We start from the raw sequence: 288358 nt of genomic DNA, 5'->3' as shown, positions 1-288358 counted from the left end.
TTTTATTTTTAAATACTGTTAGATTCCTATATAAGTTGTTGAAGTTGTCCTGAGAGTCCCTGCACACGATTACCTACTTTTCCCTAATATTTACATCTTACATAATCATGGTACATTTGTCAATCTAAGAGATTTACATTGGTACAAATTTAGTACCTATACTCCAGACTTCATTCAGATGTATCTAATTTTTCACTCCTGTACTGTGCCCCTTCCGGATTCCAATTCAGGACACCACATGCATTTGGTTTCCATGAATCTATTATAGGATTATCGTGTGACATTTACTGAAAATGTCTTGGTCATTGCTAATGCATTGCTCGCATTTTAAGGGAACAGCATAATGTTTTATTCTGTACATCAATAGTCTATGCATTTAACAACAAATCTCATCATTTCCAGTTTAAAGATTAATTTTGCCTTCATATTAAGATTTTGCTAACACATTACTTTCATCCATTCCTGCCCAAATGAATTGAGCACATTCACTGGGGCCCTGTATCTGTACTGGGGAACAAGAATCCCTTAGATAATGTAGAATTGTTTGAGAACCTGAAGCATATTAGGTCTGGCTGCATATGAATTGTGCCTCATATATTGATCAGCCTGATTTCATGTCTGTAACAGCAGCACTTGGCTTGACTGCCCCCTGGCAAGTTCATGGGGAAGGGTGAGCTGTGCGTACTTGCTAAGTTGATTTTATATATAATTAACTGAGATTTTTTTGGTCACTTGAACAACAGGAGTATACAAAATTAAATAAAGCATGTAGAATTGTAAATTCTAAATAAATTAAAGCATAATACAGTTTATCTCTTAGATCAAGACAACATGCAACATTCCCATTTTGTCCCAGGTGAAAGGAATGAGTCATCTCGTCTTAAGCAAATGTGAAGACAGCAGCTTGGTTCAGGTCTACCTGGGATGTCCCCAGTGCACTGGCCTTTTACCAACAGCCCTGTCTAGAATTTCTTCAGCTGTCAGAGAACATGGCCATGGAAACAGAGGGGACAAGCTAGTTCTGCTCTTACCTGTATTTTCATAGCACAGTATTCAGCCCTGACCCTATGATATGGTAAACATCAGGAAATCATCTGTGGGTAAAAGTGGCATAAAGCACATCACATTTCATGAGAAGAAACATGTGTCAGCATCATTCAATAATGAGCTAAATGGGATGATAACTCTTGTATCTGGATTTATGACTTCCCTTTTCACATGTGGTTATTTGAATATATATATGTATATATTTATAACTTTACTCTTATTTCATAAATAATTAGCAATTTATTGGGTCAGAGTTTTGTAGATCAGTAGTCTGGGTCCAGTGTTGATGGTTTTCTTCTCAGGTTCCTACATGGTTAAATAGGGCTGCCTTCTGTCCAGAGCACAGCGGTCTCTTCAAGCTCATGGCATTTGGCAGAAGCAGTTCCTCAGGTGGCAGTGCTGAGATCCCGTGTCCTTGCTGGCTGTCAGCTCTCTCCTCCTAGAGCCTGCCTGCATTCCTTGACAAATGGTCCCCTGGAACTCCACAACCAACTTCAGATGTATTCTTCCATTTCAAATACTAATTATTTATAAATTTCTCTGGGCTCTTTCTCTCTGACCAGCAGAACAAGATTTAATGGAGCCCCCTTCTTAAAGTTAATAGATTTAATGATATCTGCAAAATCACATCACAGCAGCACCTGAACAGTGTGTCAACAAATGAGAGAAGGTGTGAATGTACTAGGGACTGGAGTCCCCAGTCTTTTTTAGAATTCCTCCTAACACAATGTGTTCCTTTTACATCACTTATCAAAGACTGATTGGGCCTAAATTGGATCTTTGAGATTGGGAGAGCATTTGGAAAATTTCACTTTTAAAAATCATTATATGACAGAAAGCTTGTTTTCCAGCTGCACTGAAACGTTAGTGGCTTCCACTGTGTCTGCATCTTTGGAGAGTTATAGCTTGTAAAATGACCCACAAGTACCTGCTAAAATGAAAAATTAATTCAAACTCTTGTTCCATGGATTCTCATAGTACATAACCTAATCATACTTCCATCGAATTAATATTCCCCTTGGAACATGCATGTTCTGCTTTCACACTCTGTTTCATTAGTCTTTCTTAAATACCCAGGACCATCTTTTCCCAAGTCCTGTTCATTTTCTGAAGTGCTCTGCACTGGGCTTTGAATTCCAGCCCCCTCATCTATTCACGCATTAGGTCAACTGTCCCCTACTTGAAGACAACATTTCCTTACTTCACATTTTACGTGGACCCCTCTGGCACAGTTACCCTTCATGACACGTCCTCATTTGTTATCCTGTCATCCATGATGGCTTTAAATTTTTGAATGTGTAAGAATGGGAAGGAAATGATATTGCACTGATGCAGGAAAGCCTATCAATTAAGTAGTAGAAATTCAAGCAAAATAAGCAAATTTAAGAATGTATATTAAATGCAACTTCATGGAAGAGGAGGAAAAAATAAAAGGGTGGAAAGAGCAAACCTGAATTAATTTTTAACATCTTCTAAATATAAATACATGGTGAACTAAGAACAGGGCAGATAACTGATAAGGAATGCCTTCCCTGATGATGTGGGCGTCTGCAGCACCATTCCTGAATGCTGGGAGGGGACCCCTCCTAAGGTAAAGTGCTCATAAGGAGACAAAGTACAGGAAATGAACTTATTAATTAGAATTAGAACAATACATGCCTTAGGTCATTCTCCATCAAGGAAAACCTCTTAGGAATTTTGGAAAAAGTCTGCAGGAAAAGATATACTCATAGTTGTGGAAGAATTTTTTATTCATATAATTGTTAAAGTGTCCTAAATTTTCTCTTACCTCTAACTGTTCGTGCAGAGGGTTGATCCTGAAATGGACCAGGTTCACATGGCCCTACCTTTCCTGAGTAACAGCTTAGCTCAGAGGAGGAAATCTCAAAGAAGCAGGTTAGTAATGGCTGCAGAAATGTTACTTGTTTACTCTGTAACCTCTCAGTAAAATGAATCGTTATACTTGTACCTAATTTAAGATCCTATGCCTAGAAGTGTTCATGATGGTGTTATTTGCATAATTCTAAAAGTATCATTCGTTTTGGGTAGGAATAAATGAAGAAATGCTCTATCAGACCTTTTGAACTGAAGCCATTTTACGTATGACCACTAGGTGGAGGTGTTACACTTCATGTCTCCTAATCACTACATAAGTGATTTTAGAAAGTGGTCGACTAAAATGATAGTCCTAAGGGTGACTTGTAAGTATTTGGTGACTCATTTCTGAGGGTAATACTGCACTAAGGGCAATGCAGAGGACTAGATTGGGATATGTTAAGTGAGGTTCCCTTGGGATGTTGAAGAAGAGATTCAAATATCTGTTTAAAATTTAGAATAGACTGAGATAGATGTACATACGTGCACTACATCTTAATCTATCCAATGATATGAGTATATTCCACCTAGGTTTTGGCACCATATTTATAACTTTTATTTAAGTTACGATATTACACTTACAAATGTATGTATTTTCTTACAAATTCCTTTTGTTTTCAAGATGGGCACAGTTGATTTGAAAGAGTACAATTGCTGATAAAATATTTCATTTTCTGAATTGTGCTGAATATTGTTGAAAATAGTGGTGCTAAGTTGATTAATTGCCTTTAGCAGGTGAGTAGTTACATTTCCTGTGGTCTTGATATTTTTATCTCCTTCCACTATTTATCTTTACAACTCACTGCACAGGAACATTTGCCTTTATACTCTCTATTGATTTGCATATGCTCCTCGGGGACTTGGTTGTCTGCTCAGAGCTCTATTAATGCAGTTTCCCTGGAGATGGGGACATCAGTCGGGTGAGCAAGATGATGCCACATTCCCAACTGCTCATCCTGCTGGTGCTCTGGGCCTCAGGTGAGAGGTTTAGAAGAGTATTATCTTTATAAATTTGGAGAATGCTTTTAACATGCAGAGTGAGGAAACCATTTCATCTAAAGCAGATCTGAATATATATGATAAATAAGAAAACCTACATTTAGATACCTATTTAGATACATATTTTATACATTCATGATTTAATGTATCCTCTATATTCTTTTCTGGTTGCAGGTACCAGTGGGGCCATCGTGATGACCCAGTCTCCAGGCTCTGTGGCTGCATCTGCAGGAGAGACCGTCACCCTCAAGTGCAAGGCCAGTCAGAGTGTTAGCAGCAACTTAGCCTGGTACCAGCAGAAATCAGGACAGGCTCCTAAACTGCTCATCTATTATACATCAAACCGGCCATCTGGGGTCCCTGATCGATTCAGTGGCAGTGGGTCTGGGACAGATTTCACTCTCACCATCAGTAGATTCCAGCCTGAAGATTCAGGAGATTATTACTGTCAGCAGTATAACAGCTATCCTCCCACAGTGCTTCAACCTCGAACACAAACCTCCTCCCCAGAGCTGTAGGGCAGTGAGTCTTGCAGCATCAGCTGCTTCCTCCTCAAATCGACTTGAATATGTTTGCTTCCTCCATCTGTCTGAGAAACCATGTCCTTTAGGGAAGGGTACTATAGAAATCTTTCTTTCACTTGGTGAGATCAAATGACAGGGTGAATTGACCCTCTAGGCTAGGGATTTTTTAATATTTTATACCCTGATGCATTGATTCTCTATTCATTGTACATCCTTAATATTTAAAATTTTATCATCTTCTTTCCTTATCCCTTGCATCTTCTTCCTTCTCCCCCATCATCCTCCAACTCTGGTCCTTCCCAAAATTAAATCCTTGATCCTTCATATTCAAAACTTCCCCTATGGGAGGGCATTTAACTCCCTTACACATTTCCTTCACTGGACCCTTTGCCATCCATGCCTTTATTTTCATTGCCACAAAAGATGATTTGATTTCCTACTCTACCTTCTTTTTTTATTTAGATAACTATTTTCAATTCTTATTGCCATCAAATAGTAATTTTGTGTGCCTTAATATACTATACTATTGAAGAATGCTTAGGTTATAAGGGATGATGCTCAGCCAATGACATATGTTGATTTTAGTTTGGCCACTCTTCTGTGGCTGGAACTGAAAGCTCCACTCCCAAAATATGGGGGAGGAAGAGACAGTTGGGCACCAACTTCAGCTATTCATGATTAAATTCAGTGGACAAAAATATAATCCTAAGAACAGCTGAAGATCAAAATTGTTCAAGTGAGAAAGAGGCCAGTAGTTGGCATCTTAACTCTCTGCCTGGCAGAGAGAAAGCAGGGTGGACTGAAATTCACAGTGCTGGTGGGGACCGGCTTTGGTCCATCCAGGCCATATTGCAGGTCTAGCCTAGGCCCCAGCCCCACCTCTACAGGGAGGAAGCTGGGGCCTGTGGCAGCTTCTCTAGGAAATTACTGGCCAGGTCTCAGAGGCATGTGATCACCTGATGTTGGCAATGCAAGTCACCCAGTGCAATTCTGTGACTGGAATTGCAAGTTCCATTCCCAAAAAGAGGGGAGGAGATGTTTGGCCACTGCTTTCAGCTACTGATTAGGAAATTTGGCTGGCTAAAGTATAATCCTAAGAATACCTAAAATTTGAAACTGTCAAAGTCTGAAAGAGGGCTGTTGCCCTCCACTTTGACCCTGCCCCCAGAGTGAAGGGTAACAGGGCTGAACAAAAATCACATTGACTGTAGGAACCAGGTTATTTCACCCAGATCACCCTGCAGCCTTAGCCCAGGCTTCAGCCCCACCTCTTGCAGGGAGGATGCTGGCGGGCCCTGCACAAGTCTATCCAGGTAACCTCAGGTACATTAGGCTGGCAAACACTGAATAATCGGAAGTTTACCAGGGTAACTGTGGTCATCTTTGGACCCAAACTGCATAGATTGTTGCCCATACCTGCAGCTCCACCCCTACCCAAGGCAAGAGAGAAAGGGGTGTGAAGCTTCCTCAGTCTCTCTGGCAGCTACAGTCTAGGCCAGCACAAGTAGTGTTATTCCACAAAGCTGTGACTTTGTCCCTACCCCTGGCAAAGGAGAAAGTTGGAAGAAGCTTCCTTGGTGCCTTGTAAAATGAGGGCATCTTAAGCCTCCATATCTTATAACACCAACTACATCCTTGGCTCCTACTACACAACCAGCAAGGCAGAAAGGGCAGGAAGCCCTAAACTAAAGTGAAAAACTACACCCAGAATAAATACTGTAGTAAGCCAGATGCCAAGACACCAACAAAAACTTATAATCCCCACCAAGAAACAGGAAACTATGGTCCAATTAGAGGAACAAGATAAGCCTCCATATTATATAAAGGAATTGAGACAACTTATCATATATGTTCAAACAAATCTTCTTAATAAATTCAATGAGGTGGCGAAAGAGATTAAGGATATTAAGAAGAGATTGGATGAGCACAAAATAAAATTTGAAGGCATACATAAAAAAAAAAGATCTTATGGGAATGAATGGTGCAATAAGTCAAATTAAAAAATATTGGAATCATAAATAGCAGATTTGAGGAGGCAGAAGATAGGATTGGTGGATTTAAAAAATGGCCTCTGAAAGTGAACATACAAAAGAACAGATGAAGAAAAGAATGGAAAAATTTAACAAGACCTCAGGGAACAAATGACATGAAAAGTCATGCAAACATACATCTCATGGGTATCCCAGAATAAGAAGAGAAGGGGAAAGGGGCAGAAGGATATTGAAGAAATAATGGTAGAAAATTTTCCAACCCTATTGAAGGACATAGATATCCCTGTCTAAGAAGCCCAGTGTATTCCCATTCAAAATACTCCAAATAGAACAACTTCAGACATACTCTGATCAAAATTTCAAATGCCAAAGACAAAGTGAGAATTCTGAGAACAAGATAAAAGCAATGCAAAAAAAATTAGGATACCCAATAAGACAGAGGGCTGATTTCTCACAAGAAACCATGGAGAGAAGAAGACAGTGGTATGATATATTTATGATGCTACAAAAGAAAAATATCCATTCAAGCATCTTATATTTGGCAAGATTATATTTCAAAAATGAGCATGAGTTTAGAATATCAGAGATAAACAGAATTTGGGAGAATTTCTAAAGAAGAGACCAGGTTTTCAGGAAACACTAAAGGGTGTGCTAGAGCCTGAAAAGAAAAGACAGGAGAGAGAGGCCTGGAAGAGAGTCTATAAATGAATATTATATCAATAAAAGTACCAAATGTTAAGAGCGGTAAAAATAAAATATCACAGATAACACTCAAATAGGCAGGAATAAACTTAACCAATTATACAAAGCACTAGTATTCAGAAAACTGCAACTCAATGTTAAAAGAAATAAAAATGGCCTAAATAACTGGAGGAACATTCCATTCTCATGCTTTGGAAGATGAAATAACTTTAAGATGTCAACTCTACTCTAATTTATGTTTAGATTCAATGCAATCCTGATAAAAATTCTACCAGCATTTTTTAAAAATTGAAAATGCAATTATCAAAATTTTTTGGAAGAGTAAGGGGGCCTGAATAGCCAGAAACATTTAAAAAGGACAAGCAAACTCTCATCTCCAGATTTTAAAGCATGTTATCTAGCTATAGTGGTAAAACAGCATGGTACTGGCATAAAGAAAGACACATAGACAAATGGAATCCAACTGATGCTTCAGAAACAGACCATCACATGTATGGTCAAGTGATTTTTTTACTAGCCTGTCAAATCTACACATCTTGGGCAGAACAGTCCATTCAACAAATGATGCTGAAAGAACCAGTTTTGGCTAACTGGATATCTATAGCCAAAAGAAGAACAGAGGATCCATTTCTCACACCTTATCCAAAAATTAATTCAAAGTGAATCAAAAATCTAAAAGTAAAAGCAAGAACCATAAAGCTTCTAGAAGAAAATGTAGGAAAATATCTTCAAGACCTGGTGGTAGGTGGAAGATTCTCAAAGGAGATAAGAGGAGGCCAGGTACGGACTACTGATATTTAGTGTTGTATAAGTGTTTAATTAGCTTTACTGTATAAGTGTGGAAATGTATACAATGGATCATAATACATAGTGATTAACAGTTAATTTATAAAAGAAGATGTGGCTGAAAATGGCTGTCTAGGGATGTAAAAGCCAGTCGACAGAATGCTAGAGAATATTCTAGGAACTGAAAAGCATGGCAAACCAAGAGGTGGATGGAAACTGTGTTGGGTGGTACAAATGCAAGAATGTCCTTTGTTAGCTGGGGCAAATGTACATCATTATTTCAGGGTGGTGGGAATGTGGGGAAGCATGGGGAAAATAAAGCTGGAGTGAACTGTGGAATGTGGTTAGTGGCAATTATATACTATTCTTGTGTCTATGCCAAAGATGTTCTTTGTTGATAATGGGGCAGGATGCAAAATGTGTGCCAAATGTATACTATGAAGTGGTAATAATCAGATGACATTATCTTACCTGTAACAAATATCCCGCCACAGTATAATGTGTTGCTAAGGGTGTTGCTTGGACATTCTGCACATGCACATGATTGTTTTATGGGATTACAACTTTTATCATAAAAAATATATTAAAAAATAATAACAGGGTGTTTTTGGGGGAAATACACCAAAGGTAAGATAATGACTATAATTTGTAGTAAGATTTTGACAATATTCTTTCTTCATGTGCAACAAACATCTCACAACAATGCAAGGTGTTGGTGGAAGTTTGATGTATGGGATTCTGGTATGATGTTATGCATGTTTGCTTTGTAAATTCACAACGTTTATCATACATTTATTGTTTTTGTGTCTTCATATATAAATGATACAAATATAAAAATAATAATAGGGTGGGTTGGGGGAAAATTCTTAGGTCAGTAGTAATATATTGACAATGCTCTTTAATAACTAGTTAAGGTTGTGCTGGGGTGTTCCCAAGCCCTGAGCGGGCTGTTTCAGGGGCATGCAGGGTGGGAGGTGTCTGGATGTCAATTTGGTGAGACAGTAACTGAGGAGATTCTTGTTAGTGGTGGAATTTTGGGTTTCTGACATGGAGGTCAGAAGTTGTGGGTAGGACCCTTCCACCTAGGGCTGGCATCCCAGCTGTAGCTATCCCTGAAGTCTTTATTGTGCTGTGGTGTTCCCAGGTCCCATGTTAACCAGATACGTGGTTCCCAGGTCTGTGTCCCCTAAACCCTGGTGGCCCATGCTCCAGAAACACACACTTTGAGTCTCCAATATCACGGACTTCCCACACCTGAATCCACTGCACCCTGAGGTCCATCTGAGGTCCTTCATTGCCCTAGCCCTCTGCATTTTGTGTTGTATTTTTTTCTCTCTCTCTCCTTGAACTTGGAGGAGTGTACCAGCTGACTTGGGGAGAGTCTGGGAAGAAAGGAGAGATGATTCTGCTGAGAAAGCCTAATTTACCTAAATGTCCTGAGATAGGAAACTTGGTCTGGGAGAAGGTGGAGTCAGAAAATCAATTAGAACTCCCGAGCATGCCTAAGGGGGAGGGAATGTAAGACGTGCTAGCCAAGCTTCCAAGAGCATATTTGGGGTTTCTGGTGAGGTGTAGGTGCTCTCACGCTGGAAATAAAGAGCCATAGTCTTCTGTGTTGAGTTGGTTCAACAAGGACCTACCTACTTGAATCTCCTACTGGACCTGTGAGGCAGCTTTCCTGCTGCCCTGGGAGAGAGAGAAGTGAGGAAGGGAGAAAGGGGGATGGTCAGATCCCTAAGCGTACTGTTTAAATGCAATGAGGATTCCTAGCTTGAAATGTTGGTTCTTTTTTTGTTTGTTTTTTGTTTTTGTCATGGTTGCTAATATTACATTGTTTCTAGGTCTTTTCTCCTGTTTTATCCCCCAAGGTTCTTTCTCATTTATTTAATTTTTTTCTTTTTCTTTTTCTTGCTTGTTTCTCTGCTTTTCTTTGCCCCCCTTTTTTCTCTTCCCTTTTTTTCTTTTCTCTCTTTTTCTTCTTTTTTATTTTATTTTCTTTATACAATAGGTGCTGCAGGGAGTGCTTCATATTTGCTGTGTTTCCTCATCCTCCATTTCCTCTTTTCTCTGTGTATTGATTTTGGCCACCTACACTATCCCCATTCCCTTACAACTTTCTATCCTCCATCATTTATGGTTTCTCTTCCATTCCACCTCCCTTTCTCTGGCCCCCAAATTGTCTGACTTTTAAGTTCTAATATCTTTGTTCTGTTTTCTCTCTTTTATCTACTCTTGATATTATTGTCTTTCTTTTCTCTTTCCCTCTCTCATGAAAACACTGGCCTTTTAATTCATACTATATTCCTCCCCATATTCAGTTGACTGTCTCACTATAGGTACTCTACTTACTGCTATAACTCTACACAACTTGTATGGGTCTAATATCCATTCTGCTAGATCTCACATTGTTGCTCTGTTAACATTTATTACCAATAGAACTTTATGTATTTTCTTAACTTACTCATTTTGCTCTCCCTGTCCCTAATGTTTTCCTTCAAAGTGAACTTAGCCAGCAACAGGAAAATAGAGTAAGAAGAACAAAATGACTAAGAAAGACATAACACTTATGCACAGACAACAACTAATCAATCTCCAAGACTAGGCAAAGAAGCTAAGGAACTGATTAAACCCACCAAGATAAAATGATGACCAGACAGCAACAAAAACCTACAAACCAAACAAATAATCAGGAAAACATGGTCGAATCCAATGAACAAACTAAAAACCAGGAGGAGGAGCAGAACATCAGACAAGTAATTAAAGATCTCAAAACATACATAAGAGACCAACTTAAAGAAGTAAAGGAAGAGACATACAATATGAAGAAATCACTTGGAGAGGAAATTGCAGAAATACACAAAAAGATAACAGATATGATAGTGATGAACACCACAGTTCAAGAAATCAAAAATACACTCTCAGCAAATAGCAGAAGAATAGAAGAGGCAGAGGAGAGAATAAGTGATGTGGAAGACAGTACATCTGAAATCAAACAGATAGTAAAACTGATAGATAAAAAGTAAAAAAAAAAATCCAACTGGGACTTAGGGACCTGAATGACCATGAAAAATGCACAAACCTATGTATTATAGGCATCCCAGAAGGAGAAGAGAAGGGAAAGGGGACAGAAGGGGTGTTGGAGGAAATAATGACTGAAAAATTCCCAAATCTGCTGAGGGAGATTGATGTAAATGTCAAGGAAGCACAACCCACCTCAAACACCATAAATCCCTAAAGGCCTACCCCAAGAAATATACTTCTCAAATTATACAATGCTCAAGACAAAGAGAAAAGTCTAAAAGCAACAAGAGAAAAAAGAAAAATCACATACAAGGGAGGCTCCATGAGATTAAGTGCTGATTTCTCATCTGAAACCATGGAGGCAAGAAGGCAGTGGTATGACATAGTCAAGGTACTAAAAGAAAAAAATTTCCAACCAAGAATACTCTACCCAGCTAAGCTAGCATTCAAAAATGATGGAAAGTTCAAAATATTCACAGATAAACAGAAAATAAAAGAGTATGTCAACAAGAACCCTGCCCTTCAAGAAATATTAGAGGGAGTCCTGCAGGATGAAAGAAACAGGAGAGGCAGAGATGGAGGAGAGTGTAAAGCAACCAAAAAGACAAAAAGTGAAGGAAAAAAACAAAATATGACAAACACAAGTCCAATCAAAATATGGCTAACATAAAAAATTCCTTGAAACTAATAACACTGAATATCAATGAATTAAACTCACCTGTCAAAAGATTCAGACTGGAAGATTGGATAAGGAAATATGACCCATCTATTTGCTGTCTACAAGAAACACATCTTAGACCCAGGAATTCAAGGAGGTTGCAAGCGAATGGCTGGAAAATAATCCTATACGCAAACAATAACCAAAAAAGGCAGGAGTAGCTATATTAATATCAGACAAAATAGACTTTAAATGCAAAATGATTTTGAGAGACAAAAAGGATACTACATATTAGTGAAAGGGATAATCTTTCAAGAAGAATGAACAATCATAAATATTTATGCTCTTAACAAGGGCACATCCACATATGTGAAGCAAACACTGGAGAAACTAAGTGAAAGAAGAGATGCCTCTACAATTATTGTGGGAGACTTTAATATACCACTATCAACTTTGGACAGAACATCTCAAAAGAGAATCAATAAAGAAACAAAAACTTTGAACAGTATATTAGAGGAGCTGGACCTAATAGACATATACAGATCATTATAACCAAATACAGCAGGATATACATTTTTCTCAAGTGCACATGGATCATTCTCCAAGGTAGACAATATGCTTGGCCACAAAGAAAGGCTCAATGAATTCAGAAAGATCAAAATCATACAAAATAATATCTCTGACCACAGTGGAGTGAAGCTGGAAATCTGCAAGGGCCAGAGGCCCAGATTTCACAACAAAATATGGAAATTAAACAGCACACTCTTCGAAAAACAGTAGGTCAAAGAGGAAATCTCAAATGAAATTAATAACTACCTTGAAACTAATGAAAATGATAACACAACATACCAAAACTTATGGGACACAGCAAAAGCAGTACGGAGAGGGAAATTTATAGCCATAAATTTATACATCAAAAAAGAAGATAGCTAAAATTGAAGACTAATGACACATTTGGAGGAATTAGTAAAAGAAAAAACAACAAAGTAACCCCGCAGGAAGAAGAATGAAAGAAATAACGAAGATAAGAGCAGAACTAAATGAAATAGTAAATAAGAAAGCACTTGAAAAGATAAACAAAACCAAGAGCTGGTTTTTTGAGAAGATCAATAAAATTGACAAACTCTTAGTAGACTAACAAAGAAAAAAAGGAAAGAAGATACAAATACACAAAATAAGAAATGAGAAAGGAGATATCACCCCTGACCCCACAGAAATAAAGACTATTATAAGAGGATACTTTGAAAAACTATATTCCCACAAAAATGAAAATTCAGAGGAAATGGACAAATTCGTAGAAACACATAAGCAGCCTATATAGATGAAAGAAGAAATTGATAATCTCAACAAACCAATCACAAGTAAAGAGATAGAATTAGTCAGTAAAAACGTCCTAACTAAGAAGGGTCCAGGGCAAGACGGCTTCACAGGTGAGTTCTACAAAACATTCCGGAAAGAACTAACATCAATCTTTTTTTTTTTTAATAAAATTTTATTGAAATTTATCACTCATACATGAATATACATAAACAATAAGTGTACAGGAAAAGTTATGAGCTTAAAAAACAAGCATGTGTATCATCTTACAGTGATCTCATACATCAGATCTCCACCAACACCTTGCATTGTTCTAACATCAATCTTGCTGAAACTCTTCCAAAAAATTGAAACAGAAGGAACATTACCTAACTCATTCTATGATGCCAATATTACCCTAGTACCAAAGCCAAACAAAGACACCACAAGAAAGGAAAATACAGACCAATTTCTCTAATGAACACAGACACAGTAATCCTCAACAAAATACTTGCTATTCAACAACACATTAAATGAATGCTACACCAAGACCAAATGGAATTCATTTCAGGTATGCAAGGATGGTTCAACATAAGAAAATCAATGAATGTAATACACCATATAAACAGATTGAAGGAAAAAAACTACATGATTTTATCTATAGATGCAGGAAAAGCATTTGACAAAATATGGCACCCTTTCTTGATAAAAACACTGCGAACAATTGGAATAGAAGGAAACTTTCTGAACATGATAAAGAGTATATATGAAAAACCCACAGCCAAAATTTTTTCAAAGGTGAAATCCTAAAATCTTTCCCTCTAAGGTCAGGAACAAGACAAGGATGCCCACTCTCACCTCTTCTATTTAACATTGTCTTAGAAGTACTCACTCGAGCACTGAGGCAAGAACCATATATAAAAGGCATTCAAATTGGAAAGGAAGAAGTCAAAATTTCATTATTTGCAGATGACATGATCCTATACATAGAAAACCATGATCGGTCTACAAAAGAGTTTCTAGAACTCATAAATAAGTTTAGTAAGGTCGCAGGTTATAAGATCAATGTGCAAAAATCAGTAGCATTTCTCTACACCAATGATGAGTAATCTCAGGGGAAATCAAGAAACAAATACCATTTACAATAGTAAACTAAAAAATGAAATACCTAGGAATAAAATTAACTAAAGAGGTAAAAGACTTATACACAGAGAACTACAAGAGACTGTTGAAGGAAATCAAAGAAGACCTAAATAAGTGGAAGAATATTCCCTGTTCATGGATAGGAAGACTAAATATTATTATGATATCTATCCTACCAAAACTGATCTGTACGTTCAATGCAATCCCAATAAATATCAACAGAGCATTCTTTAATGAACTAGAAAAATTAGGTATGAAATTTACTTGGAAAGGAAAGAGGCCCCAAATAGCCAAAGACATATTGAAAAAGAAAAATGAAATTGAAGGAATCACACTACCTGACTTCAAAACATACTACAAAGCTACACAATACAAAGAATTAACTTTATTGAACATTCAGGGTCAATTTTTCTTCTTGCTCTTGCCCTTGACCTTGGCTGTTATAAGGACTGGAGCAGTTACCTGGTACAGAGTGGAGGAGGTCTTGTTGATATAGTATAGACCAACCATGGAGAAGATGAAACAGGTGGTGACACAGACTTGGTGGATGAGGCCAGATGCAAAAAAAGCCAACAATAGGCAGAGGTATTGGCACAAGGAGAGACACACAGACCAATGGAACTGAATTGAGAGTTCTGATATAGATCCTCATATATATAGCCATATAATATTCAATAAAGCCACCAAACCTTCTCAACTAGGAGAGAATGGCCTAGTCAACAAATGGTGCCTGGAGAATTGGATATCCATATGTAAAAGAATGAAAGAGGATTACCAACTGACACCTTATACAAAAATCAATGCTATTTGGATCAAAGACCTAAATATAAGAGCCAAGACCATAAAGACTTTGGAAAGCAGTGTAGGGAAGAATCTACAGGACCTTGTAATAGGAAATGTCTTCATGAACTTCACATGTAAAGCAGGAGCAGCAAAAGAACAAGTAGATAAATGCAACTTCCTCAAAATTAAAGCCTTCCTCACCTCAAAGGAGTTTGTCAAGAAAGTGAAAAGAGAGCCTACACAATGGGAGAAAATATTTGGTAACCATATATCTGATAGGAGACTTATAACCTGCATATATAAAGAACTACTATATCTGGAACATAAAAAGGCAAACAACCCATTTAGAAAATGGGGAAAAGATTTAAACAGACATTTCTCCAAAGAAGAAATACAAATGGCTAAAAAACACATGAAAAAAATGCTCCAAATCTCTAACTATTAGGGAAATGCAAATCAAAACTACAATGAGATACCATCTTACTCCCATTAGATTGGCAGCTATTAAAAAAACAGAAGATGTCAATTGCTGGAGAGGATGTGGAGGAATGGGAACACTCATCCACTGCTGGTGGGAATGGAGAAGGAGCCAGCCATTCTGGAGGACTGTTTGGCAGTTTCTCAAAAAAACTAGCTATAGATTTGCCATATGACCCAGCAATTCCACTGTTGAGTATACACCCAATAGAACTGAAAACAAGGACACAAACTGATAGATGCACATCATTGTTCATAGCAGCATTGTTCACTATTGCCAAAAGTTGGAATCAACCCAAATGCCCATCATCAGATGAATAGATAAATAAAACATGGTATATACATTCAATAGATACTACTCAGCTTTAAGAATGAATACACTAAAAACACACGTGATAAAATGGATGAATCTTGAGAACCTTATGTTGAGTGAAGCAACATAGGCATTCAAGGACAAATACTACATGACTTCAATGATATGAAAGAAGTAAACCAAGATGCCTCAGAGAGCTAGAGACTGGATGACAGGCTTAAAACAAATTGGGGGGTAGAGGAAGGATGTAAGCTGACACCTACATGGGTGAAATCTATGATAAGCTGGAGATAAGTATTTATAAAGGAAGGGATACAATGGGGGAATAGGGTGACCTTTGGGTGGGGCTTTGCAGGCTTGAGGGGTGCTAGGGATGGGAGGATGGGTAATATTGCCCAAGAAATTGGGGGATGGTTGGGTAATATATGAACATAGGAGATTGTCAGGTATTTTGTTGAGAGTATAATGCTGAGAAAACTTTTTAAAAAATATAATAAGGAAGGTTACCTGTTTAAGATACATAAAGAGGATAATCCAACACAGGACAGGCTCCTAGGGAGTATGTGAGTGCTCATTTTGCCATAGTGGGTTATATCATTGGATAGAGACCCATATAATGAGAGTGAAGGTATACCCACATCCTAGGGAGGACTAATGTTCTCAAATAGAGGGAATTGTATCTCTCGAGAGAAATGGTTGCTCCCAATATATTACAGCAGTCATGCATGTCAAGCCCTCAACACTGTTGCAAGTATCTCTGAACATGGCGCTTCAAGCAATGAAGATTGACTGTCTCTGTGGGCCCTAAGGGGAGGGGGAAGAAGGTATTGAATAGATGGAACCAATGTAACTGTGTGGGCAATAGAAGTGTTCCACAAGATTATGCAAGGATGGGTATAACACATGTTAAATTACACCAAAAATATATCGTGTCTGATAGGCTAAAATGTAAATCATAACGTAAAACATAAGGTAACTAAAAATTTAGAAAATTGTATAGCCTAAAATATAAACCACAATGTAAACCCAAATGTTACCTTGTTTGAAAGCTATTGTCTCAATATCTGTACATCAGTTTCAGTAAATATAGTATGAATATGTAAAAAAGATTATTGCTGTGGAAGGGAAAAGGGTTTTATGTTGGATATGTGGGAGTGCTGTATATTGTATATATGAATTACTGTGATCCAAAACTTTTGTGAAGATAAGCTTAATAATTAAGAAAATAAAAAAAACAAAGGACATAGACACTGAGGAAAGGAAGGAAGAAGTTGCCTTGCCAATTTGAGTACAGGGCGACACTTATTGCAGTGATGGAAGGCAAAACATCAAAAACAAAGCTTTTGCATATTTAAATTTTTTGATACCCCAATTTATTTTTACCTTGATTTTTCTAAATTAATATGTATTCTATATCTAACCTTTAAACTCATCACTGTATTCCATTTTACTATTAATGAAACGTGGCAATATATTGGGCTTCATTTTTGAAGAAGTTTTGGATCACAGAGAGGTTGAACAATGGCAGGGGATGAATACTGGTGTGGGATGTTATTGACAGGGGACACATGGTTGGCAGGGAGTTCTACAGGGCTTATATCCAGGGTACATAAAAATTTTTGGATATTTTTATAGTGGTTACAACTAAAAATTACAACTGATGGAGTGCTGACTTCCTAGCCAGGGGAGCACTATCACAGTCCCTAAAGGAACAGCAACAATTCCCCAAGTGCAATGGCAAAGACCAAAAAAGAAGGAAGGTCCAACAATGAGCCCTTGACACTAATGACTATGCTTGTGAGCCTGTGCACCTGAAATAAGAACAAGGCCTAGAGCTGCAGGATGCCTAAGAGTTACCTCCTGAGAGCGTCCATGTTGGTCAAATATGGCCAGTCTTGAAGCCAAACTCAGCATGTAAATGTGTTGCCTTACCCACAGAGTGGGACATGACACCCAGGGATGAGCCTCCCTGGCACCAAGGGATTACTACCAAGTACCAGCTGATGATATAACTAGAAAATGACCTTGAATAAAAGGGTCAACTTGGACCAGCAGAATATCTCAGTCTACATATAATACCAGGAATTAAAAATGCTTTTGACTTGAATAAAAGGGGGAAATGGAAAGTACAAATAAATTTATATGGTCCTGAGTCTCCAAAAAGAGCCAGGAGGTTATCAGAGGGGTTGCACTTATGCATACCTCAGCAGAGTCCCAGATACAGATAAAGTAGATACATCCCAGGTATTGGATCTTCTGAGGGCTACAGAGACCCATAGGTTCTATGGTCATGGCAGATGGAGTTCAGTGTCACTTCAGTTGGCCCTATATTGGAGTTTGTGTTTCTGTGTGATGGAACTGGACTCAGATGTGATCTTTGTCCACAAGCCTCTCCTGTTACTTTTACCAGAACTATTGTTGATGCTGGGATTTAATGTATACCCAGGGGACCTGAATCTCTGGACTGACCATGCGTTAGCCAGGCCCTGAACCCCAACAGACTTGCAACTCCTACACTCTGGTTTATTGGACTTACCCCACTCAGCTAACATGGAGGCAAAGAAGGTCAACCACCACACCAGGGAGCCAAGAGTGCCTACAACTGAAAGCAGGAGAATTGCATCCAGCATCCATGTGGAATCTAAGCCCCCTCTTGATATAGATGTGGAATGGACACAATCATTCTAAGGTCCACAGGATGAAGGAATAGAGTATGGATTAGAGTGGACTTACTGATATTCTATTCATGAACTATTGTGGTTAGTAATCGAAGAAAATGTGGCATTGGTGTGGAGAATGTGGCCATTTTTGCTGCTGGGGTTAGGGAGTGCGAGGAAGAGATGTGATGTGGGGGCATTTTCAGGGGCTCGAGTTGTCCTGGGTGGTGTTGCGGGGACAGTTACCAGACATTGTATGTCCTCTTATGGCCCACTGGGTGGACTGTGGGAGAGTGTGGGCTATGGTATGGACCATTGAGCATGAGGTGCAGCGGTGCAAAGAGATGTATTCACCAAATGCAATGAATGTCTCATGATGATGAAGGAGGTTGTTGTTATGGGGGGGTGAGCGGGGTGAGGGGGGTGAGGGGGGTGGGGGATATATGGGGACCTCATATTTTTTTAATGTAACCTTAAAAAAATAAAGACAAAAAAACAAAACAAATAACTGCTTAAAAATATATAGCAATAGTGCAAGTTAATGGCGGTAGGGTGAGGTACAAGAGTCCTGTATGATGTTATATATGTTTGTTTTGTAAGTTCACAATTATTATTATACATGTATTATTTATGTATGTTTATGTATGAGTGATACACTTCAATAAATTTTTAAAAATGTGAATGACCTGAAAACAATTTTGTAGACTGAAATAATTGTTGACTTAATGTTGTCTGTTCATTCAACAGAAACTTTTAAGTGGCATCTGTTTGCTTGACTCAGAGAGACTTTGCTACAAAGCAGTATAAAAATCCTAATTTGGAATATGTGTGTACCTGACATAGCTGCATGGAAGCTTCCAGGAAGTCTGTAAGACAAGCTAGGATCAGTTCAATCTAAAATTTGATTTAAAAAGCTATTTGGGTAGCTTAGATATTCTTCTTAAATTCCATAAAAATGACCACTAAGCATCTATTGCTTGTATGTTGGATGATATATATATATTAGGTTTAATAATGTAACTACTGTGAATTATACAACTTTTTATTTGATATTGGAAAAAATAAGTGAATTATTGAAAATTTAATACCTGATATGAAGGAGTATCAGGTATTAAATTTGCGCATGTCTTCTGACTATTTCACATATCATTAGACAAGAGGGTCCTCCACAGATCTTTCCAGGATATTCCCATCTCTCTTCCTCATTTCTGCTCCTTGGCTGAAGTGATCCCTATGCACACGCCTAATGTCTTTCCACTTGCAAAAGTTATCAAGTCTCTCTTGACCTTATCTACAGTTCATTCTTTCTTTGCAGTTGATATCTTACTTTTAGCATCTTTTGCAATCTAGACAGATGAAGTATTACCCAAATCATAATTCTTAGTTCCATTCAACTTAACAGATTTTTTTTTCACATTACCATTTTACCTTTCCTCATGTACTTTGTATACATAGCAAGATGAACCTGGGACATGACTGAACTCATTGCTTGGAAATCCTCTAGGTTAAGTATTGAAGTTTATTGATTTCAAGTTCTGCCTTTTACACAAAAAACTCTCATACAAATTCAGCAATGTTTTGCACTTGGGGAGCTGAGCGCTCTTCTTTGCCAGCCCCATTGGGTTAGTTTCGTAGCGATGCTGCAACAAAGGGCACGAACTTCGTGGCCGAAAACAACAGAAACTGCCTGGGTCAGCTCGGGATTCCACCACCTGTCCACCAGCCGCCTGGAAAATCCCCACCATCAGCACAGTCTGTGAAGTCCGGGGCGCCCCCAAGGGATGCTGGACGTGTCTGCCCGCCTTCCCTTCCTCCAGCTCCTGGAACAACCTCTGCTTATGGCATCCTGAGGAAAAGCTTTATTGAACTAAAAAGCAAACAGAAATGTCTTCTTTCATGGTCCTGGGGAGCAGAAGCTGGAAATCAGGTGTTGCAGGGTTGGCTCCTCTGGAGGCTCAGAGGGAGAAGCCGCCCCTCCTCTCCCACAGCTCCCGGGGCTTCCCTCAAGCCTTGGCATTCCTTGACTTGCAGGTGTGTCCCTGTGCTCCCATCTGACCTTCCCGAGCTGGTGTTTCCAATCGCCCCCTCCTTACTAGGACACCAGCCACTGGGTAAGGGCCACCCCAGTCCAGCAGGACCTTATGTGAACTAAGTGCATCTGCAAAGACCCTATTTCTAAACAAGGCCATGTTCACAGTATGGGGAGGTTCACACTTCAATATACCCTTTCAGGGGACACAATTCATCCCATGTCTCCTGGTTTTACTTGTTGGGTCCTGGAGGTTCTGGTTTCAGAATGTTGCTTTCTGAAGAGAAGCTGATGTCAGGTTCATAGATGAATTACAAAAGGACGAGGGGCTTGCAAGCCTCCAGTGTGCTTGGGTCTGCAGTGACCCTGTGCATTCCTACAGTGCTTGTGAGAACAGGTTTGAAATGGTTTGAGGCCTTGCTCTGCTCCATCTACAGAGCAAGGTAATAGAAATTCAGATAGTGGCTTGCCCCCTCCCGAATCTCGTATACTGGGCATCTTGTCTGCACTGTCTAATATTGCAGCCACCTGGCCATGTGTGGCTTGTTTACCAGAAAGTAAAATTTAAGATTCAGATTTTCAGAGGCTCTGAGTCTACAGGATGTTCAATTAGAGAAACAAAGACTAAGATTTACTGAAGAGCTGAATGCCTAAGGAACTAGGGGAGGGTGAATGCAGCACAAGCTGAATTTAATGGAAGAGCATTGGAGAGTCAGATGAGAATGTCTGCTGAGCACCCATCTTGTGTCAAACCTGCTGACACTCCACTTAGTTTCAATGTTGAGGAATAGTTGTAGCTCCAGAACAGTATGGGATCAGACGCTGAATATTTTGGACCTCAGCAGGGTTCCTGTTGGAGACAAATCTCGGCTGTGATATCTTCCCACCATGGTTCTCGGCACTTTGGAGTCTACCATTCCCCTGGTGTTTGAGCAGCAAAATTCCCATAATACCAGAGCTGGAAGATCCTTGAAAGCCTGTGCCTTCGGTGCCCATCAGGCTGTTCCATGGAATCTGTGCAGTGATGAGGAAGTTGATGTGTCTCAAGAAGTTGGGCACCTGCCTATCACATAGGAGTCCCCAGATTTGGTCCTGGTGCCTCATAAAGAAGACAGCAAGCTGATGGAATAAGATGATGCAATGAGGAAACACAGTGGGAGACATAACAAGCAACAAACGGGGATGGATCAAGCAGTTGGGCACCTCGTTCCTACATGGGAGGTCCCAGGTTCAGTTCCCAGTGTCTCCTAAAAAGAAAAGAAGAGGAGCAGATAGTGTGAGTGCAAACAACAGGGAGGGGGAGGTAAAATTACCTCCCCAAAAAGTCATTGGAATTTCTGATTCTTGGAGTAACACTGGTGGGTAGAGTGTCCAGCTGAGACTTAAGCCTTGGGTGGGGTGGGAGTGGTTGAATAAAGGTGGTTTTATATCTGTGGGGTGAAAAAGAAAGAGGGGAGCCCTTAATTGTTGAATGTGGCTCCCAGGGATGTGTAAGTTCATGTAATTTGAAGGGAAGGTATTTAGCCTTTCTGAACTCTATTCAGACCTTCTAAGTTTAAAAAATGTGATAATAGAGACTATTCTTAAGAGGAAGGATAGCAAGTGGTCTCCCTATCCAGCTTTCCCACCACCGTGCTTTCCCACCCACTGCTCTAGGTGGGACGAGGGAAAGGAAAAAGAGTTGAAAAACTGGATTATCAGTTGTTTGAGGGAAAGATTGCTGCCTTAGGTGTCTCTGTACTTCCTTAAGAGTGTTTGCTGAGAGCAAACTCAGTGAGTGTTAGCTGGATGGGTGGGAGAAGGAGAGGGGAAGCTCGGTGCCCGCACAGAAGTGGGGGGAGAATCAGAGTGGGTTTGACCTGCTCCCCCACCCCACCCCAATACGTGACGCTTCATACGTGGGCCCCCCGCGCTGTCCTTGGTGCCCTGCTGAAGCCTGCGCCCTTCTGTTTCCATACCTGGTGCCCCTCACTAAGGGGTGGAGGCGGGGAAGGAGCACGTCTGACCTCGTGGTCTGTAGAGCCCCGTTAGCGCTGGAAGGAGAGCAGTGGGGGCTTCAGAGGGCGGGTTCAGGCAGGAGGGATGTGATCCCTGCCCACCGTTTACCAGCTGTACGGCCTCGACCTGTTATTCTTCTCAGCCTCTCTTACCTGTAAACTGGGTCTTAGACATTCCTCTAGATGAACTTATTTTGAAATATAATATACATACAGAAAAGTGTGCAAGTCGTAATCGTACAGCTCTCACAAAGCAGCACTGCACAAACGGAGGGCAGAATAGTGCAGAGCTGCAGACCCTCTTCTTGGCCCTCCCAGTCATCCCCCACCCCACCTGATGCAAGAGGAACCCATCCCAATGTCTAACTTCATTTTACTTCCCTCTGTTTTTGAATTTCGTATGGATAGAAACATATAAGTATATACCTTTTGCATTTGGTTTCTTCTGCTTAGCATCATGTTTATAAGATCCATCTACAGTGTTGAGTGTAGTTGTGGGGTGTTGTGTCTCCTTACTGAGCAGAGTTCCAATGTGTAAGTATATCACAAGGTAATTAACCCTTTCACTATTGTAGACATTTCAGTTATTTCCAGTTTTTGAACACCATTGCATATATTTTTTTTTGGTGGACAGGTGTTAGGAGGAGAACGAGTCCATCTAGGAGAGGAACTGCTGGATTATGGAGTACAACCATCTCTGAGCTGTATAGAACCTGCCTGAGAGTTTAATGTTCATTTTTAACCTTACAGGGTTGTGAGGATTAAAGTGCTCATTTGGGTGCTTGGCACACAGAAGGCCCCCAATACACTGTTAAAAATGTAACCAAGGTTTAACACTCCATTAATTTGAAGTACCATAATGGACTTAAACATTTTCTTATTGCTTGTTTATTTAAGTGGTTTCTGTTTTCTTTCTTTCTTTTTTTTTATTTTTATTTTTTTATATATAACACTGGAGGGAACGACTCTTCTTATAGCTGTTTCCTTCTAAAAACTTGCTTTGTGTTAAGTTCTCAGGAGAGGTTTACCTGGATCAAGGTTATGTGACTGAGAATTGCTACCCTGGAAAGACCAATGGGTTCCCTGAAAAGGGGAAAGCAAAATGCACAGCGAATGGACACAGAGAAGAGACAGCAAAAGAAAAAGGAGCAAGCCGCAAGGGGGGAAAAAATTTCTTTAAAAAATAAAATAAGTAAAAGGAAACGATCTCTTCTTGTTCACTAGGTGCGGTAAAGTTAGCAAGCAGCTCTAAGGTAAGGTCAGCAGATGGCAGTGTTGCATAAATAATCAAGTTAACTTGTGCCTCAAAGGTCTTGGGTGGGTTATTGTGCACTTTAGGTAACAAAAGTAGTGACTTTACAGGGTAGGACAGATTTTACTACTTCTAGACAAAAGGTCATGGAAGATTTGCAGAACAAAGATACAGATAAATCTTAATTTATTTTTAAAATTGAAAATGATGTCAAAAATCTTAACATTTTTGTTAAGACTTGTAACATTTTGTGTGATCTATGTATCTTTTTTAAAAAGGTAATAATAAAGAAAGAATATTTGAATAAAAAACATTTTTTAAAGAATCTAGATGGAAGTGTAAAATAAAACAAACCTCCACAAACTTATAAACTTATTACATCTGTATAATCTTTTTAAAAAATATTTATTTTTCCCCTTCCCCTCCTCCCACCCTGCTCTTTTTGATGTCTGTGTCCATTCACTATGTGATCTTCTGTACATATTTCTTTTTTTTTTTTTTTCTGTCTTCTCTTCTCATTTTCTCCCCTCTAGGATTAACAGGAATTTGATCCTGGAGTCCCCTGATGTGGAGACAGTTTCCCTGTCAATTGTGCCACCTCAGTTCCCAATCTCTGCTGCATTTCACCTTGAATCTCCCTTTCATCTCTCTTTTTATGCATCATCATTTGCTCCGTGACTCATTTGGGTGGGCACCAGCTCACCATGGGGGCACTCACATGGGCACTGGCTCGCCACACAGGCACACTTTCTCTTCTTCCTTTGTCACCAGGAGGCAGCAGGGATTGAACCCAAGTCCTCCCATATGGTAGGCAGAAGCTCCATCACTTGGGCCACATCCACTTTCCTGTATAATCTTTTGACCTTACCCAAACCTCATCTCATTTATCTGTATTTTGACAGCATTGTCATACATTTATACACCCTTTATTTGCAGAATTTTAACAATTTTGAACTTTGCTCTAAAAATTACATTATGAAGTTTCCTATACTATTCTGTAGTTCTCTTAATCACCATTATTATTTTGTGCCATTGAATCTATAGTAAGAAATGTATATTTTAAGAGGTTTTCTGAGTATATCAGTAAGGAGTCCAAGAGGTTTCTAAAATTTGTACACAACTTAGTCTTGCTTACCTTGCTTTTATAACTTTCTCCTTTCCTCCATAATTTAAAAAGTTATGATGGAATTATTAAATAAGCATGAAAAGAGGAAAACCAAATTGAAATAAAAATATGCTTATAAGAACCCTTATAAATTGCAGTTCATCATAATTAAAAACTTCTGTTCTTCAAAAGATACAGTTAAGAAAATAAAAAGATATGACATACACAGGAAGAAAATATTGACAAAACATAAACATGATAGAAGAATGGTGAGCTGAATATATAAAAAACTTTTAAATTTTTAATTTTTATTTAATTGTCTTTAAAAAAAATACATAGATCACAAAAAATGTTACATTAAAAAACATGAAGTTCCCTTATACCCCACAACCCACTCCCCCGACTCCTCCCACTCCTCAACAACCTCTTTCATCATTGTGGCACATTCATTGCATTTGGTGAATACATTTTGAAGCACTGCTACACCAATGGTTTATAGTTTACATTGTAGTTTGCACTCTCCCCCGTCCATTCAGTGGGTTATGGCAGTATATATATATATATATATATAATGTCTTGCATCTGTCCCTGCAATATCATTTAGGACAACTCCAAGTCCTGAAAATGTCCCTCCCTCACACCTCTTCTTCAGTCTCCCTGCCTTCAGAAATTCCCATGGCCATGGTCTCCACATCAATGATACAATTTCTTCCATTGTTAAAGTCACAATTGCTCTATAGTAGAATACCAATAAGTCCACTCTAATCCATATTTTACTCCTCAATCCTGTGGACCCTGGGATGGTGATGTACACGCCACCTTTATATTGAGATGTGGCTTAGATCCCACATGGCTGATGGATGTGAGTCTCCTGCTTGCAGTTGTAGACACTCTTGGTTCCCTGGTGTGGTAGTTGACCATCTTCACCTCCTTGTTTGCTGACCTGGGTAAGTCCAGTGACTGGAAAGTAGGTGTTGCTGAGGCTCAGGGCCCAGCTGGCATATTGCCATTCCAGAGATTCAAGTCTCCTGAGTATACACCAACCCCAATGCCAACCACAGGTTCAGTAAAAGTGACAGAAGATGTATGTATAGAAAGGTCACATTTGAGTCCAACTCCATCACACTCAGGAGCACAAATTCCAAAGTAGGGCCCACTGGCAAGGCACCGAACTCCAGAGCCATCTGCCATGACCATAGAACCTGTGTGTCTCTGTAGACCTCAGGAGCACCAGTACCTGGGGTTGTATCTATTTTAGCTGTCTCTGGGATCCTGCTGAGATGTGCTTCAGTCTGAGCCCACTGATGACATCCTGACTCATTTTGAAGGCTCTTATCCATATAAACTAATTTGTCTTTACCATTTGCTCCTTTTATTCAAGGTCTTTTCCTAATTGAATCACTAGTTGGTGATTGGTAGTAATCCCTCAGCACCAGGGAGGTCCATTCTTAGAAGACATGTCCCACAGTGGAAGGAAGGTAACACATTTACATGCTGAGTTTGGCTTAGAGAGCGTCCATGTTTGAGCAACATGGAGGCTCTCAGGAGGTAACTCTTAGGCCGCCTGCATCTCTAGGCCTAGTTGAAATTTCAAGCACACAGGCTCATAAGCATAGTCATCAGTATCAAGTGCCCATCATTGGTCCATCCTTCTTCACTGGCATTTGCCCTTGCACTTGGGGGATTGTTGCTGTTCCATTGGGGAATGTGACAGAACTCCCCTGGGTAGGAACTCAGCACTCCCTCAGTTGACGTGTGTAACTGTACCTACTATGACAATACCCAATGAATATCTGAACATTTTTATATACATTATATACATGCCCTGGGGAACTTCCTCCCACCCATGTGTCCTCCATCAATGACACCCCATGCTGGTTTGCCTCTTCTGTCACAGTTGAACTCTCTGTGATCCAAAACTTCTTAAAAAATGAAGCCTAATATATTTCCAAATTCAATTAGTAGGAAAATGAAATAGTAATGATAGGTTTAATGATTAGAAATAGAATATATACTGATTTAGAATAACTGAAATAAAGTAAAAAATAAATTGGGGTATTAAAAATGAAAAATATCATTAAACTTTGTTTTGACCTTTTGCCTTTCATCACTGTAATAGGTGTTGCCCTTTATTTACTGTGGCAAGGAAATCTCTTCCATTCCTTCCTCAGTGTCTACATCTTTTTTTTTATTTTAAATGTTGCATTCAAAAAGTATAAGAAACTCTTAATAAGTAAAGAAACAACTCAATAAACACTAGGAAAAACTTTGAATGGGAACGTCATTGAAGAAGTTTTCAATAATCTGACAATACCAGGCTGAGCAACTGGCATGGTCATGCATTACAGGAGGGATGTAAAATGGCACAGCTGTTTGGGAAACTGTTGACTCTTTCTTATAGATTTATGCATATACCTGCATTACGACTCAGCAATCCCACTCCTAGGTATTTCATGCCCAAATGAATTGAAGCCATATGTTCACTCAAAAACCTGCACACACATCTTTACAGCAATCATAATCATTAAAAATTGGAAACAGTCCAAATGTCTTGAAACTGGTAAATAAATAAGCAAACTGTGGTAAATCTTCACAATGGAATACTATTTAGCACTAAAAAGGAGTGATGTGTGGATACATGCAACAAGTTGGACAAATCTCAAATGCATTATATAATGAAAGAAGTGGACTTGAAAGACTTCACACAGCATGGTTCAATTTATATAGCCTTCTGGATGAGCCAAAACTATTGGACTATAAACAGCCTCGTTATTGCCAGGGAAGGGAATGAGGGAAGGTTGACTACAAATTAGCATAAGGGATTTTTTTAAGTTTATAGAACTATTCTACATCTTGAATGTTTTGTGGTTATACAACTATGCTTTGGACCAAACTCACAGAAGTATACATACAAAGGGTGATTTTGCTGTACGTAAATTTTTCCTCAGTAAACTTTACTTAAAAAGAAAAAAAACAAAAACTAGTGTTGACATTGAATATAAAATCTGGCTCAGAGCTTCCTGAAAGCCAATGAAAGCAGCTAAATATAAACATACAGACCTCTCATCCTGGGGGGAAAATCCAGTTTCTAATGTGACTAAGTTTTCCTAGTTTTCAAGACAGGAAGAAAATTCCTGTCTTGAGGGTATTACATGTAAGACATTAGATGGTGAATTGCATAGTATTCTAAATAAAAGTTTCTGAAAAGACAAAAAAAATAATTTCATATGCCATTTCTCTATATCAAATATTGTGAATAGATTGTGAAATAGTATAGAAAAATTACTTACCATTTTGCCTGGGAATCTTATAAGAGCTTAATACATAATAATTTTTGTTAGACCCAGTTAGGGGAAGCATAGTTACATAGATGGTTGAGAAGCAACAAATCTTCCAAATTATTATCCTTCACACAGCAGCCGTAGCAATCTTAATGTAAAAAACACTCTCTTTTTTTTGTTAATTCAGTTACTCTGCTCTGAATTCTTCAAAGGTTGCTCAATGCATGTAGAGTAGAATCCAGACTCTTTGTCAAGGTCTCAGAGGTCCACATCAGTGGTTCTCAGCCTTGGTTGCTGTGAATCAAGTCTCCTGGGGAGCTGTGGAAACTACCGATGCTGGGATCTTGCCCCCAGAGAGTCTGATGACCCCTAGTACATGGTGACTGGGCCTTGGATTTTCATGAACTCTTTACTTCATTCTAAATCTGTTGATAAGCTGACCACTTTACAGTCCAACCTTGTTTCTTTCCATGCCTCCACTCCCTGCCCTGCTTGTCTTCCTTCCTGATCTTTAAATGTGCTGAGCCCTTTCTCATCTCCTAACCTAGTGCTTCTTCACTCATGAGTCAGATGCTACCAACCCTTCAGTGTTGAGTTCAAATTCCATCTCTATTAGGAATCTGGGCCCTTTTCAGAATCCAGGACCCTCTTTCATATCAGGAATCTGGGGCTTTTGAGGTTGGGCACTTTCATTATCAGAATTTTGCATCATCTTTTGTAGTTGGAAATCTCTGCCTCCTCATATGTAAATTAGACATCAACCACAGGTATAATTTGGTCTCCACAGTGAAGGTGTCAGTCTCAGGAACTCAGAAGTCATCCATACTCTTTGGAATTGCCTTATCCAAGGGAGGGACTAGGGTGAGATATGCAAGATAGTGTTGTCCATAGTGGTATTGCCAGGTCACATGGCAAATGTATGTTTAGCTTTAGGAACTGCAAGCCCTCCATAGCAGCTGCACCTGTCTACAATCCTGCCACAGCGAATAAGCATTCTTATTTCTCAACATCTTTCCCAATACTTAAAGTTTTCTGTGTTTGTTTTCAGTGTCCATTCTAATAGGTATTAAATGATATCTCATAGTAGTTTTGATTTGCATTTCCCTAATTGCTAGTGATGTTGAACATCTTTTCATCTGTATTTACTCCTTAGAAAAAAGTCTATTCAGGTCTTTTGTCCATTTTTTAATTGGTTCATTTGACTTTTTATTGTGGAGTTGTAGGATCTTTTTGTATATTCTACATGGGTATTAAACCCTTGTCGGATATATGATTTCAAAATATTTTCTTCCATTGATTAGTTTACTTTTCACCCCCTTGAGAATGTCCTATGTATTGAAAGAATGCTTAATTTTGAGGTGGTCCCATTTATATATATTTTTTCCTTTTTGTTTTTCATATTTTGGGTGTGAGGTATAACAATCCATCTCCTGCTACCAAATCTTGAAATTGTTTTCCAACATTGTCTTTCAGAATTTTGATAGTCCTAGCTTTTATGTTTAGGTCTTTGATATAATTTTGAGTTCTTATACAGCGAGTGAGATAGGGATTCTCTTTCATTCTTTTGCTTATGGGTATCTAGTTCTCCCAGTGCCATCTGTTGAAAAGACTGTTCTGTCCCATGAAAGTGGATTTGGTAGGCTTGTAAAAAATCAGTTGACCATATCGGTGAGAATCTGTTCCTGAACTCTCAGCTCATTTACATTGATTAGTGTGTCTGTCTTTCTATTACATGTTGTTTTGACCACTGTAGCTTTGTGATATGCTTTAAAGTAAGGAAGCATGAGTCCTCCAAATTTGCACTTCTTTTTTATGGGTGTTTTTGGCTATTCAGGTCTCCTTTCCCTTCCAAATAAATTTAATAATTGACTTTTCTATTTTTGTAATGTATGCCATTGGAATTTTAATTGAGGTTGTGTTGACTCTATAAATATGGGAATTTGTCTTCCTGAGTATGATGGAGTTGGACTCAGATGTGACCTTTCTACACATGCCTCTTCTCTCTTTCTTACAGAATCTGTCGTGGTGCTGGGGTTAGTGTTTACCCAGAGGAGACTTGAATTTCTGGACTGGCCATGGGCAGCTAGGCCCTGAAGCTCAGCAGTGTTGTAACTCCTACTCCTCGGTTTGTTGCACTTACACACGTCAGCTAACAGGGAGGTGAAAATGGCCAACCACCACACCAGGGAACCGAGAGTGCCTACAACTGCAAGCAGGAGAATCGCATCCATCATTCCTGTGGGATATAAGCCCCTCTTGATGTAGAGGTGGAGTGTACATCACCATCCCAGGGTCCACAGAATGGACGAATAAAATATGGATTAGAGTGAACTTACTGGTATTCAACTATAAAGCTATTGTGATTAGTAATGGAAGAAACTGTAGCACTGATGTGGAGAAAGTGGCTCCAGTAGTTGCTGAGGTTAGGGAGAGCGAAGAAGAGATGAGATGTGGGAGCATTTTCAGTATTTGGAGTTGTCCTAAATGATACTGCAGGGACAGATGCTGGACATTATATATCCTGTCATAACCCACTGAATGGACTGGTGGAGAGTATAAACTACAATGTAAACTGTTATCCATGTGGTGCAGCAGTGCTCCAAAATGTATTCACCAAATGCAATGAATGTACCACAATGATGAAAGAGACTGTTGATGTGGGAGGAGTGGGGTGTGGGGTGTGGGAACATCATATTTTTTAATGTAACATTTTTTTGTGATCTGTGTATCTTTAAAAAATAAAATTTAATAAAAAATAAAAAATAATAAAAAAGTAAATTTTGATGGAATTGACGTTTTTCTGATACTTAGTCTTCCAATCCAAGAACAGAGAATGTCCTCCCATTTGTTTAAGTCTCCTTTGATTTCACTAGCACTGTTTTTCAGTTTTTCTGAATACAGGTCCTTTTCATTCCTGGTGAAACTAATTCCTAGTTATTTGATATTTGTTGCTATTGTAAATGGAATTTCTTCCTTGATTTCCACCTCAGATTCTTCAGTACTACTGTATTTTTGCATATTTGATCTTGTGTCCTGCAAATTTGATGAACTCATTTATTAGCTCTAGTAGCTTTGTCATAGATATTTAGGAATTTTCTAAATATAAGATCACGCCATCTCTAAATAGTGAGAGTTTTTCTTTTTATTTCTTTTTCTTGCCTAATTTCTCTAGCTAGAACTTCTAGTATAATGCTGAATAACAGTGGTGACAGTGGATATACTTGTCTTATTCTTGTTCTTAGAGGGAAAGTTTTCACCTTTAGCTGTGGGCTTTTCATATATCCCCTCTGTCATTCTAAGAAATTTTACTCTTATTCCTATCTTCCAGAATGTTTTTATCAAAAAAGGATGCTACGTATTGTCAAATGCTTTTCCTAAAACATCAGTTGACATGATCAAGTGTTTTTCCCTTCAACTTTTTAATGTGCTTTATTACATTAATTGATTTCCTTATGTTGAACCACTCTTGCAGAACAGGAATAAGACACACTTGATTGTGGTGTATATTTCTTTTAATATGCTTTTGGATTTGATTTGCATTTGTTGAGAATTTTTGCATCTATATTCATTAGTAATTTGGTTTGTAATTTCCTCTTTTTGTATTATCTTTACATGTTTTTGATATTGGCTTCATAAAATAAGTTGGGTAGTTTTCCTTCCTCTTCAATTTTTTTTGGAAGATTTTAATCAAGATTGGTATTAATGCTTCTCAAATTTTTTGGTAGAATTCACCTGTGTCACCATCTGGTCCTGTTCTTTTCTTTGTTGGGAGATTTTCTTTTTTAGGTACTGGGACTGGGGATTGAACCCAGAATCTCGTATGTGGTAAGGCACTGCTGAACTACTGAACTACACTGGCTCCACTGTGGGGAGACTTTGATGACTGATTTAGTAGTTTAACTTGTGATTGGTTTGTTGACCTCTCGTATTCTGAAGACAATGAAGGTTCTTTGTGCCTTTCTGAAATTTGTCCATTTTATTTAGGTTTGCTAATTTGTTGACAGGAGTTTTTTCATAATAGCCTCTTATGATCATTTTTTAAAAATTATTTCTGTGGGGTCAGTAATAATATTCCTCTTTTATTCCTAATTTTATTTATTTATATCTTACTTCTTTTTTAGTGTAGCTAAAGGTTTGTTGACTTTACTGACCTTCTCAAAGATGCAGCTTTTAACCCACTAACATTCAATGATATTACTGTATAGTCATTTCTTACTTTGACCTTTGTCTTTCACGTATCATATGGTGTTTTGGTCTGTCTTTGTATGCCTGTTACCTGTTCTGATATTCTTCATTTCTATACACTCCAATTCTCTGTCTCTTTCTTTTCTTTCAGGCTGTAGAAATCCTATTAGCATTTCTTGTATGGCCGCCCTCTTGTTTATGAAGTCTATTAGTTTCTCTTATCTGTGAATAGTTTAAATTCTTCATTATTGAAGGACAACTTTTCTGGATAAACAATTGAGGGCTGGTTGTTTTTATCTTTCAATATCTTTAATATATCCCACATTGTCTTCTCACCTCTCTGGTTTCTGACGAGAAGTCCAGGTTGACTTACTTGACATCCCTTGTATGTAGTGGATCAATTTTTTCTTTCTGCTTTCAGAATTCTCTCTTTATCTTTGGCATTTGACATTTTGATTAGTATTTCCCTGGAAAAGGTCTATTCAGATTTGTCCTGTTTGGAATATGTTGTGTCTCTTGGAATTGTATATTCACATCTTTCATGAGAATTGGAAAATGTTTGACCATTATTTCCTCAAATATATTTCTGCCTCTCTTTCCTTCTCTTCTCCTTCTGGAACCCCCTGACCTGTATGCAGGTGGACTTCATGCTGTCATTCAATTCAATGAGCTCCTGCTCCATTTTTCCAGTCTTTTCTTCCTCTGTTCTTCTATCTCTCTTTTCAATTTCAGCTCTTTTGTCTTTTAATTTGCTAATTCTTCCTTCTGTCATTTCAAACTTGTGTTGTATGAATCAAATGTAATTTTCCTTTTTTTTTTTTTTGCAGGTTGGTGAAATGTTTTATTGAGAGCTTGAGGCTAACTCCTAACATGGCCATTTCTTTTAAAGGGAAAAATGTTCTGTGACTTCAAAATTACAGATGACCTTTGAGTTATCTTTGTGTGTGTGTTAAATATTATCTTTTTAATTTTTCTTGAGAAACTTTAGATTACATAAATGTTATGTGAAAAACATAGGGGATTCCCATATGCTGCACCCTTCCCCCTCCTCCACTTTCCAACATTAACAGAAACTTTCATTAGTGTGGTACATTTGTTACAATTGATAAAACTTATTGAAGCATTGCTACTAACCATGGACATGATTTCCCTTGTACTTTACACTCTATCCCAGACAATTATGTGGGCTATGGCAAAATACACAATGGCCTCTATATGTCACTCCACTGTCATGCAGGACAATTCCAGTGTCATGAAAACACCCCCATTTTACACCCATTCTTCCCTCTCTCTCTCCTCAAACCTCGTGTGGCCACTGCCTTTATATAAAAAATAAAAGTTCTTTCATTGCTACAATAATAAAATTCTACAATAAAATAATAATAAGTCTACTTTAGTCCATTTTTCATTCCTCAGTCAAGGATTTTGGGATGGTGATGTCTACTCTGTTTCCAATTGAGAGGGTGCTTAGGTCCCATGGGGCAGATGGGTGGAAATTCTTGCTTGCAGTTGCAGACACTCTGTTTCTGAGGATGGTCATTGTCCATCATCTACTCCTTGTTAGTTGTCCTGGGTGAGTCCAATGAACTGGAGAGTAGGTGTTGCAACTCTGCTGAGATTCAGGGCTCAACTGGTATATTACTAGACCAAATATTAAAGTATCTGGGACATATATTTAGCATGATAGTACTAATTATAGGTTCTGATAAAAGGTGCAGAAGAGCCACGTGTAGGCAAACTGCAAATGAGGCTTACTCTATTATACTGGGGGTCACAAAGTCCAAAGTGAGGCCCAGTGACAGGGTACCAAGTTCCTGAGCTTGTCTGCTCTGCTTTTAGTGCCTGGATATCTCTGGAGCCCTCAGGACCCCCACTGTTTATTGTGGCCATCAATGAGATCCTGCTGAGATGTGCATAAATGTAACCTCTGGAATGACCTCCCAATTCACTTTGAAATTTCTTAACCATAAAAACTCATTTGTATTTAATATTTCACCCTTTTGGTCAAGTACTTTTTCTGTATGTCTTGCTAGTTGGTACTTGATAATAATCCCTTACTGCCAGAGGCTTATCCCCAGGAGTCATGTCCCATGCCAGGGGGCAAAGTAGTGCATTAATATGCTGAGTTTGGCTTCAAGAAAGGCCACATTTGAGCAGCAAGGAGGTTTTCAAGAGGTAACTTTTAGGCAATATATAGTATTAGACTAAGTTTCATTTTCACAAGGAAAGATTCATAAGTACAATCATCAATATCAAGTGCCTGATGTAATGGTTCGTCTTCCTTTCAGTAGGTACTGCCCTTGTACTCTGGGAATTTTTCCATCCTATTAAAGAATGTAGCAGAACTCCCCAGGTTGGGAATTCAATAATCTTTCAATTATTGTCTGGGTCTCCACCTCCTGAGACAATGTCCCAGGACCACTTGAACACATTCATGTGCCTTTGAGGCATGCGCCAGGTGCATCCGTCCCCAAACATCCCCCCATCACTGACATCCCACACCAGTGATTCTCCCCTGTGACAGTTGTGACCCTTCTGCAATCCAAAACCTCTCCAATATAAGCCAACAGAATAAGCAAAAACATTAATAAGAAAAAGAAATAATAATAATAGTTTTAAAGCTAACAAATGAAATACAAAAACATTAATAAAAATTTTTTTTCTTTATTTTCTTTGAAATGTTACATTCCAAAAACACGAGGTCCCCACATACCCCAGACCCCCCTCACCACACTCCTCCCACATCAACAACCTCTTCTATCATCGCATCACATCCAGTGCACCTGGTGAATACATTCTGGAGCTCCGCTGAACCACATGGTCAGTGGTCCACATGTCAGTCCACACTCTCCCCCAGTCCATTCAGTGGGCCACGCCAGGACACAACATCCCTCATCCATCCCTGCAGCACCATGCAGGACAACTCCAAATCCTGAAAATACCCCCACACCATATCTCTTCTTCCATCTCCCGGCTATCAGCAGCCACCGTGGCCACCCTTTCCACATCACTATTACCATTTCTTCCCTTACTAATCATAATAGTTCCCCTGCAGAACACCAGTAAGTCCACTCTAACCCACACTCTATTCCTCCATCCTGTGGACCTTGGGATGGTTATGTCCAGCCCCCTCTACATTAAGAGGGGCCTTAGATTCTAAATGGATGATGGATGCAATTATTCAGTTTGCAGCAGTAGGCACTCTTGGCTCCCTGGTGTGGTGCATCCCTCTTCACCTCCCTGTCAGCTGGCCAGGGTAATTCCAACAAACAAGAGAGTAGGAGCTACAAGTCTTCTGAGGCCCAGGGCCTGGCCATCACAAGGACAGTCCAGAGATTCAGATCTCCTGAGTATACACCAACCCAAACACCAATCACAGGTCCAGTAAAAATAACAGAAGAGGCAAGTGTAGAAAGGACATATCTGAATCCAACTCTATTACACTCAGGTACACAAACTCCAATGTAGGGCCAACTGTCATGGCCCTTAACTCCAGAGCCATCTGTTATGTTCACAGAACCTTTGAGTCTCTCAGCCCTCAGGAGAACCAGCATGTGGGTTTCCATATACTTTGGCTTTCTCTGGTACTCTGTTGAGGTGTACATAAGCATCACCCCTCTGATAACCTCCCGACTCTTTTTGGAGACTCATAGCCATATGAATTCACTTGTTCTTTCCCTTTCCCTCTTTTATTCAAAGTCAAAAAGCAGTTTTTAACACCTGATATTACATCTAGGCTGAGATATTCTGCAGGTCTGAGTTGACCCCTTTAATCAAGTTCTTTTTCTAGTTACATCATCAGTTGGTGTTTGGTAGTAATCCCTCGATGCCAGGGAGGTTCATCCCTGGGAGTCATGCCCATGCTGGGGGGAAAGCAATGCATCTACATTCTGAGTTTGTCTTAGAGAGTGGCCACATTTGAGCAAAATGGAGGTTCTCAGGAGGTAACTCTTAGGCACCATGCAGCTCTAGGCATAGTTCATATTTCAGGCACACAGGTTCATAATTGGAGTATCAAGGGCTCATCATTGGACCACCCATCTTCGTTGGTCTTGGTCATTGCACTTGTGGAATTGTTACTGTTCCATTAGTGAATGTGATAGAGTTCCCCTGGTCAGGAACTTAGCACTCTCTCAGCTGTCATTTCCAACTGTAAACACTACAAAAATATCCAAACCTTTCTTTGTACCCTGTATACATGCCCTGGAGAACTCCCTCCCAACCATGTGCCTCCCACCAATAACACCTCACATGGGTCCTCCCCCCCTGCCATGGTTGAATCTCTCTGTGGCCCAAAACTTCTTCAAAAAGGAAGCTCAATATATTGCCAGGTTCCATTAAGAGTAAAATGGAATATAGTGACGGGTTTAAAGGTTAGATATAGAATACATCATAATTTAGAAAAATAAAGAAAAATAAATTGGGTATCAAAAAATTAAAAAGCTTTGTTTCTGACAGTTTGCCTTTCATCACTGCTGTAAGTGTTGCCCTGTATGTACAGTGGAAAGGCAATTTCTTCCATTTCTTCCTCAGTGTCTATATTCTATATCCTTTCTTTTTTTTTTCTAAATATTAAGTTTGTCTTCACAAAAGTTTTACATCACAGTAATTCACATATTCAATATATGGTACTCCCACATATCCAACATCAAACCCTTTCTCCCTTCCCCAGCAATGAATTTTTTACATGTTCATATTATATTTCCTGCAGCTGATGTACAGGTATTGAAACAATAGTTTTTAAACACAATTCCATTTGGGTTTACATTCTGGTTTATATTTTAGACTATACAATATTCTAAATTTTTAGTTATCTTATGTTTTACATTATCATTTATATTTTAGCTTATAGACTTTTTACATTTTTGGTGTAATTTAACATGTCCTATATCCATCATTGCATGATCTTGTGTAACACTTCCATTGCCCCAGAGTTACAATGATTCCATGTATTCAACACTTCTTACCCCCTCCCCTCTGGGCCCAGTATGACAATCAATCTTCATTACTTGAAGGACTATATTCAGAGATACTTGCAACAATGTTGAGGGCTTGACATTCTTGGCTGCCCTAACCCACTGGGAGCCACCAATTCTCTCAACAGATACAATTCCCTCTGTTTGAGAACATCATTCCTCCCCAGGATATGGGTGTACCTTCACTTTCATTTTATGGATCTCCACCCCATGATATAGTGCACTGTGACAAAATGAGCACTCACACACTCCCTAGAAGCTTGCCCTGTGTCACATGACACCCTTAAGCATCTTAAACAGGTAACCTTCTGTATTATATTCTCTAAAGAGTTTTCTCTACATTGTAATTTCAACCACATACCTGACCATCTCTTATGTTCACATGTTCCTCCCACATTCTCCCCAATTTCTTTGGCCATCTGACCCATCCTCCCATCTATAGCCCCTCTCAAGCCCACAAAGCCCCACCCAAAGTTTTCACTATGCCCTCATTTTATCCCTTACCTGTGCAAATACTTACCTCCAGCCTATCATAGTTTTCACCCATGTAGGTGTCAGCTCGCAACCTTCCTCTAACCCCAATTTCCTTTAAGTTTGTCATCCTGTCTCTAGCTCTCTGAGACAGCTTGGTTTACTTATTTCTTATCAGTGAGGTCATGTAGTATTTATCCTTCAATGCCTGGGTTGCTTCACTCAACGTAAGGTTTTCAAGATTCATCCATGTTATCACATGTGTTTTTACTGTATTTGTTTTTATAGCTGAGTAGTATTCCATTGTATGTATATACTGCATTTTATTTATCCATTCATCTGTTTATTGGCATTTGGGTTGATTCCAACATTTGGCAATAGTGAACAGTGTTGCTATGAACATTGGTGAGCATATATCAGTTTGTGTCCTTGTTTTCAGTTCTACTTCCCAACAGTGGAATTTGTAGGTCACATGGCAAATCTATAGCTATTTTTTGAGAAACCGCCAAACTGTCCTCCAGAATGGCTGGATCCTTCTGCAGTCCCACATGCAATGGATGAGTGTTCCCATTCCTCCACATCCTCTCCAGCATTTGTAGTTCTTCTGATTTTTTGATAGCTGCCAGTCTTATGGGAGTAAGATGGTATCTTATTGTTGTTTTGATTTGCATTTCCCTAATAGCTAGTGATTTTGAGCATTTTTTCATCATTTTTTAGCCATTTGTATATCTTTTTTGGAGAAGTGCCTGTTCATATCTTTTTCCCATTTTTAAAAAAATGGGGTGTTTTTATTTTCAAGATATAGGAGTTCTTTATATATGCAAGATTTAAGTCTATTAGATATATGATCACCAAATATTTTCTCCCATTGTGTAGGTTCTCTTTTCACTTTCATGATAAACTCCTTTGAGGTGCAGAAGGCTTTAATTTTGAAGAAGTTCCATTTATCTATTTGTTCTTTTGCTGCTTGTGCTTTTGGTGTGAAGTTCATGAGCTGTTTCCTATTAAAAAGTCCTGTAGATACTTCCCTACATTGCTTTCCAAGGTCTTTATGGTCTTGACTCTTATATTTTGGTCTTTGATACATCTTGAGTTGATTTTTGTATAAGGTGTGAGTTGGTAATCCTCTTTCACTCTTTTACATATGGATATCCAGTTCTCCAGGCACCTATTTGTTGAAGAAGCCATTCTCTCCCAGTGGAGAGGATTTAGTGGTGTTGTAAAATACCATATGGCTGTATATATGAGGATCTATATCTGTATTCTCAATTTCGTTCCATTGCTCAGTGTGTCTGTCCTTGTGCCCAAACCATGCTGTTTTCACTACTGTAGCTTTGTAGTATGTTTTGAAGTCAGGTAGTGTGATTTCTCCAATTTCATTTTTCTGTTTCAATATCACTTTGGCTATTCGGGGCCTCTTTCCTTTCTAATAAATTTCATAGTTAGTTTCTCTAGTTCATTAAAGAATGCTGTGTTGATTTTTATTGGGATTGCATTTAATCTGTAGATCAGTTTTGGTAGAATGGACATGTTAATAATATTTAGTCTTCCTATCCACGAACAGGGAATAGTCTTCCATTGATTTAGGTCTTCTTTGATTTCCTTGATCAGTGTTGTGTAGTTCTCTGTGTATAAGTCTTTTACCTCTTTAGTTAAATTTATTCCTAGGTATTTTATTTTTTTATTTACTGTTGTGAATGTTATTTGATTCCTGATTTCCTCCTCAGAGTTCTCATTATTGGTGTACAGAAATGCTACTGATTTTTATACATTGATCTTGTAACCTGCTACCTTGCTGTACTGTTTCATCAGTTCTAGAAGCTTTTTGCAAGTACTTCCAAGACTATGTTAAATAAGAGGGGTGATAGTGGGCATCCTTGTCTTAATCCTAATCTTAGAGGGAAAGATTTTAGAATTTCATCATTGTAAATGATGTTACTTGAGGGTTTTTCATTCATACTCTTTATCATGTTCAGAAAGTTTCCTCCTATTCTGATTTTTTGCAATGTATTTATCAAGAAATTGTGTTGTATTTTGTTAAATGCTTTTTCTGCATCTATAGATATGATCATGTGATTTTTTTCCCCTTCAATCTGTTTATACGGTGTATTACATTAATTGATTTTCTTATGTTTAACCATCCTTACATACCAGGAATGAATCCCACTTGGTCATGGTGTATGATTTGTTTAATGCATTGTTGAATACGAATAGCAAGTATTATTTTGAGAATTTTTGCTTCTAGGTTCATTAGAGAGATCGGTCTGTAATTTTCCTTTCCTGTTGTGTTTTTGTTTGGCTTTGGTTCTAGAGTAATATTGGCATTGTAGTATGAGTTAGGCAATGTTCCTTCTGTTTCAGTTTTTTGGAAGAGTTTAAGAAAGATTGGTGTTAGTTCTTTTCAGAAAGTTTGGTCGAATTCACCTGTGAAGCCTCCTAAAAAGAAGATGAGCAGACAAAGAGAGCATATAATGAACAGCGACCACAAACAAGGTGGGCAGAAATAAATAAATCTTAAAAAAAAAAAAAGGTTTGGAAAGGAGAGGAAAACAGATGTAGCTCAGTGGTTGAACGCCTGCTTCCCATGTACAAGGTTATGGGTTTAATCCCTGGTACTTCGTAAAAAAATAAAAAGGTTTGGAGAACACTGGGTGAAACAAAACATAAAAGATGTTTTCCATTGCAGGACTTCTCAGAGCTTTTAATATAGTTTGGTGGGGATGCAGTGCATAAGGTGTCATGGATCCTTCTCCAGCAGACTCTTCCAGGGCTGGGTTCTGGGGAAACACTGACTCAAAACTTTCCTAAAGTCCCATTAGTTCTCTTTCCCACAGGCAACTGCTTGTCTCATCCACACAAAGGCTTGCTCTGGGCTAAATTCTGTTGAAGACCTTTTCTCTCCCATGTGAGACTTGAACAGAAGGGGCGGGAGGGGATCAACCAAGCACAGCTCTCCCTGTTCCGAATCTCAGCTGCATCTCACAACTGCCAAGCAAAGGCTGGGACCTGGACACAGCAAGGGAGCCCTCAGAACGAGAGCTCTGCAGAGAGGCCCGCTCCTATCCCAGCCTCACCAAGCCTGGCCCAAGGCCCAAGTCGAGGCTGGGGCCAGGGGGACATTTTTAAAACAAAAATCTACCATGAATCTCCCGCTTAAAACCCTCCATGGCTCCCTGTACCCACAGGAGAGGGTCCAAAGCCTCAGTATGGCCACTGTGCCCCTCTCAGCCTCACATCCCACCACTTCCTGCTGTCTGCCCTGCCAAAAATCTGACCTGTGTGCAGTTCCCAGTACACCAGGCTCCCTTCTGTTCCCTCAGTTCTGTGCACTCAGGCCCCAGGCCTAAGCATCCTTCCCCTTCTTCCTCTGGATACTTTTATTCCTCCTTAGAGGTTCAGCTCAAGAAGCTTCCCTTTGGGAATTCTCCCTCCACCCTCAGGCTGACCTCTCCCCACATTCAAGGAAATGATCTTTTATGTGTCTGTCTCCCCAGCTGGACTGTGAATCCCTGCTCTATCCAGTCAGCCTTGAGCCCCAAAGAAGACCATCCCCCCTGTCGGTATTCACAATAGGTATGTACTCAGGACTGTTCTGGATTCTAGAGGACACAGAGTCCCCAGGCACTGGCTGTGTGACCTTGGGCAAGTTCCTGAACCTCTCTCTGCCTCATCTGTAGAACAGGGTTACCCTGAGTTGAGAGATAGGAAACTTAGAACAATGTCCAGTACAATCTAAGAAATATGCTCTCATGCCCTGATGGTGGCCTCAGGGCCAGGCTCCTGGAACCTCTGGGGAGACCAGGTCCTGATCCATCTCTGACATTACCTGACTAGCTTTGGGCAAGAGGCTGGTCTTGCCTCAGTGTTCTCGACTGTAGAATGAGTCTGTTGGATGGTAGTTCCCTAAAGGGCTCTCCTGGCTCTAGTAAGCACTGACTCAGAAACTCTCATAAATATTAAAAAGGTTCCTATGGGCAGCCCCAAGCTCCCTGAAGCCTGGAACCTGAGATACTGACCCCCAGACACCCACCTTTCACCCCTCTTCATCTCTTAATGGTGACCCTCCAGTACTGAAGAGTTAGAGTTGGAGGAGTTCTTCAAGATTGGCCTCATGCCTCTTCTCCTTAGCACAGGCTGTTCCCTCTGGAGGAAATGCTTTTCCCTCCACCTCTCTCTACCACTTGACTATGCAATCTCCAGATTGGCTCAGGCCTTCTCTTCTCCAAATGCTCCTCACACACCACCTGGCAGAATTAGCTGACGTGGCACTTGTCACACTGTTCTGTGCCCATGACAGCAGGTTCCCAGACAAGCAGGGCCTTATTCATTTCTCTGTTTCCGGTGTCTAACCTGACCCCGTGCCCATGTGGGGTCAGCACATGTGTGCTGGCATGAAGGCGTGCTCCAGCCAAACACCCGCAGTTTCCAGATTCAGGGACCAAGCTCCCAGAATAAAATGATTTGCTCATGGACACTCGAGGCCTCTAATGGGGAAGGCGATGACTCCGGTTCAGCCACTTGTTGGGGACTCCAGGGCTCTGAGCCTCAGTTACTTTCTTTTTTTATTATTATTTAATCTTTTTTTTATAATTGTGGTAACATATATAGCAGAAAATTTAGCATTTTAACTACTCTTGTGTGTACAATTCAGCGGCATTAACTACATTTACATTTGTTCTACCATCACCACATCCATTTCCAGAACTTTTTCATCACACCGAGTCCAGCCCCATGTAGCCATAACACCCCATTTCCCTCTCCACAGCCCCTAGGAACTTTTAATCCACTTTGTCTATGAATTTGCACATTCTAGTTATTTCATTTAAATGGAATCATATGATATCTCTCCTTTTGTGCTGGCTTATTTTATTCAAAGTTCATCCATGTTATAGCATGCATCAGAACTTTATTCCTTTTAATGGCTGAATAATATTCTATTGTGTGTATATACCACATTTTGTTTATTCATCTGTTGATAGACACTTGAGTTGCTTTCACCTGTTGTCTCTTGTGAATAGTGCTGTGATGAACATTGGGGTAGAAATTGAGTCTTCAATTTCAATTATTTTGGGTTCATACCTAGGAATGGGACTGCTAGGTCATATGATGATTCTTAGATAACTTTCTGAGGAACTGCCAGTTAGTTTCGTCTGTGGTGAGTCTCAGTTTATCAATCTGTAAACATGAGAAAATGGGAACGGTTGTAGCTCAGTGGTTGAGCACCTGCTTCACACATGTGTGAGGTCCTGGGTTCAAGCCCTGGTACCACCTGGAAAAAGAATATTTTGGGGAGTGGTTGTTGCTCACTGGTTGAGTGCCTGCTTCCCAAATACGAGGTTTGGGGTTCAGTCCCTGGTACCTCCTTTAAAAAAAGAGGGAAAATGCTGGAGCTGCTTTCACCACCACTGCTCTCTTGGGCCGGGGCTGCTGCCCTCACGCTGGGATCAGGCCTGGGTGCCTCGGCTTGGGGCCCCATCATTCAAACACAGTGAGCACTGCCCAACCCTTTCTGGGGTAATGAGTTCCATAAGTTTTCTTTGCTGGGTACTGTGGTTCCTATTTCCCAGGGACCCACAGAAATAAACAGGATACTCAGATATCGAAAATCGCAGCGTGTTCAAGGATGACATGAGTCACCACCACCACCCAGGGCCTTGAAGACCCTGGTGCCATGTCCAGTGGGGCCGATAGGACTCACAGACGCCCGGAGCTGAGGGGCTCCCCAGAGCCTGCGGGGCTGGGAAGTTACCCAGGGCCAGCGTGGGGCAGGGTGGGACGTGGGGGCACCGAGAAGCTTTTGCGTATTGGAGTCTTGCATGCTGGGATAGCATGTGCGATTTTCCTTTAATAAGGGGGAGAGGTACTTTTGCTAAAATCAAAATTAAAATGCCAGTAAAAGCGTGAAAAGCACCAATGTTCACTTTCAAATCTTCCTCACTTTACAAAAGAAAGCTCTGAGGCCCTGAGATGAGGAGGGGGTGGGCAGAGGCACCCCCAGGATTGCACTGGGGGGGGGGCTGGACCGCCAGGTGTGGGGGTCTCCCCATCCTGTGCCATGACACCCACTTGCCCAGGATGCCCTCAGCCCTGACCACGTCCCCGCCAGGCCCTGACTGGGCTCCCAAGTAACGTTCTCCAGCTTGGACGAGAGTGCCCGGCGTGGGCTCTGGGGCCTGGGGAGCGGCCTGTGCTGTCCAGGCCCTTTTCCTCTTGCTCTCTGGGTGTGGCTGGCTTCTGCATGGAGGAGCTGGGGAGCAGGGGCCCGGCGGGCTTTGTCTGCAGAAGGGGTGGTCCGAGGGGCTGGCTGGCTGCCCGGGGCGGTGGCTCTGCTCAGGCCACAGGGGCAGACTGCCTGGGCACCGTGGCTGGTCTGTCAGTGCCACTGAGCGGATGTCTCTGCCTCACTCCACTGAGGCTCTGCTCGTGGGGACCAGAGATGAGCCAGTCAGGTGCCTCCAAGAGCTGCTGTCAGTGGGAAGACGATGTCAGATGGAGACTCATACGAGTGCCGCATTCTTCAGGGAAGAAGCACAGTGTTGGGATACAATGAAAGAATGGGATCGTGAGCATGATGGGGGCAGGTGGGCCTCCAGGAGGAGGGGGTTGATACGTCATTGGGACATAAGAAGACAGAGTAAGCCAGCAGGGGATGGTGGAAGAACGGTGCAAGGAGAGGGACCACTGAGGCAGGGTGTGACATTTCATGAGATGATGCATGTAAGACTCCTGGCATGGCACAGGCCATAAGGGACTCCAAAAATGACAGTGGTTCTTTTTTTTTAAGATTTACTATTTATTTCTTTATTCTACACACCCCCACCCCCCAGTTTGTTTGTGCTTGCTGTATCTATTTGCTGTGTGTGCATCTTCTTTTTGGAGGCACTGGAACTGAACCCGGGACCTCCCATGTGGGAGGGAGGCACCTAATTGCTTGAGCTACATCTGGTGCCTGCTTTGTTGTGTCTCTCACTTATTTTCCTCCTTGTGTCTCTTTGTTGCATCAGTTCTCTGCACCAGCCTGTCCTGTCAGCTCGCTCTCTTGCTCGATTTCTTTGGGAGGCATAGGAACTGAACCCGGGCCCTCCCATGTGGTAGGCAGGAGCCCAGTTGCTTGCTTGAGCCACATCTGCTTCCCGATAATGGTTCTTGTGGTTACACATGGAGTATGATGGAATCTTACTTAAAAGTCATTAAGGTCATTTAGGCCAGTTTTCCAGCAAGGCCTACTTTGTTTCCCTGGGCACATGGAGCAGGGTCTGGGGACTCTGGTTGTCACAGATGGGATGGTGGGGCCTGCTGCTGGCCCCTAGTGGGTAGAGGTCGGGGGTGCTGCTAAATGTGCTACAATGCTCAGGAGAGCCTGCAGCAAGCTATCACCCAGCCCACACGTGCACCAGGGCTCACAGCGGAGTATGCACAGGCCAAACACGTCCATCGACAGGTGAGTGGACGAAGAAATGCAGCACAGGCACACAATGGGATATTAGGCAGCCATAGAGAGGGTGAAGTCCTAACACCTGTGACAACAGGGATGAGCCTTGGAGACATCATGCTGAGTGAAATAAGCCAGACACAGAGGGACAAATATTGTACGGTCCCACTTATGTGAAATATCTAGAATGACCAAATATATAGAAACGAGAGCAGGGAATTCGTGTTATTATTCAATGGTGCAGAGTTACTGGTTGCAGTGATGAAAAAGTTTTGGTAAGGGATGGCGGTGATGGTAGCACACCGAATGTAATCAATTCACTGAACAGTATGCTTAAAGTGTTAAAATGGCCAATTTCATATTACATGTATGTTATCACAATTTTTAAAAAACAAAGAATTATCTGCTCCAAGGTCAACAGTATCCAGATTGAGGAGTCCTACTCTAGGTGAACCTCTACCACAGAATTTGCTCCACTCTGAACTGCTTCAGCCAACTGATTGGCCTGCACTTGATCACCTCCAGCAGCAGGGAGCTCACTACCCCTCAGGTGACCTTCTCCATCTCTATCCAGGTCAGTGTATTTGGAATGCTTCTTTCACAATGAGCTGAAATCTCTTCTCTGTCCTATAACTCCCCAGCACTTGTCCTGCTTCTGCCTTGGGACTACCTAGAACTCACCTAACTCCTCTTCCACATGAGGGGCCTTAAACTACCTGAGGACAGGCTTGTGAATCTCCCCGCTGCAGGCTGAGCACTCTCCAGGCACCTGGAAGTTGGAGTTGGGTGGTGGTGTGGCCTCCTGCCTTGGGTCGGGGCTGCTGTGTGAAAAGCGCCAGGGTCCTGTCACCCCAGCTCAGCATCAGAGGCCCAGGCCCAGAGGCACCCGACATCCCCTATGTGGGGTGCTCTCAGTCACACCACTGCTTTGACCTCAGCTTTGTCTCCTGTCAAATGGGGTAAAGACAGGTGGGAAGATGCTTTGGAAAGGTGGAAACACTGCACCAAAGAGCATGGGGGAACCAGCCCCAGTGTCAGTAGATGAAGGAGCGGACAAAGACGATGTGGTATGTCTAGACGTACAATGGAATAGTAGCCTGCCATGAAAAGGAATGCAGTTCTGATGCCCGGAACCAGATGAAGAACCTGGAAGACATTATGCTGAGTGAAATAGGCCAGACACAAAAGGACGAATATAGTGTGACTTCACTTATAAGAAATAAGCAAATCCCTAGAAACAAAAAGCCTATCAGGGGTTGCCAGGGACTGGGAAGGGGGAATGGGGAGCGATTGTGAATGGGCGCAGAGTTTCTGCTTGGGGAGATGGGAAAGTGCTGGTGATGGATGCTGGGGATGATAACACAGTGTTGAGAGGGTAATTAAAGCCACTGAATTATACACAGGAAAGTGGTTAAAATGGGAAATTTAGTGATGTATATATGTCAATGCAATAAAAAAATATATATAAAAAAAACAACAACAGTAGAGGGGATTGACCTCATCATGCCCACATTCGCCCTTCCCTCAGATCTGCTTTGTCACCAAGGGTTTCCACACTGAAGTAATTCTGCACTGATCTTCATTGCCACCTATGACACATTGACTTTCTCCTAATTTGCCAGGAAGAGAAAGAGAGAGCAGCAAGCCCGATGCCCATTTTACAGGGGAGCAAACTGAGGCTCCGAGCCCACAGTTAAATCATCACAAGGCCAGAAGCTGAACCCAGATCGTCTGGCTCCAAATTCAGGATGCGTAAATGCCAGGACCTCAGCGACCCAGGGAGGCAGTGGCGGGAAGGGCGAGGAAAGCGTCTGTGCTAGGAAGTCCGAGGGCCACGGGGGGCCCGAGACCCGTAGTTCAGCTGATTCGAACCTGACTGGTGGGTGGGCCGAGGGCACGTGGAGCAGGGCGACGGGGCCCATGCCCGGGCACCTGCTTCTCTCATCTGCCTGCTCTTTTGATCGGTGGCTGGTGGGTGCAAAGCTGGTGGGGTGTCCCCTCTCGATGCCACTTTCTCTTCTTCCTTGGAATCTGCCCAGGGAAAGTCACCTGGGTTCCTGTTTCAATTTCTCTCAGGCGCCGATGTTTCCTGGGGTGGTGGGATGTGGCCCGTGGGTACCTAGCGTCTGCAAGGCCTCGTTCCTGCAGTGGGCACCCCGGTACTTGCTCCCTGTTGCTTGTTTGTCCTCTTAACTCAATATCAGCCTCATTTTAGTGGCTGAGTCAGAGACTTGCAGCCTCTGAGGTGGAAGGCTTTTGCTGTTGCTGTTGAAACCAAGGCCCACACTGGGGAACAGAGGAGGGGTAGTGCCAGACCGGAAGGGGTCAGACTCCCCATCCCTCCAACGTTCCCTCTCAGCCTCTCCCCAGCTCGCACCCAGCACTCAGCCCCTCAGCCCCTCAGCACATTCCCTGAGTGTGCCTTTGCCCCCTCTGTGACATCTTTTTCCTCCCCTCGCTTTTCTGCCTGATTCATTCTTCAACACTTGGCCCAGGGTCACCTGCTCCAGGAAGCCTTCCAGGATTGCCTCCCCATTCGGCCCCACTCCCTAAGCTGAGAGATGCACCCCTCTTCTCCTAAATTACTAGACCAGTGTGGCCTCTGGTGGAAAACTTATTTTCACACCAGGACTCAGGCACTTGTCCTCGGCCAGTCCTAATCCCCCAGGCCACCTCTCCCCCCCGCCAATGCTTCCTGGTGCTGCGGCCCTCATCACTCGCTGGGGCATATCTGCTTCTTGGCCCTCCCTGACTTGAGAGCTCCTTAAAGGCTGAGCCTTTTTTTTAACTTTTTATTTTATTTTTTAATTATCTTTTTAAAAAGTTAATAGATCACACAAAATGTTACACTAAAAAACACAAGAGGTTCCCAGATACCCCACTCCCCACCCACACCCCAACCATTTTTCTAATTGTATTTTTTGAGGATACATAGATCACAAAAAATGTTACATTAAAATATAAGAGGTTCCCATCTACCACCCCCCACTCCTCCCACATCAACAACCTCTTTCATCATTGTGGCACATTCATTTAATTTGTTGAATACAATTTGGAGCACTGCTGCACCACATGGATCATAGTTTACATTGTAGTTTACACTCGCCCCCAGTCCATTCAGACGGTTATGGCAGGAAATATAATATTCAGCATCTGTCCCTGCAATATCATTTAGGACAATTCCAAGTCCCAAAAATGCCCACACATCACATCTCTTCCTCCCTCTCTCTGCCCTCAGCAACTACCATGGCCACTTTTTCCACATCAATGCTACAATTTCTTCCTTTACTAATCACAATAGTTCTATAGTAGAATATCAGTGAGTCCACTCTAATGAGGAATGTTTTATTCCTCCATCCTGTGGGCCCTGGGATGGTGATGGTCACTCCACCTCCATATTGAGAGGGGGCTTAGATTCCACATGGATGGTAGATGCAATTCTCCTGCTTGCAGTTGTAGGCACTCTCGGTTCCCTGGTGTGGTGTTGACCATTTTCACCTCCATTTTAGCTGACCTGGACAAGGCCAACAAACCAGAGAGTAGGAGTTGCAACTCTGCTGAGGCTCAGGGCCCAGCTGTCACATGGCCAGTCCAGAGATTCAGGTCTCCTGAGTATACACCAACCCTAGCACCAACCACACGTTCAGTAAAAGTAACAGAAGAGGCATGTGTAGAAAGTTCACATCTGAGTCCAACTCCTTAACATTCAGGAACACAAATTCCAAAGCAGGGCCCACTGATACGGCACTGAACTCCAGAGCCATCTGCCACGACCATAGAACCTGTGGGTCTCCATAGCCCTTGGGTGAACCAGTACCTGGGGTTGTATCCACTTTGGCTGTCTCTGGTGTCCTGCTGAGGCGCATGTAAGCGCCACCCCTCTGATGACCTCCTGACTCTTTTTTGAAGACTCGTTGAATCTTAAACCTTTTAATTTTTTAACAGCCTTATTGAGCTATAATTCACCTACCATACAATTCTCCCATTTAAAGTGTACAATTTAACAGTTTTCATATATTTATCACAGCTTCAGAACATTTTCATCACCTCAGAAAGAAACTCTGTACCCACTAGCTATCACCCTCTTACTCTCCCAACTTCCCTTAGTCCCTGGCAGCCACAAATCTACTTTTTGTGTCTATAGATTTCCCTATTCTGGATTTTCATAACAATGGAATCATACGATATTTGCCCTTTTGTGTCTGGTTTCTTTCACCTGATGTAATATTTTCCACCCATGTCATGGCATGTATCAATTCTTCCTTCCTTTTTATGGACAAATAATATTCCATCATATGCCTATATCACATTTTGTTTATCCATCATCGGTTGATGTACATTTGTGCTGTTTCTACCTCTTGACTATTGTGACTGAGGCTACTAGGAGCATTTGTTTTGTGTGGACACATAGTCTCATTTCTCTTGGGTAGATATGGAGGAGTGAATTGCTGGAGTGTATGGTAACTGTGTTGAATTGTTTGAGGAACCACCAAACTGTCTTCCAAAGCAGCTGCAGCATTTCACATTCCCTCCAGCAGTGTATCAGGCTTCCAGTGTCTCCCCTTCCTTGCCAATACTCATCATCAGTCTTCTCTATTGTAGTCATCCTACTGGGTGGCATGTGGCGAGCCTTAAACTTTCCATTTACTGGAAAGTGAAACCTGGTGGGGGGAGCTCGAGCCCCGAGGCAGACACAGGGCTGAAAGCCAAGTTCTTCCAGCCCTGCTCGGGGGACTTGGGGCAAGGTTTTATCACACTGCTCAGCCCCATCGTTCTCTCCTGTGGCATGCAGTAAGGGTAGGTGGTTTAAGAAAAACAAAAACAATAATAAAAACAAGAAAGAGTAGGTAGTTGACAAGTGCCCAACTGATGAATAGATAAACAAAATGTGGTGTATACATACAATGGAATACTATGCTGCTGTAAGAAGAAATGAAATTGGGACACATGTGATAACATGGGTGAACCTTGAAGACATTATGCTGAGTGAAATAAGCCAGACACAAAAGGACAAATATTGTGTGGTCTTGCTAATATGAACTAAATATGAAGAACAAATGCATGGAGTTAAAACCTAGAGTATAGGTTATTAGGAGATATAAGGAGGGCTGAGAAGGTGTACTGATCCTTAATATATGTAGAAGTTTTAATTAACTTGACTGTAAAAGTGTGGAAATGGATAGAGTTGACGGTAACACATTACAGTGAGTAGAACTAATAACACAGCTGGTTTATAAATGGGGTTGTGGCTGAAAAGGGTAAGCTGGGGATGTAAATGTCAATTGAAAGAAAGCTAGAGAATAATCTAGGGACTGAATAATATACTGAACACAGAGGTGGATAATAGTGGTTAATAGTACAAATATAAGAATGTCCTTCTATGAACCAGAACAAATGTACACCACTATTGCAAGATGTGGAGAAGCAGTGGGAAAATACAATTAACGTAACCTATGGACTATAGTTAACAGCAATTCTGTAATATTCTTGCATCAATGTCAAAGATGTACTGTGCTACTAATAGGGGGGTATGGAAAAATATGCCAAATGTATGCCATAGACCATAGTTGGAGGTAATAGTCTGATATTATCTCATAATCTGTAACAAATATTCCACAATAATGCAGTGTGTTGGTGGAGGGGTGTTGTAATGGAATTCCACACATGTGCATGATTGCTTTGTAAGTGTACAACTTCTCTAATGAAACTATAGTTTTTAAAGAAAGAGTAGGTGGTTGAAATAATGGAGGAGAAAAGGTCCTAAAGGACATATGAAAATATTGGAATATAGACTGGAAGTTTTATATTGACACTAAAGTTCTTGAACTTGATAAGTCTGTACTTAAAGTGGTTACATAATCCTCCCTCTTAGGAACCATACATGGGAGTGTTATGTGTTCAGGAAACATGATGTAACAACCTCTCAAATATTTAGAAAATAAACAGATAGTTGGACTGATGATAGATAGCTAAATAGACCAATAAAGGGAATGAAACAAAATGTTAAAATTTGGCTCTGGATATGCGGTGGGGGGAAGGGGCAAACTGGAGTTCTCTGGATTGATTTTGTATTATTTTTGCAACTGTCTTCTTAGTTTGAAATTATGTCAAAATAAAAAGTTTAAGGGAGAACAAAAAAGAGTGAGTGGTATTTGAGAGGTGGTGAACATGCAGTTCTTAGCACAGACGCTGGCATTCAGAGGGTGCTCATAAGCGCAGCTAACACCAGAGCTCCCACGATGACCGCAGCTCCACAGCCCGCGCAGGGCCACGGATCGAGGGGGTGGGGGTGCTGTGCCCCATGGGGGATGCGCCCGGGGTCTGCGCTCAGGAGGCGGGGAGGGGGCCCCTGGCCAGAGCCCCTTCTAGAGGGCTCTTGTCTCCTTTTTGAGACTCAGCATATGTGCACCTCCTCCTGCTGGTTTGAATTAGAAGGCGGTTGGTGCCTTCTGGAACACCCAGGGAGAAAGGTCATTGTTGAAGGTCAGACTTCTTGCTGGCAGAGCCCCTGCCCTGGCCTGGCAATCCAGAGCACAACAGCCTGGCCGCACAGTGGGAGCCTTCGCCTTGGGGTGTGCCCTCCGCCCGCCTCCTCCCCCTCGCCCGGCTGTCCCCTGGGCCTGGTGCACACTGGGTGGGAGCTGAGACAAGGAGCCTCTGGCTGTCTGAGCTCAGCGCGCAGCGGTGCATTGGTGGACCCAGGTCTGACGCAACTCCCAGCTGGCAGAGGCCCGGGTGCCTGGTGCAGCGCAGAGGGGGTACCCTCTGGAGAAGGGGGTGGGGAGGCACCGGGAAGGAAGGGGCCAGCAGGAAGGCGGCAACAAGTGGTGGGACACTGAACTTGGGCAAGAAGGGTGGGGTTACTGCTTTTTTTTTTTTTTTTTTTTGAGGTACCAGGAATTGATCTCAGACCTCGAACGTGGGAAGCCGACATTCAACCACTGAGCTATACCAGCTCCCCTGAGTTGGTTTTGTTTTTGTTTTTAGGAGGTACCTGGGATGGAACTCGGGACCTCGTACATGGGAGGCAGGCGCCCAACCGCCCCAGCCACATCCGCTCGCCTGCTTTCATTTCACAGGTGAGAAGCCCAGGCTTGAGCACCACCAGGAATGGGTGGCCTGAGGGCAGGAAGCCCAGGTGGGCTTGCTCCTCACGCTGCGGACGGGAGCGACAGTGCTTCAGGAGCTGACATTCAGGGCACCCACGGGAGAGGTTTAAATACCATTGTCGTCGCTGGTTTCCTCGCCAGGCCTCGCCCTTCCCCACCTCCCGAACCCGAGCAGCCAGGGGAGGGCTTGGGCTGGGCCACCAGCAGTCAGGGCCTGGTGACTGACTCGAGGCCGGCAGGCACGTGCCCGAGGCCCCCTCAGAGGGGCGGCGGCTGTCAGGCCTGGGGTGCTGGGGCGCCCTAAGGCCTGTGCAGCACCCAGCCAGCCCGAGGCGCTTCCTCTTCACTTTCCCCGACTGTGCGCGGCTTCTCAGCGCCTTCTGCCCCGCGAGGACCCCCCGGGTGGGCGCTGGGCGCAGCCGGCACCCGCGCCACAACCAGCTGGCGTTTCCCGGGACCCACCGGGTGGGAGCCTCAGCCCCTCACAGCAGTGCGGGGTGGGAGGGCTCGGGGACCGTCCTAAATGAGGTCACTCCTTGTTCGCCCCGAGGGTTGTTGGGGGATGAAGCGGGGCCGTGGTGGCGGGAGCAGGGCTGGCCCGCGGGGTGCGCTCGGAACCCCATTTTATTAGCTCCTTTCCCAGCTTGGCCGTCGTCCCCTTTGGCCGGAATCCCTTCTCTGTTCCTGTGGTCTTTCCAACCCCTGCCCCTCCTGTTAAAAAGAAAGCCGCACCTGTAACAAAACTAAAGCGACCCGAGTGTGGAGGAGAAAAGACTTTTATTAACCATCTTGCAAGAACGCGCGCAGACCTGGATAAAATGACCGACGCCCAAATAGCAAGAATGCTGAGGCTTATACCCCCCACCTAGCACCAGGGCCCTCCCTGGTCCCCACTGCCTGGGCCCTTCAGGGGTCCCGCCTCTCCACGTGGTCTAACGAAGCTCCGCGTCCCGCTCAGTCCCTGCTCCCGCCTCTCCACACCCGCCTCTCCACACCCGCGGGCTGGGCGCTCGGCGCCGCCTTCACTGCTGGCGGCTTTTCCAATTTGGCGCCGTCTTCACTACTGGCCCCGCCCCCTCGTCACCATTGGCCCTTCTCACCACTGGCCCCGCCCCCTCATCACCATTGGCCCTTCTCACCATTGGCCCCGCCCCCGCCACTCACCATTGGCCCTTCTCACCACTGGCCCCGCCCCTGACACTCACCATTGGCCCCCCTCATTTTGGCGCCACTTTTCAAATTCCCTGCGCGCTGAAGCCGCCGGAAGCCCTTTCCCTCCCCCCTCAGCGCAGAGCGGCTCCAGCTTCCGCTTTGAGGAGATTAAACGCCACCCTTTCCCACACTCCCCGAGGTCCATCCTGAACCCCACCTTCTCTCCAGAAGCCTGCCTCACCTCCCCAGCCCTGGGAAGGCCCTGTGCAGTCATCTCTTAGGCACTTGGAAATTTTTTTGCCCCTTCAGAGGGTGAATTTTTTTCTTTTCTTTTAAAGACTGGAAGAAGAGACTCCCGCAGGATGACGAGGCTGCCTGGGGTGGTGAGTTACAGATGATGGGGCTTTCATTTCCCACCGTGCGTGTGTACCCACCTTTCCTGCACGGTGCGTCATTAAAGTTAGCTGGAAGAGAATTACGGGTAAATGCTGCTGTAAAGAGGAGGTTGCTGCGGCAAAGGGGGGAAAATGCTGAAAGCGGGTGGTGGGCCTGGGTGGGGGCATGCTGGAGTCCTCTGTGTGTGTGTGTGTGTGGGGGGGGGTTGTATTGTTTTTGCCACAGTACGTAAGTTTGAAATTATTAAAAACAAAATGTTTAAGAAATTATATGCATCCAGTACATTAAAAAAAAAAGGTGTTAGAATGGAAACAATCTGAAGCGCCTGCTCCCCGCGCTGGCGGCGTTCCTCACGCTGGGCCGCCTGGGCCCCCCTGGCCTCATCCCGGGCTCCCCGGCTCCTCCTGCCCCCGCGCCCACCACGTCCCTCCGCAGAGCTCCCTCTCCCCGACCCCGGGCTCACCGCTGCCTGTCACCGGGGTCCAGCTGCTGTCCAGGCGCAGCCCCGTCCCCGCTCCCGGGGCCCCTGCCCGCAGGACGCCCCTTCTCCGCGGGGCTGCAGGGTCTCAGGGGAAGGAGGACTCAGGAACCCCGTTCTTGCTCCTCGGGAAGGCGCTTCGTCGTCGTCACGACGGCAGCCCCGGCCTTGAGCTCCACCTGCTCAGCCCTTTACCTGGATGTGTCACGTGACACCCCAGCCCCCCCCCCCCCCCCCCAGAGCCAAGGCGCTGGGAAGTGCATCTTGCACGGGGGTGGGGGAGGCTGTCCGGACGAGGAGAGGCACACCACCCCCCGCCTCAGTTTCCCCCTCTGTACAGGGGCTGGACACCTGCTCCCTCCAGGTGGTTGTAAGGATTAAACAAGACCATTGGGCATTTTGTCAAGTGCAAACAGCTGCTGGAATGGCGGGGCAGAATCACTGCTTGATGGAGGAGGGATCCAAGGCCATCTGGGGGCGGGGCAGGGTCATGGGAATTTTAATAATTCCCTTTTGCACTTGCTCTCCAAGGATAAGAGGGAAGGAAAGAAGAGCGCGGTAGCCGCAGGTCCTACCCAGGCCGTGTCCTCTCCTTGGGGTGCTCTCCCACTCTGCCTGCCTCACTCCCACCCACTCTTCAGGCTTCTGCTGCAAGGTCAGCCCTGCAGGGCAGGCTCCCCGGCTCCCAGCCCAGGCTGGTGCCTGAGAGGCTGGCGGAGCCTCTGACCCTGCGCATCGCACCCATGAAACAACTAACCCTGTAATTAGGGAGCTCCTGCCTGCCTCTCCTGCTGGGCCGCATCTTGCTCGGGCTGTCACCTCAGGGCCAGAGCTGGCAGGTGGGTCTCCTTGAAGGCTCCCTGACTGACCTCCACATTTCAGGTAGCCCTGACCCCTCACCCAAACTCACCCCACCTGTGCTGGCAGCCTCTCTGGGTCCAGCTGGGGATGCTAATTGTCCTGAGGTTTTAGTAGCATCTGGGGCTGGGCTTTAAGCCTGATGGAGTCCATGTCCCAGCAGTGCTGCCTTTTGGCTTGTGATGTTGGGAAAGTTACTTAACTGCTCTGTGCCTTGCTGTGAAAACAGATAATAATAGCTCCTTCCTCACTGGTGCCACTGGTGTGAGGACCACATGAATTAGAGATGATGAGGACGATGATTGTAATTATTATTGCTGCAGGAATGACTGAAAGGGTTCTTCCTCCTAATTAACATCTTTGTCCTTCCAGCAGTGGCCAAGGTCTCACCTGGGTTGGAAAGGCCAGGGCAGGGAGCCAGGGACTCCATCTCCCCTGCTAAGCAGATGACTAACACTGGCAACAGTCATATTTCCTAATTTACTGCCTGACAGTGGTGTGGGAGAAGATCAAATCAAGGAATGAAGGCACAGCATTCACCCCACAAGTATTTATTGTGCACCTACCATATTCTGGGCCTCTAGGTGAGTCAAGCAAGAAGTAGGACCCCTGTCGTGCAGGAATGCACAGCAAAGTCACAAAGTGTGCAAGTGTCTTGTAAACAAGCATTCTCCTCTGGGAGGTGAGTGTGTGGTGGCCGAGGCATTTCTGTGAGTCGAGCCTCTGTTGACATACTCCCTGGCCTACCTGCTCTGGAGAGGAGATTGGGTGCCTTCCTTCCCCTTGAAAGCATCCGAGTCTTGGTTTCTGAAATGGGATTTTAGCAGGGATTGAAGTATACCTTTTTTGCTTTTATCCCCCTCCTTCCACCCCCACCCCCATTTTTTGCTTGTGCTTGTTGTCTGCTCTCTGTTCATCGTCTTTTTAGGAGGCAGTGGGAACTGAACCCAGACATCCCAAGTGGGAGGGAGGCACCCAATCACTTGAGCCACCTGCTGTCCCTGCTTATGTCTTTCATTGTGTCTCTCATTTTGTTTCCTTTATCTCTTCATTGCATCAACTCCCTGCATCATCTTGTTGCATGAGCTTACCACACCTGCCCCTCACATCACATGCATACCTCACTCATCGTCTTCAGGAGGCATCAGGAATTGAACCCAGGACCTCCCATGTTGTAGGTGGGTACCTAGCTGCTTAAGCCACATCCACTTCTGACACCTTGTTAGGGCTGCTGCAAAGGTGTTTTGCGAAGAGAATCATTGAGGGTGGTAGCTGAATGTGAGCTCACTGCAGGAGGCAATAAAAAGTATTGAAATAGATTCAAGCAGAAATTTTTAAAAGGGCGCTGTAGCAGTTTGATATGGTTATGAATTCCAAAAATAGATATTGGATTATGTTTGTCATCTGGTCTGTACCTGGGCACGATTACGTTATGATTAGGGCTTTGACTGGGCTACATCATTAGGGCATTGGTGGGTGGGGACTCACAGATAAAAGGCATAGCAAAGGACAGAGTCGAAGGCTTTTTTATGTTGGAGTTTTGATGTTGGAATTTGATGCTGAAGCATTCAGCTGGAGCCCCATAAAGAGGAAAGAGAAGCCAGCCTCAGGAAGAAAGGAACCCTGAGTCCAGGAGGAAGCAAGCCCTGGGAAGAAAGGGAACTTGAACTCAGAGAAGCTAGGCCCTGGAAGAAAGGTACCAGGAAGCTGAACACTCACAGCTGTCGGCAGCCGTCTTGCTCCAACATGTGAAAATAGACTTTGGTGAGGGAAGTAACTTATGCTTTATGGCCTGGTATCTGTAATCTCCTACCCCAAATAAATACCTTTATAAAAGTCAACCAACTTCTGGTATTTTACGTCAGCACCCCTTTGGCTGACTAACACAGGCTCACAGTTTCCTTTTGTTCTGCTTGTGTGCTCCACACCTTCTGGTTGAGCCACCTAACTAAGTACACTTCCTGTCTATCCTCCTGGCAACCCTGTCACCCTAGCACCTACAATAACGTTTATCATGCACTAAGGTCTCAGATTCCAGTCGGGTCACACCTGACTTCCACCCAGACCCAAATTTAAATCCCCAACTTGACTCATTCAAAATAAGTGATGCAGTTCCACAGCAATGCACGGTGTTGCTGAAGGGGTGCTGTATGGGAAGTCTGCCTGTTTTGTATGATTGTTTTGTAAGCTCGCAACTTCTCTAACGAAATGTATATTAAAAGTAAGTGGTGCAACAGGGAGGGTGTGTTGGTCACAGCCATTGGATATGCGGCATAGTGCCTCTTGATTGCTCTCAGTTTACAGGACTGGTGCTCTCAGAAAACTAATACTATCTGGGAGGTTCCATGGCTTGGTGACTTAACGTGTGTTCTGCTTTGTGCGGATGCTTGTTGTTTATGTTGGGTTTTGCCAAAACTCCCTAAATTGTGGCTTTTGCAAATCTGGGTTGTCCATGGGTTTTATAGACTGCTAGCCCTTGTATGTCAAGAGGGAAAACCTTGGTTTCCAGTTTTCCCCAGAATGGGCATGATTAGTCTGAGTCAAATGGGCTAATTTTATCCAAAAGTCATTGACCTAATGGAATTGGTATAGGGACAGGAGATGGGCAATCCCTGCCCTGGTGCTAGGGCTGCTGGGGCAGGTAGTGTATGGGAATTATGAGGCTTTGCCTGACAGTAACTGGGAGACTATCTGGGGACAAACACTGTGTCTGTGTACTGTGTCCCAGAGACCAAATGCAGGGGTTCCACTGTGCAATAGGGGCACCCCCTTCACAGGGAGTATAACGTGGCAGCCCACAGGCAGTGGTGTTCCTGGTGCCTGTGGTTCCTTTGTGGCTATTGCTCTCTGCTACTGTCACTCTCTGAACGCTGACTCCATGGATTACTGTGGATCCAATCCCTGGCAAGGTGGCTAAAGGGTTATGGGCAAGACAAAGGTCCAAGCCAGGGTGCCAGCTTCTTCCTACAACTACAGAGGTTGTCTCAAAATTAGAAAAAAAGGTAAAATGCCCATACCATGTACTGAGGCCCTATTAAGCCCTGATGCCTATCATGGGGCAACACCCTATTAGTCAACTGTGCAGGCCAGGGGTTCTTCTGAATGATCCTGCCACCATCCTGCTAGTGGAAACCTACCCCAACATGGATGGGAGACCCTAGAGAAAGAGGCAGTTAGTTGCCTATGAGTCTGGTAAGCACAGGGTTCCAAAGAGGACCCCAAATTAAAACCAAAGTTCCAAATTTTAGTTGATTGGAGAGTCACACCATACTTGAAGATTTTGTTCAGGGTGATAAGGAGAAAGGGGCCAATTGACAACTGAGCGTCTTTTGAAGGCTCCATGCCCCTCTCCTATCAACTTAGGTATTTATGACAGTAAGAAAAGGTCCATTTGTCTATGGTAGGTATTACTGCCTAGGCAGATGTCCACTGGCAAACAGCCGATGAAGTCCAATTTTACTTAGAAAGATTGCGATGATGCGATGGACATAGCATTTTTGAGCATGCAGACAAGAGACAGACTCAGAATCCATCTCCAACCTGAGGAGGCCTCCTTTGATACTGAATCATGGAAACTTTTCTTACGTGGAGACCCCTGTCCTCCAAAGTACTGGGCAGCTTTATTCAACCTTTTATGGCACGGCCCATCCCATTTACAAGGCCGTGGATGGGGATGCGCGACGGGCAGGACACAAGGGGGCCTCGTTTCAGAATCACAGATCCTGGCTTAACAGGCCCAGGCAGCCACCTTCAGGGGACCACATGGCCCTTCCCTGGAGGGACTCTGTCTCCTCCTTCTGTACACCAGGGGTCCGGTCCCCAACCCCAGGGGTGTTGTGACTATTGGAACAATTCTTATTAAACAGCTGCCTCCAGAGGGAGCCCCTTTTGTTCTTACTTTCCTCCCTACATGCATCTTTTTCATAGACTGTGTAGCAATTTGATATTGTTTATGTGTTCCAAAAATAGATATTGGCTTATGTTTGTAACCTGGTCTGTTCCTCCAGGCATGTTAGATTGTATTGGATTGAGAGGTTTCAGTTTTACTTGATCAAATAATGATTAAGGCTTTGATTGGGTCATGTCAGTAGGACATTGCATCCCTGCACATACAGAGACTTACAGAGAAAAGACATGGCAAAGGACAGAGCTGGGAGTTTTTGAGCTGGAGCCTGGGAAGTAAACACACAGAGAAGCAGATACAGCAGAGGCCCTGGGAAGAGAGATGTGCCATTTGCCTTGTAATCTACAGCTGGCCTTGTGGAGAAAAAAAAGCAGCTGAACCTGCAGAGAAGCAAGCCTCAGGAAGGAGGAGCCCAGGAAGCCTGACCCCTTGCTGGCATCGGCAGCCATCTTGCTCCAGCACGTGGCAATAGACTTTGGTGAGGGAGGTAGCTTGCCCTTTTTGGCCTGGTAGCTGTAAGCTTCTACCCCAAATAAATACCCTTTATAAAAAACAACCAGTTTCTTCTATTTTGCATCAGCTCTTCCTTTACTAATAGAGTATATCTATGCATTTTAACCTAATACAGCATATTTGTAGCTATATACAGTCGCCTTTATAATTTGTTTTATTCATTCAATGTTCTATTACAAGTATTTTCCTCTACTGTTTTACAGTCTTGATAATGACTATTTCGAAGGGTTAAATGGTACTTTATCTTATTTATTTATTATTTCTGTTTTGTTTTGTTTGGGGTACGGGGCCAGGGATTGAACCTGGGAACTTGTAAATGGGAAGCTGGCACTTAACCACTGAACCACAGTGGCTCCCTGAGTTAATTTGTTTTGTTGATTTGCTTGTTATTTCCTTTTTTTTTTTTCATTTTCAGGAGGCACCAGTGATCAAACCTAGGACCTTCCCCGTGGAAAGCAGTTGCTCAACTGCTTGAGCCACATCAGCTCCCGGTACTTCATCTTATTAAAGAATCAAGATTTACTAATTCACTTCCCAGTTGTTTAGCATTGAAGTAATTTATGTCCTTTATTGTATAGCACTGTAATACGTATCTTTATGTATGTAGTGTTTTCCTTCTTTTGAATTTTTTTTAAGGTGTCATGCTTTTTGTTTAAATGACAGGTGAGAAAACTGAATCCACTGGTATCTGTAAAGAAGTCTGATTTAGCCCCAATTATGAGAACTCCACTGTTGCATCAGAAATATCAAGTAAGTGATTTTGATCCTATGATACTTTTAGTATCCTGGCCTGTTGTTCAGATGCACTGGTTGGAATCCTGACTATTTTACTTGCACAATTTATAGAAAACAAACGATGACCTCAACCATTATTATTATCCTGTTGATATTCTAACTGATGCACAAATTCAAGACAGCCTTAAATTGAGGACAGAATAAGCTGCTGTGTGCTCCTTTCAACATCGGTGGAGCTCTGCCATTTTACAAGCAGTGGGCAGTGTGGGTCTACCTGTGGTTCCTGAGCTTGGCTCAGGAGGGCCATTTCCTTAAAGGGGACTTGCCTGGGGGACTAGGCCCTATGCTCACTGTTAGGGACTCAGCAGCTGTGTCCCCTCTAGCCTGGCACAGACCCTGAACAAGTATCTTTGTGTCATTTCAGCAGCTGCTTCTTCCCAGGGGTAAAGAAACCTTCAACCCCTGGCTTAGTGGAAACTGACCTCATTTTTCCTAGTGTGTATCCTTTGAGACATAGGCAACAACAGGTTATTATTATAAACTAACGAAACCAATGGAAAACTTGAATGTTCCCTTGTACATCTGGCCGTATCTAGTCATTGCTGGCCACTGCAGGAGTCCAGAACTGCAACATAGTCTCCATCCTCTATACAGCAATTGCCAGCTGCTCTAGGAGTCCAAAAAGTGCAACATATTCTCCATCCACTCTCCAGCAATTGCCAGCTGCTGCAGGAGTCTGATCCTACAACCTACTGAGGGATCTCTTAATTTTCATATACTTACTAAATATTTCAATGCAATGCATATCACATCAAACACACTTACCTTGCTTCTTACTTCTACAACCCCACTGTGATATTGGAAATTACCAGGTATTTTACTTCAGCAGCACAAAAAAACTACTTTCTTATTTTATGATCATCCATTTTAATATGCTGATTAAGGTGGCCTCTGCATCTTTACAAATCACATTCCTTTAGTATCCTAGCCTAATGTTCAGATGCACTAGTTGGAATCCTGAATATTTTACTTGGACAATTTATAGAAAACAAATGAGTACTTCTACCATTATTATTATTTTGTTGATATGATTCTGCAGAAGACAGGTGAAATGTGAACTGAAAGTGTTTCTGTTTAATTTATTCTTATTTAGTCATAAATTATTGGAGGAGGGAAGAAAGAGAAGACAATTTAAGCTGTAATCTGTAAGTGCAGTCAGATGAGATTTTTGCATTACAGTATATGAATGTCAGAGCTATAAATACCAAGTTGTGATTTTCTATGGCCAGGTAAAAGCTCAGAGTCTGCAGCCGGTGAGTGGTGGCAAGCTAGCTTTAGACTAGTGGACTTGCTGGGGGGACACGCTGACAGGCAGACTGTGTCAGCTTATGATATGTGACGAAATACCATGGCTTGGAATCTGATTCTAACCAGTGCTTTAAAGATAAACTGTCAGAAGGTAAATGCCCTCCAGAAGTTCAGATCAGGTGGCCTTTGACATTTGACACTACCTGTCATTTCATCACTTTCCATGTAGTAATTTGTTTTGAATATGAGCGGTACCACATATACCTGAGGATTTAAATGTTCAGGATTCTTTTCATGAATTTGGTCCACCAGAGTCAGAGAAGCAAAGTGAAAAACCCAGTGGACTTTGAAATCAGATAGAGAGCATCTCCTCTTTATAGAAATGCCATGGAGACTGAGACAGGTTTAGTGATTTATCAATGTGTGAGAGAATTGGGACTTGACGCTCTAGCATCTGTATCATCTTATTTCATATCTCCTGCTTATTATATTATACACCACTGCCATTTTAAAAGAAATGAAGAGAGGAAACACTTTTCACTGGAGTTCATATTCTGCTAGGTGAGACAGGACAAACACATAAAGAAACTCAAGGAAAACAATTATAACCCAATTTAAGAACAAATATAGAAAAACTATAATAAAAATTGCATGCATAACTAATAAGGAAGGAGGAAGCAAATGAAATAGTTGTCATGGAAAACACAAAGGTCTTAGAGAGTTTTTGAGCTAAGTTTCAAGTGTCAGGACATCAAGAATTGTTTTCACAGATTAATTCTAATTCATTGTTGTTTTCTTCATAATTTTCTTGAGTAAGCTACCTGGAAACAAAAAGGACCCATATCTATACTTCTAGTGATGATAAAATTTCTCCCTCTTAGTAACATAATAAAACCTGCATTTGAAACTAATTTTTTTATTAATACACTTTCATTCTAAATATTTTCATTCCTGAAAAAATAATGTAACTTTAGAGACTTTTTAAAAATTCACCTATCAAAACAATCCATCTATATATTTTTTTACTGTTTGGGTTACAGGGAACAGAGACTCACTCAGTCTGACCCAAATAAGTGGTTTTGTTGATGGGATACTTAGACCAGTAAAGGAAATACACTATGTGAATCCCAAGGATCGGAGTCATTGTTTATCTGGAACAGAGGAAGGCACTGTAACCAGAGAACATTTTGGTTCAGGAAACCTCAGGGGCCCCAGGTGTGACCTGGATCATGAGGATGACTGTAATAGTAATAACATTTATTAGGTGCTTTCCATGTGCCAGGCACTATTGCCTGTATTAAAGCATTTAGTCCTCACAGCCACCCAATAATGTAGCTCAACACAAGAACCTGTTAGAGTAGGAGACTGTGCAGGACTGTGCATCAACATGGGGGCCAATAAAGGGATATGTGGCATAGATGTAGGATAGGTATTACAACATGCCCTGGTTGGAAACACTTCAGAGGGGAAAGGCGGGTTGCCCTCATGGTATCAGCTGCACCAATTGTAGGGAGACAGTCTGGGTGGAATGATTGTGAACACAGACTGTGTGGCAGGCAGACCCTTGTTAACCTTGGACAAGTGACTTCATCTCTGTGAGCCTCAGTTTTCTCATCTGTAAAAGAGTCCCTTCTTAATAGGGTGGTTGTAAAGGTTAAATGAAATAACACATAACTAGGTACTTTGCAACAGTTCTTACTACATAGGGCTGAAAATCAAGGTGTTTATCATTATAATTTGAAATCATTTTATTTTTAAATGTTTTTATTAAAGTTAATAGATCACATAGAACATTTACATTGAAAAAAATAAGAGGTTCCCATATAACCTACTCCCCCCCATCATTTTTATAAATTGTGTTTTTTTGAAGATACGTCACAGAAAAGTTTATGTTATGAAAAACATAAGAGGCTCCCGTATACCCCCCACTCCCCCACCCCACTCCTCCCACACCAGAATATTCTTGCCTTTCAACCAAATTGTTTCCTTCATAAAACCTTAAACCAGATCTTCAATTCTGCAAAGTCACTTATTGCAATAATGCAACCAAAACCTGAAATTCCTTTTCATATGATTTAACTGAATTTCTCTGTGTGAAGCATGGCCTACCTCTCCCTTTGCAAAGAGATAGAGCTATCTCCCCATCATTCCCAAACAATACAGCTCTTTAATTCTTTCCATACTCATCAAGTGAGAGGGGTGCCTAAGCCATCTAAGCACTTTCATCTGTCTTCTGCTATGTGGAAAAGTGCATTGCTTAATTGATTTTAAGCTATTTATAAAATATAAACTGGAATTCTTAATTGCTCTCTATTTTTTTTTTTCATTTTAGCAGTTTTTAATGGAAGTTGTACATAAGATTCTTTTATCCCTGCATCTTCTCAATTGTTTCTTCCTTATATTTGTCCTTTTCCTTTCCTACTTGGCGAGATTTGGCTTTACATTTGAGGGTCTTTTTGCGGTCTTTATCCAGTTTTAGCCTAGTGATGACTACCTTGCTGGGGTGAATGCCCACATGGACAGTGGTGCCATTAGCCTTCTCCCGCTGCCCCCATTTGATGTAGATGACATATTCCTTCCTGTTAACCTGGACTACTTTGCCAATTTGCTGACCTTTGTAGTGTCCTCTCACAACCTGAACATCATCTTTTCGGATAGGCATGGATCGAACATTATATTTCTGTCTCAGCTCCTTGGAAAGAGGGGAAGACATAAACTTCCTCCAAATGTGGGAAGGTGCATTGAAATGCCTTTTATGGTTCTTGCTCTGATCAGAGGTCACAAAGGGATTGAACTTCATTTTGGCTGCTGCCGCTCAGCGATGGCTGCAAAAGGAAAAAGCTGCTCTCTATTTTTGATGCTGATTTTAACTGTATTTAATACTGGAAACTACTTCAATTCATTATCACATTATTAAAGGGCAAGAGTACTCAAAAGTACACTTCTCGCACCTGTATGCTTCCGTGTACATATGTATGTTTTCTGGTTTGTGATTTCGAGCTAGTTATTGGTTTTTTTTTTTAATTTTCCCTTAATCATCCATTTCTTTAGTGTGTATTAATCCTCATTGTGAGCAGTGATGAAATTAGTGTGTTTTCTCTTCCTTCTCTTTCCCCACCCTCTCCTCTAGTACCTGATTTTAGGTGATTATATCATTTTGCTTAAGAGTTTGCCTTTATTCTGTAAATATGCTTCTACTGATGACTATCTTGAGATACTGATGATGGCACCTTCATTGTCCCCTCCTCTAGCCAAGTGGTGAGTTGCGTGGGACCAAATGTCAGACAAGGAAAGGGAGTGGGTCTTTCACACCGAAGATAATCCCTGATGAGTGATAGGCAGGTGACATCACCCATCACTGCCCCTCTACCCTAGTATATACCACCTGATTGCTTGGCTCAACTCCCTTGCTCACATAATATCTCTAATATATTCTCTTTCTCCTCAGAAAAGCCAAGAATTTGATATCCTTGTCTTAGGTTCTGTGTTTCCTAGAGGCAATCAAGGCCTTCTGCCCTCATTTGGAAAGCAAGTGTAGAACAAGAACTTAGCTTAGTTTTCTTAGTTTTTGTTAGTTCATGAATTGATTTAGATGAATGGTTTTTTTTTTTTTTTTTTTTTTTTTTTACCCATGATCTCTGTTTGGTCCAGAGATTCGAAGATTCTCTCACATTCAGCCATGGAAGCAAGGTAGAGCTGGGATAGAATCTCATTTCTTGCCCTGTATTCCTCTGCCATGTCAAACTCTATGTAATTCATAAGTTCAGCCAAACTTTACTGGGAGATACTGGAACAAGTCACTTGTACAGAGCAGGGGAGGTCAAGTGCAAGAAGGAGGCTTAAATGATGTAGCTCTTGTCATTTGTTTAAGAGATATACCACAAGAATGTGTTATAGATGTAGCTGTGATCAGGGCTCAATGGCTTCCACAGATGGCTGTCTACTCAGTGAGCAGCACAATGTCCCCATATACAGGAAGCCTGGGAGTGCATTTGTGAAATCTCAGTGTGAGCCCATTTGTAGGAGTCCAACATTTTTATGGTTTCAGTTCACATGCTGGCAAGATGCTGGGTAATAGGATCATGGCATAATGTGGCTGACAGGTTTTTATGTGTATAGGCATTTTAAAAATCAGCAAGCCAAATTAAAGGAATTTTTTTCTACAGGTTATTTCTAAAATAGTGCTTTTAAATGTAGGATGGCCAAGTATTAGTGAGTATTTGACAAATTTGAGGAAAAAAATGTCAGAAGTTGAAGACAGGCAGGCAAAGTATGATCTATGAATAACTGGAGGGCCTGAATGAGAAAACCAAAGCAAAGACATGAAAAAAATATTAAAAATTATAATTCCTTATTCTTCTGGAAAGAGATTCTTTGATGCTGCATTATGAAACCTTACACTGAGTATTGACTCAGAATGACTAATAGCAAGACATATTCTAGCTAAAATTACTAGGGTGTAAAAGAAGAATGAAGTCTTTTGTGCATTAGAGTAAAGCAAGTGCATTATGAAAAGAACATTAGCATCTCATCATCAGTTTTGATACTACTTTGTGCCAGAAGAAAATGCGGTAATATATTTGTGGAAAGAAATGTGAATCATGGTGCTATCAACAGCAAAACTGACATGAAAGTGTAAACAGCATTGAAATCCAACTTCACTGGCTTGAAGTTGGGTAATATTGTTCCCATGATCCCTTTCAGGTGAGGGAACAGATTTCAGGAAGACATTGGTAGGAAGACAGATGTTAAGTCTTACATTTACAGTTATTTGTCCATTCATTCACTCTAACTTTGTTTAGGGTGCATATCTATCTATGTATTTATTTTATTGATAAGGATGAAGAAAAACCAGTAGTTGGAGAGATATTGTTTAATGTATTAACATCTAAAATTAAATGTCAAACCTATTTTTAAAATTCAGTGTAAGTCTTTGAAAATGAAAAAATAAATTTTCCCTCAATTGGCTGATTAGGGAATTGGGTAAAAGGGGCTGAGCACTGAGGCATCTCCATTTCTTTGGTATTATATCCCCTTTCAGGCTCCAAACATCATATCATCTCCAGATCCTCTGAGACTCAGGCTGAGGCCTCCAGCTCAAGGTCTTTGTGCTGTCAGTAGTGGGGATCACGGGGAGGCATAGAGATGGAGGGAGGAGTTTTTCTGGAGTGGGTAACAGGAGCCAGAAGACACCTCGGATCATTAATTTTTTTTTTTTTTAAGATTTATTTATTTATTTAATTCTCCCCCCTCCCCCGGTTGTTTGTTCTTGGTGTCTCTTTGCTGCGTCTTGTTTCTTTGTCCGCTTCTGTTGTTGTCAGCGGCACGGGAAGTGTGGGCGGCGCCATTCCTGGGCAGGCTGCTCTTTCTTTTCACGTGCGCACTCCTTGCGCGTGGGGCTCCCTCACGCGGGGGACACCCTTGCGTGGCACAGCACTCCTTGCGAGCATCAGCACAGCGCATGGCCAGCTCCACACGGGTCAAGGAGGCCCGGGGTTTGAACCGCGGACCTCCCATATGGTAGACGGACGCCCTAACCACTGGGCCAAAGTCCGTTTCCCTCAGATCATTAATTGTCTGCATTTACTTTGACCAGCCAGTTCATGTTTCCACCTCCGTGTTCACACAGAATGCTGGAAACCTCAGTTTCTCCTCAGTTTTGCTGATTTTCCTAAAGTGCCAAAAGAAGGTTAGGAAAGCAATGGAATGCACGTGAACTTGTTTCCCTTCCTCTCTTTATCCTATCCACTCCACACTCACATTTCCTCTTCCTCTTCTTCTTGTCTTTTCATTCATTTCTTCAGTGTCTTCAGTGTATTCCAGGAAAAGAGAATTTATGAAAAGACACTTTTCTTCTTTGAACAGTGTAGACAGCTTCAAGGAAAGGAACCCACTTGATGACCATGTGCACATGTGCAGGAACACCCTGCAAGGGGAGAGCCCACCCCAGAACTAACTTCACAGGTGCTCCTTCCACTGGGTGTGGCCCAAGGCTTTTGACAACCAGCCCAGTTCCCTGCCTGGACCATTCAGGCTTGTGCAAGCTGATTCAGTGATGCACGTATGTTAAAACCAGGGCAATGCTAAGAAAATAGGTAAAGAGGATGGGAGAAATTTATAGACATTGTTGTTCTCATGACCTCAACTTCCTGGATGAGACCACTTCCTTCAGGATAAGAATCATAAAATAAGGAACAGATAGAATGGAGAAAAGCTATAAAGAGGAGCTTATGAATAAGAAAGGGAGAGATTACAAAAAAGACAGAAAGAGGAAGGAAATTACATGCAAATTGTTGTTCTCTGTATCTGATACTTCAGAAGCTGTGAAGTAAGCCTCCTGGTAACCCGGGCAATAATGGTGATCTATCAACCTTGTGAAAGGAAATGGGAAAATTAGGGTTGAGGCAGAACTCAAGCTCCTGTTGGTTATGTCAGGGTGTGGTCTTATCCCAGGACACAATTCTGTCCTCACCACCACACTCCTCTCCTAGGGTCTCAGTCGCTTCACCTTGGCTGTGAAGGAGTGGGTCTAAGATTCCAGAGTCCCTTTCCCAGCTCTCAAATACTATACCTGTGGCCAGTGAGGAATGCCTGTACCCTCTAGTTCCTCTAAGAAGGCAGATACTCTCCATGTCTTTCTATACATGATGTTGTCTTTCTTCTCCTTTTTACCACCTTCACTACCTCCCTGCCTCTTTTCTCTCTGTGTATTACTGCCCATTTGCTTTCTCCTTGTCAGCTTCCACCAGTCATATTGTTCTATGATACAGGAACACTGGAGAACAATCCCTGTGCACATATTATTCCCATATTATGCTGCCACCCTCTCCAAAATATCAATTAGTCAATTAACCAATCCTCTCTAACCAGGGAGCAACTATCAGAAGCATGGAGTTGAATCAGGTCTTGTGTTCTAGCCAGTCAACTCTGCCCTGTTCCCCACTCGACAGTCATGCCCCTCCATGTACCTTTCCTCAGTCTTGTCCAGGCACCCATCAGTGCTAGTACTTCAGTGGTTTGACGAATTCCCAAAAGATTCCACTTATTTAAGTGGCCTGTCGATCCCCTATTATATCACTTTCAGACTAACTGAATACAGACAAGTTACTTTACCTGTAATCTTACAGTCAACCCCTCCAATCAGTTCAGAAACTTATAGGGATGCTGTGAGGACAAAGTGTCTTCCATGAACCTAAGGTCATACCAGTCTCAGGACAATCGCTTGATTTATAGGATTAATGGTCACTGTCACCCACAGGACATGATTCAACTCCGTGCCTCTGAGAGTTGCTCCCTGGTTTAAAATGGATTGGTTAATTGATCAATTGATTTATTGAAGAGGGTGGCAGTGTAATATGGGAATAATCTGAGAGGAGCAGGGAACCCTTGGCCCTGCTTCCCAGAGACTCTCCAAGACAGCAAGAGCCAATATGTGAAGCAAGCCTGGCAGGCCATTCACACAAGGCCTCCAGAAACCCAGCCAGGCTTTGGAATGTGTTGGAGAAAGAGTTGTACATGAACCTCTCAAATGGAAGCAATTTCAGGTTTTAATCTAATCCCAGGATTTTGGATTTGTGTGAGCAGTAGAGAATAGAAGGATGTTCAAGGATATGTTTCCTTCGATACCTTTCCAGTACCCAGGTGCTTGTGCAGTCAGCCCAGAGCACATGTTCTTTATGTCAGAAAGGATAAAACATTAATGAAGTGCTACCAGACCGGTAAGTACAGAGGGAGAAGCCCTAATTCCCAACCACCACCTGGCACCCAGTAGAAGAACTTTGTCCCAAGTCTAGTTGATAGTCTGGGAGAGCTTGTGTCCTGCCAGATCCCCTCCATTGTAGGTCAACACCAAAACCTCATCTACACTCTCTTGTGCTTTATTCCCAAGAGCTGCTAACCAAGGAAAAACAAAGGCTTTGAGGATTGGTCTTATGGGAAAGTGAATCTTAAATAGCATAGCAAGGAAAGATGATTGCAAACACAGTACACTCAAAGAACATGATGATAATACTTCTTACTATTGTTATTAAATATGGAAAGAATAAAGCAGACCTCCATGTATATTTCCATTACTTTCTGATTTCACAGTCCCTTCTTCAGTTGCTAAAGTAGCAGTGTTACTAGACTGTTCCTGATAACCCACTCACATTGGATCCTATCTTGAGTGATATTACCTACCTGGATTGTCATTTTCATCACTGCTGGTGGAGACATACCTCTGATCCACAAGCCAATCTTTAGGAACACATACATCTGCAAGAAAGTTTTTGGAGAATGTGGCACACCCATCCCTTCCTTCTCCACTTGATGGCTTGCTGGCTACCCAAGATCACCACAGGTTCTTAGACCATCTCTGGACTCTGTGGAGTCAGAGGCCTTCAATAAGACATTATAAATGGTCTGCAAATGAGCGAGGTGGAGAAAGAATCCCCTTTTAACTATTTACTTTCCCCATTTTGATGGATCATGAAAGCTCTTATGTCCAAACTTATCACCCTGAAATTCTGACTGTTCTGGAAATACTCTATATTAGATGAGTTCAATGAAAAGACCAATGGCAGGCTCAGAGCTGCTGCCCGGGAAAGTGTATTGTGAGGATGGAAATGTTCTTTCTGCATCGTCCATGGCATAGCTACTAGCACAAATGGCTGTTGCGCTTTTGAAAAATGGATAATACTACATTGTGCTGCAGATGCCCTGAAGGTGTGGTGCTCAGAAATAAGAATTGAAATCATGAATGTTCCAAACTTATAGACAATTCGAGATCCTGCCAGGCCGAAGAGATGTGAACAAAGTGTATAGAATTTGGAGTCAAAGCACTTAAAATCTCCAGAATATGGTTTCCTATTCTCTAGGTGTGAAACTCAAAAATTCATTCACCTCTCAATCCTTCCATATCTCATATGTTTTGAAAAAGTCAGATATGGCTGCTTTTCTTTTATCATGACCAATCAAAATGCCATGATCAGACTTTAAAGGCTTAATAAGAGGTGAGATTTATTACTAAATGAAGACTTATTATGAAATCTTAGTAAGAGGTGTTCTCTAATATAATTTTTTTTAATGATTTTTTTTTTAAGATTTATTTATTTAATTCCCCCCCTTGCCCGGTTGTCTGTTCTCTGTGTCTATTTGCTGCGTTTTGTTTCTTTGCCGCTTCTGTTGTCATCAGCGGCACGGGAAGTGTGGGCGGCGCCATTCCTGGGCAGGCTGCACTTTTCTTTTGCGCTGGGCGGCTCTCCTTATGGGTGCACTCCTTGCGCGTGGGGCTCCCCTACGCGGGGGACACCCCTGCGTGGCGCGGCACTCCTTGCGTGCGTCAGCACTGCGCATGGGCCAGCTCCACACGGGTCAAGGAGGCCTGGGGTTTGAACCGCAGACCTCCCATGTGGTAGACGGACGCCCTAACCACTGGGCCAAGTCCGTTTCCCACAATTTTATCCATTTACAGTCCTGTGAACATTTTCCTGAAGGGTAATGGGGTATTTTCCTGGTTTACTGAGGTATACTTGACATACAATAAACTAAATATATTTAAAGGATATAACTTGATAAAATTTTGACATATACCCATGAAGAAATGAAGCTGGCATTTTTTAAACAGAAAGCTGACATTAGCAACTTTTTAGTGTTAGAGAAATCTAGGAAAACACACAAATGGACACACGTTCTCACACATGCACCTTGAGAATCATACACACACACATCAGGAAGCTTCTTTCTGTGGAGAGGTTCTCTAGACAAAGCCAACAAGGAATATTCATTGATCATCATCTAGATTTTTCCTCAGCAATTGTGTGAGGAGAGAATACATACTATTGTTGCTTGCTCTTGGAGCCACCTGCAGTTGCAGAAAAGAAAACACTATAATGATCACAACTTGCTATGTTGTGTTTGTAGAAGGCTTTAGAAAACCAGATGGGAAAGAGGGTCAAGTCAAGGAAACCAAAAAGCAAGTGAGGGGACATCTGAGGAGAAGGCATGAGGTTTTCCTGTATGATGTATCTCTCCATTTTGGTTGGCATTTAAAAAAATTCTTAATCCAAGAAGAAAATATGGCTGCTAAGGAAAAACTTCCTTTTATAATCTAATGCTTCCATTCCTGGTTGTCCTTTTGAAACAGAGATCGGCAGGTCAAAACAGATGCCAAGTGAACACAGTCCCCACCAAGGAAATTGTACATATCATCTATAAAGTAATGGTCAGCTTTAATTGAACGGAAAAAGAAAAATACAGAAAGCAATGGTTCTAAAGGGAAACTTACCTTGGAATTAGGTGGGGCTTCCTCTACTGCCCTGGCTCCCAAGTATCTCAGCAGGCCCTCTGGGGGAGCTAGGAGGATAAAGAGTAATAGTCAGTACATTGGAGGTGTTGCCCTTGGAGTACTCTGAAGTTTTGCTTGACATGGACAAAGGGTTAGAGTAATATAGAGCAGGTATTTAACAAGGATAGTGTGAGCTGCTGATGAGTAGAAAAAGGGAAGCAAAATGGAGGTGGAGGAATAAAATGGGATGCAGTCCTTGACTTTGTAGCTAATGACATCCCAAAGCAATGTGAAATAATCCAAAAAAGTTACCAAGTACATGCTTGCGGCGGCTTGCTCGGTCGGTAGAGGTGGGGTCTGGCTGCGGACGAGGGGTCGGTCCAGCTCTGGACGAGGGGTCGGTCCCACTTGGGACGAGGGGTCGGTCCGGCAGCAGACGAGGGATCGGTCTCACAAGGGGTTGCGCGGTTCGGCTGACGGGGTCGCCCGGCGAAGCCGGCGACGAAGGGGTCGCCCGGCGAAGCCGGCGACGAAGGGGTCGCCCGGAGAAGCCGGCGATGAAGGGGTCGCCCGGAGAAGCAGGCGACGAACTGGGGACAAGGGAGGCCAGGCCCTTGTCGGGGGCTCTCAGGACTGGAGGGTGTACGGCAGAAGAACCACCGCGGAGACAAGGTAAACACGCAAGTCCAACTTTATTGAGGGAGAGGCAACAGTTTTATAGGGGCTGGGGAAGGCTGATTGGTCGAAGCCACGCCCTGTTCTGATTGGTTGCCGTGAAAGGTCAGTGGGTGGTACTGGATGGGGGAGGGGTGGTGGTTAGGGATTGGCTGTTGCTGTTACTGGGGGAAGGGGCAGGGTTTAGGGATTGGTGGCTGCTGTTGCTGGGGTGGAGGGCAGACTTGAGTTTCCCGCCCACGCCTGGCTGTTGCTGCTGTCGGGGGAGGGGAAAAGGGCAGACTGGAATTTTCCGCCCTGCGCCTGCGCAGGGAGAAGGAAGAAGGGTGCCGCCCCACAGGCATCGTGTGGCGCCATCCGGGAGGAAGGGCGGCCGCGGAAGCATGGCTGCCGAGAAGGGGAGACCCGAGGGCACTCTGCGCCCATGCCGAGCTTCCTTCACGGGTGGCGGTGAGTCCGACCAGCCACCCTATTATGGGGGCAGCGACTTGGCCTGCCGCGGCTGCTCCCCCGCCAGGCCAGCAAACCACACTGCAGCCCGAGGGGTGACCGCACATGCTATTGTTCAATGATGGATTATCATTCCTCCTGCCATTTTGAAGTCCAAGTAAAATGCTACTATCACCTTGTCCTGTTACAAAATCATCAGTATCCATGGTTCCACATATGTCATCTCTCTCTTTTTTTATTTAAAGAGGTACCAGGGATTTACCTCTGAACCTCATTCATGGGAGGCAGGCACTCAACAACTGAGCTATACCTGCTTCCCATTTTTCATCTTTTGTATGGGATTTTTTTCTCTATTTTTAAAAAAATGTTACATTCAAAAAATATAAGAGGTCCCCATTTACCCCCCACCCCCCTCACCCCACTCCTCCCACATCAACAACCTCTTTCATCATCTTGGGACATTCATTGCATTTGGTGAATACATTTTGGAGCACTGCTGCACCACATGGATAATGGTTTACATTGTAGTTTACCCTCTCCCCCCGTCCACTCAGTGGGCCATGGCAGGACATACAATGTCCAGCACCTGTTTCTGCAGGATTTTGCTGTTATTTGTACATGAGCATTTTATTAGCTTTCTAAAGTTTAATAATAGGGTAATTGTTTTAAAGACATTTTATTTATAAATGTCTTTTTATTGTGGGACTCGATTCAAGTCTAGGCAAAACATTCTGTTTCATTTTTTTTAAATCCTTTATCATAAAGATACTCAGTTATAGAAGATTTGAAAATATTTAAATACTGCCACTTAAAAATTGACCACTATAAATCATGTAGTATTTTTCCTTCCAGTCTTCCTTTTCTATACCTTGAATGCTTATTCATTGAATGTGATGGATGTCCATCTTTGTACTATCCAGGCACCAATTTGATAGTTAATTATTAAGGGGAGACATGAGTTGAGTGCTAAGGCTCTAATGCAGTTATAAAAGTTGCAGCAAGGATGATATACACCAGATCAATAGCCAAATGGTAACTTGAGTTCTTATTGGTCACTGTCCCTAAGGCATGCAGCAAACAGTGCCGAGCATTTCTAGGACTCAAGATGCTGATGTTATGAAATACGCTAACATCTCCCAGTTCCTATCTCTTTGGGCTGTAGTGTGGAGGACTGACTTAGGTAAACCAGATTGTGCTTGCAATCATTCAGAATCTGAGCTGAAAAGGCATGTGGACTTTCTATGTGCATTTCACCCTATGTCAGTTCACAGTCTGCAGTCAGTTTCCCTTGCTGGCATGGTGTAGAATCATCGCATGGCCAAGTGATGGGGCTAGATTATGGCTGCAGCATCAGGATCAGGGACACTCCTGTTTGAAATTGTAGGCTAATTGTCTCTGCACCTCCGTTCTTCTTCAGAAGAGTGGGAATAAACAGTCATAGTATGGTTGTGTTGAAGGTTGAATGAGTAAATATATGTAAGGGGTGTAGTAGTGGTTTTTTTGAGAAGTTGACGCTGGCAATTGTGCTATATAGATGGGAAACAGCTTCTCCACCCTCACCTTCACAATCTCATCTCAAAGACTCTAACATAGATATCTCCAGCCCCGGTACACAAACCCTCACCACCTAAAGGGAACACAGCTGCCTACAAGGACTGTAGAAGATGGCCATCACTGAACTAGAAAATAATCACATCCCCATTCCTCATTCTCACCTGGAAGCTGGAATCAGGGTGGTTCTTCAGAGTAAAGCAAGCGCACAGTCCCTGGGAATTGAACCCAGAACCTCATACATGGAAAGCAGGTGTTCAACCACTGAGCTACATCAGCTCCACCCTGGTTTTTTAATTATCTAGATTTTTTCTGAAGTTCAAAAATGCATACCATTTTCTCTTGTACCTGAGGCCACCTGTAATTATATTAAAGAAAACACTCAGGATCAGATCATGCTGTGTAGTGTTGACACAGATCTTTTGCACTTTTGGTACAGATGGGAAACAGTGGTTGAGTGAAAGTTCCCATAAGTAATTGTAGCAGACACACATGGAAAGATACAAACTTTTCCTAGATAATGCATCGCTCATGTCTATTTTGGTTGGCACAAAAAAATCTTACTCTTAGAAGGAAAAACTGCTGCCAATTAAAAAGCCCATATACTTGATTCCCTGGTCTTGCTATTTGTAAATAACAACTTGACACAGTAATAGAATACTCCTTAAGTAAGGAAATTGTATGTGTCATCTATAATGTACACGGTCAGAATTTTCATATCTGAACTCAATTGAAAATGAAAGGAATAAGTAAAGTGACAATTTTCTCAGACAAAGAAAGGCAACCTTACCTTGGAATTAGATGGGGTCTCCTCATCTGCCCTGTCACTAGGTGGTTCCTCCATCAGGCCAAGGCCTCTCTTGAAAAGGTGGTACACATTCTAATAGTGTTTAAGTGCCCATCCTGTGCTGACCAAAAATAATTTGCTTGCTCACAAAAGCCAAAATGATTGTTAGGGAGGCATCCCCCACTTAAAAGAGCTCATTATCAAAGTTGAATTTTAAAAGTCCCATTCAAGTAATTGTCAAACAAATAAGTTCTCCCTATATACCAAAAAAAAAAAAAAAAAAAAGGCCAACAGAAAGACCTTATATTGCCAGGCCAAACCAGAAGAAAAATGTTCGAGTAAACAAACAGGACTGCTGTTAGCAGCTTAAGCCATAAGAACCAAAGTTCAAAATGCCAAAGTTCAAAAGTCACCCCTAAAAGGTCTAGAACCTCAACCAAAAAGAGGCATGTTCCGAACCAAGAGGACTCACAGACAGGAACTCAGGGCTTTTGGGGAGATGGCAGAGCTGAAGGGGCTTTTGCCTTTACCATGCTTAAATCCAACAGTAGCTCCAGAGTCAGGTTGGTAGGTACTTAGAATCCTGTTTCTAACACTATGTAATGTCAACTGAGAAATAAACTAAGCTGCAAGGCAACAAAGGCACTTATTTAGGGTCTTAGAGTTGCAATTAGGGGAGCACAGATTCAGGTAGCAATCCAAATCATGTCCCATCTTTGTATTTCCAGGCAAGGGGCTTTAAAGAAGACTTGAGAAGTTGTTTGTAGTTGTAGTGTATTTGGGGTATTCAGTATTCTGTATTGTCCTTCAGATTAGATAGTTAACTGACTTCTTTATCTTGTGTGTGTGTGTGTGTGTGTGTATGTTTTAATGGTCAAAGACCAGAGAAGAAATACTTTCAAATATTAGCATTAGAGTATGGATGTGGCTCAAGCAGTTGAACACCTGCTTCCCACATGGGAGGTCCTAGATTTGGTTCCCGGTGCCTCTGGAAAAAAACAAAACAAAACAAAACAAAAACCAACCAACCAACAATCAAACAAAAGAAACCAACTCAGGGGAACCGATGTGGTTCAGTGGTTAAGCACTAGCTTTCCACATATGAGGTCTCAGGTTTAATCCCCAACCCCAGTACGTTAAAAAAAAAAAAAAAAAAAAATTAGCATTGGTATTTTTTCAGTGGTGAGCTTGTGATTTTGATTCTCTTTGCTATGCCATCTGAAGTTTCTCAAATAGTATGTTTAAGTTGCATAGAGAAATAACTATTTTGAGTGCTAATGACACCTGTAAAAGTCAAAAGGTCGAATGTTCTTCTGAACACTTGCCTTGAATTGCTTTTCTAATGCCTTACCCAGCATGTTTTTGACAGCAGCTGTTATGTTCAAGGCCAGAAGATGAATGTGATTGGGAACATGGACATTGGAATTACATGTTCAGGGCTGATTCCTGACTCTGCTTCATGTCAGCTGGGAAATTTACTCAATTGTCTGTGTCTCATTTCCAGATCTGAAATACTGAGCTAGTACCACTGGCCTCATCGGCTGCCCTCAGAATTAAGTAATGGTCCTGGCTCAAATTAGAGACACAATCCATATTAATTTATTGATATATCTAGTGTTCTTTTTCTTATTATTCACCTGTTTGCTCAGTTACTTTTCTTCATATGGTAATTCATAACTGTAATGTATAAGTATTGTGAGACAAAAGTCATCCTAAATTCCAAGAGCAATACCCACATTGGAGTTATGACCTTTTTCTACCCTCCCAGACAGATATTTATGGACACCAAAGGCAGACTGGATAAACTGGGGGCACAATAATAGTGCAGTTGGCACACTGTTCTTATGTTGTGCTAAAAACTTCTGCCAAAGGACTAGGCCCAAACTGAGTGTGAAATACTAAAATATCTGTCTGGAAGACCAGAGCATGGAATATTAGAAACTACTTCACAACAGTTGTGAATTAAAGGCAGCCAAGGCGTCTTTTGTTGTTGTTGTTGTTGTTACTGTTTTCAGGAAAGTTTATTACCAACCCCTTAGGAGGGCACTACAAATAATGGGGTTAGAAACCCAAACCAAACCTTGAAACAGTTGAAAACAGGCCTGCTAGAGAGCCAGATGGCCCCAAGTCGTCAGGGAAAGGAAGTAAAGGAGAGGCATTCTAGACGGTGACCTACCCTGGAGCCTGGGTCTGTATATTAGTGTGACTATTCTGGGGAAGGGGGGGCGGGCAGAAATCCTCACCTCCATAACCCCAGTGTTGCCCTGGATCGTGGCGAGGAAAGGCAGAAGCAAGCACTGAGGGCACAGACCTTACTGAGTCTAATCTTGGCATCACTGCCTCCAAAACTGTGAGACAATAAACTCCTTTAAGCCAACAAATATGTGTTATATGACATGTCAACCATGGTGTACTGAAACAGTTCCTTTGAAAAATCCTCTTGCCCCAAAGTTCCTGAGGGGAAGAACTGATGCCCTGGAGGAGGTGGCTCACCCACAAGAAGAGTACCTATCCTGACCCAGCCTCCTGTCTCTACATTTCTATCCTTGATGCAAAATATGAGGTAGTTTCCCCCACATAAAGGCCTTCTGAAGTATCAAGGATGTCCAAATTTTTGGCCAACTTCCCCCAGCATCTTCACAATACCTTCTGCCTCATGTGAGTCTTCCTGTGGGTTGGACTACCATTCCAAGTGACCAGTGGTCTGCTTGGCTCCTCTACTGGCTCAGAACCTAAGACATTCCAGACCAACTGCCAGATAACAGCTATGCAAAGAATTAGCTTCACCTTTAACTGAACTACCCTGGAAGAACAGTTAATGCTCATCAACTGGCAAAGTCACCCACCTGACTGAGGTTTGGTGAGTTAATGAATGAAGTCTCCCTGTTCCCAATTATCTCCCTGACTAAATATTTGAACAACTCTCTTAGTGTGGGGTCCGTACCTTTCCTGCTGAAGTCTTTCACATCCTAAGAGTACCCTTTCTGGAAGATATGGGCGTTAGACTTTGTGGTTCTAATATGTATTTTACTGATTACTAGTGATGTTGAATGCATTTTCATACTCCTGCTTATTCTGAACTCACTGCAGAAATTATGATTTATGGTTTACAAAGAGGGGACATGGTGAATCGTTTGTACTTTGAGATGTCCACATCCTTAGAGAACCCAATCCTGCTGAGAGTAATCCCCAAGGGAGAACAAACACACAGCCCTGTTCTCAGAAATGCTTCATGTTCCTGCATCAAGAGTCCCCACTAAGAGAAGAAAGATGGCTGTTCTTGAAGAGGGGGTTTTCACCCCCATACTCCATGAAGGCCAGTATCCCTCAGAGGACCCCAGAAATTCTTACATATCTAGGTCAGCTAGATCTCAACCAAAGCCCTCTTCATATTGTATCAATTAACCCAACCCAGTCTCACAAGAGAGAATGATGCTTCCACCATGAGTTTTCACAAGGCTTTATCTCTTTTTAGGAGCAATGACAACAGCAGATATGTAGACAATGAGGACAATAGTGAGCTTTCAGAAAGGAAAACATCAAGAGCCCACTACATAAAATGCAAAAGATGACCAGTTCTATTCAGTAAACTCACCACAGCCTTGGGATTCAACTGACCATCCAGTTCTTTTTTGTATCTCACCCCAACTACCTTCTGAGTATTCAAAAGATAGAGTTACAGATGTGAAAACGCAAGATTTGCAGTGAACCCTCTTGAAGTGGGCTGGTGGACGAAGTGGATACTTTGGTGTGAATTCATGATGTTGATTCCATAAATAGATACAGGATTAACTACAAGGCAGTTAGAATGGAAGTTTGCATGGTGTTGCCTGTCTAAGCTGGACTCAGTCTTCCTCCACCCCCAATGCATTGTTGACTGTGAAGTGCTGCTTTCTTTTCCAAGTCTAGAATCAGAATAGTGACTTCATTGCCTGAGGGTGAAACATCAGAGGGTTCCCTTGCTTCTGTGGCAGCCGAGGAATGTTGCCTTTATGGTGACTGGATTTGATTAAGCAATTCCTTGAATTCCTTGAATCTATTTTACCCCAGAGATCACATCGAAACCCCTTTCTCTCTGGATCTTCCTCTGGGGTACCACAAAAGCTGACAAACTAGACCAATGGCCATTCTGACTTACCTTCCTTGTGGACCTCTGGGGCAGCCTGGAGGGGGCTGGGGCTGAACACCACTCCCTCTGCAGCGGTGGGAAACAGGTGTATGAGCTTGTGAAGGTGCTTGCTTTGGTGCATGAGGTCACAGGAGTGGTCTGGAAGTTCTGGAGGGAGGTGCTTTCTGAGCTTTGAGAATGGAGGTTTCTCATCAGAACCCAGGCCTGGGGAGGAAGGAAGAGAACCATCCACTGACCCCCAGAATATATGCACTCCCAGTGCCATAGGAACCTGTCTCCGACTTCTGACTGCTCCTTAGCTGCTCCTTAGCCAAATATGTGCAGGATGCAGGCACATCAAAAGCTGTGGCTCAGCCCCCTGGCTCCTCTGGCAAGTCTGGACTTTCTGATGCTGGAAGATGGAGTTTGTCACAAGGGAGACAGGACCCATTGGGGGACACAGCCACCATCCTCTACTCTGGCATCAGCAAAGTTGGCATCCACATGGGACAGGGTGCCCTCGAGCTGACAGCAGAAACAGGTGAACCATTGGGCTCAGATGCTTTGGAGTCTGCTGAAGGTGGCATCTTTGCGGTTAGGGCCTGTGAATCCCCCACCTTATCCCCTGGGGGACTGGGGAGAGCCACTCAGATCTAAAGAGCAGAAGGCGTCAGTCCTGTTGTGGTGGAGGTGACTATGGTGGGGGGGAGGACAGGCTAGGAGAAATGGAGTTACCATCGGACCCAGCAATCCTGCTTGTAGGTATTTGTCCAAGAGAGTTATTTTTCACTTAATAACTTGTATACTGATGTTTTAGCTACTTTATTCCTATCTCTTAGAAAAAGGACCATTTGGGTTATACAATTTTTCTGGAATTCCTTTGGAATTCTTTTTTAGTGGTTGCTCTGAGAATAATACAGGTATCACAGTCTAAAAGAATTAATGTTTTACCCACCCAACTAAAATGTGGACACCTTACAGCCATAGGAATCATTTAATCCCCTCTTTGCTGAAGTGGTCTTCTGAGTTCCCAGTCTAGGGTATAACTTCTGCAAACATTTTGTATTTTTATAATTTTTCAAAATTCATTCATATATTTAACAATTTAACAGTTGGAAAAAAGTTATTCTTTCTCCCCAGATACTCACCATTCCTGATCCACATCTTTTATTCCTGAAGTTGAAAGCTTCCTCCTTGAATTATTTCCATTTAGCCTGAAGTTCCTTTCCCATCTTTGTAAAGCAAGTCATCAGGTGATGAATTCACTTGTTTTTCCATCCTCTCCTTCTGTCTTTATTTTGCCTTTAAACCTTAAGCAACTTTTGATGACTGCAGTATTCCTGGTTGAGGGTTTTTTTCTTTTAGCCCTTTAATGATGTTTTTTCACTCTCTTGTGGCCTCTATATTTTCTGAAGAGAAATCAAAGGCCTTCAAATTGTTATTCTTCTACAAATAAATTGTCAAATTTTCTGACTCCTTTCAAGATGTTTTTCTTCATCTTTAGTTTTCAGCAGTTTGATTATGATGTATCAGGGTGAGATTTTGAGCCCCTTGGATCTCTCTTTCATAGAGTAGTGTTCAGTCATTTCTTCCCTTACCTTTTTATTGGCACCAGCCTCTTTCTGCTCAACCCAGTCTTTCAAATGAGTATTAAAACTTTTAGTATTGCCCCACAGATCATGAGGCTCAAGTTTTGGATCAATTCTCTCTTTCTCACTCGCTCTCTTTTCTCAGATTATATTATTTCTACTCATCTAAATTCCATCTCACCAATTCATTCATCCCTTACTTGTCTTCTCTAATTGGGATTGCTCAATGAATTTTTTTAAATTTTCTATAACTTTATGTTTAGATCAAAAGTTGTCATTTACGTCTTTTCTTTGTTTCTTTTTCTCTGCTGAGAACTCCTATCTTTCCACTCAATGAAAGAGAATGCCCTTTGATGGAGTTGGATGGAGATGTGACCTCTCTACACACGCCTTTTCTGTCAATTTCACTGAACCTGTGGTTGGGGCTGGGGTTGGTGTGTGCTCAGGAGGCTTGGGTCTCTGGACCATGTGCCAGCTGGGCCCTGAGCCTCAGCAGAGTAGCAATACCTACTTTCCAGTTCATTGGACTTACCCAGGTCAGCTAAAAGGGAGGTGAGGCTAGCCAACCACCACACCAGGGTGCCAAGAGAGTCTACAACTGCAAATGGGATAATACAGTCCATCAGCCATGTGGGCTGTAAGCCCCCTCTCAGTTTATACTTGGAGTGGACATTTGCCATCCCGGGGCCCACAAGATGGAGGAAGAGAGTATGGAATGGAGTGGATTTGCTGGTATTCTACTTTAGAACTATTGTGATTCTAGCATTGGAAGAAATTGTATCCTTTATGTCAATACAGTGGCAACAGGGGTTGCTGAGGGCAGGGAGATGGAAGAAGAGTTGTGATATGCAGATATTTTTGGGATTTCATTCATAATACCTGAATGGTATTATGGGGACAGATAGAGGACATTGTATGTCCTGCCATGGCCCACTGGATGGACTGGGGGAGAGTGTAGGCTGTACAGTGTAAACTGCAGCCCTTGTGGCCTAGCAGTGCTCCAAAATGTTTACAGCAAATGCAGTGACTGTTCCATGCTGATGAAAGAGGTTGTTGATGTGGGAGGAGTAGGGGTGGTGGGGAGTAGTGTATTTGGGAGCCTCTTATATTTTTTAATGTAACACTTTGTCTGATCTATGCATCTTTAAAAACAAAAAGGACAAAATAATTAAGGAGAATATACCTTAATCTCATTGAGCATAGACAGAACAACTGTTTTGTCTGATAAATCCTTCTGTGGTTAATTTAGAACAGTGTCTACTGATTGAGTTTTCCCTTAAGAATAGGTCAGGTTTTCCTAGTTTTTTGTATATTATATAGGGTAAATTTGAGTGATATTTTGATAAGCGTGTTTACATTGTCAAACTATTTCAAGACTTGTCTTGGCTAGCTTAGCCACTTAATGATTCCATGGGAATTTGAGGACCAGCTTTTCCATTTCTGTAAAAAAAAAAGTCTACTCAATTTTGATTTTGAATTTAATCTGTAGTTTCCTTTGCGTAGTATTGACATCAGAACAATAGTTAGTCGATGAACAATGGACATCTTGCTATTTAATTAGGTTTTCAGTGTCACTCAGCAGTGTTTTCTAATTTCAGTATATAAATGCTTCACCTTTTGTTAAATTTTTAGATATTTCATTCATTAGAGGCTATTTGATTGGAAGTTTTAAAAAGTTCCATTTAAGATTGTTCTATGCTGGATTATAGAAACAAAAATGACTTTGCATTGTGTATCTTGTATCTTTCAGTTTTGCTGAATGCCTTTATTAGTGCCATTACTATTCTTGTGGATTCTTTGGGATTTTGTTTGTAAAAGATTAGGCCATCTGTGTTTCTAGAAATAGCTTTACTTCTTCCTTTCCAGTTTGGATGCCTTTCATTTCTTTTTCTTGCCTGATGGCTCTCTCAAGAACTTCAGGACAATGATGATTAGCAGTGATGAAAGTTCACTACCTTATCTTGTTCCTGATCTCAGGGAAAGACAGGTTGCTACAATTTATGTAGATGGCATGCAGCTGCTAATGGAGTTAAATGACTTCCACCAATGACCATCCACTCAGTGAGCAGTAGAACACCCCCAGGGTACAGGAAGTCTGGGAGTGCATTTCTGAAGTCCTGGAATTTTAGCTAATTTTAGGAGGCCAACATTCTAATCATTTTGAATGGCATCTCTCTTGTTAATGTGTATGTATTCAGGTGTTCATAATGAGATCATGATATGATATAGCTGAAACATTTTTATGTGGTCCTAAATTTTAATATTCTGTAAACCATTTTAAATGATGTTTTTTATTTGTAGAGGTTATTTCTAAAATAGTGCTTTTAATGTAGCAAGGACAGGTATTAAGGACAATCCTTGGGGACCATGGAAAATATATAGATTGCTTTGGGGGTTGTTGGTATATGTGCCTGAGGATAGTAATAAAGCTACTTGGTGCTATATATGTAGTCCAGATATACATACCATTTTTCTTATGTGATTAGGAATCAAAACAATAGAAATTAAAATGTTATTTAAAAATGAATCACCATTGCTAAAGCCAAATATGTTTGAAAATAGATTAATTTAAAACTAAATAAAAATAATGCTGAAATTTATGACTCAACTATAATGTATACAGAACAAAGAAAATTCAATATAAAATAAGTATAAGAAACCAAAATCTAATAATTGTGGAAATAAAGTGCATATAAATATATACGAACAAAGTGATTCAGAAATGAAATACATTTCAAGACATACAATAAAAAATACCCTTAAAGATAGTTGGTTCTGGAAATATATAGACCTTTTTCAGGGAATGACTAGATTTTGGCAAAGTGGTTTTAGCTGTTCCACATCAAGACAAGAGCATACATTCAAAGGAGGTATTCACTAGTCAGATGCAGAAACAAATAGACAATAACAGGTGCAATAGAGGTAATGATAGTGAAGACCCATATTTAAGAGTGGTAGAAGTACAGAACCCAGCAATATCGGGAAGAAAGCTGTTATATATATTTTTAATTTCAAAGAAAATTTGGATAGAGACAGATCTGTGTTGTTGGGAAAGCTATTTTGAATCTTGTTTCTATCTACAAATTTTTTTTTTTTTAAAGATTTATTTTTATTTCTTTAATTCCCCTCCCCTCCCCTGGTTGTCTGTTTTCTGTGTTTTTTTGCTGCGTCTTGTTTCTTGTTTCTTTGTCCGCTTCTGTTGTTGTCAGCGGCACGGGAAGTGTGGGCGGCGCCATTCCTGGGCAGGCTGCTCCCTCCTTCGCGCTGGGCGGCTCTCCTTATGGGTGCACTCCCTGCGCGTGGGGCTCCCCCACGCGGGGGACACCCTGCGTGGCGCGGCACTCCCTGCGCGCATCAGCACTGCGCATGAGCCAGCTCCACACGGGTCAAGGAGGCCCGGGGCTTGAACCGCGGGCCTCCCATGTGGTAGACGGACGCCCTAACCACTGGGCCAAAGTCCGTTTCCCTCTATCTACAAATTTTTAAAAAATCATATGAAATACCAACAGAAAAAATATTGATGTTATTTCCAGTACAGGTAAAGAGCAAAGTAAGGCTCTTCTTTTTGATGTACATTATGTAGTGAAATGTACTATCTCAAAAAGAAGGTAAAAGCATTGATGAAAGGAAACAGTATATGAGAGAACATCATCAATGAGATAGGGGGAAAAAAAACCCTCAAAAATGAAGGGACAGAAATCAGGGAAGAATAAGAAAAAAATGGGGAAAAAAATCATTTCATGATTTACATATAAACTAGAAGAAACAGTGAAAAGGTAATACCTAAATAGAAAGAGAAGTTAAAAAGAAGAAATTGCTTAAAAGAAATTTAATATAATGTAAAAGATTTGAGAAAAAAATGGCAAAAGTTTAAGATCAGCATAGAAAGGCCAATATATGAATACTGCAGTGTTTGAATGAGAGACTAAAAGCAAATACTTGCAGCAATTATTAAAAATTATGACTCCATTTTTTCTGGAAAGACTTATTTGAAGCTCCATAATAAAATTACACACTGAGCATTGATACAGAAGGTCTAAAGATAAGGCAAATTTTAGTGAAATTACTATGGTTTAAAGAAAACAAAACCATTTATTAGAGGAAAGCATGCGGCATTATGGAAAGAATATTAGAATCTCTTCAACATTTTTGAGAACAATATTTTGTGTTATGTGAAAATGGGGTAATGTCTTTGTGGAAGGAAATGTGACTGATGGTTTTATCCCCAGCAAGACTGAAAAGAAAGTAAAAAAGACAGTGAATTCGAAGTTATCCTGCTAGACCAAGGGTGATGTTATTGCCATAATCCCTTCCAGGTGAGTAAACAGATTTCAGCAAATGAAACATCTGGAAGACATTGTCCTGAGGACAGAAGTTAAGCACTAAATTTTCAGTTACTTGTTCAACTATCAAACATTGAGGATTCTATGAGAGAGTAGTGACCTTGGTGGGAGCCAGGAGGGAGACCAAATTTTATAATTAATTTAGCTCTAACTTTGTTTAACATGCTGATCTAAATACATGTTTAATTTTTTTTGATAAATTAAGAAACACAAGTAGTAGGAGAAAATATTGATTAATATAGTAATATCTAACATTAAATGTAAAATGTTTCTCTAAAACTCAATCTAAATTTATCTAACTAAATTCTACCAAAATTTATTTGGGTATGGGTAGAAGAGAATAAGCACAGAGGCATCTCTAAACACCATATGATCTACAGCTCTTCTAAGCTCAGGCTGGGGCCTCCAGCTTAAGGCCTTTGTAGCTGTCAATGGTGGGATCTGCAATAAAAGCACAGGATATAGAATCACCGGGTACACAGAGACAGATGGAGGAGGGGTTTTGCTGGTGAATGTTGCGGGACTCAGAAGGTACAATAGACCCTGGAGAAGCAAAGTTGGCCACCGATACCTAGGAACCAGATCCAAATGGCACTGAATTCCTATTGCTGCTCTCGGCTTAAGGTATCGTCTGTGGCACAGTGTCTGTAAATGTCCAACTGAAGGGATTTAATCTGTTTGCTTTGATGGGTGCCCTCAAAGTGACTCTTCCCTGAAGAGTAAGTTTGACTGTAGGGCTCCAGGAAGAAAAGGCAGAGTCTTATATATCTGACCAGGTGAGAAGCAGGACATCGGAAGGATAGGTATGGAAGTGATAACCCTGCTTCCCCAACCCCTGTCCCCTACACAGTCCAAGTCATGACTGCATCCTCACATTACTATTGGACAGGTTCCTTTTTCTCTGTAAAACCTAGTTTCATTTTAAAACACACCAAAACTTACCTGTGCTTTTCGGTTAAAAAACAGTTAGGCTCTAGTACTAAAATCATAAGTTTTCTTACATTAGTATATTCCAACATGAAAACATTACAGAAGACACTCCTTTTAACAAGATGCTATAAGTATTATGTTTATCTTTAATTAATTATGAAAGTAAAAAATAAATAAAAGGAACATAAGTAACTTGCAATTCTACCCATTTCATTCATCCCAAGTGAGCTCTTCATTGACCATTCTTTCAGGTTTGTATGAATTATACATACCTAAAAAACTTCTCAAGAACCACAGCTTGAGGAAAGGTGGCATGAGCTGACCCAGGGATCTGAACAGGACCCAGCAGAGGCTGAGAACCCTCAGGGCTTGGGCAACTGCCAGTCAGGACTTAAATTTCCCCCTAAGATGGAAACTGGCCCAGAATACCTACCCTACCTGCCTGCGAGGGACCCCAGAGTGCCATTGTCCTTATTATGGATTGAATCAGGTCCGCCCATAAAGTCATGTTTTTGTCCTAACCTCCGCTCTTACAAATGTGAACTCATTTCTAAGAATGCCAAAGATCATACTAATGAATGTGAGTCCAACTTTAATCAGGGGGCCTTAATCTAATATGACTGCAGACCTTATAAGAAGAAAATTAGGCACATTCAGGCACAGGAGATAGGAGTCAGAGGGCCAAGAAATGGAGGCATAGGTTCAGTTATGGATTGCTGGCAAGCTGCCACCACCTTCAGAGAAAGCACAGTGCAGCCTAAACCATGATTTTGGACTTCTAATCTCCCAAACTGTGAGACAATCAATTCCTCTGTTTGAGCCAGCTGGTTACCAGTATTGATTAAAGCAGCCCTGGCAAACTAAGACAGCCTAATATACCCTTTTGCCAGAGACCTGAGTTAGTGGCATTTAGGTTCACTCCACCCTGTTCACCATACTCATTAATAAACAGGAGAGGCTTTTGTTGACTGTAAGTGGATTATGAGTGCAAACTTCACTTCAGCAGGGCTGAGGTGTTGAACTAATCCAGGGCCGATCTTCACAAAGAATGCAGTGTGAGTGCACATAAGGCTTAAAAGGGGCTAGTGCCCTCTCCTGCAAATTAAGGAGCCTTTGGAGGCTGTGGCTTGTATAGAATGAGGTTTTGTTCCCTGAGAAGAGGCTGTGAGGATATACTCTACTTGCCTGTGCTTATTTTTGACCAGCCAGTTCTTGTCTCCACCTCCATGTTCACCCTCATTTGTGGCAACGCCAATGTTCTCCTTAGTTTTACTGATTTTCCTGAAGTGCCAAAGAGAAAGTTAGGAAAGAAATGTAATGTGTGTAACTTAATTCCCTTCCCCTTTTCATCCTATTCACTCCACATTCACATTTCCTTTTCCTCTTCATTTCTTCGGTGGCTTCTGGGTATTCTAGGAAAAGAGAAATTATGAAAAGAGACTCCTCCTTCACCTCAAACAGTGTACTAAGCTGTGTAAGGAACAGAAAACACTTGATTGTCCAGAGATACCATTTGCAGGAACATACCTGGGAAGGGAGAGTCCAGCCCAGAACCAAGTTCACAAGTGCCCTCCAAAAGAGTGGCCCAAGGCACCTGACTCCCAGCCCAGCTCCCGCCCTGTTACATTCTGGTTTACTTGAGATTGTGCATGCTGCATAGTAGGTTTGGAAATGATGGAAATGCTAAAAAAGCAGTTGAGAAGGATGTAGAAAGTTGTTATAAACCTTCTCAAACCCATGACCTCAACTTCCTAGATGAGATCAAATCCTTCAAGATGAGTATCATAAAAAGAGGAGAAGATGGGAGAGGTACAAAGAGAAGTTTATGAACAGGAATAGATGAAAAAAGACAGAAGACATGAATTACATGCAGATCGTCATCCCCGTGTCTGAATCATCTGACTTGATGAAGAATGCTTCTGAATGTACCATGGCAGTAACCATGATGGGGCATCCTTGTAAAAGGAAAGGAAAATGTTAGGGTTGAGGGGAGAGCTTGAACTATTGTTGTTCTCACCTGGTTATGACCTTATCCCAGCACATAATTTTGTCCTTATCACAACATTGCGTTCCTTGGGCCTTGATTGCTTCACCTTTACCATCTAAGTTTGGTCTAAGATCTCCACAATCCGTTTTCCAGTCCTCACATACTCTAAATGTAGGGAAGACTGTCCACCTTTTCCCTCTGAGAAGGCAATCGCTTTGTCCATGTCTTCCTGACCACGACATTATAGTATCTCTTACTATGATCTTACTGAAATAGGAAAAGAACAAAGCAGATCTCTAAATATTTCCTTTACTTTCTGATTTCACACCCCTCTCCTCCATCTCCAATGCAGAAGGGGTAATGCAACTGCTCCCAGGAACTCTCTCCCATTGGGTACTTCCTTGAACATTGTTAGTGACTTGGATTGTTACCTTCATCGCTGCTGGTAGAGCCATATCCCCAATCCACAAGCCAATTGGAGGTACTGTTTAGGAACACAGATATCACCAAGAAATTTAATTGAGAGAATGGCACACCAGACCCTTCCTTTTCCAGTTGAGACCAGGCTGGCCACCCAAGATCACCTGAACTCTTTACCCTGGGTTCTCAGACCTTCCCTGAGCTCTGTGGAGTCAGAGACCTTCAACAGGACATTGGAAACAGTATGCAAATGAAAGAGAAGTGGGGATGGAATTCTTTCTCAGCCTCTCACTCTCCCATTTTGCTGGACTGTTACAGCACAAGCCTCCAAGCTTATCACCCTGAAAGTTGGACTATTGTGGATGTGGTCTATGTTAGAAGAGTCCAGTGGGTTAGATGAGTTCAGCGGCAGGCTCTGAGCAGCCTCCCAGGAGATGTTTTGTGAGGATGAGCATGTTCACTCTGCATTGTCTATATCATAGTTACTAACACACATGGCAATTGGGCTTTTGACAAATGGACGACATGGACTTGTGCTGCAGATGCCCTGGTGGTGTGGTGCTCAGTAACAAGAATTAAAAATGACAAATGTTGCCAGATTCATAGAAGATTAGAGATTGCCAGGCAGAAGAGGCATGATGAGATTGTGCTTTGGTATCAAACCACCTAATACCTCAGTGCCTAGTTTCCTGTTTGGTACTTTGCATTTCTGCAAAATTAATTCAGCTTCTAAGCCTCTCTTTTCTCCTATGTTAAAAACGACAGCTATGGCTGCTTTTCTTTTATCATCGTCAATGAAAGTGCCATTAGGGGCAAGGAGAGTGCTCTACACAGGCTATACTATTCACTATTAAATGAATTCTTCCCATTAAATCCTAATGACAGGGATTTTGTAACACAGTATTTTCACTTGGAGTCCTTTGAACATTTTCCTGGGTTGTTATGGGATATTTTCCAGGTTTATTGAGGCATACTTGACTTACAATGAACTGTATTATTTGAAGTATATAACTTGAAAATATGGACATATGTATATGTCCTTGAGGAAATTATTATGGGATTGCACAGGTAATTGTGCTGGTTATAGGAGAGAAATCTAGGAAGGCACACAGCAGACATAGGATCTCACATATGCACATTGGCAATCACATTCATTACACTGAGAATCACAGCACATACTCATATACACACACAACACTCACATGAACACAAACCCATGCCATCTACACAGAAACCAACTATTCAAGAAACATCACTCTAGTTCTTGTCTGAAATACCCATTTACTTCCCCATACCCAAATCCTTGTTCCTACCTGGGAGTTTTAATCAGGGGGCTCTTGACTGAAGCCAGCAAGAAAGACCCACATTTCTTGTCATGTAGATTATTTTCCTCAGCCCACCTACCATTGACACTTTCTTTTCAGGCCAGCTGCAATTACAGAAAAGAAAACACTGTGAGAATTATAAATTATTATGTAATGCTAACAGAAGGATTTTGTCCTCTTGGTGACTTTAGAATACCAGATAGGAAAGAATGGTCAAACAAAGGAAAGCCAAAACCGGTGCGGGGACACCTGTGGAAAAGAAATGAGTTTTTCCTCACTGATGCATCTCTCAAATCCATTTTGGTTGACAGAAAATTCTTGATCCAAGGTAAAAATATTGCTCCTTAGGGTGGGCCTAATACCATATAGTCTGTAAGTTGGTGCTGCCTTTGTGATTTTACTCTTGAGACAGGAATCAGCTAGTAATAGACTCCCATTGAAGACATTCCCCAATCGTTTTGTGCATATCACCCATAATGAACATGGTCAGATTATCCCAACTGGATTAAAAAAGAAGGAAACCAAGAAGGCAACAGCTTGATCTCAGACAAAGAAAGGTGACCTCACCTTGGAATCAGATGGAGCTTACTCTACTGCTCTGGCATTCAGAAGCTCCTCCAACAGGCCCTCAGGGAACTAGGAGGACAGAGAATAACAGTCAGTAGCTTGGTGCTGTTTCTTCTGGATTACTAATGGTGTTTTGTTTATCTTGGGCAAGGGATTTAGAGTATTATGGAGGCAGTTATCAACTAGTATAGAGTGAGCTGCTCAGGAGTGGAAAAAGCAAAAGGGAAGAGCAGGAAAATAAAAGGAAGCAGTCCTTGGCTTTGTCATTAAAGACATTCCAAAGCAACTTGAAATAGTCAATTTACAAAGGGTAGGAAAATACATGCTATTGTTCACTGATGAATTCTTATCACTTCTGCCTTTTAAAAAATAAGTCAAACTTTTATTTATGGATTTGTAGGGTAAAACCACAGCTCGTGCCTCATGCATACAAATATGTCATTTTAAAAATATTTCTATTTCTATTTTGAGCCCCCATTTGGTAGCATATGGGAAACAGTCTCAGGCTACTGCAGGTCTCCTTCTGTGTTTCCCCGGGGGCCAGGAGTTCCAGGAGACTTACAGGATATCAAAGCATCAGGCTGGAGCATCTGCCTGTTTCCCTTGATCTTTACTTTTCAGTCTCTGTAGGCCAGTTCTGCATACTTGTCCCCAGTGTAAAGATTCATCAGGTCTGTCAGCTGTCTCTCAACCACTTCACTTGCCTCATTGCTGGGTAGAGGAAATCATCATAATATTTTAGTCTCCTATTATATGCTGGGTACTCAGAATTGTTTCAGGCCCCTTTGCATAGACAGGATCACATACGTAATTTGTGGGGCCTGGTTCAATATGAAAATGTGAGGTCCCATGTTTAAAATGTATTAAGAATCTCAAGACGGCTACAAGCATTAAACCATGCACAGGGTCCTGTGTGACTGCAGAAGTCACATGTTTCCTGATGCTCAAACACCATGCTGGATGCCAAGAAAAGCATGATTCTTCCTCCTAAGACAAGCATAGGGCTCTGAGTTTTCAGTAACTGGACATTCTCACTCTCCTACCAGCCCTTATCCTGAGATGCAAGTGGCTGGTCCATAGGACATATTGCCCAAATTGTCTTCTTTCTCTCTTTCTCCCTCCACATAAACACACATGGGTACTCCATCAAGTCTGGGAGTGTGCCAGCCTGCCTCTTTTCTATTCTCAATATCTTCTTCAAAGGGAAGAACATTCTTTAAGCCCTGAGACCTTTAGAGCTTGTACTTTTAAACAAAGCAAAACAAAAAATGAGCAGCCTATGTTAACTCAAACCCCTTTTCTTTCAATACTATTCTGTCATTTGCTTTAAAAACCTCTTTTGAAATTCAAAAGCACTGTTTTGGTCTTTTTTCTCTCTTTTGCCTTTGGAGTCCCTTTCTGGAGTGAGTAAGCATATAAAGGCCAGTAAGCATATAAATGCTAAAGCAACTGCAAAAGAGCCAATGGGTAAGATAAAGGGGCAATAACACTGGTTCTTAATTTACTGATGAGAGGGCTAAGTATGTTGCCCAAGGTCATGCAACTAATTAAGTGGCAGAGGTGGGATTTCAGTTTATGTGGTTTAGTTCCAGAGTATGGAATCTTAATCATAATGCTCTACTGCCTCTTTTAGTAAGCTCTGAGAAATGACAGCTTCATTATTGATTATAATGTAAAGTAGCAATAACAAAAAAGCTTCATTATTTACTGTGATGATAAAGTAGCAGAAACAAAAGGATATCCAGATCATTAAAACAAATATATTTAAGGTACAAGGAAGAAAAATTGGTTTAGCTTGACATTTATTAGCTCGTCACCATCTTTAACAAATGATTAATACTAAAACAATAATAGAAAGTAGTTAATAATAATTGATAATATAGTTTCTCTCATTTGTATTTTTTGAAAGAAGTTGGGAGTTTACGAGAGAATCATGTGTAACATACAGAATCCCCATACAACACCTGGGGCGGTTTGATATTATTTATAAATTCCAGAAAGGGATATTGATTACATTTGTAAACTGACCTGTTCCTCTGGGCATGATACCCTTTGACTGACTTAAATTCAAAGACTTTGCATTTACTTGATTAAATCAAGATTAGGGCTTTGATTTGACTACATCATTAGGGTGTGCAGCGTTGAGTTCCCCACTGCCTTGGTGGGCTGATAGAACAGACTCTTAGACAAAGGGAGGCACACAGAGAATATACACAGAGGGAGAGAGACAGCTCCATAGACATGGCAGGGGCCCTGGGAAGAGAGAAGAGCTGTTCCCCTGATAGTAAACAGCTGACCTTGTGAAGAGACTAGAACTGAGCCTGGAAAGAAATGAGCCCTGAAGAGAGATGAGCCTTATGGCAGCCTACGCTAAGATCAGAAGAAGCTAGACCCATGGAGCCTTAAGAGGAAAGAGGAAGGCTGAACCCTGAAGAGGTCAGCAGCCATCTTGTTCAACATGTAGTAACAGACATTTGGTGAGAAAATACCACTTAGGGTACCTTGAGTTGGACTCTTTAGGGCCTTGTAACTATAAGCTTCTACCCCAAATAAATACCCTTTAAAAAACCAGAATATTTCTGGGGCTTTGCATCAGCACCCCTTTGGATAATACTACCCTACCACAAACATCCTGCATCGTTGTGGAATGCTTGTTATAATTGATAAAATAACATCCAAATATTACTACTAAGTATGGTCTAAAGCTTGCATTAGGTATAGTTGATGGAGAAAAATTTCCCCATAAAACACCCTATTATCAGCACCATGTATTTGTATTAAACATTTGCTGTAATTCACATTAAGAATGTTCGCATGTTCGTACTGTTAACAAAAGTCCGTCATCCACCACAGGGTTCACTATTAAGCTGCCCCATGTCTTGTGCAATCCATTACTCCTCCTGCCGTTTTGAAGCCAAACTCAAATGCCACTATCTTGACATGTTCAAAAACCATTTTAGCCTCCATAGTTCCACCTATACTACACTGCGTTTATTAGCTGTTGTATAGGATTTTGCACTTGATTGAATGCCAACAATGTATTTTCTTCCCAAAATGTAACAATAGAATAATTGTTTTAAAGACATTTTTATTCATAACCTTTTGTTGTGGGACTGGATTCAATTCTAGAGAGAACATTCTATTGTATTTATTCACTAATCATTTGTCACAAATATAATCAATTAAACAAGGTTGGAAACTACTAAAATACTACCATTTAAAATTGACAGTTACATATCATGTAATATTTTTTCTTCCAGTCTTCCTTTTCTATACCCCGTGTGTGTGTTCATTGGCTGTGTTTGTTGTCCATGTTTACACTCCCCATGGCTAAGGGGAAGTGTGGGGTTAGCATTTAGACTCTAACTCCGCTGTAAGACTTGAAATAAGGACTATGTGTGTTGTAGAATTTGGGAGAAGTTCAATTATTTGAGTATAGAGAGGCCAGGACTCAGGAATGAGTTTGAGAAGGAAAAATGGTTTATTGAGGGCCAGCCGGGCTCGGGATTGGCTCGAACAAGATTTTTAGTCCCTTTTATACAGAGAGGAAAGGCCAAATGGTCCTTTTGTTTCAGTTCTCAATAGGCTTGAATTAGCATATATTTCCACATCTTAGGTAAGCTTTTAGCATGGACCTCAGGCATTCCATAACTTTTAGCATATTTGGTTTGCATTTCCCCTGAATACTTAAGTTTATAGACCTTGCATTGTTAAACTATTTCCTGCTCACCCAGGGCAGGACTGCAGCCTTTTATCATCCCACACCCACAAGTCACAGATAGTTTAGGTTATCTCTGAAGAGACAAAGAGCCTTCCACCCATAGCCCACATCATGTGCACCAGGCTGGTCATGAAGCGGTAACTTGAGTTCTTATTGTCACTGTCCCTTGGTTGTGGAGCTACAGGATTTGAACATTTCTAAAGCTCATGTTGATGATGTTATCAAATACACTAAAACATAACCCTGATACTTATCTGGTTGGGGCCAGGTTGGAGGATTTACTACAGTAAACACCTCTCAGAATCTCTGAACTGACCACAAGAATGGGGGCTTTCTCTGTGTGGTATTGTGTCGAGGCCGTAGTGGGTAAAGGCATCTGTCACCTCTTTGGTCTCATGACACCACTGAGACTACTTACAATGAGGAGTAAGGATTGGGGTCTCTGCAGGTTGGATACTTCCAGGAATACAAGTGGAGGTTCAGCTTCCCTTGCATGGTGTACACTGACGCCATGGCTGAGCAGTGAATGAAGATAGTGGCTTGGGGCATCATCAGCACTGGGGCTGCATGCCTGATTTCACAAAGAGGCTCCTATATGTAGGAGCTTGAAATCCTAGGCTATTCATCTCTGCACCACAGTTTTTCCACCCAAGGTGTGGGGAAATATTAAACAAAGCCGTGGTACTGTCGTTCTGTGGATTGATTGAATCAGTATATGTAAAGTGTGCAGTCATGAAGGGATACATTTGAGAAAGTTGACAATAATTGTCCTGCATAGTTGGGAAATACCTCACAGGGAAACACACTCACCCTCACCTAACCTTCACAATCACAACCTATTCCCACTCAATTCCCACTCAACTGCCACATGCAAACCCACACCACCTAAAGGGAACACAGCTGTTTACAAGGACTGTAGAACATGGCCATTTTTCTTTACCCAGAACAGAAACAGTCCCCATAACTCATTCCCATCTGGAAAGTGATTTCAGGGTTCCCACACCACAGGAACCACAAAAGCCTGGGTTTTATTTAATCTTAGCTTCATTCTCAATAAGTGAGCGATTCCACAATACATACCATTTTTCCTTGTTCCTGAGGCCACCTACAATTAGGCAAAAAACAAGCAAAAAACCCACAGTACTCTGAGGGCTCGACCATGCTGTATAGTGTTTGCACCGGCTTTTGTTCTCTGCGTACCTTTAGAAAAGCAAATGAGAATCGGGTCAAATGAGTCTCCATAAATCACTGCAACAGATGTGTGCAATGGCACAAGCTTTTCCTGAACGATGCTTCTCTCAAGTATATTTAGGTCGAGAATTTAGGTTGGGTGATAAAATATTTTAAATCCTAGGAGGAAAAACTGCCAGTGAGGAAAAGTCACTGTACTGTGTACCTGGTTGCTGCCACCCTCTTGAATCCAGGGTCAGTTAATTATAGGTTCCCATTGAAGCCTCCCCCAAACAAAGGAATCATACATCATCTATAATTACATGGTCAGATTTTCATATCTGAACTCATTTGAAAAATAATAAAGTGACAATTTTAGCTCAGACAAAGAAAGGCAACCTTACCTTGGAATTAGATGGGACCTCCTCCTCTGACCTATCCCTAGGAATCTCCTCCACCAGGTCCTCAGGGGGAGCTAGAAGGATAGAGTCACTGTCAGTACATTGGGATGTTCCTCATTGGTTATTAAGAGAGCTGCACCTGATGTGGTAACAGCCAAGAGAGCAAGGGGATAGATGGACAATAAGCCTGGAATGATCAGTTGCTGGACCAACCTCCTGGGCGGAAGGATTGTAAAGAGCAGGAGCAGAAAACAAATGAGAAATAAGTTTCTTTGGTTGTGTATGTAACGGCATCCCATTGTAACGTGAAATAATCTATAAATGGTACTAAAACAGACACTATGATTCATTGACAGAGTCCCATCATTCCTCCTGACCGTTTTGAAGCTAGACTAATTGTCACTGTCCTGTTGAACTTTCCGAGATCATTTCAAATTCCACACATTCAGAGTGCTCCTGCTAGAATTCTCACCTCTTATGAAGTATTTTTCTCTTTATAATAAGCGAACTTTTATTGGTGGACTGGATTTAATTCTAGGCAAAGTATTCTATTGTATTGAATCATTAGTCCTTTCTTATAAAGATAATTACAGTGGTTTTGATAATACTGATACGCTACCATTTCAAAATAAGCAATTGTGACTACATAATATTTTCCCTCCATCTTCCTTTTCTTTATCACTTATGCACATTTGTTGAGTGATGTTGTTGTGGAATTTAAGAGAAGTTCAATTATTTGAGTATAGAGAGGCCAGGACTCAGGAATGATTTTGAGAAGGAAAAATGGTTTATTGACGGCCGGCCGGACTCGGGAGCTTTCAGTTTGAATCCCGAGCCCCGAACAAGATTTTCAAATGCCTTTTATACAGAGAGGAAAGGCCAAATGGTCTCTTTGTTTCAGTTTTCAATAGGCTTCAATTAGCATATATCTCTTCCACATCTTAGGTAAGCTTTTAGCATGGACTCCAGACATTCTAGATAAGCCTTTAGCTTATTTGGTTTTTGCATTTCCCCTAAATACTTAAAGTTTATAGCTCTTGCATTGTTAAACATTTCCTCGGACTGGAGCCGCTTCCGCTTCCACTGTCCCTAAGGGCAGGACTGCAGCCTCTTACCATTCCACACCCACAAGTCAAACAACTTAGTTATCTCTGAAGAGACAAAGAGCCTTCCACCCATAGCCCACATCATTCCCCCCCTTCTGCCAAAGTTTGAATTGCTAAGCTTTGGCATAATTATTGTTGGAGCTATGAGGTGGATGGCTGTTTGTTGTCTTGATTGATTATTTATCAGTCTTTAGTAGAGCATCCAGGACTGTTTTTAGAAGTTTAGAACTTTTCATTCTGGACAGCAGAATCTTGGGCAGGGGCCTCCTGCACTTATTCTGCTGCCACTGGCACTCACGTGGATTTCCAGTCAGGTTCCAGATCCATCTATTACTTTTATTTTACTCTTAAAGAGTTTACACCTTTAATTTAAAAGGGGTGCTGAAGGGAGACGATCTCTTTTCTGTAACTGCTTCCTGCTGGCCATGGGCTGTAGTCATTGCCTAATAAGGTGTAAAACTCTTTAATTTATTTTAACTGGAGGAAGATGGATCTGGCATTCTGTACGAAGTTGGATGAAGTTTTCATATGGTCAATAAGATGTTCACTCTGAAAGAAACAAACTTAATTTAAAATTTGGAATACCTGTTTTTAAAAGAGGACACATTGGATTACAGAGGTAGACAAGGTTAGGTGCCTATAAAGATGGCATTCCTTAAAAGCTGGTGGGAACAGCATATATATTTTTTTAAGTTATCCATCTTTAGAGAGAAATTGCAACAGACACTTAGCTTTGTCTGAAGACACATTCCAAGCTGTTCAATGATTGACACTCATTCGCTCTGTCAGATGCTCCTGGTGAACTGGCACTCCTTGGGCAACTGGCTTCACTCAGGATTAGAACACTAAGTTGGAAATACTCTTAGCTTTCACCTGTGGGAGTGATCAGAACTACGGAATAAAGATTTTTACACCTTGATTTTCATTGTACAATTTCTAGCAATTTTGACTTGTTCAATAGGTGACTCACCATCAGCAAGCAAGCCTCACTTTTGCTACACACCAGAGTACAGCAGAATATAGAAGGTGGCTGAGACTGCCACCTTATTCTATAGACATGTTATTAACTGTTTTGAAAATGATTTTACCAGGAATTTAACATGTCTAATATACTTCTGCACTTGATTCAAAATAGAAAAGATAACATTACAATTATTAGGCATATATTTAGTACAGGATAAAAGTACAGCACTTAATATTAACTAATGTATTACTTAATGCATAAGGATTCAGAGTTGCAATTATTAGTTTTGAGTTTCAGGTTTGTAATACTTTACATGTTATCTCTCCATGAGAGCAGGCCATAATGCCAATTGTGTTTAAGTTTTACTTACAGTATCCTGGTATCATGGCTCCACTTAGCATGTTCTTCAACGCAGTGAGCAAGTTACAGCATCCTTCATCTTAGAGAGATTTTCCAGTATTCTACTAGCCTGGTGCATAGTGCTCTCTGGCACCATGGAACAGTGCCAGTCTGGAGGCGATATCCATTGTACACTTGGCTGTACCGAGTCATTATTGGCTGCTGCAGGAGCTTGAAACTGCAATATAGTTTCCATCGACTTCAGGAGCAGAACCAGAGACTGATATAGCACATATTTTTAATTGAGGGGTCAGTGACCAGCCTAGCCAATAACTCACATGGAGAGGCCACCTGTAATGTATACAAGGCCTGGTTTGAATGCACAAGAGTTTGACAATGTTAAAGTTGATTCCTTGTTTTTATATATATTTTAAACAACTTAACGCAATACATATATCAAATGACTATTTACTTACACAATTTTACTATGAAGATAACAGTAGGTACTTCACTTTAGTAATAGAGGAAAAATATTATTTTTCATTGTTAGAATGAAAACAGAATATTTCCAATAGAATCAAGACAACTTTTTATTACCATTTACTTAAATGTGTATTTTGCAGTGGCCTTCAGACAGGTTTATTATCATGAAGTTATTTCTGCTACCAATACCAATCTAAGTTTCTTTAGTTAACAATGACTTCTACAACTAGAACTATTTAAACATTTTCAGTTTGGAAGATGTTTTACAAACTCTTTATAATTGACTATAACCGCATTGACTAGACACCTCATGTTTAAATAAACTTACTAAATTACAATTACCAATGAAAGAAATTTACTCTTTATTTAAGAGAGCATATCTACAATCTTTTTCCTTTAGCCTAATTTCACCAATGTGAACTTACAATTTTCATTACTCTAAAGATTTCGTACATAATGTTAATTTAGTTTATAAATTAACTATGGGAGATTACACTTAAGTTAAATAAAATTGAAACCATAATAGTTTATGCAAGGAATGTTCTCTTTTTCCCTTACAGGAAGCTAAAAACTTTTTTTCTTTAAGTTATGAAAATTATTAATTTAAAAGCATAACTGACTACCAGGTTTTAAAACACATGCATACTGACTACCAGGTTTTAAAACACATTACACAATTACTTAATTTTTTTTTTTTAAATCATAACCCAGGAAAGATCTCTCCATAGTTTTTATGGACTTTCCTTTACTTACTGAAATTTGTTAATAGAGCCACTAATTACCTTTATTTTGTTGGAAAGAAATCTTCTGGAAGAAAATAAGGCTCACCAGATTGTGGAGAAGAAAATAATTTATTCTCAATTTTGCAAGAAGGGGTGCAGAGCCAGATATGGCTGGTGCCACGAACAAAGAAAAATGACACAATTTATACCTCTAAGCCTAGCATGCAAGCTCTTCCTGTTTTTCCATAGATTGGATACTTCAGAAGTTACAGCTTATCTGAGATTTAACTTTCCCACGCAAAAGTTTGATTTAACTGCTTCCTCTATCACATTCCAACCATTTTAGTTTTTACCTGCTCCCCCCTTTTTCAAATAAGGAATAGAATTTAGTGCTGAAATGGCACCGACTTAGTTAGCTCCTTCTTGGGCATCCTTCCACTGCCCATAGGACTGGCCTAAACTGGTCTCCTCCACTGCTGTCCAACCCGGGAGTGGGAGACTGAGGCAGCAGGCCGCCAGGTTACATCAACATTTTTCTTATGTGAAAATTAACCTAATCTTTGTGTGTGTGTTTTTTTTTTTTTTTTTTTGCAATTTATGGCTGACAAAGGTTTAAACTGGGAAATTACCAGGCAAACTGATTCTTAATTCCCTAGCCTAGTAGATAGGTTTAATCTGCCACACCTAGTCTTGCCTTAAAAGCTCTTGCAAAGAGGAGGCCCTTTCCCAATTGTTTCCATAATCAGATTTCTATGACTTTTTCATCCTGCTTAGTTCAATTTGGGCTTTAAGAATATTTATAAATATAACTGCATATTTAATTTTTAACAATTTGAATAGACCTCTTTTAAGAATTTTTATTTGTTAATTTGATATTATCCTGATGTATGAAGACATACATTGAGCATTTTTTAAAAATGGGCAGACACAAAGAGTTAGACACAAACACAACTCATTGATATTACTTGTAATTTGCATTATTTTATATACTGTTTAGCTTAATTAATTAGGGGTCCAGAAATACATATTACTTATATAACTGCATATTTAACCTCAACAATTTGAGCAAATAGGCAGACATGAATAGTTTGACACAACAACATGACTTTAGTTACTTTAAACTTTTCAAAGACTTTTGAAACTCTTCTTAATTTGCACTATGACCATGCAGTTTACCACAAGAATTTTCTTTCTTACTTAATGGATTGTAATAACCAAAATGTTCTCAATGCCTTAGCACCATTTTGTTTTAGAACTTTATATTTTACTTTGAAATTAGCAGAATTTTGGATAAGCAACAAGATTAATTTTATATATATTTACTGAGGCTATTTGAAGCCTCAGGGAGACAGACTGCTTTCTCTCATGAATTGCCACTCTTAGGAACACTGACCGTCAAGGCAGGAGACTTCTCCCCCTCCACCTCCCCTTTTTGATTTTGGAGATAATAAAACTCCAGTGGTCATTTAACCTTATTCCATCAGGCAGCCATTTATTTAGTTTACACTTGAATTCATGAGAGAAAGGGTTACTAATACCAGGAGAGGAGACAGTGATGTCCCAGCTCTTCTCAATTATGAAATAACCATAGGCAAAGGCAAAGGGCGAGGTTAGGCTTGAAGTAACCATAAACAAAGGAAAGGTTAGTGTAGAATTTACACTTAAATAATAGTTTCAGGCTAAATTCACCCAGCTATAATCTCAGTTATTGTCTTTCCACTGTTTTATAATATAAATGCATTTATAAATGATTTTAACTCTTAGTTACAGTTTTTATTAATTTTTTTAAAAACCTATTAATTTTATAACACCTTTAAATACCTTTCATTCGACTTATAACATATTAAATGAACTTATTACCTTAATTTTTCCTTTAAAGTAAAAGAATGAATCTCTTGCAGTTTGAAATAAAAAACTACTTTTCAGGATTTGATTTCTAGAACATAAATGTTCTTTTAAAAGAGGTAAGACTTCTTTAAACACTGAGGAAATGATGAGGTTAAAGCACAAGAAGCTATTGATAAAAGATTTTCTTTGTATATTGATCTTGTTCAATTTTAATCATAAAAATTTCCCTTCCACAAACCTTCTACACTTTCAGTATTCATTCAGGTTCTGTCCCACACTCTACTCTTTCCAATAATCAATCATTTTATCTTAGGACAAAATCATCTTCTGTTTCCTTAACAATAAAAACACACTCCATATATCCCACATACTAAGTTACCAGGCAAACTTCTTACAACATATAATTGCCATTAATACTAAACAAGTTTGTTAAAATAATGAACTTTTCTTCACTTTAAATACTTAGTAGCATGTAATACCAGAAACAGTTTTTTTTTTTTGGAAGCAAGTTGGCAGGGGAGATTGGCTGCTGAATAAGTTTTGTTATAAAATTGCCTTTTATTATTATTATTATCAATTCAGTTTTGTTAAATAATGACTTTCTGCAGTTAGCCACTTAAATACCTTAAACAATGCTTTGTAAAACTTTTATAATTATTTATACCCTTAAGACAAATTTTACCTTCACAGAACACATTCTCTTACTTAAGGTTACTACAATACCTTCTAAGAACCTGAGCAGAATGCAAACGTATTTTGGCTTTGACACCCTAAGGAGGAAACTTTACTGCATTTATTCTGATTCTGCTTTTCACCTCCTTCACTTCCCCCCGTTCCAGGCAGTCGGGTGCACAACAAACAGGAATGCGGCTTATGAATAGAAGGGTGGACTCACTGGAAAGGGGCAAGCCGCTCCCCGCTTTCCAGCTTTCAGCCAAAATGGGCAGACAGAACCTACTCAAATTTGGCAACTCTCCCAGGAACCCAGCCGCCCTGACTGGGACATTCCCAACAAACTTGGGTGCTTGGCGTGGACACAGATGGCCTCCAAGCCCCGGCAAAGGGCCAGACCAGAGACAAGACCGCAGAGCATGCACAAACATCTAGACTCCGCAAACAGCCAGACTCCTCAGCTTTTGCCCCAGAATCATTTCACTCCCTTGCCAATGGCAAGGGAGGGCTCCAGCTCAGCTGTAATTCCACTTTACATAAGGACACAACTCCAACACTAGCCTTGAGCTGACACAGACAGAAGCACAAAGGTCACTAATCTGACCCACAAGTTTATATATTTATTTTCACCATGGCTGCCCCGACAGCCATCACAAACCTCAGAACACTTAACATTTGGTATAAAGCGAATTCATTCACAAATTAGCACCATAACAAAAGATTTCAGCTAGACTTTTCCACTGTTTAAACTTTACACCCAGACCAAGCTCCACCAGAAAAGCCGATCCATTTTCCTGTAGCCAAGTTTTGTTTCCCTTAATCTAGACCAATTTCCAGGACATTAGGACTTGAACCTATAAATAGCCCTTCCTATTAAAATCGAGACCCCACTCCTTTAGTGGATATAAGACCAGTACCAGATTCTAACATGCAGTTAGACAAACCCAAAACACCAGGGCTTTTCCCAGGTTTTCCTCCTTTTCCCAAGCCTAGAGAGAACGGCTTCCCCCCAGCCTTCTGGGGCTACTAGGGTTCTCTCGGGAGGTGATCAGCCTCCCCTTCCTAGCAATTAAAGCTAGGGCCTTCCAGACTGTGCTCACCCGGGGAGTCTTACCTTCTTCCATGTTCGGAGTTCTTTTTCATTCCCAGACTCTTTCTCTTCAGACCTTCCATTGCCCTCGATTTTTGTCGGGAAGATTCTGGTGGAGCCCACATCTTTTCTGGATTAAATTGAATCCAGGGGCGCCCAGATTTGGGGTTCACCCGAGTCCTCCCGGCTTCCTTGGGGACTTGGAAGGGGCAGCAAAATGCTACCATCTCTGGCCTTCATTTATTATCCTACCAGAGTCACCAAAAATGTTGTGGAATTTAAGAGAAGTTCAATTATTTGAGTATAGAGAGGCCAGGACTCAGGAATGATTTTGAGAAGGAAAAATGGTTTATTGACGGCCGGCCGGACTCGGGAGCTTTCAGTTTGAATCCCGAGCCCCGAACAAGATTTTCAAATGCCTTTTATACAGAGAGGAAAGGCCAAATGGTCTCTTTGTTTCAGTTTTCAATAGGCTTCAATTAGCATATATCTCTTCCACATCTTAGGTAAGCTTTTAGCATGGACTCCAGACATTCTAGATAAGCCTTTAGCTTATTTGGTTTTTGCATTTCCCCTAAATACTTAAAGTTTATAGCTCTTGCATTGTTAAACATTTCCTCGGACTGGAGCCGCTTCCGCTTCCACTGTCCCTAAGGGCAGGACTGCAGCCTCTTACCATTCCACACCCACAAGTCAAACAACTTAGTTATCTCTGAAGAGACAAAGAGCCTTCCACCCATAGCCCACATCAATGTGACTCTCCATGCTCACACTAACCAGCCACAGTGGGCCAGTTCACGAGGAGGGAGGCACAGGTTGAGCACTGAGGCTCTATACCAACGCTACAAGAGAGTTGCAAGAAGGGCGATGGAAAGTAGGCTAATGACTAAGTGGGACTTTACAATCTTATTATTTATTGTGTAGCTTAGATTTGATCATCTGAAGGGCTCAAGGTGATAAAGTTATCAAATAGATGAAAACAAGTCCCTGATTATTATCTGGTTGGGCCAGGTACTTAGCAGTGACCCAGCACTGGCAAAGATTGTCAGGCTTGTCCTACCGATGCCTCACAATCTGACAATCTGTGAGCTTGGCAGAAACATGAGGACTTCTGTTGCTTTTGACACAAACAGCTATGTCTAAGTATCTCGTAAAATGCCCCTAATGGTAGCCTGGGTTATGTGACCCTCAGGCTTCCTAATATATAAGATCAGTGTTTAGGAGCCCTCTGGGCAAATGTCTATACACGGATGATGGAAATCCTTTGCGTGGCCACTAATGAACCATGTCTGTGAGCCAAGTGAGAGTGAGTTATTCAGAGTATCAGCATATGGGCCTCATGCCTGTGTTCACATTTTGACTCTACCTCTTAGGAACTCGAGATCTTAGGTTATTAATCTGTGCCTCTCAGTCTGCATGTAAGAAGTGGGGAGAGTAAACATAACCAGAATTTTGTGGTGAAGATTTTATGAGTGAATATATGCTACATGTGCAATATTAATGGTTTGGTTTTTGAGAAAGTTTGCAGTGGCCATTGTACAGGGTGAGTTAGACACATCTCTTGGGAAAGCAAACACTAACATCCCCACAGTCACATATTCACAATCACACCACATAGGCTCACTCATAGACACTCACTAACCCCTTTACGCACAAATCCGTGCCACCTAGAGGGAACACAGCTGCTTTCAGGACTTTAGAGCATGCCCCATAATGCTTCCCTTTGAAAATCATTTTTTTTTTAGCCACACCTCCAATCCTCATTCCTCACAATAACTGGAGCCACTATCCCTGCAGACCAACATTCTAACAATACCCTGGTTATCTTATCTTCCATGTGTTCCCAGATGTCAGTAATTTTAGATACGTACCATTTCACTTATTCCTACAGCCACCTGCAATTAGAGAAAAACCTATGAGTATTACATCATGCTATACCCTGTTTGAACGGGACTTTTGTTTGCTTGATACCATTAGAAAAGCAGATAGGAAACAGTGGTGAAGGCAAAACCCCATAAGAAAGTACAGCAGGACATATCTATTAAGGCACAAGCTTTTCCTAGAATATCTCTCAGGTCCATTTTGGCATGTGATTACAAATTCTTATTCCACGCAATAAAAATTGGAGCTGAGGAAAAGGACTTTTAACATAGTTCATAATCTACTCCTGCCATTTCTGGATACCCTGTTGTATCATGGATCAGTTGGAACATACTCCCATGAAACACTCTGCATTCCTAAAAAACTGTATATACCATCTATAATGCATACTATCAGGCATCCTTACCTGAAATCAGTTGCAAAAGATAGAATACAAAAAGCAACACCTCTCCCTTAGACAAAGGATAGCATCCTCACCTTGGCATTGGGTGAGGCTTCCTCCTCCTCTCGGTCCTTGGAAGCACCACCTTCAGTTGTTCCTGGGGAGCTAGGAGGATACAGAGTAATTCTCAGTATATTGGTGTGTTACATGTAAATTTCTCAGGCAGGGTTCTAGTCTTGGACAAGACACTAAAGGGTGTAGAGTTTGTAGTGTAACAAGCCACTATGACCGGCTGTAGGGGCTATCTTCTGTACTGAAAGCAGGTTGGCCAGGAGTGTAGCAGGGAAGAAGCAGGAATCAAAATCCTTATTGGCAATCTATAACAACTGACCGTAGTCTATAAATAATACTAAAATATCTTATTATCATTGATAGTCCCAAAATGCCTCCTGATTATTCCATATTTAGCCTAAGTTGACAGTATCATGGGACATCTCCAGACAAATTCAACCTCCATGGATATACATATACTGAGAAAGAATTTACTATATGTTCTTAGGAATTTCCACTTGATTAGGAGCTACCTTTCAGTGGACTACATTGAATCCTGGGCAAGTCATTCTATTGCATCTATTCACTAGTGCTTTGTTGTAAAGGTAATTGTAGATTTGAATATCCTGAGATCATTTAATAATCATTACTTATTAATCATAGAATTTTCCTTCCAGTCTTCCTTTTCTATGCTACGTGTGTGTATTCATTGCATTAGAGCCTCTCCATCATTGCCCTTTCAACACTGTGACAGTCATTATGGAGGGACACATGGATTTAGTGTTGACTACCTCTAAGCCAGATCTCCAAGAGCATTTCAGCAAGGGTGTTGAACACCAGGTTCCGAATGTTTTGAATGCCAAGTGTCTTTGGGTTCTATTTTATCAAGGACTCATAGAACTTGAGCATCTATAGGGTCCATTATGGTGATGATATCAAATGCAGTAAATTGTCTTCCAATGTCTATCTGCTTTGAGCGAGCTGCTGAGCTGACACCTCAACCCTGGCAGGGTTGACCAAGTCATTATCACAACAGAGAATTTTGGGGCGATCAGAAGCATGTGGGCTTTCTGTGTGTTTTTGACACTAATAGCTATACCAAAGTCTGTGATAATCTGCACAACCTGCTGCCCTAGGCTGTGTGACTACTGAGGCTATCTTAAAATGGTGGGCAGTTTGGTTTCTCTGTAGACTCAGGTAATTCCAAGATATAGGGAGATGCTAGAACTCCATTGTCTGATGTCTAATGATCCAATGGCTAAATCATGCAATGTATTTGAGAAAGTTGACACTGGCAGTTCTCTGCGTAAGTGGGACATAACACCTCAGGGAATTGCACATGATAATCCTACAGTTACCTAAAGGGAACACAGCTTCTACTGGGGACTTTAGAAACAAGGACAGAATACCGTAACAAAAAACCTTTCATCATACCCCCAATCCTGTGAAACTCCCATGGCTGAGTATAAAGGGCAGGTCTGTAGCTCAGAGCATCAGAATTGGGGCCAAAATCGAGGTTCACATTTAGGCCCTTCCCCTTAGGAGCAGACAGCTCAGGCTGTTGTTCATTTTTGCAACTCAGTTTCTCCACCTGTGTTGTGGGGATAAAAAGCACACCCTAGGTGCAGCTGGATGAAGTAAATGTGCATAATATGTTCAGTGGTGATAGGGTTTATTTGAGAAAGTTGAGAAAGTTGGCCCTAGCAATTTTCCTTTGTAAATGTTACATATCACCTGGTTAAATGCACGCAGACTCAAAATCAGACCCCAGAGACTCACACGTGAACTCCCATTAGCCCCTGTGCACTAAAACATCTACCACCTAAAGAGAACACAGCTGCTACTTGGAACTGTAGAAACAAGGACAGAACACCCTAATGGAAGCCTTTCATCACACCCCAACCCTCATTTCCCAGTGAAACTAGGATCAGGCTGGGTCCACAGCCTAAAGCTTGGAGGAAACCCCCTATTTTATTTTGACTTTTCCCACAACAGTTGCATGAACCAGAATAACTACCATTTTTGTTGTTTCTTGAGTTCACCTGCAATTGCAGAAAGTGAGTAATGAGAATCATACTATGCTGTGTTGTTTTTTCTCAGATCTTTGTGATTTTATAAAAATGAATGGGACACAGTGATAAAATCAAAGACCCCATGAATACATATGGTGGGCTCCTGTGGGAAAGGCTCACACTTTAACTGGGGGCTTTCTCTCTCAAATCCATTTTGGCAGGAATTACAAAAGTCTTGATCCAAGCAAGAAAAGTAGTGCTGAGACAAAAGGCTCCAGCTATATGGGTTATGACCTGGTGTTGCCATTTTTAATGCCCTCTTTTATCAGTGGTCTATTAGTAGAAATCCCTCTGCAAATATTCCTTCCCCCAAACAGCACCCATTATCTGTAATGTACATCATCATATATTAAGATCTATGCTTAGTTGAAAAAGAATAAATCTGAGAAAGGAACATTTCTATCTTAAAGGAAAACGTGACTACCTCGGCATTAGATGGGGCCTCCTCATCCGCCATGTCACGAGGAGCCTCCTTCACCATGTCTTCCAGGAGCTCTAGCGGGATGTAGAATAACAATTAATACACTGGGGGAGCAGCTCATGCATTATTCAGGGACATTTGCTTTATTAGGACAACAGGCTCCAATGTATGGAGCTGACTGGTTAGTGAGCGTAGACTTGCACTATTTGGCCTTCCTTGGCAGAAGAAAGACTAAGGTGAGGAATAGGAAAGCAAACAAAAACAGAGTCCTTGGCTTTGTAGCTAAAGGCAATCTAAATTAATGTGAAATAGTTCATCTATAAATGATAGAAATTTATAGCCTATGATTCAACACTTCTGCCCATTTTGAAGCCCATGTTATTTTCTGTTTTTAATTAGCAACCGTTTTAGTGGATGTGAAAAGGTATCATTGTGGTTTCCTTTTTTTTTTTAAGGTTTATTTTTTATTTATTCCTCTCCACATCCCCTCCCCCCTCCCCACTGTCTACTCTCTGTGTCCATTCACTTTGTGTTCTCCTGTGTCCGCTCGCATTCTTGTCAGCAGCACTGGGATCTGTGTCTTTTTGTTGCATCATCTTGCTGTGTCAGCTCTCTGTGTGTGTGGTTCCACTCCTGGGCAGGCTGTGCTTTTTTCGCATGGTGCAGCTCTCCTCTTGGGGTGCACACCTTGTGCTTGGGGTTCCCCTATGTGGGGGACAACCCTGCGTGGCGCAGCACTCCTTGAGCGTGTCGGCACTCTGTGTGGGCCAACTCACCACACAGGTCAGGAGGCCCTGAGTTTGAACCCTGAACATCCTATATAGTAGGCAGAAGCTCTATCAGTTGAGCCAAATCCTCTTTCCTCATTGTGGTTTCAATTTGCATTTTCCTAAAGGCTAAGAGTGTTCAGCATCTCTTCAAGGTCCTTCTGGCCCTATGTATATCTTCTTTGGAGAGTCATCTTTTCAAGTCTTTCTCTGATTGTTTGGAGGTTTTTGATGTTGATTTCATCTCTACATTTAACTGCTCTGTTGACATAGGTTGCTTGTGAGTTTCTAGGAATGTTTCTAGTTTATCTAGGTGTCTACATTGTTGGCATACAGTTGTTCGTAGTTGTTAAGATATGTAACAGTTTAAAGTTTTTTGTGAATCCCAGAAGATCAAGTACTTAAACTAATACATGCCTGTGAGTGTGTGATCCTTTGATTGGACTTTATCAGTGAGGGGTGACACAGACTGGGCCTCCACCCTCTTGCTGGTGTCTATTATACTATATACTGAGGAGTGAATCAAAACACACAGACAGGTGTCATTTTTAAGCTGCCATGTGAGACAGACCTGAGGATCTCTAGCTGCCATAGCTGAAGAAATGTGATACCCAACAGGCTAAGCACAGAATGTAGCTCCAAGATGAAGAGACTAGCCCTGCCATATGCTTCATTGCCCATAGCTAGCTCAAGGGGAATGCAGCCTGGAGGAGACAGCACACACAGGCCACCAGTTTGCCTTGCCATGTGGCAGGGCTACAGGTTCTGCTAGCAGCCAATCTTTGATGAGAGAGCATCTCTGATGGTGCCTCAGTCTGGACATTTTTGCAGCCTCAGAACTATAAGCCTTTACCCTAAAAAATTCCCTTTATAAAAAGCCGATGCATTTTTGGTATACTGCATTGGCTACCTTTGACAAAGAAGAACAAGATCTTTTTTACTCCTGTGGGATCAGTAGTAATGTTCCCTGCTCATTTCTGAAGTTATTTGTTTGCATCCTCTCCCTTTCTTCCTTTGTCTGTCTAGCTAAAGGTTTGTCAACTTTATTGATCTTTCCAAAGAACCAACATCTGGTTTTCTCAATACTTCTCTATTGTTTTTGCTTTTTATACTCTTATCTCATTATTTATTATCTCATGTTTGTAATTTCTTTCTGCTAGTTTTGGATTTAGTCTGCTGTTCTTCTGCTAGTTCCTCCCGGTGTGCAGTTAGGTCTTTGATTTTTCCTCTTTCTTCTTTTGTAATATAATCATTTAGGGGTATAAATTTCCCTCTCAGTACTGCCTTTGCTGCATCCCAAAAGTTTGGTTGTAGTATATTTGTTTTCATTCATCTCAAAATATTTCCTAATTGCTTTTCTGCAAATTTTTTGACTTGTTGGTTTGCCAGATGAGCCGTGGCATATTAGGACCCTCCCTTTAAAAAACGTTCCTGCCACAAAGTTACTGGGGGTGAGAATCAAAGCCCCCGAGGATATTCCTGAGCCACAAGAGGGCCCAAATGCTGACCCAATCTCCTGATACTACATTACAAACCCTGACCTAAATGACAGTGTTATTTCCCTTACATGAAGTCCACTGATGGTCTAGATAAACTCCAAACTTGTGGCCTTCCTTCCCTGCATCATCAGTGTTTCTCTTTCCTGCTGTGAGACTTTCTGGGAGTCAAGTGACTATCTTGAATGACTAGTGGTCTGTGTGGCTCACAAGCTGTCTCTAAACTGCAGGCATTCCAGACCAACTACCATGTAACAGATCATCAAAGGATTAGATTCACCTTCTATTGACCAACCCTAGATGACCAGTTGATGACCATCCACTGCAAAAGTCACCTGCTGCATTGGGGATTGTTGGTTTTAGGTATAAAGTCTGCAGGCCCCAATTATCTCCCTGACTACCATCTGCACACCTTCCTGAGGAGTCTAGACTGAGAGTGGGTAGTGAGTACACAAGCACTGAGTATGTATCTTCCCTGCTTGGACCCTTTCTCACCAAATCGAGTTGATTCAGGCAGCTATTGCTCTGAAATCTGGCAGTTCAAATCAATTTTACTGATCACAAGAGATATTAAATGCCTTTCCACACCCTTTTTCAGTTCAGGAACTCACTACAGATCCTATGATTTATTGTACACTGAATAAAGAGACTCTATGGATTATTTGTTCTTTCACAGTCCTCCACATCCTGTTGATAATTCCAGCCTGCTTGCAGCCTGATCCCTAAACCCCAAGGGAGACAGCCAGTCCTTTTCCTAGATAGATTTTGTCCTTCCCTGAGAGTCCCCCAACAAGACATATGGGGGAATTTTGCCCTTCTGTGAAGTGGGAGAATTACATGCCCATACTCAGTGAACACATATTTCCCTCAAGGAATCCCTCCAATAATTACATACCTAGGTTAGCCAGATCGCAACCAAAGACCACACTATGTGATACATTTTAAACCATCACAGTCTCACAAAAGAGAAAGGCTTCACCCATTATTAGCAGGGTGGACAGAAGCAGAGAACGGACAGTGAGTGCAATCCTGAATAGAAGGAAACAGACCAAGGACTCATGCAATAAATTGTCTACGGAAGGGCCAGTTCCATTCACGAATCACACAATAATGAAAAGGACATTGAACTCCCATTCTGGGCAGTTCTGCTACATTCTCTAATAGAACAGCAAGAATCCCAGAGTGCTACAGTGCCTATTGAAGAAAGGCAGAATGTTAAGCCAGACCCTTGATATCGATGACTGTACTTATGAGCCTTTCCTTGTGAAATTGAAACTTATCCTAGTATGATATATTGCCTGTGTTACCTCCTGAAAGCCTCCTTATTGCTTAAATGTGACTTCTCCCTAAGCCAAACTCAGGATATAAATACACTACCTCCCCCTCTCCATGGGACATGACTCACAGGGATGAGCCTCCCTGGCACCAGGGGATTGTTACCAAGCACCAACTAGCAATGCGTCTAGAAAAACAGCTTGACCAAAAGGGGGAAATATTAAATACAAATGAGTTTTTATACCAAGAAATTTCAAAGTGAGTTGGGAGGCCATGCCTGAGGTTATGTTTTTGCAAGTATTACCAGGATCTCTTTGACAGCCACAGTAAACAGTGCCTCAAATAGTGGGGCTTCTGGGGGCTCTGGAGACATCTAGATACTATAAGGAGGGCAGACAGCTCAGGAATTCCATTCCCTGCCTTATTTTGGTATATATGCTCCCCAATGTAACATAGTTATACTCATTCATTGGGTTGTCTACACATGGCTATCCCGCCCCTTTTATTTGATCCTCTAATTAGCACTATACTTGTTAAATATATGTCCCAGAGACTTAAATCATTGGTCCATCCATGGGCCATTTCAGCTCTGAATTTCAGCAGAGTTCCTACACCTACACTCCAGTTCTTTGGATGAGCCCAGGACAACTAACAGGGAGATGATGATTGAGAACACCCATTACAAGTAGCAGAGAGTGCCTGCAATTGCAAGCAAGATAGTTCCATCCATCTGCCCTATGGGATCTAAGCGACCTCTCAGTTAGAAGTAGAGTGGGCATTGCCATTCCCAAATCCTCAATATTGGGGCATGAACAATGGACTAATGTAGACATTATTATTAGTTTTTCAATTTTTATTTTTTTAATTATCTTTTTTAAAGTTAATAGATCACATAAAATGTTACCCTAAAAAACATAAGAGGTTCCCATATGCCCCACTCCCCATCCCTCAGCCCCATCAATTTTTTAATAGTGTTTTTTTGTTGTTGTTGTTTTTAAAATTTGTATATTTTGGGGGCATCACCATCCCCAAATCCTCAAGATTGGGGCATGAACAGTGGACTAAAGTAGACATTATTAAAGTAGACATAATAGACTTAATATTACTCTAGTACTGGAAGAACTCTTAGCATTGATATAAAGACAGTGACCACAAGAGGTTCTGAGGGATGAGAGAGGAATGAATAGGAGTAATGTGAGGGCATTTTCAGGACATTGGAGTTGTCTTGCATGACATTGCAATGACAGATACAGGCCATTGGATATTTTGTCATGATCTACAAAATTGTGCAGGACAGAATATAGACTATATCGTAAAATGTAGTCCATGGTCAATAGCTGTGCTTCAACATGGGTTTGTCAATTTTAACAAATGTAACACAGTAATGAAGGATGTTGATAATGTGTGAAAGTGTCGGAGGGGTAGGGAGTGCGGCATATGAGAATCCCTTGGATGTACCATCTTTGTATTCTAAAGCTTCTTTAAAAAAAAATATATATATATATATATATTTTTTTTTTAAAAGAAATATATATATATTTCCAAAATATATATATGGAAAAACAAAAAATAGCCATAGAGGCACTCTCACCATTCCTGCCATCCCCATACTAGTTCAAGATGTGTGGCAAGCAAAGGCAATTTGAGAATAACTGTGGGAGAAAAGGAAGAAGGAAGATGGTAAACAGTCATTAGGATGTTACAAAGCTTCTGCTTAAAGAATAACCCCAAGCAGAGTGAAATAATAAAATATGTATCTGGAATTTCAGATCATAGCTTATCAGGGAAGTATTTCACACTATGTACAAATTTTAAGGGTTGGTTAGTTATAAAGGAACAGAATGTCGACAGCAAAAATAGTGGATTTGGGGAGTCCCGGAGTCAAGCCATCCACAAAAGCAACAAAGAAAATGACAAAAATAGTAGAATAAAATTGTTATGAATTCTGGAATCTAACCAAAATCATACAGCAAGAAGGGGAACTTTGAATCAGGTGAGGGAAAGAGAAAAAAATAAATAAATAAAGCAGGTGAAACTTGTCAGAGAGGTTTGGGTTATTTTCCTTTACTCTGGTCCCATTCTGCTCACCACCTTGGTATGGCTTTGCAGACAACAGCCTGAATTTCTGTTACACTAACCTATACCAGAGGGAGCAGAAAGGACCTTTTTCAGAGAGGCTTCTGGTTGACTGTTTTACTTGGATGGCAAATCCATGGAGGTCCTTCTCCAAGGACCTGCATATATTTCACCTAAGGGAACTCTGGGTGCTTAGGTGGTTACCCGAGAGGTATTCACCCAAAACATTTAAGACAAATAGACTAGTTGATGCCACATGGCTCACAGGAATACACTGGGGCAGCAAAACACTAAGACGAATGTTTCGGAGGAAGGCTGAGGAATGAGGTGCTTTGGCTAATAAGATCCTTGAAAAACTGCAATATATTCCTGGTTATGTACAATCTATGTATATAGAAGGACTGGGTGCATTTATAAAAAGGAACTGAGAACAACCTAAGCACTCATTTCTGGTTTACTATTAAGATTTGTACAAACAGGACATGTGGAGTTGTGGAGTCATAAACTGAGTGTTGAAGCCATGTTGCAGTGTATACATACCACATATCTGCAAGGACTTTTAAATTTATTGTTGATTTTAGGCATATGTGGAAATTTCTGTCCATTTACTGTCTGGCCAGTAAGCTACCGGGACAAGAGATTTTAGTGACTATCCATGACAAATTGTACTGACTTCACACAATTAGTGCCAAGAAGTGACCAAACGAAGAAAAACAACAAGCAGTCACAACAAACCCTGGATGCAGGAAAATCTGATTTTCAGACTGGCCACCTTAAAATAGTCAAAAGATCCAGTTTTATGGGCATGGAGTGTACCAAGAACGAATGTCCCACACACAAGAGAAAAGACAATTAATGGAAAATATCCTTCAGTTATAAAACAGAGTTATACATTACAGATTTTTAATATGCTCAATGATAAAAGGAGAATATGAGGATGGTGTCTCAGTAAGCAGAGAATATCAGTAAAGAGGTAAAAATGTAAAATCAACTGAAATAGAAATTCTGGGGCTGAAAAGTTCAGTCACCGATATGAGAACTTCTCTAGAGGTTGTCAACATTCGTCTCCCTGACTGAAGACCTGAGCCACTCTTTGAGCAGCCTGGTATGTACAATTTCCCCAAATCCTTCTTCAACTAAATTGTGTCCATTCTGTAAGATGTGTCAATGAGACTTTCTCTTTTTCATGTGAATTTTACTGGTCACTATGTTGAGTAAATTCTCATACCCTTGTTCATGCTTAACTCAATGTAGATCCTATGATTTAGGGTATATAGAGCAGGGGACATGGTGAGTTATTTATTCTTCCAGAGGGCACTCTTTCCTTCTGAGAACCCAAGACTGCACCCAGCCTACATGAAAATTCCCCAAAGGAAGGACACAGTACTGTTCTCAGAGATATTTTACATCTTTGCCTCTGAGTTCCCATGAGAATTTCAGGAAAATGATGGCAGCCATTAAGAGGGAGAATTAGAACCCCTTTTTCTGTGAACCCCAATATTCCTCAGAGTATCCCAGAAATTCCTACATATCTAAAGCAGCCAGATCCATAACAAAGCCCTCCTCCTGTTCTATAAATTAATCAATCCCAATCTCACCATAGAGAAAGTTGTTTGTTTTGCATCGTCTAGCCACTTGCTGATGCCATATAAATTGGAGCATGTTTTTCCATTTCTGTAAAAAAGAAAAAAAAAAGTCAGTTGGGATGTTTATAACTATAATACTGAACCTGTAGTTCCCTGTGGGTAGTATTGGTATTAGAACAATATTTAGTCTTACCATCCATGAACAATGGATGTCTTGCCATTTGTTTAAGTCTTCTTCAGTTTCATTCAGGTATGACTGCTCTTGTTCAAGTGCTTTACACTTTCAATAAATTCATTCCTAAATATTTTATTCATTAGAGGGTAACAATGGATTTTTTAAAAAAAATCCATCTTAGACTTTTTTTTTTTTTACCATACTATATAAACAGAACTGACATTTGTGTGTATTATCTCATACAATGCAAGTTTGCTTAATGTCTGTATTTGTTCCAGTAGTATTTTTGTGGGTTCTTTGGGAATATCTATTAAAAGATTATGTCATCCGTGTATCAGAATAGCTTCCTTCTTCAGTTCCGTTTTTCTTGCCCAATTCCTCTGGCTAGAACTTCCAGTATAATGCTGCATAGCATTGATGAAAGTGAGCAAATTTATCTTGTTGTCATGGCAAAAACTTTCAGTATTTCACAATTGAATATAATGTTTGCAGTGGATCATATAGACGCAGCTGTGAAGAGAATGGAATGACTTCCACAAATGACCCTCCACTCAGTGAGCCGCAGAAAGTCCCCAGTTTATAGGAAGGCTGTGCGCACACTTCAGAAATCCTGGAATGTGAGTTAATTGTAGGAAACCTACATTTTTATGGTTTTGAAGAACGTAATTCTTAATAATGTAAAAGTGTCCCACTTTCATAATAAGATCATGGTAGAATATGTCTGAAATGTCTTTTATGTATTCTTAAATTTTAAAATTCAGTAAACCATATCAAGCAAATTTTTTCTTTCTAGAAGTTATTTATAAAACATTACTTTTAATGAAGGAGAGACAAGTATTAAGGACATCCTTGGAGACCATGGGAAATAGAACTATTACATTGGGGGATGCTGATGTATGTGTCTGATGATAAGTATATACCATATGGTGGTAATATTGCAGACCTGATATGAATGACAATGAACCTATGTCATTGTGACTCTAAAGCAGCAGCATTTTTTTTTTAAATTCACTGAATATGAACTGCCACTGCTAACACCAAATATGTATGAATATTGATTTAAAACTGGGGAGGAAATTAATAATTCTGAATTCAAATGACTGAAATATGGAGTATAAAAACAAAGAAATTTCCATGTAAAATAAATATAAGTAGCTAAAATATAAATGATTATAGAAAGAAAACAGATAAATAGGCAAATATAATTCAGAAATGAAATACAACGCAAGATATCTAATGGAAAATCCCTTACAGATAATTAATTTTCAACCTATATGGGCATTTATAGAAAACGACTAGATTTTGGCAATGTCAGGTAAAAGATGTTTCACTTCAGGTAAAGAGTATATATGAAATGGAATATTCACTAGTCAGATGAAGAAAGAAAATGATAGGTGCAATAGAGGTGATGAGAGTAAAGTCCCATGTTTAAGAGAGGTAGAATTGAAGCATCTGGAAATACCAGGAAGAAAGATTTTGTACTTTAAAAAATTTCATTAAAAAATCTAGGAAGACACACTTATCTCTGTTCCTGGGAAAGCTAATTTGAATTGCACTTCTATAATTTTTTCTAATTATATGAATACGAAGAAAAAAATCACATTATTTTCATGTAACAAAGTAATTTAGGGAGAAACGGAATACAGAGTAGCCACAACAAATGCATGAAAGGCCTTCTTCATTATGTATATTATGTCCTGAAAAATGCTTTCTCAAAAGTAAATAAAAGGCATTTAGAAAATGAGATAATACATAAGATGTCATAAATTAAAAATAGAAAATCAAACAACGATTGGGATGACATCAGAAAATAAGAAAAATATCAGTTCAAAATTGAATTGTAATGCATAATAAATAGAATGACCAGAAATGGTTAAGTAGAAAGCAAAAGGAAAAGCAGATAGTGTTTAAAAGAAATTTTGTGGAGAATGTAAAAGATTTGGGGAAAAAAAGTAAAAGAATGACAAATGGCATAGTTGGTCTAATACCTGAACACTGGAGTGTCTCGAAATCCAAAAGCAAATCCAAAAGCAAAGACTTGAAAGAAATGCCAAAAAATTACAATTTGTTTTTTTTTTTTCCCTCTGGAAGGAAATTCTTTGAAGCTGTGTGTCAGAAGTGCATGCTGTGCACTGACTTGGAAGGACTAAAAGCAAGGGATATTCTAGGAAAATTAACCAGGTTAACCAAAATGTGAAAACATTTACACTCACTCATATTATGTGAAGGAATTAGAATCTCATCAGTGTTTTGGAGAACAAGATTTTGTGCCAGATGCAAATGGGGTAATATTTGTGGAATGAAATGTGAATCATGGTTTTATACATAGCAACACCGCAATGTAAGTGAAAAAGGCCCTGAAATTCAAGTTATCCTGCTAGACCAAGATGAGCATTTTTGGCATGACCCATACCAGGTGACTGAACATAGTTCAGTAAATGAAATTTTAAAAACCCATTGACAGGAGGGCTTATGATAAGCTGTCAGTTTCCAGTTATTTTTTCAACAAACACTCAATGAGGATTCCATGAGTGAGTGTTTCACCTTGGTGGGAGCCAATACGGAGACCAGATATTATAATTCATATAGCTCTAGCATTGCTTAGGGTACTTATCAGTATATTTATTTATTACATAAAGAATAAGAAATATAAGTAGTAAAGGTACAAAAGTTGTTTCATATGGCATATAACATTAAAAGTAAAACTTATTTCTAAGACTTCGTCTAAGTCTTTGGATTAAAAACTAAAGTGCCACTTAGTTGTTCATTCATAGTGGAGTAGAAGGGTGAGCACATAAGTGTCGCCAAGCGCCATAGATCTCCAGGTCTACTCAGCTTCAGGCTGAGGCCTCCAGCTCAGCATCCTTGTAGCAGTCAGTTGTAGGATCTGCAACACAAATACAGGATCTGGACTCACTCAGGTGGCACAGAGGTGGTAGGAGCTTGGGTTTCCCTGAGGTGGTTTGTAGGACTCAAAAGTTACCTCAGACCAACCCTGGAGAGGTGATCTTTGGTCCATGATATCCCACGAGCCAGATCCAGAGGGACTGAATTCCTACTGCTGCTGTCTGCATAGGGTGCTGTCTGTGACTAAGAGTGTCTCTAAATTTCCAGGCAATGGGCTGTGACCTGATTGCTAGATTGGGCACCTTTCAAGTGAATGTCTTCTGGAGAACGAAACTGATGCAGAAGAAAAGGTGGGCTCAAGTCCTCTAGAAAGAAAAGGCAGAGTCCCATCTCCCTGGGCCAGGTGAGGGGCAGGAATTCTGAAGGGAGAGGCGTGGAAGCGATAACCTTGCTCCCTCCACCCTGGTCCTCAACAGCATCCAGTGGTGAAAGCCTCAGATCAAAAAGGGACCGATTCCTGGAGCTCTTTCCCTAATTAACAGTTTCATTCTAAATCAAACACTGAGCTTACTGGGCAACCCATTTTAATATAAAGTGACTGTGATGCCAAAATCATATAGTTTCTTACATTAAGATATTCCAACATGTAAGTATTACAAAACACTCATCATAATCTAACAAGAGTTATTACTTAAACAATATAAAATAAATAAGGGGACTTAAGTAACATGCAGTCCTCTCTGATTTTCTCATTCCTAGCAAGCCCTGCAGGGAGATTTCCTTTGTGCTTTGTGTTTGTTTGAATTCTACATACATGAATAAATTCTAAAGAAGTACAGCTTGAGAAAATGAGTGTGAGCTGAAGTGGGATGAGGAAGGAAACTACAGAGGCTTAGGACCCCAAGGCTTGGGCAGCTGTGACTCAGGTCCCACTGAGGTAGAAAACAGGGCCTCAGTAGCTACCCTGTTTGCCTGAGAGTGACCCCACTGTTCTGGGTTCTGGATTGAATAATGGGCAGCCATAAACTCATGCTTTCATCCTCACCTGCACACCTTTGGATGTGAACTCATCTGTGAATAGGGTCGTCAGAGATCTTACTAGTGAAGGGGAGGCCAACCTGCATCTGGGTGACCTTAATCCTATACGCTTGGAGTCCTTCCAAAGAGAGGAAGACTAGACAAATTCAGAGCAGGAGCACCGGGAGACAGATGAAGACAGATGATCAGGTGATGGAAGCAGAGGTTGAGTTATGTGTTGCTGGCAGCATCAGGGAAAGCATCATCATGCTGACACCTAGATTTTGCTTCTAATCTCCTAAACTGACTGTCAATTCCTGTGTTTACCCCAGTTAATCACTGGTATCAGATAAAGCAGCCCTGGCAACCTAACACAGGCCAATTCACCCTTTCCCTGTGAGAACTGGTGGCACTCTAGGTCACTCCACAGTGTACACCACACTCAGTAAGAAAGACAGGAGGATTTGGCAGGCCTTAGGTGGACTGGGAGGGCAAACTTTGGTTCTGAAGAGGGCTAGAGCCCTCTCCTACAAATTAAGGAGCCAAGGGAAGGCATAGCTGATCAGCTTTAGAGCTTACATGGAAAGCACTTCTACTCATGGGGAGAGATTCTCAGGGCACCCTTCACTTGCCTGTGCTCACTTTCCCCCTCAGATTCCTATCTCCGCCTCCATATTCACACACAGTTGCAGGCACTCCAGCAAGCTCCTCATGAACGCTGAATTTCCTGAAGTGGCAAAGAAAGTTAGTGCATGTGGACTTGTTTCCCTTCCCTCTTCATCCTACCCACTACTCCACACTAACATCTCTTCTTCCTCTTCTTCCTCTTCTTCATCTCTTTTTACATCATTGATTCCTTCTGTGCATTCCCGGAAAAGAAGGTCGATGTAAACAGACTCCTCCTCCTCAACGAGTGTAGACAGCTGCAGGGTAGAGAACACACTTGCTTTTCCAGAGCCATATGTGGAGGAACACGGCAGTGAAGGGAGAGTCCATCCCAGAACAAACTTCCCAGGGGCCAACCCCACATGATGTGGGCCAATGCTTCAGACTTCAGCACAACTTCTCGCCTGGGCCATTCAGGGACACACCAGTTGATTTATGGTGCATAGTAGGGTTGGAAATCCATGCAATGTTAAAATACAGTAGGTGAAGAAGGTGGAGAAACATCTTAAAAACATTGTCAATTGTATAACCTCACCTTCCTGGAGGCTACCAGGGCCTTTGAGATGACAATTGTAAAAGGAGGGGGAAAGAGAAGAGCTACGAAGAAATGCTTACAAAGAAGAAACAGGAAGATTTTAAAATTAGGCAAGAAGAGGAAATAAATTACATGCATATTGCCATTCTCTACGTCTGACTCTTCTGAGTCCGAGAAAAACGCCTCTGAGTGAATCATTGCGGTGACTGTGATAGGGTGACCTTGCAAAAGGAAAGGAGAAAGTTAGGGTTCAGGGGAGAATTAGAGCCCCTATTGTCTTTGTCATACCGTGACCTGAGCTTGGCACCCAATTCTGTCTGTATCACCCCAACTTTCTTTGGGCCTCGATAACGTCTCCTGTGCCCTGTGTGGTTGGCCTAATGTCAACAGGGTCCGTTTACCAGACCTCATATACTATAATTCTGGGGAGGAATGCCCATTTCCTCCTTGTCCTCAAAGAAGGCAGGCATATTCTCTATGTCTTGCTAAGCATGATGTTGATTTCCTTTCCATCATCTTGCCTCAGAAACTCCCTGCCTCTCCTCTCTCCCAATACTGCTTATTTCCTTTATTCCTGTCTTCTATTCACATTGTTTTTCCTTATGAGAACACAGGGGAATGATCAAGTGTACCATGCCACCCTCTCCAATCAATGGATTGGCCAATTACCAATTCCAGATGCAACACTCAGGATCTGGAGTTGAATCAGATCTTGTGGAAGAGAGCTACCACCAACCCCCAAAATCAAGTGATTTTTGAAGTGTCTGGTATGGCTTTAGGTGTGACGCAAACATTCTGTCCTCTCAACATCGCCATAGGTTCCAAAAAAAGCGATTTAGAGAGGATTAACAGGAAATTAGACATAAAGTAACTTGTCCACGTTCCCTTATCTTGCAGGTGTGTTAATAGCCTTGTGTAGAATGTGTGGCCATTTAAATGAATTGAGCCTTCTAGGTTTCATCAAGCCTTCTTAGGCCTGAGTACCTTGGGTGCTTTGAGAAGCCTGCAGAAAGGCACAGGGAGAGAAATGAATATTGCTTGAGAAACAGGGCACTGCTGACCATAGCACTGAACTCAAAGAGCAGGAGGAAACCTGTGGCCCTGCTGCCAAGAGGCTCTGATTTGGGCATACTCAATTCCAGAGCACCAGCCCCGTAGGACTGTGAGAGCCAGTGTGTGAAACAAGTCAGCGGCCCATTCACACAAGTCCTCAGAAAGCCTGCTGGGCTTTGAAAGCTCTTCTGGGGCAACTGGATTCAAACCATTCTCAGACGTAATTAAATTTAGGTTTCCAAACTACACTGGCATTTTGGATTTGGGTAGGAAGTGCAAAATAGTAGTGAGTTCAAGAATGTGCTTTAGCCACACCTCTCAAGGACACAGGTACATGCTAAGCCCAGAGAAAATGTTCTTCATGGCTTCCAACCCATGGTTAACCTTTAAAGCAGGATCCGCAGTAAGGATGGAACATGAAGAAAGTTAAAACTAGATCTAAAAGTGCACGGGATGAGGCCCTACTTCTCAGGTGCCATCTGGCACTAGCTAAAAACACTTTGTCCCAGGTCCAGGTGAGAACCTGAGAGATTGTGTCCCAACAGACCCGCTCCATTGAAGTTCAACACTTAAATCCAAACCACGATTTCTTGTATCAGTTACTATGGGATGCTAAGCAAAGGAAACCAAAGTTTTGTTGTCAGACTGTTGAGAAGACATGAAAAAACTAACCCATGGGAAGTTAATTTTTTAAAAAATACATGGAAAGTTCATTTAACACACAACACACACAAAGCTCACAGTCATTATATCTCCTACTTTTATGTTATTGAAAACGAAAAGATGAAAGCAGGCCCTCATAAATATTTCCTATACTTTCTAATATCATGCCCCCTTCCATAGACTCCAAGGCACCAGGTATAACTACTGATCTTGGTATCTTCTCCATTGGATCCTTCCTTGAGAATTGTAACCTACCTGGATTGTCGTCTTCGTCATCGCTGCTAGTGGAGTCATACTTGCAGTCCGCAAGCCAGTCTTCAGGAAAACAAAGATCCGCAGGAACGTTATTAAGGAATGGGCCACTCGCATCCCTCCCTCCCTTCTTCCTTGAGATCTCTTGCTGGCTACCATAGGAAAACCCAGCTCTCTGCCCTGGGTTCTAAGACCTTCCTGGGCCCCTCTGGAGCCTGAGGCCTTAGCAAGAAAGTGCAAAGCGCTTGCAAGTGAGGGAGAGGAGGGGAAGGTATCAGCTCTCAACTTCTCACTCCCTTATTTAGCTGGAAAATAGAGCACTGACCTCCAATCTTGTCACCCTGAAATTATGACTCTTTGGACATGCTCTGTCTTAGATGAGTTCAAAGCACAGACCTAGTGCTAGACTCTGGGTTGCTGCCTTGGGGAGCATTTTGTGAGGATGCACATGTTCCCTTCTGCATCATCCCTACCACAGCTACCAGCACAAATGGGTATTGGGCTTTAGCAAAACTGCAAAAACTAGAATCTGCTCTAGATGCCCTGGCTGTGTGAACTAAAATGACAAATGTTGACAAATTCATAGCAGAACTTTAGAGACTCTGCCAGGCAGAAGAGACTTGAAGAAAATGTATAGATTAGGAGTCAAAGCACCTAAAATCTCAAGTTCTTTGGACTGTATTCATTAAATGTCCAGTTCTGAAGACTTTTCTTCACCTTCTCAAAACTGCCCTGTCTCATACGTTAATGAATGGACATGTATGTCTGCCTTTCTTTCATCCTGACCATTCAAAGTGCTATGAGGTATTAAGTAAAGCCTTATAAAGCTTATTATTAAGCCAAGACATATTATTACATCCCAGAAAAAGGGTCCTGTACCACATTTCTGTCCCTGTAGAGCTTCATGAAAATTTTCTTTGATGTTGATGGATTATTCTTGAGTTATTGAGGTATACTTGACATATTGTAAGCCACACTACATATTGTAAGCCACACTGACGTAGTACATAATTTGATAATATTTGACATATATATTTATCCATGAAGAGATACTGATGGGATTTATTACAAAGAAAGTTGACACTAGTCGTTGTGCTGTTTGGTGTGTGAAAAATCCAGAAAACTCATTAAAGACTCACATTTGTACACATGCCCATTGAGAATCAAAACATGTATTCTGAGAATCACATCACAAACATACACATGTAAACACACACCACTTCCATGCAGACAAACACATGCCAACTAATCAGTACTCAACTTCTTAAGAAAGACAACCCTAGTTCTTACCTGGAATATCCATTTCATTCACCACCCCCAAATCCTTATTCCCTCAAGGAGGTTGTCATCAGGAACCTCTTTAAACTCAATCGACAAGGAAGATTCATGTTTTTCAATACCTGGACTTTTTCTCAGCAAGTGTAGGATTTCAGAATACTTACCATTGTTGCTTGCTCTTGGGACTGGCTGCAATTTTACAGAGAAGATAATGCCGTAAGGATCAGAACTTAATCTATAGTGCTACAAGAGGCTTGTGTCCTCTTGGTGACTTTAGAATACAGGAGGGAATGAAGGAAGTTAAGGAAAACCAAAAGCAGGTGTAAAGCATGAACAGTCCTGGATGATGCAGTTTTCAAGTCCATTTTGATTACTAAGTACAAAATTCTTAATTCCAGGTGAAAAAATTTCTGCTAAAGAATGTCCTCCTGCCATATAGTTTATAACCTGATGCTGCCATTTATGATTGCCCCCTTCAAACCGGGATTAGCTCCTAATACATGTCCACTGAACACTGACGCACCAAGCATTTGAACCTCTCATCTATATTGTACGTGGTCAAATTTTCGTAACTGAATTGGATTAGAAATGAAAGAAACCAAGAATGCAGTGGTTCTATCTCAGATAAAGAAAGTTGGCCTTACCTTGGTGTAAGTAAATGGAGTGTGCTCTATTGCCTGGGCACTCAGAAGTTCCTCCAGGAGGCCCTCCGGGAGAGCTAGGAGAACAGAGGAATAGCATCAGTACATTGGGGTAGTTGCTCTGGATTTAGTCATGAAGTATTGCTTGACTTGGACGAGGGATTAGAATAACAAGGAGGCAGGTATTCAGCAAGCCTAAGTGAGCTGCTAAGGAGTGGAAGGAGGGCAACAGGGAGGAGCAGCAATACAAAGGGAAGCAGTCCTTGGCACTGTAGCTAAAGACATCCCAAAGCACCATAAAAGGAACCTGTAAAGGTACTAAAAAAGAGGATGTTGTTCAATGACAGTTTCTTACCGCTCCTCCTGCCCATTTTCAAGCCCAATGTTATTGTTGAACTTTGAACATTTAAATACTTGTAAAATGTGCAACTATCATGGGATATGAACAAAAACCCAACCCACCCAAGGGGAACACAACTGCTGAAAGTACTGTACAATGTGGACATTTTTCTTCCTCTAAAACAGAAGGACCCCTCTATTTCTTATGCCCACATGGAAGGTAAAATCAGGATGCTTTCCACAGTAAAGAAAGCATGAAACCCCTAGTTTAAATCATCTAGATGTTTTTAAAAAAGAAGTAAAGTGATACCAAAATACATACCGTTTCCACTTACTCCTGAAGCCACCTACAATTAGAGAAATGAAAACCCTCTGAGGACTGGAGCAGGCTGTATAGTGTTTGCACAGTTGGTTTACTCTCTTGCTGCCTTTAGAAAACTAGATGGGAAACGGGTTGAGATGAAGGCCCAAAAAGTAATTGTAACAGACACTTGTGGAAAGGCATAGCATTTCCTGTTTTATGCATCTCTCCCATCTATTGAGGAGGAAACCTAGCCCTGTAATGTAGGGGGGACTCCTTGAAGTTCCTCTTGAAGCAGAGATGTTAGTAAAAGGTTCCAAATGAACACTCTCCTGACTAAGGAAATCATAGACATCACCTATAATTATTTGGTCTGATTTTCATATCTGAACTCAATTGGCAAATAAAACAAAGAAAAAAAAAACCAAAAAAACTTAAAATCAGCAATTTGACAACAGAGAAAGAACGGGTGACCATACCTTGGAATTTGATGGAACCTCCTCATCTTCCCTCTCACTGGGGGACTCATCCAGCAGGTCCTTAGGGGTTCCTGGGAGGACACAGAGTAAATGTCAATACATTGGGTGGTGTGCATGGGTTACTCAGGGACCTACCCTGACACTGCAGGGGGCAAGAAAATAGGGACCTGAGGGGTAATAAGTCTGTAAAAATATGTTGCTGGGCCATCCTCCTTGGTGGAAGAAGGATGGTAAAGGAGAAGAAGAACAGGAAAAAAATGAGAAATGAAAACTTTTTGTCTGTGTACCTAAAGGTATCCAAATTCAACATGATATATTCAATCTAAAAATAGTATTAAACAGATGGTATTACTTACAGAGCTCCATCACTTTTCCTTCCTGTTTTTTTAATAGTTGTGTTTTTATTATTTTCTTTAAGATTTACTTTTTATTTCTCTCCCCTTCCTCCCCCCCCCCCCATTGTCTGCTTTCTGTGTCCATTCACTGTGTGTTATTCTGTGTCCACTTATATTCTTGTCAGCATCACTGGGAACCTGTGTCTCTTTTTGTTGCGTCATCTTGTTGCGTCAGCTGTCCGTGTGTGTGGCGCCACTCCTGGGCAGGCTGCGCTTTCTTCATGCTGGGAGGCTCTCCTTATGGGGCACACTCCTTGTGTGTGGGGCTCCCCTATGTGGGAGACAACCCTGCATGGCACTGCACTCCTTGTGCGCATCAACACTGCACGTGGGCCAGCTCATCACATGGGTCAGGAGGCCCTGGGTGTGAACCCTGGAACTTCCATGTGGTAGGTGGACGCTCTGTCCGTTGAGACAAAATCTGCTTCCCCCTTCCTGTTTTGAATCTAGACAAGTTGTCAATGCCCTTTTGAACTTTCCAAGGTCATTTCCATCTCCACTAATGCAAAGTGCTCCTACTACAGTACTAATCTGTTGTATAGTGTTTTATTTATTCATTTATTGGTTGACTGGATTTAATTCTAGACAAGGTATTCTTTTGTATTGAGTCACTAACAGGTGTCATAAAGATAATATTTATAGGGTTTGTCATAGTACTCATGGACTACCATTTAAAAGTATCCAATGTTCACCATATGATATTTTTCCTTCATCTTCCTTTTCATTACCATGTTTTTGTATTCATTGCGTGATGTGCCTCTCCATGATTATATGAGCCATCCCACAGTGGGAGAGTTAGGATCGATTGAAGGTTGAGCATGAATCTCTGTGCTAGCTATAAGGGAAACTTGAAATAAGAATGATGAACATGAACCTAATGGCTAAGAGGGAATTTGAGTTCTTACTCACTACTCTTCCTCAAATGAGCAGCTCACAGAATGATTTTTTTTTTTTAATGGCTTATGGTGATAACGTTATTAAATAGATGAAAATATCTCTCCAATCCCTGTCTGTCTGCTCGGGCCATGTGCTGAGCTGTGACCCAGTACTGGCAGCGATTGGCAAGCTTGTCCCACTGAAACCTCACGAGTCTGAGAGTCTGTGAGTTTACCAGCAACATGTGGGGCTCTCTATGTGTTTTTCACACTAATAACTGTGAATAAGTATCTTGTAAAATGCACCTGCTAACCTGTGTTATGTGACCCCTGTGAATATCTAATACATGAGTGTCATGTTTAGGAAATGCCGTGGGCACCTACATTTATATAGGCAGTGGAAATTCCTTCATTGTCACTAGTGACCCATACCTGTGATTAGGTAATATTCAGTAGTTCAGAGTAGTAGTATAGGGGTTACATGCCTCAGTCCAAATCTTGTCTCTACAACTTAGGAATTTGAAATCTCGGGTCATTAACTTATGCCCCTCAGAACCTGGCTGTAAGGGATAGGGAGAGTTTACATAATTCCAGGAATGATTCTAGTGAGATGTTCACAGGTTATTATATGCAATATGTGCTGTGGTGATGTGATGGTGTTTTAGAAAGGTTTCAATGACAGTTGTCCTGTGTATGTTGGACCCTTCACTTAGGGAAACACACAGCAATGCCCCAACACACACCTTCTCAATCCCTCCAATAGGCTTCGCTCATACACACTCCATGACTGCCATAGACACAAATCCATTCAAGTGAAGTGAATACATCTACTGAGAGAACAATAGAGCATGACCACATTCCTTATCAGGAGGAATTAATGTTTAATGTTTAACCATACCTCAAAAAATCCCGCCAGTAACTGGAACCACCCTGGCTTTCCAGGCAAACCTAGGATCAATGCCCTGCTTGTCTAATCCAAAATTACCTCAATTCAGCAATTCTAGATATGTACCTGTTTGACTTTCTCCTGGGGCCACCTGCAATCAGAGAAAACCTTATGAGGATCAGATCATGTTTCGGCTGTTTGCAAAGGATTTTTGCTTGATTTGCAGCATTAGAAATTCAGATGTGAAATAGGGGTCAAGCAAACCTGATGAGCAGGTGTAGCAGACACACCAAGAAAGGCATGAGCTTTTCCTGGACGCACATTTGTTAAGTTCAATTTGGGCGGCGATTACAAATTCTTAATCCAAGGAGAAAAAAATTGTAGCTGAGCAAAAGCCTACTTTGTCAACTTCTGCTCCCCTTTGTGGTTGATCTTTTCAATGTTGGATCAGTTAGAAGAGCCCCCACATGATGCTTCCCACCCCAAGGAAATGTAATATTTCATCTAATATGTTCATGATTAAGTATCCTCATCTGATATCAATTACAGTGTAAGAGACCAAAAAATCAACTTTAGATCAATGACTAGTAAGCTCACCTTGGCTTTAAATGGGACCTCTTCATCCTCTTGATCACTTGGAAGTGCCCCCATCAGTTGTTCCTGGTCTTCTAGGATGACACAGAATGACTCATCACATTGGTGTGTTTCTCATAAATTTCAAAGTAAATTTACAGCCTTGGACAAGACTCTTAACTGTGTAGAGGAGGTAGTTTATCAAGCATGCTGAGAACTGCTGTGGGATCATCTTCCATCATGAAGGAAGGATGCAAAGAGAGCAGCCAGAAAGAAACAAATATATATCCCTAGCTCTGAAGCTAATATCAACCTAAACCTTCTGACCATACCCAGTGTACAAATGGCACTGAAAAACATGCTATGATTCAATGCCTGAGTCCCACCATCCCTCCTCTTTATAGTACATCTCAACTTAAGTGCCAGTATCTTCTGGACAACTGCAAGTGAATTCCATCTCCACGCCACATATATAGACACTGCATTTACCATTTGTTCTACGGAAATTTATCACTTGATTAGAAGCAAAGTATTCTGGTGGTCTGGATTCCATTCCATGTAATGCATTCTATTGCATTTATTCACTAACCCATTGGGATAAAGATAACATATCACAGAAGATTGGGAATACTAAAATCTTACATTTAAATAGCAACACTTATTAATCAGATGGTTTTACTTCCAGTCTTTCTCTCCCACACCAAGTGTGAGTAGCCATTGAAATACCGACCGTGCATCATTGGCCATCAAATGTGGGATAGCCATTATGTAGGGACATACAGATTGAGTGTCAACACCCACAAATGCAGCTCTTTAGGAACGTTTCCACAAGGGTTTTGGACACCAGGTTAAGAACCAAGATGTGTCTGCATTCTTATTTTTCAAAGACCATCTTGTGGGACTCGTGATTTGAGTGCCTATCGTGTCCTTTGGGATGATGCTGTCATATGTACTAAATTGTCTTCCCGATGCCTATCTGCTTCGGGTAAGTTCCTGAGCTGTGACCTCAATCCAGTTATCATGGATCACGTCATCCTATGTGATGCCTCATGACTCTCAGAATTTGGAGCTGCTCATTAGCATGTATGATTACTGTGTCCTTTGAGCACTAATAACTATATCAAAGTCTGTGGTAGCCAGCACAGGTACTTGGCCTAGGTCATGTGACCACTGAGGCTACTTTATAATGATGGGCAGTTTTGGTCTCTTTGTAGGCTCATGTAAATTCTGGTGTATGCATATATACAGGTGCTGTAACTCCCTTGTATGGTTTCTAGTAAGCAGATGGCTGAGTGGCAAGTTCAGGCCTGTAACTCAAAGTATTATGACATGTGACTAGGTTCCCATTTAGTACCATCCCATTAGCAGTGAAAGAGCTTGGGATGTTCACCTTTGCCCTCAGTTTTCCATCTGTGTTGTGGTCATAGAAAGCAAACTCCAGGTCCAGCTTTGGTGAGTGTGGAACAAGTTCATGTACATAGAACATGCAGTGGTGATGGGGTATATTTGAGAAAACTGTCCCTGTTGTCCCTGGTAATTGTCCAGTCTAAATGGGCTATAACATCTGGGAAACTGCTCATGGTTGCCCCCATATGCACACACACAAAGTCAAAATTACACCACAGAAACTCACACTAGACCCCCCCAAACCCCCATGCATGCAAAGCCTGCACAACCTAAAGAGACCACAGACAAAACCACAGACTGTAGTAACAAGGGCAGATTCCCTTCAGAGAAACCATTTCATTGTCACCATGATGCTTTGTCCAGGATGTCCCCAGCTGAACGTTTTCTGGAAGTTCCTTATTTCACCTCTGTTTTACCCTCGGATGTGGGATTAGCACAGAATACCTACCGTTTTCACTTTCTCTGGAGTTCCCCTGGAATTGCAAAAAAGAAAACACTATGAGGATCCTATGATGTTGAGTAGCATCTTCTCAGGTATTTGTGATTTTATGAGAACTGATAGGAAGCATTCGTAAAGTCAAAGGCCCCGTAAATAAACATGGAAAATACATTAGGAATGGCTGATGGATATGACTTTCCAGACCGTTTTGATGGGAGTTACAAAAGTTCAAATCCAAGCAGAATACTGGTGCTGAGGCACAAGCCCACTACCATATGCTATATAACCTGGTGCTTCAATTTCTAATGCCTTCTTTATCAGGGCTCTTTTGGTAAGAGAACCCTTCCAAATATCCTTTCCCCTGACCAGTGGGTGATATCTATAATTCACACCATCATGTATTATGATATTTACTCAATTGAAAAGGACAAATAAGAGAAAGGAATATTTCTGTCTTAGACCAAAACAGATGACCTTACCTCAACATTAGGTGGAACCACTTCATCCTCCCTGTCACGAAGAGGGTCCTCCACCAGGTCTTCCAGGGGAGCTAGGGGGACACAGAGTAACAGTCAGTACAGTGGGGTGTGGCTGATATTATTCAGGGATCTTTGCCTGACCCAGACAGGGGCTTACAATGTGCAGGTCCGGGTGGTCAGGAAACATGGACTGTGGAGTTACCCAGACACACTTCATGGAAGAAGGAGACCAAAGAGAGGAAATCATGGGCATCAGAAATAGGACCCTTGGCTTTGTAGTTAAGGAGAGTCTAAATCAATGTGAAATAGCTCACGAACAAGTGGTACTAAAATGTACAATATGATACAGTGATATGGCTCCAACTCTTATCTGACCCATTCTGAAATCCAGCAAAATTGCTGGAATCTCATTGACATCATGAGCTACTGCTTCGCCCTCACAGATCTTTGTTGACTTTGAGTTTCTCATCTGTTCTACAGGATTTTTAAAAATTTTCAACAAGTTAACATCTACAAACATAAAATTTGCCAGTTTACTCATTTTTATCTATACAATTAATTTGCTGTCATCAATTAATTACATGTCCAATGTTGTGTTACCATCCCATCAAACATTCAATTCCAAAATTTTCTCATTACCTGAAACAGAAACTGTAGCCATTAACCAATAAGCCTAATCTCCTATCTCCCTAGCCCCTGGTAATAAAGTCTAATCTCCTTTTCTTTCTCTGAGCTTTCTTTTTCTTATATTTCAAATAAGTACATCGATACACTGTCTTTCTTTCATATCTTCCTTATTTCCTCAGTATAGTGTTTTTAAGTATCATGCATATAGTAGGGTGCATCAGAACTTCTTTACTTTGTGTGGCCCATTCTATGGATATGCTTTTTTTCTTTTTTTCTTTTCTTTTTTTTTTTTTTTACTGATTCCCATTTTGATGGACACTTGGGTGGTTTGAAACTTTTGGCCATTCTGAATGCTGCTGCCAAAAACACTGAGTTTTCAAATACCTATTTGTGTCCCCCTTTTAAGTTAAATTCTTTTTATATATAGACCTAGTTGTTAGATTGCTGGCCCTATGGTAATCCTGTGTTTTTCTCAATGAGGGATTGCCAAACTATTTCCCAATGTGGCTGATCCATTTTACCTTCCTTCCACCAATGTATGGATGGGCCTTCCAGTTGATTCACAGCCTCACTTATATTTGTTTTTTTCATTTTATTTTCTCTTAAAAACGTTAGCTACCCTACTGGATATAAGGGGCACCTCATCGTGGTTTTGACTGGCATTTCACTGAGGATTAATTATATTGAGTATCATTTCTTGTGCTTATTATCAATTTGCATATATTCTTTCAAGATACATCTACTCAAGACTCAGCTAGTTTCCAACCCAGGAGTCCACACTCCAAGTTTACCTGCTTTGCTTAACAACAGCCACATTATTTATGTATCATCTCCCTTTTGAATGAATCTGACAAAGCTGGCAAAGATCCCATTGTTGACAGCCTAAGTGTAATGCCTGTTCTTCTGAATGAATGAGTTCCCTGACTGTTAACAGAGACCCAGTCAAGTGAGATGAACAGCAATTACAAATGATAGTGGTCTTATTTATTATGAAGTCCTTTGTCCCAAAATGCATAAAAATATCACTTTGGATTATTTTTTACCTTAATTATAAGTGTCTCAATTGATATATTTGCCAAGTCATGGAATGAACCACAAGTTAACTTTGAACAGAGTTCTGAGTGAAGAATTAGGAGACCTTTATAGTGACCCCAATTTTGGCAGCATCTAAATGGGAATATGTTTCTTTGCTGTGCTGTATGTGTGTTTGTGTGGGGTGGAGTGGAGAAAGGAGGGATGGAGAAAGGATTGGGAGAGGACTGTTTAGAGAGGTATAATAAGACACTGACCAATATTTTATCAGGGAGTGCTCCTGTGCAGTGCCTACACGATGACTGAAACAGTGATTAAGGCATCTAGGAAACGGGTAATTTTCAAATGACACTTGAAGCAAATGACAAAATAATTTTATGTGTAAGACACTAAGTGTTTATCATAAAGTTCCAATTCTTTGAGTAATTCTCAAAGAAAGAAAAATGAAAAAGTATCAGAAGAAAATGTAAATACCAAAGCATCTGCAACAAAGTTTTCATGAACTCAAAAGGGGAAAAGAAATAAAATTAAACCTCCCCAGAAACATGAAACATTTTCCTAGCCAGAGAGCACATTGATGTAGAAATAGGCATGTAATACCATTCCCAAGCTCCCTTATCCAACCGGCTAGTGTCCCTGTAAAATGAGAAGGGACACAGAAAGAAACAGTAAAGGGAGAAGGCTATAGGAATGTGGAGGCAGAGGCTGGACTCATGCAGCTACATGCCATGGATCACCAAAGATTGCCATCCTCCACCAAAAGAGAGGGAAAGCCAAAGGAGAACTCTTCCCTTAGGGCCTCCAGAGGGAGCATGGTGCTGTGACACATTGATTCCAGACTTCTGCACTCCAGAGCTGTAGAAGAACACATTTCTAGGTCTTATTCTTTCTGTTTGCTATTATGTGGCCAAGATTTTGGTACTTTGTATGGCAGCCCTGCAAAATGAATATAGTACCCTTCATGATATGGAAGGCTCCATACAAATGACCATCACTGCTGATTCACAGCCAGTTTCTTTCAACTAATAATTGACACATGCAGGGACATGAGTGGTCTGCACATCTCAGGACGATCTCAATGACTGCCATAGAAAGCAGTGCTTCAAGCAGGGGTGCTGCTGTGGGCTCTAGAGACATCTGGACACTTTAGGCCTTTCAGCCAAACTCAGGAAATCGGCACCACATGGGTGGGCCTTACCTTAGAATATATGATAGCCAATCTCCCCGGTGTATCAGAGTTAGGCTCATTTCCTACACACGGTTTTTCTGCCCATATATTTGAACCTATACTTATCACTATATCCATTAGATGTATGTCCCAGAGACTTAAATCTGCAGTGTGTTCATATGCCACTGGAGCCCTGAATCTCAGCAGGGTTGCAGCCAACACCTACTCTCCAGTTCCTCAGATTCACCCAGGATAAGTAACAAAAGAAGGATGATGGACAACACCCATCCCAAAAGACAGAGAATATCTAGCACTGCAAGCAACAGTGTTTCCTCCATCTACCCCATAGGAGCTAAAACCCATCTTAATCAGAAGTAGCGTGGGCATAAGCATTCCGAAATCCTCAAGATTGAGGAATGAACACACATAAGAGGAAAATGTAAATATGGACCAAAGTAGATTTATTATTACTCTAGGACTAGAAGTCCTTTCCACATTGATGGAAAGACAGTGATCACCGCAGTTTCTGTGGGGAAGCACAGGGAAGAATAGGTGTAACATGGGGCATTTTTGGCATATTGGAATTGTTCCACATGGCACTGCAATGACAGATACAGGCCAGAATACATTTTGTCAAAACCTGTAAAATTGTGCAGGGCATAGTGTAAACGGTAATGCAAACTATAGACCATGGTTAGTAACAATGCTTCCATATTTGCTCATCAATTGTAAAAATATATCACAATAATGAAATGTGTTGTTAAATGTGTAAAATGTGAGCAGATGAGGTGGGGTATATGGGAATCCCTATATTTACAAATAACTTTCATGTAATCTAAAACTTCTTTAAAAATGAAGAACATGTGAGTACTATAGGTAAAGCCCTTAGAAAAGTTGTGGTAGAGTGTCACTTGCACATGAATTTTCAATTAGTAAATCTGAAAGGATGTGCAAAAATTTAACAGTTGGTACTTAACGACAGAACCTAGAGGAGTATAGAAAATGGAGGGAAAGTCAATCAAATTTCAATATACAGTTTTTTATATATTTTTAATTGTCTACAAGTACATTATTTTTTGCTGTTATCTTATGCAAAAAGCCTACTCTCCGAAATTCTTGAATACAACAATGATTTCCCTTTTTTTTTTTTTTTTTTTTTTTAACGTATTTGGAAATCCAGGGAGTGCAGAGTGCTGAGTTCTGTTTGTTATCTTTGATGTCTGGGCCTCAATGGGAAGTCTCACTGGCTGCACACAACTCGGAAACATGTGGGTAAACATCACCCATGTCTGTGTTCAGAAACAATATTTTGATGTGAAGCCTCTGTGAGACCTCTCCATGTATCTATTAAGGCAACACCCCACTTCCCAGTACCAAATCTGGCTAGTTTCCTAGTGTTTCCATAATAAATTGCCACAAATTGGGTGGCAATTGAGAACAGAAACTTATTCCCTCACAGATCTAGGGACAAAAACTCCAAAATTATCGTGTCCGTAGCACCACTCTGTCTCTCTGAGGAGCCTAGCCAGGAATCATTCCTTGACTCTTCCGGCTTCAGGTGGCTCCAGGTGCCCTGGCTTATGGCAGCACAACTCCAGTCTCTTCTTCCATCTTCACATGGCCTCCTCCTCCCAGTGTCGGTCCATCTTCACACAGCTTTCTCCTCTGTCTCTTACCTTCTTATACGTGCTCTAGTCATAGAATATTAACACCCACCCTTAATTCAATAGACCTCATCTTAATCACATCTGCAAATACATTATTTCCAAATGAGCCCACCACACACAGTTACCAAGGATTTCTGAATGTAATTTGTGGGACACAATAAAACACCTGAATTTTTGTCATGGGAGTTACATGACAATATGCCTTTGTCAAAATGCACAGAGGGGTAGACAGGAAGCATGATTCTCCAAAACAATGTACTGGTACTGTCCCTTTAATTATACACACATCCATAATAATGAGAGTGGTCAACAGGGGAAACAGTGCTGGGTCTGCACTGGGAGGATGGCAGGGAAACATGTTGGAACTTTTTGTACTCTCTGCACAATTTTTATGTGAATCTAAAACTCCTCTAACAATTTATATCATTCTTATAACAATCTCACAGCACTTTTTTGAAGTCAACTCTTTCAGCTAAAGTTCATAAATAGATTAATGACCAAACATTGCCTTGAAATGCTGTTTACCAGTAAACACAAACCAACTTTTGTCAGTGCCTCTTTCATTATGTGGTTGTGGTGCTATCTACTAACACGATTAATAAAGTTGTGACTTGACCCAGTGGTTAGGGCGTCCCTCTACCACATGGGAGGTCCGGGGTTCAAACCCCGGGCCTCCTTGACCCGTGTGGAGCTGGCCCATGCGCAGTGCTGATGCGTGCAAGGAGTGCCGTGCCACGCAGAGGTGTCCCCCGCATAGGGCAGCCCCACGCACAAGGAGTGCGTCCTGTAAGGAGAGCCGTCCAGCGCGAAAGAAAGCAGCCTGCCCAGGAATGGCGCTGCACACACGGAGAGCTGACACAACAAGATGGCACAACAAAAAAAAACACAGATTCCCATGCTGCTGACAACAACAGTAGCAGACAAAGAAGAAGACGCAGAAAATAGACATAGAGAACAGACAACTGGGGTGGGGGGAAGGGGAGAGAAATTAATAAATCAGTAAATCTTAAAAAAAGAGAAAAAGAACCTTACAAGGTATATTTAAAAAAATAATAATAAAGTTGTCAAACATTAATTTTAAAAAAGATGGCATCTTGGCCTTTGTATAGGTTTTCCCTCAGTAGGGGACACTACATAAACTACAGGCAACATTACTGAGGCAATGCAATGATTGCAATTCCACTGTACCTTCCAAAGAAGAAGAGTTGCTTGGGGATGTTTGATGTCCCTTCCTCTTCCTTGGCCACATGGTGATTTTGCGACGTCTGACAGACTGGGAATGGCGGGCAGTAGACTTTTTGGATTGAGTAGCACATTTTCTCTTTTTATACTTGAGACATGAACCTGGGAAACGCATGCACAATAGAAATATCAGTTGACATGTTATTGACAGTTGAGCATAGGAAATCTTCAATGAATTATTTAGAGTTCAAACTATCATCCTCTTATTAAGGAGCTTCCCAGAAGACCCCATTGGGTCTAATTTTGGTTTCAAAAGATGTTGTAGTTTTGTGTTGTTCACTTTAGAAACTCAACAGACAGATGTGGGATGCCCTTATGTAGATGAGTCAGCATAGGAAAGCAGCAAAGCACAGTGACCAATGTGTGCTAATGTCTGATCATCTGGGTTCAAATACCATTTAGAGGCCACCCAAGCCAGGTTATAGCTTGTAAATTTTCTGGGTTCAGTTTTCAGCACTGTCATTTGAAAACTTTAATAAGATCTACTTAATCGTGCATATTATGAAACTGAAAATGAGTAAATGCAAGCAAATCCTTAAGAAAAATGCCCAATATGTCATAAAAGACTTAGAAGAGTTCAATTGTTAAAGGTTGGGAGGAATAAGCAAGTATTCTACTAGTGCTTTGCTCCAGAGAGGGTGGCTTGCCCTGAGCCTTGATGGCTCAGGACAGGGGAGGCGTGACACTGACTTTCAGCCCTACATGGGTGTGATGCTTTAGAGCTCCTGGAGAACATGTGCAATGTCCTGTCACCCCCAAACGAGTCCTGTGTGTTCACAACATTGCTGAGTGAAGGATTTGGGTCAGGAAATGTAAGCGCTACCCCAACTTGGCAAATTCCAGGGGTTCCAAGTTCCCTCCCCGGAGCTGTGGACAAAGGCCAGCCAAGTACTTGATTCCAGGGAAGAGAATGACTCAAATCCTCACCCTACTGTCTGCCTAAAAGTTAATTCTCTGATGCAGAACATGACTCAGTTTCCCCCAAATGGAGTTCCTCTGAAGGACCAGGGAATCTTGTGGACATCCTACCCCAAACTATTCACACTGTCAGCTGCCTTGTACAAGACTTCCTGGGGGTCAGCTAACCACTCCTGATGACCAGTCATCAGCTTGGCTACCACAGTGGCTCAGAACCCAGGATTTTCACAAATAACTGCCCAGGGTAGCTCTGCAAAGCACTAGCTCCCTTCAACCAGTGAAGCCTGAATAAGCAGTGAGGAAGGAGAGAGTCCCATCCCTAGACATAGCTTAGAATCCCCATCTAGGGATTTCCTCAGCAACCCAGGCCTGTATTCCTTTGGGTCCCACACTCTGATCAATTAAGGGATTTCCTTTTTACTCCCTCTCCCAGGCTGCCCTCAGAAACCTGCATCCTCTGCTATCATCCCACAGAAATCCTGCCAGGAAATCCCAGGTACTTTCCTTTGTAATCTCTGGTCCAAAATGCAGATGTTTTCCATGCATTTCAGCACGTGTATTCAGAAGAATGTTCTCTGTAATTTCCCTTTCCCATCTTTGTCTTTCTGGAGTTCGGTATCAAGATTCTCTTGATTTGATGAAAGAGTGTCCCTCTATATCTATTCTTTGCAAGTGTGTTCTGCTTTGGCATGATGTCTTTATGAATATTGTGTGGTAAACATAGGAAGCCACTGGGACCTGGAGATTACTTTGTGGGCACGCTAACTTTTTGTATTTCTTTTTTCTAAACATTAATGCTTATTTTAATGATTGTGAAGTACACAAATGCACTTCACAGGGCTTGGTGGTTCATATAAGCACACGTGTTGTGAACACCCTGACCTACACTCAGAATGTGTCCAGCCCCTGGCAGCCTAACGTTTGCTACTTCCTGTCAGTAGCCCCCAGCAATTACCACTATTCTGACCGTGATTGCCGTAATTTAGAGTTCTCTCTTTTTCACACCCTATCAATGGAAGCACACAGTATAAACTCTTTTGAGTATGGCTGGATGTTATATCTGAATATTGTGGGAATTCCAAGCTGTTGCTGTGTGAATCAACGTTCGCTGTTTGGAATGCCAAGTAATTATATCACATTAGGACATTGCACAATAAGTGTATTCCTTCTACATTTTATACACTGTATTGTTTCCCTGAATGACTACTCAGGATCTAACTGTTGCAAATGAGTCTTTGCAGGCCTTTCTGTGGACATCGCATTCATGCCTCATTCATGGCCCTTAGATTATATAGAACAAGGACAGGGACTGCTGGGTCACAGGTGCACATGCCTCTAATCCATACCAGAACACTGTTTTCCAGGTGAATGTAACAACGCCCTCCCCACAGCATCATGGGTGAATTTCTCCATGTGTGCACCCATTCTTGGTCTTCATCTTTATACCCAGGTCATTCTGGCACATTTAAGAGGCATCCAGAGTGTCCAGGATACAATTATCCCTTCTATACATCAATGCAATTGACATATATTGTATAGGTGACACCTTCTGCAAAAGAACCTGTACTGTGGATGATTTGACAGGAGACAAATATCAAAACATTTTAGTTCTCCCTTTTTTTTTTTTGCCTTTTAATATCTTGGAGAATGAGGTATTCAAGTTAAGATTTTCATTCCATTTGTTTCCCGGCAAAAATATGAAATGAAAACACCTATCTGTACTTTGAATATATTTTTGTCATACAGGGTATAGTCTTATAAGTAACACTACAAACAAACCATGCAAAGAAATCAATTCTGTGATGTACTTCAAAATCTGGCAAAAGTTTTCTATGAAGATAGACAGGTCACTAACGCAAAAGACTGTTAAAAGGAATCCTTCCATTTAAGTTAAGCATTTATTTTATTTATATAGTCATGCTTCATAACCACTGAAGCACCTTAAAAGTCTTAAGTGAGTTGTTATGAAAAAAAAAAAAAAACCTAGAGAAAATCAATATTTGCTATAAAACAGAAAGAAGTGAGTCTTTAGAGACAACAATGATTACAGGAGGGAATGAAAGAAGGAGGAAGGAAGGCAGGGAGGGAGGGAGGGAGGAAGGGAGGAAGGAAGGCAGGGAGGGAGGGAGGGAGGGAGGGAGGGAGGGAGGGAGGGAGGGAAAAGTTCAGGAAAAAATGAGAAAAAGATTCCTTGGATTTCCAGCTCAGGATTCCTAAAGTGTCTTACAAATGGTAAATCTACAAATGCATAAATAGTAATGTGTTCATTATGACACAACCTGCATCCCATAACACCATCTGTTTTGAAGCACAGCTTAACCACCTTTAAAACCATTTCACCTTCTGCAGGTCCATTTATGCTGCCTCTCCATTTGTTGTCCCTTTTATGGAAGTTTACAGTTTATTTAGGGTCTGGAATTTTGAGTTCTGGGCACAGTATTTTGTGTATTTATTCAGTAATCTGTTGATATATAGGAAATCCAATTTTGAAATTTAAAATGTTGAAATCCTAACATTTAAGGTTACTCTTTTTGCTATTGTGTTTTCCTTCTCAAAAAAAATTTTTTTATATTTATAGAAGTTGTAGATTATGAAAATGTTACATAATAACAAGTTCCTCTTTTATTCCTTGTGTGTATTCATGAGTGAGCTGGTGCGTGATCTGTGATGGCACTAAGCAGCCCACACTGGAGAATTCATTAAGGAGATAGGCATGGGTTGAGCACAGAGGATCTCTAACCAGGCACACAAGACAGTTCAATAAGGGTGACCTGGGCTAACAACCAAGGGAAATTTTGAGTTCTTACCTTCTGCTGTACACACAACTCATGGCTTGCAAGACTGGCACATTTCTTGGGCTACTGGCATTAATGTTAGCAAATACACTAGAAGAATCTCCCGATTTTAATCAGATACTGGCCAGGTAATGATGAGTGACCCAAATCTAAGAGATATTGACTTTGTTTCCCTACATAGTGACTTTGAACTCTCAGATATGTGACTGGACAAATGCATGTGAAATTAGCAGTACGGTAATTTGAGAGGTAATCTGGGTTATGTGACACTGGCAAAATCTTATAATGATGAGCAGTGGTTGAAAACTCGGTAGGCTTGAAAACTTTCAAGTACATGCATGGATGCCAATGTTGTCCAAATTTCCCATGTACAGTGTTTGATATCTCCATGTCTGAGCTTTAGATGCAGGTTCAGTTTCAAAATTGGAGCCTCATGCCTGGGTACAGAACTTGGCTCTAAATCTTAGGCTCTAGTGAGACTGTTGACATAGGTCTCTGTGCCTCTGCATTCCAGCTGAGGTGTCAGTATTTTAAACACATGCGTGACATATGGCTGTGATGAGGATTTAATAAGTTACTGTATGTAAACTGTGCACTGGCCAGAAGGAATCATTTTCTTGGTAGAGTTGACAATGTTGATTTACCCGTGTAAACAGGAACACTGCCTAGTATGAATAAATACAAGCACACAGACATACACACATTCAGATTCACAGTTACACAACACAGACTTACTCATTGACAGGCCTCAACTACAATCAATACTAATCCACACTACCCAAGGGCAACCCAGCTGCTTCCAGAAACATGATCAAAGTTGAAGAAACATGATCAAGGTTCTTTCCCTTGAGATCAGTTTTTCTCACACCATCCCCAATTCTCACTCCCACAAGGAACTGGGAATTATCCCAATTATCCCCACGTAAGCCATCATGGAAAGCCCACCTATTCATCTAGATTTCTATTATTTTCTATCCCCAGCCATTCAGTGATTCCAGAATACACACCTTGTTCTCTTGTTCTTGAGGCTACCTGTAATGGAGGAAAAGAAAGCATGTGAGAGTCAGATTAGGCTGGGTATCGTTTACACAGGTCTTTTGCTCTCTTAGTTGCTATAGAAAACCAGGTGGGGATCCACTCTTAAGTCAAAGAACAAAAAAGCAAAGTAGAGGACACCATTAGAAAAGGTGCAGACCCTCCCAGAATGTATTTCCTTCTATTCCTTTTTGGCAGACAATTACAAAATTATTAATCTAAGGAGAAAAAAATGCCACTAAGGCAGGGGGTCTTCTACATAGTGTCTCCCAACTGACACCACCGATGTTGAAGGCCCTCTGGCACCAGCTGTCCGTTGGTAAGAGAGTCTACCCATTCCTGCTTACCCCCAAGTAGACAGTACCTAAATTCTATACTCTACATGATGAATTTTTCAAATCTGAATTTGATTGCAAAAGAAAGAAACCAAGAAACCAACACATTTATTTTAAATAAAGTCAACCCTACCTTTGTGTTAGATGGGTTCTCCTCATCTGCCCTGGCATTAGGGAGTTCCTCAGATGGGTCACCTGTGGGAGGTGGGAAGACACAGAGTAACTCTCAGTATATCAGGAATACTTCTCATGAATTATTCTGGGAACATTGCTTGACTCGTGATGCTTCTCTTTATGGATGTTGGTTATACCAAACCTGAACTGGGCTGCTACTGGGCCACCGACTGCATAAATGTTATTTCTCTTCTCATCTATATACATTATCTTTTTTCTCTGGGTGGGAAAGTGTCAAAGCACTTGCTTATCTATCAATGTCTATGAGTTCATTTTCCTATTTTTCTATCTATTGCTGTGTGTTGAAAGATATGCTGCTCATTAGGTGGTGGAGAAAAAAATTACAGTATTTCCCCCATACTTACCATTAGGGAGGGCAGTGGGTAAGTGAAAGCATCAATAAGTAAGTTTGTCAAATGAAAATTTTGGATAAACCCCAAGGATAAAAGGAAAGGTGCATATTGGTTCATTTACTGGCATTTAGAAACTCAGGTTCTTATAACTAGCTTTGGAAAACTAGTTATATGAATGGAAGCAATAGATTCCCTAAACATACTGAGTTATGTATGCATTTCAGGATGCTTAGAAATGGTAAAGCATGTTAAAAACCAACTTTAGTACACTTCGTCTTATGAAATGCCTCACTTCTGATGTCTAGCCATCCATTTTAACTCCAAATTCTGAAATAAATCATTTACTTGGCCCTTGCTGAGTTAAAAAACAGCGGCAAAACAGACATGGAGCTGAGGAGAAGATGGAAGGGTACAGAACATTAAAAGAAATACTAAATTTTTCTAATGGGGGATTCATTTTAAGGCAACCAGCTTGATAGAAGGATCTAAAATATGAACGAAGTAGTAAGAGACAAGTATAAAGCTCATCCGAAATGTTGTAGGATGAGTTAGAGAGGAGAAACTAGAAACGAATGAGGAGAATATTCTGTTGAAAAATCACTAGCCAAATTGAGGGGTAGTAGCTAGATTAAGTAAGTCAGTATGTTCACACCTCTTGAGCAGCAATTGAGATTTCCCATCTCTATGAGCCGTACGAACGAAGCTGGGAGCTTTTCCACCTGCCACCAACTTCAAATCTCTCTGGGCACAGAGTGACAGTTAGAACCGTGAGGCAGATGTGCATCATGAAGTAACCATGGCGACCAGTCATCACAGAATTTTCAGAGGGAATGCCTTCTCCATATTGCAAGGTCCAACTGCTGCTGTGCGGCCATTTTCCTTTGCCACCAGCAACGACTGGGTGTTCCTATTTCTCCACATCCTCTCCAGTACTTGTTATTTTCCATGTCTTAATAAGAGCCATTCTAGTGGGTATGTTATGATATCTCATTTTGGTTTTGAATTACATATCCATCATAGCAATGACAGTGAGCATCTTTTTATGTGCTTTCTTGCCATTTTTTACCCTTTGGAGCCATATCCAAGACTTTTGCCCATGTTTCAAAATGTATTTTCAGTTTCATTTTTTCACTGTTAGAAACATTTATTTTGATTCAGTCTACCATAAATAACTCAGGAGAGATTCCACTCAGCCTCAGATGCAATATTTTGTTTATTTTTCAGAGATATATACATCACACAAAATGTTCCATTAAAAAATGAAGGAGATTCCCATATGCCCCATTCCCCACAACCCCCATTTTCTCACATCAACAACTTCTTTCATTAGTGGTGTACATTCATTGCATTTGATGAATACAAATTTTGGAACATTGCTACACACATGGATTGTAGTTTACTTTGTAGTTTTCACTCTCTCCCAGTCCATTCAGTGGGTTATGGCAGGATATATAATGCCCTGCATCTGTGCCTGCAATATCATTCAGGCCAACTCCAAGTCCCCAAAACGCCCCCATAATATGCCTCCTTTTCCCTGTCACTGCCTTGGGCAACTCCAGTGGCCACTGTCTCCACATCAGTGATATAATTTCTTCCACTGCTAGAGCCACAATAATTCCGTAGTCGAATACCGGTAAGTCCACTCTAGGTCATATTTCATTTCCCAATCCTGAGGACTCTGGCATGGCGATGCCCACTTCACTGCAATTGACAGCAGCTTTGTCCGTTTTTTAATTGGGTTGTCTTTCATTCTATATATGTCGACCTTCACGATACTTTATATTTTCTAGATAGAAAACCCTCATTGGATATATGGTTTCCCCATATATCCTTCCATAGAATTAGATTGCTTTTGCTTTCATTATAAAGGCATTTTAGGCACAAAGGTTTATAATCTTGATTAGGTCTCACTTATCTATTTTTCTTTTGTTGCTTTTGCTTTGGGTGTAAAATCTAAGAAGACATTGCCCTGGAGAACTCCCTCCCACCCATGCATTCCCAATCAATGATACCTCACTCCAGAGTTTCCAACAACTGAGGGAGGGCTGAGTTCCCATTCCGGGAAACTCTGCCCCACTCCCCACTGGAGCAGCAACAATACCCAAGTACAAGGGCAAAGACCAGTGAAGAAGGATGGTCCAGTGATGGGCCCTTGATACTGATGACTATGTTTATGGGCCTAAGTGCTTTAAATTACAAGTAGGCCTAAACTGTAGGGTGCCTAAGAATTACATCCCAAGAGCCTCCACATTGCTCAAATGTGGCCACTCTCTAAGCCAAACTCCACATGTGAGTGCATTACCTTCCCCCCAGTGTGGGATATGACTCTGGGCATGAGGCTCCCTGGTGCTGAGGTATTACTACCAACACCTGCTGGTGATGTACCTAGAAAAAGACCTTGAATAAAACGGGTAAGTGGTAAAGACAGATGAGTTTATATGGCTAAGAGACTTCAAAATGAGTTGGGAGGTCTTCAGAGGGGTTGCACTTATGCTCATCTCAGCAGGATCTCAGAGACAGCCAAAGTAGGTACAACCCCAGGGAAGGGTCCTTCTGAGGGGTACAGACACACCCAGGTTCTCTGATCATGACAGATGGCTCTGGAGTTCACTGCCTCGTCAGTGGAATTTGTGCTCCTGAGTGTGGAGTTGGATTCAGATGTGACTTCTCTATGCATGCTTCTTCTGTCACTTTTCCCTTACCTGTGATAGGTGCTGGGTTTGGTATATGCTCAGGAGACTTGAATCTCTGGACTGCCTATATGCCAGCTGGGCCCTGGGCCTCAGCAGAGTTGTAACACTTACTCTCCTTTTCTTTGGACTTGCCCATGTCAACTAACAGGGAGGTGAGGATAGTCAACCACTGCACCAGGGAACCAAGAGAGTGTACAAATGCAAGCGGGAGAATTCCATCCATCAGCCATGTGGGATCTAAGCCCCCTTTTGATTTTAAAGTTGGAGTGGACATGGCCATCCCAGGGTCCTCAGGATGCAGGAATAAAATAGAATGGATTTACTGGTATTCTCCTATAGAATTGTCATGACTCTAGCATTGGAAGAATTAAATTATTTCATTGATGTGAAGACAGTGGCCATGGGAGTTGCCAAAGGCAGGGACGGGGGAAAAAGAGGTGTGATATTGGGGCATTTTCAGGACTTGGGAGTTCTCCTCAATGATATTGCAGGGACAGATGCGGGCATAATATAACCTGCCATAACCCACTGAAAGGACTGGGAGTGAGTGCAAACTACAAAATAAACTATAATCCATGCAGTGTAGCAATGCTCCAGAATGTGCTCTTCAAATGCAATGAAATCTACTGCCCTAATGAAAGAAGTTGTCGATTGGAAGGAGTGTGTGTGTGTGGAATGCAGTATATGGGAACCTTTATATTTTTTAATGCAATAATTTCTGTGATCAATGTATCTTTAAAGTAAGAATGATAATAATAAAAAATATTTTTAAAAAACAAAACTAAATATTGCCCAACTCATGGTTCTGAAGAACTTCTTAAGTTTTCTTCTACAAGTTTTATGTTCCTAGTTCTTTTAAGTCTTTATACGTTTCAGTTAATTTTTGTATATGATATGAGATAGTTGTCCTCCATCATACTTTTACATATGGATGCCCAGTTCTGCCAGCATCAGTTATTGAAGAGACCATTATTTCCCCATTGAGGGTACCTGGCATCCTTGGGAAAAATCAATTGGCCATGAAAGTGAAGGTCAATTTCTGAACTCTCACTTTGATTCCATTGATCTATATATTTATTCTTAGGCCAGGACCATGTTTTTATGACCACTGCTGCTTTGTAATAAGTTTCAAGTCAAGAAAGGTGTGTCCTCCAACTCTGTCTTTCATGATGGTTGTGACTTTTCAGGATAGCATATCCTTCCAAATAAATTTGATGATTGTCTTCCATTTCTGCAAAGCTGTTTATTGCAATTTTCATTGGGATTGCATTGAATCTATCATTCGTTTTTGGTAGAGTTGATATCTTGGCAATATTTAGCCTTCCAATCCGTGAGCATGCAATGTCTTTCCCTTTATTAGGTCTTTGATTTCTGTTTGCACGGTTTTGTAGTTCCCATACATAAGTTCTTTACAACCTTGGCTATATTTATTCTGAGATAGTTGATTTAATTGTAATTGGAAATGGATATTTTTCTTCATTTCCTCCTTGAAACGCTCATTACAATCATTCACAAATATTACAAATTTGTGGGTGTTTATTTCATAGGACATCACTTTGCTCAATTTCTTTCTTGCTCTAGTTAGTATATTTGTTGTAGATTTATGAGGCTTTCTATACATGGAATCTTGTGGTTTGCAAATAGTGAAAATGTTACTTCTTCCTTTCCAATATGGATGACTTTTATTTATTTTTCTTCTCTGCTTGCTCTAGCTAGAATGTCCAGTACAATGCTGAAGAGCAGTGGTGACAGCGGGCATCCTTGTTTTGCTCCAGATCTTAGAAGGAAAGCTTTCGATCTTTCACCATTCAGTATGATGTTTGCAGTGGTTTGTTCCCTATATGCCTGTATTAGTCAGCCAAAGGGGTGCTGATGCAAAGTACCAAAAATCTTTTGGCTTTTATAAAGAGTAATTATTTGTGGTAAAAACTTACACTTATAAGGCCATACAGATTCCAACGCATGGCTGCTTCCCAACCAAAGTCAATTGCCATGTGTTGAGACAAGATGGTGGGTGTTCTCTGCCTCCTTGTTTCTTCCTCTTAAGGCTGCCCGCCCAGTTTCTTCCAATCTCAGCTTTATGCTGGCATAGGGCTTGTCTCTCTGGGCAAGCAATCAGGCAAATGACTCATCTCTCCTCAGGGCTCCAGAACTGACAAAAGTTCTCTGTTCCTTGTCTTCTTCTCTCTTCCTGTGTGTTGTCTTGAGTAAGAGTCCTTGATAAGGGGGTGGGTACTCAAACATGAGTCACACCCTCCTGACTTGGTTGAATCAAAGCCCACATTTCACAGGTCAATTTTTAAAATATATTTTTATTTATTTTTAAAAGATACTTAAGATTACATAAAATGTTTCATAAAAACAATATAAGGGATTCCCATATGCCCAACTCCCCACCCCTCCCACTTTTCCTCTCATGAACAACTTCTTTCATTAGTGTGGTACATTCTTTGCAATTGATGAACACACTTTGGAGCATTGCCACCAAGCATGGATTATAGTTTACATTGTAGTTTACATTCTCTCCCACATAATTCTGTAGGTTTTGGCAGGATATATAATGGTCTGTTTCTGTCATTGCAGTGTCATTCAGGACAATTCCAAATCTTAACTGGTAATTTAGTTAAAGACCTCTGTGGTGAATCTAAGGCAATCAAAGTGGGTTACACTCAGAGGAACAGGCCCATTTACAAAATAATGTCTTTCGGGGGTTTACAAACATAATGACGCTTGGGAGGTCCATTGGTTATTTCAAACTGCCACAGTGTTCATTCTCGTGTAGAGGGCATTTCCTTTTATTCTTACTTTTCTAAGTGATTTTATGAGGAAAAAAAACAGGATTTTGTCACATGCCTTTTCCACGTAAATTGAGATGATCATTTTTGTTCCCTTTTTGTCAATATGGTGTATTATATTAACAGATTTTCTTTTTTTGGAACCACGCTTGCATAATGGGGATAATTCCACTCCTTTTTATGACTAAATAATATTGCAATCTATGCCTGTATGTGTGCGTGTGTGTGTGTGTATACCATGTTTTGCTTATCTATTCATTAGTTGATTGATAATTTGAGTTCCTTCCATCTTTTCACAATTCTGGATAATGGCCTTATGAACACTGGTGTACAAATATCTTTTCATGACCCTGCTTTCATTTCTTTAGGGTATATATCTAGTGGTGGATTGCCAGGTCATATGGTAGTTCTATACTTACATCTCTCAGGAATCCCCAGTCTCTCTTCCATAGCCACTGGCCTTGAAAGAGTGTTCCTATTTATCCTCATCCTCTCTACATGTTATTTTCTGTTTTTAATAGCAACCATTTTAGTGAAAAGGTATCTCACTGTGGTTTCAATTTGCATTTTCCTAAAGGCAAATGGTGTTGAGCATCTTTTCAAGGTCCTTCTGGCCCTATGCTTATCTTCTGTGGAGAGCTGTCTTTTCAAATCATTGATTGGAGGTTTTTGATGTGGATTTCATCTCTTTACTTGTAACTGCTCTGTTGAGACTTTCTTTTCTAGAGTCACTGTAGGTTGCTCATGTGTTTCTAGGAATGTATCTATTCCGTCTAGGTTTCTAAATTGTTGGCATACAATTGTGTGCTCTTAAGATCTGTTACAGCTTGATGTTCTTTTGTGACTCTCAGAAGATCAAGTAATTAAACTATACATGCCTGTGAGCGTGTGGTTCTTTGATTGGACTGCATGATTTCAGAAATAGAACCTCACATGTATGTCGTATTGATTTTTGACAAGTCTTCCAAATCCACTCAATGGTGGAAAGAATAGCCTCAATAATGATGCTGGAGAACTGGATATCCATATGCGAAAGAGAGATGGAAGACCCCTATCTCATATCATGTACATAAATTACCTGAAAATCTATAAAGTCTTAGAAGAGGTAATGTTGGGAGCAGTCAATATGAGTATACACTGAGTTCAGCAATGCCAGCAACATGGCCGCCAGAGCAGAGCCCACTTCCTTGTTCTTCTTTGTCCCTGCTCCTTTGTTCTCCGTTTCCCGCCACTGCCCAGACTGATAAGGCAGTGTGCAGGCTCAAGGCGTGAGACTAAAGTCTGCCTTCCACCCCAGCAACAGCAGCTACCAATCCCTAAACCCTGCCACTTACCCCAGCAACAGCGACAGCCAATCCCTAACCTCCACCTCTCCCTATTCACTGCCCCTTCCCAAGAGTATATATGCTTTGTTCCCTCAATAAAATTTTTGCAGCTTGATCAGAACACTGTCTTGCTGTCATTATTCGTGTCTCTTGTCCCACTGTTCTTTCTTGGCAGGTTTAGAGCCCTCATTACCGTCCCACAGGCCGGGACAAGGTAGAAACATTAAACTTGTACAAGAAAACATAAATACGGCCTTCAGCATCTTGTGTTAGGAAATGTTTTCTTAGAATTTATACCAAAAGCACAGATAGGAAAAGAAAATAGATGAATGAGACCTCACCAAATTTAAAAACTTTTGTGCCTAAAATGACTTTACCACAAAGACAAAAAGTCAGTTAATTCCAGGGTAGAAAATATTTGTAAACCATATATCCAATAAGGGTTTTATTTCTAGAATATATAAAGAACCCTAAAGTTCAACAAACAGTGAAAAACAACCCAATTAAAAAATTGGAAAAAGACTTATGTCCTTCAAAGATGATGTATAAATTTCTAGAAAGCAGGTGAAAAGAGGTTCACCATCATTAATTATTAAGATATGTTACTCAAAACCAAAATAAGATACCATTTCATACCTACTAGAATGACTGTTAAAAAACACAAAACTGAAAATAAGTATTGGAGAGGATGTGGAAAAACAGTAGTACCCATTCATTGCTGGTGGCAAAGGAAAATGGTCACAGGGCAGCAGTTGGACCTCGCAATATGGAGAATACATTCACTCTGAAAATTCTGCGATGACTCATTGGTATGGTTATCTTATGATACATATATGGCTCATGGTTCTAACAGTCACTCTGTGCCCAGTGAGATTTGAAATTGGTAGCAGATGGAAAAGCTCCCACATTCATTCCTATGGTTCATAGAGATGGGAAATCTCAATTGCTGCTTGAGAGATATGATCACTGACCTACTTAATTAATCCAACCCCCCCAAATATGGTTATTTTTTTCATAAAATATTCTTTTCTTTCTTTAGTTTATCATCTCCAATTTGTCCTACAGACTTTTATATGTGTTTTATGCTTCTCTTAGTGTTGAATATATATATTAGGTCCTTCTGTCAAACTCATTGCCTTAAAATGAATCTCCCTTTAGAGAAATTTAGTATTTCTTATGATTTTCTGTATCTTTCACTCTCTTCCTCATGGCCATGTCCATTGTGATTTTTTTTTTTACCAAGGAAGGATGTAGTCATTTATTTATTTCAGGTTATATAGTAAATCTGGAATTACTGTGATCGAAAGTGAGACATTTCACATGATGAGAAGTCTGAAAGCTTGTTTTTAACATACTTTTCAACTTCTATTCATCTTGAAATGAGTATATAACTAAGTATATGTGGGGTCTGTTCCTTCCATTCACATAATTAGTTTTCCAAAACTAAAAACTTGAATTTCTAAATATCAATTTATGAACCAACATGCACATTTGCTTTTATCCTTGTGGGCTAATCTAAAATTTTCATTTTTACATAGTTATATATCAATGCTTTCACCTATCCATTTTCCTCCATAATGGTAAGTGTTGGGAAAAGAGAGGACATTTTCTCCACTGTGCAGTGAATAGTCTTTCAATACACAGTGATATTCAGAAAATTAGTTCAATTAACTCATAGCAATTGATAGATAACCAAGTACTTAGGCAGTTTCCACACTGAGAAAACATAATATATATAGATAAAAGAGAAATAGAATTTGCCAGTGGATAGCCCAGTAGGTCAATTTTTGTTTGTTAACAAACATTCATAAACAGAAGCACATTGTAAGAGTCAAGCATTGTTACATGAGTAATTCACAAGGTGCATTTCTAATATACTGATAGTTACTCTCTATCTTCCCATCTTCCACAGGTGATCCGTTGGAGGAACTTCCTAATTCCAGGGCAGATGTGTAGAATCCATATAAGACCAAGGTAAGACTTCCTTTCTTTGTTTGAAATTGATGTGTTACTTTCTAGGTTTCTTTTTCAATCAAGTTCAGATTTGAAAACCTGATTATGTAAATAATAGAATTCAGTACTGTCTGATTGTGGGTAGTGGGCATAGATAGACTCTCTAACTAACAGATACCTGGTGACAGAGAGGCTTCAGTTTTGGTGGCCTCGGGTGGGAGACTCAAAGATAGAAGACCTTTTCCTCAGTGACAAAGTTTCCTCTTTGGATTAATAATTTTTGAATTGCCTACCAAAAAGGAAGAGAAAGAAATAACTTTTAGGAAATTGTGCATCTTTTCAAATGGTGTCCTCTACTCTTGATTTTGTGTTCTTTGACTCAACCATGGTTTCTCATCTGATTTTCTAGAGTAACTAAGAAAGCAAAAGACCTGTGTAAACAGTACACAGCATGATCTGATCCTCATATGTTCTTTCTTTCATTACAGGTGGCCTCAAGAACAAGAGAAAAAGGTGTGTATTTGGGGATCTCTCACAGGCTGAGGATAGAAAAGGATGGAAATCCAGATGAGTCCCATTGGTTTTTCCTTGATGGTTTTAGTGGGGAAAACTGGTGTAATTCCAGATTCCATGTGAGAGTAAGAATTGGGGTGTGGTGAGAGAAACCGATCTCAAGTGTAAGAATTTGAACGTTTCTGAAGTCCCTGGAAGCAACTCCATTCCACTTCAGTGGTATGGATTTGTTTGAATTAGAGTTAAGGGATGTCAATGAACAAGTCTACATCATATTATTGTATATCTGAGTATATATATGTGAGTGTGCTTGTATTTCTTCATACTAGACAGTGTTATGTTTACACAGGAAAATTATCACTGTCAACTCTGACAACAAAATACTTCCTTCTGACCACAGCAAAATTTACTATACTAACTCACTGAACTCTGATCAAGCCATATGTGGTGTCTGTGTTTACTATACACACACATCAGATGGAAAAGAGAGGCACAGAGACAACTGTCAACAATGTTACTAGCTTCTATGGCTTAGAGCTAAGATATGTACCCAGGCATGTGGCCTGAATGTTAAAACTGTAAACATGCACTTAAAACTCAGACATGGTAATATTACACAACATACATGGGAATACTAGACAAAATTAGCATCTGTTCATGTATTTGAAATTTTGCAAGCCTGTAGAGTACCCAACCACTGCCCATTGTTACAAGATACTGCCAGTATAACATAACCCAGGGCCCTTCTCAAAGCATCTCACTGTAAATTTCCCATTCTTTTTGCCATCCACAGATCTAAGAGTTCAAGGTCAACACTTAAGAAAGTCAACATCTGTTAGAGTTGGGTCACTCTTTATTCCCTGATGAATCTAATTATAATTGGAGAGATACTTTAGTATATTTCATAACATTATTTTCATGAGGCCATGAAATGCTCCAATCTGACAAGCCATGGGCCTCACATACAGCAGCAGGTAAGAAATAAAAATCCCCCTGGGTTATTTTGTCCCCCAAAATTCTTTTTTTGCCTGTGTCAGTCTTTTTGAAGAGTCTTGTCCACCTGGATTAGAGACCCTCTATGCTCAACCTATGTCTACTCTCCTGAATGAGTGCTTATTGCCGGTGTAGATAGAGTGCCAGATCATTTCATGAATATACACACGTAACAAAAAAGGAAGCCAAGAAGGAAACTAGTATATGAAAAAGAGCAGTTACTTTTAAATGTTAGGATTTCAATATTTTAATTTTCAATATTTGATGACCTTTATAATAACAGTTTACTGGTTAAATACAATAAAATATTGTGCCCAAAATTCAATAATCCAGTTCCCCAATTGAATTTAAAATTTCATTAAGTGATGACAAAAGCAGAGGCAGCATAAATGGATCTGTGTAAGGTGGTTTTGGAAGGTGTAAAGAAGCTATTGGAGGTTAGGCTATGCTTGCAGCCAGATGGAGTTATGGGACATAGTGTCATAATGCATATTTTAGTATTTACACATTTGTAGATTGTGTTTCTAATCCCTTCAGATGCCTTAGTTAGAAATATAAGGAAACTTTTTCATATTTTCCCTCAACCTTTCCTTTACCTATCTTTTATTTTATTTTACATTTTCTGGTTATGAAACATCAATAATGATCAATTTGATCTATTTTTTTCTTTGTGTTTTACATCATAAATTAATTTTTTAGATGGTTTACATAATAACACAAATTAGACATTTAAGGTGTTTCATTGTTTTGTTGCAGCAAAGTCAGGAGTACTGAATAACAGAGAAACTCAAATCCAGCACTCAGACATGGAGGAACAGATTTATTACATGTGGGCCCAGAGTAGAGTCGATGTCCAAATTCTGAGCCCCATTTTTCATTTTCTGTAGGTTTATATAGGATTTCAGGTGGGATCGGCATAACTTTTGCTAATTGGCTAATGCACTGCTTGGCAAATTTTGCAGGCAGGGTTTCAGAAGCAGAATGCAGGTGCAAGGCTGCACTTTTAAAGGCTGATTTACAGATGCAGGGGCAGAAATTACTTGTTAGATATTCTCCTGCTAGGCCATGTTTTCACAGACTGATTTACAGAAGCAGGGGCAGGGGTCACTCATTTGATGTTTTCCTGCAAGGTCATATTTCCCTGAGGAAGATGCATGTTACTCCTATTTCTGCTGTTAATAGGTCTAAGGCTCTCCTGTTTTGCAGGGCTACTGTGGCTAGTGAGTTGACTTGGCTCTGGAGGGAGACTGTGGAGTCAACAACATGTTCTATGCCCTCATTTAATTCTCAGGAGAGTTTGTAATAAAAGTTGAAGGAAGAACCTAATCCTCCCAGTCCAGTTCCTATTTCTGCAACTATACCTGCTCCTATAAGGGTGGTGGCAAGCAATGTTTGTTTGGCCCACTCTTGGTGCATGTTAAGGGCTTGTTCTACCTCATTTTCAGTATATACTGACACTTTTGGTGTTAAGAACACCATGATGCAATTCCCTGTCCAATTGGCTTCTAAGCATCTATATGCAGTGCTCCCACATAGGAAGAACAATCCTGGGAGGTTACACTGGGTCACGTTGTTTGCTAGGGTTTTACTGGCAGTACATAAGTTTGCAGGGATTTTCCCAACCAATTCTGGTGTTAAATCAGAGTTTTTCCCCAGATAGCAGGTTATGTTGTTTTGATTGCCTTCTGAGAGAACTAGCTGGATGTTGAGGGCCATGGAGCCAATAGGGGCAACTACATTTTTAATTTTAGCTAAGGTTTGTTTGGGGGTCCACCCTGGAGGAGATGGGGTGCCTACAAGGTTTTCTCGAGAGGGGCAGGCACAGTCGACAGATATTGGTGTCCAGGTGAGTGTTAAGGAGGAGGGTATTAGTGGTGTTGACTAGCTGCTCCACCTGCTGAATGGGGGCTATGAGCTGAGTAAGTTGGCGGAGTCATTTGAGGTTTGCCCACTGATATAGATATTTGGGACCTTTGGCTAGTCAGATGAGTTTGGCGCAGATCTGTTTTAGGACTTTTTCCTGGGCTTGGTTGTGCATTCCGCCCCCATCAGACATGTCTATTTGTGGGCGATAGGTCCAGCCTACAGTTTCCCCTGGTTTACCCCAGGTTTTGCAGTTGGCCCAGTGTTTCATTACACCCATCCAGAACTTTTGCCCATTTTCTGAACATAGGGTAAGAGTTTGGATATCGTAACATTTTGCTGTCATGTAAGTGTAATATTTAAAGGCAGGCACAGGAGACCATTTTTTCTTGAGCTGCTTTAGCCTCTGTGTCGCAGTGGATACTATGGCCTTGTAGCACCCAGTACAGTGGGGGTAAGCATTGGCAGTGGCCCCAAGCCAAGTGAAGAAAAACAACTTAAAATAGCAAAGCATCCCACAAGACTCAAGTACACTATTAAGATTAGTGTCCTTTCAGCTACACTCCAGTCTCTGGGAGGTGTAGCTTCCAGTCCAAAACAGGAAGCTGAGCAGTCCAAAGAGTAGTAGGAACCACAGGGAACAGGAGTACATCTAGTTGGGTGATGATGATTCTCGGTGGCTCTGGGCAATTAGGATTTTCAAGGAAGAGTCAGGTACAGGGTAAGCTATCCAGTAGTCTTGATTTTTTTTTTTTAAATTGAAGTGTGCCCTTTTAACTCTAGTATGATGAATCCAAGAGACAATACCTGAAACTTTAAGAGCAGTGGAGTTACAAGGATAACAGTATGTGGGCCCATCCAGGTGGGCTGGAGGGGCTCCTTTTCCCAGTCTTTTACCCAAACTAGGTCTCCAGATAAGTGTGGGTGTACTGGGTGGCCTAATGAGATGGGATCCGAGACAGGACAGTTTTGTGTATTTGGGCCAGGGTTTATCCTTGTTGTTGGCTAAGTTCCCTTGAAGGAAAATATTAGGACCAGAGAAAGTGAAAGGGGTAAGAAAAGAAAAATATAATAGTAGTATTGATAGTGAGTGTTCGCAAAAGAACCATGTGAGATCTAGGAGAATGGATATACCTATAATGAGATCGTAAACTGAATATGGGAAGGAATATAGTATGAGTTAAAAGGTCAGTGTGGTCAGCAGAGAGGGATAGAGAAAAGAAAGGACAAAAATATAAAGAGTGAATAAAAGATAGAAAACAGAATAGAGGTATTAGAGATAAAAAGTCAGAAATATTGGCGACTAACCAAAGAGAGGTGGAATGTAAGAGAAACAATAAATGATGGAGGCTAGAAAGATGTGAAGGAAAGGGAATAGCATTGGTAGCCAAAATCAGTACACACAGAAAAGAGGAAATTGAGGATGAGGAAGCACAGCAAAGAAGAAGTGTTGCCTGCAATATCTAATATTAAAAAAGAAAAGAAAAAAGAAGATAATGAAAAAAAAAGTAAAAAAGAAGGGGGAAAAAAACAAGCAAGAAAAAAAGAAAGGAAAAAAAGAAAGAAAAAAAAGGGCCACGGTGGGATAAAGAGGAAGGAAAAGCAGTAAACAAACCAAAAAAAAAAAAAAACACACACACACAAAACAAACAAGCAAAGCCTTAAGCAAGGAATGCTCTTTGCAATTGAATAAACTGCTTAGGAGTCTGACCTTCCCCCTTTTTCCCTTCCTCACTTCCCTCTCTCCCAAGGTAATATGAAGGCTGTGTGAGGGTTCCGGTAGGACATTCAAATGGGCCCCTGGTGAACCAATTCACCTCAGAAAGTAATGTCTCTTAATTTCTTGAGAGAGAGCACCCACCTCTTGCCAGGGACCCTAAATATACTATTGGAAGCCTGCAAAGCATGTCTTACTGTCCCTCTCAGGTGTGCTACAGGGGGACTAGTTAATTTTTTGACTCCACCTTCTCTCAGACCAAGTTTCCTATCTCCGCAGGGCATTTAGGTAAATCAGGCTCTCTCAAAGAATTTGCCTCTCCTCTCTTCCTAGCCTCTCCCCAAGTCAGCTGATATGCTCCTCCAAACTCAATAAAATGGGGGACTGGATAATTGAACCCACACTCCTTGGACCCCTCTGTACCTCCCACCTAAACCCTCCCATTCTTGGAGATAGTCCATGACAAGAGGACAAGGGCAATGCCGGATTTCTGGGAGGGCTGGGCTTGAGAAACAGAGGCCCAGGAGGATGTGGAGTTGGGGTACGTAAGTCTGTGAAATGTGGGTTGCAGGGGTTCAGGAAACACAGGCTTGGGGTTCATGTGTTTGGGGAACTTGGGGCTTGGGAATGCTGCTGTGTGACTGGTAGTTCTCAGGGAGCACTGAGGCCCTTAGTCCTAGGGGGAAGGGATTTGTTTTCCCATGGCTTCCTAGTTCAGTGTTAGAAACCCACAGCTTTACCTTGAGGAAGCCCTAATTTTGTTGCAGTATCTCTAGATTGATGTCCAGACACCTCCTGCTTTGTAGGTTCCTGAAACAGCCCACTCTGGCAGGATTCTGTCACCACTTAGCTGGTCCTTTTGCAGGAGAGATGATGATGGTGCACGTATTCGGACACCATCTTGTACCACCTCCCCTCCCTCTGCTTCTTATTTGTAAGCATTTCTTTGTAGCACTTCCCTTTCTCCATCTTTATAAAAAAATAAAAAAAAATTTCTCCAACTTCCTCACCCACTGTATTTTAACTTTGCACACATTTCCAAATCTACCATGCATCTTGAATTAACTCATGTAACTCTGAATTGCCCAGGCAAGCAGTTGTGCTGGAAGGCAGAAGCCTTGAACCACACTGTATGGAGGGGCTCCTGTGAAATTGTTTCTAGGCTGGGCTCTCCCCCAACAGGTTTTTTCCTGCACATGTCACTCTGGAAATGCAAGTGTGTTCTCTTCCCTGGAGTTGGCTACACTTTTTTAGGAGGAGGAGCATATTTATATTGTTTTTTTTTTCCCTGGGAATACACAGAAGGAATTCAAAATGTAAAAAAAAAAAAAAAAGGAGGAAGGAGGGGAAAAAGAAATGTTAGTGTGGAGTGGTAGGATGAGGAGAGAAAGGAAAACAAGTTGACATGCACTCAGATGACTTTTTTTAAAGATTTATTTATTTATTTCTGTCCCCTCCCCCACCTTTTCTGTTATCTGTGTCTATTTGCTGTGTCTTCTTCCTCTGCTTCTGTTGTCAGCAGCATAGGAATCTGTGTTTCTTTTTGTTGCATCATCTTGTTGTGTCAACTCTCCATGTGGGTGGCACCATTCCTGGGCAGGCTGTACGTTCTTTCACACTGGGCAGCTCTCCTTACGGGGCGCACTCCTTGCAAGTGGGACACCCCTACGTGGGGATACCCCTGCATGGCTCGGCACTCCTTGCGCGCATCAGCACTGTGCACGGGCCAGCCCCACACGGGTCAAGGAGGCCTGGGGTTTGAACCACAGACTTCCCATATGGTAGACAGATGCTCTAACTGCTGGGCCAAGTCTGCTTCCCTCAGATGACTCTTAACTTACTCTTTGACACTACAGGAAATTCAGCATTCCTGAACAGTTTAGTGGACTGGATTCACTTGTGTGTGAACATGGAGGTGGAGATAAGAACTGGAAGGTAAAAATAAGTTCAGGTAAATGAAGCGTGTCCTGAGAACCTCTCCTCAGGGACTAGTAACCCTTTCAACATAAGCCCTAAGATTGCTCAGTTATAGCTTCCCAAGACACCTTAATTTGGAGGAGAGGGTTCTAGCCCTGTTCAGGACCAAATTTTGACCTCCAATCCACTTAAACTCAACCAAGTCCCTCCCTTCGTTACTGAGTTCTGTGAACACTGTTGAGTGACCTTGAGTGCCACCAATTCAGGTATCTTAGAAAAGGGTGAGTTAGATTGAGGTAGTTTGCCTGGGCAGATAATACCATTGGCTAGTTGGTATATACTCAGTAATTGACTGTCTCAAGTTTAGGTGGCTAGAAGTAAAGTCTAGGTATTAGCCTGGTGATATATTCCCTGAAGCTGGTGGCAGCTTTCCAGCAAACCCTTACTTGACCATTCATTTAATAATATATCTATACATGTCTCCTGCTCTGGCTCATGAATTTGTCTACACTTCCTCTCTTTATAAGGCCTTCATGCATATTGAATTAAGGCCACCCTTAAGGGATAGCACATTGGCATTCCCTTCATTAAGAAGATTCTTGATGATCCTGTTCATGTATGAGTTCACATCCCTAGTAGTGGAGGTGAGGATGATACCATGGCTTTATGTCCAGACTTCATTCAATTCATAGTCAGAAAAAAAATGATCTGGGGTATTTCTCATGCCAGTAGGGCTATCTGTAGCTCTATTTTCTATCTCGGTGGGACCGGACTCTTTTAACTCCCTAAGCCATGGGGTTCTGAGCCTCTGTAGTTCCCTATTCACATCCAGGTTTAGCTCATGCACCTTTTCTCAAGCTGTAGTTCTTTAGAAGTTATTTATGCAAGTAGGATTCAAACAAACATAAAACCTGAATGATATTTCTCTTCAGAGCTTACTTGGGATGACAAAAGTAGGTAAGATTACATGTCACTAATGTCCCCTTATTTATTTTGCAATACTGTTATTAATAGAATAACTTTTTTTACATTATAATGATTAGTGTTTTAAATATTTACATGTTGGAATATCTTAATGTAAGAGAATGTATGTTTTTGGTATCACAGTATAATTTTTTAAAAAACAGAATGCACAGGTAAGCTTTGTGTTTGATTTAGAAAGAAAATGTTAATTAGGAAAAGTAAGAGTTCTAGGAATCTCTCCTTTCATAATGTGAAACTTCCAAGACTGGACTATGCTGAGGGTCAGGGTGGAGGGGGCAGGGTTATCACTTCCATGCATGTCCCTTCCATGCATGTCCTGTCACCTGGCCCAGGTAAATAGGACTCTGTCTTTCCTTCAAGAATACTTGAGCCCCACCTTTTCCTCTGCATCAGTTTCACTCTTCAGAGGACATTCACCTTAAGGGCATCCAATCTAGCAATCAGGTCAAATTCCTTTGCTTGGAAATTTAGAGAAACTGTCATAGACTACACTAGGAATTCAGTGCCTGCTGGATCTGGCTCCTGGGAATATCATGGACCAAAGATCACTTCTCCAGGGCCTGAGGTGACTTTTGGGTCCTACAACCCATTGCGGAGAAATCCCAGCTCTGGCCATCTCTGCACCATCCCATGGATTCCAGATCCTGCATTTGTATTACAGATCCTACAACTGACAGCTGCAAATCTCTTGCGCTGGAAGCCTCAGCCTGAGGCTGAGAAGAGTTGGAGATCTTATGGTGTTTGGAGATGCCTCAGTGCTCACCTTTTTACTCTATTCTGAATCAGCCAATTTACAGACAGTCGAGTTTCTACTTCAAAAGTTTTAGGTGAACTTGTAGAAATAGGTTTTAATTTTACATATCTTATTAAACAGCATTTGATCTTTGCTAGTTACATTTATTATTTATCAAATAAATACATACATAGAAACACAACCTAAACAAAGTTAGAGCTATATAAATTATAATCATTTGTCTCCATATTGACTCCCAGGAGGGTCACACACCCACTCATAGAATCCTCATTGAGTGTTAGATGAATAAATAATTGCAAATTGGGTGCTTATCATCTGTTCACCTGTCACTATGTTTTAGAAATTTAATTTACTGAAATCTGTTCACTAACCTGGAAGGGGCTATGTCAAAAATATTAACCTTAGTCTAGCAGGATAATTTGAATTTCAATATCTTTTTGACTTACATTTCAGTGTTGCTGGGTATAAAACCATGATTCACATTTCTTTGGACAGATGTTACTCCATTTTCATCTGGCACAAAATCATGCTTTCAAAAATGGTGATGAGATTCTAATTACTTTAAATAATGTGTATAGTTATTCATTTTTTCTTTAGTCTGGATAATTTTCCTAGAATATACCTTGTCTTTAGTTCTTTTAAGTTAATGCTCAGCAAGTACTTTTGATAGGCAACTTCAAAGAATTTCATTCCCAAAAAAAACCAAATTATAATTTTTAGCATTTGTTTCATGTCTTTCCTTTGGTGTACTGGTTCAGGGACTTCAGTCTTCCTCATCTATACTGTTCCTCATCTATTGACATATTTTTTTCAAATCTTTAGCATTCATTGTTTAATTTCTTTTCAACGCTTCCCACTTTAGACCTTCTCTTTTTTTACTTAAGCATTATATTGTCACACTATTTCTTATCAACTGTATTTTGATTTTGAAATTATATTTTCCATTCTTCTTATTCCCCATGTCTTCCATTTTTCTTGAGTTCTGTTTTACATTTATGATATCTTATATATTTTTTCATTTTCTACATGCCTTCCATCTTCTATTCAGAAAGTACATTTCATTACATAATATAGCTCATGAGGAAAAACTTTCATTCATTTGTTGCTGTACTTACTCCTTTTCTCCCTATATTACCTTGGTAACTGAAAATAACATGAATTTTTTTTCTGTTGGTATTCATACAATTAAAAAAAAGAATAGAAGTGGATTCAAAATAACTTTCCCAACAACAAAGGTTTGTTTCTCTTTGCAGATTTTTTATTACATTTTTTCATATGAAAGCTTTCCCACTGATATTTCCAGATTCTATATTTCTACCACTCTTAAAAATGGTTCTCCACTCTCAATACCTCTATTGAAACTTTTGTTGTCCATTTTCTTTCTCTGACTACTGAATATTCCTTTTAACACGTACTCCTCTCTTGAAGTGAAACATATATTACCACATTGCCAAAATCTAGTCACTCTATAAATGTTGATATAGATTCAAAATCAATTATCTAGAAGTTATTTTCAATTAGATAACTACATTTTATTTCATGCCTTGTCTTATTTTTATATATGTATATGTATTTCATTCCTACAATCATTAGATTTCAGTTTCTTAAATTTATTTTATATGGAAATTACTTTGTTTTTATACTTTATATTAGAGTTATTTGAGTACAGAGTTGTTAACTTTCTTTCCATTCAGTTTTAAATCAATCTATTTTTATACATATTTGGTTTCAGCAATGGCAGTTCTTCAGGAAATTTTAAAAAATTCTATTGCTATGGATTCATAACCACATAGGTTCAGTGTCTTCTTGATCTGGACTAGAATATTACCACCATATAGTTTTATAGCTATCGGGCACACACAGAGACATCCCCCAAAGTAATCTTTATATTTCCCATTGTCCCCAAGGATTGTCCTTAATACTTCCCTTCCCTCCATGAAAAATACTGTTTTAAAAATATCTCTAGAAAGAACATGTTCATCTAATATGGTTTCCTGAATTTTTAAAATTTAAGAACACATCAAAACATTTCAGGCATATTCTACCACAATCTTTTTATTATAACCTGAGCATAAGGACATTAGTAAGAATTAAGCTCTCCAAAATCATAAAAATGTAGGTCTTTTACAATTAGCTCACATTCTGGTATTTCAGAAATACACTCACAGGTTTCCTATATCCTGGGACTTTCTGCTGCTCATGGACTAGGTGGTCACTGTGGAAGTCCTTCCACCCTGTTAACAGCTCTATTTATATGACCCAGGGTAAAATTAGACTCAGTTGTGAAATACTGGAAGTCTTTTGCATGAGGTCATGAATACAATAAATTAGCTCACTTTCATCACTGCTATTCAACATTGTACTGAAAGTGCTACCCAGAGTAATTGGGGAAGAAAAATAAATAAAGCTATCCAAATTGGAATGAAGAAGGAAAGCTATCCTTATACACAAATGACATTATCCTTTATATACATAATTCAAAAGAATCCACAACAATACTACTGGAACAAATACAGACATTAAAGCAAACACATTGTATGAGAAATACACACAAAAGTCAGTTTTGTTTATATAATATGACAAAAATTAATATGAAATGGATTTTTTAAAAATCTATTCAATTAGCCTATAACAAATAAAATACCTAAGAGTGAATTTAATGAAAGGGTAAAGCAACTGAAAACCAGCAAAGATACATGAATAAAACTAAAGAAGACCTAGGAAAACAGACATCCATCGTGCATGGTTGGCAAAACTCAACAATGTTACAATATCAACACTAACCACAGAGAACTAGATATTCAATATAATAGTTATAAAAATCCCAACGCCCTTCTATTTCTTTTTTTAATGGAAAAATTGATTCTCAAATTACATGGCATCAATAAGTGGCTTGAGTAGGGAAAAAATCACCTTTCTCTTTTGTGAGGTTGGAACAGATTAATTTATATGACATGAGGAGATCCTTCATTGAGATATGTCAGACTTAGATATATAGAAATTTGTGGAATCCTCTGAGAATTATTGGGTTCACAGAAAATGGGGTTGTAATTCTCCCTCCGAATGGAGGACAACTATTCTCTTATAAGTCTCCTGGAGACTAAGAGGCAGGATGCAAAATATCTCTAGGAAATATGCTGTATCTCTCCTTTGGGGCATTTTCATTGAGGCTGGGGGCAGAGTAGGTTTCTCAGAAGGAAGTAGAAGTCTTGAAGGAAACAATACTTCACCATATCCCCTCCTCTCTATACACTAAATCACAGGACCTGCAGTGAGTTAAGCACAAACAAGTCATTCAGCATCACTAGTGACTAGTTAAATTCATATGAAAACTAGAAGGTTTCACTGCTACATCTTTTGGAATGGACAAGATCTGGGAGAGCAAGGACTTAAAGAGTAACAGTGCACACAACAGGCTGCTCAGAAATTTGTTCAGGTCTTTAGTCAGGAAAACAATTGTTGTCCACCTCTAGGCAAGCTCTGATACCAGTGATTGTACTTTTCAACTCCAGCATTTCAACTTCAGTTGATTTTATACTTTCTACTCTCTATTGATAGTCTCCATTTGGTAAGACATTATTCTCATATTTTCCTTTTATTCATTGAACATATTAAAATTGTTAATTTATTATCTTTGTAAGTTAAAAATCTGGCTTCCTGAAGGATAGGTTCTATTAATTGTATTTTCCCTGGTGTGTAGGACATTCTTTTTTGTTTCAGTGCATGCTGTGAAAACTGGATCCTTCAAATATTTTAAGGTGGCAAGTCTGGAAACCAGATTTTCAGGAATCTATGGTTTGTAGTGACTTCTTGTTTTAGTTATTTGCTTCTTTAGTCACTATTTGGCACTAAGTTTGTGAAGTCAGTATAATTTTTCATGTATGTTCACTGAAATCTCTGTCCCAATAGCTTAGTGGTCAGAGAGTGAATGACAGAAAATTCCACATATGCCTAAATTCAACCAAAAATTTAAAAGTCCTTGCAGATATATTATATGTGTGCACTGGAACATGGCTTTAACACTAAGCCAGCTATTTTATGACTCCACAACCCCACACCTCCTGTTTGTACAAATCTTAATGTTCAACAAGAGATGATCATTTAGGACTTTCTCAGGCCTTTTCTATGCACGTGCCCAGCCCTTCTATGCACATAGTTTCTAGATACCCAGAATATATTGCAGCTTTTCAAAGTCTTTATTGGCCAAAGCACCGCAGTACTCAGCCTTCTTCCAAAGCATTTCTCTTACTCTTTTGCTGCCACAACTGTGATCCTGTGTGCCAAGTGGAACTAACTAGTCTATTTGCCTTTAATGTTTATGTTTTGTATGAGTACCTCCTAGCTAGCAGCCTGAACACTGGGAGAATTCTGAGTTACATGAAATAAATGCAATTATTTTAAAATCATAGTACTGTCAAGTTCTACTACCTAACATACAAAGACCTAAGTAAACCTGCTTCTTTCTCAAGGGTAAATACTTTCAAAAGAAACAGTCCTAAAGTAACCATAAAAGGGTTATCAGACAAATTTCCTACTATTTGTGTAGTCAGTGAGAAAGGTAAGATCTTGCAATGAGTGGAAAGATAGGAGTTCTCAGCAGAAAAACAGAACCAATTAAAACATGGAAATGAATATTTAGATTTGAGCACAACACACTGAACCTAAATTAACAGAGCCTAAAAGAACTGTACATTATTAAAATTTTTAATATTCATTCCAAAGATGGAAAGATGGAGAAAGAAGTTGGTATAGAAAAAATATATGAGTTGAAAGTGATTGAACACCCTGCTACTTTGGAAAAACAGATTCACAAAGCTCAGAAAATATCCCCACGAGAGAATATAATCAAAGAACCAAAAATGGAGTCAAAGACAAAATCTTGCAAAGTGGCAAGGATAATGATCCACATTTCATGTTGGAAAATAACTATTTGAAGGACGGTGATTTTTGTGATTTCATACAGGCCAGAAGAGATTGAAACTTTAAAATGCTGAAAGAAAGGAAATGTTATTAACCAAGGAAAGTCTAGACAGCAAATGTTACTTTAGATTTGAAGGGAAAATTATGACAGAAGGACAGACTTGAGAAGCAAGAGAATTCATCAGCAGAGTACTTGCTCTATAAAGGTGTAAGAGGACTACTTCAGGCTGAATAAAAATTATGCAAGAAGGAACCTTTGAACTTCAGGAGTAAAGGATGAAGTATGGAAATGGAGGCTATATGGGTCAATGAAATTTTCCAGCATCAGAAAGTCCAGAAATGCAGGAGATTTGTGGGGCTTGGTTGTAGACTTTTGCACACCTGCATCCAGCTGTGTTTGTGCATGCTCTTTCCTGCATTGCATCCCAGGCACAGGTCAATCAGGATGGGATTTGCCTTTGACCAAATTTTCTTGCACCAAAATTATGTATCCATAGACACATGCTTTACATTGGCTCCTTATGGACAATTACCTGGCCAAGCTTTGCCCCTTCCACCAGCTCACAAATGCACCGAGGACCTACCAGCGACAATCGGAGATCAATCTTTTTTGCTCTAGAAGTGAAAAGTTGACACTGTGCTCTAGAGGTCAATGAGGGACTCATCCTTCCTGGGAGAAATGGGTCTCAGAAAAAATGCTCCATTCCAATAGAACAGAAGCAGCCCTAATCAAATCACTCAGATGTATGTTTCAAAGTCATGTGATAAGTGAAATGCCATTTACATGAGCCCATACAATGCCACTGGAGGTTTCCCTTCAGTTCAGAGACTAAGAGTCCTGATCCTCACCCCACCAGGCTAAAGCAGAGTTTACAGAGAACCTGAGCTGGCCAGTAGAGTACAATCTATGCAGCCTTACAAGTAGCCCAGAGGAAGATTCTAAGAAAAGAGAGTTTATATCTGACGTCAGGGATAAAAAGAATTAAAGAAATTACCCACTCAAATCTGGCAATTTTAGTCTCCATGAAGTGAACCCTAATTTGGCTACCATAGAGGCAAGGGGATCCTCTGATGTTGTCACCATACCATGAGGCAATCAATTCCTTATTTAGATCTAGACTAGAAGAAGGGAGCAGCATTCCTGAGCATCAATGCATTGGGGAGGAGTAAGAGAAGACAATCTATATAGACTGCCATATCACCCACCTTTCAGTTCTTTGCCTCTGTTTAATATTCTATATCTATTTATAGAATCAACTTCATGAACTCACATCAATATATGCATTTTAACCCACATCCACAGGGATCACTGTGATTTTTGCATTTGCATATATGTAATTATTTTTGATATACAAAGAAAGCAAATGGGGTGAGACACAAGAAAGGACTGGATAGTAAGTTGAATTCCAAGGCTGCAGTGTGATTTCTGAATGGAACTGGCCATCTGTAGTCACATTTTATTGAATGAGTCCTTGATCTGTTTCCTTCTATTCAGAATTGCACTCACTGTCTGTTCCCTGCTGCTGTCCTCTCTGCTGGAAGAGGGTGAAGCCTTGTGAAAACTCATCATGGTGAAGCCTTTCTCTTTTGTCAGACTGTGATAGTTTAAAACATATCACATGGAGTGGTCTTTGGTTGAGATCTGGCTGACCTACATATGTAGGAATTGGAGGGATTTTCTGATGTATATAGGTGTTGACTGAGTATGGGCATGTAATTCTCCCATTTAACAGAAGGACATAATTCCCTCATATGTCTTATTGGGACTCATAGGGAAGGACAAAGTCTATCTCTAGGAACAGGCCTGGCTGTCTCACTTGAGGTTTGGGGATCAGCTGAAAGCAGGCGGGGTTATCAACAGGATGAGGAGGGATGTGAAAGAACAAATGACCCTCAGTGTCCCTTATACAGTGTCGAAGAAATCATAGGATCTGTAGTGAGTTCCTGAAATGAAAAAGGGTATGAAAAGGCATTTAATACCTCTTGTGATCAGTAAACATGAAATGAACTACAAGGTCTCAGATCCATGGCTTCCAGAATAGACTCAATTTGGTGAGGAAGGATCTGAGCAGGGAAGGTACATTCTTAGTGCTTGTGCACTCACTGCCCACTCTCAGACTAGACTCTTCAGGAAGGTGTGCAGATGGTAGTCAGGAAGAAAATTGGGGGCTCGCAGACTTTATACATAAAACCAGGTGTTTTCTTGATGGTTGGTCTGGAATGGCTGTGGTTTAGAGACACTTTGTGAGCAATGCAGACCAATGGTCATTCAAGATAGTCACTTGACACCCAGAAAGACTCAAGGCAAGAAAAAGATACACAGATGATACAGACTGAAGAAAAGTCAAACGTTTGGACTTTATCTAGACTATCAGTGGAATTCATGTAAGGGAAATAACACTCTTATTTAGGTCAGGGTTTGTAATGTAGAGCCAGGATTTTAGGTCAGTGTTTGGGCCCTTCTTTTGGCTCAGGAACATCTTCTGGGGCTTTGATTTTCACCACCAGTAACTTTGTGGGAGGAACATTTTTTTTAAAGGGAGGGTCCTAATATGCCACAGCTCAAATGGCAAACCAACAAGTCAAAAAATACGCAGAAACGCAATTAGGAAATATTTTGAGATGAATGAAAACAAATACACTACAAGCAAAACTATGGGATGCAATGAAGGCAGTACTGAGAGGGAAATTTTTTCCCCTCAATGATTACACTACAAAAGAAGAAAGGAAAAATCAAAGACCTAACTGCACACCAGGAGGATCTAGCAAAAAAGAACAACAGACTAAATCCAAAACAAGCAGAAAGAAATTACAAACATTACATAATAAATAAAAGAAATAGAGAATAAAAAACAAAAACAATAGAGAAGTATTAAGAAAACTAGAAGTTGGTTCTTTGGAAATATCAATAAAATTGACAAACTGCTAGGCAGACAAAGAAAGAGAGGAAGAGGATGCAAATAAGTAATTTCAGAAAAGAGCAGGAAACATTATACTGATCCCACAGGAATAAAAATGATCTTGTTCTTCTTTGACAAAGATAGCTAATGCAATATACGAAAACTGCATTGGCTTTTTGTAAAGGGAATTTCTTAGGGTAAAGACTTACAGTTCTGAGGCTGCAAAAATGTCCAAACTGAGGCATCATCAGAGATGCTTTCTCATCAAAGGTTGGCTGCTAGCAGAACCTGAAGTCCTGCAACATGGCAAGAGAAGGTGACAGCCTGTGTGTGCCCTCTCCTCCAGGCTGCATTCCCCTTGAGCTAGCTGTAGGCAATGAAGCATATGGCAGGGCTGGTCTCTTTGGCTTTGATATGCTCCATGGGTTTAACCTCTTGGCTATCAAGTTTCTTCAGCTATGGCAGCTAGAGATCTGAAGATCTTTCTCACATTGCAGGGTAAAAATGGCACCTGTCTTTCTCTGTTTGATCTACTTCTCTATGTACAATACAGGAGATACCAGCAAGAGTGTGGAGACCCAATCTATTTTATGCCTCACAGACAGCGTCCAATCGAACCACACGCTCACAGGCATGTATAGTTTAATTACTTGATCTTCTGAGAGTCACAAAAGAACATCAAGCTGTAACAGATCTTAAGAGCACACAATTGTATGCCAACAATTTAGAAACCTAGACGGAATAGATACATTCCTAGAAACACATGAGCAACCTACAGTGACTCTAGAAAAGAAAGTCTCAACAGAGCAGTTACAAGTAAAGAGATGAAATCCACATCAAAAACCTCCAATCAATGATTTGAAAAGACAGCTCTCCACAGAAGATAAGCATAGGGCCAGAAGGACCTTGAAAAGATGCTCAACACCATTTGCCTTTAGGAAAATGCAAATTGAAACCACAGTGAGATACCTTTTCACTAAAATGGTTGCTATTAAAAACAGAAAATAACATGTAGAGAGGATGAGGATAAATAGGAACACTCTTTCAAGGCCAGTGGCTATGGAAGAGAGACTGGGGATTCCTGAGAGATGTAAGTATAGAACTACCATATGACCTGGCAATCCACCACTAGATATATACCCTAAAGAAATGAAAGCAGGGTCATGAAAAGATATTTGTACACCAGTGTTCATAAGGCCATTATCCAGAATTGTGAAAAGATGGAAGGAACTCAAATTATCAATCAACTAATGAATAGATAAGCAAAACATGGTATACACACACACACACGCACACATACAGGCATAGATTGCAATATTATTTAGTCATAAAAAGGAGTGGAATTATCCCCATTATGCAAGCGTGGTTCCAAAAAAAGAAAATCTGTTAATATAATACACCATATTGACAAAAAGGGAACAAAAATGATCATCTCAATTTACGTGGAAAAGGCATGTGACAAAATCCTGTTTTTTTTCCTCATAAAATCACTTAGAAAAGTAAGAATAAAAGGAAATGCCCTCTACACGAGAATGAACACTGTGGCAGTTTGAAATAACCAATGGACCTCCCAAGCGTCATTATGTTTGTAAACCCCCGAAAGACATTATTTTGTAAATGGGCCTGTTCCTCTGAGTGTAACCCACTTTGATTGCCTTAGATTCACCACAGAGGTCTTTAACTAAATTACCAGTTAAGATTTGGAATTGTCCTGAATGACACTGCAATGACAGAAACAGACCATTATATATCCTGCCAAAACCTACAGAATTATGTGGGAGAGAATGTAAACTACAATGTAAACTATAATCCATGCTTGGTGGCAATGCTCCAAAGTGTGTTCATCAATTGCAAAGAATGTACCACACTAATGAAAGAAGTTGTTCATGAGAGGAAAAGTGGGAGGGGTGGGGAGTTGGGCATATGGGAATCCCTTATATTGTTTTTATGAAACATTTTATGTAATCTTAAGTATCTTTTAAAAATAAATAATATATTTTAAAAATTGACCTGTGAAATGTGGGCTTTGATTCAACCAAGTCAGGAGGGTGTGACTCATGTTTGAGTACCCACCCCCTTATCAAGGACTCTTACTCAAGACAACACACAGGAAGAGAGAAGAAGACAAGGAACAGAGAACTTTTGTCAGTTCTGGAGCCCTGAGGAGAGATGAGTCATTTGCCTGATTGCTTGCCCAGAGAGACAAGCCCTATGCCAGCATAAAGCTGAGATTGGAAGAAACTGGGCGGGCAGCCTTAAGAGGAAGAAACAAGGAGGCAGAGAACACCCACCATCTTGTCTCAACACATGGCAATTGACTTTGGTTGGGAAGCAGCCATGCGTTGGAATCTGTATGGCCTTATAAGTGTAAGTTTTTACCACAAATAATTACTCTTTATAAAAGCCAAAAGATTTTTGGTACTTTGCATCAGCACCCCTTTGGCTGACTAATACAGGCATATAGGGAACAAACCACTGCAAACATCATACTGAATGGTGAAAGATCGAAAGCTTTCCTTCTAAGATCTGGAGCAAAACAAGGATGCCCGCTGTCACCACTGCTCTTCAGCATTGTACTGGACATTCTAGCTAGAGCAAGCAGAGAAGAAAAATAAATAAAAGTCATCCATATTGGAAAGGAAGAAGTAACATTTTCACTATTTGCAAACCACAAGATTCCATGTATAGAAAGCCTCATAAATCTACAACAAATATACTAACTAGAGCAAGAAAGAAATTGAGCAAAGTGATGTCCTATGAAATAAACACCCACAAATTTGTAATATTTGTGAATGATTGTAATGAGCGTTTCAAGGAGGAAATGAAGAAAAATATCCATTTCCAATTACAATTAAATCAACTATCTCAGAATAAATATAGCCGAGGTTGTAAAGAACTTATGTATGGGAACTACAAAACCGTGCAAACAGAAATCAAAGACCTAATAAAGGGAAAGACATTGCATGCTCACGGATTGGAAGGCTAAATATTGCCAAGATATCAACTCTACCAAAAACGAATGATAGATTCAATGCAATCCCAATGAAAATTGCAATAAACAGCTTTGCAGAAATGGAAGACAATCATCAAATTTATTTGGAAGGATATGCTATCCTGAAAAGTCACAACCATCATGAAAGACAGAGTTGGAGGACACACCTTTCTTGACTTGAAACTTATTACAAAGCAGCAGTGGTCATAAAAACATGGTCCTGGCCTAAGAATAAATATATAGATCAATGGAATCAAAGTGAGAGTTCAGAAATTGACCTTCACTTTCATGGCCAATTGATTTTTCCCAAGGATGCCAGGTACCCTCAATGGGGAAATAATGGTCTCTTCAATAACTGATGCTGGCAGAACTGGGCATCCATATGTAAAAGTATGATGGAGGACAACTATCTCATATCATATACAAAAATTAACTGAAACGTATAAAGACTTAAAAGAACTAGGAACATAAAACTTGTAGAAGAAAACTTAAGAAGTTCTTCAGAACCATGAGTTGGGCAATATTTAGTTTTGTTTTTTAAAAATATTTTTTATTATTATCATTCTTACTTTAAAGATACATTGATCACAGAAATTATTGCATTAAAAAATATAAAGGTTCCCATATACTGCATTCCACACACACACACTCCTTCCAATCGACAACTTCTTTCATTAGGGCAGTAGATTTCATTGCATTTGAAGAGCACATTCTGGAGCATTGCTACACTGCATGGATTATAGTTTATTTTGTAGTTTGCACTCACTCCCAGTCCTTTCAGTGGGTTATGGCAGGTTATATTATGCCCGCATCTGTCCCTGCAATATCATTGAGGAGAACTCCCAAGTCCTGAAAATGCCCCAATATCACACCTCTTTTTCCCCCGTCCCTGCCTTTGGCAACTCCCATGGCCACTGTCTTCACATCAATGAAATAATTTAATTCTTCCAATGCTAGAGTCATGACAATTCTATAGGAGAATACCAGTAAATCCATTCTATTTTATTCCTGCATCCTGAGGACCCTGGGATGGCCATGTCCACTCCAACTTTAAAATCAAAAGGGGGCTTAGATCCCACATGGCTGATGGATGGAATTCTCCCGCTTGCATTTGTACACTCTCTTGGTTCCCTGGTGCAGTGGTTGACTATCCTCACCTCCCTGTTAGTTGACATGGGCAAGTCCAAAGAAAAGGAGAGTAAGTGTTACAACTCTGCTGAGGCCCAGGGCCCAGCTGGCATATAGGCAGTCCAGAGATTCAAGTCTCCTGAGCATATACCAAACCCAGCACCTATCACAGGTAAGGGAAAAGTGACAGAAGAAGCATGCATAGAGAAGTCACATCTGAATCCAACTCCACACTCAGGAGCACAAATTCCACTGACGAGGCAGTGAACTCCAGAGCCATCTGTCATGATCAGAGAACCTGGGTGTGTCTGTACCCCTCAGAAGGACCCTTCCCTGGGGTTGTACCTACTTTGGCTGTCTCTGAGATCCTGCTGAGATGAGCATAAGTGCAACCCCTCTGAAGACCTCCCAACTCATTTTGAAGTCTCTTAGCCATATAAACTCATCTGTCTTTACCACTTACCCGTTTTATTCAAGGTCTTTTTCTAGGTACATCACCAGCAGGTGTTGGTAGTAATACCTCAGCACCAGGGAGCCTCATGCCCAGAGTCATATCCCACACTGGGGGGAAGGTAATGCACTCACATGTGGAGTTTGGCTTAGAGAGTGGCCACATTTGAGCAATGTGGAGGCTCTTGGGATGTAATTCTTAGGCACCCTACAGTTTAGGCCTACTTGTAATTTAAAGCACTTAGGCCCATAAACATAGTCATCAGTATCAAGGGCCCATCACTGGACCATCCTTCTTCACTGGTCTTTGCCCTTGTACTTGGGTATTGTTGCTGCTCCAGTGGGGAGTGGGGCAGAGTTTCCCGGAATGGGAACTCAGCCCTCCCTCAGTTGTTGGAAACTCTGGAGTGAGGTATCATTGATTGGGAATGCATGGGTGGGAGGGAGTTCTCCAGGGCAATGTCTTCTTAGATTTTACACCCAAAGCAAAAGCAACAAAAGAAAAATAGATAAGTGAGACCTAATCAAGATTATAAACCTTTGTGCCTAAAATGCCTTTATAATGAAAGCAAAAGCAATCTAATTCTATGGAAGGATATATGGGGAAACCATATATCCAATGAGGGTTTTCTATCTAGAAAATATAAAGTATCGTGAAGGTCGACATATATAGAATGAAAGACAACCCAATTAAAAAACGGACAAAGCTGCTGTCAATTGCAGTGAAGTGGGCATCGCCATGCCAGAGTCCTCAGGATTGGGAAATGAAATATGACCTAGAGTGGACTTACCGGTATTCGACTACGGAATTATTGTGGCTCTAGCAGTGGAAGAAATTATATCACTGATGTGGAGACAGTGGCCACTGGAGTTGCCCAAGGCAGTGACAGGGAAAAGGAGGCATATTATGGGGGCGTTTTGGGGACTTGGAGTTGGCCTGAATGATATTGCAGGCACAGATGCAGGGCATTATATATCCTGCCATAACCCACTGAATGGACTGGGAGAGAGTGAAAACTACAAAGTAAACTACAATCCATGTGTGTAGCAATGTTCCAAAATTTGTATTCATCAAATGCAATGAATGTACACCACTAATGAAAGAAGTTGTTGATGTGAGAAAATGGGGGTTGTGGGGAATGGGGCATATGGGAATCTCCTTCATTTTTTAATGGAACATTTTGTGTGATGTATATATCTCTGAAAAATAAACAAAATATTGCATCTGAGGCTGAGTGGAATCTCTCCTGAGTTATTTATGGTAGACTGAATCAAAATAAATGTTTCTAACAGTGAAAAAATGAAACTGAAAATACATTTTGAAACATGGGCAAAAGTCTTGGATATGGCTCCAAAGGGTAAAAAATGGCAAGAAAGCACATAAAAAGATGCTCACTGTCATTGCTATGATGGATATGTAATTCAAAACCAAAATGAGATATCATAACATACCCACTAGAATGGCTCTTATTAAGACATGGAAAATAACAAGTACTGGAGAGGATGTGGAGAAATAGGAACACCCAGTCGTTGCTGGTGGCAAAGGAAAATGGCCGCACAGCAGCAGTTGGACCTTGCAATATGGAGAAGGCATTCCCTCTGAAAATTCTGTGATGACTGGTCGCCATGGTTACTTCATGATGCACATCTGCCTCACGGTTCTAACTGTCACTCTGTGCCCAGAGAGATTTGAAGTTGGTGGCAGGTGGAAAAGCTCCCAGCTTCGTTCGTACGGCTCATAGAGATGGGAAATCTCAATTGCTGCTCAAGAGGTGTGAACATACTGACTTACTTAATCTAGCTACTACCCCTCAATTTGGCTAGTGATTTTTCAACAGAATATTCTCCTCATTCGTTTCTAGTTTCTCCTCTCTAACTCATCCTACAACATTTCGGATGAGCTTTATACTTGTCTCTTACTACTTCGTTCATATTTTAGATCCTTCTATCAAGCTGGTTGCCTTAAAATGAATCCCCCATTAGAAAAATTTAGTATTTCTTTTAATGTTCTGTACCCTTCCATCTTCTCCTCAGCTCCATGTCTGTTTTGCCGCTGTTTTTTAACTCAGCAAGGGCCAAGTAAATGATTTATTTCAGAATTTGGAGTTAAAATGGATGGCTAGACATCAGAAGTGAGGCATTTCATAAGACGAAGTGTACTAAAGTTGGTTTTTAACATGCTTTACCATTTCTAAGCATCCTGAAATGCATACATAACTCAGTATGTTTAGGGAATCTATTGCTTCCATTCATATAACTAGTTTTCCAAAGCTAGTTATAAGAACCTGAGTTTCTAAATGCCAGTAAATGAACCAATATGCACCTTTCCTTTTATCCTTGGGGTTTATCCAAAATTTTCATTTGACAAACTTACTTATTGATGCTTTCACTTACCCACTGCCCTCCCTAATGGTAAGTATGGGGGAAATACTGTAATTTTTTTCTCCACCACCTAATGAGCAGCATATCTTTCAACACACAGCAATAGATAGAAAAATAGGAAAATGAACTCATAGACATTGATAGATAAGCAAGTGCTTTGACACTTTCCCACCCAGAGAAAAAAGATAATGTATATAGATGAGAAGAGAAATAACATTTATGCAGTCGGTGGCCCAGTAGCAGCCCAGTTCAGGTTTGGTATAACCAACATCCATAAAGAGAAGCATCACGAGTCAAGCAATGTTCCCAGAATAATTCATGAGAAGTATTCCTGATATACTGAGAGTTACTCTGTGTCTTCCCACCTCCCACAGGTGACCCATCTGAGGAACTCCCTAATGCCAGGGCAGATGAGGAGAACCCATCTAACACAAAGGTAGGGTTGACTTTATTTAAAATAAATGTGTTGGTTTCTTGGTTTCTTTCTTTTGCAATCAAATTCAGATTTGAAAAATTCATCATGTAGAGTATAGAATTTAGGTACTGTCTACTTGGGGGTAAGCAGGAATGGGTAGACTCTCTTACCAACGGACAGCTGGTGCCAGAGGGCCTTCAACATCGGTGGTGTCAGTTGGGAGACACTATGTAGAAGACCCCCTGCCTTAGTGGCATTTTTTTCTCCTTAGATTAATAATTTTGTAATTGTCTGCCAAAAAGGAATAGAAGGAAATACATTCTGGGAGGGTCTGCACCTTTTCTAATGGTGTCCTCTACTTTGCTTTTTTGTTCTTTGACTTAAGAGTGGATCCCCACCTGGTTTTCTATAGCAACTAAGAGAGCAAAAGACCTGTGTAAACGATACCCAGCCTAATCTGACTCTCACATGCTTTCTTTTCCTCCATTACAGGTAGCCTCAAGAACAAGAGAACAAGGTGTGTATTCTGGAATCACTGAATGGCTGGGGATAGAAAATAATAGAAATCTAGATGAATAGGTGGGCTTTCCATGATGGCTTACGTGGGGATAATTGGGATAATTCCCAGTTCCTTGTGGGAGTGAGAATTGGGGATGGTGTGAGAAAAACTGATCTCAAGGGAAAGAACCTTGATCATGTTTCTTCAACTTTGATCATGTTTCTGGAAGCAGCTGGGTTGCCCTTGGGTAGTGTGGATTAGTATTGATTGTAGTTGAGGCCTGTCAGTGAGTAAGTCTGTGTTGTGTAACTGTGAATCTGAATGTGTGTATGTCTGTGTGCTTGTATTTATTCATACTAGACAGTGTTCCTGTTTACACGGGTAAATCAACATTGTCAACTCTACCAAGAAAATGATTCCTTCTGGCCAGTGCACAGTTTACATACAGTAACTTATTAAATCCTCATCACAGCCATATGTCACGCATGTGTTTAAAATACTGACACCTCAGCTGGAATGCAGAGGCACAGAGACCTATGTCAACAGTCTCACTAGAGCCTAAGATTTAGAGCCAAGTTCTGTACCCAGGCATGAGGCTCCAATTTTGAAACTGAACCTGCATCTAAAGCTCAGACATGGAGATATCAAACACTGTACATGGGAAATTTGGACAACATTGGCATCCATGCATGTACTTGAAAGTTTTCAAGCCTACCGAGTTTTCAACCACTGCTCATCATTATAAGATTTTGCCTGTGTCACATAACCCAGATTACCTCTCAAATTACCGTACTGCTAATTTCACATGCATTTGTCCAGTCACATATCTGAGAGTTCAAAGTCACTATGTAGGGAAACAAAGTCAATATCTCTTAGATTTGGGTCACTCATCATTACCTGGCCAGTATCTGATTAAAATCGGGAGATTCTTCTAGTGTATTTGCTAACATTAATGCCAGTAGCCCAAGAAATGTGCCAGTCTTGCAAGCCATGAGTTGTGTGTACAGCAGAAGGTAAGAACTCAAAATTTCCCTTGGTTGTTAGCCCAGGTCACCCTTATTGAACTGTCTTGTGTGCCTGGTTAGAGATCCTCTGTGCTCAACCCATGCCTATCTCCTTAATGAATTCTCCAGTGTGGGCTGCTTAGTGCCATCACAGATCACGCACCAGCTCACTCATGAATACACACAAGGAATAAAAGAGGAACTTGTTATTATGTAACATTTTCATAATCTACAACTTCTATAAATATAAAAAATTTTTTTTGAGAAGGAAAACACAATAGCAAAAAGAGTAACCTTAAATGTTAGGATTTCAACATTTTAAATTTCAAAATTGGATTTCCTATATATCAACAGATTACTGAATAAATACACAAAATACTGTGCCCAGAACTCAAAATTCCAGACCCTAAATAAACTGTAAACTTCCATAAAAGGGACAACAAATGGAGAGGCAGCATAAATGGACCTGCAGAAGGTGAAATGGTTTTAAAGGTGGTTAAGCTGTGCTTCAAAACAGATGGTGTTATGGGATGCAGGTTGTGTCATAATGAACACATTACTATTTATGCATTTGTAGATTTACCATTTGTAAGACACTTTAGGAATCCTGAGCTGGAAATCCAAGGAATCTTTTTCTCATTTTTTCCTGAACTTTTCCCTCCCTCCCTCCCTCCCTCCCTCCCTCCCTCCCTCCCTCCCTGCCTTCCTTCCTCCCTTCCTCCCTCCCTCCCTCCCTGCCTTCCTTCCTCCTTCTTTCATTCCCTCCTGTAATCATTGTTGTCTCTAAAGACTCACTTCTTTCTGTTTTATAGCAAATATTGATTTTCTCTAGGTTTTTTTTTTTTTTCATAACAACTCACTTAAGACTTTTAAGGTGCTTCAGTGGTTATGAAGCATGACTATATAAATAAAATAAATGCTTAACTTAAATGGAAGGATTCCTTTTAACAGTCTTTTGCGTTAGTGACCTGTCTATCTTCATAGAAAACTTTTGCCAGATTTTGAAGTACATCACAGAATTGATTTCTTTGCATGGTTTGTTTGTAGTGTTACTTATAAGACTATACCCTGTATGACAAAAATATATTCAAAGTACAGATAGGTGTTTTCATTTCATATTTTTGCCGGGAAACAAATGGAATGAAAATCTTAACTTGAATACCTCATTCTCCAAGATATTAAAAGGCAAAAAAAAAAAAGGGAGAACTAAAATGTTTTGATATTTGTCTCCTGTCAAATCATCCACAGTACAGGTTCTTTTGCAGAAGGTGTCACCTATACAATATATGTCAATTGCATTGATGTATAGAAGGGATAATTGTATCCTGGACACTCTGGATGCCTCTTAAATGTGCCAGAATGACCTGGGTATAAAGATGAAGACCAAGAATGGGTGCACACATGGAGAAATTCACCCATGATGCTGTGGGGAGGGCGCTGTTACATTCACCTGGAAAACAGTGTTCTGGTATGGATTAGAGGCATGTGCACCTGTGACCCAGCAGTCCCTGTCCTTGTTCTATATAATCTAAGGGCCATGAATGAGGCATGAATGCGATGTCCACAGAAAGGCCTGCAAAGACTCATTTGCAACAGTTAGATCCTGAGTAGTCATTCAGGGAAACAATACAGTGTATAAAATGTAGAAGGAATACACTTATTGTGCAATGTCCTAATGTGATATAATTACTTGGCATTCCAAACAGCGAACGTTGATTCACACAGCAACAGCTTGGAATTCCCACAATATTCAGATATAACATCCAGCCATACTCAAAAGAGTTTATACTGTGTGCTTCCATTGATAGGGTGTGAAAAAGAGAGAACTCTAAATTACGGCAATCACGGTCAGAATAGTGGTAATTGCTGGGGGCTACTGACAGGAAGTAGCAAACGTTAGGCTGCCAGGGGCTGGACACATTCTGAGTGTAGGTCAGGGTGTTCACAACACGTGTGCTTATATGAACCACCAAGCCCTGTGAAGTGCATTTGTGTACTTCACAATCATTAAAATAAGCATTAATGTTTAGAAAAAAGAAATACAAAAAGTTAGCGTGCCCACAAAGTAATCTCCAGGTCCCAGTGGCTTCCTATGTTTACCACACAATATTCATAAAGACATCATGCCAAAGCAGAACACACTTGCAAAGAATAGATATAGAGGGACACTCTTTCATCAAATCAAGAGAATCTTGATACCGAACTCCAGAAAGACAAAGATGGGAAAGGGAAATTACAGAGAACATTCTTCTGAATACACGTGCTGAAATGCATGGAAAACATCTGCATTTTGGACCAGAGATTACAAAGGAAAGTACCTGGGATTTCCTGGCAGGATTTCTGTGGGATGATAGCAGAGGATGCAGGTTTCTGAGGGCAGCCTGGGAGAGGGAGTAAAAAGGAAATCCCTTAATTGATCAGAGTGTGGGACCCAAAGGAATACAGGCCTGGGTTGCTGAGGAAATCCCTAGATGGGGATTCTAAGCTATGTCTAGGGATGGGACTCTCTCCTTCCTCACTGCTTATTCAGGCTTCACTGGTTGAAGGGAGCTAGTGCTTTGCAGAGCTACCCTGGGCAGTTATTTGTGAAAATCCTGGGTTCTGAGCCACTGTGGTAGCCAAGCTGATGACTGGTCATCAGGAGTGGTTAGCTGACCCCCAGGAAGTCTTGTACAAGGCAGCTGACAGTGTGAATAGTTTGGGGTAGGATGTCCACAAGATTCCCTGGTCCTTCAGAGGAACTCCATTTGGGGGAAACTGAGTCATGTTCTGCATCAGAGAATTAACTTTTAGGCAGACAGTAGGGTGAGGATTTGAGTCATTCTCTTCCCTGGAATCAAGTACTTGGCTGGCCTTTGTCCACAGCTCCGGGGAGGGAACTTGGAACCCCTGGAATTTGCCAAGTTGGGGTAGCGCTTACATTTCCTGACCCAAATCCTTCACTCAGCAATGTTGTGAACACACAGGACTCGTTTGGGGGTGACAGGACATTGCACATGTTCTCCAGGAGCTCTAAAGCATCACACCCATGTAGGGCTGAAAGTCAGTGTCACGCCTCCCCTGTCCTGAGCCATCAAGGCTCAGGGCAAGCCACCCTCTCTGGAGCAAAGCACTAGTAGAATACTTGCTTATTCCTCCCAACCTTTAACAATTGAACTCTTCTAAGTCTTTTATGACATATTGGGCATTTTTCTTAAGGATTTGCTTGCATTTACTCATTTTCAGTTTCATAATATGCACGATTAAGTAGATCTTATTAAAGTTTTCAAATGACAGTGCTGAAAACTGAACCCAGAAAATTTACAAGCTATAACCTGGCTTGGGTGGCCTCTAAATGGTATTTGAACCCAGATGATCAGACATTAGCACACATTGGTCACTGTGCTTTGCTGCTTTCCTATGCTGACTCATCTACATAAGGGCATCCCACATCTGTCTGTTGAGTTTCTAAAGTGAACAACACAAAACTACAACATCTTTTGAAACCAAAATTAGACCCAATGGGGTCTTCTGGGAAGCTCCTTAATAAGAGGATGATAGTTTGAACTCTAAATAATTCATTGAAGATTTCCTATGCTCAACTGTCAATAACATGTCAACTGATATTTCTATTGTGCATGCGTTTCCCAGGTTCATGTCTCAAGTATAAAAAGAGAAAATGTGCTACTCAATCCAAAAAGTCTACTGCCCGCCATTCCCAGTCTGTCAGACGTCGCAAAATCACCATGTGGCCAAGGAAGAGGAAGGGACATCAAACATCCCCAAGCAACTCTTCTTCTTTGGAAGGTACAGTGGAATTGCAATCATTGCATTGCCTCAGTAATGTTGCCTGTAGTTTATGTAGTGTCCCCTACTGAGGGAAAACCTATACAAAGGCCAAGATGCCATCTTTTTTAAAATTAATGTTTGACAACTTTATTATTATTTTTTTAAATATACCTTGTAAGGTTCTTTTTCTCTTTTTTTAAGATTTACTGATTTATTAATTTCTCTCCCCTTCCCCCCACCCCAGTTGTCTGTTCTCTATGTCTATTTTCTGCGTCTTCTTCTTTGTCTGCTACTGTTGTTGTCAGCAGCATGGGAATCTGTGTTTTTTTTTGTTGTGCCATCTTGTTGTGTCAGCTCTCCGTGTGTGCAGCGCCATTCCTGGGCAGGCTGCTTTCTTTCGCGCTGGACGGCTCTCCTTACAGGACGCACTCCTTGTGCGTGGGGCTGCCCTATGCGGGGGACACCTCTGCGTGGCACGGCACTCCTTGCACGCATCAGCACTGCGCATGGGCCAGCTCCACACGGGTCAAGGAGGCCCGGGGTTTGAACCCCGGACCTCCCATGTGGTAGAGGGACGCCCTAACCACTGGGTCAAGTCACAACTTTATTAATCGTGTTAGTAGATAGCACCACAACCACATAATGAAAGAGGCACTGACAAAAGTTGGTTTGTGTTTACTGGTAAACAGCATTTCAAGGCAATGTTTGGTCATTAATCTATTTATGAACTTTAGCTGAAAGAGTTGACTTCAAAAAAGTGCTGTGAGATTGTTATAAGAATGATATAAATTGTTAGAGGAGTTTTAGATTCACATAAAAATTGTGCAGAGAGTACAAAAAGTTCCAACATGTTTCCCTGCCATCCTCCCAGTGCAGACCCAGCACTGTTTCCCCTGTTGACCACTCTCATTATTATGGATGTGTGTATAATTAAAGGGACAGTACCAGTACATTGTTTTGGAGAATCATGCTTCCTGTCTACCCCTCTGTGCATTTTGACAAAGGCATATTGTCATGTAACTCCCATGACAAAAATTCAGGTGTTTTATTGTGTCCCACAAATTACATTCAGAAATCCTTGGTAACTGTGTGTGGTGGGCTCATTTGGAAATAATGTATTTGCAGATGTGATTAAGATGAGGTCTATTGAATTAAGGGTGGGTGTTAATATTCTATGACTAGAGCACGTATAAGAAGGTAAGAGACAGAGGAGAAAGCTGTGTGAAGATGGACCGACACTGGGAGGAGGAGGCCATGTGAAGATGGAAGAAGAGACTGGAGTTGTGCTGCCATAAGCCAGGGCACCTGGAGCCACCTGAAGCCGGAAGAGTCAAGGAATGATTCCTGGCTAGGCTCCTCAGAGAGACAGAGTGGTGCTACGGACACGATAATTTTGGAGTTTTTGTCCCTAGATCTGTGAGGGAATAAGTTTCTGTTCTCAATTGCCACCCAATTTGTGGCAATTTATTATGGAAACACTAGGAAACTAGCCAGATTTGGTACTGGGAAGTGGGGTGTTGCCTTAATAGATACATGGAGAGGTCTCACAGAGGCTTCACATCAAAATATTGTTTCTGAACACAGACATGGGTGATGTTTACCCACATGTTTCCGAGTTGTGTGCAGCCAGTGAGACTTCCCATTGAGGCCCAGACATCAAAGATAACAAACAGAACTCAGCACTCTGCACTCCCTGGATTTCCAAATACGTTAAAAAAAAAAAAAAAAAAAAAAGGGAAATCATTGTTGTATTCAAGAATTTCGGAGAGTAGGCTTTTTGCATAAGATAACAGCAAAAAATAATGTACTTGTAGACAATTAAAAATATATAAAAAACTGTATATTGAAATTTGATTGACTTTCCCTCCATTTTCTATACTCCTCTAGGTTCTGTCGTTAAGTACCAACTGTTAAATTTTTGCACATCCTTTCAGATTTACTAATTGAAAATTCATGTGCAAGTGACACTCTACCACAACTTTTCTAAGGGCTTTACCTATAGTACTCACATGTTCTTCATTTTTAAAGAAGTTTTAGATTACATGAAAGTTATTTGTAAATATAGGGATTCCCATATACCCCACCTCATCTGCTCACATTTTACACATTTAACAACACATTTCATTATTGTGATATATTTTTACAATTGATGAGCAAATATGGAAGCATTGTTACTAACCATGGTCTATAGTTTGCATTACCGTTTACACTATGCCCTGCACAATTTTACAGGTTTTGACAAAATGTATTCTGGCCTGTATCTGTCATTGCAGTGCCATGTGGAACAATTCCAATATGCCAAAAATGCCCCATGTTACACCTATTCTTCCCTGTGCTTCCCCACAGAAACTGCGGTGATCACTGTCTTTCCATCAATGTGGAAAGGACTTCTAGTCCTAGAGTAATAATAAATCTACTTTGGTCCATATTTACATTTTCCTCTTATGTGTGTTCATTCCTCAATCTTGAGGATTTCGGAATGCTTATGCCCACGCTACTTCTGATTAAGATGGGTTTTAGCTCCTATGGGGTAGATGGAGGAAACACTGTTGCTTGCAGTGCTAGATATTCTCTGTCTTTTGGGATGGGTGTTGTCCATCATCCTTCTTTTGTTACTTATCCTGGGTGAATCTGAGGAACTGGAGAGTAGGTGTTGGCTGCAACCCTGCTGAGATTCAGGGCTCCAGTGGCATATGAACACACTGCAGATTTAAGTCTCTGGGACATACATCTAATGGATATAGTGATAAGTATAGGTTCAAATATATGGGCAGAAAAACCGTGTGTAGGAAATGAGCCTAACTCTGATACACCGGGGAGATTGGCTATCATATATTCTAAGGTAAGGCCCACCCATGTGGTGCCGATTTCCTGAGTTTGGCTGAAAGGCCTAAAGTGTCCAGATGTCTCTAGAGCCCACAGCAGCACCCCTGCTTGAAGCACTGCTTTCTATGGCAGTCATTGAGATCGTCCTGAGATGTGCAGACCACTCATGTCCCTGCATGTGTCAATTATTAGTTGAAAGAAACTGGCTGTGAATCAGCAGTGATGGTCATTTGTATGGAGCCTTCCATATCATGAAGGGTACTATATTCATTTTGCAGGGCTGCCATACAAAGTACCAAAATCTTGGCCACATAATAGCAAACAGAAAGAATAAGACCTAGAAATGTGTTCTTCTACAGCTCTGGAGTGCAGAAGTCTGGAATCAATGTGTCACAGCACCATGCTCCCTCTGGAGGCCCTAAGGGAAGAGTTCTCCTTTGGCTTTCCCTCTCTTTTGGTGGAGGATGGCAATCTTTGGTGATCCATGGCATGTAGCTGCATGAGTCCAGCCTCTGCCTCCACATTCCTATAGCCTTCTCCCTTTACTGTTTCTTTCTGTGTCCCTTCTCATTTTACAGGGACACTAGCCGGTTGGATAAGGGAGCTTGGGAATGGTATTACATGCCTATTTCTACATCAATGTGCTCTCTGGCTAGGAAAATGTTTCATGTTTCTGGGGAGGTTTAATTTTATTTCTTTTCCCCTTTTGAGTTCATGAAAACTTTGTTGCAGATGCTTTGGTATTTACATTTTCTTCTGATACTTTTTCATTTTTCTTTCTTTGAGAATTACTCAAAGAATTGGAACTTTATGATAAACACTTAGTGTCTTACACATAAAATTATTTTGTCATTTGCTTCAAGTGTCATTTGAAAATTACCCGTTTCCTAGATGCCTTAATCACTGTTTCAGTCATCGTGTAGGCACTGCACAGGAGCACTCCCTGATAAAATATTGGTCAGTGTCTTATTATACCTCTCTAAACAGTCCTCTCCCAATCCTTTCTCCATCCCTCCTTTCTCCACTCCACCCCACACAAACACACATACAGCACAGCAAAGAAACATATTCCCATTTAGATGCTGCCAAAATTGGGGTCACTATAAAGGTCTCCTAATTCTTCACTCAGAACTCTGTTCAAAGTTAACTTGTGGTTCATTCCATGACTTGGCAAATATATCAATTGAGACACTTATAATTAAGGTAAAAAATAATCCAAAGTGATATTTTTATGCATTTTGGGACAAAGGACTTCATAATAAATAAGACCACTATCATTTGTAATTGCTGTTCATCTCACTTGACTGGGTCTCTGTTAACAGTCAGGGAACTCATTCATTCAGAAGAACAGGCATTACACTTAGGCTGTCAACAATGGGATCTTTGCCAGCTTTGTCAGATTCATTCAAAAGGGAGATGATACATAAATAATGTGGCTGTTGTTAAGCAAAGCAGGTAAACTTGGAGTGTGGACTCCTGGGTTGGAAACTAGCTGAGTCTTGAGTAGATGTATCTTGAAAGAATATATGCAAATTGATAATAAGCACAAGAAATGATACTCAATATAATTAATCCTCAGTGAAATGCCAGTCAAAACCACGATGAGGTGCCCCTTATATCCAGTAGGGTAGCTAACGTTTTTAAGAGAAAATAAAATGAAAAAAACAAATATAAGTGAGGCTGTGAATCAACTGGAAGGCCCATCCATACATTGGTGGAAGGAAGGTAAAATGGATCAGCCACATTGGGAAATAGTTTGGCAATCCCTCATTGAGAAAAACACAGGATTACCATAGGGCCAGCAATCTAACAACTAGGTCTATATATAAAAAGAATTTAACTTAAAAGGGGGACACAAATAGGTATTTGAAAACTCAGTGTTTTTGGCAGCAGCATTCAGAATGGCCAAAAGTTTCAAACCACCCAAGTGTCCATCAAAATGGGAATCAGTAAAAAAAAAAAAAAAGAAAAGAAAAAAAGAAAAAAAGCATATCCATAGAATGGGCCACACAAAGTAAAGAAGTTCTGATGCACCCTACTATATGCATGATACTTAAAAACACTATACTGAGGAAATAAGGAAGATATGAAAGAAAGACAGTGTATCGATGTACTTATTTGAAATATAAGAAAAAGAAAGCTCAGAGAAAGAAAAGGAGATTAGACTTTATTACCAGGGGCTAGGGAGATAGGAGATTAGGCTTATTGGTTAATGGCTACAGTTTCTGTTTCAGGTAATGAGAAAATTTTGGAATTGAATGTTTGATGGGATGGTAACACAACATTGGACATGTAATTAATTGATGACAGCAAATTAATTGTATAGATAAAAATGAGTAAACTGGCAAATTTTATGTTTGTAGATGTTAACTTGTTGAAAATTTTTAAAAATCCTGTAGAACAGATGAGAAACTCAAAGTCAACAAAGATCTGTGAGGGCGAAGCAGTAGCTCATGATGTCAATGAGATTCCAGCAATTTTGCTGGATTTCAGAATGGGTCAGATAAGAGTTGGAGCCATATCACTGTATCATATTGTACATTTTAGTACCACTTGTTCGTGAGCTATTTCACATTGATTTAGACTCTCCTTAACTACAAAGCCAAGGGTCCTATTTCTGATGCCCATGATTTCCTCTCTTTGGTCTCCTTCTTCCATGAAGTGTGTCTGGGTAACTCCACAGTCCATGTTTCCTGACCACCCGGACCTGCACATTGTAAGCCCCTGTCTGGGTCAGGCAAAGATCCCTGAATAATATCAGCCACACCCCACTGTACTGACTGTTACTCTGTGTCCCCCTAGCTCCCCTGGAAGACCTGGTGGAGGACCCTCTTCGTGACAGGGAGGATGAAGTGGTTCCACCTAATGTTGAGGTAAGGTCATCTGTTTTGGTCTAAGACAGAAATATTCCTTTCTCTTATTTGTCCTTTTCAATTGAGTAAATATCATAATACATGATGGTGTGAATTATAGATATCACCCACTGGTCAGGGGAAAGGATATTTGGAAGGGTTCTCTTACCAAAAGAGCCCTGATAAAGAAGGCATTAGAAATTGAAGCACCAGGTTATATAGCATATGGTAGTGGGCTTGTGCCTCAGCACCAGTATTCTGCTTGGATTTGAACTTTTGTAACTCCCATCAAAACGGTCTGGAAAGTCATATCCATCAGCCATTCCTAATGTATTTTCCATGTTTATTTACGGGGCCTTTGACTTTACGAATGCTTCCTATCAGTTCTCATAAAATCACAAATACCTGAGAAGATGCTACTCAACATCATAGGATCCTCATAGTGTTTTCTTTTTTGCAATTCCAGGGGAACTCCAGAGAAAGTGAAAACGGTAGGTATTCTGTGCTAATCCCACATCCGAGGGTAAAACAGAGGTGAAATAAGGAACTTCCAGAAAACGTTCAGCTGGGGACATCCTGGACAAAGCATCATGGTGACAATGAAATGGTTTCTCTGAAGGGAATCTGCCCTTGTTACTACAGTCTGTGGTTTTGTCTGTGGTCTCTTTAGGTTGTGCAGGCTTTGCATGCATGGGGGTTTGGGGGGGTCTAGTGTGAGTTTCTGTGGTGTAATTTTGACTTTGTGTGTGTGCATATGGGGGCAACCATGAGCAGTTTCCCAGATGTTATAGCCCATTTAGACTGGACAATTACCAGGGACAACAGGGACAGTTTTCTCAAATATACCCCATCACCACTGCATGTTCTATGTACATGAACTTGTTCCACACTCACCAAAGCTGGACCTGGAGTTTGCTTTCTATGACCACAACACAGATGGAAAACTGAGGGCAAAGGTGAACATCCCAAGCTCTTTCACTGCTAATGGGATGGTACTAAATGGGAACCTAGTCACATGTCATAATACTTTGAGTTACAGGCCTGAACTTGCCACTCAGCCATCTGCTTACTAGAAACCATACAAGGGAGTTACAGCACCTGTATATATGCATACACCAGAATTTACATGAGCCTACAAAGAGACCAAAACTGCCCATCATTATAAAGTAGCCTCAGTGGTCACATGACCTAGGCCAAGTACCTGTGCTGGCTACCACAGACTTTGATATAGTTATTAGTGCTCAAAGGACACAGTAATCATACATGCTAATGAGCAGCTCCAAATTCTGAGAGTCATGAGGCATCACATAGGATGACGTGATCCATGATAACTGGATTGAGGTCACAGCTCAGGAACTTACCCGAAGCAGATAGGCATCGGGAAGACAATTTAGTACATATGACAGCATCATCCCAAAGGACACGATAGGCACTCAAATCACGAGTCCCACAAGATGGTCTTTGAAAAATAAGAATGCAGACACATCTTGGTTCTTAACCTGGTGTCCAAAACCCTTGTGGAAACGTTCCTAAAGAGCTGCATTTGTGGGTGTTGACACTCAATCTGTATGTCCCTACATAATGGCTATCCCACATTTGATGGCCAATGATGCACGGTCGGTATTTCAATGGCTACTCACACTTGGTGTGGGAGAGAAAGACTGGAAGTAAAACCATCTGATTAATAAGTGTTGCTATTTAAATGTAAGATTTTAGTATTCCCAATCTTCTGTGATATGTTATCTTTATCCCAATGGGTTAGTGAATAAATGCAATAGAATGCATTACATGGAATGGAATCCAGACCACCAGAATACTTTGCTTCTAATCAAGTGATAAATTTCCGTAGAACAAATGGTAAATGCAGTGTCTATATATGTGGCGTGGAGATGGAATTCACTTGCAGTTGTCCAGAAGATACTGGCACTTAAGTTGAGATGTACTATAAAGAGGAGGGATGGTGGGACTCAGGCATTGAATCATAGCATGTTTTTCAGTGCCATTTGTACACTGGGTATGGTCAGAAGGTTTAGGTTGATATTAGCTTCAGAGCTAGGGATATATATTTGTTTCTTTCTGGCTGCTCTCTTTGCATCCTTCCTTCATGATGGAAGATGATCCCACAGCAGTTCTCAGCATGCTTGATAAACTACCTCCTCTACACAGTTAAGAGTCTTGTCCAAGGCTGTAAATTTACTTTGAAATTTATGAGAAACACACCAATGTGATGAGTCATTCTGTGTCATCCTAGAAGACCAGGAACAACTGATGGGGGCACTTCCAAGTGATCAAGAGGATGAAGAGGTCCCATTTAAAGCCAAGGTGAGCTTACTAGTCATTGATCTAAAGTTGATTTTTTGGTCTCTTACACTGTAATTGATATCAGATGAGGATACTTAATCATGAACATATTAGATGAAATATTACATTTCCTTGGGGTGGGAAGCATCATGTGGGGGCTCTTCTAACTGATCCAACATTGAAAAGATCAACCACAAAGGGGAGCAGAAGTTGACAAAGTAGGCTTTTGCTCAGCTACAATTTTTTTCTCCTTGGATTAAGAATTTGTAATCGCCGCCCAAATTGAACTTAACAAATGTGCGTCCAGGAAAAGCTCATGCCTTTCTTGGTGTGTCTGCTACACCTGCTCATCAGGTTTGCTTGACCCCTATTTCACATCTGAATTTCTAATGCTGCAAATCAAGCAAAAATCCTTTGCAAACAGCCGAAACATGATCTGATCCTCATAAGGTTTTCTCTGATTGCAGGTGGCCCCAGGAGAAAGTCAAACAGGTACATATCTAGAATTGCTGAATTGAGGTAATTTTGGATTAGACAAGCAGGGCATTGATCCTAGGTTTGCCTGGAAAGCCAGGGTGGTTCCAGTTACTGGCGGGATTTTTTGAGGTATGGTTAAACATTAAACATTAATTCCTCCTGATAAGGAATGTGGTCATGCTCTATTGTTCTCTCAGTAGATGTATTCACTTCACTTGAATGGATTTGTGTCTATGGCAGTCATGGAGTGTGTATGAGCGAAGCCTATTGGAGGGATTGAGAAGGTGTGTGTTGGGGCATTGCTGTGTGTTTCCCTAAGTGAAGGGTCCAACATACACAGGACAACTGTCATTGAAACCTTTCTAAAACACCATCACATCACCACAGCACATATTGCATATAATAACCTGTGAACATCTCACTAGAATCATTCCTGGAATTATGTAAACTCTCCCTATCCCTTACAGCCAGGTTCTGAGGGGCATAAGTTAATGACCCGAGATTTCAAATTCCTAAGTTGTAGAGACAAGATTTGGACTGAGGCATGTAACCCCTATACTACTACTCTGAACTACTGAATATTACCTAATCACAGGTATGGGTCACTAGTGACAATGAAGGAATTTCCACTGCCTATATAAATGTAGGTGCCCACGGCATTTCCTAAACATGACACTCATGTATTAGATATTCACAGGGGTCACATAACACAGGTTAGCAGGTGCATTTTACAAGATACTTATTCACAGTTATTAGTGTGAAAAACACATAGAGAGCCCCACATGTTGCTGGTAAACTCACAGACTCTCAGACTCGTGAGGTTTCAGTGGGACAAGCTTGCCAATCGCTGCCAGTACTGGGTCACAGCTCAGCACATGGCCCGAGCAGACAGACAGGGATTGGAGAGATATTTTCATCTATTTAATAACGTTATCACCATAAGCCATTAAAAAAAAAAAATCATTCTGTGAGCTGCTCATTTGAGGAAGAGTAGTGAGTAAGAACTCAAATTCCCTCTTAGCCATTAGGTTCATGTTCATCATTCTTATTTCAAGTTTCCCTTATAGCTAGCACAGAGATTCATGCTCAACCTTCAATCGATCCTAACTCTCCCACTGTGGGATGGCTCATATAATCATGGAGAGGCACATCACGCAATGAATACAAAAACATGGTAATGAAAAGGAAGATGAAGGAAAAATATCATATGGTGAACATTGGATACTTTTAAATGGTAGTCCATGAGTACTATGACAAACCCTATAAATATTATCTTTATGACACCTGTTAGTGACTCAATACAAAAGAATACCTTGTCTAGAATTAAATCCAGTCAACCAATAAATGAATAAATAAAACACTATACAACAGATTAGTATTGTAGTAGGAGCACTTTGCATTAGTGGAGATGGAAATGACCTTGGAAAGTTCAAAAGGGCATTGACAACTTGTCTAGATTCAAAACAGGAAGGGGGAAGCAGATTTTGTCTCAACGGACAGAGCGTCCACCTACCACATGGAAGTTCCAGGGTTCACACCCAGGGCCTCCTGACCCATGTGATGAGCTGGCCCACGTGCAGTGTTGATGCGCACAAGGAGTGCAGTGCCATGCAGGGTTGTCTCCCACATAGGGGAGCCCCACACACAAGGAGTGTGCCCCATAAGGAGAGCCTCCCAGCATGAAGAAAGCGCAGCCTGCCCAGGAGTGGCGCCACACACACGGACAGCTGACGCAACAAGATGACGCAACAAAAAGAGACACAGGTTCCCAGTGATGCTGACAAGAATATAAGTGGACACAGAATAACACACAGTGAATGGACACAGAAAGCAGACAATGGGGGGGGGGGGGAGGAAGGGGAGAGAAATAAAAAGTAAATCTTAAAGAAAATAATAAAAACACAACTATTAAAAAAACAGGAAGGAAAAGTGATGGAGCTCTGTAAGTAATACCATCTGTTTAATACTATTTTTAGATTGAATATATCATGTTGAATTTGGATACCTTTAGGTACACAGACAAAAAGTTTTCATTTCTCATTTTTTTCCTGTTCTTCTTCTCCTTTACCATCCTTCTTCCACCAAGGAGGATGGCCCAGCAACATATTTTTACAGACTTATTACCCCTCAGGTCCCTATTTTCTTGCCCCCTGCAGTGTCAGGGTAGGTCCCTGAGTAACCCATGCACACCACCCAATGTATTGACATTTACTCTGTGTCCTCCCAGGAACCCCTAAGGACCTGCTGGATGAGTCCCCCAGTGAGAGGGAAGATGAGGAGGTTCCATCAAATTCCAAGGTATGGTCACCCGTTCTTTCTCTGTTGTCAAATTGCTGATTTTAAGTTTTTTTGGTTTTTTTTTTCTTTGTTTTATTTGCCAATTGAGTTCAGATATGAAAATCAGACCAAATAATTATAGGTGATGTCTATGATTTCCTTAGTCAGGAGAGTGTTCATTTGGAACCTTTTACTAACATCTCTGCTTCAAGAGGAACTTCAAGGAGTCCCCCCTACATTACAGGGCTAGGTTTCCTCCTCAATAGATGGGAGAGATGCATAAAACAGGAAATGCTATGCCTTTCCACAAGTGTCTGTTACAATTACTTTTTGGGCCTTCATCTCAACCCGTTTCCCATCTAGTTTTCTAAAGGCAGCAAGAGAGTAAACCAACTGTGCAAACACTATACAGCCTGCTCCAGTCCTCAGAGGGTTTTCATTTCTCTAATTGTAGGTGGCTTCAGGAGTAAGTGGAAACGGTATGTATTTTGGTATCACTTTACTTCTTTTTTAAAAACATCTAGATGATTTAAACTAGGGGTTTCATGCTTTCTTTACTGTGGAAAGCATCCTGATTTTACCTTCCATGTGGGCATAAGAAATAGAGGGGTCCTTCTGTTTTAGAGGAAGAAAAATGTCCACATTGTACAGTACTTTCAGCAGTTGTGTTCCCCTTGGGTGGGTTGGGTTTTTGTTCATATCCCATGATAGTTGCACATTTTACAAGTATTTAAATGTTCAAAGTTCAACAATAACATTGGGCTTGAAAATGGGCAGGAGGAGCGGTAAGAAACTGTCATTGAACAACATCCTCTTTTTTAGTACCTTTACAGGTTCCTTTTATGGTGCTTTGGGATGTCTTTAGCTACAGTGCCAAGGACTGCTTCCCTTTGTATTGCTGCTCCTCCCTGTTGCCCTCCTTCCACTCCTTAGCAGCTCACTTAGGCTTGCTGAATACCTGCCTCCTTGTTATTCTAATCCCTCGTCCAAGTCAAGCAATACTTCATGACTAAATCCAGAGCAACTACCCCAATGTACTGATGCTATTCCTCTGTTCTCCTAGCTCTCCCGGAGGGCCTCCTGGAGGAACTTCTGAGTGCCCAGGCAATAGAGCACACTCCATTTACTTACACCAAGGTAAGGCCAACTTTCTTTATCTGAGATAGAACCACTGCATTCTTGGTTTCTTTCATTTGTAATCCAATTCAGTTATGAAAATTTGACCACGTACAATATAGATGAGAGGTTCAAATGCTTGGTGCGTCAGTGTTCAGTGGACATGTATTAGGAGCTAATCCCGGTTTGAAGGGGGCAATCATAAATGGCAGCATCAGGTTATAAACTATATGGCAGGAGGACATTCTTTAGCAGAAATTTTTTCACCTGGAATTAAGAATTTTGTACTTAGTAATCAAAATGGACTTGAAAACTGCATCATCCAGGACTGTTCATGCTTTACACCTGCTTTTGGTTTTCCTTAACTTCCTTCATTCCCTCCTGTATTCTAAAGTCACCAAGAGGACACAAGCCTCTTGTAGCACTATAGATTAAGTTCTGATCCTTACGGCATTATCTTCTCTGTAAAATTGCAGCCAGTCCCAAGAGCAAGCAACAATGGTAAGTATTCTGAAATCCTACACTTGCTGAGAAAAAGTCCAGGTATTGAAAAACATGAATCTTCCTTGTCGATTGAGTTTAAAGAGGTTCCTGATGACAACCTCCTTGAGGGAATAAGGATTTGGGGGTGGTGAATGAAATGGATATTCCAGGTAAGAACTAGGGTTGTCTTTCTTAAGAAGTTGAGTACTGATTAGTTGGCATGTGTTTGTCTGCATGGAAGTGGTGTGTGTTTACATGTATATGTTTGTGATGTGATTCTCAGAATACATGTTTTGATTCTCAATGGGCATGTGTACAAATGTGAGTCTTTAATGAGTTTTCTGGATTTTTCACACACCAAACAGCACAACGACTAGTGTCAACTTTCTTTGTAATAAATCCCATCAGTATCTCTTCATGGATAAATATATATATCAAATATTATCAAATTATGTACTACGTCAGTGTGGCTTACAATATGTAGTGTGGCTTACAATATGTCAAGTATACCTCAATAACTCAAGAATAATCCATCAACATCAAAGAAAATTTTCATGAAGCTCTACAGGGACAGAAATGTGGTACAGGACCCTTTTTCTGGGATGTAATAATATGTCTTGGCTTAATAATAAGCTTTATAAGGCTTTACTTAATACCTCATAGCACTTTGAATGGTCAGGATGAAAGAAAGGCAGACATACATGTCCATTCATTAACGTTTGAGACAGGGCAGTTTTGAGAAGGTGAAGAAAAGTCTTCAGAACTGGACATTTAATGAATACAGTCCAAAGAACTTGAGATTTTAGGTGCTTTGACTCCTAATCTATACATTTTCTTCAAGTCTCTTCTGCCTGGCAGAGTCTCTAAAGTTCTGCTATGAATTTGTCAACATTTGTCATTTTAGTTCACACAGCCAGGGCATCTAGAGCAGATTCTAGTTTTTGCAGTTTTGCTAAAGCCCAATACCCATTTGTGCTGGTAGCTGTGGTAGGGATGATGCAGAAGGGAACATGTGCATCCTCACAAAATGCTCCCCAAGGCAGCAACCCAGAGTCTAGCACTAGGTCTGTGCTTTGAACTCATCTAAGACAGAGCATGTCCAAAGAGTCATAATTTCAGGGTGACAAGATTGGAGGTCAGTGCTCTATTTTCCAGCTAAATAAGGGAGTGAGAAGTTGAGAGCTGATACCTTCCCCTCCTCTCCCTCACTTGCAAGCGCTTTGCACTTTCTTGCTAAGGCCTCAGGCTCCAGAGGGGCCCAGGAAGGTCTTAGAACCCAGGGCAGAGAGCTGGGTTTTCCTATGGTAGCCAGCAAGAGATCTCAAGGAAGAAGGGAGGGAGGGATGCGAGTGGCCCATTCCTTAATAACGTTCCTGCGGATCTTTGTTTTCCTGAAGACTGGCTTGCGGACTGCAAGTATGACTCCACTAGCAGCGATGACGAAGACGACAATCCAGGTAGGTTACAATTCTCAAGGAAGGATCCAATGGAGAAGATACCAAGATCAGTAGTTATACCTGGTGCCTTGGAGTCTATGGAAGGGGGCATGATATTAGAAAGTATAGGAAATATTTATGAGGGCCTGCTTTCATCTTTTCGTTTTCAATAACATAAAAGTAGGAGATATAATGACTGTGAGCTTTGTGTGTGTTGTGTGTTAAATGAACTTTCCATGTATTTTTTAAAAAATTAACTTCCCATGGGTTAGTTTTTTCATGTCTTCTCAACAGTCTGACAACAAAACTTTGGTTTCCTTTGCTTAGCATCCCATAGTAACTGATACAAGAAATCGTGGTTTGGATTTAAGTGTTGAACTTCAATGGAGCGGGTCTGTTGGGACACAATCTCTCAGGTTCTCACCTGGACCTGGGACAAAGTGTTTTTAGCTAGTGCCAGATGGCACCTGAGAAGTAGGGCCTCATCCCGTGCACTTTTAGATCTAGTTTTAACTTTCTTCATGTTCCATCCTTACTGCGGATCCTGCTTTAAAGGTTAACCATGGGTTGGAAGCCATGAAGAACATTTTCTCTGGGCTTAGCATGTACCTGTGTCCTTGAGAGGTGTGGCTAAAGCACATTCTTGAACTCACTACTATTTTGCACTTCCTACCCAAATCCAAAATGCCAGTGTAGTTTGGAAACCTAAATTTAATTACGTCTGAGAATGGTTTGAATCCAGTTGCCCCAGAAGAGCTTTCAAAGCCCAGCAGGCTTTCTGAGGACTTGTGTGAATGGGCCGCTGACTTGTTTCACACACTGGCTCTCACAGTCCTACGGGGCTGGTGCTCTGGAATTGAGTATGCCCAAATCAGAGCCTCTTGGCAGCAGGGCCACAGGTTTCCTCCTGCTCTTTGAGTTCAGTGCTATGGTCAGCAGTGCCCTGTTTCTCAAGCAATATTCATTTCTCTCCCTGTGCCTTTCTGCAGGCTTCTCAAAGCACCCAAGGTACTCAGGCCTAAGAAGGCTTGATGAAACCTAGAAGGCTCAATTCATTTAAATGGCCACACATTCTACACAAGGCTATTAACACACCTGCAAGATAAGGGAACGTGGACAAGTTACTTTATGTCTAATTTCCTGTTAATCCTCTCTAAATCGCTTTTTTTGGAACCTATGGCGATGTTGAGAGGACAGAATGTTTGCGTCACACCTAAAGCCATACCAGACACTTCAAAAATCACTTGATTTTGGGGGTTGGTGGTAGCTCTCTTCCACAAGATCTGATTCAACTCCAGATCCTGAGTGTTGCATCTGGAATTGGTAATTGGCCAATCCATTGATTGGAGAGGGTGGCATGGTACACTTGATCATTCCCCTGTGTTCTCATAAGGAAAAACAATGTGAATAGAAGACAGGAATAAAGGAAATAAGCAGTATTGGGAGAGAGGAGAGGCAGGGAGTTTCTGAGGCAAGATGATGGAAAGGAAATCAACATCATGCTTAGCAAGACATAGAGAATATGCCTGCCTTCTTTGAGGACAAGGAGGAAATGGGCATTCCTCCCCAGAATTATAGTATATGAGGTCTGGTAAACGGACCCTGTTGACATTAGGCCAACCACACAGGGCACAGGAGACGTTATCGAGGCCCAAAGAAAGTTGGGGTGATACAGACAGAATTGGGTGCCAAGCTCAGGTCACGGTATGACAAAGACAATAGGGGCTCTAATTCTCCCCTGAACCCTAACTTTCTCCTTTCCTTTTGCAAGGTCACCCTATCACAGTCACCGCAATGATTCACTCAGAGGCGTTTTTCTCGGACTCAGAAGAGTCAGACGTAGAGAATGGCAATATGCATGTAATTTATTTCCTCTTCTTGCCTAATTTTAAAATCTTCCTGTTTCTTCTTTGTAAGCATTTCTTCGTAGCTCTTCTCTTTCCCCCTCCTTTTACAATTGTCATCTCAAAGGCCCTGGTAGCCTCCAGGAAGGTGAGGTTATACAATTGACAATGTTTTTAAGATGTTTCTCCACCTTCTTCACCTACTGTATTTTAACATTGCATGGATTTCCAACCCTACTATGCACCATAAATCAACTGGTGTGTCCCTGAATGGCCCAGGCGAGAAGTTGTGCTGAAGTCTGAAGCATTGGCCCACATCATGTGGGGTTGGCCCCTGGGAAGTTTGTTCTGGGATGGACTCTCCCTTCACTGCCGTGTTCCTCCACATATGGCTCTGGAAAAGCAAGTGTGTTCTCTACCCTGCAGCTGTCTACACTCGTTGAGGAGGAGGAGTCTGTTTACATCGACCTTCTTTTCCGGGAATGCACAGAAGGAATCAATGATGTAAAAAGAGATGAAGAAGAGGAAGAAGAGGAAGAAGAGATGTTAGTGTGGAGTAGTGGGTAGGATGAAGAGGGAAGGGAAACAAGTCCACATGCACTAACTTTCTTTGCCACTTCAGGAAATTCAGCGTTCATGAGGAGCTTGCTGGAGTGCCTGCAACTGTGTGTGAATATGGAGGCGGAGATAGGAATCTGAGGGGGAAAGTGAGCACAGGCAAGTGAAGGGTGCCCTGAGAATCTCTCCCCATGAGTAGAAGTGCTTTCCATGTAAGCTCTAAAGCTGATCAGCTATGCCTTCCCTTGGCTCCTTAATTTGTAGGAGAGGGCTCTAGCCCTCTTCAGAACCAAAGTTTGCCCTCCCAGTCCACCTAAGGCCTGCCAAATCCTCCTGTCTTTCTTACTGAGTGTGGTGTACACTGTGGAGTGACCTAGAGTGCCACCAGTTCTCACAGGGAAAGGGTGAATTGGCCTGTGTTAGGTTGCCAGGGCTGCTTTATCTGATACCAGTGATTAACTGGGGTAAACACAGGAATTGACAGTCAGTTTAGGAGATTAGAAGCAAAATCTAGGTGTCAGCATGATGATGCTTTCCCTGATGCTGCCAGCAACACATAACTCAACCTCTGCTTCCATCACCTGATCATCTGTCTTCATCTGTCTCCCGGTGCTCCTGCTCTGAATTTGTCTAGTCTTCCTCTCTTTGGAAGGACTCCAAGCGTATAGGATTAAGGTCACCCAGATGCAGGTTGGCCTCCCCTTCACTAGTAAGATCTCTGACGACCCTATTCACAGATGAGTTCACATCCAAAGGTGTGCAGGTGAGGATGAAAGCATGAGTTTATGGCTGCCCATTATTCAATCCAGAACCCAGAACAGTGGGGTCACTCTCAGGCAAACAGGGTAGCTACTGAGGCCCTGTTTTCTACCTCAGTGGGACCTGAGTCACAGCTGCCCAAGCCTTGGGGTCCTAAGCCTCTGTAGTTTCCTTCCTCATCCCACTTCAGCTCACACTCATTTTCTCAAGCTGTACTTCTTTAGAATTTATTCATGTATGTAGAATTCAAACAAACACAAAGCACAAAGGAAATCTCCCTGCAGGGCTTGCTAGGAATGAGAAAATCAGAGAGGACTGCATGTTACTTAAGTCCCCTTATTTATTTTATATTGTTTAAGTAATAACTCTTGTTAGATTATGATGAGTGTTTTGTAATACTTACATGTTGGAATATCTTAATGTAAGAAACTATATGATTTTGGCATCACAGTCACTTTATATTAAAATGGGTTGCCCAGTAAGCTCAGTGTTTGATTTAGAATGAAACTGTTAATTAGGGAAAGAGCTCCAGGAATCGGTCCCTTTTTGATCTGAGGCTTTCACCACTGGATGCTGTTGAGGACCAGGGTGGAGGGAGCAAGGTTATCGCTTCCACGCCTCTCCCTTCAGAATTCCTGCCCCTCACCTGGCCCAGGGAGATGGGACTCTGCCTTTTCTTTCTAGAGGACTTGAGCCCACCTTTTCTTCTGCATCAGTTTCGTTCTCCAGAAGACATTCACTTGAAAGGTGCCCAATCTAGCAATCAGGTCACAGCCCATTGCCTGGAAATTTAGAGACACTCTTAGTCACAGACAGCACCCTATGCAGACAGCAGCAGTAGGAATTCAGTCCCTCTGGATCTGGCTCGTGGGATATCATGGACCAAAGATCACCTCTCCAGGGTTGGTCTGAGGTAACTTTTGAGTCCTACAAACCACCTCAGGGAAACCCAAGCTCCTACCACCTCTGTGCCACCTGAGTGAGTCCAGATCCTGTATTTGTGTTGCAGATCCTACAACTGACTGCTACAAGGATGCTGAGCTGGAGGCCTCAGCCTGAAGCTGAGTAGAACTGGAGATCTATGGCGCTTGGCGACACTTATGTGCTCACCCTTCTACTCCACTATGAATGAACAACTAAGTGGCACTTTAGTTTTTAATCCAAAGACTTAGACGAAGTCTTAGAAATAAGTTTTACTTTTAATGTTATATGCCATATGAAACAACTTTTGTACCTTTACTACTTATATTTCTTATTCTTTATGTAATAAATAAATATACTGATAAGTACCCTAAGCAATGCTAGAGCTATATGAATTATAATATCTGGTCTCCGTATTGGCTCCCACCAAGGTGAAACACTCACTCATGGAATCCTCATTGAGTGTTTGTTGAAAAAATAACTGGAAACTGACAGCTTATCATAAGCCCTCCTGTCAATGGGTTTTTAAAATTTCATTTACTGAACTATGTTCAGTCACCTGGTATGGGTCATGCCAAAAATGCTCATCTTGGTCTAGCAGGATAACTTGAATTTCAGGGCCTTTTTCACTTACATTGCGGTGTTGCTATGTATAAAACCATGATTCACATTTCATTCCACAAATATTACCCCATTTGCATCTGGCACAAAATCTTGTTCTCCAAAACACTGATGAGATTCTAATTCCTTCACATAATATGAGTGAGTGTAAATGTTTTCACATTTTGGTTAACCTGGTTAATTTTCCTAGAATATCCCTTGCTTTTAGTCCTTCCAAGTCAGTGCACAGCATGCACTTCTGACACACAGCTTCAAAGAATTTCCTTCCAGAGGGAAAAAAAAAAAACAAATTGTAATTTTTTGGCATTTCTTTCAAGTCTTTGCTTTTGGATTTGCTTTTGGATTTCGAGACACTCCAGTGTTCAGGTATTAGACCAACTATGCCATTTGTCATTCTTTTACTTTTTTTCCCCAAATCTTTTACATTCTCCACAAAATTTCTTTTAAACACTATCTGCTTTTCCTTTTGCTTTCTACTTAACCATTTCTGGTCATTCTATTTATTATGCATTACAATTCAATTTTGAACTGATATTTTTCTTATTTTCTGATGTCATCCCAATCGTTGTTTGATTTTCTATTTTTAATTTATGACATCTTATGTATTATCTCATTTTCTAAATGCCTTTTATTTACTTTTGAGAAAGCATTTTTCAGGACATAATATACATAATGAAGAAGGCCTTTCATGCATTTGTTGTGGCTACTCTGTATTCCGTTTCTCCCTAAATTACTTTGTTACATGAAAATAATGTGATTTTTTTCTTCGTATTCATATAATTAGAAAAAATTATAGAAGTGCAATTCAAATTAGCTTTCCCAGGAACAGAGATAAGTGTGTCTTCCTAGATTTTTTAATGAAATTTTTTAAAGTACAAAATCTTTCTTCCTGGTATTTCCAGATGCTTCAATTCTACCTCTCTTAAACATGGGACTTTACTCTCATCACCTCTATTGCACCTATCATTTTCTTTCTTCATCTGACTAGTGAATATTCCATTTCATATATACTCTTTACCTGAAGTGAAACATCTTTTACCTGACATTGCCAAAATCTAGTCGTTTTCTATAAATGCCCATATAGGTTGAAAATTAATTATCTGTAAGGGATTTTCCATTAGATATCTTGCGTTGTATTTCATTTCTGAATTATATTTGCCTATTTATCTGTTTTCTTTCTATAATCATTTATATTTTAGCTACTTATATTTATTTTACATGGAAATTTCTTTGTTTTTATACTCCATATTTCAGTCATTTGAATTCAGAATTATTAATTTCCTCCCCAGTTTTAAATCAATATTCATACATATTTGGTGTTAGCAGTGGCAGTTCATATTCAGTGAATTTAAAAAAAAAATGCTGCTGCTTTAGAGTCACAATGACATAGGTTCATTGTCATTCATATCAGGTCTGCAATATTACCACCATATGGTATATACTTATCATCAGACACATACATCAGCATCCCCCAATGTAATAGTTCTATTTCCCATGGTCTCCAAGGATGTCCTTAATACTTGTCTCTCCTTCATTAAAAGTAATGTTTTATAAATAACTTCTAGAAAGAAAAAATTTGCTTGATATGGTTTACTGAATTTTAAAATTTAAGAATACATAAAAGACATTTCAGACATATTCTACCATGATCTTATTATGAAAGTGGGACACTTTTACATTATTAAGAATTACGTTCTTCAAAACCATAAAAATGTAGGTTTCCTACAATTAACTCACATTCCAGGATTTCTGAAGTGTGCGCACAGCCTTCCTATAAACTGGGGACTTTCTGCGGCTCACTGAGTGGAGGGTCATTTGTGGAAGTCATTCCATTCTCTTCACAGCTGCGTCTATATGATCCACTGCAAACATTATATTCAATTGTGAAATACTGAAAGTTTTTGCCATGACAACAAGATAAATTTGCTCACTTTCATCAATGCTATGCAGCATTATACTGGAAGTTCTAGCCAGAGGAATTGGGCAAGAAAAACGGAACTGAAGAAGGAAGCTATTCTGATACACGGATGACATAATCTTTTAATAGATATTCCCAAAGAACCCACAAAAATACTACTGGAACAAATACAGACATTAAGCAAACTTGCATTGTATGAGATAATACACACAAATGTCAGTTCTGTTTATATAGTATGGTAAAAAAAAAAAAAGTCTAAGATGGATTTTTTTTAAAAAATCCATTGTTACCCTCTAATGAATAAAATATTTAGGAATGAATTTATTGAAAGTGTAAAGCACTTGAACAAGAGCAGTCATACCTGAATGAAACTGAAGAAGACTTAAACAAATGGCAAGACATCCATTGTTCATGGATGGTAAGACTAAATATTGTTCTAATACCAATACTACCCACAGGGAACTACAGGTTCAGTATTATAGTTATAAACATCCCAACTGACTTTTTTTTTTCTTTTTTACAGAAATGGAAAAACATGCTCCAATTTATATGGCATCAGCAAGTGGCTAGACGATGCAAAACAAACAACTTTCTCTATGGTGAGATTGGGATTGATTAATTTATAGAACAGGAGGAGGGCTTTGTTATGGATCTGGCTGCTTTAGATATGTAGGAATTTCTGGGATACTCTGAGGAATATTGGGGTTCACAGAAAAAGGGGTTCTAATTCTCCCTCTTAATGGCTGCCATCATTTTCCTGAAATTCTCATGGGAACTCAGAGGCAAAGATGTAAAATATCTCTGAGAACAGTACTGTGTCCTTCCTTTGGGGAATTTTCATGTAGGCTGGGTGCAGTCTTGGGTTCTCAGAAGGAAAGAGTGCCCTCTGGAAGAATAAATAACTCACCATGTCCCCTGCTCTATATACCCTAAATCATAGGATCTACATTGAGTTAAGCATGAACAAGGGTATGAGAATTTACTCAACATAGTGACCAGTAAAATTCACATGAAAAAGAGAAAGTCTCATTGACACATCTTACAGAATGGACACAATTTAGTTGAAGAAGGATTTGGGGAAATTGTACATACCAGGCTGCTCAAAGAGTGGCTCAGGTCTTCAGTCAGGGAGACGAATGTTGACAACCTCTAGAGAAGTTCTCATATCGGTGACTGAACTTTTCAGCCCCAGAATTTCTATTTCAGTTGATTTTACATTTTTACCTCTTTACTGATATTCTCTGCTTACTGAGACACCATCCTCATATTCTCCTTTTATCATTGAGCATATTAAAAATCTGTAATGTATAACTCTGTTTTATAACTGAAGGATATTTTCCATTAATTGTCTTTTCTCTTGTGTGTGGGACATTCGTTCTTGGTACACTCCATGCCCATAAAACTGGATCTTTTGACTATTTTAAGGTGGCCAGTCTGAAAATCAGATTTTCCTGCATCCAGGGTTTGTTGTGACTGCTTGTTGTTTTTCTTCGTTTGGTCACTTCTTGGCACTAATTGTGTGAAGTCAGTACAATTTGTCATGGATAGTCACTAAAATCTCTTGTCCCGGTAGCTTACTGGCCAGACAGTAAATGGACAGAAATTTCCACATATGCCTAAAATCAACAATAAATTTAAAAGTCCTTGCAGATATGTGGTATGTATACACTGCAACATGGCTTCAACACTCAGTTTATGACTCCACAACTCCACATGTCCTGTTTGTACAAATCTTAATAGTAAACCAGAAATGAGTGCTTAGGTTGTTCTCAGTTCCTTTTTATAAATGCACCCAGTCCTTCTATATACATAGATTGTACATAACCAGGAATATATTGCAGTTTTTCAAGGATCTTATTAGCCAAAGCACCTCATTCCTCAGCCTTCCTCCGAAACATTCGTCTTAGTGTTTTGCTGCCCCAGTGTATTCCTGTGAGCCATGTGGCATCAACTAGTCTATTTGTCTTAAATGTTTTGGGTGAATACCTCTCGGGTAACCACCTAAGCACCCAGAGTTCCCTTAGGTGAAATATATGCAGGTCCTTGGAGAAGGACCTCCATGGATTTGCCATCCAAGTAAAACAGTCAACCAGAAGCCTCTCTGAAAAAGGTCCTTTCTGCTCCCTCTGGTATAGGTTAGTGTAACAGAAATTCAGGCTGTTGTCTGCAAAGCCATACCAAGGTGGTGAGCAGAATGGGACCAGAGTAAAGGAAAATAACCCAAACCTCTCTGACAAGTTTCACCTGCTTTATTTATTTATTTTTTTCTCTTTCCCTCACCTGATTCAAAGTTCCCCTTCTTGCTGTATGATTTTGGTTAGATTCCAGAATTCATAACAATTTTATTCTACTATTTTTGTCATTTTCTTTGTTGCTTTTGTGGATGGCTTGACTCCGGGACTCCCCAAATCCACTATTTTTGCTGTCGACATTCTGTTCCTTTATAACTAACCAACCCTTAAAATTTGTACATAGTGTGAAATACTTCCCCGATAAGCTATGATCTGAAATTCCAGATACATATTTTATTATTTCACTCTGCTTGGGGTTATTCTTTAAGCAGAAGCTTTGTAACATCCTAATGACTGTTTACCATCTTCCTTCTTCCTTTTCTCCCACAGTTATTCTCAAATTGCCTTTGCTTGCCACACATCTTGAACTAGTATGGGGATGGCAGGAATGGTGAGAGTGCCTCTATGGCTATTTTTTGTTTTTCCATATATATATTTTGGAAATATATATATATTTCTTTTAAAAAAAAAATATATATATATATATATATATTTTTTTAAAGAAGCTTTAGAATACAAAGATGGTACATCCAAGGGATTCTCATATGCCGCACTCCCTACCCCTCCGACACTTTCACACATTATCAACATCCTTCATTACTGTGTTACATTTGTTAAAATTGACAAACCCATGTTGAAGCACAGCTATTGACCATGGACTACATTTTACGATATAGTCTATATTCTGTCCTGCACAATTTTGTAGATCATGACAAAATATCCAATGGCCTGTATCTGTCATTGCAATGTCATGCAAGACAACTCCAATGTCCTGAAAATGCCCTCACATTACTCCTATTCATTCCTCTCTCATCCCTCAGAACCTCTTGTGGTCACTGTCTTTATATCAATGCTAAGAGTTCTTCCAGTACTAGAGTAATATTAAGTCTATTATGTCTACTTTAATAATGTCTACTTTAGTCCACTGTTCATGCCCCAATCTTGAGGATTTGGGGATGGTGATGCCCCCAAAATATACAAATTTTAAAAACAACAACAACAAAAAAACACTATTAAAAAATTGATGGGGCTGAGGGATGGGGAGTGGGGCATATGGGAACCTCTTATGTTTTTTAGGGTAACATTTTATGTGATCTATTAACTTTAAAAAAGATAATTAAAAAAATAAAAATTGAAAAACTAATAATAATGTCTACATTAGTCCATTGTTCATGCCCCAATATTGAGGATTTGGGAATGGCAATGCCCACTCTACTTCTAACTGAGAGGTCGCTTAGATCCCATAGGGCAGATGGATGGAACTATCTTGCTTGCAATTGCAGGCACTCTCTGCTACTTGTAATGGGTGTTCTCAATCATCATCTCCCTGTTAGTTGTCCTGGGCTCATCCAAAGAACTGGAGTGTAGGTGTAGGAACTCTGCTGAAATTCAGAGCTGAAATGGCCCATGGATGGACCAATGATTTAAGTCTCTGGGACATATATTTAACAAGTATAGTGCTAATTAGAGGATCAAATAAAAGGGGCGGGATAGCCATGTGTAGACAACCCAATGAATGAGTATAACTATGTTACATTGGGGAGCATATATACCAAAATAAGGCAGGGAATGGAATTCCTGAGCTGTCTGCCCTCCTTATAGTATCTAGATGTCTCCAGAGCCCCCAGAAGCCCCACTATTTGAGGCACTGTTTACTGTGGCTGTCAAAGAGATCCTGGTAATACTTGCAAAAACATAACCTCAGGCATGGCCTCCCAACTCACTTTGAAATTTCTTGGTATAAAAACTCATTTGTATTTAATATTTCCCCCTTTTGGTCAAGCTGTTTTTCTAGACGCATTGCTAGTTGGTGCTTGGTAACAATCCCCTGGTGCCAGGGAGGCTCATCCCTGTGAGTCATGTCCCATGGAGAGGGGGAGGTAGTGTATTTATATCCTGAGTTTGGCTTAGGGAGAAGTCACATTTAAGCAATAAGGAGGCTTTCAGGAGGTAACACAGGCAATATATCATACTAGGATAAGTTTCAATTTCACAAGGAAAGGCTCATAAGTACAGTCATCGATATCAAGGGTCTGGCTTAACATTCTGCCTTTCTTCAATAGGCACTGTAGCACTCTGGGATTCTTGCTGTTCTATTAGAGAATGTAGCAGAACTGCCCAGAATGGGAGTTCAATGTCCTTTTCATTATTGTGTGATTCGTGAATGGAACTGGCCCTTCCGTAGACAATTTATTGCATGAGTCCTTGGTCTGTTTCCTTCTATTCAGGATTGCACTCACTGTCCGTTCTCTGCTTCTGTCCACCCTGCTAATAATGGGTGAAGCCTTTCTCTTTTGTGAGACTGTGATGGTTTAAAATGTATCACATAGTGTGGTCTTTGGTTGCGATCTGGCTAACCTAGGTATGTAATTATTGGAGGGATTCCTTGAGGGAAATATGTGTTCACTGAGTATGGGCATGTAATTCTCCCACTTCACAGAAGGGCAAAATTCCCCCATATGTCTTGTTGGGGGACTCTCAGGGAAGGACAAAATCTATCTAGGAAAAGGACTGGCTGTCTCCCTTGGGGTTTAGGGATCAGGCTGCAAGCAGGCTGGAATTATCAACAGGATGTGGAGGACTGTGAAAGAACAAATAATCCATAGAGTCTCTTTATTCAGTGTACAATAAATCATAGGATCTGTAGTGAGTTCCTGAACTGAAAAAGGGTGTGGAAAGGCATTTAATATCTCTTGTGATCAGTAAAATTGATTTGAACTGCCAGATTTCAGAGCAATAGCTGCCTGAATCAACTCGATTTGGTGAGAAAGGGTCCAAGCAGGGAAGATACATACTCAGTGCTTGTGTACTCACTACCCACTCTCAGTCTAGACTCCTCAGGAAGGTGTGCAGATGGTAGTCAGGGAGATAATTGGGGCCTGCAGACTTTATACCTAAAACCAACAATCCCCAATGCAGCAGGTGACTTTTGCAGTGGATGGTCATCAACTGGTCATCTAGGGTTGGTCAATAGAAGGTGAATCTAATCCTTTGATGATCTGTTACATGGTAGTTGGTCTGGAATGCCTGCAGTTTAGAGACAGCTTGTGAGCCACACAGACCACTAGTCATTCAAGATAGTCACTTGACTCCCAGAAAGTCTCACAGCAGGAAAGAGAAACACTGATGATGCAGGGAAGGAAGGCCACAAGTTTGGAGTTTATCTAGACCATCAGTGGACTTCATGTAAGGGAAATAACACTGTCATTTAGGTCAGGGTTTGTAATGTAGTATCAGGAGATTGGGTCAGCATTTGGGCCCTCTTGTGGCTCAGGAATATCCTCGGGGGCTTTGATTCTCACCCCCAGTAACTTTGTGGCAGGAACGTTTTTTAAAGGGAGGGTCCTAATATGCCACGGCTCATCTGGCAAACCAACAAGTCAAAAAATTTGCAGAAAAGCAATTAGGAAATATTTTGAGATGAATGAAAACAAATATACTACAACCAAACTTTTGGGATGCAGCAAAGGCAGTACTGAGAGGGAAATTTATACCCCTAAATGATTATATTACAAAAGAAGAAAGAGGAAAAATCAAAGACCTAACTGCACACCGGGAGGAACTAGCAGAAGAACAGCAGACTAAATCCAAAACTAGCAGAAAGAAATTACAAACATGAGATAATAAATAATGAGATAAGAGTATAAAAAGCAAAAACAATAGAGAAGTATTGAGAAAACCAGATGTTGGTTCTTTGGAAAGATCAATAAAGTTGACAAACCTTTAGCTAGACAGACAAAGGAAGAAAGGGAGAGGATGCAAACAAATAACTTCAGAAATGAGCAGGGAACATTACTACTGATCCCACAGGAGTAAAAAAGATCTTGTTCTTCTTTGTCAAAGGTAGCCAATGCAGTATACCAAAAATGCATCGGCTTTTTATAAAGGGAATTTTTTAGGGTAAAGGCTTATAGTTCTGAGGCTGCAAAAATGTCCAGACTGAGGCACCATCAGAGATGCTCTCTCATCAAAGATTGGCTGCTAGCAGAACCTGTAGCCCTGCCACATGGCAAGGCAAACTGGTGGCCTGTGTGTGCTGTCTCCTCCAGGCTGCATTCCCCTTGAGCTAGCTATGGGCAATGAAGCATATGGCAGGGCTAGTCTCTTCATCTTGGAGCTACATTCTGTGCTTAGCCTGTTGGGTATCACATTTCTTCAGCTATGGCAGCTAGAGATCCTCAGGTCTGTCTCACATGGCAGCTTAAAAATGACACCTGTCTGTGTGTTTTGATTCACTCCTCAGTATATAGTATAATAGACACCAGCAAGAGGGTGGAGGCCCAGTCTGTGTCACCCCTCACTGATAAAGTCCAATCAAAGGATCACACACTCACAGGCATGTATTAGTTTAAGTACTTGATCTTCTGGGATTCACAAAAAACTTTAAACTGTTACATATCTTAACAACTACGAACAACTGTATGCCAACAATGTAGACACCTAGATAAACTAGAAACATTCCTAGAAACTCACAAGCAACCTATGTCAACAGAGCAGTTAAATGTAGAGATGAAATCAACATCAAAAACCTCCAAACAATCAGAGAAAGACTTGAAAAGATGACTCTCCAAAGAAGATATACATAGGGCCAGAAGGACCTTGAAAAGATGCTGAACACTCTTAGCCTTTAGGAAAATGCAAATTGAAACCACAATGAGGAAAGAGGATTTGGCTCAACTGATAGAGCTTCTGCCTACTATATAGGATGTTCAGGGTTCAAACTCAGGGCCTCCTGACCTGTGTGGTGAGTTGGCCCACACAGAGTGCCGACACGCTCAAGGAGTGCTGCGCCACGCAGGGTTGTCCCCCACATAGGGGAACCCCAAGCACAAGGTGTGCACCCCAAGAGGAGAGCTGCACCATGCGAAAAAAGCACAGCCTGCCCAGGAGTGGAACCACACACACAGAGAGCTGACACAGCAAGATGATGCAACAAAAAGACACAGATCCCAGTGCTGCTGACAAGAATGCGAGCGGACACAGGAGAACACAAAGTGAATGGACACAGAGAGTAGACAGTGGGGAGGGGGGAGGGGATGTGGAGAGGAATAAATAAAAAATAAACCTTAAAAAAAAAAAGGAAACCACAATGATACCTTTTCACATCCACTAAAACGGTTGCTAATTAAAAACAGAAAATAACATGGGCTTCAAAATGGGCAGAAGTGTTGAATCATAGGCTATAAATTTCTATCATTTATAGATGAACTATTTCACATTAATTTAGATTGCCTTTAGCTACAAAGCCAAGGACTCTGTTTTTGTTTGCTTTCCTATTCCTCACCTTAGTCTTTCTTCTGCCAAGGAAGGCCAAATAGTGCAAGTCTACGCTCACTAACCAGTCAGCTCCATACATTGGAGCCTGTTGTCCTAATAAAGCAAATGTCCCTGAATAATGCATGAGCTGCTCCCCCAGTGTATTAATTGTTATCTACATCCCGCTAGAGCTCCTGGAAGACATGGTGAAGGAGGCTCCTCGTGACATGGCGGATGAGGAGGCCCCATCTAATGCCGAGGTAGTCACGTTTTCCTTTAAGATAGAAATGTTCCTTTCTCAGATTTATTCTTTTTCAACTAAGCATAGATCTTAATATATGATGATGTACATTACAGATAATGGGTGCTGTTTGGGGGAAGGAATATTTGCAGAGGGATTTCTACTAATAGACCACTGATAAAAGAGGGCATTAAAAATGGCAACACCAGGTCATAACCCATATAGCTGGAGCCTTTTGTCTCAGCACCACTTTTCTTGCTTGGATCAAGACTTTTGTAATTCCTGCCAAAATGGATTTGAGAGAGAAAGCCCCCAGTTAAAGTGTGAGCCTTTCCCACAGGAGCCCACCATATGTATTCATGGGGTCTTTGATTTTATCACTGTGTCCCATTCATTTTTATAAAATCACAAAGATCTGAGAAAAAACAACACAGCATAGTATGATTCTCATTACTCACTTTCTGCAATTGCAGGTGAACTCAAGAAACAACAAAAATGGTAGTTATTCTGGTTCATGCAACTGTTGTGGGAAAAGTCAAAATAAAATAGGGGGTTTCCTCCAAGCTTTAGGCTGTGGACCCAGCCTGATCCTAGTTTCACTGGGAAATGAGGGTTGGGGTGTGATGAAAGGCTTCCATTAGGGTGTTCTGTCCTTGTTTCTACAGTTCCAAGTAGCAGCTGTGTTCTCTTTAGGTGGTAGATGTTTTAGTGCACAGGGGCTAATGGGAGTTCACGTGTGAGTCTCTGGGGTCTGATTTTGAGTCTGCGTGCATTTAACCAGGTGATATGTAACATTTACAAAGGAAAATTGCTAGGGCCAACTTTCTCAACTTTCTCAAATAAACCCTATCACCACTGAACATATTATGCACATTTACTTCATCCAGCTGCACCTAGGGTGTGCTTTTTATCCCCACAACACAGGTGGAGAAACTGAGTTGCAAAAATGAACAACAGCCTGAGCTGTCTGCTCCTAAGGGGAAGGGCCTAAATGTGAACCTCGATTTTGGCCCCAATTCTGATGCTCTGAGCTACAGACCTGCCCTTTATACTCAGCCATGGGAGTTTCACAGGATTGGGGGTATGATGAAAGGTTTTTTGTTACGGTATTCTGTCCTTGTTTCTAAAGTCCCCAGTAGAAGCTGTGTTCCCTTTAGGTAACTGTAGGATTATCATGTGCAATTCCCTGAGGTGTTATGTCCCACTTACGCAGAGAACTGCCAGTGTCAACTTTCTCAAATACATTGCATGATTTAGCCATTGGATCATTAGACATCAGACAATGGAGTTCTAGCATCTCCCTATATCTTGGAATTACCTGAGTCTACAGAGAAACCAAACTGCCCACCATTTTAAGATAGCCTCAGTAGTCACACAGCCTAGGGCAGCAGGTTGTGCAGATTATCACAGACTTTGGTATAGCTATTAGTGTCAAAAACACACAGAAAGCCCACATGCTTCTGATCGCCCCAAAATTCTCTGTTGTGATAATGACTTGGTCAACCCTGCCAGGGTTGAGGTGTCAGCTCAGCAGCTCGCTCAAAGCAGATAGACATTGGAAGACAATTTACTGCATTTGATATCATCACCATAATGGACCCTATAGATGCTCAAGTTCTATGAGTCCTTGATAAAATAGAACCCAAAGACACTTGGCATTCAAAACATTCGGAACCTGGTGTTCAACACCCTTGCTGAAATGCTCTTGGAGATCTGGCTTAGAGGTAGTCAACACTAAATCCATGTGTCCCTCCATAATGACTGTCACAGTGTTGAAAGGGCAATGATGGAGAGGCTCTAATGCAATGAATACACACACGTAGCATAGAAAAGGAAGACTGGAAGGAAAATTCTATGATTAATAAGTAATGATTATTAAATGATCTCAGGATATTCAAATCTACAATTACCTTTACAACAAAGCACTAGTGAATAGATGCAATAGAATGACTTGCCCAGGATTCAATGTAGTCCACTGAAAGGTAGCTCCTAATCAAGTGGAAATTCCTAAGAACATATAGTAAATTCTTTCTCAGTATATGTATATCCATGGAGGTTGAATTTGTCTGGAGATGTCCCATGATACTGTCAACTTAGGCTAAATATGGAATAATCAGGAGGCATTTTGGGACTATCAATGATAATAAGATATTCTAGTATTATTTATAGACTACGGTCAGTTGTTATAGATTGCCAATAAGGATTTTGATTCCTGCTTCTTCCCTGCTACACTCCTGGCCAACCTGCTTTCAGTACAGAAGATAGCCCCTACAGCCGGTCATAGTGGCTTGTTACACTACAAACTCTACACCCTTTAGTGTCTTGTCCAAGACTAGAACCCTGCCTGAGAAATTTACATGTAACACACCAATATACTGAGAATTACTCTGTATCCTCCTAGCTCCCCAGGAACAACTGAAGGTGGTGCTTCCAAGGACCGAGAGGAGGAGGAAGCCTCACCCAATGCCAAGGTGAGGATGCTATCCTTTGTCTAAGGGAGAGGTGTTGCTTTTTGTATTCTATCTTTTGCAACTGATTTCAGGTAAGGATGCCTGATAGTATGCATTATAGATGGTATATACAGTTTTTTAGGAATGCAGAGTGTTTCATGGGAGTATGTTCCAACTGATCCATGATACAACAGGGTATCCAGAAATGGCAGGAGTAGATTATGAACTATGTTAAAAGTCCTTTTCCTCAGCTCCAATTTTTATTGCGTGGAATAAGAATTTGTAATCACATGCCAAAATGGACCTGAGAGATATTCTAGGAAAAGCTTGTGCCTTAATAGATATGTCCTGCTGTACTTTCTTATGGGGCTTTGCCTTCACCACTGTTTCCTATCTGCTTTTCTAATGGTATCAAGCAAACAAAAGTCCCGTTCAAACAGGGTATAGCATGATGTAATACTCATAGGTTTTTCTCTAATTGCAGGTGGCTGTAGGAATAAGTGAAATGGTACGTATCTAAAATTACTGACATCTGGGAACACATGGAAGATAAGATAACCAGGGTATTGTTAGAATGTTGGTCTGCAGGGATAGTGGCTCCAGTTATTGTGAGGAATGAGGATTGGAGGTGTGGCTAAAAAAAAAACGATTTTCAAAGGGAAGCATTATGGGGCATGCTCTAAAGTCCTGAAAGCAGCTGTGTTGCCTCTAGGTGGCACGGATTTGTGCGTAAAGGGGTTAGTGAGTGTCTATGAGTGAGCCTATGTGGTGTGATTGTGAATATGTGACTGTGGGGATGTTAGTGTTTGCTTTCCCAAGAGATGTGTCTAACTCACCCTGTACAATGGCCACTGCAAACTTTCTCAAAAACCAAACCATTAATATTGCACATGTAGCATATATTCACTCATAAAATCTTCACCACAAAATTCTGGTTATGTTTACTCTCCCCACTTCTTACATGCAGACTGAGAGGCACAGATTAATAACCTAAGATCTCGAGTTCCTAAGAGGTAGAGTCAAAATGTGAACACAGGCATGAGGCCCATATGCTGATACTCTGAATAACTCACTCTCACTTGGCTCACAGACATGGTTCATTAGTGGCCACGCAAAGGATTTCCATCATCCGTGTATAGACATTTGCCCAGAGGGCTCCTAAACACTGATCTTATATATTAGGAAGCCTGAGGGTCACATAACCCAGGCTACCATTAGGGGCATTTTACGAGATACTTAGACATAGCTGTTTGTGTCAAAAGCAACAGAAGTCCTCATGTTTCTGCCAAGCTCACAGATTGTCAGATTGTGAGGCATCGGTAGGACAAGCCTGACAATCTTTGCCAGTGCTGGGTCACTGCTAAGTACCTGGCCCAACCAGATAATAATCAGGGACTTGTTTTCATCTATTTGATAACTTTATCACCTTGAGCCCTTCAGATGATCAAATCTAAGCTACACAATAAATAATAAGATTGTAAAGTCCCACTTAGTCATTAGCCTACTTTCCATCGCCCTTCTTGCAACTCTCTTGTAGCGTTGGTATAGAGCCTCAGTGCTCAACCTGTGCCTCCCTCCTCGTGAACTGGCCCACTGTGGCTGGTTAGTGTGAGCATGGAGAGTCACATTGATGTGGGCTATGGGTGGAAGGCTCTTTGTCTCTTCAGAGATAACTAAGTTGTTTGACTTGTGGGTGTGGAATGGTAAGAGGCTGCAGTCCTGCCCTTAGGGACAGTGGAAGCGGAAGCGGCTCCAGTCCGAGGAAATGTTTAACAATGCAAGAGCTATAAACTTTAAGTATTTAGGGGAAATGCAAAAACCAAATAAGCTAAAGGCTTATCTAGAATGTCTGGAGTCCATGCTAAAAGCTTACCTAAAATGTGGAAGAGATATATGCTAATTGAAGCCTATTGAAAACTGAAACAAAGAGACCATTTGGCCTTTCCTCTCTGTATAAAAGGCATTTGAAAATCTTGTTCGGGGCTCGGGATTCAAACTGAAAGCTCCCGAGTCCGGCCGGCCGTCAATAAACCATTTTTCCTTCTCAAAATCATTCCTGAGTCCTGGCCTCTCTATACTCAAATAATTGAACTTCTCTTAAATTCCACAACAACATCACTCAACAAATGTGCATAAGTGATAAAGAAAAGGAAGATGGAGGGAAAATATTATGTAGTCACAATTGCTTATTTTGAAATGGTAGCGTATCAGTATTATCAAAACCACTGTAATTATCTTTATAAGAAAGGACTAATGATTCAATACAATAGAATACTTTGCCTAGAATTAAATCCAGTCCACCAATAAAAGTTCGCTTATTATAAAGAGAAAAATACTTCATAAGAGGTGAGAATTCTAGCAGGAGCACTCTGAATGTGTGGAATTTGAAATGATCTCGGAAAGTTCAACAGGACAGTGACAATTAGTCTAGCTTCAAAACGGTCAGGAGGAATGATGGGACTCTGTCAATGAATCATAGTGTCTGTTTTAGTACCATTTATAGATTATTTCACGTTACAATGGGATGCCGTTACATACACAACCAAAGAAACTTATTTCTCATTTGTTTTCTGCTCCTGCTCTTTACAATCCTTCCGCCCAGGAGGTTGGTCCAGCAACTGATCATTCCAGGCTTATTGTCCATCTATCCCCTTGCTCTCTTGGCTGTTACCACATCAGGTGCAGCTCTCTTAATAACCAATGAGGAACATCCCAATGTACTGACAGTGACTCTATCCTTCTAGCTCCCCCTGAGGACCTGGTGGAGGAGATTCCTAGGGATAGGTCAGAGGAGGAGGTCCCATCTAATTCCAAGGTAAGGTTGCCTTTCTTTGTCTGAGCTAAAATTGTCACTTTATTATTTTTCAAATGAGTTCAGATATGAAAATCTGACCATGTAATTATAGATGATGTATGATTCCTTTGTTTGGGGGAGGCTTCAATGGGAACCTATAATTAACTGACCCTGGATTCAAGAGGGTGGCAGCAACCAGGTACACAGTACAGTGACTTTTCCTCACTGGCAGTTTTTCCTCCTAGGATTTAAAATATTTTATCACCCAACCTAAATTCTCGACCTAAATATACTTGAGAGAAGCATCGTTCAGGAAAAGCTTGTGCCATTGCACACATCTGTTGCAGTGATTTATGGAGACTCATTTGACCCGATTCTCATTTGCTTTTCTAAAGGTACGCAGAGAACAAAAGCCGGTGCAAACACTATACAGCATGGTCGAGCCCTCAGAGTACTGTGGGTTTTTTGCTTGTTTTTTGCCTAATTGTAGGTGGCCTCAGGAACAAGGAAAAATGGTATGTATTGTGGAATCGCTCACTTATTGAGAATGAAGCTAAGATTAAATAAAACCCAGGCTTTTGTGGTTCCTGTGGTGTGGGAACCCTGAAATCACTTTCCAGATGGGAATGAGTTATGGGGACTGTTTCTGTTCTGGGTAAAGAAAAATGGCCATGTTCTACAGTCCTTGTAAACAGCTGTGTTCCCTTTAGGTGGTGTGGGTTTGCATGTGGCAGTTGAGTGGGAATTGCACTTATGAATAGGTTGTGATTGTGAAGGTTAGGTGAGGGTGAGTGTGTTTCCCTGTGAGGTATTTCCCAACTATGCAGGACAATTATTGTCAACTTTCTCAAATGTATCCCTTCATGACTGCACACTTTACATATACTGATTCAATCAATCCACAGAACGACAGTACCACGGCTTTGTTTAATATTTCCCCACACCTTGGGTGGAAAAACTGTGGTGCAGAGATGAATAGCCTAGGATTTCAAGCTCCTACATATAGGAGCCTCTTTGTGAAATCAGGCATGCAGCCCCAGTGCTGATGATGCCCCAAGCCACTATCTTCATTCACTGCTCAGCCATGGCGTCAGTGTACACCATGCAAGGGAAGCTGAACCTCCACTTGTATTCCTGGAAGTATCCAACCTGCAGAGACCCCAATCCTTACTCCTCATTGTAAGTAGTCTCAGTGGTGTCATGAGACCAAAGAGGTGACAGATGCCTTTACCCACTACGGCCTCGACACAATACCACACAGAGAAAGCCCCCATTCTTGTGGTCAGTTCAGAGATTCTGAGAGGTGTTTACTGTAGTAAATCCTCCAACCTGGCCCCAACCAGATAAGTATCAGGGTTATGTTTTAGTGTATTTGATAACATCATCAACATGAGCTTTAGAAATGTTCAAATCCTGTAGCTCCACAACCAAGGGACAGTGACAATAAGAACTCAAGTTACCGCTTCATGACCAGCCTGGTGCACATGATGTGGGCTATGGGTGGAAGGCTCTTTGTCTCTTCAGAGATAACCTAAACTATCTGTGACTTGTGGGTGTGGGATGATAAAAGGCTGCAGTCCTGCCCTGGGTGAGCAGGAAATAGTTTAACAATGCAAGGTCTATAAACTTAAGTATTCAGGGGAAATGCAAACCAAATATGCTAAAAGTTATGGAATGCCTGAGGTCCATGCTAAAAGCTTACCTAAGATGTGGAAATATATGCTAATTCAAGCCTATTGAGAACTGAAACAAAAGGACCATTTGGCCTTTCCTCTCTGTATAAAAGGGACTAAAAATCTTGTTCGAGCCAATCCCGAGCCCGGCTGGCCCTCAATAAACCATTTTTCCTTCTCAAACTCATTCCTGAGTCCTGGCCTCTCTATACTCAAATAATTGAACTTCTCCCAAATTCTACAACACACATAGTCCTTATTTCAAGTCTTACAGCGGAGTTAGAGTCTAAATGCTAACCCCACACTTCCCCTTAGCCATGGGGAGTGTAAACATGGACAACAAACACAGCCAATGAACACACACACGGGGTATAGAAAAGGAAGACTGGAAGAAAAAATATTACATGATATGTAACTGTCAATTTTAAATGGTAGTATTTTAGTAGTTTCCAACCTTGTTTAATTGATTATATTTGTGACAAATGATTAGTGAATAAATACAATAGAATGTTCTCTCTAGAATTGAATCCAGTCCCACAACAAAAGGTTATGAATAAAAATGTCTTTAAAACAATTATTCTATTGTTACATTTTGGGAAGAAAATACATTGTTGGCATTCAATCAAGTGCAAAATCCTATACAACAGCTAATAAACGCAGTGTAGTATAGGTGGAACTATGGAGGCTAAAATGGTTTTTGAACATGTCAAGATAGTGGCATTTGAGTTTGGCTTCAAAACGGCAGGAGGAGTAATGGATTGCACAAGACATGGGGCAGCTTAATAGTGAACCCTGTGGTGGATGACGGACTTTTGTTAACAGTACGAACATGCGAACATTCTTAATGTGAATTACAGCAAATGTTTAATACAAATACATGGTGCTGATAATAGGGTGTTTTATGGGGAAATTTTTCTCCATCAACTATACCTAATGCAAGCTTTAGACCATACTTAGTAGTAATATTTGGATGTTATTTTATCAATTATAACAAGCATTCCACAACGATGCAGGATGTTTGTGGTAGGGTAGTATTATCCAAAGGGGTGCTGATGCAAAGCCCCAGAAATATTCTGGTTTTTTAAAGGGTATTTATTTGGGGTAGAAGCTTATAGTTACAAGGCCCTAAAGAGTCCAACTCAAGGTACCCTAAGTGGTATTTTCTCACCAAATGTCTGTTACTACATGTTGAACAAGATGGCTGCTGACCTCTTCAGGGTTCAGCCTTCCTCTTTCCTCTTAAGGCTCCATGGGTCTAGCTTCTTCTGATCTTAGCGTAGGCTGCCATAAGGCTCATCTCTCTTCAGGGCTCATTTCTTTCCAGGCTCAGTTCTAGTCTCTTCACAAGGTCAGCTGTTTACTATCAGGGGAACAGCTCTTCTCTCTTCCCAGGGCCCCTGCCATGTCTATGGAGCTGTCTCTCTCCCTCTGTGTATATTCTCTGTGTGCCTCCCTTTGTCTAAGAGTCTGTTCTATCAGCCCACCAAGGCAGTGGGGAACTCAACGCTGCACACCCTAATGATGTAGTCAAATCAAAGCCCTAATCTTGATTTAATCAAGTAAATGCAAAGTCTTTGAATTTAAGTCAGTCAAAGGGTATCATGCCCAGAGGAACAGGTCAGTTTACAAATGTAATCAATATCCCTTTCTGGAATTTATAAATAATATCAAACCGCCCCAGGTGTTGTATGGGGATTCTGTATGTTACACATGATTCTCTCGTAAACTCCCAACTTCTTTCAAAAAATACAAATGAGAGAAACTATATTATCAATTATTATTAACTACTTTCTATTATTGTTTTAGTATTAATCATTTGTTAAAGATGGTGACGAGCTAATAAATGTCAAGCTAAACCAATTTTTCTTCCTTGTACCTTAAATATATTTGTTTTAATGATCTGGATATCCTTTTGTTTCTGCTACTTTATCATCACAGTAAATAATGAAGCTTTTTTGTTATTGCTACTTTACATTATAATCAATAATGAAGCTGTCATTTCTCAGAGCTTACTAAAAGAGGCAGTAGAGCATTATGATTAAGATTCCATACTCTGGAACTAAACCACATAAACTGAAATCCCACCTCTGCCACTTAATTAGTTGCATGACCTTGGGCAACATACTTAGCCCTCTCATCAGTAAATTAAGAACCAGTGTTATTGCCCCTTTATCTTACCCATTGGCTCTTTTGCAGTTGCTTTAGCATTTATATGCTTACTGGCCTTTATATGCTTACTCACTCCAGAAAGGGACTCCAAAGGCAAAAGAGAGAAAAAAGACCAAAACAGTGCTTTTGAATTTCAAAAGAGGTTTTTAAAGCAAATGACAGAATAGTATTGAAAGAAAAGGGGTTTGAGTTAACATAGGCTGCTCATTTTTTGTTTTGCTTTGTTTAAAAGTACAAGCTCTAAAGGTCTCAGGGCTTAAAGAATGTTCTTCCCTTTGAAGAAGATATTGAGAATAGAAAAGAGGCAGGCTGGCACACTCCCAGACTTGATGGAGTACCCATGTGTGTTTATGTGGAGGGAGAAAGAGAGAAAGAAGACAATTTGGGCAATATGTCCTATGGACCAGCCACTTGCATCTCAGGATAAGGGCTGGTAGGAGAGTGAGAATGTCCAGTTACTGAAAACTCAGAGCCCTATGCTTGTCTTAGGAGGAAGAATCATGCTTTTCTTGGCATCCAGCATGGTGTTTGAGCATCAGGAAACATGTGACTTCTGCAGTCACACAGGACCCTGTGCATGGTTTAATGCTTGTAGCCGTCTTGAGATTCTTAATACATTTTAAACATGGGACCTCACATTTTCATATTGAACCAGGCCCCACAAATTACGTATGTGATCCTGTCTATGCAAAGGGGCCTGAAACAATTCTGAGTACCCAGCATATAATAGGAGACTAAAATATTATGATGATTTCCTCTACCCAGCAATGAGGCAAGTGAAGTGGTTGAGAGACAGCTGACAGACCTGATGAATCTTTACACTGGGGACAAGTATGCAGAACTGGCCTACAGAGACTGAAAAGTAAAGATCAAGGGAAACAGGCAGATGCTCCAGCCTGATGCTTTGATATCCTGTAAGTCTCCTGGAACTCCTGGCCCCCGGGGAAACACAGAAGGAGACCTGCAGTAGCCTGAGACTGTGTTTCCCATATGCTACCAAATGGGGGCTCAAAATAGAAATAGAAATATTTTTAAAATGACATATTTGTATGCATGAGGCACGAGCTGTGGTTTTACCCTACAAATCCATAAATAAAAGTTTGACTTATTTTTTAAAAGGCAGAAGTGATAAGAATTCATCAGTGAACAATAGCATGTATTTTCCTACCCTTTGTAAATTGACTATTTCAAGTTGCTTTGGAATGTCTTTAATGACAAAGCCAAGGACTGCTTCCTTTTATTTTCCTGCTCTTCCCTTTTGCTTTTTCCACTCCTGAGCAGCTCACTCTATACTAGTTGATAACTGCCTCCATAATACTCTAAATCCCTTGCCCAAGATAAACAAAACACCATTAGTAATCCAGAAGAAACAGCACCAAGCTACTGACTGTTATTCTCTGTCCTCCTAGTTCCCTGAGGGCCTGTTGGAGGAGCTTCTGAATGCCAGAGCAGTAGAGTAAGCTCCATCTGATTCCAAGGTGAGGTCACCTTTCTTTGTCTGAGATCAAGCTGTTGCCTTCTTGGTTTCCTTCTTTTTTAATCCAGTTGGGATAATCTGACCATGTTCATTATGGGTGATATGCACAAAACGATTGGGGAATGTCTTCAATGGGAGTCTATTACTAGCTGATTCCTGTCTCAAGAGTAAAATCACAAAGGCAGCACCAACTTACAGACTATATGGTATTAGGCCCACCCTAAGGAGCAATATTTTTACCTTGGATCAAGAATTTTCTGTCAACCAAAATGGATTTGAGAGATGCATCAGTGAGGAAAAACTCATTTCTTTTCCACAGGTGTCCCCGCACCGGTTTTGGCTTTCCTTTGTTTGACCATTCTTTCCTATCTGGTATTCTAAAGTCACCAAGAGGACAAAATCCTTCTGTTAGCATTACATAATAATTTATAATTCTCACAGTGTTTTCTTTTCTGTAATTGCAGCTGGCCTGAAAAGAAAGTGTCAATGGTAGGTGGGCTGAGGAAAATAATCTACATGACAAGAAATGTGGGTCTTTCTTGCTGGCTTCAGTCAAGAGCCCCCTGATTAAAACTCCCAGGTAGGAACAAGGATTTGGGTATGGGGAAGTAAATGGGTATTTCAGACAAGAACTAGAGTGATGTTTCTTGAATAGTTGGTTTCTGTGTAGATGGCATGGGTTTGTGTTCATGTGAGTGTTGTGTGTGTATATGAGTATGTGCTGTGATTCTCAGTGTAATGAATGTGATTGCCAATGTGCATATGTGAGATCCTATGTCTGCTGTGTGCCTTCCTAGATTTCTCTCCTATAACCAGCACAATTACCTGTGCAATCCCATAATAATTTCCTCAAGGACATATACATATGTCCATATTTTCAAGTTATATACTTCAAATAATACAGTTCATTGTAAGTCAAGTATGCCTCAATAAACCTGGAAAATATCCCATAACAACCCAGGAAAATGTTCAAAGGACTCCAAGTGAAAATACTGTGTTACAAAATCCCTGTCATTAGGATTTAATGGGAAGAATTCATTTAATAGTGAATAGTATAGCCTGTGTAGAGCACTCTCCTTGCCCCTAATGGCACTTTCATTGACGATGATAAAAGAAAAGCAGCCATAGCTGTCGTTTTTAACATAGGAGAAAAGAGAGGCTTAGAAGCTGAATTAATTTTGCAGAAATGCAAAGTACCAAACAGGAAACTAGGCACTGAGGTATTAGGTGGTTTGATACCAAAGCACAATCTCATCATGCCTCTTCTGCCTGGCAATCTCTAATCTTCTATGAATCTGGCAACATTTGTCATTTTTAATTCTTGTTACTGAGCACCACACCACCAGGGCATCTGCAGCACAAGTCCATGTCGTCCATTTGTCAAAAGCCCAATTGCCATGTGTGTTAGTAACTATGATATAGACAATGCAGAGTGAACATGCTCATCCTCACAAAACATCTCCTGGGAGGCTGCTCAGAGCCTGCCGCTGAACTCATCTAACCCACTGGACTCTTCTAACATAGACCACATCCACAATAGTCCAACTTTCAGGGTGATAAGCTTGGAGGCTTGTGCTGTAACAGTCCAGCAAAATGGGAGAGTGAGAGGCTGAGAAAGAATTCCATCCCCACTTCTCTTTCATTTGCATACTGTTTCCAATGTCCTGTTGAAGGTCTCTGACTCCACAGAGCTCAGGGAAGGTCTGAGAACCCAGGGTAAAGAGTTCAGGTGATCTTGGGTGGCCAGCCTGGTCTCAACTGGAAAAGGAAGGGTCTGGTGTGCCATTCTCTCAATTAAATTTCTTGGTGATATCTGTGTTCCTAAACAGTACCTCCAATTGGCTTGTGGATTGGGGATATGGCTCTACCAGCAGCGATGAAGGTAACAATCCAAGTCACTAACAATGTTCAAGGAAGTACCCAATGGGAGAGAGTTCCTGGGAGCAGTTGCATTACCCCTTCTGCATTGGAGATGGAGGAGAGGGGTGTGAAATCAGAAAGTAAAGGAAATATTTAGAGATCTGCTTTGTTCTTTTCCTATTTCAGTAAGATCATAGTAAGAGATACTATAATGTCGTGGTCAGGAAGACATGGACAAAGCGATTGCCTTCTCAGAGGGAAAAGGTGGACAGTCTTCCCTACATTTAGAGTATGTGAGGACTGGAAAACGGATTGTGGAGATCTTAGACCAAACTTAGATGGTAAAGGTGAAGCAATCAAGGCCCAAGGAACGCAATGTTGTGATAAGGACAAAATTATGTGCTGGGATAAGGTCATAACCAGGTGAGAACAACAATAGTTCAAGCTCTCCCCTCAACCCTAACATTTTCCTTTCCTTTTACAAGGATGCCCCATCATGGTTACTGCCATGGTACATTCAGAAGCATTCTTCATCAAGTCAGATGATTCAGACACGGGGATGACGATCTGCATGTAATTCATGTCTTCTGTCTTTTTTCATCTATTCCTGTTCATAAACTTCTCTTTGTACCTCTCCCATCTTCTCCTCTTTTTATGATACTCATCTTGAAGGATTTGATCTCATCTAGGAAGTTGAGGTCATGGGTTTGAGAAGGTTTATAACAACTTTCTACATCCTTCTCAACTGCTTTTTTAGCATTTCCATCATTTCCAAACCTACTATGCAGCATGCACAATCTCAAGTAAACCAGAATGTAACAGGGCGGGAGCTGGGCTGGGAGTCAGGTGCCTTGGGCCACTCTTTTGGAGGGCACTTGTGAACTTGGTTCTGGGCTGGACTCTCCCTTCCCAGGTATGTTCCTGCAAATGGTATCTCTGGACAATCAAGTGTTTTCTGTTCCTTACACAGCTTAGTACACTGTTTGAGGTGAAGGAGGAGTCTCTTTTCATAATTTCTCTTTTCCTAGAATACCCAGAAGCCACCGAAGAAATGAAGAGGAAAAGGAAATGTGAATGTGGAGTGAATAGGATGAAAAGGGGAAGGGAATTAAGTTACACACATTACATTTCTTTCCTAACTTTCTCTTTGGCACTTCAGGAAAATCAGTAAAACTAAGGAGAACATTGGCGTTGCCACAAATGAGGGTGAACATGGAGGTGGAGACAAGAACTGGCTGGTCAAAAATAAGCACAGGCAAGTAGAGTATATCCTCACAGCCTCTTCTCAGGGAACAAAACCTCATTCTATACAAGCCACAGCCTCCAAAGGCTCCTTAATTTGCAGGAGAGGGCACTAGCCCCTTTTAAGCCTTATGTGCACTCACACTGCATTCTTTGTGAAGATCGGCCCTGGATTAGTTCAACACCTCAGCCCTGCTGAAGTGAAGTTTGCACTCATAATCCACTTACAGTCAACAAAAGCCTCTCCTGTTTATTAATGAGTATGGTGAACAGGGTGGAGTGAACCTAAATGCCACTAACTCAGGTCTCTGGCAAAAGGGTATATTAGGCTGTCTTAGTTTGCCAGGGCTGCTTTAATCAATACTGGTAACCAGCTGGCTCAAACAGAGGAATTGATTGTCTCACAGTTTGGGAGATTAGAAGTCCAAAATCATGGTTTAGGCTGCACTGTGCTTTCTCTGAAGGTGGTGGCAGCTTGCCAGCAATCCATAACTGAACCTATGCCTCCATTTCTTGGCCCTCTGACTCCTATCTCCTGTGCCTGAATGTGCCTAATTTTCTTCTTATAAGGTCTGCAGTCATATTAGATTAAGGCCCCCTGATTAAAGTTGGACTCACATTCATTAGTATGATCTTTGGCATTCTTAGAAATGAGTTCACATTTGTAAGAGCGGAGGTTAGGACAAAAACATGACTTTATGGGCGGACCTGATTCAATCCATAATAAGGACAATGGCACTCTGGGGTCCCTCGCAGGCAGGTAGGGTAGGTATTCTGGGCCAGTTTCCATCTTAGGGGGAAATTTAAGTCCTGACTGGCAGTTGCCCAAGCCCTGAGGGTTCTCAGCCTCTGCTGGGTCCTGTTCAGATCCCTGGGTCAGCTCATGCCACCTTTCCTCAAGCTGTGGTTCTTGAGAAGTTTTTTAGGTATGTATAATTCATACAAACCTGAAAGAATGGTCAATGAAGAGCTCACTTGGGATGAATGAAATGGGTAGAATTGCAAGTTACTTATGTTCCTTTTATTTATTTTTTACTTTCATAATTAATTAAAGATAAACATAATACTTATAGCATCTTGTTAAAAGGAGTGTCTTCTGTAATGTTTTCATGTTGGAATATACTAATGTAAGAAAACTTATGATTTTAGTACTAGAGCCTAACTGTTTTTTAACCGAAAAGCACAGGTAAGTTTTGGTGTGTTTTAAAATGAAACTAGGTTTTACAGAGAAAAAGGAACCTGTCCAATAGTAATGTGAAGATGCAGTCATGACTTGGACTGTGTAGGGGACAGGGGTTGGGGAAGCAGGGTTATCACTTCCATACCTATCCTTCCGATGTCCTGCTTCTCACCTGGTCAGATATATAAGACTCTGCCTTTTCTTCCTGGAGCCCTACAGTCAAACTTACTCTTCAGGGAAGAGTCACTTTGAGGGCACCCATCAAAGCAAACAGATTAAATCCCTTCAGTTGGACATTTACAGACACTGTGCCACAGACGATACCTTAAGCCGAGAGCAGCAATAGGAATTCAGTGCCATTTGGATCTGGTTCCTAGGTATCGGTGGCCAACTTTGCTTCTCCAGGGTCTATTGTACCTTCTGAGTCCCGCAACATTCACCAGCAAAACCCCTCCTCCATCTGTCTCTGTGTACCCGGTGATTCTATATCCTGTGCTTTTATTGCAGATCCCACCATTGACAGCTACAAAGGCATTAAGCTGGAGGCCCCAGCCTGAGCTTAGAAGAGCTGTAGATCATATGGTGTTTAGAGATGCCTCTGTGCTTATTCTCTTCTACCCATACCCAAATAAATTTTGGTAGAATTTAGTTAGATAAATTTAGATTGAGTTTTAGAGAAACATTTTACATTTAATGTTAGATATTACTATATTAATCAATATTTTCTCCTACTACTTGTGTTTCTTAATTTATCAAAAAAAAATTAAACATGTATTTAGATCAGCATGTTAAACAAAGTTAGAGCTAAATTAATTATAAAATTTGGTCTCCCTCCTGGCTCCCACCAAGGTCACTACTCTCTCATAGAATCCTCAATGTTTGATAGTTGAACAAGTAACTGAAAATTTAGTGCTTAACTTCTGTCCTCAGGACAATATCTTCCAGATGTTTCATTTGCTGAAATCTGTTTACTCACCTGGAAGGGATTATGGCAATAACATCACCCTTGGTCTAGCAGGATAACTTCGAATTCACTGTCTTTTTTACTTTCTTTTCAGTCTTGCTGGGGATAAAACCATGAGTCACATTTCCTTCCACAAAGACATTACCCCATTTTCACATAACACAAAATATTGTTCTCAAAAATGTTGAAGAGATTCTAATATTCTTTCCATAATGCCGCATGCTTTCCTCTAATAAATGGTTTTGTTTTCTTTAAACCATAGTAATTTCACTAAAATTTGCCTTATCTTTAGACCTTCTGTATCAATGCTCAGTGTGTAATTTTATTATGGACCTTCAAATAAGTCTTTCCAGAAAAAATGGAGTCATAATTTTTAATAATTGCTGCAAGTATTTGCTTTTAGTCTCTCATTCAAACACTGCAGTATTCATATATTGGCCTTTCTATGCTGATCTTAAACTTTTGCCATTTTTTTCTCAAATCTTTTACATTATATTAAATTTCTTTTAAGCAATTTCTTCTTTTTAACTTCTCTTTCTATTTAGGTATTACCTTTTCACTGTTTCTTCTAGTTTATATGTAAATCATGAAATGATTTTTTTCCCCATTTTTTTCTTATTCTTCCCTGATTTCTGTCCCTTCATTTTTGAGGGTTTTTTTTCCCCCTATCTCATTGATGATGTTCTCTCATATACTGTTTCCTTTCATCAATGCTTTTACCTTCTTTTTGAGATAGTACATTTCACTACATAATGTACATCAAAAAGAAGAGCCTTACTTTGCTCTTTACCTGTACTGGAAATAACATCAATATTTTTTCTGTTGGTATTTCATATGATTTTTTAAAAATTTGTAGATAGAGGGAAACGGACTTTGGCCCAGTGGTTAGGGCGTCCGTCTACCACATGGGAGGCCCGCGGTTCAAGCCCCGGGCCTCCTTGACCCGTGTGGAGCTGGCTCATGTGCAGTGCTGATGCGCGCAGGGAGTGCCGCGCCACGCAGGGTGTCCCCCGCGTGGGGGAGCCCCACGCGCAGGGAGTGCACCCATAAGGAGAGCCGCCCAGCGCGAAGGAGGGAGCAGCCTGCCCAGGAATGGCGCCGCCCACACTTCCCGTGCCGCTGACAACAACAGAAGCGGACAAAGAAACAAGAAACAAGACGCAGCAAAAAAACACAGAAAACAGACAACCAGGGGAGGGGAGGGGAATTAAAGAAATAAAAATAAATCTTTAAAAAAAAAAAATTTGTAGATAGAAACAAGATTCAAAATAGCTTTCCCAACAACACAGATCTGTCTCTATCCAAATTTTCTTTGAAATTAAAAATATATATAACAGCTTTCTTCCCGATATTGCTGGGTTCTGTACTTCTACCACTCTTAAATATGGGTCTTCACTATCATTACCTCTATTGCACCTGTTATTGTCTATTTGTTTCTGCATCTGACTAGTGAATACCTCCTTTGAATGTATGCTCTTGTCTTGATGTGGAACAGCTAAAACCACTTTGCCAAAATCTAGTCATTCCCTGAAAAAGGTCTATATATTTCCAGAACCAACTATCTTTAAGGGTATTTTTTATTGTATGTCTTGAAATGTATTTCATTTCTGAATCACTTTGTTCGTATATATTTATATGCACTTTATTTCCACAATTATTAGATTTTGGTTTCTTATACTTATTTTATATTGAATTTTCTTTGTTCTGTATACATTATAGTTGAGTCATAAATTTCAGCATTATTTTTATTTAGTTTTAAATTAATCTATTTTCAAACATATTTGGCTTTAGCAATGGTGATTCATTTTTAAATAACATTTTAATTTCTATTGTTTTGATTCCTAATCACATAAGAAAAATGGTATGTATATCTGGACTACATATATAGCACCAAGTAGCTTTATTACTATCCTCAGGCACATATACCAACAACCCCCAAAGCAATCTATATATTTTCCATGGTCCCCAAGGATTGTCCTTAATACCTGTCCTTGCTACATTAAAAGCACTATTTTAGAAATAACCTCTACAAATAAAAAACATCATTTAAAATGGTTTACAGAATATTAAAATTTAGGACCACATAAAAATGTTTCAGCTATATCATATCATGATCTCATTATGAACACCTGAATACATACACATTAACAAGAGAGATGCCATTCAAAATGATTAGAATGTTGGCCTCCTAAAATTAGCTAAAATTCCAGGACTTCAGAAATGCACTCCCAGACTTCCTGTACCCTGGGGGTGTTCTACTGCTCACTGAGTGGATGGTCATTGGTGGAAGTCATTTAACTCCATTAGCAGCTGCATGCCATCTACATAAATTGTAGCAACCTGTCTTTCCCTGAGATCAGGAACAAGATACGGTAGTGAACTTTCATCACTGCTAATCATCATTGTCCTGAAGTTCTTGAGAGAGCCATCAGGCAAGAAAAAGAAATGAAAGGCATCCAAACTGGAAAGGAAGAAGTAAAGCTATTTCTAGAAACACAGATGGCCTAATCTTTTACAAACAAAATCCCAAAGAATCCACAAGAATAGTAATGGCACTAATAAAGGCATTCAGCAAAACTGAAAGATACAAGATACACAATGCAAAGTCATTTTTGTTTCTATAATCCAGCATAGAACAATCTTAAATGGAACTTTTTAAAACTTCCAATCAAATAGCCTCTAATGAATGAAATATCTAAAAATTTAACAAAAGGTGAAGCATTTATATACTGAAATTAGAAAACACTGCTGAGTGACACTGAAAACCTAATTAAATAGCAAGATGTCCATTGTTCATCGACTAACTATTGTTCTGATGTCAATACTACGCAAAGGAAACTACAGATTAAATTCAAAATCAAAATTGAGTAGACTTTTTTTTTTACAGAAATGGAAAAGCTGGTCCTCAAATTCCCATGGAATCATTAAGTGGCTAAGCTAGCCAAGACAAGTCTTGAAATAGTTTGACAATGTAAACACGCTTATCAAAATATCACTCAAATTTACCCTATATAATATACAAAAAACTAGGAAAACCTGACCTATTCTTAAGGGAAAACTCAATCAGTAGACACTGTTCTAAATTAACCACAGAAGGATTTATCAGACAAAACAGTTGTTCTGTCTATGCTCAATGAGATTAAGGTATATTCTCCTTAATTATTTTGTCCTTTTTGTTTTTAAAGATGCATAGATCAGACAAAGTGTTACATTAAAAAATATAAGAGGCTCCCAAATACACTACTCCCCACCACCCCTACTCCTCCCACATCAACAACCTCTTTCATCAGCATGGAACAGTCACTGCATTTGCTGTAAACATTTTGGAGCACTGCTAGGCCACAAGGGCTGCAGTTTACACTGTACAGCCTACACTCTCCCCCAGTCCATCCAGTGGGCCATGGCAGGACATACAATGTCCTCTATCTGTCCCCATAATACCATTCAGGTATTATGAATGAAATCCCAAAAATATCTGCATATCACAACTCTTCTTCCATCTCCCTGCCCTCAGCAACCCCTGTTGCCACTGTATTGACATAAAGGATACAATTTCTTCCAATGCTAGAATCACAATAGTTCTAAAGTAGAATACCAGCAAATCCACTCCATTCCATACTCTCTTCCTCCATCTTGTGGGCCCCGGGATGGCAAATGTCCACTCCAAGTATAAACTGAGAGGGGGCTTACAGCCCACATGGCTGATGGACTGTATTATCCCATTTGCAGTTGTAGACTCTCTTGGCACCCTGGTGTGGTGGTTGGCTAGCCTCACCTCCCTTTTAGCTGACCTGGGTAAGTCCAATGAACTGGAAAGTAGGTATTGCTACTCTGCTGAGGCTCAGGGCCCAGCTGGCACATGGTCCAGAGACCCAAGCCTCCTGAGCACACACCAACCCCAGCCCCAACCACAGGTTCAGTGAAATTGACAGAAAAGGCGTGTGTAGAGAGGTCACATCTCCATCCAACTCCATCAAAGGGCATTCTCTTTCATTGAGTGGAAAGATAGGAGTTCTCAGCAGAGAAAAAGAAACAAAGAAAAGACGTAAATGACAACTTTTGATCTAAACATAAAGTTATAGAAAATTTAAAAAAATTCATTGAGCAATCCCAATTAGAGAAGACAAGTAAGGGATGAATGAATTGGTGAGATGGAATTTAGATGAGTAGAAATAATATAATCTGAGAAAAGAGAGCGAGTGAGAAAGAGAGAATTGATCCAAAACTTGAGCCTCATGATCTGTGGGGCAATACTAAAAGTTTTAATACTCATTTGAAAGACTGGGTTGAGCAGAAAGAGGCTGGTGCCAATAAAAAGGTAAGGGAAGAAATGACTGAACACTACTCTATGAAAGAGAGATCCAAGGGGCTCAAAATCTCACCCTGATACATCATAATCAAACTGCTGAAAACTAAAGATGAAGAAAAACATCTTGAAAGGAGTCAGAAAATTTGACAATTTATTTGTAGAAGAATAACAATTTGAAGGCCTTTGATTTCTCTTCAGAAAATATAGAGGCCACAAGAGAGTGAAAAAACATCATTAAAGGGCTAAAAGAAAAAAACCCTCAACCAGGAATACTGCAGTCATCAAAAGTTGCTTAAGGTTTAAAGGCAAAATAAAGACAGAAGGAGAGGATGGAAAAACAAGTGAATTCATCACCTGATGACTTGCTTTACAAAGATGGGAAAGGAACTTCAGGCTAAATGGAAATAATTCAAGGAGGAAGCTTTCAACTTCAGGAATAAAAGATGTGGATCAGGAATGGTGAGTATCTGGGGAGAAAGAATAACTTTTTTCCAACTGTTAAATTGTTAAATATATGAATGAATTTTGAAAAATTATAAAAATACAAAATGTTTGCAGAAGTTATACCCTAGACTGGGAACTCAGAAGACCACTTCAGCAAAGAGGGGATTAAATGATTCCTATGGCTGTAAGGTGTCCACATTTTAGTTGGGTGGGTAAAACATTAATTCTTTTAGACTGTGATACCTGTATTATTCTCAGAGCAACCACTAAAAAAGAATTCCAAAGGAATTCCAGAAAAATTGTATAACCCAAATGGTCCTTTTTCTAAGAGATAGGAATAAAGTAGCTAAAACATCAGTATACAAGTTATTAAGTGAAAAATAACTCTCTTGGACAAATACCTACAAGCAGGATTGCTGGGTCCGATGGTAACTCCATTTCTCCTAGCCTGTCCTCCCCCCCACCATAGTCACCTCCACCACAACAGGACTGACGCCTTCTGCTCTTTAGATCTGAGTGGCTCTCCCCAGTCCCCCAGGGGATAAGGTGGGGGATTCACAGGCCCTAACCGCAAAGATGCCACCTTCAGCAGACTCCAAAGCATCTGAGCCCAATGGTTCACCTGTTTCTGCTGTCAGCTCGAGGGCACCCTGTCCCATGTGGATGCCAACTTTGCTGATGCCAGAGTAGAGGATGGTGGCTGTGTCCCCCAATGGGTCCTGTCTCCCTTGTGACAAACTCCATCTTCCAGCATCAGAAAGTCCAGACTTGCCAGAGGAGCCAGGGGGCTGAGCCACAGCTTTTGATGTGCCTGCATCCTGCACATATTTGGCTAAGGAGCAGCTAAGGAGCAGTCAGAAGTCGGAGACAGGTTCCTATGGCACTGGGAGTGCATATATTCTGGGGGTCAGTGGATGGTTCTCTTCCTTCCTCCCCAGGCCTGGGTTCTGATGAGAAACCTCCATTCTCAAAGCTCAGAAAGCACCTCCCTCCAGAACTTCCAGACCACTCCTGTGACCTCATGCACCAAAGCAAGCACCTTCACAAGCTCATACACCTGTTTCCCACCGCTGCAGAGGGAGTGGTGTTCAGCCCCAGCCCCCTCCAGGCTGCCCCAGAGGTCCACAAGGAAGGTAAGTCAGAATGGCCATTGGTCTAGTTTGTCAGCTTTTGTGGTACCCCAGAGGAAGATCCAGAGAGAAAGGGGTTTCGATGTGATCTCTGGGGTAAAATAGATTCAAGGAATTCAAGGAATTGCTTAATCAAATCCAGTCACCATAAAGGCAACATTCCTCGGCTGCCACAGAAGCAAGGGAACCCTCTGATGTTTCACCCTCAGGCAATGAAGTCACTATTCTGATTCTAGACTTGGAAAAGAAAGCAGCACTTCACAGTCAACAATGCATTGGGGGTGGAGGAAGACTGAGTCCAGCTTAGACAGGCAACACCATGCAAACTTCCATTCTAACTGCCTTGTAGTTAATCCTGTATCTATTTATGGAATCAACATCATGAATTCACACCAAAGTATCCACTTCGTCCACCAGCCCACTTCAAGAGGGTTCACTGCAAATCTTGCGTTTTCACATCTGTAACTCTATCTTTTGAATACTCAGAAGGTAGTTGGGGTGAGATACAAAAAAGAACTGGATGGTCAGTTGAATCCCAAGGCTGTGGTGAGTTTACTGAATAGAACTGGTCATCTTTTGCATTTTATGTAGTGGGCTCTTGATGTTTTCCTTTCTGAAAGCTCACTATTGTCCTCATTGTCTACATATCTGCTGTTGTCATTGCTCCTAAAAAGAGATAAAGCCTTGTGAAAACTCATGGTGGAAGCATCATTCTCTCTTGTGAGACTGGGTTGGGTTAATTGATACAATATGAAGAGGGCTTTGGTTGAGATCTAGCTGACCTAGATATGTAAGAATTTCTGGGGTCCTCTGAGGGATACTGGCCTTCATGGAGTATGGGGGTGAAAACCCCCTCTTCAAGAACAGCCATCTTTCTTCTCTTAGTGGGGACTCTTGATGCAGGAACATGAAGCATTTCTGAGAACAGGGCTGTGTGTTTGTTCTCCCTTGGGGATTACTCTCAGCAGGATTGGGTTCTCTAAGGATGTGGACATCTCAAAGTACAAACGATTCACCATGTCCCCTCTTTGTAAACCATAAATCATAATTTCTGCAGTGAGTTCAGAATAAGCAGGAGTATGAAAATGCATTCAACATCACTAGTAATCAGTAAAATACATATTAGAACCACAAAGTCTAACGCCCATATCTTCCAGAAAGGGTACTCTTAGGATGTGAAAGACTTCAGCAGGAAAGGTACGGACCCCACACTAAGAGAGTTGTTCAAATATTTAGTCAGGGAGATAATTGGGAACAGGGAGACTTCATTCATTAACTCACCAAACCTCAGTCAGGTGGGTGACTTTGCCAGTTGATGAGCATTAACTGTTCTTCCAGGGTAGTTCAGTTAAAGGTGAAGCTAATTCTTTGCATAGCTGTTATCTGGCAGTTGGTCTGGAATGTCTTAGGTTCTGAGCCAGTAGAGGAGCCAAGCAGACCACTGGTCACTTGGAATGGTAGTCCAACCCACAGGAAGACTCACATGAGGCAGAAGGTATTGTGAAGATGCTGGGGGAAGTTGGCCAAAAATTTGGACATCCTTGATACTTCAGAAGGCCTTTATGTGGGGGAAACTACCTCATATTTTGCATCAAGGATAGAAATGTAGAGACAGGAGGCTGGGTCAGGATAGGTACTCTTCTTGTGGGTGAGCCACCTCCTCCAGGGCATCAGTTCTTCCCCTCAGGAACTTTGGGGCAAGAGGATTTTTCAAAGGAACTGTTTCAGTACACCATGGTTGACATGTCATATAACACATATTTGTTGGCTTAAAGGAGTTTATTGTCTCACAGTTTTGGAGGCAGTGATGCCAAGATTAGACTCAGTAAGGTCTGTGCCCTCAGTGCTTGCTTCTGCCTTTCCTCGCCACGATCCAGGGCAACACTGGGGTTATGGAGGTGAGGATTTCTGCCCGCCCCCCCTTCCCCAGAATAGTCACACTAATATACAGACCCAGGCTCCAGGGTAGGTCACCGTCTAGAATGCCTCTCCTTTACTTCCTTTCCCTGACGACTTGGGGCCATCTGGCTCTCTAGCAGGCCTGTTTTCAACTGTTTCAAGGTTTGGTTTGGGTTTCTAACCCCATTATTTGTAGTGCCCTCCTAAGGGGTTGGTAATAAACTTTCCTGAAAACAGTAACAACAACAACAACAACAAAAGACGCCTTGGCTGCCTTTAATTCACAACTGTTGTGAAGTAGTTTCTAATATTCCATGCTCTGGTCTTCCAGACAGATATTTTAGTATTTCACACTCAGTTTGGGCCTAGTCCTTTGGCAGAAGTTTTTAGCACAACATAAGAACAGTGTGCCAACTGCACTATTATTGTGCCCCCAGTTTATCCAGTCTGCCTTTGGTGTCCATAAATATCTGTCTGGGAGGGTAGAAAAAGGTCATAACTCCAATGTGGGTATTGCTCTTGGAATTTAGGATGACTTTTGTCTCACAATACTTATACATTACAGTTATGAATTACCATATGAAGAAAAGTAACTGAGCAAACAGGTGAATAATAAGAAAAAGAACACTAGATATATCAATAAATTAATATGGATTGTGTCTCTAATTTGAGCCAGGACCATTACTTAATTCTGAGGGCAGCCGATGAGGCCAGTGGTACTAGCTCAGTATTTCAGATCTGGAAATGAGACACAGACAATTGAGTAAATTTCCCAGCTGACATGAAGCAGAGTCAGGAATCAGCCCTGAACATGTAATTCCAATGTCCATGTTCCCAATCACATTCATCTTCTGGCCTTGAACATAACAGCTGCTGTCAAAAACATGCTGGGTAAGGCATTAGAAAAGCAATTCAAGGCAAGTGTTCAGAAGAATATTCGACCTTTTGACTTTTACAGGTGTCATTAGCACTCAAAATAGTTATTTCTCTATGCAACTTAAACATACTATTTGAGAAACTTCAGATGGCATAGCAAAGAGAATCAAAATCACAAGCTCACCACTGAAAAAATACCAATGCTAATTTTTTTTTTTTTTTTTTTTTAACGTACTGGGGTTGGGGATTAAACCTGAGACCTCATATGTGGAAAGCTAGTGCTTAACCACTGAACCACATCGGTTCCCCTGAGTTGGTTTCTTTTGTTTGATTGTTGGTTGGTTGGTTTTTGTTTTGTTTTGTTTTGTTTTTTTCCAGAGGCACCGGGAACCAAATCTAGGACCTCCCATGTGGGAAGCAGGTGTTCAACTGCTTGAGCCACATCCATACTCTAATGCTAATATTTGAAAGTATTTCTTCTCTGGTCTTTGACCATTAAAACATACACACACACACACACACACACAAGATAAAGAAGTCAGTTAACTATCTAATCTGAAGGACAATACAGAATACTGAATACCCCAAATACACTACAACTACAAACAACTTCTCAAGTCTTCTTTAAAGCCCCTTGCCTGGAAATACAAAGATGGGACATGATTTGGATTGCTACCTGAATCTGTGCTCCCCTAATTGCAACTCTAAGACCCTAAATAAGTGCCTTTGTTGCCTTGCAGCTTAGTTTATTTCTCAGTTGACATTACATAGTGTTAGAAACAGGATTCTAAGTACCTACCAACCTGACTCTGGAGCTACTGTTGGATTTAAGCATGGTAAAGGCAAAAGCCCCTTCAGCTCTGCCATCTCCCCAAAAGTCCTGAGTTCCTGTCTGTGAGTCCTCTTGGTTCGGAACATGCCTCTTTTTGGTTGAGGTTCTAGACCTTTTAGGGGTGACTTTTGAACTTTGGCATTTTGAACTTTGGTTCTTATGGCTTAAGCTGCTAACAGCAGTCCTGTTTGTTTACTCGAACATTTTTCTTCTGGTTTGGCCTGGCAATATAAGGTCTTTCTGTTGGCCTTTTTTTTTTTTTTTTTTTGGTATATAGGGAGAACTTATTTGTTTGACAATTACTTGAATGGGACTTTTAAAATTCAACTTTGATAATGAGCTCTTTTAAGTGGGGGATGCCTCCCTAACAATCATTTTGGCTTTTGTGAGCAAGCAAATTATTTTTGGTCAGCACAGGATGGGCACTTAAACACTATTAGAATGTGTACCACCTTTTCAAGAGAGGCCTTGGCCTGATGGAGGAACCACCTAGTGACAGGGCAGATGAGGAGACCCCATCTAATTCCAAGGTAAGGTTGCCTTTCTTTGTCTGAGAAAATTGTCACTTTACTTATTCCTTTCATTTTCAATTGAGTTCAGATATGAAAATTCTGACCGTGTACATTATAGATGACACATACAATTTCCTTACTTAAGGAGTATTCTATTACTGTGTCAAGTTGTTATTTACAAATAGCAAGACCAGGGAATCAAGTATATGGGCTTTTTAATTGGCAGCAGTTTTTCCTTCTAAGAGTAAGATTTTTTTGTGCCAACCAAAATAGACATGAGCGATGCATTATCTAGGAAAAGTTTGTATCTTTCCATGTGTGTCTGCTACAATTACTTATGGGAACTTTCACTCAACCACTGTTTCCCATCTGTACCAAAAGTGCAAAAGATCTGTGTCAACACTACACAGCATGATCTGATCCTGAGTGTTTTCTTTAATATAATTACAGGTGGCCTCAGGTACAAGAGAAAATGGTATGCATTTTTGAACTTCAGAAAAAATCTAGATAATTAAAAAACCAGGGTGGAGCTGATGTAGCTCAGTGGTTGAACACCTGCTTTCCATGTATGAGGTTCTGGGTTCAATTCCCAGGGACTGTGCGCTTGCTTTACTCTGAAGAACCACCCTGATTCCAGCTTCCAGGTGAGAATGAGGAATGGGGATGTGATTATTTTCTAGTTCAGTGATGGCCATCTTCTACAGTCCTTGTAGGCAGCTGTGTTCCCTTTAGGTGGTGAGGGTTTGTGTACCGGGGCTGGAGATATCTATGTTAGAGTCTTTGAGATGAGATTGTGAAGGTGAGGGTGGAGAAGCTGTTTCCCATCTATATAGCACAATTGCCAGCGTCAACTTCTCAAAAAAACCACTACTACACCCCTTACATATATTTACTCATTCAACCTTCAACACAACCATACTATGACTGTTTATTCCCACTCTTCTGAAGAAGAACGGAGGTGCAGAGACAATTAGCCTACAATTTCAAACAGGAGTGTCCCTGATCCTGATGCTGCAGCCATAATCTAGCCCCATCACTTGGCCATGCGATGATTCTACACCATGCCAGCAAGGGAAACTGACTGCAGACTGTGAACTGACATAGGGTGAAATGCACATAGAAAGTCCACATGCCTTTTCAGCTCAGATTCTGAATGATTGCAAGCACAATCTGGTTTACCTAAGTCAGTCCTCCACACTACAGCCCAAAGAGATAGGAACTGGGAGATGTTAGCGTATTTCATAACATCAGCATCTTGAGTCCTAGAAATGCTCGGCACTGTTTGCTGCATGCCTTAGGGACAGTGACCAATAAGAACTCAAGTTACCATTTGGCTATTGATCTGGTGTATATCATCCTTGCTGCAACTTTTATAACTGCATTAGAGCCTTAGCACTCAACTCATGTCTCCCCTTAATAATTAACTATCAAATTGGTGCCTGGATAGTACAAAGATGGACATCCATCACATTCAATGAATAAGCATTCAAGGTATAGAAAAGGAAGACTGGAAGGAAAAATACTACATGATTTATAGTGGTCAATTTTTAAGTGGCAGTATTTAAATATTTTCAAATCTTCTATAACTGAGTATCTTTATGATAAAGGATTTAAAAAAAATGAAACAGAATGTTTTGCCTAGACTTGAATCGAGTCCCACAATAAAAAGACATTTATAAATAAAATGTCTTTAAAACAATTACCCTATTATTAAACTTTAGAAAGCTAATAAAATGCTCATGTACAAATAACAGCAAAATCCTGCAGAAACAGGTGCTGGACATTGTATGTCCTGCCATGGCCCACTGAGTGGACTGGGGGAGAGGGTAAACTACAATGTAAACCATTATCCATGTGGTGCAGCAGTGCTCCAAAATGTATTCACCAAATGCAATGAATGTCCCAAGATGATGAAAGAGGTTGTTGATGTGGGAGGAGTGGGGTGAGGGGGGTGGGGGGTAAATGGGGACCTCTTATATTTTTTGAATGTAACATTTTTTTAAAAATAGAGAAAAAAATCCCATACAAAAGATGAAAAATGGGAAGCAGGTATAGCTCAGTTGTTGAGTGCCTGCCTCCCATGAATGAGGTTCAGAGGTAAATCCCTGGTACCTCTTTAAATAAAAAAAGAGAGAGATGACATATGTGGAACCATGGATACTGATGATTTTGTAACAGGACAAGGTGATAGTAGCATTTTAGTTGGACTTCAAAATGGCAGGAGGAATGATAATCCATCATTGAACAATAGCATGTGCGGTCACCCCTCGGGCTGCAGTGTGGTTTGCTGGCCTGGCGGGGGAGCAGCCGCGGCAGGCCAAGTCGCTGCCCCCATAATAGGGTGGCTGGTCGGACTCACCGCCACCCGTGAAGGAAGCTCGGCATGGGCGCAGAGTGCCCTCGGGTCTCCCCTTCTCGGCAGCCATGCTTCCGCGGCCGCCCCTCCTCCCGGATGGCGCCACACGATGCCTGTGGGGCGGCACCCTTCTTCCTTCTCCCTGCGCAGGCGCAGGGTGGAAAATTCCAGTCTGCCCTTTTTCCCTCCCCCGACAGCAGCAACAGCCAGGCGTGGGCGGGAAACTCAAGTCTGCCCTCCACCCCAGCAACAGCAGCCACCAATCCCTAAACCCTGCCCCTTCCCCCAGCAACAGCAACAGCCAATCCCTAACCACCACCCCTCCCCCATCCAGTACCACCCACTGACCTTTCACGGCAACCAATCAGAACAGGGCGTGGCTTCGACCAATCAGCCTTCCCCAGCCCCTATAAAACTGTTGCCTCTCCCTCAATAAAGTTGGACTTGCGTGTTTACCTTGTCTCCGCGGTGGTTCTTCTGCCGTGCACCCTCCAGTCCTGAGAGCCCCCGACAAGGGCCTGGCCTCCCTTGTCCCCAGTTCGTCGCCTGCTTCTCCGGGCGACCCCTTCGTCGCCTGCTTCTCCGGGCGACCCCTTCGTCGCCGGCTTCGCCGGGCGACCCCTTCGTCGCCGGCTTCGCCGGGCGACCCCGTCAGCCGAACCGCGCAACCCCTTGTGAGACCGATCCCTCGTCTGCTGCCGGACCGACCCCTCGTCCCAAGTGGGACCGACCCCTCGTCCAGAGCTGGACCGACCCCTCGTCCGCAGCCAGACCCCACCTCTACCGACCGAGCAAGCCGCCGCAAGCATGTACTTGGTAACTTTTTTGGATTATTTCACATTGCTTTGGGATGTCATTAGCTACAAATTCAAGGACTGCATCCCATTTTATTCCTCCACCTCCATTTTGCTTCCCTTTTTCTACTCATCAGCAGCTCACACTATCCTTGTTAAATACCTGCTCTATATTACTCTAACCCTTTGTCCATGTCAAGCAAAACTTCAGAGTACTCCAAGGGCAACACCTCCAATGTACTGACTATTACTCTTTATCCTCCTAGCTCCCCCAGAGGGCCTGCTGAGATACTTGGGAGCCAGGGCAGTAGAGGAAGCCCCACCTAATTCCAAGGTAAGTTTCCCTTTAGAACCATTGCTTTCTGTATTTTTCTTTTTCCGTTCAATTAAAGCTGACCATTACTTTATAGATGATATGTACAATTTCCTTGGTGGGGACTGTGTTCACTTGGCATCTGTTTTGACCTGCCGATCTCTGTTTCAAAAGGACAACCAGGAATGGAAGCATTAGATTATAAAAGGAAGTTTTTCCTTAGCAGCCATATTTTCTTCTTGGATTAAGAATTTTTTTAAATGCCAACCAAAATGGAGAGATACATCATACAGGAAAACCTCATGCCTTCTCCTCAGATGTCCCCTCACTTGCTTTTTGGTTTCCTTGACTTGACCCTCTTTCCCATCTGGTTTTCTAAAGCCTTCTACAAACACAACATAGCAAGTTGTGATCATTATAGTGTTTTCTTTTCTGCAACTGCAGGTGGCTCCAAGAGCAAGCAACAATAGTATGTATTCTCTCCTCACACAATTGCTGAGGAAAAATCTAGATGATGATCAATGAATATTCCTTGTTGGCTTTGTCTAGAGAACCTCTCCACAGAAAGAAGCTTCCTGATGTGTGTGTGTATGATTCTCAAGGTGCATGTGTGAGAACGTGTGTCCATTTGTGTGTTTTCCTAGATTTCTCTAACACTAAAAAGTTGCTAATGTCAGCTTTCTGTTTAAAAAATGCCAGCTTCATTTCTTCATGGGTATATGTCAAAATTTTATCAAGTTATATCCTTTAAATATATTTAGTTTATTGTATGTCAAGTATACCTCAGTAAACCAGGAAAATACCCCATTACCCTTCAGGAAAATGTTCACAGGACTGTAAATGGATAAAATTGTGGGAAACGGACTTGGCCCAGTGGTTAGGGCGTCCGTCTACCACATGGGAGGTCTGCGGTTCAAACCCCAGGCCTCCTTGACCCGTGTGGAGCTGGCCCATGCGCAGTGCTGACGCACGCAAGGAGTGCCGCGCCACGCAGGGGTGTCCCCCGCGTAGGGGAGCCCCACGCGCAAGGAGTGCACCCATAAGGAGAGCCGCCCAGCGCAAAAGAAAAGTGCAGCCTGCCCAGGAATGGCGCCGCCCACACTTCCCGTGCCGCTGATGACAACAGAAGCGGCAAAGAAACAAAACGCAGCAAATAGACACAGAGAACAGACAACCGGGCAAGGGGGGGAATTAAATAAATAAATCTTAAAAAAAAAATCATTAAAAAAAATTATATTAGAGAACACCTCTTACTAAGATTTCATAATAAGTCTTCATTTAGTAATAAATCTCACCTCTTATTAAGCCTTTAAAGTCTGATCATGGCATTTTGATTGGTCATGATAAAAGAAAAGCAGCCATATCTGACTTTTTCAAAACATATGAGATATGGAAGGATTGAGAGGTGAATGAATTTTTGAGTTTCACACCTAGAGAATAGGAAACCATATTCTGGAGATTTTAAGTGCTTTGACTCCAAATTCTATACACTTTGTTCACATCTCTTCGGCCTGGCAGGATCTCGAATTGTCTATAAGTTTGGAACATTCATGATTTCAATTCTTATTTCTGAGCACCACACCTTCAGGGCATCTGCAGCACAATGTAGTATTATCCATTTTTCAAAAGCGCAACAGCCATTTGTGCTAGTAGCTATGCCATGGACGATGCAGAAAGAACATTTCCATCCTCACAATACACTTTCCCGGGCAGCAGCTCTGAGCCTGCCATTGGTCTTTTCATTGAACTCATCTAATATAGAGTATTTCCAGAACAGTCAGAATTTCAGGGTGATAAGTTTGGACATAAGAGCTTTCATGATCCATCAAAATGGGGAAAGTAAATAGTTAAAAGGGGATTCTTTCTCCACCTCGCTCATTTGCAGACCATTTATAATGTCTTATTGAAGGCCTCTGACTCCACAGAGTCCAGAGATGGTCTAAGAACCTGTGGTGATCTTGGGTAGCCAGCAAGCCATCAAGTGGAGAAGGAAGGGATGGGTGTGCCACATTCTCCAAAAACTTTCTTGCAGATGTATGTGTTCCTAAAGATTGGCTTGTGGATCAGAGGTATGTCTCCACCAGCAGTGATGAAAATGACAATCCAGGTAGGTAATATCACTCAAGATAGGATCCAATGTGAGTGGGTTATCAGGAACAGTCTAGTAACACTGCTACTTTAGCAACTGAAGAAGGGACTGTGAAATCAGAAAGTAATGGAAATATACATGGAGGTCTGCTTTATTCTTTCCATATTTAATAACAATAGTAAGAAGTATTATCATCATGTTCTTTGAGTGTACTGTGTTTGCAATCATCTTTCCTTGCTATGCTATTTAAGATTCACTTTCCCATAAGACCAATCCTCAAAGCCTTTGTTTTTCCTTGGTTAGCAGCTCTTGGGAATAAAGCACAAGAGAGTGTAGATGAGGTTTTGGTGTTGACCTACAATGGAGGGGATCTGGCAGGACACAAGCTCTCCCAGACTATCAACTAGACTTGGGACAAAGTTCTTCTACTGGGTGCCAGGTGGTGGTTGGGAATTAGGGCTTCTCCCTCTGTACTTACCGGTCTGGTAGCACTTCATTAATGTTTTATCCTTTCTGACATAAAGAACATGTGCTCTGGGCTGACTGCACAAGCACCTGGGTACTGGAAAGGTATCGAAGGAAACATATCCTTGAACATCCTTCTATTCTCTACTGCTCACACAAATCCAAAATCCTGGGATTAGATTAAAACCTGAAATTGCTTCCATTTGAGAGGTTCATGTACAACTCTTTCTCCAACACATTCCAAAGCCTGGCTGGGTTTCTGGAGGCCTTGTGTGAATGGCCTGCCAGGCTTGCTTCACATATTGGCTCTTGCTGTCTTGGAGAGTCTCTGGGAAGCAGGGCCAAGGGTTCCCTGCTCCTCTCAGATTATTCCCATATTACACTGCCACCCTCTTCAATAAATCAATTGATCAATTAACCAATCCATTTTAAACCAGGGAGCAACTCTCAGAGGCACGGAGTTGAATCATGTCCTGTGGGTGACAGTGACCATTAATCCTATAAATCAAGCGATTGTCCTGAGACTGGTATGACCTTAGGTTCATGGAAGACACTTTGTCCTCACAGCATCCCTATAAGTTTCTGAACTGATTGGAGGGGTTGACTGTAAGATTACAGGTAAAGTAACTTGTCTGTATTCAGTTAGTCTGAAAGTGATATAATAGGGGATCGACAGGCCACTTAAATAAGTGGAATCTTTTGGGAATTCGTCAAACCACTGAAGTACTAGCACTGATGGGTGCCTGGACAAGACTGAGGAAAGGTACATGGAGGGGCATGACTGTCGAGTGGGGAACAGGGCAGAGTTGACTGGCTAGAACACAAGACCTGATTCAACTCCATGCTTCTGATAGTTGCTCCCTGGTTAGAGAGGATTGGTTAATTGACTAATTGATATTTTGGAGAGGGTGGCAGCATAATATGGGAATAATATGTGCACAGGGATTGTTCTCCAGTGTTCCTGTATCATAGAACAATATGACTGGTGGAAGCTGACAAGGAGAAAGCAAATGGGCAGTAATACACAGAGAGAAAAGAGGCAGGGAGGTAGTGAAGGTGGTAAAAAGGAGAAGAAAGACAACATCATGTATAGAAAGACATGGAGAGTATCTGCCTTCTTAGAGGAACTAGAGGGTACAGGCATTCCTCACTGGCCACAGGTATAGTATTTGAGAGCTGGGAAAGGGACTCTGGAATCTTAGACCCACTCCTTCACAGCCAAGGTGAAGCGACTGAGACCCTAGGAGAGGAGTGTGGTGGTGAGGACAGAATTGTGTCCTGGGATAAGACCACACCCTGACATAACCAACAGGAGCTTGAGTTCTGCCTCAACCCTAATTTTCCCATTTCCTTTCACAAGGTTGATAGATCACCATTATTGCCCGGGTTACCAGGAGGCTTACTTCACAGCTTCTGAAGTATCAGATACAGAGAACAACAATTTGCATGTAATTTCCTTCCTCTTTCTGTCTTTTTTGTAATCTCTCCCTTTCTTATTCATAAGCTCCTCTTTATAGCTTTTCTCCATTCTATCTGTTCCTTATTTTATGATTCTTATCCTGAAGGAAGTGGTCTCATCCAGGAAGTTGAGGTCATGAGAACAACAATGTCTATAAATTTCTCCCATCCTCTTTACCTATTTTCTTAGCATTGCCCTGGTTTTAACATACGTGCATCACTGAATCAGCTTGCACAAGCCTGAATGGTCCAGGCAGGGAACTGGGCTGGTTGTCAAAAGCCTTGGGCCACACCCAGTGGAAGGAGCACCTGTGAAGTTAGTTCTGGGGTGGGCTCTCCCCTTGCAGGGTGTTCCTGCACATGTGCACATGGTCATCAAGTGGGTTCCTTTCCTTGAAGCTGTCTACACTGTTCAAAGAAGAAAAGTGTCTTTTCATAAATTCTCTTTTCCTGGAATACACTGAAGACACTGAAGAAATGAATGAAAAGACAAGAAGAAGAGGAAGAGGAAATGTGAGTGTGGAGTGGATAGGATAAAGAGAGGAAGGGAAACAAGTTCACGTGCATTCCATTGCTTTCCTAACCTTCTTTTGGCACTTTAGGAAAATCAGCAAAACTGAGGAGAAACTGAGGTTTCCAGCATTCTGTGTGAACACGGAGGTGGAAACATGAACTGGCTGGTCAAAGTAAATGCAGACAATTAATGATCTGAGGGAAACGGACTTTGGCCCAGTGGTTAGGGCGTCCGTCTACCATATGGGAGGTCCGCGGTTCAAACCCCGGGCCTCCTTGACCCGTGTGGAGCTGGCCATGCGCTGTGCTGATGCTCGCAAGGAGTGCTGTGCCACGCAAGGGTGTCCCCCGCGTGAGGGAGCCCCACGCGCAAGGAGTGCGCACGTGAAAAGAAAGAGCAGCCTGCCCAGGAATGGCGCCGCCCACACTTCCCGTGCCGCTGACAACAACAGAAGCGGACAAAGAAACAAGACGCAGCAAAGAGACACCAAGAACAAACAACCGGGGGAGGGGGGAGAATTAAATAAATAAATAAATCTTAAAAAAAAAAAAAATTAATGATCCGAGGTGTCTTCTGGCTCCTGTTACCCACTCCAGAAAAACTCCTCCCTCCATCTCTATGCCTCCCCGTGATCCCCACTACTGACAGCACAAAGACCTTGAGCTGGAGGCCTCAGCCTGAGTCTCAGAGGATCTGGAGATGATATGATGTTTGGAGCCTGAAAGGGGATATAATACCAAAGAAATGGAGATGCCTCAGTGCTCAGCCCCTTTTACCCAATTCCCTAATCAGCCAATTGAGGGAAAATTTATTTTTTCATTTTCAAAGACTTACACTGAATTTTAAAAATAGGTTTGACATTTAATTTTAGATGTTAATACATTAAACAATATCTCTCCAACTACTGGTTTTTCTTCATCCTTATCAATAAAATAAATACATAGATAGATATGCACCCTAAACAAAGTTAGAGTGAATGAATGGACAAATAACTGTAAATGTAAGACTTAACATCTGTCTTCCTACCAATGTCTTCCTGAAATCTGTTCCCTCACCTGAAAGGGATCATGGGAACAATATTACCCAACTTCAAGCCAGTGAAGTTGGATTTCAATGCTGTTTACACTTTCATGTCAGTTTTGCTGTTGATAGCACCATGATTCACATTTCTTTCCACAAATATATTACCGCATTTTCTTCTGGCACAAAGTAGTATCAAAACTGATGATGAGATGCTAATGTTCTTTTCATAATGCACTTGCTTTACTCTAATGCACAAAAGACTTCATTCTTCTTTTACACCCTAGTAATTTTAGCTAGAATATGTCTTGCTATTAGTCATTCTGAGTCAATACTCAGTGTAAGGTTTCATAATGCAGCATCAAAGAATCTCTTTCCAGAAGAATAAGGAATTATAATTTTTAATATTTTTTTCATGTCTTTGCTTTGGTTTTCTCATTCAGGCCCTCCAGTTATTCATAGATCATACTTTGCCTGCCTGTCTTCAACTTCTGACATTTTTTTCCTCAAATTTGTCAAATACTCACTAATACTTGGCCATCCTACATTTAAAAGCACTATTTTAGAAATAACCTGTAGAAAAAAATTCCTTTAATTTGGCTTGCTGATTTTTAAAATGCCTATACACATAAAAACCTGTCAGCCACATTATGCCATGATCCTATTACCCAGCATCTTGCCAGCATGTGAACTGAAACCATAAAAATGTTGGACTCCTACAAATGGGCTCACACTGAGATTTCACAAATGCACTCCCAGGCTTCCTGTATATGGGGACATTGTGCTGCTCACTGAGTAGACAGCCATCTGTGGAAGCCATTGAGCCCTGATCACAGCTACATCTATAACACATTCTTGTGGTATATCTCTTAAACAAATGACAAGAGCTACATCATTTAAGCCTCCTTCTTGCACTTGACCTCCCCTGCTCTGTACAAGTGACTTGTTCCAGTATCTCCCAGTAAAGTTTGGCTGAACTTATGAATTACATAGAGTTTGACATGGCAGAGGAATACAGGGCAAGAAATGAGATTCTATCCCAGCTCTACCTTGCTTCCATGGCTGAATGTGAGAGAATCTTCGAATCTCTGGACCAAACAGAGATCATGGGTAAAAAAAAAAAAAAAAAAAAAAAAAAACCATTCATCTAAATCAATTCATGAACTAACAAAAACTAAGAAAACTAAGCTAAGTTCTTGTTCTACACTTGCTTTCCAAATGAGGGCAGAAGGCCTTGATTGCCTCTAGGAAACACAGAACCTAAGACAAGGATATCAAATTCTTGGCTTTTCTGAGGAGAAAGAGAATATATTAGAGATATTATGTGAGCAAGGGAGTTGAGCCAAGCAATCAGGTGGTATATACTAGGGTAGAGGGGCAGTGATGGGTGATGTCACCTGCCTATCACTCATCAGGGATTATCTTCGGTGTGAAAGACCCACTCCCTTTCCTTGTCTGACATTTGGTCCCACGCAACTCACCACTTGGCTAGAGGAGGGGACAATGAAGGTGCCATCATCAGTATCTCAAGATAGTCATCAGTAGAAGCATATTTACAGAATAAAGGCAAACTCTTAAGCAAAATGATATAATCACCTAAAATCAGGTACTAGAGGAGAGGGTGGGGAAAGAGAAGGAAGAGAAAACACACTAATTTCATCACTGCTCACAATGAGGATTAATACACACTAAAGAAATGGATGATTAAGGGAAAATTAAAAAAAAAAACCAATAACTAGCTCGAAATCACAAACCAGAAAACATACATATGTACACGGAAGCATACAGGTGCGAGAAGTGTACTTTTGAGTACTCTTGCCCTTTAATAATGTGATAATGAATTGAAGTAGTTTCCAGTATTAAATACAGTTAAAATCAGCATCAAAAATAGAGAGCAGCTTTTTCCTTTTGCAGCCATCGCTGAGCGGCAGCAGCCAAAATGAAGTTCAATCCCTTTGTGACCTCTGATCAGAGCAAGAACCATAAAAGGCATTTCAATGCACCTTCCCACATTTGGAGGAAGTTTATGTCTTCCCCTCTTTCCAAGGAGCTGAGACAGAAATATAATGTTCGATCCATGCCTATCCGAAAAGATGATGTTCAGGTTGTGAGAGGACACTACAAAGGTCAGCAAATTGGCAAAGTAGTCCAGGTTAACAGGAAGGAATATGTCATCTACATCAAATGGGGGCAGCGGGAGAAGGCTAATGGCACCACTGTCCATGTGGGCATTCACCCCAGCAAGGTAGTCATCACTAGGCTAAAACTGGATAAAGACCGCAAAAAGACCCTCAAATGTAAAGCCAAATCTCGCCAAGTAGGAAAGGAAAAGGACAAATATAAGGAAGAAACAATTGAGAAGATGCAGGGATAAAAGAATCTTATGTACAACTTCCATTAAAAACTGCTAAAATGAAAAAAAAAAATAGAGAGCAATTAAGAATTCCAGTTTATATTTTATAAATAGCTTAAAATCAATTAAGCAATGCACTTTTCCACATAGCAGAAGACAGATGAAAGTGCTTAGATGGCTTAGGCACCCCTCTCACTTGATGAGTATGGAAAGAATTAAAGAGCTGTATTGTTTGGGAATGATGGGGAGATAGCTCTATCTCTTTGCAAAGGGAGAGGTAGGCCATGCTTCACACAGAGAAATTCAGTTAAATCATATGAAAAGGAATTTCAGGTTTTGGTTGCATTATTGCAATAAGTGACTTTGCAGAATTGAAGATCTGGTTTAAGGTTTTATGAAGGAAACAATTTGGTTGAAAGGCAAGAATATTCTGGTGTGGGAGGAGTGGGGTGGGGGAGTGGGGGGTATACGGGAGCCTCTTATGTTTTTCATAACATAAACTTTTCTGTGACGTATCTTCAAAAAAACACAATTTATAAAAATGATGGGGGGGAGTGGGTTATATGGGAACCTCTTATTTTTTTCAATGTAAATGTTCTATGTGATCTATTAACTTTAATAAAAACATTTAAAAATAAAATGATTTCAAATTATAATGATAAACACCTTGATTTTCAGCCCTATGTAGTAAGAACTGTTGCAAAGTACCTAGTTATGTGTTATTTCATTTAACCTTTACAACCACCCTATTAAGAAGGGACTCTTTTACAGATGAGAAAACTGAGGCTCACAGAGATGAAGTCACTTGTCCAAGGTTAACAAGGGTCTGCCTGCCACACAGTCTGTGTTCACAATCATTCCACCCAGACTGTCTCCCTACAATTGGTGCAGCTGATACCATGAGGGCAACCCGCCTTTCCCCTCTGAAGTGTTTCCAACCAGGGCATGTTGTAATACCTATCCTACATCTATGCCACATATCCCTTTATTGGCCCCCATGTTGATGCACAGTCCTGCACAGTCTCCTACTCTAACAGGTTCTTGTGTTGAGCTACATTATTGGGTGGCTGTGAGGACTAAATGCTTTAATACAGGCAATAGTGCCTGGCACATGGAAAGCACCTAATAAATGTTATTACTATTACAGTCATCCTCATGATCCAGGTCACACCTGGGGCCCCTGAGGTTTCCTGAACCAAAATGTTCTCTGGTTACAGTGCCTTCCTCTGTTCCAGATAAACAATGACTCCGATCCTTGGGATTCACATAGTGTATTTCCTTTACTGGTCTAAGTATCCCATCAACAAAACCACTTATTTGGGTCAGACTGAGTGAGTCTCTGTTCCCTGTAACCCAAACAGTAAAAAAATATATAGATGGATTGTTTTGATAGGTGAATTTTTAAAAAGTCTCTAAAGTTACATTATTTTTTCAGGAATGAAAATATTTAGAATGAAAGTGTATTAATAAAAAAATTAGTTTCAAATGCAGGTTTTATTATGTTACTAAGAGGGAGAAATTTTATCATCACTAGAAGTATAGATATGGGTCCTTTTTGTTTCCAGGTAGCTTACTCAAGAAAATTATGAAGAAAACAACAATGAATTAGAATTAATCTGTGAAAACAATTCTTGATGTCCTGACACTTGAAACTTAGCTCAAAAACTCTCTAAGACCTTTGTGTTTTCCATGACAACTATTTCATTTGCTTCCTCCTTCCTTATTAGTTATGCATGCAATTTTTATTATAGTTTTTCTATATTTGTTCTTAAATTGGGTTATAATTGTTTTCCTTGAGTTTCTTTATGTGTTTGTCCTGTCTCACCTAGCAGAATATGAACTCCAGTGAAAAGTGTTTCCTCTCTTCATTTCTTTTAAAATGGCAGTGGTGTATAATATAATAAGCAGGAGATATGAAATAAGATGATACAGATGCTAGAGCGTCAAGTCCCAATTCTCTCACACATTGATAAATCACTAAACCTGTCTCAGTCTCCATGGCATTTCTATAAAGAGGAGATGCTCTCTATCTGATTTCAAAGTCCACTGGGTTTTTCACTTTGCTTCTCTGACTCTGGTGGACCAAATTCATGAAAAGAATCCTGAACATTTAAATCCTCAGGTATATGTGGTACCGCTCATATTCAAAACAAATTACTACATGGAAAGTGATGAAATGACAGGTAGTGTCAAATGTCAAAGGCCACCTGATCTGAACTTCTGGAGGGCATTTACCTTCTGACAGTTTATCTTTAAAGCACTGGTTAGAATCAGATTCCAAGCCATGGTATTTCGTCACATATCATAAGCTGACACAGTCTGCCTGTCAGCGTGTCCCCCCAGCAAGTCCACTAGTCTAAAGCTAGCTTGCCACCACTCACCGGCTGCAGACTCTGAGCTTTTACCTGGCCATAGAAAATCACAACTTGGTATTTATAGCTCTGACATTCATATACTGTAATGCAAAAATCTCATCTGACTGCACTTACAGATTACAGCTTAAATTGTCTTCTCTTTCTTCCCTCCTCCAATAATTTATGACTAAATAAGAATAAATTAAACAGAAACACTTTCAGTTCACATTTCACCTGTCTTCTGCAGAATCATATCAACAAAATAATAATAATGGTAGAAGTACTCATTTGTTTTCTATAAATTGTCCAAGTAAAATATTCAGGATTCCAACTAGTGCATCTGAACATTAGGCTAGGATACTAAAGGAATGTGATTTGTAAAGATGCAGAGGCCACCTTAATCAGCATATTAAAATGGATGATCATAAAATAAGAAAGTAGTTTTTTTGTGCTGCTGAAGTAAAATACCTGGTAATTTCCAATATCACAGTGGGGTTGTAGAAGTAAGAAGCAAGGTAAGTGTGTTTGATGTGATATGCATTGCATTGAAATATTTAGTAAGTATATGAAAATTAAGAGATCCCTCAGTAGGTTGTAGGATCAGACTCCTGCAGCAGCTGGCAATTGCTGGAGAGTGGATGGAGAATATGTTGCACTTTTTGGACTCCTAGAGCAGCTGGCAATTGCTGTATAGAGGATGGAGACTATGTTGCAGTTCTGGACTCCTGCAGTGGCCAGCAATGACTAGATACGGCCAGATGTACAAGGGAACATTCAAGTTTTCCATTGGTTTCGTTAGTTTATAATAATAACCTGTTGTTGCCTATGTCTCAAAGGATACACACTAGGAAAAATGAGGTCAGTTTCCACTAAGCCAGGGGTTGAAGGTTTCTTTACCCCTGGGAAGAAGCAGCTGCTGAAATGACACAAAGATACTTGTTCAGGGTCTGTGCCAGGCTAGAGGGGACACAGCTGCTGAGTCCCTAACAGTGAGCATAGGGCCTAGTCCCCCAGGCAAGTCCCCTTTAAGGAAATGGCCCTCCTGAGCCAAGCTCAGGAACCACAGGTAGACCCACACTGCCCACTGCTTGTAAAATGGCAGAGCTCCACCGATGTTGAAAGGAGCACACAGCAGCTTATTCTGTCCTCAATTTAAGGCTGTCTTGAATTTGTGCATCAGTTAGAATATCAACAGGATAATAATAATGGTTGAGGTCATCGTTTGTTTTCTATAAATTGTGCAAGTAAAATAGTCAGGATTCCAACCAGTGCATCTGAACAACAGGCCAGGATACTAAAAGTATCATAGGATCAAAATCACTTACTTGATATTTCTGATGCAACAGTGGAGTTCTCATAATTGGGGCTAAATCAGACTTCTTTACAGATACCAGTGGATTCAGTTTTCTCACCTGTCATTTAAACAAAAAGCATGACACCTTAAAAAAAATTCAAAAGAAGGAAAACACTACATACATAAAGATACGTATTACAGTGCTATACACTAAAGGACATAATTACTTCAATGCTAAACAACTGGGAAGTGAATTAGTAAATCTTGATTCTTTAATAAGATGAAGTACCGGGAGCTGATGTGGCTCAAGCAGTTGAGCAACTGCTTTCCACGGGGAAGGTCCTAGGTTTGATCACTGGTGCCTCCTGAAAATGAAAAAAAAAAAAGGAAATAACAAGCAAATCAACAAAACAAATTAACTCAGGGAGCCACTGTGGTTCAGTGGTTAAGTGCCAGCTTCCCATTTACAAGTTCCCAGGTTCAATCCCTGGCCCCGTACCCCAAACAAAACAAAACAGAAATAATAAATAAATAAGATAAAGTACCATTTAACCCTTCGAAATAGTCATTATCAAGACTGTAAAACAGTAGAGGAAAATACTTGTAATAGAACATTGAATGAATAAAACAAATTATAAAGGCGACTGTATATAGCTACAAATATGCTGTATTAGGTTAAAATGCATAGATATACTCTATTAGTAAAGGAAGAGCTGATGCAAAATAGAAGAAACTGGTTGTTTTTTATAAAGGGTATTTATTTGGGGTAGAAGCTTACAGCTACCAGGCCAAAAAGGGCAAGCTACCTCCCTCACCAAAGTCTATTGCCACGTGCTGGAGCAAGATGGCTGCCGATGCCAGCAAGGGGTCAGGCTTCCTGGGCTCCTCCTTCCTGAGGCTTGCTTCTCTGCAGGTTCAGCTGCTTTTTTTTCTCCACAAGGCCAGCTGTAGATTACAAGGCAAATGGCACATCTCTCTTCCCAGGGCCTCTGCTGTATCTGCTTCTCTGTGTGTTTACTTCCCAGGCTCCAGCTCAAAAACTCCCAGCTCTGTCCTTTGCCATGTCTTTTCTCTGTAAGTCTCTGTATGTGCAGGCTCCTCTCTTCCTGAGGCTTGCTTCTCTGCAGGTTCAGCTGCTTTTTTTTCTCCACAAGGCCAGCTGTAGATTACAAGGCAAATGGCACATCTCTCTTCCCAGGGCCTCTGCTGTATCTGCTTCTCTGTGTGTTTACTTCCCAGGCTCCAGCTCAAAAACTCCCAGCTCTGTCCTTTGCCATGTCTTTTCTCTGTAAGTCTCTGTATGTGCAGGGATGCAATGTCCTACTGACATGACCCAATCAAAGCCTTAATCATTATTTGATCAAGTAAAACTGAAACCTCTCAATCCAATACAATCTAACATGCCTGGAGGAACAGACCAGGTTACAAACATAAGCCAATATCTATTTTTGGAACACATAAACAATATCAAATTGCTACACAGTCTATGAAAAAGATGCATGTAGGGAGGAAAGTAAGAACAAAAGGGGCTCCCTCTGGAGGCAGCTGTTTAATAAGAATTGTTCCAATAGTCACAACACCCCTGGGGTTGGGGACCGGACCCCTGGTGTACAGAAGGAGGAGACAGAGTCCCTCCAGGGAAGGGCCATGTGGTCCCCTGAAGGTGGCTGCCTGGGCCTGTTAAGCCAGGATCTGTGATTCTGAAACGAGGCCCCCTCGTGTCCTGCCCGTCGCGCATCCCCATCCACGGCCTTGTAAATGGGATGGGCCGTGCCATAAAAGGTTGAATAAAGCTGCCCAGTACTTTGGAGGACAGGGGTCTCCACGTAAGAAAAGTTTCCATGATTCAGTATCAAAGGAGGCCTCCTCAGGTTGGAGATGGATTCTGAGTCTGTCTCTTGTCTGCATGCTCAAAAATGCTATGTCCATCGCATCATCGCAATCTTTCTAAGTAAAATTGGACTTCATCGGCTGTTTGCCAGTGGACATCTGCCTAGGCAGTAATACCTACCATAGACAAATGGACCTTTTCTTACTGTCATAAATACCTAAGTTGATAGGAGAGGGGCATGGAGCCTTCAAAAGACGCTCAGTTGTCAATTGGCCCCTTTCTCCTTATCACCCTGAACAAAATCTTCAAGTATGGTGTGACTCTCCAATCAACTAAAATTTGGAACTTTGGTTTTAATTTGGGGTCCTCTTTGGAACCCTGTGCTTACCAGACTCATAGGCAACTAACTGCCTCTTTCTCTAGGGTCTCCCATCCATGTTGGGGTAGGTTTCCACTAGCAGGATGGTGGCAGGATCATTCAGAAGAACCCCTGGCCTGCACAGTTGACTAATAGGGTGTTGCCCCATGATAGGCATCAGGGCTTAATAGGGCCTCAGTACATGGTATGGGCATTTTACCTTTTTTTCTAATTTTGAGACAACCTCTGTAGTTGTAGGAAGAAGCTGGCACCCTGGCTTGGACCTTTGTCTTGCCCATAACCCTTTAGCCACCTTGCCAGGGATTGGATCCACAGTAATCCATGGAGTCAGCGTTCAGAGAGTGACAGTAGCAGAGAGCAATAGCCACAAAGGAACCACAGGCACCAGGAACACCACTGCCTGTGGGCTGCCACGTTATACTCCCTGTGAAGGGGGTGCCCCTATTGCACAGTGGAACCCCTGCATTTGGTCTCTGGGACACAGTACACAGACACAGTGTTTGTCCCCAGATAGTCTCCCAGTTACTGTCAGGCAAAGCCTCATAATTCCCATACACTACCTGCCCCAGCAGCCCTAGCACCAGGGCAGGGATTGCCCATCTCCTGTCCCTATACCAATTCCATTAGGTCAATGACTTTTGGATAAAATTAGCCCATTTGACTCAGACTAATCATGCCCATTCTGGGGAAAACTAGAAACCAAGGTTTTCCCTCTTGACATACAAGGGCTAGCAGTCTATAAAACCCATGGACAACCCAGATTTGCAAAAGCCACAATTTAGGGAGTTTTGGCAAAACCCAACATAAACAACAAGCATCCGCACAAAGCAGAACACACGTTAAGTCACCAAGCCATGGAACCTCCCAGATAGTATTAGTTTTCTGAGAGCACCAGTCCTGTAAACTGAGAGCAATCAAGAGGCACTATGCCGCATATCCAATGGCTGTGACCAACACACCCTCCCTGTTGCACCACTTACTTTTAATATACATTTCGTTAGAGAAGTTGCGAGCTTACAAAACAATCATACAAAACAGGCAGACTTCCCATACAGCACCCCTTCAGCAACACCGTGCATTGCTGTGGAACTGCATCACTTATTTTGAATGAGTCAAGTTGGGGATTTAAATTTGGGTCTGGGTGGAAGTCAGGTGTGACCCGACTGGAATCTGAGACCTTAGTGCATGATAAACGTTATTGTAGGTGCTAGGGTGACAGGGTTGCCAGGAGGATAGACAGGAAGTGTACTTAGTTAGGTGGCTCAACCAGAAGGTGTGGAGCACACAAGCAGAACAAAAGGAAACTGTGAGCCTGTGTTAGTCAGCCAAAGGGGTGCTGACGTAAAATACCAGAAGTTGGTTGACTTTTATAAAGGTATTTATTTGGGGTAGGAGATTACAGATACCAGGCCATAAAGCATAAGTTACTTCCCTCACCAAAGTCTATTTTCACATGTTGGAGCAAGACGGCTGCCGACAGCTGTGAGTGTTCAGCTTCCTGGTACCTTTCTTCCAGGGCCTAGCTTCTCTGAGTTCAAGTTCCCTTTCTTCCCAGGGCTTGCTTCCTCCTGGACTCAGGGTTCCTTTCTTCCTGAGGCTGGCTTCTCTTTCCTCTTTATGGGGCTCCAGCTGAATGCTTCAGCATCAAATTCCAACATCAAAACTCCAACATAAAAAAGCCTTCGACTCTGTCCTTTGCTATGCCTTTTATCTGTGAGTCCCCACCCACCAATGCCCTAATGATGTAGCCCAGTCAAAGCCCTAATCATAACGTAATCGTGCCCAGGTACAGACCAGATGACAAACATAATCCAATATCTATTTTTGGAATTCATAACCATATCAAACTGCTACAGCGCCCTTTTAAAAATTTCTGCTTGAATCTATTTCAATACTTTTTATTGCCTCCTGCAGTGAGCTCACATTCAGCTACCACCCTCAATGATTCTCTTCGCAAAACACCTTTGCAGCAGCCCTAACAAGGTGTCAGAAGTGGATGTGGCTTAAGCAGCTAGGTACCCACCTACAACATGGGAGGTCCTGGGTTCAATTCCTGATGCCTCCTGAAGACGATGAGTGAGGTATGCATGTGATGTGAGGGGCAGGTGTGGTAAGCTCATGCAACAAGATGATGCAGGGAGTTGATGCAATGAAGAGATAAAGGAAACAAAATGAGAGACACAATGAAAGACATAAGCAGGGACAGCAGGTGGCTCAAGTGATTGGGTGCCTCCCTCCCACTTGGGATGTCTGGGTTCAGTTCCCACTGCCTCCTAAAAAGACGATGAACAGAGAGCAGACAACAAGCACAAGCAAAAAATGGGGGTGGGGGTGGAAGGAGGGGGATAAAAGCAAAAAAGGTATACTTCAATCCCTGCTAAAATCCCATTTCAGAAACCAAGACTCAGATGCTTTCAAGGGGAAGGAAGGCACCCAATCTCCTCTCCAGAGCAGGTGGGCCACGGAGTATGTCAACAGAGGCTCGACTCACAGAAATGCCTCGGCCACCACACACTCACCTCCCGGAGGAGAATGCTTGTTTACAAGACACTTGCACACTTTGTGACTTTGCTGTGCATTCCTGCACGACAGGGGTCCTACTTCTTGCTTGACTCACCTAGAGGCCCAGAATATGGTAGGTGCACAATAAATACTTGTGGGGTGAATGCTGTGCCTTCATTCCTTGATTTGATCTTCTCCCACACCACTGTCAGGCAGTAAATTAGGAAATATGACTGTTGCCAGTGTTAGTCATCTGCTTAGCAGGGGAGATGGAGTCCCTGGCTCCCTGCCCTGGCCTTTCCAACCCAGGTGAGACCTTGGCCACTGCTGGAAGGACAAAGATGTTAATTAGGAGGAAGAACCCTTTCAGTCATTCCTGCAGCAATAATAATTACAATCATCGTCCTCATCATCTCTAATTCATGTGGTCCTCACACCAGTGGCACCAGTGAGGAAGGAGCTATTATTATCTGTTTTCACAGCAAGGCACAGAGCAGTTAAGTAACTTTCCCAACATCACAAGCCAAAAGGCAGCACTGCTGGGACATGGACTCCATCAGGCTTAAAGCCCAGCCCCAGATGCTACTAAAACCTCAGGACAATTAGCATCCCCAGCTGGACCCAGAGAGGCTGCCAGCACAGGTGGGGTGAGTTTGGGTGAGGGGTCAGGGCTACCTGAAATGTGGAGGTCAGTCAGGGAGCCTTCAAGGAGACCCACCTGCCAGCTCTGGCCCTGAGGTGACAGCCCGAGCAAGATGCGGCCCAGCAGGAGAGGCAGGCAGGAGCTCCCTAATTACAGGGTTAGTTGTTTCATGGGTGCGATGCGCAGGGTCAGAGGCTCCGCCAGCCTCTCAGGCACCAGCCTGGGCTGGGAGCCGGGGAGCCTGCCCTGCAGGGCTGACCTTGCAGCAGAAGCCTGAAGAGTGGGTGGGAGTGAGGCAGGCAGAGTGGGAGAGCACCCCAAGGAGAGGACACGGCCTGGGTAGGACCTGCGGCTACCGCGCTCTTCTTTCCTTCCCTCTTATCCTTGGAGAGCAAGTGCAAAAGGGAATTATTAAAATTCCCATGACCCTGCCCCGCCCCCAGATGGCCTTGGATCCCTCCTCCATCAAGCAGTGATTCTGCCCCGCCATTCCAGCAGCTGTTTGCACTTGACAAAATGCCCAATGGTCTTGTTTAATCCTTACAACCACCTGGAGGGAGCAGGTGTCCAGCCCCTGTACAGAGGGGGAAACTGAGGCGGGGGGTGGTGTGCCTCTCCTCGTCCGGACAGCCTCCCCCACCCCCGTGCAAGATGCACTTCCCAGCGCCTTGGCTCGGGGGGGGGGGGGGGGGGGGGGGGCTGGGGTGTCACGTGACACATCCAGGTAAAGGGCTGAGCAGGTGGAGCTCAAGGCCGGGGCTGCCGTCGTGACGACGACGAAGCGCCTTCCCGAGGAGCAAGAACGGGGTTCCTGAGTCCTCCTTCCCCTGAGACCCTGCAGCCCCGCGGAGAAGGGGCGTCCTGCGGGCAGGGGCCCCGGGAGCGGGGACGGGGCTGCGCCTGGACAGCAGCTGGAACCCCGGCGACAGGCAGCGGTGAGCCCGGGGTCGGGGAGAGGGAGCTCTGCGGAGGGACGTGGTGGGCGCGGGGGCAGGAGGAGCCGGGGAGCCCGGGATGAGGTCCAGGGGGGCCCAGGCGGCCCAGCGTGAGGAACGCCGCCAGCGCGGGGAGCAGGCGCTTCAGATTGTTTCCATTCTAACACCTTTTTTTTTTAATGTACTGGATGCATATAATTTCTTAAACATTTTGTTTTTAATAATTTCAAACTTACGTACTGTGGCAAAAACAATACAACCCCCCCCACACACACACACACAGAGGACTCCAGCATGCCCCCACCCAGGCCCAGCACCCGCTTTCAGCATTTTCCCGCCTTTGCCGCAGCAGCCTCCTCTTTACAGCAGCATTTACCCGTAATTCTCTTCCAGCTAACTTTAATGACGCACCGTGCAGGAAAGGTGGGTACACACGCACGGTGGGAAATGAAAGCCCCATCATCTGTAACTCACCACCCCAGGCAGCCTCGTCATCCTGCGGGAGTCTCTTCTTCCAGTCTTTAAAAGAAAAGAAAAAAATTCACCCTCTGAAGGGGCAAAAAAATTTCCAAGTGCCTAAGAGATGACTGCACAGGGCCTTCCCGGGGCTGGGGAGGTTCAGGCAGGCTTCTGGAGAGAAGGTGGGGTTCAGGATGGACCTCGGGGAGTGTGGGAAAGGGTGGCGTTTAATCTCCTCAAAGCGGAAGCTGGAGCCGCTCTGCGCTGAGGGGGGAGGGAAAGGGCTTCCGGCGGCTTCAGCGCGCAGGGAATTTGAAAAGTGGCGCCAAAATGAGGGGGGCCAATGGTGAGTGTCAGGGGCGGGGCCAGTGGTGAGAAGGGCCAATGGTGAGTGGCGGGGGCGGGGCCAATGGTGAGAAGGGCCAATGGTGATGAGGGGGCGGGGCCAGTGGTGAGAAGGGCCAATGGTGACGAGGGGGCGGGGCCAGTAGTGAAGACGGCGCCAAATTGGAAAAGCCGCCAGCAGTGAAGGCGGCGCCGAGCGCCCAGCCCGCGGGTGTGGAGAGGCGGGTGTGGAGAGGCGGGAGCAGGGACTGAGCGGGACGCGGAGCTTCGTTAGACCACGTGGAGAGGCGGGACCCCTGAAGGGCCCAGGCAGTGGGGACCAGGGAGGGCCCTGGTGCTAGGTGGGGGGTATAAGCCTCAGCATTCTTGCTATTTGGGCGTCGGTCATTTTATCCAGGTCTGCGCGCGTTCTTGCAAGATGGTTAATAAAAGTCTTTTCTCCTCCACACTCGGGTCGCTTTAGTTTTGTTACAGGTGCGGCTTTCTTTTTAACAGGAGGGGCAGGGGTTGGAAAGACCACAGGAACAGAGAAGGGATTCCGGCCAAAGGGGACGACGGCCAAGCTGGGAAAGGAGCTAATAAAATGGGGTTCCGAGCGCACCCCGCGGGCCAGCCCTGCTCCCGCCACCACGGCCCCGCTTCATCCCCCAACAACCCTCGGGGCGAACAAGGAGTGGCCTCATTTAGGACGGTCCCCGAGCCCCCCCACCCTGCACTGCTGTGAGGGGCTGAGGCTCCCACCCCGTGGGTCCCGGGAAACGCCAGCTGGTTGTGGCGCGGGTGCCGGCTGCGCCCAGCGCCCACCCGGGGGGTCCTCGCAGGGCAGAAGGCGCTGAGAAGCCGCGCACAGTCGGGGAAAGTGAAGAGGAAGCGCCTCGGGCTGGCTGGGAGCTGCACAGGCCTTAGGGCGCCCCGGCACCCCAGGCCCTGACAGCCGCCGCCCCTCTGAGGGGGCCTCGGGCGCGCCTGCCGGCCTCGAGTCAGTCACCAGGCCCTGACTGCTGGTGGCCCAGCCCAAGCCCTCCCTGGCTGCTCGGGTTCGGGAGGTGGGGAAGGGCGAGGCCTGGCGAGGAAACCAGCGACGACAATGGTATTTAAACCTCTCCCGTGGGTGCCCTGAATGTCAGCTCCTGAAGCACTGTCGCTCCCGTCCGCAGCGTGAGGAGCAAGCCCACCTGGGCTTCCTGCCCTCAGGCCACCCATTCCTGGTGGTGCTCAAGCCTGGGCTTCTCACCTGTGAAATGAAAGCAGGCGAGCGGATGTGGCTGGGGCGGTTGGGCGCCTGCCTCCCATGTACGAGGTCCCGAGTTCAATCCCAGGTACCTCCTAAAAACAAAAACAAAACCAACTCAGGGGAGCTGGTATAGCTCAGTGGTTGAATGTCGGCTTCCCACGTTCGAGGTCTGAGATCAATTCCTGGTACCTCAAAAAAAAAAAAAAAAAAGCAGTAACCCCACCCTTCTTGCCCAAGTTCAGTGTCCCACCACTTGTTGCCGCCTTCCTGCTGGCCCCTTCCTTCCCGGTGCCTCCCCACCCCCTTCTCCAGAGGGTACCCCCTCTGCGCTGCACCAGGCACCCGGGCCTCTGCCAGCTGGGAGTTGCGTCAGACCTGGGTCCACCAATGCACCGCTGCGCGCTGAGCTCAGACAGCCAGAGGCTCCTTGTCTCAGCTCCCACCCAGTGTGCACCAGGCCCAGGGGACAGCCGGGCGAGGGGGAGGAGGCGGGCGGAGGGCACACCCCAAGGCGAAGGCTCCCACTGTGCGGCCAGGCTGTTGTGCTCTGGATTGCCAGGCCAGGGCAGGGGCTCTGCCAGCAAGAAGTCTGACCTTCAACAATGACCTTTCTCCCTGGGTGTTCCAGAAGGCACCAACCGCCTTCTAATTCAAACCAGCAGGAGGAGGTGCACATATGCTGAGTCTCAAAAAGGAGACAAGAGCCCTCTAGAAGGGGCTCTGGCCAGGGGCCCCCTCCCCGCCTCCTGAGCGCAGACCCCGGGCGCATCCCCCATGGGGCACAGCACCCCCACCCCCTCGATCCGTGGCCCTGCGCGGGCTGTGGAGCTGCGGTCATCGTGGGAGCTCTGGTGTTAGCTGCGCTTATGAGCACCCTCTGAATGCCAGCGTCTGTGCTAAGAACTGCATGTTCACCACCTCTCAAATACCACTCACTCTTTTTTGTTCTCCCTTAAACTTTTTATTTTGACATAATTTCAAACTAAGAAGACAGTTGCAAAAATAATACAAAATCAATCCAGAGAACTCCAGTTTGCCCCTTCCCCCCACCGCATATCCAGAGCCAAATTTTAACATTTTGTTTCATTCCCTTTATTGGTCTATTTAGCTATCTATCATCAGTCCAACTATCTGTTTATTTTCTAAATATTTGAGAGGTTGTTACATCATGTTTCCTGAACACATAACACTCCCATGTATGGTTCCTAAGAGGGAGGATTATGTAACCACTTTAAGTACAGACTTATCAAGTTCAAGAACTTTAGTGTCAATATAAAACTTCCAGTCTATATTCCAATATTTTCATATGTCCTTTAGGACCTTTTCTCCTCCATTATTTCAACCACCTACTCTTTCTTTAAAAACTATAGTTTCATTAGAGAAGTTGTACACTTACAAAGCAATCATGCACATGTGTGGAATTCCATTACAACACCCCTCCACCAACACACTGCATTATTGTGGAATATTTGTTACAGATTATGAGATAATATCAGACTATTACCTCCAACTATGGTCTATGGCATACATTTGGCATATTTTTCCATACCCCCCTATTAGTAGCACAGTACATCTTTGACATTGATGCAAGAATATTACAGAATTGCTGTTAACTATAGTCCATAGGTTACGTTAATTGTATTTTCCCACTGCTTCTCCACATCTTGCAATAGTGGTGTACATTTGTTCTGGTTCATAGAAGGACATTCTTATATTTGTACTATTAACCACTATTATCCACCTCTGTGTTCAGTATATTATTCAGTCCCTAGATTATTCTCTAGCTTTCTTTCAATTGACATTTACATCCCCAGCTTACCCTTTTCAGCCACAACCCCATTTATAAACCAGCTGTGTTATTAGTTCTACTCACTGTAATGTGTTACCGTCAACTCTATCCATTTCCACACTTTTACAGTCAAGTTAATTAAAACTTCTACATATATTAAGGATCAGTACACCTTCTCAGCCCTCCTTATATCTCCTAATAACCTATACTCTAGGTTTTAACTCCATGCATTTGTTCTTCATATTTAGTTCATATTAGCAAGACCACACAATATTTGTCCTTTTGTGTCTGGCTTATTTCACTCAGCATAATGTCTTCAAGGTTCACCCATGTTATCACATGTGTCCCAATTTCATTTCTTCTTACAGCAGCATAGTATTCCATTGTATGTATACACCACATTTTGTTTATCTATTCATCAGTTGGGCACTTGTCAACCACCTACTCTTTCTTGTTTTTATTATTGTTTTTGTTTTTCTTAAACCACCTACCCTTACTGCATGCAGGAGAGAACGATGGGGCTGAGCAGTGTGATAAAACCTTGCCCCAAGTCCCCCGAGCAGGGCTGGAAGAACTTGGCTTTCAGCCCTGTGTCTGCCTCGGGGCTCGAGCTCCCCCCACCAGGTTTCACTTTCCAGTAAATGGAAAGTTTAAGGCTCGCCACATGCCACCCAGTAGGATGACTACAATAGAGAAGACTGATGATGAGTATTGGCAAGGAAGGGGAGAACTTGGAAGCCTGATACACTGCTGGTGGGAATGTGAAATGCTGCAGCTGCTTTGGAAGACAGTTTGGTGGTTCCTCAAACAATTCAACACAGTTACCATACACTCCAGCAATTCACTCCTCCATATCTACCCAAGAGAAATGAGACTATGTGTCCACACAAAACAAATGCTCCTAGTAGCCTCAGTCACAATAGTCAAGAGGTAGAAACAGCACAAATGTACATCAACCGATGATGGATAAACAAAATGTGATATAGGCATATGATGGAATATTATTTGTCCATAAAAAGGAAGGAAGAATTGATACATGCCATGACATGGGTGGAAAATATTACATCAGGTGAAAGAAACCAGACACAAAAGGGCAAATATCGTATGATTCCATTGTTATGAAAATCCAGAATAGGGAAATCTATAGACACAAAAAGTAGATTTGTGGCTGCCAGGGACTAAGGGAAGTTGGGAGAGTAAGAGGGTGATAGCTAATGGGTACAGAGTTTCTTTCTGAGGTGATGAAAATGTTCTGAAGCTGTGATAAATATATGAAAACTGTTAAATTGTACACTTTAAATGGGAGAATTGTATGGTAGGTGAATTATAGCTCAATAAGGCTGTTAAAAAATTAAAAGGTTTAAGATTCAACGAGTCTTCAAAAAAGAGTCAGGAGGGCATCAGAGGGGTGGCGCTTACATGCGCCTCAGCAGGACACCAGAGACAGCCAAAGTGGATACAACCCCAGGTACTGGTTCACCCAAGGGCTATGGAGACCCACAGGTTCTATGGTTGTGGCAGATGGCTCTGGAGTTCAGTGCCGTATCAGTGGGCCCTGCTTTGGAATTTGTGTTCCTGAATGTTAAGGAGTTGGACTCAGATGTGAACTTTCTACACATGCCTCTTCTGTTACTTTTACTGAACGTGTGGTTGGTGCTAGGGTTGGTGTATACTCAGGAGACCTGAATCTCTGGACTGGCCATGTGACAGCTGGGCCCTGAGCCTCAGCAGAGTTGCAACTCCTACTCTCTGGTTTGTTGGCCTTGTCCAGGTCAGCTAAAATGGAGGTGAAAATGGTCAACACCACACCAGGGAACCGAGAGTGCCTACAACTGCAAGCAGGAGAATTGCATCTACCATCCATGTGGAATCTAAGCCCCCTCTCAATATGGAGGTGGAGTGACCATCACCATCCCAGGGCCCACAGGATGGAGGAATAAAATATTCCTCATTAAAACATTCCTCATTAGAGTGGACTCACTGATATTCTACCATAGAACTATTGTGATTAGTAATGGAAGAAATTGTAGCATTGATGTGGAAAAAGTGGCCATGGTAGTTGCTGAGGGCAGAGAGAGGGAGGAAGAGATGTGATGTGTGGGCATTTTTGGGACTTGGAATTGTCCTAAATGATATTGCAGGGACAGATGCTGAACATTATATTTCCTGCCATAACCCTCTGAATGGACTGGGGGCCAGTGTAAACTACAATGTAAACTATGATCCATGTGGTGCAGCAGTGCTCCAAATTGTGTTCACCAAATTAAATGAAAGTGCCACAATGATGAAAGAGGTTGTTGATGTGGGAGGAGTGGGGGGTGGTAGATGGGCACCTCTTACATTTTAATGTAACATTTTTTGTGATCTATGTATCCTCAAAAAATACAATTAGAAAAATGATGGGGGTGGGGGTGGGGTGTGGGGTATCTGGGAACCTCTTGGGTTTTTTAATGTAACATTTTGTGTGGTCTATTAACTTTTAAAAAAGATAATTAAAAAATAAAATAAAAATTTTAAAAACAGCTTAGCTTTTAAGGAGCTCACAAGTCAGGGAGGGCCAAGAAGCAGATATGCCCCAGCAGAGTGATGAGGGCCACAGCACCAGGAAGCATTGGCGGGGGGGAGAGGTGGCCTGGGGGATTAGGGCTGGCCAAGGACAAGTGCCTGAGTCCTGGTGTGAAAGTAACAAGTTTTCCACCAGAGGCCATACTCATCTAGTAATTTAGAAGAGGGGTGCATCTCTCAGCTTAGGGAGTGGGGCCAAATGGGGAGGCAATCCTGGAAGGCTTCCTGGAGCAGGTGACACTGGGCCAAGTGTTGAAGAATGAATCAGGCAGAAAAGCGAGGGGAGGAAAAAGATGTCACAGAGGGGGCAAAGGCACACTCAGGGAATGTGCTGAGGGGCTGAGGGGCTGAGTGCTGGGTGGGAGCTGGGGAGAGGCTGAGAGGGAACTTTGGAGGGATGGGGGGTCTGACCCCTTCCGGTCTGGCACTACCCCTCCTCTGTTCCCCAATGTGGGCCTTGGTTTCAACAGCAAACGCAAAAGCCTTCCACCTCAGAGGCTGCAAGTCTCTGACTCAGCCACTAAAATGAGGCTGATATTGAGCGATGAGGACAAACAAGCGACAGGGAGCAAGTACCGGGGTGCCCACGGCAGGAAACGAGGCCTCGCAGATGCTAGGTACCCACGGGCCACATCCCACCACCCCAGGAAACATCAGTGCCTGAGAGAAATTGAAACAGGAACCCAGGTGACTTTCCCTGGGCAGATTCCAAGGAAGAAGAGAAAGTGGCATGGAGAGGGGACACCCCACCAGCTTTGCACCCACCAGCCACCGATCAAAAGAGCAGGCAGGTGAGAGAAGCAGGTGCCCGGGCATGGGCCCCGTCGCCCTGCTCCACGTGCCCTCGGCCCACCCACCAGTCAGCTTCAAGTCAGCTGAACTACAGGCCTCGGTCCCCCCGCGACCCTCGGACTTCCCAGCACAGCTGCTTTCATCACCCTTCCCGCTGCTACCTCCCTGGGTTGCTGGGGCCCTGGCATTTACGCATCCTGAATTTTTTTTTTTTTAAAGATTTATTTTTATTTATTTAATTCCCCTCCCCGAGTTGTCTGTTCTCTGTGTCTATTTGCTGTGTCTTGTTTCTTTGTCCACTTCTGTTGTCGTCAGCAGCACAGGAAGTGTGGGCGGCGCCATTCCTCCGCAGGCTGCTCCCTCCTTCGCGCTGGGCGGCTCTCCTTATGGGGGCACTCCTTGCGCGTGGGGCTCCCCTATGCGGTGGACACCCCTGTGTGGCAGGGCACTCCTTGCGCGCATCAGCACTGCGCACGGGCCAGCTCCACACGGGTCAAGGAGGCCCGGGGCTTGAACCGCGGACCTCCCAAGTGGTAGACGGACGCCCTAACCACTGGGCCAAAGTCCGTTTCCCTATGCATCCTGAATTTGGAGCCAGATCATCTGGGTTCAGCTTCTGGCCTTGTGATGATTTAACTGTGGGCTCGGAGCCTCAGTTTGCTCCCCTGTAAAATGGGCATCGGGCTTGCTGCTCTCTCTTTCTCTTCCTGGCAAATTAGGAGAAAGTCAATGTGTCATAGGTGGCAATGAGGATCAGTGCAGAATTACTTCAGTGTGGAAACCCTTGGTGACAAAGCAGATCTGAGGGAAGGGCGAATGTGGGCATGATGAGGTCAATCCCCTCTACTGTTGTTGTTTTTTTTAATATATATTTTTATTGCATTGACATATGTACATCACTAAATTTCCCATTTTAACCACTTTCCTGTGTAAAATTCAGTGGCATTAATTACCATCTCGATATTGTGTTCTCATCCCCAGCATCCGTCACCAGCACTTTCCCATCTCCCCAAGCAGAATCTCTGTGCCCATTCAACAATCACTCCCCATTTCCCCCTTCCCAGTCCCTGGTAACCCCTGATAGGCTTTCTGTTTCTAAGAATTTGCTTATTTCTTATAAGTGATGTCACACTATATTCGTCCTTTTGTGTCTGGCCTATTTCACTCAGCATAATGTCTTCCAGGTTCTTCATCTTGTTCCGTGCATCAGAACTGCATTCCTTTTCGTGGCAGGCTACTATTCCATTGTATGTCTAGACATACCACATCGTCTTTGCCCACTCCTTCATCTACTGACACTGGTGCTGGTTCCCCCATGCTCTTTGGTGCAGTGTTTTCACCTTTCCAAAGCATCTTCCCACCTGTCTTTACCCCATTTGACAGGAGACAAAGCTGAGGTCAAAGCAGTGGTGTGACTGAGAGCACCCCACATAGGGGATGTCGGGTGCCTCCGGGCCTGGGCCTCTGACGCTGAGCTGGGGTGACAGGACCGTGGCACTTTTCACACAGCAGCCCCGACCCAAGGCAGGAGGCCACACCACCACCCAACTCCAACTTCTGGGTCCCTGGATGCGGCGGCTTGCTCGGTCGGTAGAGGTGGGGTCTGGCTGCGGATGAAGGGTCGGTCCAGCTCAGGACGAAGGGTCGGTCCCCCTTGGGATGAGGGATCGGTTCCGCTTGGGACGAGGGGTCGGTCCGGCAGCAGACAAGGGGTCGGTCTCACAGGGGTTGCGCGGTTCGTCTGACGGGGTCACCCGGCGAAGCCGGCGACGAAGGGGTCACCCGGAGAAGCAGGCAACGAACTGGGGACAAGGGAGGCCAGGCCCTTGTCGGGGGCTCTCAGGACTGGAGGGCGCACAGCAGAAGAACTACCGCGGAGACAAGGTAAACACGCAAGTCCACTTTATTGAGGGAGAGGCAACAGTTTTATGGGGAAGGCTGATTGGTCGAAGCCACGCCCTGTTCTGATTGGTTGCCGGCGAAAGGTCAGTGGAAGGTGCTGGACGGGGGAGGGGTGGTGGTTAGGGATTGGCTGTCGCTGTTGCGGGGGGAAGGGGCAGGGTTTAGGGATTGGTGGCTGCTGTTGCTGGGGTGGAGGGCAGACTGGAGTTTCCCGCCTACGCCTGGCTGTTGCTGCTGTCGGGGGGAGGGAAAAGGGCAGACTGGAATTTTCTGCCCTGCGCCTGCGCAGGGAGAAAGAAGAAGAAGGGTGCCGCCCCACAGGCATCATGTGGCGCCATCCGGGAGGAGGGGCGGCCGCGGAAGCATGGCTGCCGAGAAGGGGAGACCCGAGGGCACTCTGTGCCCATGCCGAGCTTCCTTCAGGGGTGGCAGTGGGCCCGACCAACCACCCTATTATGGGGGCAGCGGTTTGGAATAGGCCTACCGCGGCCGCCGCCCCTTGCCAAGCCAGCAAACCACACTTCAGCCCGAGGGGTGACCGCACCTGGAGGGTGCGCAGCCTGCAGCGGGGGAGATTCACAAGCATGTCCTCAGGTAGTTTAAGGCCCCTCATGTGGAAGAGGAGTTAGGCGAGTTCTAGGTAGTCCCAAGGCAGAAGCAGGACAAGTGCTGGGGAATTATAAAACAGAGAAGAGATTTCAGCTCATTGTGAAAGAAGCATTCCAAATACACAGACCTGGATAGAGACGGAGAAGGCCACCTGAGGGGTAGTGAGCTCCCTGCTACTGGAGGTGATCAAGTGCAGGCCAACCAGTTGGCTGAAGCAGTTCAGAGTGGAGCAAATTCTGTGGTAGTGGTTCACCTGGAGCAGGGAGGAGGGGAGAAATGGGACATAAAGAATGGCAGGGAAGGTTCATGTGGTCAGAGAGGACCCTGCAAAGGCACTAGTAGAAGAGGGGAGGCTTAAGTGAGCTAGGAGAAAAACCCTCCGAGTAGGTTCTGTACTAGAGCAGAAAAGAAAAATGATTTAACTGGTTCTAGTAATGAAGACTACCATACTGTAGTAAGTCTGTGTTGAAAATGCTTGTTTAACTTAATACCCTAGCTTTTAGCCATATTTAGAAATAGAGAAACCTATTTCTTGGACAGGAACCAGTCAGGATTTTTGTGGCTTATTCTTTTGTAGGCACACCTTCTCCTTTTGGATGGCATGGAACTCTACCATCAGAAGGTGACATCTCAGAATTTTGTAGATGAAAGATATAGTAGAAAGAACCTGTTCCTTTCAAGCACCAAAGAGAATTATAATTATGATAGGCTTCTGACACTACAGGAATAATCTGTTTGGAGTGATTACGCAAGTCCTAAAAGATGAATTACAGACAGTTTGTTCCAAGTATTGCACTAAAATATTCCAAGTGTCAATCCACTTATAAACGTAGCATTTCATAGGCCTTAATTTCCCTTTAAGATTTCCACTTTAAAATTCCTGTGTACTTCGAGAAACTACAATAATTCTATCCAATTTCACTATTTTTATCATATTGGGTCCTAGAATCATGACCTGTTAGTTGAAAAGGAATCAGTAACCATCTGCTTACAATGAGACTCCCCACTCTGCCCCACCCAGAGCACCTTCTACTACACTTTGCCATTCTGCAATCTTAGCTTCAGTCTATTACATAGAAGAATATTTATCTCAAAGAGGTGGAGTGGACATAACCATCCCAGGGTCCACAGGATGGAGAAATAGAGGATGGATTGAGTGGACTTACTGATATTCTACTGTGCAACTATTGTGATTAGTAATGGAAGAAATTGTAGCACCGATGTGGAGAAAGTGGCCATGGTAGCTGCTGAGGGAGGGAGAGGGAAGAAGAGATATGACGTGGGGGCATTTTCAGTACTTGGAGTTGTCCTGGGTGGTGCTGCAGGGACAGATGCTGGACATGGCCCACTGGGTGGACTGGGGGAGAGTGTAAATTACAACGTAAACCATTGTACATGTGGTGCAGCAGTGCTCCAAAACGTATTCACCAAATGCAATGAATGTGCTATGATGATGAAAGAGGTTGTTGAGGTGGGAGGAGTGGGGTAAGGGGGGTGGGGGTATAAGGGGACCTAATGTTTTTTTTAAATGTAACATTAAAAAAAAAAAATAGAGACCATTTTAAAAATTAAAAAAAAGAAACACCGGAGGAGCCAGCAGCCCTTCCTGGGAGGCGTCCCCAGTCCTTACCAAGGGGATCCGCGTGGCCGCCAGGCGCGGGCCAGGTCTGAGGGTGGGGGGACGCTCGGCCCCTGGAGGGGGCAGGTAGCGGTCCCACCGGATTCCGCGCTGTACCAGAGCGTGGAGGGGCCTGGAGTGACAGCGGGTCCCCGTGGAGCGGCGGCGGGGGCGGGCCTCCTGGCAGGGGCGTGACCGAGCCAGCCCCGCCCCTGCCGCTCAGGCCCCGCCCCCTGCCGCTCAGGCCCCGCCCCGCTCGCGGCGCGGTGGCGCCCCCTCTCGGAGCTCTGGTGTCCGGCGCCGACCGCGCTCACCTGGTGCTCGTTCCCGGCGGAGACGCCGCGCGGCCCCACGCGTGCGGGGAGGGGCGTGTTATCTGGCTCGCGGCGCAGGCGGGTGGGCGGCGAACGTCGAGACCAGGCCCCTGAGGGGAGCGCGCGCGGTCCCGCACCTCGGACGCCCGCCTGCGCCCGCCTGCGCCCGGCTCCGCGGCCCAGGGCGTCTGCGAACCCAGCCTGGCGGCGGGAGGGGCAGGCGGGCAGCGCGGGTGGCCCTGGGGGCGCGCGCGGGGCGCGGAAAAGGGGCGAGCGGCCCTCCCCGCGCTGCCCGAGGGAGCCCCCGCACGCGCCGCCGGGGAAGCTCCTGCTCCTTGCGGGGCGCGGGGGCGCCCGGGGTTCCGCAGTGCTGTGCGTGGCGCCGCCGCCCGTCCTGCGCCCCCCTACCCGGTTTGGGGCCAAGGCGGGGTGCAGGGCTGCCCTCGGGGGCGGCCCGTGGGTGGCGGGCCCTCAGGGCATGGTTCAGTCTTTGGCATTTTTCCAGGCACGTAACTGTTTATTCTGTGAAAATTAATTTAATGAAATTACATAGTAAAAGCAGCAAACCTACTTTGGATGTACCCTAACCTTTTCTTACCCAAGCACCAGTTGATAGGCATTTGTGTTTTTTTCCAGTTTTGGCTGATTTGATTTGTCTTGGATAGATTTCTCGGAGTGGAATTAAGAACAATTATGGTAAGTTTATATTTTTAAGAAACGACACAATGTTTCCCAAAGTGGCAGCACCATTTGGCATTCTCACCAGAAATGTATGAGGGCTCCAGGTTTTCCTCATCTTCTTTAACAGTTGCTATTATCTTTTTTGATTTTAGCCATTTTAGTATGTGTATATGATAACTCATAGCCGATTTTAATTTGTATTTTCCTAGTGATGTAGAGAATTGAATGTTGCTTCTTTGGTGAAAGTGTATTTACATATTTTCCCGTTTTTAAGTGCTGTTTGTCATTTTTTTTTTAAGAAATCAATTTTATTGATACATATCAACAAAGCCTACTTTTCATCCAGAGTACACAATCATTGTTGTTTTTTTTAACAATCATTGTTATTCAGCACATAGTTGTGCATTCATCACCTTAATCATTGTTAAAGCATTTTTATTATTGTAATAATAAAAATCCATTACCTCTCCTCTGTGTTTTCCCTGATAGTTCATAGCTCCCATTTTTGGCTATTGCACAAATACTTTTTTTTCCCTTCTATAAATTGATTTGTATTTACATTTTATATAAGTGGAATCATACAGTATGTTATACAATATATTTAGTTCATAGTGAAGCAGTCTTACAGTATTTGTCCTTTTGTGTCTGGCTTGCTTCACTCAACATAATGTCCTCCAGGTTCATCCATGTTGTCAAATGTTTTACGACTTCATTTCTTCTTACAGCTGCATAATATTCCATCATGGGAATGTATCACACTTTATCCATTCATCAGTTAATGGACACCTGGGTTGTTTCCAGCTTTTGACAATCGTAAGTAGCACCACTTGTGAACATAGTTGTGCAGGTGTCTATTTGTACCACTGCTTTCAGCTCTTCTGTATGTATGCCTAATAGTGATATTGTTGAGTCACTGGCAAATCTATATTCAACTTCCTTAGGAACTGCCCAGCAGTCCTCCACAGTGGCTGCACCATTCTACATTCCCACCAAGAGTGAATAAGTGTTCCTGTCTGTCCACATCCTCTCCAACATTTGTAGGTCTCTGACTTTTTAATAGTGGCCATTCTGGTAGGTGTGAAATGATATCTCATTATACTTATGATTTGCATTTCTCTAATCATTACTCATGTTGAAAATTTTTTCATGTGTTTTCTTGCCATTTGTGTTTCTTCTTTGGACAAATGTATATTCATATCTTGCCCATTTTTAAATTGAGTCATTTGCTTTTTTATTATTGAGTTGTAACATCTTTTTATATGTCATGGATATTAAACCCTTACAGGACATATGATTTCCAAGTATTTCCTTCTGCTGAGGCAGCTGCCTTTTCACCCTTTTGACAAAGTCCTGTGAGGTGCACAAGTGTTTAATTTTGAGCAGATCCCATTTATTTTTTTTTTTGTGTGTGTGTGCTTTGGGTATAAGATCCAAGAAACCACCATGTCGCACAAGGTGTTTAAGATGTTTCCTTACATTTTCTTCAAGTAGTTTTTATGGTCCTTACTTTTATATTTAGGTCTCTGATCCATTTTGAGTTGATTCTTGTATTGGATGTGAAATAGGGGTCCTGTTTCATTCTTTTGGTTGTAGATATCCAGTTCTTCCAGCACCGTTTATTGAAGAGACTTTTTTCCTGTTAACATGGACTTGGTAGGTGTGTCAAAAACTAGTTGACTGTAGAGGTGAGGGTTTATTTCTGGACTCTAACTTCTATTCCACTGATTGATGAGTCTCTCTTTATGCCAGTGCCATGCTGTTTTGACCACTGTGGTTTTGTAATATGTTTCAGGGTCTGGCAGTGAAATCCCTCCCATCTTGCTCTTCTTTTTTAGAATGCTTTTGGCTATTCAGGTGCACATTCCCTTCCAAATGAATTCGGTAATTGCCTTTTCTATTTCTGTAAAGTAGACTGTTGGAATTTTGACTGGTATTCCATTGAGTCTGTAAATCAGTTTAGGTTGGGTTGACATCTTCACGATATTTAGTCTTTCAGGATGTGAACACGGAATATTATTTCATTTGTTTAGGTCATTTTAAATTTCTTTTACCACTGGTTTGTAGTTTTTCCCCATATAGGCCCTGTACTTCTTTGCTTAAACTGATACCTACATATTTGATGTTGTTGCTATTGTAAATAGAATTTTCCCCCTGATTTTTCCTCAGATTATGCAGTACTATTGTACAAAAACACTGATTTCTGCATGTTGATCTTGTATTCTGTGCTTTGCTGAACTCATTTATTAGCTCAAGTAGCTTTGTTTTAGACTTTTTAGAAATTTCTAAATACAGGATCATGTCATCTGCAAATAGTGTAAGTTTTACTTCCTCTTTTCCTATTTGGATGCCTTCAATTTTTTTTTCCTCTCTGATTGCTCTAGCTAGAACTTACTAGTACAATGTTGAATAACAATGGTGATAGCAGGCATTCTTGTCTTATTCCTGATCTTAGATGGAAAGCTTTCAACATTTCCCCACTGAGTACAGTATGGGTTTTTCATATACGCCTTTTATCATACTATAGAATTTTTCTTCTTTCTTATCTTTTGAAGTGGTTTTTTTAAATCAAGAAAGAATGCTGGATTTTGTCAAATGCCTATTCTGTGTTGATTGTGATGAATGTGTGTTTTTTTCCCCTTCAACTTGTTAATGCGGTGTATTACATTGATTGATTTTCTTATGTTGAGCTACCTTTGCATACCAGGAATAAATCCCACTTGGTCGCGATGTTGGTGTATAAGTCTTTAATAATGCTGCTGGATTCAATTTACCAATATTTTGTTGACAATTTTTGCATCTCTATGTTGATTAGAGAGATTGTTCTGTACGTTTCTTTCCTTGTAGTGTCTTTATCTGGCTTTGGTATTAGGGTGATGTTGGCTTCATAAAAAGTGTTGGGTAATTTTCCCTCTTCATCCTTTTGTAAGAGTTTAAACAGGATTGGTGTTAATTCTTTTCAAAATGCTTGGTAGAATTCATCTCTGAAATCATCTGGTCCTGAGTTTTTCTTTTCGGGAGATTTTTGATGATGGAGTCAGTCTTTTTAAATGCGATTGGTTTCTTAAGTTCTTGTATTTCCTGTAGTTCTTGTATTTCAGTGTAGGTTGTGCATTTCTAGGAATTTGCCCATTTCTAGGTTGTCTAGATTGTTCCTCATAATATCCTCTTTTGATTCTTTTAATTTCTGTGGGGTTAGTCATTAGTTCCTTCATTTCATTTCTGATTGTGTTTATTTGCTTCTTTTTTTCTCCATTGTTAATCTTGTTAGTGTTTTGTCAATTTTACTCATCTTCTCAAAGAACCACTTTTGGTTTTGATTTTCTCTTATTTTTTTGTTGTTGATCTCAATTTCATTTATTTCTGCTATAATCTTTATTATTTCTTTCCTTCTGCTTGCTTTGAGGATTGGTTTGCTGTCCTTTTTCTATTTCTCTAGGTGTTCAGTTAAGTCTTTGAGTTTAGCTCTTTCTTTTTTAATATAGGCATTTCCATAAATTTTGGTAATTTGTATTCTCGTTTTCATTTGTCTCAATACATTCACTGATTTCACTTGCAATTTCTTCTTCGACCCACCGCAAATTTACCTTTTTCCTGTCCATTATTGATGTTCAGTTTCATTCCATTATGACCTAAGAAGGCGCTTTGTATAATTTCAATCATTTTATATTTATTGATGCACTACATCATGCCCTGAACGTGGTGTATGCTGGTGAAGGATCCATGGGCCCATGAGAAGAATGTATAACCCACTGCATTTGGATGCAGCATTCTGTGTGTCTGTTAGGTCCAACTCATTTATTATTTTTTAAGTTCTCTGTTTCTTTGTTGATCTTCTGTCTAGTTGTTCTATTTCATGATGTGAGTGGTGTGTTAAAAGACTCCGGTGATTATTGTACAGATGTCTGTTTCTCCCTTCAATTTTGCCAGTTTGTCTTTTGTATTATGGGGTACCCTGGTTAGGTGCATAAATATATCTTCCTAGTGGATTGTCCTTTTTATTATTATATAATGGCCTTCTCTGTCTCATAGCTTTTTTTCACTTAAAGTCTGTTTTGTCCAATATAGTATAGTTATCCCTGCTCTTTTTTGGTTAACTATTTGCATGGAGTATCTTTTTCCAACCTTTTACTTTCAGCTGGTTTGTATCCCTGAGTCTAAGGTAGGTCTCTTGTAAGCAGCATATGGATGGCTCACGTGTTTATTATCCATTCTCTCAGCCTATAATTTTAGCTTGCCTGACTCCCCAAATAGCCTCCTTCCATCTGGATTCCTCAGAAAGGAGAGTGATGGACTCAGTGGGTCCCATGTTTTAAAAAAATTTTTTTTTTTTAAATTTATTGAAGTATGTCACTCATACATAAACATACATAAACAGTAAGTATATAATAATAGTTGTGAATTTACAAAGCAAACATATATAGTATCATACAGGACTCTTGTACCTCACCCTTCCACCAATACCTTGAACTGTTGTTAAGCGTTTCAAACTAATGATTAAAGAGCATTGTCAAAATGCTACTACTAACCAAGGTATTTTTCCCCCAACCCACCCTATTATTTTTTATCATTTATATATGAACGTTCAATTGTGAACTTACAAAGCAAATATGTGTAACGTCATACAGGGATCCCATACATCAACCTTCCACCAACACCTTACATTTTCATGAGACGTTTGTTACAATTATGAAAGATTATTGTCAAAATCTTATAGTCTTATCTTACATTCCCTATTATTTTTTAAGTATATTTTTATCCCAGAAATTGTAAACTTATAAAACAATCATGCATGAGTGCAGAATTCCCAAACAACACCCCTCTATCTGAACGTTTGTTATAGACAGGATAGTATCTGATTGTTACCATGTCCATAGTGTACATTTGGCACACATTTTCCATACTGCCCCATTATCAACACAGTACATCTTTGGCATAGATGCAAGAATATATTATTACTGCCTACCACAGTCTATAGGTCACTCCAGTTGTATTTTTTCGGGGCTTCTCCACATTCCCAACACCTTGCAGTAGTAATATACATTTGCTCTAGCTCACAAAGGACACTCTTGCATCTGTACCATCAAACACAATTCTCATACACCTCCTTGTTTACTGTGCTATTCAGTTCCTAGATTATTCACAAGCATTCTGTCAATTGGCATTTCATATCTAGATTACCATTTTCAGCCACATTGCCATTTATAAACTAGCTTTTACTCACTATGTGTTACCATCCACTCTATACATTTCCACACTTTTACAGCAAAGCTAATTAAAACTTCTACATACATTAACCATCATCAGTCCATCTCAGTCCTCCTCTTATCTCCTTTAAGAATCCACCACCTACCACCAAGACCTGAATATATTTTCCTACAATTTCTTATAGAAATGTTAGGGTTCTTGCTTTTATTTTTAAGTTTATTTGATTCATTTTGAGTTAATTTTTAGATAAGCTGTGAGATAGGGGTCCTCTTTCCATTTTTTGGCTATGGATATCCAGTTCTTTCAACACCATTTATTGAATGGACTGTTCTGCTTCAGCTGTGTGGGTTTGTCAGGCTAGTCAAAATTATTTCTTGACCATACATGCAAAGGTCTGTTTCTGAACCATCAAATTTATTCCATTGGTCTACATGTCTGTCTTTATGCCAGTACCATGCTTTTTTTTTTTTTTTTACCACTATAACTAGGTAAAATAATTTAAAGTCTGGAAATGAGTGTGTGCTTTACCTTTTTAAGATGTTTCTGGCTATTCAGGACCCCTTATCCTTCCAAATAAATTTGATAATTGTGTTTTCAATTTTTAAAAGAAATACTGGTGGATTTTTATCAGGATTGCATTGAATCTGTATATCAATCTGAGTAGAGTTGACATCTTAATGATATTTAGTCTTCTAGTACCTGAGCATGGAATATTCTTTCAGTTATTTAGGCCTTTTTTTGATATTTTTTAACATTGAGTTGCAGTTTTTTTTTAATACAAGTGCTTTACATCATTGGTTAAGTTTATTCCTGACTATTTGAGTTTCATCTGTCATATTTTATTTCCACCACTCTTTTGATACTTTTAGTTACTTTTATTGATATAATCTTCTTTTTTAGACTCTCTTCCAGGCCCTCTCTCCTGTCTTTTCTTTTCAGGCTCTAACACACCCTTTAGTATTTCCTGAAAATCTGGTCTCTTGCTTAGAAATTCTTTTAGTTTCTGTTTACCTGTGAATATTCTAATCTCATTTTTGAAAGGCAGTCTTGCTGGATATAAGATTCTTGGCTGGAAGATTTTCTCTTGTAGTATCTTAAATATATAAGACCACTGTCTTCTTGCCTCCATGGTTTCTGGTGATAAATCAGCACTTAATCTTATTGGATGTCCCTTATATTATGCATTGCTTTTCTCTTGCTGCTCTCAGAATTCTCTTTGTCTTTGACATCTGACATTCTGATTAGTGTGTGTCTCTGAGTTGGTCTGTTCAGATTTGTTCAGATGGGGGTACATTGTGCTTCTTGGGCATAGATATCTATATCCTTCAATAGGGTTGGTAAATTTTCTACCATTATTTCTTCAAATATTCCTTCTGCCCCTTTTCCCTTCTCTTCTCCTTCTGGGACATCCATGACATGTATGTTTGCAATATTTGCTGTCATTTAGTTCCCTAATTCCTTGTTCAATTTTTTCCATTCTTTTCCTCATCTGTTCTATTGTATGTTCACTTTCAGAGGCTATTTCTTCAGACTCACCAATCCTTTCTTCTGCTTCCTCAAATCTGCTATTATATGATTCCAGTGTTTTTTTTTAACTTCATTTATTGCACCTTTCATTCCCATAAGATCTGCTATTTTTCTGTGTATGCTTTCAAATTCTTCTTTGTGCTTATCCAGTGTCTTCTTAATATCCCTAATCTCTTTATCCATTTCATTGAATTTGTTAAGGAGATTTGTTTGAAATTCTATGATTAGTTGTCTCAACTCCTTTGTGTCATCTGGAGGCTTATCTTGATCCTTTAACTGAGCCATATCTTCCTGTTTCTTGGTTATGGATTGTAATTTTTCCTTTGTGCCTTGGAATCTGGCTTACTAGAGTATTTATTCTGGTTGCAGGTTTTCTCTTTAGTTTAGGGCTTCCTGCCCTTTCTCTCTTGCTGGTTGTGCAGTAGGAGTCAAGGATGTAGTTGGTGCTGTAAGCTTGGAGGCTCAAGCTGCCCTCATTGCCCCAGGGACCAATGAAGCTTCTCCCAACTTTCTCCTTTGCTAGAGGTAGGGACAGAATCACAGCTGTGTACAGTAATTCAAGTCATGGAGACCTAGAGATACTGATGATATTTCACATGCCTTTCTCCCCTGCCTGAGGCAGGGATGGAGCTGCAGGTGTGGGCAGCAGTTTATGCAGTGCAGGTCCAAGATGGCCACAGCTGTCCTGATAGACTTCTGTTATTCAGTCTGTGTCAGCCAAAGGTACCTGCAGTTACCTAGACAGGCTTGTGCAGGGCCCACCAGTTTCCTCCCTGCGAGAGGTGGGGATGAAGCCTAGGATAGAGCTGTAGGTGATCTGAGTGAAACTGGTCCCTATGGACACTGTGATTTTTGGTCAGCCCAGCTTCCCTTCCTGCTGGGGGCAAAGTCAAAATGGCAGCTACCAGCCTCTTTCTGATTTGGACAGGTTCATACTTGAGCTGTTCTTAGGGTTAGACTTTAGCAAGCTGAATTTGCTAATCAGTAGCAAACATCAGGGGCCAACCATCTCTTCCTCCTGTTTTTGGGAAAATGGAGCTTCCAATTCCAGCCACAGAATAGTTCTTGGGGCAGCTTGTGCTGCCATAGTAGGATATTCACCAGCTTCTGCAGCTTGGCCACTATTTTCTGGAGAGGCTGACGCAGGTCCCCCAAGCTTCTTCCCTTCCGGAGGTGGCACTGGGACCTAGGCTAGAGCTGCAGTCTGATCTGGATGGAAAGAAGCCAGTCCCCACCAACACTGGAATTCTCAGTCTGCCCCGCTTCCCCTCATGCCAGGAGTGGAGTTAAGATGGTGGCTTCCGGCCTCTTTCTGACTTGGACAGGCTCAAACTTTAGCAGTTCTTAGGATTATATTTAGCTTGCCGAATTTACTCATCAGTACCTAAAGTTGGTGCCCAACCATCTCTTCCTCCCCCATTTTTGGGAAGTGGAGCTTTCAATTCCAGCCACAGAATAGCTCCTGAGGTGGCTTGTTCCTCCAGTGGAGGATGGGCACCAGCCTCCATGGTGTGGAATGCTCTACTTACGAATCTTCTCTGCAGATGGGCGTCTCCTCCTTCCATTCCTTTAAGGACATTGCAAGATGCTCTTCTGGCCTCCTGGGGCCCCCAAGCAGGTGCTCCAGCTGCTCCAGAGAGCTCTGGATGTTTACTAACTGCACTGTAGCAGGAGCTGACTCTCGGAGCTCCTTACTCTGCTGCCATCTTGCTGGTTGTCCAATCCTGTGCTTTTTAAAAGACAAATTGTCCAGGAATATTTCGTATCTTAGACATATGCATTTCACTGTTTACAAAGCAGAGGTGAGGTTTCTTCTCTTGTTCACTCTGGTCCTAGGGCCTTGATGCAAGCCCACACTCTAGGTGAGCTGTAATTTGTCTAAACCTTATTTAAAAGCAAAAAAGGCACCAGCTTCAAAACAGTACATATACCACTTGTGTTTTATTGTGTGTACTAGTGATGGTCCAGCCCATTCCACAGTCAGAGTCCCCTTCCCTGGGCCCACTGTCTTGGGCCTCCACCTATGTCTTCCCCTCGCCAGTGCCCTCTTCACCGTTGGCTCCCCATCTACCATTTCCTTCCCCAGGCCACTTTTACCCTGGGCACCCCATCAGTCCTTTCCCTGGATCCACTGTATCTTGAGCTCCCATCCCTTAAAGTCTAAACACATTTTTAATATTTATGTGTCAGGCTTCATACTTAGGTTTCATTTATTTTGCTGCTACCCCATTAGCTGGGACATCAGAAACTTTAAAGAGTTAAGCCCGGCTTCATCCGTCTCCAATTCTATAAGTCAATGGCTTCTCTATACTTGATTTACAGAGCAGAGATATATTATGTAAAAGAAAAAAAACCCAATTTTATTTCTAAAACATCTGTAAGACTGACACTGAAAATGGGAAGGGCAGGAGGCACCTGTGGGCAGCAGTGGGTTCAGCCGGCTCCATGTCTAAAGAGGACAGGCTGTGGTCTCCTCTCCTGTCCAAGTAATCTGACTGCAGGGATCCTACAGATGACAGCCCAAACCTCCAACTTAAGGAACAAAATTGCAGGGAATGCAGAGGAAATGGAAACATCTTTGAGGCTCCAGGTGGCTCTAGGACTGAAGAGAACAGGTGTTGATTTGTATAAACATTTAAACTAGGCAACCCCAGATCCAGCCTACAGGGAAATGGACAAATTATTTATTTCTCCCCCTACTCCATGGTCTGCTCTCTGTGTCCATTCGCTGTGTGTTCTTCTCTTTCTGCTTATATTCTCATTAGGCAGCTCCAGGAACCGATTCTGGGACCTTCCAAAGTGTGAGAAAAGCATTCGTTCTCTTGTGCCATCTCAGCTCCCTGATCCGCTCTGTCTCTTATTGTCTCTTCTCTGTGTCTTTTTTTGTTGCGTCATCTTGCTGTGCCAGCTCTCCATGTGGGCCAGCACTCCTGCATGGGGCAGCACTCCTGCGTGGGCCAGCACTCCAAATGGGCCTGCTTGTCACATGGGCCAGTTTGCCTTCAACAGGGGGCCCTGAGCATCAAACCCTGCACCTCCTAAATGGTGGATGGGAGCCCAATTGCTTGAGCCACACTGCTTTCCGAGGCTGCTTCTTGAGATTGCACTCCCTCAGGCCAGCATTCTCCTCTTAGGCCCTGAGATGGTGGAGCCCCACCTGGAGAGAAATGAATGGGCTGAGGGCCCACAGTTCTGTCTCATGCAAAGCCCTGCCTCATGATGACAGAACCCTGAAGCCAAAGCTGCTTCTGGTGGGTTGCTGGGAATAAACGTTGGGATGGGTGTGCATGTAAATCCAGTATGGCTGAAACCACAAGTTCCACCTTGGCATGGGTGGCTGGCTTTGAGTAGAGGTTGAGGTGGGAGCTGCCAGGTTTGCAAACTACAAAGAATGGTCAGTGCTGATGGCTTCATGAGGCTGCCCACCAGGAACTCCAAATAGGAACTGGGGGGTGGCTCTAAGTTTAAAGGGGTCTTTACACTTTCAGCTGGGGCTGCCGAACCCATGTGTGGGCTGGCTGGGGGTGTGTGGCTGAGGGAGCGCTGCTACTGGTGTTGCCTGAAGGGCCTGGTCAGATGGGAAGCAGGTGGCACTGGAGCCAGTGGGAGGCCCACAGAGCACTGGGGCGGGAAAGGGATGTGTATTCATCAGGGTGACCCAAGGTTGGAAGATGGTGGGAAACAAGCCTGCAGATATGCTGAGGGGTTGTGGATTTTTTTTTCTTCATTTTTCTTCATTTATTGAAGTATATCATTCATACATAAAATATGTAAATAATAAGTATAGTAATAGTTGTGAACTTACAAAACATACGTATAATATCATATAGGATTGTCATACTTCACCCTACCACCAATGCCTTACATTGTTGTGAAATATTTGTAACTAATGATTAAAGAGCATCCTCAAAATATTACTACTAACCAAAATATCTTATTTTTGGTATATTTTTCCTCCAACCGACTGTATTAGTATTTTTATAAGATTTATATATGAATATACATAAACAATGTGTATAGTAAAAGTTGTGAACTTACAGATCAAACATGCATCACATCGTACAGGGGTCCCATACATCAAACTACCAAGACCATCCATTGTTATGAGATGTTTGGTACAAATTATGAAAGAACATTGTCAAAATCTTACTACTAACTATAGTCCTTATCTTACATTTGGTATATAATTCTTTCAACCTCCTTATTATTACTTTTTAAATATATTATTATGACAGAAGTTGTAAAACTTACAAAACAATCATGCACATGTGCAGAATTCCCATTCAACACTCCTCTACCAATACATCATACTGTTGTGGCACATACAGATTACGAGATAATATCGTCAGATTATTGCCAGGTCCATAGCTTACATTTGGCACACTTTTTCCATCCTTCCCCATTATCAAAACAGTACATCTTAGGCATAGATGCATGAATTTCCATTATTACTGTTAACCACAGTTCATAGAACATTCCAGTTCTGTCTTTCCCATGCTTCTTCACATTCCCACCACCCTGCAATAGTGATATATATCTGCTCTAGTTCACAAAGGACACTCTTGCATCTGTACCATCAACCACAACTCTCATCCACCTCTGGTGGTAGGTGTTTTTCATACCCTAGAATATTCTCTAGCTTTCTGTGAATTGACATGTACATCCCTAGACTACCCTTTTCAACTACATTCCCATTTATACACCATCTGTTACTCACTATGTGCTACCATCAACTCTATACACTTCCACACTTTTATGGTAATGTTAACTAAATCTTCTACATACATTAAACATCAGTAGTCCGTCTCAGCACTGCTATTATCTCCTTAAAGAATCCAACACCTATCACCAGGTCTTGAAGATATTTTCCTACATTTTCTTTTTTTTTTTTTTTTTTTTTTTTTTTTTTAAAGATTTATTTATTTATTTAATTTCCCCCCCCTCCCCTGGTTGTCTGTTCTTGGTGTCTATTTGCTGCGGCTTGTTTCTTTGTCCGCTTCTGTTGTCGTCAGCGGCACGGGAAGTGTGGGCGGCGCCATTCCTGGGCAGGCTGCTCTTTCTTTTCACGCTGGGCGGCTTTCCTCACGGGCGCACTCCTTGCGCGTGGGGCTCCCCCACGCGGGGGACACCCTTGCGTGGCAGGGCACTCCTTGCGCGCATCAGCACTGCGCATGGCCAGCTCCACACGGGTCAAGGAGGCCCGGGGCTTGAACCGCGGACCTCCCATATGGTAGACGGACGCCCTAACCACTGGGCCAAAGTCCCGTTTCCCCCTACATTTTCTTTTAATAGCTTTATGGTTCTTGATTTTATTTAGGTTTTTGTTCCATTTGAATTAATTTTTGTGTAAGTTGTGAAATAGGGGTACTTTTTCCTTCATTTGCCTATAGATATCCAGTTCTCCCAGGACCATTTGTTGAGTGGACTGTTCAGCCTGAAGTGGATGGGTTTGGCAGGCTAGTCAAAAATCTCTTGACCCTAGATGTGAGGGTCTATTTCTGAAACAATCAATTCAGTTCCATTGATCTGTGTTTCTGTCTTTATGCCACTACCATGCTGTTTTTAACCACTGTAGCTAGGTAATATGGTTTAAGGTCCAGAAGTGAGAATGTCCAGAAGTGAGAGTCCTCTAACTTTGCTTTTCTTTTTTAAAATGTTTCTGGATTTTCAGGACCCCTTACCCTTCCAAATAAATTTTTTTATTTTTAAAATGCTTGTGGAATTTTTATCAGGAATGCACTGAATCTGTGTATCTATTTGAGTAGAATTGACATCTTCATAACATTTAGTCTTCCAGTCCATGAGCATGGAATGTTCTTCCAAATATTTAGGACTTTTTAAATTTCTTTTATCAATGACTTTTGGTTTTCTGAATATAAGTGCTTTACAACATTGGTCAAGTTTATTCCTAAATATTGGAGTTTATCGGCAGTTAAATTCACCACTCTTTTGACACTTTCAGTTACTTTTACTGATATAATCTTCATTTTAAGACTCTCTTCCAAACCTCTCTTTCCTGTTTTTTCTTTTCAGGTTGTAACACACCCGTTGTGGTTTTTTTTTTTTTTTCGCTAATTCTTAGGGAGTGTCCTCTCTGTGCCAAGGACTATGCTAAGCATTATCTCGTTCAACCCAGACCACAACTATATATGAGGTTGATGTTACTACTATCCCATTTTAAAGATTTATTTTTTGTTTATTTCTCTCCCCTTCCCCCCCTCCCAGTTGTCTGCTCTCTATGTCCATTTGCTGTGTGTTCCTCTGTGACCACTTCTATCCTTGTCAGCGGCACCGGGAATCTGTGTTTCTTTTTGTTGCGTCATCTTGTTGTGTCAGCTCTCCATGTGTGCGGCACCATTCTTAGGCAGGCTGTAGTTTCTTTTGCGCTGGGCAGCTCTCCTTATGGGGTGCACTCCTTGTGTGTGGGGCTCCCCTACACAGAGACACCCCTGTGTGGCAGGGCACTTCTTGCACGCATTAGCACTGCGTGGGGGCCAGATCCACAAGGGTAAAGGAGGCCCGGGGTTTGAAGCACGGAGCTCCCATGTGGTCGGCAGATGCCCTATCCATTGGGCCAAGTCCGCTTCCCTGTAACACACCCTTTATTGTTTCCTGCAAAGCTGGTCTCTTGGTTATACATGCTCTCCATCTTTTTATCTGTGAATATATTAAACTCACCCTCAATTTTTCAGGACAGTCTTGCCAGACTTAAGATTTGTCTCTGGCAGTTTTTCTCCTTCAGTATCTTAAATATATTATACCACTGTCTTCTTTCCTCCATGATTTCTGATGAGAAATTGGCATTTAATCTTACTGGGTATTCCTTATATGCTATGCATTGCTTTTCTCTTGCTGCTCTCAGAATTCTCTTTTTGTCTTTGGCATTTGACATTCTGATTAATATGTGTCTCAGAGTTGGTCTATTCAGATTTTTTCAGATGAGAGTATGTTGTGCTCCTTGGACATGGATATCCATGTCCGTCAATAGGGTTGGTTAATTTTCTACCATTATTTCTTCAAATATTCCTTCTGCCCTTTTCAGCAACACACATGACACATATGTTTGCATGTTTCTTGCTATCATTTAGTTCCTTGACACCTTGTTCAGTTTTTTTCCATTCTTCATTTGTTCTTTTGTATGTTTGCATTCAAGGCCATTTCTTCAAGCTCACCAATCCTTCTGCCCTCTCGAACCTGTTATTATATGATTCATGTGTATTTTTAGGTTCATTTATTGTGCCTTTCATTCCCATAATATCTGCTATTTTTCTTTGTATCCTTTCAAATTCTTCTTTGTGCTCATCCAGTGTCTTCTTAATATCCGTAATCTCTTTAGCCATCTCATTGAATTTTTTAAGGAGTCTCAACTCCTTTATGTCATATGGAGGCTTATCTTGTTCCTTCAACTGGGCCATAGCTTCCTGTTTCTTGGTATGGATTGCAGTGTTTTTTGGTGTCTTGGTATCTGGCTTACTAGAAGTATTTATTCTGAGTACAGTTTTCTCTTTAGTTTAGGGCTTTCTACCCTTTCTCCCTTGCTGGTTGTGCAGTAGGAGTCAAGGATATAGTTGATGCTGTAAGCTGTGGAGGCTCAAGCTGCCCTGATTCCCCAGGGATTGATGAAGCGTCTCCAAACTTTCTCCTTTGCTAGGTGTAGGGACAGAGCCACAGCTGTGTGTAATAATCCAAATTTTGCAGGCCTAGACTGTAGTTGCCCAGAAAGACTGATGAAGCCTCATATCCTCTTCTCCCCTGCCTAGGGGGGGATGGAGCTGCAGGTGTGGGCAATAATCTATGCCATGCATGTCCAAAGTGACCGTAGTTGCCCAGTAGAGTTCCCATTATTCAGCTGCCAGCTGAATGTACCTGCAGTTACCTGGAGAGTGAGATGCAGGGCCCACTTGCTTCCTCCCTGCTAGAGGTGGGGCTGAAGCCTAGGCTTGTCCTGCAGGCTGCTCTGAGTGAAAGAAGCTGGTCCCTACCAGCACTGTGATTTTCAGTCAGCCCAGCTTCATCTCATGCTGGGGACAAAGTAAAAATGTTGTCTACTGGCCTCTTTCTAACTTGGCTAGGTTAAACTTTAGGTGTTCCTAGTGTTGTACTTTAGCCAGCTGAATTTAGTAATTAATGGCTGAAATCGGTGGCCAACTGTCTCATCCTTCCCTGTTTTTGGGAAATAGAGCTTCCAGTTCCAGCCACAGAAGAGCTCCTGAGATGGCTTGCACCACCAGGGTAGGAAGATTACTTGCATCCATGGTGTGGCCTGTATTTTTCCAGAGGGGCTGGCAAAGGTCCCTCCAACTTTCTCCCTGTTGGAGGTGGGGCTGGGGCTTGGGCTAGAGCTGCAATATGATCTGGATGGTAAGAAGCTGGTCACTACCAGCACTGGGATTTTCAGTCCATCTACCTCCCTCCTGCCTGGGGTAGAGTTAGCATGGTGGATACCAACCTCTTCTGACTTGGGTCGGTTCAAATTTTAGCCGTTCTAAGGATTATACTTTAGCCCACCAAATTTACTAATCAGTAGCTGAAGCTGGTGCCCAGTCGTATCTTCCTACCCATTTTTGGGAAGTGAAGCTTCCAATTCCAGCTGCAGAATAGCTCCTGAGGTGGCTTGTGCCTCCAGTGGAGGACGGTCACTGGCCTCCAGTGGAGGACGGTCACTGGCCTCCAGGGCATGGGGTGCTCCACTTATGAATCTTCTCTACCAATGGGCGGTCTCCTTCCTTCCATTCTTTCAAGGATATTGCAGGATGTTCTTTTGGCCTTTTGGATCCCCCAAACAGGTGCTTTAGATAGCACTGTGTGATTACTAACTGCCCTGTAGCAGGAGCTGACTAGGAGCTCCTTTGCCACCATTTGCTAGTTGTCCTTGAATTTTGATGTTTTATATTTATAGGTCTAAAATTTCCTTTTTCGTCTTTTTGTTGTTTATGTTTCTTTTTTGTGAACTGTATTTTCTTTCATTCCAAGAGGATTTACATTTCTCATTGAGCAGAGACTGCTTTGTCGGATGGTTCATTTGGGACTGTATTGGCTGACTGTTTTTTTTCCCCTGGAGAATAGATGAGATTTTTCTAATTCTTTATATGTTATGTTGTGTAATTTGGGATGATATCCTGGTTGCGTGTGCTTATTATATAGTTAGAGACTTCTGAAAGATTGTTTTGGCTTGTTGGGGCCTTGCTATTTCATATGAATTTGAGGATCAACTTTTTCTGTTCCTAAAAAAAGGTTGCAGGGCAGCGGACTTGCCCCAGTGGTTAGGGCATCGTCTACCACATGGGAGGCCCGCGGTTCAAACCCCGGGCCGACTTGACCCGTGTGCAGCTGGCCTGTGCGCAGTGCTGATGCACGCAAGGAGTGCCGTGCCATGTAGGGGTGTCCCCGCATAGGGAAGGCCCATGCGCAAGAGTGCGCCCCGTAAGGAGAGCTGCCCAGTGTGAAAGAAAGTGCAGCCTGCCCAGGAATGGTGCCTCACACACAGAGAGCTGACATAACAAGATGACGCAACAAAAAGAAACACAGATTCCTGTGCCACTGACAACAACAGAAGTGGACAAAGAAGCAGATGCAGCAAATAGACACACAGAACAGACAACCGGGGTGGGAGGGGGGAAGGGGAGAGAAATAAATAAATAAATCTTTTTAAAAAAATCCAAGTTACTATGAAAAAAAAAAGTTTGCAGAGATTTTGATAGGTATTGCATTTAATCTGTATATCACTTTAGGTAATAACTGATATTGTAACAATATTAAATCTGAAACATGGACATGCTATCTTGCCATTTATTTAGATCTTCTTTAATTTCTTTCAGTAGTGCTTTGCAGTTGTCAGTGTGTAGGTCATTCATCTCTTTATTTAAATTTATTCTCAGGTATTTTATTCTTTTAGATGCTGTAGTGAATGGGATTTTTTGAAAAACACTTTTTATTCTTTTCAAAGGTACTTAAGTTACAGAAAATGTTACACAAAAAATATAAGGGATTCCCAAATGCCCCATTCCACACACCTCCCACGCTTCCCCACATTAACAACATCTTTCATTAGTGTGGTACATTCATTGCAATTGATGAACATATTTGGAACTTTACCACTAATCATGGATTATGGTTTACATTGTTTATACTCACTCCCACTCAATTTTGTAGGTTATGGCAGGATATATGGTGGCCTGTATCTATCATTGCAGTATCATTAAGGACAGGTCCATGTCCCAGAAATGCCCCAATATTACACCTCTTTTTCCCTCTCCCTGCCTTTAGCACCTCTAGTAGCTACTGTCTCCACATCAATGATAAAATTTCTTCCATTGCTGGAATACCAGTAAGTCTATAGTAGAATATCAGTAAGTCCACTCTAGTCCATATTTTATTCCCCAATCCTAAGGATGCTGGGACGGTCATACCCACTCCACCTCTAATTGAGAGGAGGCTTCTTCAGTCCCATATGGCAGAAGGATGGGACTCTCTTTTTTTTTTTTTCCAAATTCTACTCAATTTATTCATTTTTAAAAAAATATTACATTCAAAAAATATGAGGTCCCCATTCACCCCCACTGACCCCACCCCACCACTCCCCCCACAGTAACACTCTCCCCCATTATCATGACACATCCATTGCACCTGGTGAGTACATCTCTGGGCATCGCTGCACCCCATGGCCTGTGGTCCACACCATAGCCCACACTCTCCCACGTTCCATCCAGTGGGCCATGGGAGGACATACAATGTCTGGCACTTGTCCCTGGAGCACCACCCAGGACAACTCCAAGTCCCGAAAATGCCTCCACATCTCATCTCTTCCTCCCATTTGGATGGGACTCTCTTGCTTTCAGTTGTAAACTCTCTTGGTTCCTTGGTATGGTGATTGTCCATCCTTACCTCCTTGTTAGTTATCCTGGGTAAGGCCAATGACCTGGAGAGTAGGTGGATGCAACTAATGCAATTAACTTTTTTTTTTTTTCACATTTTTTTTTAATTGATTTTGTAAAAATATTACTCCCATTTCAGATTGTTCTTTCCTGATATGGAAAAACAAAATTCATTTTTTTTAAGTGTTTGTCTTATACCCTGCAACTTTTCTCAATTTATATCCTCTAGTAGTTAGTTTTGTGGATTCTTTGGGATTTTCAATATGAAAGATCATATTACTTGAGGATAGTGTTAGTTTTACTTTTTCATTTCTGATTTGAATACCTCTTTTTTTGCCTAATTATCCTGGCTAGAACTTACAGTATAGTTTTGAATAGAAGTGGTAAAAGTGGGCATCCTTGTCTTGTTCCTGACCTCAGGTTTCATTCTTTCCTTGCAAACTTTTATTGTTTCTCACATTGATTATAATGTTAGCTGTGAGGTTTTTGTATTTATCATGTTGTTGATGTTAACATTTATTCCTATTTTTCTGAACGATTTTATTATGAAATCATGGTAGATTTCATCAGAAGCCTTCTCTGTGCTATTAAAGTGATCATGGATTTTTCTCTTCATTCTTTTAATGTGGTGTTACTATACTGACTGATATTCTTATGTTAAACTACCGCTGCACTCTGGGGATAAGTCACCCTTGGCCATGGGGTGTAATCCTTATAATATATATAGTTTGATTTGATTTACCAGTGTTTTGTTGAGATTTTTTGCTTCTGTATTCATATGGAAAGTTCTTCTCTTGTCTTTTTTTGATGTCTCTATGTGGTTTGGGTATCAGAACAATACTAGCCTCCCAGAATAAGTTAGGAAGAATTCCCACCTCTTCCGTTTTTTGGAAGAGTTTGGGAAGAATTGGTGTTAATTCTTGTTTGAATGTTTGGTTCAGTTCTCCAAAAAGCCATCTGGACTTTGACCTTTCCTTGTTGGGAGATTTTTGATTATTTATTCAATCTCTTTGCTTTCATAGGTCTGTTAAGATCTTTTATATCTTCTTGAGTCAAAGCAGGTTACTTTATGTTTCTAGGAATTTGTTCATGTCCTCTAGATTATCTAGTTTGTTGACAAATGAATGTTCATAGTATTCTCTTATACCCTTTTAATTTCTGCCAGTTCAGTGGCAATGTCCCCACTTTCATTCCTTAAATAGTTATTTGCATCTTCTTTCATTTCTTTTTGTTTGTCCGGATAAAGGCTTGTCAATTTTACTAATCTTTTTAAAGAACCAAATTTTGGTTTCATTAATCCTCTCAATTGCTTTTCTATTTTTATCTCAGTTATCTCCACTCCAATCTTTATTATTTTCTTCCTCCTAGTAATGTTAGGTTTAGTTTAGTCTTCCTTCCTCAAGATATGAAGTCTAAGTTATTGATTTGATATAATTCTTTCTTAATGTAGGAATTTATAGCTATAAGTTTCACAATGAACAGTGCCTTGCTCCTTTCCATAGTTTTTTGCACATGGTTTTGGTTTTTTTTGCTCTAAGAATTTTCTGGTGTCCTTTGTAAGTAGATTTCAGAAAATTATCCCAGTGGTTACTTCTGGTGTACTTTGTAGGTAGATTTCAGAAAATTATCCCATTGGTTATTTTTAAATGGGTCATATATTTTCCACTTGTTTGTACAATTCCAGCTTTCCTTCTGTTTTGATTTTTATGTAAATCCATTGTGGTAGGAGAGAATTTTGTGTGATTTCTGTCTTTTAACTTTTATTGTCTTGTGCCCTAACATATGGTCCAGCCTGGAAAATGATCCATGGACACTTTAGAAGAATGTGTATCCTACTATCGTTGAATGGTATTCTATATATTTTAGGTGCAGTTTGTTTATAGTATCATTCATATCCTCAGTTTCCTTTCTGATATTCTGTCTTGATGATTCATTCTTGAAAATGGTGTTTTGAAGTTATTGTATAACTATATCTTCTTTCAATTTTGCCAATGTTGTTTCATGTATTTTGTGTGTCTGTACATATATGTTGATGATTGCTGTAACTTCTTGGTGGATTGACCCTTTTCTTAATATATAGTGTCTTCCATTTTCTTTTGTTGTAGTTTTGGACTTCAAGGCGATTTTTTTCTAATAGTAGTTTAGCCACCCCTGCTCTCTTCTAGTTACTCTCAGTATGTAATATTTTTATTCATCTCAAAACTTTCAAATTATTTGTTTCTTTAGGTCTAAAGTGAGTGTCTTTAAAATAACATAGGTATTTGAAGTTTTTTTTTTTTTTTAAAGATTTATTTTTATTTATTTAATTCCCCTCCCCTCCCCCAGTTGTCTGTTTTCTGTGTCTTTTTGCTGCATCTTGTTTCTTTGTCCGCTTCTGTTGTCATCAGTGGCACGGGAAGTGTGGGCGGCGCCATTCCTCGGCAGGCTGCTCCCTCTTTCGCGCTGGGCAGCTCTCCTTATGGGTGCACTCCTTGCGCGTGGGGCTCCCCCAAACGGGGGACACCCCTGTGTGGCACGGCACTCCTTGCGCGCATCAGCGCTTCGCGTGGGCCAGCTCCACATGGGTCAAGGAGGCCCGGGGCTTGAACCGCAGACCTCCCATGTGGTAGACGGACACCCTAACCACTGGGCCAAAGTCCGTTTCCCAAAGTATTTTTTAAAATACATTCTGCCAATATAAGTATTTTGATTGGTGAGTTTACCCTATTTTTTTATGTTTTATTTTTTAAAAGAAACTTAGATTACATAAATGATATACAAAAAACATAGAGGATTTCTGTATGCCCCATTCCATATACCTCTCATGTTTTCTGACATTAACACCCTTCATTAGTGGTACATTCATTACAGTTGATGAACACATTTTGGAGCTTTGCTGGTAATCATGGATTACTGTTTACACTGTAATTTATACTCTCTCCCACACAATTTTATGTTATGGCAAGATATATAATGGCCTGTGTCTGTCATTGCAGTGTCATTCAGGGCAATTCCCGAGTCCCAAGAATGCTCCCATATTGCATCTGTTTTTCCCTCTCCTTTCCCTCAGAACCTCTAATGGCCACTCTCTCCACATCAGTGATATAAATCTTCCATTGCTAGAATCACAATAAGTCTACATAGTAGGATACCAGTAAGTCTACTTTAGTCCATAGTTTACTCCCCAGTTCTGAGGATTCTGGGTTGGTGATGCCCATTCCACCTCTAATTGTGAGGGGACTTTCTCCCATAGAGCAGATGGATGGGAATATCTTGCTTACAGTTGTAGATTCTTTATCCCATCAACCCATCATTTTGTCCCATCATTTCCTAATTAGTTGTACTGGGTGAGTCCAATAATCTGTAGGGTAGGTGTTGCAGCTATGTTGAGATTCAAAGCCTAGCTGGTACATGGACAGCCCAAAGACTTAAGTCTTTTAATAAAATCTATTTATTTTGAAGCAATTACTTTGAAAAGCAGGATTTATTTAGGCATTTTAAATTCATTTCTTATACATCTTATATTTTTTTACCCTCATTTCCACCATTGCTGCCTTCTTTTGTGTATAGTTGATCTTTTGTGGTGAAACAGTT

The 288358-nt window shown here is 41.5% G+C and overlaps 4 protein-coding genes, 5 long non-coding RNA genes, 1 other non-coding gene and 1 gene segment (V, D, J or C); 7 read left to right on the top strand and 4 right to left on the bottom strand.

The window, feature by feature from the left end:
* Window positions 1-3826: 3826 nt before the first annotated feature.
* Window positions 3827-4439, top strand: LOC139436716 (immunoglobulin kappa variable 3-15-like). The segment is given in 2 exon segments: window positions 3827-3900; window positions 4096-4439. Coding segments are annotated over 2 exon segments (393 nt in total).
* Window positions 4440-20631: 16192 nt separating this feature from the next.
* On the top strand, window positions 20632-20765 carry LOC131274126 (small nucleolar RNA SNORA9). Its single transcript, XR_009181338.1, has one exon. It is a non-coding gene; the product is annotated as a small nucleolar RNA SNORA9 (small nucleolar RNA).
* Window positions 20766-63818: 43053 nt separating this feature from the next.
* LOC131273877 (large ribosomal subunit protein uL24-like) lies at window positions 63819-64253 on the bottom strand. Its single transcript, XM_058278013.2, has one exon. It carries the CDS (start codon window positions 64251-64253, stop codon window positions 63819-63821), a length of 435 nt encoding a protein of 144 aa, XP_058133996.1.
* A 7512-nt stretch (window positions 64254-71765) lies between these two features.
* LOC131274053 (uncharacterized) lies at window positions 71766-77876 on the bottom strand. 2 transcript variants are annotated; one of them, XR_009181261.1, is made up of 4 exons: window positions 77827-77876; window positions 75184-75296; window positions 74558-74751; window positions 71766-71785 (listed from the first exon to the last, which is right to left on the bottom strand). It is a non-coding gene; the product is annotated as an uncharacterized lncRNA (long non-coding RNA). The 2 variants fall into 2 exon arrangements; XR_009181262.1 differs by lacking the exon at window positions 75184-75296 and having other exon boundaries at window positions 77827-77863.
* Window positions 77877-77879: 3 nt separating this feature from the next.
* Window positions 77880-197807, top strand: LOC131273793 (protein IWS1 homolog). 4 transcript variants are annotated; one of them, XM_071208958.1, is made up of 18 exons: window positions 77880-78040; window positions 78656-79829; window positions 174272-174333; window positions 174805-174829; window positions 179446-179601; window positions 185212-185282; window positions 185728-185752; window positions 187516-187583; window positions 188030-188054; window positions 190267-190337; window positions 190771-190795; window positions 191380-191453; window positions 191909-191933; window positions 193313-193372; window positions 195123-195211; window positions 195622-195740; window positions 195818-195912; window positions 197522-197807. In XM_071208958.1, exons 2-18 carry the CDS (start codon window positions 79793-79795, stop codon window positions 197569-197571), a joined length of 1077 nt encoding a protein of 358 aa, XP_071065059.1. In that variant the 5' UTR covers window positions 77880-78040; window positions 78656-79792; the 3' UTR covers window positions 197572-197807. The 4 variants fall into 4 exon arrangements, with proteins under 4 accessions (XP_071065059.1, XP_071065058.1, XP_071065061.1 ...); XM_071208957.1 differs by having other exon boundaries at window positions 77889-78040; window positions 187513-187583; XM_071208960.1 differs by lacking the exon at window positions 78656-79829 and having other exon boundaries at window positions 77930-78040; window positions 187513-187583.
* LOC131274056 (uncharacterized) lies at window positions 87281-90518 on the bottom strand. The gene is made up of 3 exons (XR_009181265.1): window positions 90450-90518; window positions 89871-89986; window positions 87281-87431 (listed from the first exon to the last, which is right to left on the bottom strand). It is a non-coding gene; the product is annotated as an uncharacterized lncRNA (long non-coding RNA).
* LOC131274054 (uncharacterized) lies at window positions 115658-151863 on the top strand. Its single transcript, XR_009181263.1, has 4 exons — window positions 115658-115764; window positions 150344-150405; window positions 150873-150897; window positions 151691-151863. It is a non-coding gene; the product is annotated as an uncharacterized lncRNA (long non-coding RNA).
* LOC131274051 (protein IWS1 homolog) lies at window positions 117749-230895 on the bottom strand. Of its 4 annotated transcripts, none has more exons than XM_071208962.1 (18): window positions 230734-230895; window positions 228945-230118; window positions 141225-141286; window positions 140729-140753; window positions 135955-136110; window positions 130273-130343; window positions 129803-129827; window positions 127972-128039; window positions 127501-127525; window positions 125219-125289; window positions 124761-124785; window positions 124103-124176; window positions 123623-123647; window positions 122184-122243; window positions 120345-120433; window positions 119816-119934; window positions 119644-119738; window positions 117749-118034 (listed from the first exon to the last, which is right to left on the bottom strand). In XM_071208962.1, the coding sequence occupies exons 2-18, from the start codon at window positions 228979-228981 to the stop codon at window positions 117985-117987; spliced, it is 1077 nt and encodes a 358-aa protein (XP_071065063.1). In that variant the 5' UTR covers window positions 228982-230118; window positions 230734-230895; the 3' UTR covers window positions 117749-117984. The 4 variants fall into 4 exon arrangements, with proteins under 4 accessions (XP_071065063.1, XP_071065062.1, XP_071065064.1 ...); XM_071208961.1 differs by having other exon boundaries at window positions 127972-128042; window positions 230734-230886; XM_071208963.1 differs by lacking the exon at window positions 228945-230118 and having other exon boundaries at window positions 127972-128042; window positions 230734-230827.
* On the top strand, window positions 218256-221493 carry LOC131274055 (uncharacterized). The gene is made up of 3 exons (XR_009181264.1): window positions 218256-218324; window positions 218788-218903; window positions 221343-221493. It is a non-coding gene; the product is annotated as an uncharacterized lncRNA (long non-coding RNA).
* Window positions 230896-230897: 2 nt separating the features above from the next.
* LOC131274052 (uncharacterized) lies at window positions 230898-237007 on the top strand. 2 transcript variants are annotated; one of them, XR_009181259.1, is made up of 4 exons: window positions 230898-230947; window positions 233477-233589; window positions 234022-234215; window positions 236988-237007. It is a non-coding gene; the product is annotated as an uncharacterized lncRNA (long non-coding RNA). The 2 variants fall into 2 exon arrangements; XR_009181260.1 differs by lacking the exon at window positions 233477-233589 and having other exon boundaries at window positions 230911-230947.
* Window positions 237008-244519: 7512 nt separating this feature from the next.
* On the top strand, window positions 244520-244954 carry LOC131273876 (large ribosomal subunit protein uL24-like). The gene has a single exon (XM_058278012.2). It carries the CDS (start codon window positions 244520-244522, stop codon window positions 244952-244954), a length of 435 nt encoding a protein of 144 aa, XP_058133995.1.
* Window positions 244955-288358: the final 43404 nt, after the last annotated feature.

The sequence above is a fragment of the Dasypus novemcinctus genome, chromosome 17 (assembly GCF_030445035.2).
Source record: "Dasypus novemcinctus isolate mDasNov1 chromosome 17, mDasNov1.1.hap2, whole genome shotgun sequence".
Lineage (NCBI taxonomy): Eukaryota > Metazoa > Chordata > Mammalia > Cingulata > Dasypodidae > Dasypus > Dasypus novemcinctus.
This window is presented reverse-complemented; position numbering and strand designations above follow the sequence as displayed.

What these genes read in the sequence shown, in the direction of transcription:
- LOC131273876 (XM_058278012.2), top strand. Translation starts at nt 244,520, where the DNA reads ATGAAGTTCAATCCCTTTGTGACCTCTGATCAGAGCAAGAACCATAAA.
- LOC131273877 (XM_058278013.2), bottom strand. Translation starts at nt 64,253, where the DNA reads ATGAAGTTCAATCCCTTTGTGACCTCTGATCAGAGCAAGAACCATAAA.
- LOC131274051 (XM_071208961.1), bottom strand. Translation starts at nt 228,981, where the DNA reads ATGGGACAGGGTGCCCTCGAGCTGACAGCAGAAACAG. An exon ending in CTCCAGAGAAAGTGAAAACG is followed by an intron (nt 128,043 to 129,802) that starts GTAGGTATTCTG and finishes GTGTCATCCTAG; the next exon opens with AAGACCAGGAACAACTGATG. An exon ending in GAAGAAGAGGAAGAAGAGAT is followed by an intron (nt 119,739 to 119,815) that starts GTTAGTGTGGAG and finishes TTGCCACTTCAG; the next exon opens with GAAATTCAGCGTTCATGAGG.
- LOC131273793 (XM_071208957.1), top strand. Translation starts at nt 79,793, where the DNA reads ATGGGACAGGGTGCCCTCGAGCTGACAGCAGAAACAG. An exon ending in TGGTTCCACCTAATGTTGAG is followed by an intron (nt 185,283 to 185,727) that starts GTAAGGTCATCT and finishes TTGCAATTCCAG; the next exon opens with GGGAACTCCAGAGAAAGTGA. An exon ending in CTCCATTTACTTACACCAAG is followed by an intron (nt 191,454 to 191,908) that starts GTAAGGCCAACT and finishes GTAAAATTGCAG; the next exon opens with CCAGTCCCAAGAGCAAGCAA.